The sequence below is a fragment of the Somniosus microcephalus genome, chromosome 20 (genome assembly GCF_052327205.1).
Source record: "Somniosus microcephalus isolate GS21.2 chromosome 20, FLI_Smic_1.0, whole genome shotgun sequence".
NCBI classification, from domain to species: Eukaryota; Metazoa; Chordata; class Chondrichthyes; order Squaliformes; family Somniosidae; genus Somniosus; species Somniosus microcephalus.
The window spans coordinates 45,968,472-46,232,048 of record NC_141006.1 but is presented as its reverse complement, the minus strand read 5'-3'; the positions used below and the strand labels follow the sequence as shown (position 1 = coordinate 46,232,048).

Here is a 263,577-nt window from a genome sequence, read left to right as displayed (position 1 = left end):
CCTCCCCTCCCTCCTATCCCCCCCCTCTCCCCTCTCTCTCTCCCCTCGCTCCCTCCCCCCCCTCTCCTCCCCCTCCCTCCCTCCCCACTCTCTCTCTCCCTCCCTCCCTCCCCTTCTCTCCCCTCCCTCCCTCCTCTCTCTCCCCCTCCCCTCCCCTCTCTCTCTCTCCCCCCCTCTCTCTCTCCCCTCCCTCCCCCCCCTCTCCTCTCCCCTCCCTCCCCCTCCCTCTCTCCCTCCCTCCCTCCCCCTCACACCTCACTCACTCCCTCCCTCCCCTCCCTCACTCCCTCTCTCCCCCTCCCTCCCCTCTCTCACCTCCCTCCCCGCTCCTTCTCCTCCCTCCCTCCCCCCTCTCTCTCTCTCTCTCCCTCCCTCATCCTCCCTCTCTCTCCCCTCCCCCCCCTCTGTCTCTCCCCTCCCTCCCCTCTCTCTCCCCTCCTCCCCTCTCTCTCCCCCCTCCCCCTCTCTCCTCCCCTCCCTCCCCCCCTCTCCCTCTCCCCTCTCTCTCTCCCTCCCCCCTCTCTCTCTCTCCCCTCCCTCCCTCCCCCCTCTCTCTCCCCTCCCTCCCCCCCTCTCTCTCTCCCCTCCTCCCCCCTCCCCCCTCTCTCTCTCACCCCTCCCTCCCCCCTCTCTCTCTCCCCTCCCTCCCTCCCCCTCTCTCTCCCCTCCCTCCCCCCCTCTCTCTCTCCCCTCCCTCCCCCCTCTCTCTCTCCCCTCCCTCCCCTCCCTCCCCCCTCTCTCTCTCCCCTCCCTTCCCCCTCTCTCTCTCTCCCCTCCCTCCCCCCCCTCTCTCTCTCCTCCCTCCCCCCTCTCTCTCTCTCTCCCCTCCCTCCCCCCCTCTCTCTCCCCTCCCTCCCCCCCTCTCTCTCTCCTCCCTCCCCCCCTCTCTCTCTCTCTCTCTCCTCCCTCCCCCCTCTCTCTCTCTCCCCTCCCTCCCCCCTCTCTCTCTCTCCCCCTCCCTCCCCCCTCTCTCCCCCCTCTCTCCCCCTCCTCTCTCTCCCCTCCCTCCTCTCTCTCCCCTCCCTCCCTCCCCCTCTCTCTCTCTCCCCTCCCTCCCCCCTCTCTCTCCCCTCCCTTCCCACTCTCTCTCCCCTCCCTCCCCCTCTCTCTCTCCCCTCCCTCCCCCCTCTCTCTCTCCCCACCCTCCTTCCACTCTCTCTCTCTCCCCTCCCTCCTTCCCCTCTCTCTCTCCCCCTCCCTCCCCCCTCTCTCTCTCCTTCCCTCCCCTCCCCCCTCTCTCTCTCTCCCCCTCCCTCCCCCCCTCTCTCTCTCCCCTCCCTCCCCCCCTCTCTCTCTCCCCTCCCTCCCCATCTCTCTCTTCCCTCCCTCTCTCTTCCCCTCTCTATCTCCCCCCCTCTCTCCCCTCGCTCCCTCTCTCTCTCTCTCCCCCTCCTCTCTGTCCCTCACTCCCCCTCTCTCTCTCCCCCCTCCCTCCCCTCTCTCTCCCCTCCTCCCCCACTCTCTCCCCTCCCTCCTCCCTCTCTTTCCCCCTCCCTCCCCCTCTCTCTCCCATCCCTCCCCCCCCCGCTCTCCCCTCCCTCCCACCCTCTCTCTCAATTCAATTCAATTCAATTCAAATCACTTTATTGGCATGACAAGGTACATCTTATGTTGCCAAAGCATCGAAAACATCCATGGTTGTACACAAAAATACAGATCTATCCATACAGTGTATAAACAGATATATCCCTGAGTGTATAAATATACATTCATATAATTTGTATATACTCTTTTCTTATATTTAGTGGTTGTCCCTCTGTTTATGCAAGCTGTAACATAGTGTGCCGCTAAGGTTACACATTTTCTCTCTTCCCCTAGTAGGTATGGGAGTTTTTAGTTGTCATTCAAATTTCTGAATTCCGGGCATATTTTTGTGAATTTTGGGTAGAAATTCTCCCTTATGCCCTGATATTTTCTACAAGCTGTGAGGAAGTGCATCTCTGTCTCCACCACTCCTGACTGCAGTGAGAGCATATCCCGTCCTCTCTTGGTAGCTGGGTCTGCCTGTGTCGACCTTTTTCGATCGCCAGGCTATGTTCACTAAGTCTGTACATTGTCAATGTTTTTCTCAGTTTGCTATCCTTTACCATGGTCAGGTAATCAGCCATGTTGTATTGTCTGTTTAGGGCCAAGTAGCAATTGAGTTTGCTTTGGGTTTTTGTTGTTTCTGTCCAATATGACAGTTTTTTTCCTTTTGCTTAGCGACGATTGTGTTGGGTCGAATTCTTTGTGTTACACTGTCACTGTCCTGGGGCTGGTTATTGATAGTAGTGTTAGTAGTTACTTCACTGAGTCCCAGGACTAGTTGACTGAGGTATTCTTCTTTATGGTCCTCTCTTGGCATTTCAGGGCTTCGTAATGATAGCATTGGGGTTGCTCATTTCTAGGTGTTTCCAAAATTTGGTGGCTCTTTTTTGGATAGTGATTATCAATGGATATTGGCCTAGTTCTGCCCTGCATGCATTGTTTACGGTTTTCCTTTGAGTCCGGAGGATACTTTTACAGAATTCTGCATGTAGGATCTCAATTGGGTGTTTGTCCCATTTTGCAAATTCTTGTTGTGTTAGCGGTCCCCACACCTCACTGCCATAGAGTGCAATTGGTTCAATTACTGATTTAAAAATTTTGAGCCAAATGCTAATTGGGATTTCTATTTGGATTGATTTTTTAATGGCATAGAAAGCCCTTCTTGCTTTCTCTTTCAGTTCATTCACAGTCAGATGAAAATTTCCCATAGAACTGATTTTTAAGCCCAAGTATGTGTAATTAGTGGTTTGTTCAATTTTGGTTGTTCCTAGTGTGAAATTTATTTTGGGTCCCTGATGTCTGGATCTTTGCTGGAACACAAGGACTTTGGTGTTTTTTGGGGATTTATTGTCAGGGCCCAGGTCTGGCAGAACGACTCCAGCAGATCCAGGTTCTGCTCTCTCTCCCCTCCCTCCCCACTCTCTTTCCGCCTTCCCTCCCCCTCTCCCTCCCTCCCCCCGCTCTCTCTCCCCCCTCTCTCTCCCCCCTCTCTCTCCCCCCTCCTCCCTCTCCCCTTCCCTCTCTCCCCTTCCTCTCCCCCCTCCCTCCCTCTCTCTCTCCCCTCCCTCCCTCCCCCCTCTCTTTCTCCCTCAATCCCCCCTCTCTCTCCCCTCCCCCCCCTCTCTCTCCTCCCTCCCCTCTCTCTCCTCCCTCCCCTCTCTCGCTCCCTCCCCTCTCTCTCTCCCCCTTTCTCTCTCTTCCCCTGCCCCCCTCCCTCTCCCCCTCCCCCCTCCCTCTCCCCCTCCCCCCTCTCTCTCATTCCCCCGTCTCTCTCTCTCTCCCCTCTCTCTCCCCCTCTCTCTCTCTCCCTCCCCCTCTCTCTCTCTCCCCTTCCCCCCTCCCTCTCCCCCTCCCCCCTCCCTCCCTCTCCCACTCCCTCTCCCCCCTCCCCCACTCTCTCTCTCCCCCGTCTCTCTCCCCTCTCTCTCCCCTCTCTCTCTCCCCTCTCTCACTCCCTCTCCCCTCTCTCTCTCCCCCCTCTCTCTCCCCCCTCTCTCACTTCAATTCAATTCAATTCAAATCACTTTATTGGCATGACAAGGTACATCTTATGTTGCCAAAGCATCGAAAAACATCCATGGTTGTACACAAAAATACAGATCTATCCATACAGTGTATAAACAGATATATCCCTGAGTGCATAAATATACATTCATATAATTTGTATATACTCTTTTCTTATATTTAGTGGTTGTCCCTCTGTTTATGGCAAGCTGTAACATAGTGTGCCGCTAAGGTTACACAATTTCTCTCTTCCCCTAGTAGGTATGGGAGTTTTTAGTCGTCATTCAAATTTCTGAATTCCGGGCATATTTTTGTGAATTTTGGGTAGAAATTCTCCCTTATGCCCTGATATTTTCTACAAGCTGTGAGGAAGTGCATCTCTGTCTCCACCACTCCCTGACAGCAGTGAGAGCATATCCTATCCTCTCTTGGTAGCCGGGTCTGCCTGTGTCTACCTTTTTCGATTGCCAGGCTATGTTCACTAAGTCTGTACATTGTCAATGTTTTTCTCAGTTTGCTATCCTTTACCATGGTCAGGTAATCAGCCATGTTGTATTGTCTGTTTAGGGCCAAGTAGCAATTGAGTTTGCTTTGGGTTTTTGTTGTTTCTGTCCAATATGACAGATATTTTTCCTTTTGCTTAGCGACGATTGTGTTGGGTCAAATTCTTGTTATTACGCTGTCACTGTCCTGGGGCTGGTTATTGTTAGTAGTGTTAGTAGTTACTTCACTGAGTCCCAGGACTAGTTGACTGAGGGTATTCTTCTTTATGGTCCACTCTTGGCATTTCAGGGCTTCGTAATGATAGCATTGGGGGTTGCTCATTTCTAGGTGTTTCCAAAATTTGGTGGCTCTTTTTTGGATAGTGATTATCAATGGATATTGGCCTAATTCTGCCCTGCATGCATTGTTTACGGTTTTCCTTTGAGTCCGGAGGATACTTTTACAGAATTCTGCATGTAGGACCTCAATTGGGTGTTTGTTCCATTTTGCAAATTCTTGTTGTGTTAGCGGTCTCCACACCTCACTGCCATAGAGCGCAGTTGGTTCAATTACTGATTTAAAAATTTTGAGCCAAATGCTAATTGGGATTTCTATTTGGATTGAATTTTTAATGGCATAGAAAGCCCTTCTTGCTTTCTCTTTCAGTTCATTCACAGCCAGATGAAAATTTCCTGTAAAACTGATTTTTAAGCCCAAGTATGTGTAATTAGTGGTTTGTTCAATTTTGGTTGTTCCTCGTGTGAAATTTATTTTGGGTCCCTGATGTCTGGATCTTTGCTGGAACACAAGGACTTTGGTGTTTTTTGGGGATTTATTGTCAGGGCCCAGGTCTGGCAGAACGACTCCAGCAGATCCAGGTTCTGCTCTCCCTCCCCTCCCTCCCCACTCTCTCCCCCCTCTCCCTCCCTCCCCCGCTCTCTCTCCCCCCTCTCTCTCCCCCCCCTCCCTCTCCCCCTCCCTCCCTCTCTCTCTCTCTCTCTCCTCCCTCCCTCCCTCCCTCTCTCTCTCCCCTCCCTCCCTCCCCCCTCTCTCTCCCCTCCCTTCCCCCTCTCTCTCCCCTCCCTCCCCCCTCTCTCTCCCTCCCCCTCTCTCTCTCCCCCTCTCTCTGTCTTCCCCTACCCCCCTCCCTCTCCCCTCCCTCTCTCTTCCCCTCCCCCCCTCCCTCTCCCCCTCCCCCACCCCCCTCCCTCTCCCCCACCCCCCCCTCTCCCCCTCCCCCCTCTCTCTCTCCCCTCTCTCTCTCCCCGTCTCTCTCTCCCCCTCCCTCCACCCCTCCCTCTCCCCCTCCCCCCCTCCCTCTCCCCCCTCCCTCTCCCCCACCCCCCCTCTCCCCCACCCCCCCCCCTCTCTCCCCTCCCTCTCTCTCTCCCCTCTCTCTCTCCCCCCTCTCTCAATTCAATTCAATTCGCTTTATTGGCATGACAAGGTACATCTTATGTTGCCAAAGCATCGAAAAACATTCATGGTTGAACACATAAACACAGATCTATCCATACAGTGTATAAACAGATATATCCCTGAGTGTATAAATATACATTCATATAATTTGTATATACTCTTTTCTTATATTTAGTGGTTGTCCCTCTGTTTATGGCAAGCTGTAACATAGTGTGCCGCTAAGGTTACACAATTTCTCTCTTCCCCTCGTAGGTATGGGAGTTTTTGGTCGTCATTCAAATTTCTGAATTCCGGGCATATTTTTGTGAATTTTGGGTAGAAATTCTCCCTTATGCCCTGATATTTTCTACAAGCTGTGAGGAAGTGCATCTCTGTCTTTTGGGGGTTTATTGTCAGTGCCCAGGTCTGGCAGAATGACTCCAGCAGATCCAGGTTCTGCTGTAGACCCTCCTTAGTTGGTGACAGCAGAACCAGGTCATCTGCATAGAGGAGGAATTTAACCTTGGATTCATATAGGGTGAGGCCGGGTGCTGTAGATTGTTCAAGTAGTTTTGCCAATTCATTTATGTAAATATTAAAGAGTGTCGGTGAGATGGGCGAGCCCTGCATCACCCCACGCCCCTGTGGGAAGTATTTTGTTTGTTTGTCTCCAATTTTAACTGCACATTTATTGTTTGTATACATTGATTTAATTACATCATATGTTTCTCCCCCTACCCCACTTTCGATAATTTCAGGAATAGACCATCGTGCCAGCTGGAATCGAAGGCCTTCTGGAAATCTATAAAGCAGGCGAAAATTTTGCTTTTGTTTTGATGAACATGTTTGTCAATTAGGGTCTGTAGGGTGAAGATATGATCTGATGTTCTATAGTTTGGTAGGAATCCAATTTGGCTTTTACTCAAGACATTGTGCTCCTCAAGGAAGTTTATCAGTCTTTTGTTTATGATACTACAGAATACCTTCCCCAGGTTACTGTTTACACAGATGCCTCGATAGTTATTTGGGTCGACTTTGTCCCCACTTTTGTATATGGGCGTTATGAGTCCTTTGTTCCAGATATCAGGGAAGTAACCGACACTCAGAACCAAGTTGAAGAGTTTTAGGATAGCCAGTTTCATTTTATCGTCTGTGTTTAATCATCTCGCCTAGTATGCCGTGTGCACCGCAAGCTTTTCCTGGTTGCAGGTCCTTGAGTTTTTCAAATAGCTCTTTTTCAAATTCTCTCCCCCTCCCTCTCTCTCCCCCTCCCTCTCTCTCCCCCTCCCTCTCTCTCTCTCTGCCCCCTCCCTCCCCCGCGCTCTCCCCCCTCCCTCCCCCGCTCTCTCCCCCCTCCCTCCACCGCTCTCTTCCCCCTCTCTCTGCCCCCTCCCTCCCCCTCTCTCTCTGCCCCCTCCCTCCCCCTCTCTCTCTGCCCCCTCCCTCCCTCCCTCCCCCTCTCTCTGCCCCCTCCCTCCCCCTCTCTCTCCCCCTCTCTCTCTGCCCCCTCCCTCCCTCTCTCTCTGCCCCCTCCCTCCCCCCTCTCTCTCTCTCTGCCCCCTCCCTCCCCCTCTCTGCCCCCTCTCTCTCCCTCTCTCTGCCCCCTCTCTCTCCCCCTCTCTCTCTGCCCCCTCCCTCCCCCTCGCTCCGCCCCTCCCTCCCCCTCTCTCTCTGCCCCCTCCCTCCCTCTCTCTCTGCCCCCTCCCTCCCCCTCTCTCTGCCCCCTCCCTCCCCCTCTCTCTCTGCCCCCTCCCTCCCCCTCTCTCTCTCTCTGCCCCCTCCCTCTCTCCCCCTCTCTCTCTCTGCCCCCTCCCTCCCCCTCTCTCTCTACCCCCTCCCTCCCCCTCTCTCTCTACCCCCTCCCTCCCCCTCTCTACCCCCTCCCTCCCCCTCTCTCTGCCCCCTCCCTCCCCCTCTCTCTCTCTCTGCCCCCTCTCTCTCTGCCCCCTCCCTCTCTCCCCCTCTCTCTCTGCCCCCTCCATCTCTCCCCCTCTCTGCCCCCTCCCTCCCTCCCCCTCTCTCTCTGCCCCCTCCCTCCCTCCCCCTCTCTCTCTGCCCCCTCCCTCCCTCCCCCTCTCTCTCTGCCCCCTCCCTCCTCCCTCTCTCTCTGCCCCCTCCCCCTCTCCCCCCCCCCTCTCCCCCCCTCTCCCCCCTCTCTCTCTCTCCCCCCGCTCTCTCCTCCCTCTCTCTCTCTCAATTCAATTCAATTCAATTCAAATCGCTTTATTGGCATGATAAGGTACATCTTATGTTGCCAAAGCATCAAAATACATTTATGGTTGAACACATAAACGCAGTTCTATTCATACAGTGTATAAACGGGTATATCCCTGAGTGTATAAATATACATTCGCATTATTTATATATACTCTTTTCTTAGTTTACTGGTTGTCCCTCTGTTCATGGCAAGCTGTAACATAGTGTGCCGCCAGTGTTACACAGCTTCTCTCCTCCCCCAGTAGGTATGGGAGTTTTTGGTTGTCATTCAGATTTCTGAATTCAGGGCATATTTGTGAGAATTTTTGGTAGAAATTCTCCCTGATGCCCTGATATTTTCCACAGGCTGTGAGGAAGTGCATCTCTGTCTCCACTACTCCCTGACTGCAGTGAGAGCATATCCTGTCCTCTCTTGGCAGCCTGGTCTGCCTGTGTCTGCCTTTTTCGATCGCTAGGCTATGTTCACTAAGTCTGTACCTTGTCAAGGTTCTTCTCAGTTTGTTATCCTTTACCATGGCCAGGTAATCAGCTATGTTGTATTGTCTGTTTAGGGCCAAGTAGCAATTGAGTTTGCTTTGGGTTTTTGTTGTTTCTGCCCAATATGTCAGATATTTTTCCTTTTGCTTAGCAACGATTGTGTTGGGTTGAATTCTTTGTGTTACGCTGTCACTGTCCTGGGGCTGGTTATTGTTAGTAGTGTTAGTAGTTACTTCACTGAGTCCCAGGACTAGTTGACTGAGGGTATTCTTCTTTATGGTCAGCTCTTGGCATTTCAGGGCGTCGTAGTGATAGCATTGGGGGTTGCTCATTTGTAGGTGATTCCAAAATTTGGTGGCTCTTTTTTGGATAGTGATTATTAATGGATATTGGCCTAGTTCCGCCCTGCATGCATTGTTTACTGTTTTCCTTTGAGTCCGGAGGATACTTTTACAGAATTCTGCATGTAGGATCTCAATTGGGTGTTTGTCCCATTTTGCAAATTCTTGTTGTGTTAGCAGTCCCCATACCTCACTGCCATAGAGTGCAATTGGTTCAATTACTGATTTGAAATTTTTTAGCCAAATGCTAATTGGGATTTCTATTTGGATTGATTTTTTAATGGCATAGACAGCCCTTCTTGCTTTCTCTTTCAGTTCATTCACAGCCAGTTTGGAGTTTCCCGTAGAACTGATTTTTAAGTCCAAGTATGTGTAGTTAGTGGTTTGTTCAATTTTGGTTGTTCCTAGTGTGAAATTTATTTTGGGTCCCTGATGTTTGGATCTTTGCTGGAACACAAGGACTTTGGTTTTTTGGGGATTTATTGTCAGGGCCCAAGTCTGGCAGTACGATTCCAGCAGGTCCAGGTTCTGCTGTAGACCCTCCTTAGTTGGTGACAGCAGAACCAGGTCGTCTGCATAGAGGAGGAATTTAACCTTGGATTCATATAGGGTGAGGCCGGGTGCTGTAGATTGTTCAAGTAGTTTTGCCAATTCATTTATGTAAATATTAAAGAGTGTCGGTGAGATTGGCGAGCCCTGCGTCACCCCCCGCCCCTGTGGGAAGTATTTTGTTTGTTTGTCTCCAATTTTAACTGCACATTTGTTGTTTGTATACATTGATTTAATTACATCATATGTTTTTCCCCCTACCCCGCTTTCGATAAGTTTCAGGAATAAACCGTCATGCCAGATGGAGTCGAAAGCCTTCTGGAAATCTATAAAGCATGCGTAGATTTTGCTTTTGTTATGGTGAACGTGTTTGTCAATTAGGGTCTGTAGGGTGAAGATATGATCTGATGTTCTATAGTTTGGCAGGAATCCAATTTGGCTTTTACTCAAGACATTGTGCTCCTCAAGGAAGTTTATAAGTCTTTTGTTTATGATGCTACAGAATACCTTCCCCAGGTTACTGTTTACACAGATGCCTCGATAGTTGTTTGGGTCGACTTTGTCCCCACTTTTGTATATGGGCGTTATGAGTCCTTTGTTCCAGATATCAGGGAAGTAACCGACACTCAGAACCAAGTTGAAGAGTTTTAGGATAGCCAGTTTCATTTTGTCGTCTGTGTGTTTAATCATCTCGTTTAGTATGCCGTCTGTCCCGCAAGCTTTTCCTGGTTGCAGGTCCTTGAGTTTTTCAAAAAGTTCTTTTTCTGTTATTATGGAGTCTAGCGGGTTTTGGTTATCTTTTATGGCCATTTCTAGCTTTTCCAGTTTTTTGCATATTTGGTGTTGCTCTGGCCTTAGTGTGTTTTTCTGGTATAATTTTTCAAAGTGGTTTACCCATGTGTCCCCATTTTGAATGGCCAATTCGTCGTGTTGTTTTTTGTGTAGTGTATTCAAGTTGTCCCAGAAACAATTGGAATCAATGGATTCCTCCATGGAGCTGAGTGTATTCTTAATATATTGCTCTTTTTTGGTTCTGAGTGTGTTTCTGTATTGTGTTAGTGTCTGACAATAAGTAAAGCGTAATTCCTCGTTTTCTGGATGTCTGTGTTTTTGGTTTGATATTTTTCTAAGTTTTTTCCTCATGTTATGGCAATCTGGGTCAAACCATTTTTCATAGTTTTTTGTTTTTGGTTTGTTCTTGCGAGCTTTCAAGTTTGCACTTGTTGCCAAATTATCAAAAATATTGTTTAGGTTATTTACTGCCCGGTTTACGCCTTCTTTATTGTGAGTGTATATGTTATCCAGAAAGGTGTCCAAGAGGGCTTGAGTTGATGCATTGCTAATTGTTTTCTGGTATTTTTCCGTGTCGTTTTTGGCCCATCTGTACGATTTTTTGGTGTTGTACAGTTTACTGGGTTGTGTTTCTATGTTGTTTGTTTCTGTCTTTTTGAGATACATAGTAATTTGACTGTGATCTGACAGTGTTGTTTGTGGTTTGACTGTGAATGCTCTGAAAGAGGATGGGTCCAAATCTGTAATCATATAGTCTACTGTGCTGCAGCCAAGAGGTGAGCAATAGGTCGATCTTCCTAGGAGGTCTCCTATGAACCTACCATTGACAATGTACAGACCCAGGTTTCGACAGAGCTGTAGTAGCTGTTTTCCGTTGGTATTTGTCTGCTTGTCGCAGTTATGCCTGTATGGAAGGGAAGGGATGTCAAAGTGGTTATTCCCGAATACATAATTGTTTCCCTGATTATTGGTGAAGTCTGGTTCTTCGCCCGTTCTTGAATTGAGGTCCCCACAGATCAACACGTTCTCCTGGGCCTGGTATTGGATAATTTCCCCCTCTATGTTGGTGAAGGTGTCCTCTTTAAAGTACGGGGAATCCATTGGAGGGATATAAAGTGCCCCCCCTCTCTCTCCTCCCCCCCTCTCTCTCCTCCCTCTCTCTCCTCCCTCCCTCTCTCTCTCTCCCCCCTCTCCCCCAGTCTCTCTCTGTCTCTCTCTCCCCCCAGTCGCTCTCTCTTCCCCCCAGTCACTCTCTCTCCCCCATCGCTATCTCTTCCCCCATCGCTCTCTCTTCCCCCCGTCGCTCTCTCTTCCCCCCCAGTCGCTCTCTCTCTCTCTTCCAACAACAACATGCCCTCAAAAAAGCCTCAGCACCGCCGGGCACTCCAGCTAGTTATATATAAATCAAGGTTATGGAGGCTTGTGTCTCCAATAAGCTACCACTGGTATTTTTTCTTCAAACTATAAGGTTACATGAAAAAAACCTCAACAACACTTGTTCCTTATCTGAACAATCTCTTAATTTATTTTGCTACTGAATTCATGGCAAGTTTATATGATTTCCCCATAATTTTCAAAAGGGCCTTGAAGATGAAAGAATACAATGTGAATTTTTATTCCTTAGTCATACAACTATGCTAATTTGTATCCAGACATTTATAAAATGTTTAGTTTCCTCACACTGGGCCCTGCTTATGGAAATCAGTAGGATTATTAGTATTAGTAAGTTTGGGCTGTGGATCCTTGTAGCTGTCCAGGTTTGTACGAAGCTAATTGGTAGATTTAAGAAAAGGTAGTGGGTCTTGAAATCTTCTGAAGGTATGTTATTCAGCCACAAAATTTTTCTTTGCTTGCCAGTGTAATATTTTATTTTTGTTTGGTCTTTTAGGATTGAGACCTAAAATAACCTTCATAGGTTGCCTTTCCTGCATTTCCTCAACTGGTCTAGTTAAAAACTCCTTCGTGCCAAATGAAAATGCATAATCAGAGTGCAGAACCACTCCGGAGGACCAAAACTGAGTGTGTCAGTATAGCTGCTTGTATAGAACTAATGACGTTTACAGTATCACAAGCAATCTTAATGGCAACCTGCTTAATAAACAGGAGGTGTATTCTGCATTGGAACTTGAACTGCCCTCATTACTTTCCTTAGCTAACTTATCCATTAATGCACACCTTGCTCAGGATAATTAGTATATAATGGGGAGTATCTGAAGAAAGCGTTTAAGGTAGATATGGGACAAGTTGTTGTCCGGACTTCCCATCTGGACAAACCAAAGATTTACCAATCCGTTTCATTTCCTGCTTTTTTCTCAGTTCTGACGAAGGGTCTTCGACCTGAAACATTGACTCTGTTTCTCTCTCCACGATGTTGCCTGGCCTGCTGAGTTTTTCCAGCATTTTCTGTTGTTACCAATCCTAGTTTGGGATAATTGAACCACTGGTGAAGCTGGGAAAACGGGGATCCTGAAACTATACATTTTGTCCAATCAATAAGAATTACTGGACGGATAATGTTGCAACTTAAGAGCTGATGACACTGAAAACTGAGAACGCCCCAGCTTCAGAGGCTTTACAAAAATCTGTGTTCTCTCATTCATGGGAGCAATATGAATGTAACTGAGGATAATAATGGGAGAAACAGAACCCATCTGGTACCCAATATACAATTCTTTTTGGTAATATCCGTTAGTGGCATGGGGCATCATTCCTGATTTCTCCATTGATTCTTTGCCAATTTACTCATGGTATGTGTTAGAAATCAATCCAGGATGTTCCACAGAACCTCACCTTAGAGAGAACAAAAATAAGTTGCAATGGTGGGATACAAAATACTGCAGATGAATATGTACATCATACTAACTTAAACCACACGTGTGCTACAAGGTTAGATACATAGAAACATAGAAGATAGGAGCAGGAGTAGGCCATTCGGCCCTTCGTGCCTGCTCCGCCATTCGATGAGATCATGGCTGATCCTTTAATTCAGTATCCCGTCCCCGCCTTCTCTCCGTAACCCTTAACCCCTTTTGCCCGTAGAAATATATCTAATTCCCTCTTAAATATATTTAATGAGCTGGCGTACACTGCCCTCTGTGGCAATGAGTTCCACAGGTTCACCACTCTCTGAGTGAAGAAATTCCCCCTCATCTCTGTCCTAAATGGTTTAGCCCTTATCCTTAAATTATGTCCTCTAGTTCTGTTCTCACCCGCCAAGGGAAACATTCCTTCTGCATCCAGTCTGTCTAGACCTGTCAGAATTTTATACACTTCTATGAGGTCCCCTCTCAATCTTCTAAACTCCAGTGTGTACATCCCTAAACTACATAGTCTCTCCTCATAGGTCATTCCCGCCATTCCTGGTATCAGCCTGGTGAATCGCCGCTGCACCCCCTCCATGGCAAGAACATCCTTCCTCAGATGAGGCGACCAAAACTGTACACAGTACTCGAGGTGTGGTCTCACCAGTGCCCTGTACAGCTGCAGCAAGGTATCCCTGTTCCTGTATTCTAACCCTTTTGCTATGAAGGCCAGCATACCGTTTGCCTTCTTGACCGCCTGTTGCACCTGCATGCTCGCCTTCAGTGACTGGTGTACAAGAACACCCAGGTCTCTCTGTACTTCCCCCTCTCCCAATCTATTGCCATTTAAATAATAATTTGCCCTCCCGTTCCTGCACCCAAGGTGGATAACTTCGCACTTGTCCACATTATAGTGCATCTGCCATTTATCCGCCCAATCGCCCAGTCTGTCCAAATCGCTCTGGAGCTTCCTGGTCTCTTCCTCTGAGCCCACCCCCCCTCCTAGTTTAGTGTCGTCTGCAAATTTGGAAATGCTGCATCCGACTCCCTGATCCAGGTCATTAATGTAAATTGTGAACAGCTGGGGGCCCAGGACAGATCCCTGTGGTACCCCACTTGTTACTGCCTGCCATTCAGAAAATGAGCCGTTTATTCCAACTCTCTGTTTTCTATCTGACAGCCAGTTCCCTATCCACGCCAATACTTTTCCCTTTATCCCATGAGCCTCAATTTTCCATGCTAATCTTTTATGTGGGACCTTATCGAAGGCCTTTTGGAAGTCCAGGTACACCACATCTACTGGCTCTCCCCCATCTATTCTACCAGTTACTCCCTCAAAAAATTCCAATAGATTAGTCAAGCACGATTTACCCTTTGTAAATCCATGTTGACTCTGTCCTATCCTGTCCCCATTTGCTAAGTGCTCCGCTATTTCATCCTTAATGATGGACTCCAGCATTTTGCCCACAACTGATGTAAGGCTTACAGGTCTGTAATTACCTGCTTTTTCCCTACCCCCCTTTTTGAATAGTGGGGTAACGTTAGCTACCCTCCAATCCATCGGCACTGTTCCCGAGTCTAATGAATTCTGAAAAATCATCCTTAGTGCATCCGCTATCTCTAGGGCCACCTCCTTCAGTACCCTAGGATGCATGTTATCAGGCCCTGGGGATTTGTCCACCTTCAATCCCTTTAGCTTCCTTAACACCATATCCTTAGAGATATTGATTTGCGTCAGTTCCTCCTTTGCCAATGTCCCTATTTTTCCCGATATCCCAGGGAGGTTTTTTGTGTCTTCCTTCGTAAAGACTGACCCAAAGTATGCATTTAGTTGATCTGCCATTTCCTTATTTCCCATTATATATTCCCCCGTATCTGACTGCAATGGACCAACTTTGGTTTTCACCAGTCTTTTCCTTTTGATATATTTATAAAAGCTTTTGGAGTTAGTTTTTATATTTTCCGCCAGCTTGTTTTCGTAAGCTATTTTGCCCCTCTTGATTATGCCCTTTGCCCTCCTTTGCTCTATCTTAAACTGTTCCCAATCTTCCGCTCTGGCGCTTTTTTTGGCTATTTTATACGCCCTATCTTTGGATTTTATGCTGTCTCTAATTTCCCCTGTTATCCACGGTTGAGTCACCTTTTTAGATTTCCTTTTATGCCAGATTGGTATAAACAATTTTTGCAATTTTGTCATTCTATCTTTAAATGTTTGCCATTGTTTATCTACCTCCAGTCCTCCCAGGAACGTTGTCCAATCAGACCTACTCAGTTCCCGTCTCATGGCATCATAATTCCCCTTGTTTAAATTCAGGACCTTAGTCTCTGAGTCAATTTCTTCGCTCTCCATTTCGAGTGAGAAATCGATCATGTTATGATCGCTCTGACCCAAGGGTCCCCGTACAACAAGATTACTGATTAGTCCCTTCTCATTGCACAGTACCCAGTCCAATATAGCCTGTTCCCGAGTTGGTTCCTCGACATATTGATCCAGATAACCATCCCTTAAACACTCAAGGAATTCCTCCTCCTCATTATTTTTACTGATTAGGCTAGTCCAATCTATATGTAAGTTAAAGTCACCTATGATGACAGCTGTGCTCTTATTGCACGCTTCTCTAATTTCCCTCGTGATGCCCTCCCTAACCTCTATTTTACTATTTGGAGGCCTATATACCACTCCTATTAATGTTTTTCGCCCCTCGCTATTTCTTAGCTCCACCCATATAGATTCTGTATTAACTGAGTTAATATCCTTCTTTTCAATTGCATTTATCCCCTCTTTTACTAGCAATGCTACCCCTCCTCCCTTTCTTTTTTGTCGATCCTTCCTAAATACTGAATACCCCTGTATGTTAAGCTCCCAGCCCTGCTCACCCTGCAACCATGTTTCCGTAATCCCAATTAGATCATAATTATTAACCTCTATTTCCACAGCTAATTCATCTACCTTGTTCCTGATGCTTCTCGCATTAAGGTATAAAACCCTCAGGCTTTTTTTATGCTCACATTTTTTATGAATTAGTTTGGCCCTTTGTTTTTTGTTCCTCACCCTTTTACCATTTATTTCTGTCTGCCTTTCACTTTCCTCTATTTCACTGCATAGGTTTCTAGCCCCCTGCCATACTAGTTTAAATGCTCCCGAACTGCTTTATCAAAAATTACCCCGAGAACATCAGTTCCATCTCTGCACAGTTATGGACAGTTGGAAGATAAAACAATTTTAGTACAAAAAACATACTGAAAATTGAATGGCTCATTTATTGGCAGATAAGGGACTTTCAAAGCAGTGCATACTAGATTTTATCCAGATCACAGTACACAGACCAATACTCTTTTTAAAAATAAATGCAGTTACAGACATAAATTAATACATTTAAAACAAGTTTTACATTTCGAGTTGCAAATTGGGCTTGGTCAGAAACACCTGGTGGCCACAATTTGATGTGAAAGAGGCCATATTTAAAAAAAATGGAGGCATATTGAATAGAACTGTCATGTTAGCTGGGAAATTCACATTATACATGAAAGCCAAATATATCCAAAGATGTGCGGGTTAGGTTGATTGGCTATGATAAATTGACCCTTAGTGTTAGGGGGATTAAATACGTAGGGTTACGGGGATAGGGTGGGATAGAAACATAGAAACATAGAGATAGGAACAGGAGTAGGCCATTCGGCCCTTCGAGCCTGCTCCGCCATTCAATGAGATCATGGCTGATCTTCGTCTGAGATCATAGCTGATCTTACCAGTTCAGTACCCCGTCCCCGCCTTTTCTCCGTAACCCTTAATCCCCTTAGCCTTCAGAAATATATCCAATTCTCTCTTGAAAATATTTATTGAATTAGCCTTCACAGCCCTCTGTGGCAGGGAATTCCACAGGCTCACCACTCTTTGAGTGAAGAAATTCTTCCTCATCTCTGTTTTAAATGATTTGCCCGCTATTTTTAGACTGTGGCCCCTGGTTCTGTGCTCCCCGGCCATTGGAAACATTCTCTCTGAATTCAGCCTGTCCAGGCCTGCCATAATTTTATATGTTTCGATGAGATCCCCTCTCAATCTTCTAAACTCCAGTGAGTACAAGCCCAAACTATTTAATCTCTCTTCGTAGGTCATTCCCGCCATTCCAGGTATCAGCCTGGTGAATCGCCGTTGCACTCTTTCCATGGCAAGAACATCCTTCCGCAGATGGGGCGACCAAAACTGTACACAATACTCCAGATGCGGTCTCACCAGCACCTTGTACAGCTGTAGTAAGGTATCCCTATTCCTATACTCGAACCCCCTTGATATGAAGGCCAACATACCATTTGCCTTCTTACTCGCCTGTTGCACCTGCATGCTCTCCTTCAGTGACTGGTGCACAAGAACACCCAGGTCCCTCTGCACTTCCCCATCTCCCAATCTATTGCCATTTAGATAATAATCTACCCTCCTGTTTTTACCCCCAAAGTGGATAACCTCGCATTTATCCACATTATAGTGCATCTGCCACGTATCCGCCCATTCCCCCAACCTGTCCAAATTGCACTGTAGCCTCCTGACATCCTCATCAGAGCCCACCCCTCCTCCTAGTTTAGTGTCGTCGGCGAATTTGGAAATATTGCATCCAATTCCCTGATCCAGATCATTTATATATATTGTGAACAGCTGGGGTCCCAGGACAGATCCTTGCGGCACCCCGCTGGTCACTGCCTGCCACTCCGAAAACGAGCCGTTTATTCCAACTCTCTGTTTTCTATCCGCCAGCCAGTTCTCTATCCACGTTAATACTTTGCCCCCAATCCCATGAGCCTTAATTTTGCATGATAATCTTTTGTGTGGAACCTTATCGAAGGCTTTCTGGAAGTCAAGGTACACCACATCCACTGGCTCTCCCCCATCTATTTTACCAGTTACTTCCTCAAAAAATTCCAGCAGATTAGTCAAACACGATTTACCCTTTGTAAATCCATGTTGACTCTGTCCGATCCTTTCCCCATTTGTCAAGTGCTCCGCTATTTTATCCTTAATAACGGACTCTAGCATTTTGCCCACAACCGATGTAAGGCTTACTGGTCTATAATTCCCTGCTTTCTCTCTACCCCCCTTTTTAAATATTGGGGTAACATTAGCTACCCTCCAATCCACGGGTACTGTTCCCGAGTCAAGGGAGTTCCGGAAGATGATCCTTAGAGCATCTGCTATCTCCAGGGCCACCTCCTTAAGTACCCTAGGATGTAGTTTATCAGGCCCCGGGGATTTGTCGGCCTTCAGTCCCCTCAACTTACCCAACACCATATCCCTAGAGATACTAATTTCTGTCAGCTCCTCCCTCTCATTAGTCCCTATGTTTGCCGATATTCCTGGGAGGTTATTTGTGTCCTCCTTTGTGAATACAGAACCAAAGTATGAGTTTAATTGGTCTGCCATTTCCTTATTCTCCATTATATATTCTCCCGAATCGGACTGCAAGGGACCGACTTGGGATTTTACCAGTCTTTTCCTCCTGATATACCGATAAAAGCTTTTGCAGTCTGTCTTTATGTTTGCTGCAAGTTTACTTTCGTATTCTATTTTCCCCTTCCTGATTAATCCCTTTGTCCTCTTTTGCTGTATCCTGTACTGCCCCCAATCTTCCGGTCTGGTGCTTTTTTTTGCCAGTTGATATGCCCTTTTTTTTGATTTTATGCTGTCCCTAATTTCCCTCGTTATCCACGGTTGAGTCACCTTTTTAGGTTTATTTTTATGCCAAACCGGTATAAACATGTTCTGGAATTCTTCCATTCTATCTTTGAATGCTTGCCATTGTCTAGCCACTGTCAATCCCCCCAGAAACACCACCCAATCAATCTTACCCAATTCCCGTCTCATACCCTCGTAATTCCCTTTATTTAAGTTCTGGACCTTAGTCTCTGATTCAATTTCCTCACTCTCCATCTCGACTGAGAGCTCGATCATATTATGATCGCTCTGACCCAAGGGGCCTCGTACAAGAAGATTGCTGATAAGTCCCTTCTCATTGCACAATACCCAGTCTAAAATGGCCTGATCTCGAGTCGGCTCCTCGACATATTGGTCCAGATAACCGTCCCGAAAACATTCCAGGAATTCCTCCTCCTCAGAATTTTTACTAATTTGGGTAGTCCAATCAATATGTAAATTAAAGTCACCCATGATGACAGCTGTGCTCTTATCGCACGCTTCTCTAATTTCCCTTTTTATGCCTTCCCTCACCTCCATATTACTATTTGGAGGCCTATATATCACACCCACTAACGTTTTCCTCCCCTTGCTATTTCTCATTTCTACCCATACAGATTCCGTTTCATCCGAGTTAATATCCTTCCTTTCCATTGCATTAATCCCCTCCTTTACCAGCAATGCTACCCCACCTCCCCTACCTTTTTGCCGATCCTTCCTAAATATTGTATATCCCTGGATGTTAAGTTCCCAGCCTTGCCCACCCTGCAGCCACGTTTCTGTAATCCCAATCAAATCATACTTGTTTACCTCTATTTCCACAACTAATTCATCCACCTTGTTCCTAATGCTTCTAGCATTAAGATACAAAGCCTTCAGGCTTGCTTTTTTCACACTCTCATTATGAATTAGTTTGGCCCTTTGTGTTTCTCTCCTTTGCTTATTGCTTCTCACCTTTCTACCATCTATTTCTGACTTCATATGACTTCCCTCTTTTCCACTACCTAGGTTCCCATCCCCCTGCCAAATTAGTTTAAATCCTCCCGAACCGCCCTAGAAAATATTACCCCGAGGACATCGGCTCCCTCACAGTTCAGGTGTAGACCGTCCCCTTGGTACAGGTCACTCCTCCCCAAGAACTGGTTCCAATGCCTCAAGAATTTAAATCCCTCTCCCTTGCACCACTGCTCAAGCCACGTATTTAGCTTATCTATCTTACTCTCTCTAAACTTATTAGCTCGTGGCACTGGTAGCAATCCAGAGATTACTACCTTTGAGGTCCTACTTTTCAATTTAGCTCCTAACTCCCTAAATTCAGCTTGTAGGACCTCCTCCCTCTTTTTACCTACATCGTTGGTACCTACATGTACCACGACAACTGGCTGATCCCCCTCCCCCTTCAGAATGCTCTGCACCCGCTCCGATATGTGTAGGGGTTACGGGGATCGGGTGGGATATGTGTCGGTGCAGGCTCGATGGGCCGAAATGGCCTCTATCTGCACTGTGGGGTTTCTGTGATATCAATTCCCAGCCCTTAATTTGCATTTCCTATAATGTTGTACCAGTTGTCCATCTTTTCTCAAGACTGCAACCGATTAAAAATGTATTGACTGCTAATTCTCAATTTAACTTCTATTCAGTGTGTTATTTTCAAATCGGAACGGGCCAACAATCTTTGCCGGGAAAGGGTTAAAAATGCCGTTGACCACCTGTCTATTGGTACTTCTGCTATTTTTAAACTGTACTTTTAGGTTGCCAACACAGTTTAAACTTTTCTTGTATGCACGCAGCACTAACAAGAGATTTTGTTGTCCAAAAATACATTTTAGATATCCAATTGACTTCTATTCAAAAGAATATTCAACAGAAACATTTTGTATTACTTTGCACCCTTTGAATAGAGTGAAACATCCCATCAAATCCAAGCCAGAACCTAAAAATGATTAGCTGTGGCACTGTCTGCAGACATGTCCAAGTTCAGTTAAACTCAGATATTCTACCTAGATTTTTCACTGAACTCCTTCCAGACAAGAGTTTCTTTAGTTGACAGTACAGTAATCAAAAGCTTTTTAAATGATCATTAACCCCTTTACTAGCATGAGAGTTTTGACAAAATGCTTCTAGAATAGCATTTGTTAAAGTTTGTTTCCTGGTTCCTATGAATAAATAATGCAGTGTATAATTTGTAAATTTTGCATAACTATCCAAATTCATTGGGGAATGGAGTACTGTTACCTAGATATAATTTAGTATTGATGCACCTCTATATTTTAAAAATAGGCAGTGCAATTGGCAAAGATAAAATTCCATGGAGGATATATCACAGCTATCCATGATAGGCTGAATATCTCCACAAGTGAGGTTGATTGGATAACTCGTGAGGATGAAAATACAAGAGGAGATATTTATTGTGCATCATGTCTGGTCACGACATATACAGCTAAAGAAAATAATTTTAATGAATAATTCCTAATAAAAACACGAGGAAAAAAAATCAAATGAAGATGCAGTGTGATGCTATTTTAGTGGAAAATACACTACATTGTGGGAAAATAACAGTGGAATGTCCAGATGTACATCAATCAGACCTTCTGGATACTTGACTAGTAAACATAATGTGCCAATGAAGGAGCTAATCTACTATTTAAAACATAAAACAAATGTTTTGAGTTTTTTTGGAAAATCAACTTTAGACATTGACAAAATTTAAACATTTGGCAGTTTGCTACTTTAAAAGAAAATCCTTACTTCAACTGATCAGTTGCTTATTCCCAGAAACCATCCAATTACTTTTGAAAGCACTACTCGTGCTTCACAAAGTAAACCAAAAACAGAGCTCAGTCAAAAGTCTTCACAGTGACAAACGCTGGTGCATAGTGCAACTCTCCAATATATAGTGTATGCTATACAAGCAAAGGTGAACGATACAATTGTTGTCATTCGCTGCAACTGTGTAAATTTACTCGGTTTGTACACCTTTTAAGGTCATTCAGTAGTTAGCTAGCTTTACGACATGAATGGTTAACTCTAAGTATAACCATTTTAGAGTGAGTTTACTTTACTTGCAGGTACCTGGGTTCAGAAGCGGTGCGTTTAAGAACACCTCATGATCACCTTACCCCCTCACCAAGTGCAACACAGCTATTAAAGGCTTTACTTCAAATCACATTTACATGTGACTTTTCACAAAATATCAAAATGTTCATACGACCAATTACTGCAAGTTTACTGTAAAAGGACACTGAGCTATTAAAAAGTCAATTTGTCCAAATATCCTGCATCTGCTGGAAGGTGGGCAAATGGACTGAAGTCTCTTCTGCAATTCACGCTTGTTTAACTTTGTGGCTTAGTCAAGCGAAGGAGGATTTCTTATAAGCAAGAGATGATGCAATGTCAATTTGTCAGTCAATTCAAACTTTTTCCTTCTCCATCAACCCCCACATGGGAAAAAAACTGTTTCTAGTAACTTGGTAGAGCATGAATAAAAATAATCATGGATTGCTGTACAGCACTAAATTTAATCAATTAAGCAGGTAAATCATATATTTCATAGACCAAATTAGTTTAGAAATGTCTTGGATATACTTTCCTCAGGCATAAGGCTAAAGTTATCATTTAAAAAAAAAAATCATCTGTTCCTTCCCTCCCACATAACTTCCCTGACCAAAAATGGAACTGAATATTTGTGCTGGTCGCACAATGGTGGCACTCCTGTCTCCGAGTCCGAAGGTCATGGGTACAAGTCCCACTCTAGAGACTTGAGCATAGAATCGACGCTGACACTTCAGTACAGTACTGAGGGAGTGCTGCACTGTCAGAGGTGCCATTTTTTGGATGAGTTGTGAAACGGAAACCCCATCTGCCCTCTCAGGTGGTGTAAAAGATCCCATGGCATTATTCGAAGAAAAGCAGCGAATTCTCCCAGTGTCCAACAAATTTCCCTCAGCCAACACCACTTAAAAAGAAACATTATCTGGTCATTTATCTCATTGCTGTTTGTGGGATCTTACTGTGCACAATTGTCAGGCATGTTTCTCTACATTACAACAGTGACTGCACTTGAAGAGCATTTCAATAGCTGTAAAGTGCTTTGGGACAGCCTGAGGTCATGAAAGTTCCTTCCTTCCTAGATATTAGTTTCCAGGCCTTCTCCAATCACACTCTAAAGCCACTGAGAGGTGGACAACAGCTGTCTTGGGTGACTAGTCCATTGAATTTTCCTCTTCCCAGTGCTTCTGAGCATGCATAGTCTCCTGAAGTCAATGAATCATGTTGCAATACAATTCAATTGGTGCCAGCAGCCTTCTGATATATTTCTCAAGTAGCCATTTGTTATGTGTGAGCAGGCTACATGACAGCTAGAGGCATCACCAATAAGCTCAATCCTATCAATACACATGTGCTTTTCCAGCAGGAATACCTGGATAATTTTCTCCTTCCCAACCAGAGGACAACTGAGGCAAGTTGTAGTGCTTCCACCAGCACACACCGAGAACTTGGGATCTTGTTGGATATATGGTTCAGTAGCACACAACCTAATGCATTTACTCACCAAGCCAGCAGGGACCCATACCATGTCTTTTTAAACAAACAGAGCAGATCAGAGCGTAGAAGCTCCAAACTGGGAACGTTTTGAAAATCTGCAAACATGCCCAATATAGCCCAGTCCGATCTCATCACACTCTTGAATTTGGTTTGGATTACACTTCTAGAAAGCATGTCACTCATATTACTATAATTAAAAAGCAATCCAGTGTACACCATTATTGTTACAGGAATCTTTTGAGTGTGCAAATGTTTAGGACACATTTTACCTGAAAAAAAATCATTAGAATGTTTACTTACAGCAGTACCCAGCAACAGGATACATTTTTCAACAAGTTTATAAGTCATGATATTTTTTAACTGTTAAAACAGCATGATGAGAGAACTCAGCTGCTTGTAGTCCGAATCGAATAGTGCAGTCGTGCAATGTTGAGAGATTAGTTTGACAAAATCATTTAATGACAGAAACAGTTTTTTTGTTTTTGAACACATTATCCAGAACTGATCCAGATATCAAATTGCCCAAATTTTTGCCATTTTAAATTAAGGTACATATCTCCTTCAAAACATTATTTTTTATTTAATTATCAGTAGCACAGCATTTTGTTTTGCTCATGTAGAACAGATACATTTCAAAAATGGTATCTCTATTACTGGAAGGCACAAGGTGAGGTGGTGTGGGGGAAGGGGTGACCATCGCCTTGCTCATTACATTATTAATCTATCAGATTAAGTTGCCACCAATTGGATCGTTCACCAGTGTCGAGATGTGAAGTCAGGTGCCAGTGTATTAAAAGGAAGACATAGGTTTGAATAAAAGAAAAACAAACCAGCAGCAAATATAGACCTACATTCATCGGATGGGAATAACATTGCAAAGCAGTTCCTTCCCATCAAAGAATAAATTAAAAACACCCTGTTAATACTTCACACTAATAAAAGGTTTTTAAACCAACACATTCCCAATATTAACACACAAAAAAATCAGTAGTGAGAATTGTTTTTTATAAAGCTAAAATGACCCAGGGTCATTGCCAGATGTGCAACATTTCTGCACAGGGGTTAACTCAAACTCTAAACAACAACAGGTGAAGACAACAAATCCCTTTGTGGTCGCCTGTATGACAATTCTTCGACAGGAGAAAGGTAAAAGTTCATTGCAAAATTTCCAGAATTACAAGAGTCCTTAGTATCACAGTATTCAGTTTTCCATGGATTTCAGCACATTTATAAAGTTGCTGACCTGAAGGAAATGGTCATATCCAAACCTCAGGTGATGATTAAAGTTCACAGTGTGTTCTCCATCACATTTTTTGGCTTCTCGAGATATTTTTCAAGCTGCAATACAATAGATTTCCAGTGGGCGTCGCACTGGAAACACAGGACATCAAAGCCACAACAGTGCAGACAGGCTGCACCCGATGCTTCAGCTTTAGAAATTAATGAACACACTATGGGCGGCAACTTTATTAAAAAAAAGGTTTTTGGCCAGTTTGCATCTCTCCTGAGTCTTTTTCTGGCCTTCAAGTGGGAAACCAGTTCTGTTAAACTCACACAAGTAGATCAGTTTAAGCATTAGGATACTGAACTGACTCATTTTGCATACTCTCTCTGCATGCAGCACAGCAGTCACTATTGCTTCAGATCAATCTTCATTTTACTGAGCAGAGATAGTGTAATACTGGGAGACAGTTTCTACCCTAGATCTATAGTTTTTACAAGTCTGGCACCTAGATTCCAGTTATAGGATTTCTTCTCTTTGTTTCTTAGTTTTTTGAACTACTTGGCCATTGTGGATTGATCCATTCTGGTTTCGCAGTAATTTCCCTTTCTCCCTGTCTGGCCAGGTGAAGGTAGCTTCATCACTGTCAAGTTCAGATTCTGAAACCATTAAGCTGGTGTTCTGTGCCGGAGCTTTCAGCCTGCCAACTACAATAAAACATTTATCAGCAATACTGCAGTACAGAGGGGGGAAATCACCTTGAAGGAAGCAGAACATCTTAATTGGTATTCTTTCTGGTGGAATGGCTAATAGTTTGATAATAGCATCGACTTGGTAATTGAAAATGTAATTATAAAAACTCAAGCAGAGTAGCTACTGCATCAAGGCCACGGTTTTAACTGGGAACATAGTCGACCGCAGCTGCAGAGTCCTTTCCACCGACAGCTGAACCCCATTTCACAGATAACGTGTGGTCCAGTGAACAGATTCACCATCATTTGTATTTCTTTGACTGATCAGCTGAAGTAGGAATGCACTCTAGCAAATCTGAACATAATCAACAAAGGCTCCAAAGTTTAACATTCATTAAAAAAAAGTCACCAAAATAAATATAGAAGGACCATCTCCAAGTTGTAGAGCGGAATTTTAGGGTCCCTGCCCCAAACAGCATCCACAAAAATAATGTAATCACTTATTAAACAATTTCAAAATGATTATTAGTTTTAAACTAGTTTGTACAGGAACAGTTTTTAACTTTGTAAAATCAATTGCAGTATGAGCTACTGAAATAAATGGTGATAAAAAACATTTTACATGGTGCTATACCCAAAGCTCTTACATTTACGACTATGACAAAAATGAATCATTTTTGTCAATGATGAATCACATTTATTGGCACTTTTTTGGCCACTGGTACATACTAGGTTCACTTATAGAAAGTGCTCAGCTTGTTTTCATACACAGCGTCTTAACAGACTTTTGTATGCACCAAGTTTCTGAGGAAGGAGCCATGCTATTCAAGTCAAATACATGTGTCCACATTTTCTTTATCCGGGTCAAATTTTGAACATTCCGGAGGTTGGGGAAGGCAGAAATGCTGTTTCTGCATGGATGGGGGTGGGGAAAGAGAACCTGTTATATGGGCTGGAACTCCTCTGGGATTCCACCCTGGTGAGTCCAGACCTTTACAGCCCAGTCAGGGTATACGGGAATATGTTCTGCCCATTCCCAATGTCAAGGGGACAAATTGGAGAGGCGGAGTTCCCAGGCATCCCTGGGATGTACCTCCCTTTATGACCATAAAAGGCCTCAGCGGTTGAGACCAGGTACGAGTCCCTAATGAAGGCCCCAAGCCATCGCTTTCTGCCCCGCCACAAACTCCACACCCTCACCACTGATCACCCCAATGTCCGAGGTTCACAAACTCAGCATCCTACTTGACCCCCAAGCGGAGATTCTAATCCCATTTCCTCTTCATCACAAAGACTTTCACGTCCATAACATTGCCTGTCTCTGCGCTGCCTCAGCCCAGCTGCTGCTAAAACACTCATCTATGCCGCAGTCATCTCCAGACTCAACAATTTCAATGCTCTCGTGGCCGGTCTCCCATCCTCTACCCTCCATAAACTTCAGCTCATCCAAAACGCTGCTGTCCATATCCTAGCCCACACCAAGTACCATTCACCCATGACCCCTGTGCTCATTGACCTACATTAGCTCCCAGTTCCCCAAAGCCTCAAATTTAAAACTCTCATCTTAGTACTGCATCTAAATTTCTTCATGGCTTCACCCTTCCATATCTCTGTAATCCTCTCTAGCCCCACAACTCTCCGAGAACTCTGCGTTCCTCCAGTTCTGGCTTATTGTGCATCCCTTTCACCCCACCACTGCTGGCTGTGCCTTCAGCTGTCTTGGCCCGAAGCTCTGGAACTCCCTCCTTAAGCTCCACCTTCCTCTCCTCCATTAAGATCCTTAAAATCCAGCTCTTTGACAAAGCTATTAATCACCCTCCTAATATCTGCTCCTTTGGCTCGGCATCAGTTTTAGTCTAATTAAGTTTCTGTGAAGCGCCTTGGGGTGTTTATCAACATTAAAGGCAATGTATAAATGCAAGCTGACGTTAGTAAAATAATTCTTTAGTCCTCATGGCTCCAGTGAGAGCTAAAGCCGAGAATTTTTTTTCAAACTGGGCTGATTTGGGCCTCATGGGACTTCAGGCAGAGTGGCAAGGCACTGCTCCCCCTCAGAAGGGTGACCTGGCTCAGACTGAGGAAATGCTGCTGAAGCATCCTTGCAGACACCAGACACCCATCCTGTAAATGCAAATGACCCTGTCCCTGAGATTTGGGTAAGGGCAGGAAGGATTTTCCAGACCTGTATCTTGGTCTGCCTTGTTCCAATGGAGTTCATCTAAAGCCATTAGAGAGATAGTTAGGCCAGAACTCCATGGACAGTCAGCAAAAATACACCAAAGATAATATTCTGCGACCTATGTCCAGTTTAGTTTGACATTGTAGTTTAGTACCGAAGATGCGAGGAAGGATAGTCAAGCTTTTAAGAACTGAAAATCTACAATGTGCTATTGTTTCTGTACACTTATCCATTTAAAAATAAAGGACAGAATGTATAACTTTTAAATGGGGACTGAATGATATCTGCATGCTCTGGTCCAAACATCACCCGGTCTCTAATCCTGGGAAGACGACACTTGGTCTTGGTTCCCATGTAACACCATAGTAGATTGATTAGTATAATATTTAATAGTTAAGGTAAATCCTGAATACTACTTTAAAGTAAGACAGAATTGTCGTATCAGAGGTCATAAGTATAAACTTTTGCAAAATATATTTAGAATAGATACCAGAAGGAGCTTCTTGCAAAAAAGGTGATAATATATTGTCCGAACTATATTGACAGGCAGGCTGCAGAGTTGTGGACTTTTAGGCCATTCAAATGCAGGGCTCGACAGTTAGAGTATTAGAGGGACATGCATTGGTGAGACAAATGACTTTTTCCTTACGTCTATATTCTTATCATAGTAAATTTGTTCGCATTTTACACTCCTAATCTGGTATAAGAAACAAACTTTCAGTCTTCCAGTGTCCTCAGCCTCTTTGTATTCTACCTACTACTGTTCTAAATCACACTGCCTGCAACAGAAAAAAATAAACCTCTGCTCCTTTGTAATAGTGTGAACAAATGCAGAGAGTATTGCAGTAATCTTTACTACAAATAGTACAGTAACTAATGCTGTACATTACTGGTCCAGGGACAGTAAACTTTATTTCATATTATATCCTCATTTATAGTGTCCAAAGAAACTGAATGGAACAAACACAATGGCCCCGATTTTCGGCTTGTGTGGGGAATGGTCGGATTTCCCCGAATGTGGGGTTTCTGACACACAAAAAAGTGTCAGCCAGCCCCACGCAATTTTCCCTCAATTGGCCAATTAATTCCCAGCATGTGGGAAGCCTTGCTAATTGTCTAAATCGAGTCAGAAATCCCCACAGTATGATGTCATCATTCGTGGTGCTTTCAAGGTCCATAGCAAGCACTGCATCCTCTGAAGGCTTCCAAATGAACCATACAGGATGGCAGAGGAGCCTGCAGCAGCTGTGGCCAGTGCCAGACCCCGAGCTGCCTTCAAATTCGACGAGGCTTCACTGCAGGCATTATTGGATGGGGTTAGAGCCCACAGGGAGGTCCTCTTCCCTAGGTCAGGGAGGAAGAGGCCTCCCACTGAGACCAAGGCTGCATAGATGCAGGTGTCAGCAGATGCCAACTCGCTGGGAGTCACCAGAGGAACCTTGGCATTACATCTGTAACTCCTTCCTTTACTCCCCCACAGTACCATCCAGAGCCCCGTCCTCACTGTGGAGGAGGAAGAGGCTGTGCAGCCAGACTCCTCAGAGGAAGCTCCAACCTCTGAGGGCGCAGCGTCAGCAGAAGTAAGCGCACCCAGCACCAGCGCAGACACTCACACCTCGGGGGGACCTTCGGGACATAGAGTAGTGTTGTCACCTGGTGTTTCACAGCTCACAAGTGAGCCTCAGCAGATACTGGAGACAGGGACAGCAGTGGAGAGTCCTCGTCGGAGGGCGCAGTGCTCTGCCAGCTCAGCTCAGCTGCATCTCGACCCTCTGCCTCTGGGTCCATCCGCAAGAGAAGAGGTGATGGATCTCCATGCACAGATGCAGGAGTCTCTGGCAGGTTTTGTCTGCAGGGTCGCTGCGAGTGTGGAGCGAATGGAGGAGTCCATAGCGACCATGAGCAGAGCCTTTGTGGAATACGGAAAACATGGTGAGTGCTCATAAGAGAATGACATCTCTTGAGGAGCGTTGGCCATCTGTTGAACAGAGAAACCAGATCTTCATGAAAGTCCTTCTGAGTAGGACTGCCAGTGCAGAAACGGGTCCCACTGGCCCCCTAAAGCGCAGCAAGGTGCTCTCAAGCCACTTCCAAGCGCTGGCCCCTTCTGGCTTGTGCAGCTTCAGGTGAGTGAGCAGCAGCCTGGTGCTCCTGGTAATCATCCTGCTGTTCCTGGTTCTGCTGCTGCCACCTCTGCTGTTGGAGATCCTCTAATGCCAGGAAGGGAAGGTGCCAAAGGCCTCCCATGCTTCTAGCAGATGTCTCGATTGAGGAGGTCCTGAGTTAGGGTGGTGAGAGGGGCTTCCCAGGAGCTCACACTGAAGAAGTGCGTGAGGCTCCAACTTTCTGCAGCTGCTCCTAAGGCTTCAAATTGTTCCCCCAAGCCTTGATCAACAAGGTCCTGCAGCCTGCAAATGCTGCCTCTTTAAATCTCTTCAGCCCTCAGCGACCTGCTGCTGCAAGCAAGCCAGCTGTTTTCACGCCAGCTCTCATCAGCGGGGTTCCCCGCAGGGGGGTTTCAGGTGGGGAAAGCCCCAAAGTCGCAACGGCACGGGAAAATCGTCCTTAACAAGGTGATCATTGGTGATTAGTGTGCCGACGAGCAGTCCCGCCAGCGGCGGGCGGGACTGAAGCGGGGCGCGCGGAAACGGCAGTCCGAAAGTCGGACGGGGCGGGGAATCAGGCGGGGGGGGGGGGTCCCGACCCGCTTTTCCCGCGATTTTCGGACCATGGCCGCATGAAAAGCCGCCCGACAGCTGCCCGAAAATCGGGGCCACTGTCTACACCAATCCAATATTTTTTGATCTGCACTACAAGCTTTATGAACTGGATGAAAGATGCTGCTCCTGCTAGCCAGCTAAAACAGCCAGCTGAGAGTTGCAAGCTGATATCTATATTCCAGATCTTCTCTTCCCTTCCCCAAACATTCATACTGTAGAGTTACACTAAAAACAGACAGCACTCTCTGCAGGTGTAAAGGTTGTAGTGCACAATTAAAAATCATTTTATAATTGAAAGCTTTTAATGTCGCTGTCATCAAGACGAGGGATAATTGTGCAGATAGTCAGCCACAAGCACATCTATGCTGGTAAGGACAGATGCAGAGTAAATCTCCCTTTATTCTATCCCAACAATGTGCCTTGCCCTAATTTCAGAAAAGCGCCTCTACATGGTGACATTTCCATTTCTCGTTCCAGCTATCATTCTAGCCTCTTTGAGAATGGCAATTTATGCCGTAGACCTATATCCATTTGGAATTTGTTTCAGAATCTCAAGCCTGATTATCACTTAGCACTTTTACAATTAGAGCAGACGAGACTTTTAATGTCACAGTCTGGGCTAAAACTGAACTGAAGATAGGAGCGACGAAAGGACAGTGAGCAAATAAGTCCCTCCCTCAGTGATAACAGTGAGGCTCTGCTCCCATAAATGAGTCTCGCTCGACAAAGTGCAGATTGGAGAACTGGGCATGGGGAGGAGGGGGGGTGGGCGCAGCATACCAGATTCGTGGTGCTCAGAATTTTCCACTGATTCATTTTAATGACTGGAAAATCAGGAATGCTATGAACGAGGCACATTGACCTCTGTGGCAGATTCTCCGATCTGAGCTCCTATTGAGTGAGGCTCCGCATTAGAAGCAGAGCCTCACAAAATTTACTCTGCAATGGAAACTAGGGTCAGTTCCACTGAGATCTGACTCAAGTACATCGTTTCTGAGAACGCACTGGGGCTCAGTAAAACAAGACATATCACAACACTCAGGTTATGTCATTATGTTAATGAGAGCCAGAATCAATTTATCAGCATAATAATTTCTATAGCTTTGCAAGAGTAAAATGCTTCTTGTCTGTATGCATTGAAATTCCAACATGCTGTGCCATTCAGAGAGAGGAGAAAAGATCTTGGTGACAATTTCCCACGTGGTGGGTTCCTGCTAATAGAATGGCTTTGGTGGAAGACAGAGCAGGAAGGCATCCTGTTCCTGTCACAGAGGATGCTAAGTGATGCAGGGAAACTGGAGAGGAAAAGGAGAGAGACAATGAATCCCTAAAAGTCACAGCTTCAATGTTTCTTTCTCATCCCAATACCTGGCTTGGAGCTAGACTTCAATTCCAGACTTTCGTGATCATCTGTAGCATCTAGTATTTTGTATCTGCTTTTTCTTCTAGGTTTTCCTTTGCGTCTGAAATAACAATTCAGAATATTTAGACAATTATTTCAACCGAGGTGTGTACCAGTATTACAGATACTACAAAAGAAATAAGATTAACAGATTGATAATGTATACATATGGGTGATATTTCTCCCCCACTTCACAACAAAGCTTAATAGTTTACGTGGCAGGTAACATTCGCACCACAGAAGTGCCAGGCAATGACTATCTCCAACAACCGAGAGTCTAACCACCTCCCCATGACATTCAACGGTATTACCATCGCCAAATCCCCCACCATCAACCTCCTGGGGGTCACCACTGACCAGAAACTTAACTGGACCAGCCACATAAATACCGTGGCAATAAGAGCAGGTCAGAGGCTAGGTATTCTGTGGCGAGTGTCTCACCTCCTGACTCCCCAAAGCCTTTCCACCATCTACAAGGCACAAGGAGTGTGATGGAATACTCTCCACTTGCCTGGATGAGTGCAGCTCCAACAACACTCAAGAAGCTCGACACCATCCAGGACAAAGCAGCCCGCTTGATTGGCACCCCATCCACCACCTTAAACATTCACTCCCTCCACCACCGGCGTACCGTAGCTGCAGTGTGTACCATCTACAAGATGCACTGCAGCAACTCGCCAAGGCTTCTTCGGCAGCGCCTCCCAAACCCGCGACCTCTTCCACCTAGAAGGACAAGGGCAGCAGGCGCATGGGAACACCATCACCTCCAAGTTCCCCTCCAAGTCACACACCATCCTGACTTAGAAGTATATCGCCGCCGATCCTTCATCGTCGCCTAGTCACAATCCTGGAACTCCCTCCCTAACAGCACTGTGGGAGTACCTTCACCACACAGACTGCAGCGGTTCAAGAAGGTGGCTCGCCACCACCTTCGAGGGAAATTAGGGATGGGCAATAAATGCTGGCTTTGTCAGCGATGCCCACATCCCATAATAAAATGTGAGTTTTTTAAAATTTGTCTAAGTGAAGCTTTATTCCCCCCGTATTTTAATTACAAAAAACAAATATGGTAGGATCTCTTTGGGGCTGAGATGGTTCCAAGATGTCGTGCCCGAGATGGAAGATTGTTAGTCAATCTTTTGTGGTACAATCAGAATCTGATACCAGAGTCAGGAAGGTCCACTTTAGTCTACAGTTCTGTTAATGATTGACCAGCCAGTTTGGCTCATTACAAAAGCCTTGAGGGATACACCTATCAGTGGACAACAAGTGCTTGTAAGCGGTGCGGTTTTAACAGGTTAAACTATTATAGTACCCTTGTGCACACATGATGTCCTTAAGGCACAGGTTAGTAACAGAAAAGGCTAATCTCTCTGGAATGAGGTAAGTGGGTTGTGTCATTACGGGAAGAAAAATGTGCAATTCATATCAGGCAAACAGAAACTTCACTGGGGACTTTTAAGTCTGGTAATGAATTTCCGTGCGTCACACATCCAGCTAACTCCTCCCAAAGTGATCCAGTGGATTACTGGCCTCAGCCCTGGTCGTCACTTTTTTTTTGGCATCAGTCCCAGGCCCCTGCTCTTCCCAGCTTCTGCCCCGTTGCACGTTCTACACTGATGATTCTCCAGTTGGTCTATAGTGCTTCAAAGTGAAAGAGGGAGAATGAATGTTCAAACCTTTATTCTGTACAATGACACTTAAATGACTGGGTTAGTATTAGGATGCAGTATGTGGGAAAATCTAAGTAGCACCAAAGCATTGAAAGGGGTAGGGATATATTGTGGCGGAGCCACTAAGGGACTCCGATCAATTGTATATAATTCCCTTTAATAATATGTTAGCTACAGCCTGAGTCTGTATCTTTGTTTTCACTGTTTACATGTACAGAGCGCGATCACTTTAATAGCGCAGGTAAACGCGATGACGTCACGCCGTTCATCACATGATCCCCCACTGGCGGGAAAGACGTGATGACGTCAGCCACGGGACCGCCCAAGCAGTCCTCGTGGAGCCTCCGAACTGACTAGACCTATATTCGATGTTCTCCTGTAGTTATCCGTTAAACTCTGTGGGGGAGAAATTCGGTTGTTAGCGCCACCGATTAATGCCTAAAGAGGCCGAGAAGTGGGGTGCTAGCCAATTTCCGGGCGGGCGCAAGGCGCCTAGCCCCATATTGAACATGCATTTAGCGCCGGCGCTAAATCTTAGCGCCCGCTCATGGGCGCAGGCTGATTATAACGTCATTTGAGTGTGCGACGCCTTTTGGGCGCCCCAGACCGGAAATTCAGTGGCGCCCCCCTCCGTAGTGCCTGGCGCTAATAGTGACAGCTTACCTGGGCCTTACCAAGTCGCTCTCGGGCTGGAGGAGCGTTATTTAAAGGGGACTGGTGTGGTTTAAAAGTGGCAGCCATTTTTGGATCACAACTTCCTCGAGAGCTACAAAGAGTTGCTGAGCTGCACACTGAGAGCCATTTGACCACTGAGCCAGCGCAGGCAGACGATCTTCAGCCTTCTGACCATCACCTTGCTGTTGGTGAGCCTTGACAACGGGGAACCTTCCTGTGGGCACTTATTATGGGGGCTGCATTGGAGGGGAACGTCCTGCTGCTGAATCATCTGGAAAGGGCACTGAGACGCTGGGAGAGGGGGGCGGGCATGGCCAGACGGAGGAGGACCAACAGACGTCGCCACAGCAGACCGTACGCTGGCAGGGTTATCCGACAGCAGTTTTCCTACATGAACATGCCGGAGAAGAAGTGTGTCAGAAGGCTGCGATTTAGAAAGGAGGTGGTGACTGAGCTGTGCCAGCTGCTTCAGCCAGATCTGCAGCCTCAGATAAGGTGCAGGACATCTCTGTCGGCGGCTGAGAAGATGGCTGCTGGCCTGAACTTCTACGCGAGCGGCTCTTCTCAGGCTGCGCGTCAGAGGCTGATCAGAAGTAGCTTCTAGGCCCCTCTCACGGAATGCTTGCTGCCATTCCAAGAACAGGAATGGAACCGGTCTGATACCCCCAAGCCTATGAAGGGCAAGATGCATGTAAATAGCAGGCATGGCCATTGTAAATGAAGAAAGTGTTTCATTACACAAAATGTGGTTCCTTCAAACATGAGAAAGCTATGGCAACAGAAAGCAAAACTAATACACTGACACATAACTGCCTCTCACACCCGGGAGACTGTCCAAAACATAAATCACATTCCGACCATCTTCCTTGGCCTTGATTCCACTGCGCCAACCAAAGCATCCAATGCCCCATCAGTGAGGCGTTCCGCCCTCTGCCTTACCCTTTCCATGTCTTGCTAGGTTGGTGCGCCACAGGTAGGCTCCCACCGCTTTGAAGGCCTACAAGGCAGTGAGTGTGTCTGGTGATGCCAATTGACCTGCCCCTTTAAGAGCTGGCCGGCGCCACTGTGTCTCAGGGAAAGTGATTATTGACAGCACCCTCGCTGCGCCCCGCCGCGGCGAAATTGGGTTGCGCCGCCGGGTTAGCGCCTTAAGAGTAGCGTGCAGCACCTGATTTAGCCGCAATCACCTTTAGGGGCGCTGCAACCCAATATCGCGCTAGGTGGCGCTAAATTGTGCCTGGCGCTAAACTTTGCGCATCGCCAGGACTAGCGCCCCAAACGCGGCTATACCGAATTTCTAGGCCTGTTAGTTTTCATTAAACCTCGTTTATTTGATCGCCTGAGTGGACCTCAGTCTTTTGGATAGGAACTAGACATTCCTACAATATTCTGATTCTGGGCCAATCCACTTGTTAATGCACTCAACCATTTCTCAGGATCTGATCTCTTTATCCTAGTCTAAAAGACTAAAACATTAAATTAAGATGAACTCTATGCACCACCCACACTGGCAGCCTGAGTTAAATTCAGCTGTTTACAATACATTATGAATGAATTGGAGATATCTAAGAATTCATTTCTTGCAGTGAACAGCAGGAGCTTAGCAGCACCACCAGAAGACACTTCGTGGTACTGCAAATTCTGATTAGGTGGCAAAAGCAGAAGGATGTTGAGCTTCCCAGCACTCCTCTCAAATTGATGAGCACCAAAATTCTCCCCTGGCCCCTGCAGAAAATAAAACTCTACCTCTGGGTCTAAAGCTTCAGGAAAATACTGAACTATTAGTTTTGGCCCCCGATACAAACTTCATCCCCTGCCACTGATTCCACCCCCTGCTCCCTCCCCAGCTACTCGCTCAGGCTAACCCAGACTGTGGAAAATTTGGCATTTAACTGAATGGCGGAACAGACTCAAGGGGCGAATGGCCTACTTCTGTTTCTAACAGCAACATCATGTCTTGCCATGAATAGCTCACAGAAATAAAAAGGTGATGGGAGTTTAACTAGGCTCAGTTAACAAAGCAAAACCTCTCCCCTTTTTGTGGAGCATCAGGGAGTAGTTCATCTTGCCTTACAGAAAGCATGCATTTTCATAGATGAGCTTGGAAGGACACTGGCATCAATGTTGTGGGGAAAGAGGACAGGTTACTTGCTTTGAAACAGTAGGGGGCTGTGAGGAAGTCGAGGAGAAGATGTGAAAAAGAGCCAATTTAGATTCGTGGAGGTTTCCTGATCCTTACCTTTTACAGAAGCAGAGGACCATCCAAACTAGAATTCCAATGGAGGCCAGTATGACAAATGCAGCTATAACAACATAGAGCACGCTCCATTCTAGAGGCAAAGAGAGAGCCAGGAAGGCAAATTCTTAGTAGCTTTACACATGGAAAAGAATTTGGTTCAGTTAGTGCTATGTATACCACATGATATGATCCATGAACACCAGTTGAGTAACCCCACTGTGGTGACTAGAAAGTAGACGTCAACTGAAAAATATTGTTTTGTTTTTCTAAAAGCTTATTATACGTTTGAGTTCTATTTATCAAAACTAATAATTTAACAAGGAGCTATTAATAATCCAAGACAGTACACATAACTTACCAGGCAAGTCACTATATTGGAGTATTGTTGAAGCCAAGTTAACTCTCGGGGTACTTAATTGTTCAGTAAAATAGTGAAGCAAATAAGTTGCAATGACGTCAGCCAATGAATTGTATGTGCTTTATATCACTGGTGTCAATTTGTACAGTACCTAGTCAGATTGATCTAAATCCCTTAACCCTTTGGCAAAATATTGGAGGTAGTTTTGCTATATATAAAAACAACAAAATCTCAGTGGAAACAGAAGGGCCACAAAACAACTGCTTACTATTAGGCTGCAAACAGACTGAATACATTTATACCAATGATAGAAAGCGAATGTGCTTATAAAATTTAAATAACTATTTCACGAGAGTACAATTCTATGCATTTAATTCATAAAGTTTTAAAAGGCAGTGATTGCTGACTGGCTGATTTTATGCTTCAAACATGTCTGCTACTATCCCAAATATTTTTAAGAGTCTATTTAACTATTTATTACTGTAGTGATTGTTGAGCCATCACATATTTATACTTTAGGTTATAGATATTTTTCAAAGTTTTTTTGGCTACAAAGCAGGGAGATCATCTTCTACATGGGTCGGCTTATACACGTGGGTCGGCTTATACACGTGTATATAAAGTACACAAATTCTTCTGTACAGTCTTTTGATATGTGCCCCATCCCCAATACACAACTATACATATTTTGTTCTGTTCAGATTTAGTTCAAACTGGCAATTTGATCCTGTTTAATGAATGTTTTTCTCCAACTTACCACAGTTGCTTTCTCCATCTCCCAGCTGAACGCGAATGAAGTTCTCCATCCAGAATGGGTCACAGATGCAACGCTTATTGAAAGAATCACACCGGCCATGGTCTGAGCAATTCAACTGACAGACTTTAGTCAGGAGACAGCAGAATAGAAGTGAAGGGAGGGGAACAGAGCAGGTTAGTAATGGTTAGCTGTAAAAACATGCTTTTAAACTCTAATGCCTAGCGAGTTATTTTTTTTCCAGTTGCAAACAAATATCAGAGAACCTATAAAATGTTTATCTTCTGTAAGCATGTAAATTCCTGTTGATGTTTCTTGATGGTTTCTTATTCCTCAGGTCACAGGACCCTGTGCTCACTTCATTAAGCTACTTGTGCTACCATAACACCCTTTTCTTGATAAAAAAACCCAATTTCACTGAGGATTGGTAGTTCCTATGTAATTCAGTTCAATACTTAAGTGAAAATTATGCAACAGTGAGTACGAGTTCCTGGATTCACATTCACCTGTAATTCTTAGCAGCAAACACAGATGACAGCAGAGCAGGGAGCCTAATCAAGTATACACACAGCATTCTGACAAGAGGAATAAGAAATAGGCAAATTACTAGGTGAATCGATGCAAAGAATTTTATATGAGGAAGAAAAAAGGGAGAATCAGGTTCTGCCCCATAAAAGGCAACTCTTAGTGACTTACTGAGAAGAGCTAAAGAATTCTCATTCTCACACCAAGCTGAGAAAAGCAGTATGGTGGCCATAATGGACAGCAAACAACTTCCACCTACAACAAGTTCATGGACAGTTTAAAAAAAATACTCCAGTCTTCTCAAAGACATTTTGTACAGTCTTTAAATGCTACAAGATATTTTTATTGTTTTGACACAATTTATGTTGATATACTGTAGACTGAAATAGTTCTCTGCAAGAACTAAACGATATAAGCTGTGAGGATAAGAAATATGTGACAGCATCACCGTTAACGTGATCAGTAGATGTGGACATCTGGAATAACCTGACCTGAAAAATTAATGCTTGAATTGTTCAAAGCACAGAATCTTATTAAAAGGCAGGATTCTTTCACAAACTTTAATGGAAGTCGATTGAATGGTTTTAATTTTTGAAAGTATTTAAATGTGAGCAGCTTTTTTATAAAAGGAAAAATCAGGATTCTTTCTGGTTGGCTTTGAACAGGATTGGCTTGCCCAACTCAAAAAAAATATATAGCAAACACTCTTTGGTCATGACAAGGCTAGACTGGTCAAGCCTGTTTTTCTTTTCGATAACTAGCAGAGCAAATATATGGATTATAAAATACATTCTGCTCTATTCATTTGCAACGCAAGCACAATACTGTATACATGCTAAAGCCATACCATCAAGCATCTGTAAAAGTTATTGGCTATAGCCACCATACCACCATTAGAGATAATGTGCATGCAGGTTTGTGAAATCTTTTAAAAAGAAAGTTAGACCAGTAACAAAATGTACCAATCCAGTCCATTCTGACTTTCTTTTTAAAGAAAGAACCTGGTACAAGTCAAATACTGGCCCCGTTAAAGGCTACTGTAAAAAAATGTAGAGGAGCCTTACACCAGCTTCATAGCTGGGATAATTCCATGACCAGTAAAGGTCTGGTACTGTTCCAGAGTGCATACTAGTGTAACAGCATTCACAGAATTAGACATCTGCTATCATAGCCTTAGTATACCTACAATACTTCTATCCAATATATTCATGAATCTTTAGGTGGCAGTTGGAGTTAAAATAGGCAGTTGATAAATAGCAAATCATTAGGCATGCAATATCATCTGTTGCATTAAAACAGGCAGTGCCTCCTCCCAGTCTGTAATTCCCTGGAGCATGTCTGCAATGTGCTGAGGAGTACCAATACACCAAACGAACTCTAGAAAATCTACAGAGCAAGAACCAAGTAAAACAAGTATGAATTCCATTTCAAATGAGTGCTGTGCTTCATATTTACATTAATAGACAGTGCAATGAAGCCATAATGATGGCACTGGAGGAATATTCAGCAAAGAGTCACCATCATTATCAGAACATTGCTATTACAGTGACCTATTATGTAAAGGTAACACGATAGTGAATGATCAGAGCTGTCATTCCCAAATATCTGAAGGTTTTACTCCAGAAGAATAACAAGTATATTAGCAGCATTCATTTATATAAAGCTCCTTCTGTTTCAAAGCATTTCACAAGGGGAAGAGACAATACTGAACAGGAAAAGGAGAAATTTCAGGGCATGGGGATTTTTAGGAGGCTTTTGAATGCAGGGAGACAGTTTTAAATATTTTTTTTCTCCCAATAACAATTTGTTATATAAGGAAAATATTTTGACTCGAGGAGCATATAGCAATGAGGATGGATTTGTGTCTCTGCCAATATTAATTTAACTGGCATATGGATGCCAGTGGGCAGAACTCAGCCTGTATGTGAAGTATACATGGACAAGACTCGTGGTATTCAGTGAAAGCAATCACTCTCCACATGCAAGTCTACTCCATTAAGGTGGTAAAAACCCGCATGGGAATGGATTTAAGTGAATGTGGTTTGCGTGGAGTCATTTTCACCCTCTTGTCCCAGCTAGGGTCTGCTGGTTTATTGTCCCTGCACCTCTAAATTAAAGCCCTCTATGTGGGACGGTCAGACTGCGATTGGGCAGAAACCATGACTTCTACCAATCTGACCTCTACCCTTTGACCTTCTTGATAAAGTAGAGGTTTAACAAGCACCCAAGAACCAGGAGTTCCAAAAGAACCTCTCAATGCATGCTTGAAATAAAAGGGGGGCAGTCCAAGAACAATTTGCTTGAAAAGCAAATTCAGCACCCACAGAAATGGTACGGTCAACACCTTATTCATCTTTTGCTTTTAAGATCCTGGGATCAGAGTTTATTTTTCAATCAAAAGTGGCCAGAAAATAATAAAAAGATGCAACAGTTTTTAGTTCATCAACAATAATATTACCTTGACTGCTCTTGTTTATATTATATTCTGCACGATAATGCCTCTCCTCATTTTAAAATATACTAAACTCAATATAATCTTACTTTGACAAATCTGTACAAAAAATGGAATCATTAATTCTCACTCACTGACTGTGGCGACTTGCAGAGCCCGGAAAACTAGAAAGTCTGATTTCTGCTTCCGAAATTTATTCTTCAGAATCCGAGCGACATCCTGTCCCTTCAATACCTGATGTACTTGTGTATTCCTTACACAAAAGATAATCTGTGTGCTGTGAAAATAAATGAGCAGAATTACAATAGAAGACATTGTGTGACTGATAATCGATAGCTGTGCGCTGGCCATATTTTACACAATTCTCCCATACCACCTTTTTGGTAAAGAAATAATTTTACTTGAACAACATTTTTTTTTACTTGAGAGCCAACAAATGTTTGAATAGAGCCACCAGGATCGGAATGTTTGTTCAAAATACCAATAAGCAGTTTTGTTACCAAAAAAATGCTTTAATTGTGGACTACAAATGGCTAGTGTAAAATTGTTAAAGAAAAATTGTGAACTTTATACATTCTAGTTGATACCAATAAATGGAAATTAAATATCACTTGCAAATAGGACAGAGGTGTAGGATTAACAGCTTTTCTTTGGGCACAAGAAGACGCAATGTTGTTATTCAATGCAAAATGGACAATTATTTTCCCAGCACAGTCAGCCCCATTCATACACACACAAAACTCCTCACCTCTGTTCAGTGTAAGGTTGAATTTTCTGTACAGTAATATCTGAATCAAGGACCCCTAGCAGGACAGCTATTTGCCGGATTAGCATGCCCTTTTGCCTCTCAGTTAACTGACTGACACTGACATCCAGGATAATTTCTACAAGATCATTCTTTCTGGGATCTGAAAACAAAAAAGGAAATTTTTATTTCACCTGTCAAATCTTTAAGTCCTTGATTATTATTTAGACTATCTTTGCCCTACCTCAACCCATTAAACAATTTTTCATGTCGCACAACAATAGAGTTAAACTAATTTAACTCGATTTAGAGCTCTGTGCTGTTTCAGAAATTGTGCAGCCAAGAGTTGTAAAATATGTGACCCGAGCAGGACTCTGATTAATATATATAATGAAATTAACATGAAATAGATGTAAAAACATACTGATTTAAGAGTGAATCGAGAGACATTGGCGGTTCTTTTTAAAAACAACTCATCTGGTATGAACTCTGACTTCTTGTTCTTCAAGCCAAAGATAATTGTGAATCTCAGTTCGGAGCAGAGTGCAAATAATTTAGCATAATTCAGATTGTTGTATTCTCTCACATTCAATTCGATTTTCAAGTTAAAAGCCAAGATTTCAGTAATTGGAAACCAAGTTATTAATCATCTCTCTAGATTGACACGCATTTTTATAGACCCAATGTCATAGAAAATATGCCAAAAAAGCACAAACATGCACGACACAATATGGCATAAAGACTGGTACAGAATGAAGCAGAGATTTGTGCACAAAAAGGAAAGCAAGAACAAATGAATGAAAGACATAGCTAGTCAACACATGGGCACACATATGGTCGGTACAATTTATCTGGAACAGAATTGACTTTGGTAAGCTGAAATTGCCCCTGGTTATGGCAGCAATACAAAAAAGAATTATAATCGACTGCCAAACTCAGTGCTTCAGTGAGATTTCTTCGTTTCCAGGCTACCAGCATTTATTCACAATTCTTCAGAATTATGGTCATAACCATAATTCAATTTAAATGGAAGGAGACATCTCCAGGAATTAAAACTCAGAACCCTCCAGCACAATAAAACTGAAGCATGTCCAATTTTCTAGCTTGTCTATTTCATCATATATGGGTGTAAAATGGGCCCACTGTGATTCCTGTGTGATGCTGGAAGAGGGTGAACAATTTTCTTTCTACTCAATACAAGTTTGGCTCAGTTGGTTTAGCTGTCACCTCTGGGCCAGGTAGTTGTGGGTTTGAGCAGTACACCATGACTAGAAAGCACAATCTTGCTGTCACTCAAGTGTAGGACCGAGGTGTTCCATATTGTTGGAGGTGCCATCTTTTGAATGAGATGCTAAGCCAGGATGCTGACTGTCTGCTCTGGCGGCAGAAGTGGATGTTAAAGGTCCCAGGACGCTGTTTGAAGAGCAGCAGGGAATCCTCCCCGTTACAGTGGCCAACACTCCTCCCTCACCCAAGCCCAGAAAACAACAGATTAACTGGCCATTCATCTCATTGTGTGTTTGGAGGATGTTGCTGATGTACAACGTTTTCTGCGTTTGTCTACATAACAATAATCACTGCATTCCAGTCAATAATTCATGTGTGAAACACTTCAAGATGTTCTATAAATGTAAGTATTAGTTATTATATCTCGAAGGACATTTCAGAAAAGATTTGGGAAACATTTGAAGAGCATTTCCAGTTTGGGTCAACATACTTGTACAAAGACATGGTGGTAATGGAAAGGGTTAAAAAAAAAGGCCAACAAAAATTACATTCGATCTTAAACTAATAAATTATGAAGGGAGACCAATCTTTTCTAACATAATTTGGGCAGTTTTTCCATTTTTAAATGAATAAAACCTACTTTCATGTCAGACTTTTGACTAAACACTGTAGCCCAGTGGAGGATTGAACACTGTAGCCCAGCGGAGGATTGAACACTGTAGCCCAGCGGAGGATTGAACACTGTAGCCCAGCGGAGGATTGAACACTGTAGCCCAGCGGAGGATTAAACACTGTAGCCCAGCGGAGGATTGAACACTGTAGCCCAGCGGAGGATTAAACACTGTAGCCCAGTGGAGGATTGAACACTGTAGCCCAGCGGAGGATTGAACACTGTAGCCCAGCGGAGGATTGAACACTGTAGCCCAGCAGAGGATTAAACACTGTAGCCCAGTGGAGGATTGAACACTGTAGCCCAGAGGAGGATTAAACACTGTAGCCCAGTGGAGGATTGAAGGCTGATTTCTACTCACCAGGTCTGACTTCCAATGTTGCTGTGTCAATATGATTTTCTCCTTTTGCATCAGTTACTTTTAGGCGAAATCTGTACAGTCCTTCAACCAAATTGGATAGGAAAAGCACAGGCCGGTGATCAGAGTTATTCAGCACATCCTGTTAGAGTGGTGGAAAGTGTACAAGAAAATATTTCTAAAAAATTAAGCTTTTAAGGGAAAATTTTGGAATAATGTTATGTGTATGATCAACTTTCAAATATACTGATATATATCGAAGATCATACTGTAGTTGGAGCACAATATAGGAAAAAATAAACATTTTACAGGCTTTTTCTGGATGTGGTACAGAAACATTGCCATGTTACTCGTTATTAGGAGAAAGTAAACAATTGAGAAACTGCTTGAACACTTTCTTGCTTTGTATTATTGGGCCTCAGAGCAATTATCAGAACATTACTTTACATTCCTGCATCACTAGAGCTTAACATACTTGTAGTCTCAGACTTGTTGGATTGACTCGATATTGTTTGATGTACTGCTTTCCTCCCTCAGCCTCTGCACCGAACGACATCTCATCCTCAGTGATTTCAACCTCCATCTCAATTCATCATGCTCTCTCTCCTCGGAGTTCAGTAGCCTCCTATCCTCCCTTAATCGCTCCCTCCATGTAAACTCCCCAGCCCACATTCACGGCCACCCCCTTGACCTTGCCGTCTCTCGTGGCCTCGCTACTCCCATTGTGTCAATCGCAGATAAGGCTATCTCTGACCACTTCCTTGCATCGCTCTCCACCCACATCCCCCTTCCACCCCCGCCCACCACCCACGCCAACCCTACTTCCTTCTGCGTCCGCCCCTGGAAAAAACTCTCTCCCAACTCTCTTACAACTGCACTTATGCAATCCCAACTGTCCAGCCTTTGGCCCTCCATTCACCACGACATTTCTGCAGCTACCAATCTGCTCAACCACACCCTCACCACCACCTGTGATGCCCTAGTCCCTATTAAAACAATTACTGTCTCTCACCCTGGCTGTTCCCTCTGGTACGGCCCTCATCTTCGCACCCTTAAGTCCAAGGGACGCAGACTTGAATGGATATGGCAGACAACTGGTTTAGCCATTCACTGCCAGATCTGGCTGGACCACAAAGCATTATCGGGTCCTGCTCTCATCTGCCAAAGTTGCTCACTATTCCAGAATCATTCTGGAATGCAAAGATAAATCCCGGCTTCTATTCCCCACTGCTAACCGTCTTCTTAAACCCCTCTCCCCTGTCTCCTCCACCCTCACCTCCAACAACAAGTGTGAGGAGCTCATGGACTTCTTTGTCTGCAAGATTGAGATCATCTGTTCAGCTGCCTCTGCCACTTCCTTTCCTTCCCCTAGCCCACCGGGCCAAACTTCCTCTAATGTTCCCCTCTGCCCTAGCCCTGAACTCACATCTTTCTCCAGTTTCTCCCCGATCTCCCCTTATGACCTCGCCGTGCTCATCTTGTCCACGAGCCCCACTTCCTGCTCCCTCGATCCTATTCCCACCAAGCTGCTGACCCCCCAACTTCCTTTTCTGGCTCCCATGTTAGCGGACATGGTTAACGGTTCTCTCTCCTCAGGTCTCCTCTCCCTCAAATCTGCCGTCATCACCTCTCTCCTCAAAAAACCAACCCTTGACCCCTCCGTCCTTGCAAACTACCGCCCCATCTCCAACCTCCCTTTCCTCTCCAAAGTCCTTGAATGTGTTGTCACCTCCCAAATCCGTGCCCATCTTTCCCACAATTCCATGTTTGAATCCCTCCAATCAGGTTTCTGTCCCTGCCACAGTACCGAAACGACTCTCATCAAAGTCAGAAATGACATCATAAGAACATAAGAAGTAGGAGCAGGAGTAGGTCATATGGCCCCTCGGGCCTGCTCCGCCATTCAATAGGATCATGGCTGATCCGAATCTAGACTCACGTCCACTTCCCTGCCCTCTCCCCGTAACCCCTAATTCCCTTATCTGCTAGGAAAATGTCTATCTCTGTTTTAAATTTATTTAATGTTGCAGCTTCCACAGCTCTCTGGGGTAGCAAATTCCATAGATTTACTACCCTCTGAGTGAAGAAGTATCTCATCTCAGTTTTGAAAGGGCAGCCCCTTATTCTAAGATTATGCCCCCTAGTTCTAGTCTCACCCATCAGTGGAAACATCCTCACTGCATCCACCCGATCAAGACCCCTCACAATCTTATATGTTTCGATAAGATCGCCTCTCATTCTTCTGAACTCCAATGAGTAGAGGCCCAACCTACTCAACCTTTCCTCATACGTCAACCCCCTCATCTCTGGAATCAACCGAGTGAACCTTCTCTGAATCGCCTCGAGAGCAAGTATATCTTTTCTTAAATATGGAAACCAAAACTGCACGCAGTATTCCAGGTGTGGCCTCACCAATACCCTGTATAACTGCAGCAAGACGTCCCTGTTTTTATACTCCATCCCCCTTGCAATAAAAGCCAAGATTCCATTGGCCTTCCTGATCACCTGCTGCACCTGCATACTAACTTTTTGTGTTTCATGCACCAGGACCCCAGATCCCTTTGTAATGTAGCACTTTGAAGTTTCTCTCCATTTAGATAATAACTTGCTCTTTGATTTTTTCTGCCAAAGTGCATAACCTCACACTTTCCAATATTATATTCCATCTGCCAAATCTCTGCCCACTCACTTAGCCTGTCTATGTCCTTTTGCAGGTTTTTTATGTCCTCCTCACTCACTGCTTTCCCTCCCATCTTTGTATCGTCGGCAAACTTGGATACGTTGCACTCGGTCCCTTCCTCCAAATCGTTAATATAGATTGTAAAGAGTTGGGGTCCCAGCACTGACCCCTGCGGAACACCACTAGTTACTGATTGCCATCCTGAGAATGAACCATTTATCCCAACTCTCTGTTTTCTGTTAGATAGCCAATCTTCCACCCATGCCAGTATATGACCCCCAATCCCGTGATTTTTTATCTTGATCAGTAATCTTTTGTGTGGCACCTTGTCAAATGCCTTTTGGAAGTCCAGATACACTACATCCACTGGTTCCCCTTTATCCACCCTGTATGTTACGTCCTCAAAGAATTCGAGCAAATTTGTCAAACATGACTTCCCCTTCATAAAACCATGCTGACTCTGTCCTATTAAATTATGTTTATCCAAATGCTCTGTTACTGTTTCCTTAATAATGGACTCCAACATTTTGCCAACCACAGATGTTAGGCTAACTGGTCTATAGTTTCCAGCTTTTTGTCTACTTCCCTTCTTAAATAAGGGTGTTACATTAGCAGTTTTCCAATCTGCCGGGACCTTTCCTGAGTCCAGGGAGTTTTGGAAAATAATCACCAATGCATCCACAATCCCTACCGCCACTCCTCTCAAGACCCTAGGATGTAGGCCATCAGGTCCGGGGGATTTATCCGCCTTAAGTCCCATTATTTTACCGAGTACCATCTCCTTAGTGATTTTAATCGTGTTTAGCTCCTCCCCCCCCATTGTCCCCTGTTTGTCCAGTGTTGGGATATTTTTAGTGTCCTCTACTGTAAAGACTGATACAAAATATTTGTTCAGCGTCTTTGCCATCTCCATGTTCCCCACCACTAGTTTCCCTGGTCTCATCCTCTAAGGGACCAACGTTCACTTTAGTGACTGTGGCAAAGGTAAACTATCCCTCCTCGTCCATCTTGACTTGTCTGCAGCCTTTGACACGGTTGACCACTCCATCCTTCTCCAACGCCTCTCCACCGTCATCCAGCTGGGTGGGACTGCACTGGCCTGGTTCCATTCTTAGCTATCTAATCGTAGCCAGAGAATCAACCTGCAACGGCTTCTCTTCCCGCTCCCGCATAGTTATCTCTGGTGTCCCCCTCCTAGTTCACATCTACATGCTTCCCCTAGGCGACATCACCCGAAAACACAGCGTCAGTTTCCACGTGCACGCTGACGACACCCAGATCTACCTCACCACCACTTCTCTCGACTCCTCCATGGTCTCTAAATTGTCAGACTGCTTCTCAGACATCCAGTTCTGGATGAGCAGAAATTTTCTTCAATTAAATATTGGGAAGACCGAAGCCATTGTTTTCGGTCCCCGCCACAAACTCCGTCCCCTAGTCACTGACTCTATCCCTCTCCCTAACATCTGTCTGAGGCTGAACCACACTGTTCGCAACCTTGGTGTCATATTTGACCCTGAAGTGAGTTTCCGACCACATAACAAGACTGCCTATTTCCACCCACCCCCACCCTGCGCTCCTCTAATTCTGCCCTCTTGAGCATCCCTGATAATAATCGCTCAACCATTGGTGGCCGTGCCTTCTGTTGCCTCGGCACCAAGCTACAGAATTCCCTGCCTAAACCTCTCTGCCTCTCTTTCCTCCCTTAGACGCTCCTTAAAACCTACCTTTTTGACCAAGCTTTTGATCACCTGCCCTAATTTCTCCTTATGTGGCTCGGTGTCAATTGTTTGTCTTATAATAATCCTGCGAAGCACCTTGGGATGTTTTACTACGTTAAAGGCGCTATATAAATACAAGTTGTTGTTGTTTGATATTGTTTTGTATCGCTGAGAGAACATTTGCAAATGGTAATAATCATAATTGTTTCTGTTTGGTCAAAGTGTTGGTGAAGAGATCATTTTTCAAATAAGTAGAATATCACATTAAGACAACATTAAAAAAACAAGCACCATTCCATAACTAAATACAATGCTCTCATGGAGAACATTGCATTACAATTGTATTTCTACACGAACCTTCATAATTTACCTATACCTATGATACCTTGGCCTCGATACTAACGCCCCCACACCACGACAGGCAGGACACTTCATTATCATATTTAAATTGGACTCTCACCGTGCAGTTGGGAGCCCGATTTAAATTTAACAGCTACCGGCCAGGTTTCCCAGAGCTTGGGAAACATGGCACTGAAATGGAGATGAGAGCAGCAGGTTAGTGCTTTTTAGAGCACTCCTTGTGGGCCAGGAGGAGCAGGAGTGCTCTCCCACCACCCCCCTCCCTGGCCACTCAAGGAAACCTGGGGCCTCCCTTCTCCCGATTGTTTCCTCTCCTCGATACCATGATCGCCACTGCCCCCTCTCCCCCCAACCCCACCTCACCACGAAGCCCCGATTTCAAGCCTCCTGCCAGGCTTTGACCGACATCCCTTCCCCCACCCCCACCAAGCTCCGATCCCGTGCCCTCCCTCCAGATTGCTGGGCATTGACCCCTCCCCTCGGGGGACCGTTCCTAAAGGACCCCAGTTGCGGCCTCCTGCCACTGGTTTTCCCGCCCGACAGCCAACCCCAGCCTGTCAATTTAGCCGGGTGGGAAACGGAAGAAGAAAATGATAATGAAGTCCTGCCGTTAATATCAGCAGGCCCTCTGTATCCTCGGACTTCCCACCCCACCCTCTCCCAACCGAGCTCCCACGCACCCTCCCTGTAAATATCAGGGCACTTATATATCTTTTCAACTCATTAAACAATGACTACAACAAAATTGGTGCAATGTTTTTATAGCGCATTTCATTTGTGAACTGAACTACTTACTCCAGCTGCTGGACTGCTCTCGTCTCTCATCCACAGGTAGCTGACAATCCCCTTATCGTCTGATGATTTTGATCCATCAAGCATAGCTGTGTTACTGGGTAGGGTGATCACTACATTCCTTGCTATCTTAGCAACTGGAGCCTTGTTGCTTTCTGTAAAACAGAAATACATTTGTTATCCATACCACAGATCTTAGAAAATATTAAAATACAAATGTAATTCACATATCAGGTTCAAATGCAATGCTGCAATTAATAGCCCAGTCAGATACCCATTCATACTTGTAACCTAATTCGTAACAATACTGGTTTCTTCAATTTTAGGGCTTTAGTTATACATTTCAAGACTTAATTGTCAACACAAACTGTCTTTATATAACTTTCATCTACCAGGGTTATGTAATGCAAGAGCCCCTGTGCTTATTCAATATCAACAAAATGTGGCAAGGAGTTTTACTCAAAGTGCAGTGGCCCATTTAACAAAGTTATCACTGCTGTACTACATTTTAGTAAGAATTAGTAAAACACACTTTATAAAGTATTGTTTGCTTGATTGCCAGAGCTTTTTCTGAATTGGTTAGTTTTTTTCTGGCGGTTAAGGGGGTGGGTGAATCTTGTACAGGTATCTGATGGACTACGTTTTAATAGCCTGATGATCTTTTCTCGCACTTCTTTTCATATGTTTCTATATGATTAAACAGAAATGAAAAAAAGAAAAATACAGTACCCTATAGTACTCTGAATGCTTGCTGGGACTCGACAGTCCTTGTTGGTATTGAAACTAAATTTTAATTCTGAAACTCTGGATGTAGTATGCAGGACCAGGAAGGATGCCAGCCTACACACGTACAATGAGAACTGCTCTCTGGCAGACCTGCAACATACACCAGTTGAGCAGCTCTCTTCTGACTGTGAAACTTGTTGATCATTGCAGCAGTCTGCTTGAAACCTGATACAATGTTTAATTTTTGCAATGGACAGAAGAATAGACAGCTTAAAAAAAACTACCGGGAGAAAACTTCACGCTTTGACTTTCATTTATAATCATAGCAATAACCAAGATAACATTGTGATTTTATTTTCCCTTGATGTCACTTTCAATATTTTCCTAGAGGCATTTTCCGTTTGGTAGACCAGACATTCTTTAAATTTGTGTGTACTAGAATCAATGAATCCAAAACCAGTCAATCCAACTAGTTTGAAATCTCCATCATTGGAATGAGTTATCAACAGGCCCAAATATGATTTTGACGTCTGCTCTTTTCTTTTTATTCGTTACTGGCAAGGCCAGCATTTATTGCCCATCCGTAATTGCCCTCAAGAAGGTGGTGACCTTCTTGAACCGCTGCAGTCTGTGTGTTGAAGGTACTCCCACAGTGTTGTTAGGTAGGGAGTTCCAGGATTTTGACCCACTGACAATGAAGGATCAGCGATATACTTCCAAGTCAGGATGGTGTGCGATTTGGAGGGGAACTTGGAGGTGGTGGTGCTCCCATGCGCCTGCTGCCCTTGTCCTTCTAGGTGGTAGAGGTCGCGGGTTTGGGAGGTGCTGCTGAAGAAGCCTTGGCAAGTCGCTGCTGTGCATTTTGTAGATGGTACACACTGCAGCCACAATGCGGAGGGAGTGATAGTTTAAGGTGGTGGATGGGATGCCAATCAAGCCTATAACTTCCTAAATATTTTGCCATGGTCCTCTTCAATCAGAGACATTAACTGAAGTGTCAAGCCCTGTGCCATTTTAAAATGTGATCTATGACCTTAATTTCCTCAGTGCTGAAAACTACAGTAAAAAGAAAAGTAATCATCAACAACATAGAGAAAACATGGACAAAAACCATTAACAAGAGCATACTTTAAGGTTACAATTAGCATAATTACTTTGAACTGTTACTTTTTTCTTTATTACTTGGTTTAAACCTATTGCCATCTTTTACAGATCTGAAAACATACATACCCTCTCTCACAATGATTCGAACAGAATCATGACTCTCCAGTTTTCTTTCATCTTTCACGGTCAGTGTAATCTCATATGACCCAACCTGAAGACCGGTTACTGTGGCGATGGCAGTGTCTGCATTCTCAATTTTCACACCATCAGGGCCGCTGAAATACAAAACCATCAAATTTCATCTTAGGTTTGCATTAATAGGAGGTAACGACAGTTACACTATTAAAATCGGAGTCAGAGGTACGCTGTCTGAAAGCACAGGTCTCCCGATTTTCACTTCTTAATCCTGGCTTTGTATGTTTCTGTCCCAAGGCTGCTAGATATTCAAATACATTGGATATCCTTCTGCTATGTCTCATCAGGTCTTGGGTGGGATGCCCTACAGAAACACTGTCTAAGCTCAGGGATGGCAGGGAAAAATAACTAAGCACATTTTCTCATTTTAGTGGGAATTCTCTGTAGTCAGGATTTTGCCTGACTTTTTCAGCTGCTGACAGGTTACTGGTCTACCTTTCCAGATGGACTTCAGACAATTAAAAAAATCCTTTGAAAGCAGATTGTTCAGTAAAATGTTACAATCTGGGTCATACTAAACTAAAAGTCTCAAATAATTTTTTGATTTTTTTCTCATTTTAATTAGTGCACAATGTATGAAATTGTCTCTTTCAATAATCAACAACAAAAAAAATCACTGACTGTTACAAAGCTCAAATGACCAATTTTAAAGAGTTTCACTATAATTTAATCCTCATTGACACAGTGTAATTCTTCAATTAATTTTAAAAATTGAACCAGATTGTTAGTTTTTAATAAGGGGTAGCGGTAATGAAACATACCCATAAACATTTGGGGCCAGAAATTGCAACCTGGGCTTGGGCACATCGTGTGCGTCTGTGTGTGTGGAGGGGGGCGGTGAGAAAATGGGGTGCAACTTGGTTCCACTGGGATTCTGCCCCATGGAGAAGAGGTCAGATCTTCCACCCATCACTCCTCTCACCTCGCCTATGTCGAGGGGATATATCCGGGGGGTCTTCCATTGCTTCCCCAGGAAATTTCAGTATGCTACCCGATAGGCCCAAGAGAATCCCTCGCCTACTGTGAGCAAGCATATGTTCTGTTATGGGCAAACCAAAGGCTGCAAAATGCTTGAGGGAAAAGGCATCAATTACATTTAGAGGCCTATCTTGGTGCCCCTTTGAGGTGAAGGGGGAAGATTTCCTACTTAGCTGTTCCGTTAGATAAGGGCCTCTGACTTCCACATTGCAGCAACAGGATGCCACTCGGGTTTTCCAGGACTCTGTTGGCACAGGCACTGCTGATGTGCCCTTACAGGCACAGGCCGCCTGCCCCAAGTATGCGGATCACCCTATCCCCAGGATTTGGGATAGGGTCTGCATCTTTGCATGTGGGTGCATTTAAAGCTCACTCCAATGCACAACCAGCAGGTGAGTGGGCCGGTCGGATTTCAAGGCCCTAGATGTGAATAAAGCAGAGTTTTTTTAATCACATCACGGGCTTTGTTCACAGCTGGTGTTTTGAAAACATCAGAATAGTTATGTCTTGCAGTAGCTATGCTATCAGAGAGAGGCAACAAATGGAAGCCAAGCACTTCGATAGGAAAACTAGATAATACTTTGCAGAGTGCAATCCCAGTTCGTGCAGCAGCACACACACTAAAGGGAATCCTTCAGGATGACAATACCGCAGCACATCTATTTCATACTAGATACTTAAAATAGTTATTTAGAAGATGAAAATGCCAAAAAGTTACTGGAGCAATCAGAGTGAATAGCCGTTAGTGACATTATTTACTCACAGAGTAAGATACCGTTAAGCGCCTGATCATGATTTTTATGCAACAGGAGTGATTAGAATTTCTTTGTTTGAATTATGCTCGTTTTTAGTGGACCCACCCTAAGAACCATTACATTTAATATGAGATCGATGTTTTACCTTGTTTTTACCCAAAGGTAGGAAGCAATCTTCTGGTCATCTGTGCTTTTGCTGCCATCCAATGTTGTGCTATCCACAGGAAGAGTCAGCTCTTTATCCGGTCCTGAATCAGCCACTGGGGCTTTATTATTTTCTGGAAAAGCAATCAGCAAAACAAGGGAAAATAAACTTCAGTACAGAACTTGGGGAGTGTTGCATGATTGAAAATGCTGTCTTTCGGGTGAGATGTTAAACCAAGGGAAAGTTCCCATGGCACTTTTTTTTTTTTAATAAAGAGCAGGGAGTTCTCCTGGTGTTCTGGCCAGTATTCATGTCAGCCAAGATCACCAAAACAGATAATCTGGTCATTTGACTCATTGCTGTTTGTGGAACCTTGCTGAGCACAAATTGGCTGCTGCTTTTGCCTAAAAAACATAGTGATTATACTTCAGAAGTAATTAATTGGCCCTGAAGAGCTTTGGAACAACCCGAGGATGTGAAAGGCGCTTTCTAAATGCAAGTTTGTTCTTCTGCAACTTACTGCCGAGTACAAATGTCCTTCACCTATTAGCCTAATGAGAATGAGTAATAGTTCCTCCGACTCCTTTCAAATAGTCTGCTTACCACCACTTTACTTTTGTGGGTAGTTATATCACTAATTGACTGCATTGCTGCAGCATGATAAATGGAAATTGGGTTGGAGGAATAAAAAGGGGAAGATTTAAAGTATGTTGTAATCTTTCTTGCACTTGTTTGTGCAAGCATATCTTTATAAAAACGTACCTGGTTGTACTATAACCATCACCTCAGCGGTAGCCTGGTGGCCTGCTGAGTCCATGACTGTTAGTTGAAAGATGTAGTCCCCTTCCTGCATCGCTGACAGCTGGAGAGATGATGTCCGTACACCCTAAACAAATGGAAAGTGTGTAAAATGCACTGTGTGTTAAATAGCCCCTCCTGCCTAGAACTGTGGCTCAGTATATAAATGAGCAGTCACATATTCACATCATGTTAGCAACAATGCAAAGTTAGATTTCTTTTCCATTAACTAATAGTGGTCAATGGCAGGGTGATCAGATTTTACCCCTCCCCATTTCAGTGGAAGGAAGCAAAGTGATTAAATTTGCTGAACACACAGCTGCAACACTGAATTATATTAAATGACACATTATGAACATTGTTCCCTCTTATTTTTATTTTTGGTCTGCGGTCCCTTTAAATGGCTGTGCGGCTTAGCGGGAACGTCGATTATGAATCTCAATTCATCCTTTTATCAACCAGAATCACTGTGAACTTAAGAGTTTTGGTGGTTATGGCTTTTTCCTCCTTAAGTGTGGGTTCACGAGCATTCTTCTGAAGGCTGCATTATTTACTTTATTCCATAAATATCATGCACGTTTTATTCCTCCAAATAGAATATTCTTAAATTTGGATGTTGGGAGGACAGTGTACATGTTTTCCTACCTGCATTTCAACTACTTTGCCCTTACTTTTGGGGCTTAGGGACCACTCATAGCTGACAATTCCATGGTCATCTGTGCTTTGGTTGCCATAGAGCATGATGGAGTTCTTGGGCAGTGTAAGGACCTGATTCGCACCAGCATTAGCTACAGGTGGATAGTCCACTGCTTTATGCACAGTGAGGGCTGCTGTGGTCGAGTTGCTGGCACCATCAGAATCCACTACCGTCAGACTGAAAGAACAAGAAAAAATAAAATCAGACAAACCTTTCAAATGTACTTTGTGGACTACATTAGCAACACCCAACTGAACAGAAACACTGCACAATTAGCACAACAAATGCAACAGATAATACTGCAACAGACAGGAAGATGCAGATAAAAAGCCGTATAAATGTTGTATTGAAAATTGTTCACCCAGCTGAGAGCACACATACCAAGATGTTATGCTACAGAATAGTATTCAAAAACAAAACTACAGGAAGTAGAGGGATTCTGTGCAGTAAACAAGAGCTTTTCTGAAAAACAGCAAGGGCCAGCTGAGGTTCATGGAGCTTTAAATAAAATTAGATCACGGTGAAATGAACATCTGTGCTATGATTGGGTTATAATCCTGAATCAACTAATTATTATACTTATTTTAAGCAGTGTGTTGAAATCGCCGCCCACGCTTCTAAACAACAAGGTTGCAGTGATTTAAAGCTGTTGGCATTTAAAGTTGTACAAGGATGTCCAAACTACAGCCCATTGGCCATATGCAGCCTCCATGCTCAGGCAATGTGGCCCATGGAGCCAGGCAACTCCAATCGAATTCCACTTCTATTTTAAAGTCACTGGTTTGTCCTTTTTGAATTTCATGAGCCTGGAAGTTTGGAAAGGGCTGTTCTTAAGGCTGTTGCTTAATTGTGGGATAAATCATAACAGGGAAAACTTGGGTCGCGCCCCCTTTGAGGCGCTAAGTTTGCCAGGGCGCTACTTTTAGCGCCCCAAAATAGCGCACTCGCGCCCGAAAGTCACTGGTGGCGTCCCAAGAGGGAGGTGGGGCATTATTGGAAGTGCCCCGCCTCCCCCTTGGGGCACTGCGAGTGAATATCATGGCGCTATGTGCCGCGGTACTGCAAGCCTTCCTCCTCTTATTAAAGGGGAGGGGCCTAGTGCAGCGCGACCCGGGTGCCCAGCTGGGCCACCAGGGATCGGAGTGCCGGCAAAAGAGCCCGGCACTCAAGAGGAGTGCTGAGCTCATGGAAAGCCACGGACAGCAACGGGGCAGGTGCTGGCAGGTGGCCAGCAACAAAAATGGCCACCTGGCACCTCCCCTTTAATTTGCACCGCCCCTGCCGCAGGTAGGCCCCCCCTGACCCCGTGGGACATAGCGTCCGGTGGCAAGTCAGGGAGCGCTACCGAAGATTGCGGCCGGGGCGCGAGCGGCGCACTGCGCACGGTGATGACGCCATCGCCAGAGGCGTAGCGTCGCGGGGCGCTAACGGTTACCGCCGCCGCTAACCTCCCGCTGAATTTCCCGGGGGGGGGGGCATTGGCAGCGCCGTGCCCAGGCGCTAGTTGTTTTGCGCCCCGTTATCACCCTCTTAGGTACAAATCAACCAAATTCCACCCCCCCCCCCGCCAAGATCGGACAGTATTGGTAACTTGATATATATATACACAAATTAACAGGAGCACTGAATTAAACTTTATACATGACCTGCACGGTTTCATGGTAGCCACCTAAGCACCATGAAGACAAACAATGTCAACACTACTGCTTCGTAGTGTGGGTAAAATATACGTTTAGAACAACCTATTGACTCATGGAATTTGCAAGTATATCTGTTCTAACTGCCTCCATAATAATATAATTGCAAAAATGAACTCAAAAGAAAAATATCTATATATTAAAAATCTTGTCTCTGCAAAACCTCAATTCCAGTTGGCATATTTTTGTATCAATATAAATTCTTATTTTCACATTTATAATGGAAACTGTCTATGAAGACTGGCCATTGTAATTGGTAATGACCCGCACAAGGTTATTAGCAAAAATAAAAGTACACGGAATTGGAGGTAACCTTGTGACATGGGTTGATTTCTTTTGTCCCTTTATTGGCAGCCCGCCTTCAGCTGTCTAAGCCCTTAATTTGGAATTCCCTCCCCAAACCTCTCTTTCCAACTTTAAGATGCTCCTTAAATCCTACCTCTTTGGCCTCCTGTCCTAGTATCTCCTTATATGGCTCAGTGTAAAATTTTGCTCGATAAGGCTCCTGTGAAGCAGCTTAGGACATTTTGTTATGTTAAAGGTGCTATATAAATGCAAATTGTTTTGTTGATATTTGGCTGGTAGGTAGATGACAGAGAGTAGTGGCAAAGGAACATTCTCTGATTGACGTGCCCCAGGGATCTGTACTGGGGCCTCAGCTTTTCACCATATACATTAGTGACTTGGATGAAGGAATAGAGTATTGTATATCCAAGTTTTCAGCTGACACTAAGTTAGGAGGCACAGTAAGTTGTGTAGATTGGAGCAGGGAATTATAAAGAGATGTAGACAGACTCAGTGAGTGGGTAACACTGTGACAGATGAAGTTCAACACAGACAAGTGCGTTTCTTAGGATCAGAGAAAGATAAATCTAAATATTGTCTTAATGGTGAGTGACGAGGAGCACAGGGGTTTAGGTGTCCGTGTACACAAATCACTAAAAACTGGTGCACAAGTACAAAAAATAATCAAAAAGGCTAATGGAATGCTGGCCTTTATCTCAAGGGGAATGGAATACAAAAGTGAGGAAGTGATGCTTCAGCTGTACAGAGCCTGGGTCAGATCCCATCTGGAGCACTGCGTTTTGGGCACTGAACCTCAGGCAGGATATATTGGGCTTGGAGGGGGTAAAGTACAGATTCAAGAGAATTATACCAGGATTTAGAGGGTTAAATTACGAGGGCCGGTTGCATAAATTTGACTTGTGCTCCTTTGAGTTTAGAAGGTTGAGGGGTGATCTAATCGAGGTCTTCAAAATGATAAAGGGATTCCATAGGATAGATACAGAGAAACTACTTCTTCTGGTGGGATAATCCAAAACAAGAGGGCATAATCTTAAAATTAGAGCACGGCCATTTACAAGTGAAATCAAGTACTTTTTCCACTCAAAGGTAGTGGAAATCTGGAACTCTCTCCCCCAAAAGACTGTGGATGGTGGGTCAAATTGAAACTTTCAAGCCTGAGATTGATAGATTTTTGTTAGCTAAGGATACAAAGGGATATGGATCAAAAGTGGGTAAATGGAGTCGAGGTGCCGATCAGGCATGATCTAACTGAATGGTGGAATATGCTCAAGGGGCTGAATGGCCTAGTCCCGTTACGATCTTCCTGTGTAATGACACTCTCCCAACAGTGGTGAGGCTGTAGCACCTCAGTTTTGCAGTTTCCAGTTCCTTAACCTGAGCTGCTCCAACCCTCTCCATTTATCTGCTTTTCAAATATTGCTATTTAACTATAAATAAGAGAAATACAAATATTATATAAAAAGGGTAGAATACATCACTTTAAAATGGGCACTGAATGAGGTCTGCATGCCCTGGTCCAATTATTCCACCCACCTCAAAGCCGCTTTATCTAAATCCTACACTTGGTTTTAACGAGTAATCAGAATTTTGTGTCATTGTTTTATGTGAAAACAACCACTGATGTTCTAAAGTCAAAAAGTACAGACGTTTTCCTCGTGCATTACTACCTAATCTTTTACTGGTGAAATCACAATATCACTAGCTCGTAAAGTTGATACTTTTAACATCAATTTATAATACCTTGGGGCACATTAATTTTCCACACATTTACACCATTTGCTGCGATCTACCTAGGAACTTTGCTGAAATGTGTCAAATAAAGGCAGCTGTTTTAGTCTGGGTGGAGGCTTTGCATGATTGTTGCCACATCAACATTGATCAGTTTTCTATTTTCAGGCTGATATTTACAAACTGGGAAATAAAAATGACAGTAGCTCATCACAAAAAACAGCAAATAGTGGCCAGTGAATGGGTTAAATCACACTGCACGATTGGAACCATTTTCTGAAACATACAGTAAATTGTTATTGAAACAAAATAGATAAGTTCAGGGAACTCCCATTATATGCAACAGTGCAGAACAGATCAAACTTGCTAGTGGTAATTTAGAGTACGACTGGCTGAACAAAAAAACAAATGGAGACTTTCTCGGTTTCCATGTGTGTCATGTGCTAGAAATTGAAGCCACTAGGGGACAGACTAGGGTTCAGCTTGAGGCTTTGACAATCGTGGACAGAAACATTTTTTTTAATGACCTAATTCTGTACTAAATTCACTTTAATTAACACAATTTATTTCCACCAGTAGTTTATGACTTCTGTTCATTTTACTTTTTTAATTACATTAACAGAATTCATATTTTGATCCATTAATGAACTTCACACGCCTCTCCATGTGTGTGTGAAAATAATGAACTGACACTGTAAACAACTGCTAGCTTTGTTCCCATGACTGATTTGATTATCAATATCCAGTGGATTCTGCAATCTTCGTGTACCCACGTATGCATTTAGAGTTCTGCATCCTTAAACTTGTTATTTCCTTCCCCAAGCCGTGACAGGGTACAGTGTAGTGGCTACGATACTGGAATAGCAACAAAGAGTTCAAATCCCATCATGGAAAGTTGTGAAATTTCAAACTCTACCCGGTCTGGCCTGTGTGACTCAAGTTCCACGCTATGTGGTTGACTCTTAAGCAAGCCATGCAGTTGTAAAGCAATGTTACAGAAACAAAACAATGACACCAGGGAAACATGGTCAAGTATTGTCCACATTGAGGAAATAAAATGTTTTTAAGAACCTATAGCAGCTGAAATGAGTTAAGAGTGTGCGAGATTAAATGGAGTGGACTTGAACAGTGTGTTTTATTTGGGAATTTGGAAAGAGTGCGAATTTGGACAAGAGGGGGAAGGAGTTGCTGCTTTTTGCCTACACTACTTGTAGTGCTTTGTGTTATAGGTAGATATTTAATTTCAGTATGCTTAACTTAATCTAGATCAAGTAAGTAGCCAAGAAACTACACTGTAAACCAAGTTAGTTAATTACAAATTTAATTAAATAAAACAAGGTCATATAGGGATGGCAGTGCAGGTGGTGTGCCGCAACTGCAGCATGTGGGAGTTTGTGGAGAGCATTGTGATCCCGGACAATCACGTTTGCAGTAAGTGCCTGCATCTTGAGGAACTTCAGCTCAGAGCTTTTGAGCTGGAGTCTGAGGTGCAGACATTGTGGGGCATCAGGGATGGGGAGACAAGATGCAGTCACACTCCTTAGGTTAGGTAGTGATACAGGTCTGGTTAGTGGTCAGGGACAGGAGGGTGTGACTGCAACTCAGGCAGGTAAGGGGACCCCAGGTGCAGTGCAGCAGGAGCTTCCGCTTTTGCTCTTGTCCAACAAGCATGAGGTTCTTGCTGCCTGTGTGGATTAGGGAAAAGCCTGCAGGATGGATGAGCAAGCTGACCATGGCACCATGGTGCAGGAGGCCATTTAAGTGGAGGGGGTGGAGTGAAAGGGAATGTAGCTGTGGTAATATAGTCAGGGGGATAGATAATGTTCTCTGCAGCCGCGACCAAGAGTTCCGAAGGTTGCGTTGCCTGCCCGGTGCCAGGGTTAAAGACATCTCGTGGCTGGAGAAGAACTTCGAGTGGGAGGGGGAGAATCCAGTTGTCATGGTCCACGTAGGAACCAACAACATAGGTACAACTAGGAATGAGGTTCTGCTGAGGGAGTTTGAGGAGCAAGGATCCAAATTAAAAAACAGAACCTCAAAGGTAATAATCTCTGGATTGTTACCTGAGCCACACGCAAATTGGTATAGGGACAAACAGATTTGAGGTTTAAATGCGTGGCTCAAAGAGCGGTGTGGGAGGAAGGGGTTTCAGTTCATGGGGCACTGGCACCAGTACTGGGGAAAGAGGGAGCTGTTCCATTGCAACGGGCTCCACCTAAACCGGGCTGGGACCATTGTCCAGGCGAACCGAATAACTAGGACAGTAGACAGGGCTTTAAACTAATGAAGGTGGGGGGGGGGGGGGGGGAGGATTCAGGAAAGAGTAAATTTAAAAGCAGTGAGAAATGTCAAGGCTTTAGAGCAGAGTAGAGTTTGGGGTAAAAATAAGCAGAGTGGGTCAGGAAGGGACTGAGAGAGTAACAAATGTAATAAGGCATCAGTGACTAAGGTGACATCAGGGAAAAATAGAAAAAAGTCAAAGTTAAAGGCACTATATCTCAATGTGTGAAGTATTTGCAACAAAATAGATGAATTAATAGCAGATAGAAATGAACAGATTTGATCTAATAGCCATAACGGAGGCGTGGTTGCAAAGTGGCCATGGTTGGGAACTAAATATTCCAGGATATTTAACTTTTAGAAGAGATAGGCAAAATGGAAAAGAGGGGTAGCCCTGATAATAAAGGATGGGATAAAGCCAGTAGAGAGAAAGAATCTTAGCTCCGAAAATCAAGAAGTAGAATCAGTTTGGGTGGAGCTAAGAAACAGTAAGAGGCAGAAAACATTGGTGGGAGTTGTTTATAGGCCCCCAAATAGTAGTTGTAATGGGCAGAATATAAATCAGGAAATTAGAGGCGCATGTAACAAAGGGTAATACAGTACGCATGGGGGATGTTAATCTACATATAGACTGGACAAACTAAATTTGCAGTAATAGTGTGGAGGATGAATTCATGGAATGTATGCAAGATAGTTTTCTAGATCAGTAGGTTGAGGAACCAACTAGGGAACAGGTTATTTTAGATCAAGTATTGTGCAATGAGAAAGGGTTAGTTAATAACCTTGTAGTAAAGGGGCCTTCAGGGAAGAGTGACCATAATATGATAGAATTTTATATTGAGTTTGAAAGTGATTTAGTTAAATCCGAAACTAGGGTCTTAAATCTAAACAAAGCAAACTGCGTAGATATGAGAGGCGAGTTGGCTAAGGTAGATTGGGAAACTACATTAAAAGGTATGATGGTAGGCAAGCAATGGCTAGCATTTAAAGAATTAATACATAATTTACAACAAATATACATTCATTTAAGGCAAAAAAATCCCACAGAAAAAGTGGTCTAACCATGGCTAACAAGAGAAGTTAAAGATAGTATTAGATCAAAGGAAGGGGCATGTAATGTTGCCAAAAAGAGTAGTAAGCCTGAGGATTGGGTGGATTTTAGAATTCAGCAAAGGAGGACCAAGAAATTGATACGGGAAGGGAAAATAGAATATGAGAGTTAACTAACGAGAGACATAAAAACAGACTGTAAAAGCTTCTATAGGTATGTAAAAAGGAAAAAATTAGCAAAAGTAAATGTGGGTCCCTTACAGGCTGAGACAGGAGAAATTATAATGGGGGAATAAGACAATGGCAGAGAAATTAAACAAATACTTTGGGGGTGATTTTGCAGGCGGGACTGCCGGGAAAATGGCAGAATCTGGGGGCGGGTACCCATCCCGTCCCCAACCCGCCTCCGTGCCATCTTCCCAGGAGGTGGGTACCCTACCTGCACCGGGTCCCGTCTCCTGGAGGTGGGAAGGGGATTACAGTCACTTAACTGCCTGTTAACAGGTAGTTAACAGGCAGTTAAGAGAATTATCCCCATTTTTCCAGCAGAGGTGCGGGCTTCCCGACGTCGGGAAACCCCACCAGGGTCACCGAGGCGAGCAGTGGGTCTGCGGGGGTCGGAGGGGTCCAAAAGTGCGCTGTGGAGGTGACTGATGGGTGCAAGTGTGGAGAGGTAAGTATGTGAGGTGAATGAAAAGTGATAGAAAAAGTTTCCTTACCTTTGTTTCTTCCTGCAGGCTTCAATCGTTGGGGATTGGCAGAGATGACAGAATGGCTGCTGCATTCTGCGATGCATCAGCCATCTGCTTTCTGCTCACAAGAGAGGTTTGGTGAGCCTTGACTACAAGAACTCACCAAACAACAGAGAATGTCACTATTTGACAGCTTCGCAGAGCTGTCAAACGATGGCAATTCATCTTTTTTGACAGATGAAACGTCATACGCTGACGTTCTCTGTAACCGGCTTCCTGTTAATTGGTCTGCTAAGCCCGCTGGGTGGGCTTTGTGGTGTATGTGCCTTTAAGAGCAATTGTGGTGTATGTGCCTTTAAGAGCCCCAGGTGTGCGTAATGCCGGTAATTGCCACTTGGGCTATATAAGCCTGTGTATTGTGTATATCCTTTAGAACCCCCCCCCAGACTTGCTTAGTAAATACCTATGAACCAACTCTTGTCTTCAGTGTCTTTATCTACACACGGACACTACAGTGGCGATGAAGTGGAAATGGACTTACCTGCAATTCGGCAGCACCTCAAGGACATCGATTCCTCCAGCGTCCAGAAGACTCAAGGAAGTAAGAGAAACTGTGGTTTCACCAGCTGGCCAAGCTGGTGGCAGGTACTGCGCTAATCCTTCCTGAACGTCAGGCTGGGGCTCCAGCGGCAGGCTCTACAGCTGAGACAGGCAGCGAAATCGGAGGCAAGCAATAACGGACTGGGAGGGTGCACTCGGGAGACAGCCGGCGCGGCAAGCAGGTCAGAGTTTAGACCTCCATCGGGAACGAGTCTCCAGCAGTGAATAAACGGAAACCACAGTAAAACAGCGTTGTTATCGGTAGCAGCGGCGGGAAAGCGCGGGAAGCGCCATATCTTGCTACAGAAAGAAAAACGCGGGAAGCACCATATCTTTTTTTTTAAATGCCTAAGTCTGGCATTATTGATGCTTTTGATAGCGAAACAGAGCCTAACTTTGGCAATATTGATGTTTTTTATAACAAGATAGAGGATTGGACCACATATGTAGAAAGAGTGGAGGTGTTTTGCACCGCAAATGGAATAGAAGATGAAAAAAAAGCTTCAGTGCTTCTGGATCTAATGGGCGCGGAAACATACAAGCTGTTACGCAACTTAATCACGCCAGCCGAACCGATGGACAAGAATTTTGAGGAAATTGTTGATACCCTACACTGCCAATTCGAGGCAGGACTGGCAGATTCTCTGCAAGGCAAATTCATCTGCGATCCCCTAAGTGTAGAAACACAAAAAAAGGTATCTTCTGGAAAAGATTTATCACTGGACAAGGCTTTCAGTGCAATAGGTGCGGCAAAGATACAGCAAAGGCCACAGGACTTCGGCACCCATGAAATGACACGGGGTTTCGAGAGATGTTATCGCTGCGGCAGATCCAACCATGACCAGAGGGATTGCTGGTTCAAAGGAAAAGCATGCAGGCGATGCGGAAAGATGGGACACATTCCACGTGTATGCCGATCTGAAAATAAAAAATCCACTAACGGGAAAAGAATCAATGAAGAAAAGCACAGAAAGGTACAAATGATGACGGACAGTAGCTCCAAAGACCAGAAGAGCGATAGCGACTCCGGGAACAAGAGACTAAGCTCTCTCAAATTACATAATGTAATTGCCAATGAAGATTACCAGACCATTTGGGTTACCCTCATAATAGCAGGGTCCCCAGTTAAAATGGAGCTAGATACAGGATCAGCTCTAACCGTAATAAATCGACGCGATTACGAGAGGCTATTTTCGCATATACCTCTAAAAGACACATCCATTATCTTAAAAACATATACGGGGCAGAAAGTATACCCCAAAGGAAAAATAAAGGTGCCTGTGGTATACAACGGCAAAGAAATACAAAAGTTGTATTTATACATTCTACAAGATGGTGGTCCACCGTTGTTGGGACGTGAATGGATAAGGAAGATACGTTTAGACTGGCACTCCATTCAGGCACTGACGGTGACCAATAAAGAAAAAAACAATGATGACATCATACCTGAACGATTAAAAGACATCTTGGCCATGTTAAGTATGTGTATTGTATTGAACAATTAACACAAAGACTTAAACATATAACTCAAACAGGTCTTTACTGGTTGGAGGTAGGGACTACACATAGGTCTTTACTTCATGCCCACAGGCGGGAACTGAGGGGGATCAGTACCCACAGTACTATTTATACCCCTATGGCCAGGAGTGGTACTGCGTATCACTACGCCCAACAAGTAGTGCAGTCCTGTCCATAGGTTCAAAGTAGCACACATATTACATACACAACAGGCCAACGCCAAAGAAGTGTTTCAAGAGAAACTAGGAACCTTGAAAGGCATCACCGCCTCAATAAAAGTGGACGATACAGCAATTCCCAAATTTTTTAAGGCAAGACCGGTGCCATACGCAATACGTCCGGCAGTCGAGGCAGAGCTGGAGAATTTGGAAAAGTCAGGCGCATTATCCAAAATAGATTGGAGCGAATGGGCAACACCCATCGTTCCAGTCATGAAAAAAGCATTGAAAAATAACTCTGAGGAACAGAGAAAAATTTGCATCTGTGGGGACTTTAAGGTGACTGTAAACCCGGTCCTTCACACGGTACAGTATCCTCTTCTGAGGATAGAAGATATTTTCACCTCACTATCCGGAGGGAAACGTTTCACAAAAATTGACTTGGCACAGGCATATCTACAGATGGAGGTTGAGGAGACCTCTAAAAAGTATCTCACAATAAACACACACAAAGGCCTGTACCAGTACAATCGACTGGTTTTTGGAGTAGCATCAGCTCCAGCTATCTGCCAAAGAGCTATGGAGCAAGTCCTGCAAGGGATTCCGGGGACTCAATGCTACCTAGACGACATCCTTATAACAGGAGAAAACGACAACGAGCACCTTGCCAATTTGGAGCAGGTGCTCACTAGGCTGAAAGAACGGGGCCTACGAGCAAATCGCCCCAAGTGCGAATTTTTCCAAAATCAGATATCATATTGTGGTCACATAATTAATAAGGAAGGGTTACATAAGTCACCTGAAAAAATTGAAGCAGTTATAAAAGCCCCAGCACCTGAAAATGTTTCACAATTAAGGTAATTCCTGGGATTAATAAATTACTATCATAAATTTTTACCGAACTTATCAACTATTCTACACCCTCTTAATGATCTTCTACAGACAGGAGTGATTTGGAAATGGAACGAAGACTGTAAACGTGCCTTCCATAAATGTAAAGACTTAATCACATCCGAGAAAGTTTTGGCTCATTACAACCCATCACTACCAATCAGACTGGCGTGCGATGCATCGCCTTACGGCATAGGAGCAGTATTATCCCATAAATTCCCTGATGGCTCAGAACGGCCGATAGCTTTTGCGTCACGCTCATTAAACTCAGCTGAGCGTAACTATGCCCAAATAGACAGGGAAGCACTCAGCCTGGTATGGGGAGTGAAGAAATTCAACCATTACCTACACGGACAAAAATTTACCTTGCTGACTGACCATCAACCCCTCATCTCCATATTCAACCCTAAAAAAGGTGTTCCCATTATGACAGCACAAAGATTACAGAGGTGGTCCCTTTTTCTAGGGGCACACCAATACAACATTGAATACAAAGGGTCAAAACAACATGGGAATGCTGACGGTTTATCGCGCCTACCGTTGCCAACGATAGAAGAGGCACCTACAGTAGACCCAGTAGAAATATTCCACTCTACCATAGTGGAATGTCTACCGGTGACAAATTCTGCCATTGAAAGGGAGACAAGAAATGACCCTACTCTCTCACGGGTCTACGATTTAACAGTGAAGGGATGGCCAGCACATGGCGAACCACTGTTGCCAGCATTCTCGCAAAGAAGAGAACAACTGTCAGTGTGCCGAGGAACCTTGATGTGTGGATCCAGAGTGGTGATTCCACCCAAACTCCAGGATAAAGTACTAAAGGAGCTTCACGAGGGGCATCTGGGTGGAGTGAAAATGAAGAACCTAGCTAGAGCGTTTGTATGGTGGCCAGGTATCGATGGAGACATCGAAGATATGACCAAGAGCTGCCTAGGATGCCAGAAGGTCCAAAATGCTCCGCCACAGGCTCCTCTACATCCACGGGAGTGGCCCTCATCTCCCTGGCAAAGGGTGCACATCGACTTTGCTGGTCCATTTATGGATTCAATGTTCTTAATCGCAGTTGATGCACACTCCAAGTGGCCGGAGGTAATAAAGATGTCCTCCACCACCACGGAAAAAACCATCACAGTATTAAGGACCATATTTGCCAGGAATGGGCTGCCGGAACAGATATGTTCTGATAATGGACCGCAATTTGTGTCCGAAGAATTCAGAAAGTTCTTAAAGAACAATGGGGTAAAGCACTACACGTCCGCCCCATACCATCCCGCCACCAATGGATTGGCTGAAAGGTTTGTCCAGACCTTCAAGAAGGCCATAAAGGCCATGGGTAATGAAGACATAAAACTTCAGCACAAGGTGGATAACTTCTTATTTGCATATAGGAATGCAACACACATGGTTACCAACCAAACTCCCGCCATGATGTTCTACAATAGAAACCTAAGATGCCGGCTGGATTTGGTCAAGCCCAACATCCGAAGGGACGTGGAGAACCGGCAGTTTCAGGGCATGAATGAAAGGCCAACTAGGGCCTTCCAGATAGGCCAACCGGTTTTGGCCCGGGACTACCGTACCGAGAAATGGCAGCCTGGAACTATCTGCACACGACTAGGACCACTGATGTATACCGTGGACATCGGAGAAAGCATAATAAGGCACCATGCTGACCAAATCATCAAATCATCCGAAAAGGGACAACCTATACCACCACTCTATACATCTAACGATGAAGTAGAGATACCCATATCTACCTCTGATCCGGTGATACTGGAACCCGATGAACCCGACACTGGCATTCAAGCCGAATCAGCCTTGCCAGAAGAACCTACTACACCACCAGAAACTACTACACCCCCGAGGCGTTATCCGGACCGAGTCAGGAAGCCTCCTGAGAGACTAACTTATAATTAATTAATACAGCAATGTATATTATTTTGCATATAACATGTAATTAATAATTACTTAAAAATATGATGGACTGGTTAACTAGAAGGGGAGGAATTGTGGTGTATGTGCCTTTAAGAGCCCCAGGTGTGCGTAATGCCGGTAATTGCCACTTGGGCTATATAAGCCTGTGTATTGTGTATATCCTTTAGAACCCCCCCCACCAGACTTGCTTAGTAAATACCTATGAACCAACTCTTGTCTTCAGTGTCTTTATCTACACACGGACACTACAGGCTTAACAAGGTCAATCAAGGGAAAATAGCGTGGGTTGGCCACAAGTCGATGGAGGCGGGACTAAAACCTGACAAGCAGCAGTCCCGCCTCCAACGCGCCCCCATTGGCAAAATCACCCCCATCATGTCTGTCTTCACGGAAGAAGATGCATAAAACTTCCCGGGAATAGTGGAGAACCAAGGGTCTAGCGAGAATGAGGAACTGAAAGAAATTAGTATTAGTAAAAAAAATAGTACTGGAGAAATTAATGAGACTGAAAACTGATAAATCCCCATGACTTGATGGCCTACATCCTAGGGTTTTGAAAGAGGTGGCTAAAGAGATGGTGGATACATTGGTTGCCATTTTCCAAAATTCCATAGATTCTAGAACGTTTCCCGCGGATTGAAAGGTAGCAAATGTAACCCCACTATTTAAGAAAGGAGGGAAGAGAGAAAATGGGGAACTACAGACCAGTTAGCCTGACATCAGTAGTAAGGAAAATGCTAGAATCTATTATTAAGGACGTGGTAACAGGGCACTTAGAAAATAATAATAGGATTGGGCAGAGTCAACACAGATTTATGAAAGGGAATCTGTTGGAGTTTTTTTGAGGTTGTAACTAACAGAATAGATAAGGGGGAACCAGTGGATGTGATGTATTTGGATTTTCAGAAGGCATTCAATAAGGTGCCATACAAGAGGTTATAAACAAAATTAGGGCTCATGGGATTGGGGGTAATATACTAGCATGGATTGAGGATTGGTTAATGGACAGAAAACAGAGAGTAGGAATAAACAGGTCATTTTCGGTTTGGCAGGCTGTAACTAGTGGGGTACCACAAGGATCAGTGCTTGGGCCTCAGCTAGTCACAACCTACATCAATGATTTGAATGAGGGGACCAAATGTAATATATCCAAGTTTGCTGATGATACAAAGCTGGCTGGGAATGTAAGTTGTGAGGAGGATGCAAGGAGGCTTCAAGGGGATTTGGACAGGCTAAGTGAGTGAGCAAGAACATGGCAAATGGAATATAATGTGGAGAAAAGTGAAGTTATCCACTTTGGTGGGAAAAATAGAAAAGCAGAGTATTTTTTAAATGGTGAGAGATTGGGAAATGTTGGTGTTCAGAGGGACCTGGGAGTCCTTGTGCACGAATCACTGAAAGTTAACATGCAGGTACAGCAAGCAATTAGGACAGCAAATGGTATGTTGGCCTTTATTACAAGAGGATTTGAGTATAAGAGTAAAGATGTCTTACTGCAATTATATAGGGCCCTGGTGAGACCACATCTAGAGTATTGTGTACAGTTTTGGTCTCCTTACCTAAGGAAGGATATACTTGCCATAGAGGGAGTACAACGAAGGTTCACCAGACTGGTTCTTGGGATGGGGGGGACTGTCCTATGAGGAGAGATTGAATAGACTAGGCCTATATTCTCTAGAGTTTAGAAGAATGAGAGGTGATCTCATTGAAACATACAAAATTCTTACAGGGCTCGACAGGGTAGATGCAGGGAGGATGTTTCCCTTGGCTGGGGAGTCTAGAACCAGGGGTCACAGTCTCAGAATAAGGGGTCGACCATTTAGGACTGAGGTGAGGAGAAATTTCTTCACTCAGAGGGTGGTGAATCTTTGGAATTCTCTACCCCAGAGGGCTGTGGAGGCTCAGTCGTTGAGTATATTCAAGACAGAGATTGATAGATGTTTGAATCTTAAGGGAATCAAGGGATATGGGGATAGTGCAGGAAAGTGGAGATGAGGTAGAAGATCAGCCATGATCTTATTGAATGGCGGAGCAGGCTCGAAGGGCCGAATGGCCTACTCCTGCTCCTATCTTCTATGTTTCTATGTTCTTACGACTGATCTATTTAATCGGTCTTGCATTTCCATGGGGTGACAAGAATAAAGAGTGACACAGGATTCTGGGTGACTCTGGTTTACATTATTCTGTATGCTTAGATGAAGAAACACATGTGATCTAACTATTCTTTAGAAGAAAATTCAGTTGGCAATGCAGTGACAGAGTCCAATAACTCACCAGGGATGCAGGTTTACACCTGTAATCCCCACATGGAGATTTCTCAATCTGAGCCACGCTATCCAGGAGATACTAAGCAATTCTCCAAAGGGAGGGAGGGAAAACAACAGCAGTACAAACCACCCCGAGCTGTACTTTAAGACCTCCAAGCACTCATTATAAAACCAGCACTGAGAGGCGACTGAAAGCGATAAACACTTGGTAGTGGGGAAGCTTTTAGAAACAATAATCAGGGACCAAATTAACAGTCACTTGGACAAGTGTCGATTAATTAAGGAAAGCCAGCACGGATTTGCTAAAGGCAAATTGTGTTTAACCAACTTGATCGAGTTTTTTGATGAGGTAACAGAGAGGGTTGATGAGGGCAATGTGGTTGATATGGTGTACATGGATTTCCAAAAGGTGTTCGACAAAGTGCCACATAACAGGCTTGCCAGCAAAGTTGAAGCCCATGGAATAAAAGGGACAGTGGCAGCATGGATACGGAATTGGCTAAGTGACAGGAAACAGAGTAGTGATGAACGGTTGTTTTTCTGACTGGAGGAAGGTATACAATGGTGCTCCCCAGGGGTCGGTACTAGGACCACTGCTTCTCTTGATATATATTAATGACTTGGATGTGGGTGTACAGCGCACTATTTCAAAATTTGCAGATGACACAAAACTTGGAAGTATAGTGAACAGTGAGGAGGATAGTGATAGACTTCAAGAGGACATAGACAGGCTGGTGGAATGGACGGACACGTGGCAGATGAAATTTAACGCAGAAAAGTGCAAAGTGATACATTTTGGGTGGAAGAATGAAGAGAGGAAATATAAACTAAAGGGTACAATCCTAAAGGGGGTGCACGAACAGAGAGACCGGGGGGTATATGTGCACAAATCATTGAAGGTGGCAGGGCAGGTTGAGAAAGTAGTTAAAAAAGCTTACAGGATCTTGGGCTTCATAAATACAATACAAAAGCGTGGAAATTATGATGAATGTGTATAAAACACAGGTTCGGGCTCAACTGGAGTAGTGTGTCCAATTCTGGGCACCACACTTTAGGAAGGATGTGAAGGCCTTAGAGGGTGCACAAAAGATTTACGAGAATGATTCCAGGGATGAGGGACTTCAGTTACGTGGATAGACTGGAGAAGCTGGGGTTGTTCTCCTTAGAGCAGAGAAGATTGAGAGGAGATTTGATAGAGCTGTTCAAATCATGAGGGGTCTGGGCACAGTAGATAGAGAGAAACTGTTGCCATTGGCAGAAGGGCCGAGAAACAGAGGACACAGATTTAAGGTGATTGGCAGAAGAACCAAAAGCGACATGAGGAAAAACTTTTTTACTCAGCGAGTGGTTAGGATCTGGAATGCAATGCCTGAAAGGGTGGTGGAAGCAGACTCAATCACAGCTTTCAAAAGGGAGTTGGAGAAGTACCTGAACGAAAAAAATTTGCAGGGCTACGGGGAAAGGGCGGGGAAGTCGGACTAGCTGAAGTGATCTTGTAGAGAGCCGGCACGGGCTTGATGGGCAGAATGGCCTTCTTCCGTGCTGTAACCATTCTATGATTCTAACCTACCAACCTTTGACTGCGGAATGGAAATGGGGAGAGTTCCAGAAAGGGGGTAAAAATAAAATGCATTAAAAGAGGAAGAAAATTAAAGTTATACCAATATAGACAAATGTACTGTACAGTTTTCAGTTGATTTGAAGCACCCAAAAGTTCTGTAAATAGCGCAGTACTTCCTGCTAAACGGGATGCTGGCAGGTTAAAGTGCCAGGGATGTCATTAAAATTCACTGGCCAGAGTTGGGAAAAGAATGATCCCTGTTTGACCTGGCTCCTGGGAGAAGCACACAGCAGAAACGGCGCACTCTACATCAGTGTGAGTGAGTAAATTACATTAGCCATCTTTTTAATTCATTCCAAGCACATAATCCGACTTAAACTTATTTTCCTGTATTTATGTACCTGAATGTGTAATTGCCTGGGACCAAGTTAGCCAGTTTTAGTATCGGTGTATTTTCAGACACCTTCTCCTCTCGCAACGGACCCTTCACCTCCTCCCATTGGTAACTTATGATTTTATCATCATCTGTACTTTCTGCAAATAGAACAGCATTTATTTCCATTCAGTTTGACAGCTGTATTATGGCAAAACTGCTCAATAGCACTGCCACAGACTATAAAATGTAGAAGCACAATAATGACCTTTAAGAGGAAATCCAGAAAAACAATTAATTGTATAGCTGACTCTAGGCAGATGGGTACTTGTTCTAGTGCAAACCCTCCAGACTAACCAGGAGTAAAGCAGAATATAATCGGTAATTATTCATGTTTATAATGCTTCGTGCAGTCATGTCAATCCACTGCGTAGCTTCACCTAAAGGCATGTTTAAAGATCTCATTTTTCTCACTTAACTCTTTGACAAACAGTCTGTTTACTCTTTTCTACTTTCCTTCAATATTAATACAATGCAAGATTCAGATGAGGAGATAAGGTTAAAAGCCTTGGCCCTTACATAGAATTTCTTACAAACAGAATTCTAACTACAGCCAGATAGTGGACCTGTTACACGTTAAAATAAAGCTATGAACTTACGGCTCCCATCAATAAAAGTAGATGTTGTTGGCAGTGAGATCTCTTGGGTTTTTGGAGAGACGACAGCCACTGGGAACTGATTTACACGAGGGGCTGCAAAATAAACCAATCATAATTAAATAAAAACAATTTTTAAAGTAGTTAATTTGCTTAAACAATCACTTCTACAACAGCAAACAACAGCTATACTGGCAATCAGCGACATTGCTTGAACAATGCAGCAACAAACAAAGCTTCATCGAATCGCCTTCACTGGATTAGAACGTAACGAGCAAATATTTTACTTTAACATCTGGGTAATGAAGAACCTTCTTAGTATTCCAAATGTGAACTATTTTTAGAACCATTCAAGTAATTACAACAGAAATTATGTAAGCATGTACAATTCTCAATACCATGAAAGAGAATGAGAAACATTTATATTAAAAATCTTGCATGTGCACGACTTCACGTTTGTGCCCCGTAACTTCTTGATTTCATGCTTCTGTCACAATGTTCATCGCTGACTGCAAAATCAGGGCCAAACTGCGGTAGCCGTTCATTGCACTTTTCAATAAACTTTCTGTGGGTTTTTGCACTAGAACTTGCGGTTATGAGAGAGCCAAAACAGTGCGGCGCCCTCTACTGGGGATACAGGATCTGTGTGAACAGGGTAAGCAACGGTGTGTCTCCTTAACCAATCAAATTGAAGAATCCTTACAGAAACACGCGGGGGGAATTCTAACCTAAAAAAACGGGTGGGTTGGGGCGGGTGGGTAGTTAGAGTGTTAAAAATCTGAATCCCGACCTGAACCCACCCATTTCCAGTTTTAATGGAGGCAGGTCGTCCATTTAAATATTACAATGAGGTCGGACTTACATCTGCGTGCCCTGGTTCAATTACCCCCTCCCTTTAATTCCGCTTTCACCGGAAGATTACATTTGGTCTTGAATTCTGTGTGTAATGCTATGCAAGATCAACTGGTAATAAATTTTAAATCTTACATCTGCATGCATTTCCTCTGTACAAAACCTGCTTAAAAACAAAACATTTCGCAAAATCTCCAGTAACAAATCTGACCTTCTCAATGACTTCAAGTTGAAATTGCTACTAGCTGATTGGTTAAAACACATAAAATGAAGCCATGTGATTGATGCAGATCCTTGTTGTGGATACTTTAAACAGGAACAGATTGTCAGTTTACAGCATGTGTGCTAACATTTGCACATTGGGTTGTTTAGTTTATTTTGTAATCTGCAAGCAATGTTAATGTCACATGATTCTTATACAACAAGTAGTAAGCATCTTCTGAAAAATATTCAAGAATTTCTCAGTAATGTTACACAGAAGTTAGCACCCATACGATATTGATTCACCACTGGTTAAACGATTTTGGGTCATCTTAATTTACTTCCTTCTCCATTCCATAATTTAACTTCTAACCCCTTCATGTTCAGCTTGTAACATGGTCCTTTAGTAAAGCATCCTGGCAAGACTGTTCATCACCACAGAACACAACTTGCCAGTCAACCTGCTGTTAACATGCACACACACCTGCACTTTAATGGTTTGTTTGCTCTTGCTCTGTACCTCCTGCTATACATGTGAGGTCCTGTTTAAAGCCACGAATACCAACCTGGTTTAACAGTCACATTCACTGATCCTTCTCCATGTGTATAGTCTCCTTGAACAATTAGTTTAAACATGTAGAAACCAGCCGAAAGCTGAAAAATGGAAGTACCGTTCAGGTCAATATGTGGTGCACGGCATCAACATTGTATTTGTGCTAAAATTACATATAATGGAAAATACTTTTTATGTAAAGCTACACAATTTGTTTTAGAATATATACTATATACAATATGTTCGAAGCATATCTGTATTAAAAATATCAAAACTTATCATGCTGCAATTACACCATCCTTGTTTCTTCTAATGTTGTAAAGGTGTCAGCTTTGGCTCAGTGGACAGCACCCTCGCCTCTGAGTCAGAAAATTCTAGGCTGACACTCCAGTGCAGTGCTGAAGGAGTGCTGCACTGTCGGAGGTGCCGTCTTTTGGGTAAGACGGTAAACCAAGGACCCGTCTGCTCTCTCAGGTGGACGTAAATTATTTCGAAGAAGAGTTATCCCTGGTGCCCTGGGCAATATTTATCCCTCAATCAACATCACCAAAACAGATTATCCGGTCATTATCACATTGCTGTTTGTGGGAGCTTGCAGTGTGCAAATTGGCTGCAGTGTTTCCTACATTACAATGATTTCACTTCAAAAAGCACCTTTTGGCTGTAAAGGGCATTGGAATGTCCGGTGGTCATGAAAAGCGCTATATAAATGCAAGTCTTTCTTTCTTACAAGTCTCTAACATTGTGGATTTGTCCGCACTAACCAGATGACACCACAAACCAATTAAATCCCAACATTAGTTCATGCTAAAATATTTAACACCATAGACCAGCTTGCTGGGGAGAAAAATGTCATGCCTTTTTAGTCACCATTATACTTTTCCATTCTCATCCCCTCGTTAATCCTCTACTCCCAGCATTTTGCGCCCTCTGCTTCCCAAGGTAAGGCCATTTCTGCAGCTACAGCTGCTGCTACATTAGCACTGTTTAAACTCAGATTCTGGGAGACGGACATCCATGAGACGACTCCCAGCATTTAAACAGTTAAAAAATTAGTCTCCAAGGGGGCAAAATTGGGTTGCTTTAGCTCCTTTTAGCGCCCCCCGCACCTGAAATTCACTGGTAGCGCCCCAAGAGGGAGGCGGGGCGCTACTGGAAGCACCGCGGTACTGTCGTCTTCCTCCCCTTATTAAAGGGGAGGGGCCGAGCGCAGCGCGACCCGGGGCCCAGCTGGGCCACCAGGGATCGGAATGCCGGCAAAAGAGCCCGGCACTCAAGAGAAGTGCCGGGCTCACGGAGCATAGCCGGCACCCCGCGGTGGTGGGGGGGGGGGGGGGGCTGTACAGGAGGCCGGGGACAACAATGGGGGCAGGTGCTGGCAGGCGGCCAGCAACAAAAATGGCCGCCCGTCACCTCCCCTTTACTTTGCACCGCCCTGGCCGCAGGTAGGCCCCCTTGACCCTGTCAGACATAGCGTCCAGCGGTAAGTCAGGGGACGCTACTTAAAATCGCAGCTGGGGCGCTGCGCACGTCATCGCCAGAGGCGCAGCGCCGCGGGGCACTAACTGTTACTGCCGTCGCTAACCTCCTGCTGAATTTCGAGGGAGGCGTTAGTGGCGCCGTGCCCAGGCGCTGGTTGCTTTGTGCCCCGTTAGTGCCCTCTTAGGGCGCTAATGGGAGATGCAAATCAACCAAATTTCCCCCCACCCCGCCCCCCCAAAAGTCTCCTGCTGGAATGAAAAGCCAGATTTAGCAACATAAACGCAAAGAGCTGGCTCACAGACACCAGGTTCCTGGAATCTGAATTAAAATTGCACCAATAATATAAAAGTACCAGACATACAGAAGGGAATTTCAAAAAGAAAAAGACACATAGTAAGAGACAGAGATAAGAACAAATATAAAGAAACAGCCAGTGCGAATGAAAGATTTGTAGGTTAACACAGCTGTAGAGGTGACAAGAGGAAATGCAAGGGAGAGAAAAAGAAAGCATGACAGCAAGAATTAGACAATGAAAGACAAGTAGAAAGACAACATTTAAAAAAAAAAACTTTGTCAGCAATGCCGCAAGAGAACAACTGGTATATTTTATAAAGGTAAAAGTTGTATCAGAGGTGAGGAGCCACAAATTGTTGCAGGTAGATCAAACATACAGTGCCAATTCACTGAAAAAGGTACAGTAATCTTTGGCCAAGTCAGCCACTTTTCTCATTTTACTATTCTGATCATGTCATTTAGGTCAACTTCAAGAGCAAAATTAACAATGAAGTACATATTTAGGTTATTGTTCATTTACTGGGTAGTTAACATGTTTATTGGCCCACATAACCTAAACCACATCCTGGTTGCATCCTGGTTGACTGTTAAATATCTTGCATAATTCTCACTGATGGTACACTGCATTAAGGCCATGGTTCAAAAAGTTAACTGATCACTTTAGGAATAACTATATAGTAATAAACAAATTCTTAATTCTGTAACAGACAACTGCATAGTTGATCCTTGATCTCTGCGTACATTATTTAAAAATAAAGGTTTTAAAGCATCACTCAAAGTCCACATCTGCATTTGTGGTGATAGCACAAATTGAATTTACTGTCTGTTCAAGACTGGGTCAGAAAAAGGGTCTATAGACGGAAAGCAGAATTTTCCAAATTGATCGCTATGTGGTGATACACGAGTGCTAATCCCTTTCTATAACTGACTAACATGGTCAAATCATGGGGCTTCATTGGAGAATTAATTGTGTAAGCTTGCATCAGATAGAAAATTGCCATAAAATACTGCCCTATGCAACATACCATATTCATTCACACCGTTATGTCCATTGTTAGAGCTCCCAATTCACTATTATTCCTGTTGTAACAGATTAAGGAACAATCTACCTAACATTTTAATAGCTACAATAACAGCTAGATCACTTGGGTGGGTCATTAATTATTTTCATTCACTTACTTTGGAGAGTTTAAGAGTCTGTGTGTGTTTTCCCTCCATTTCTCCCACATAGTCCAGTGGGTGTGTGATAAGTTGCCAATCATATTTATAGGTTGATCCTTGAAAAACATGGATAACATAGAATCAGAGCTGTGTCGCATTTTAAAACCAGTTCCTGCCATGACAACAATTCCTTCAGGCAAATCAATTATATACACTTGAGCATGCAAAGGGAATGTTTTCAATATTAAGTACTTCCCCATCTATGTTGTTTAAAAGTCTCTTAACGCGTGGAGTGATTTATAAGTTTAGTGACATTTTTCCTCTCTGTAGAGATCTCATCAAGGAACTCCTCAATGACGTCAGCTACAGACCAAGTGTTTTTGGTTACACTAGAAATCTCAGATTGGCATCATTACCAATGCTTGATGTTGACTGGGAAGAATCTGAGCTGGGAAGCTTCATAAATCAGGCAGGTACGTGGCTGGCCTCAAATCTTTTTGGGTTAAGCCAAAATGACATCTAGAACAGAGAGAAAGCATGCCAAGCTATGAGATTTTACACAGAGTCAAATAGGGTTGGGGTACTTTATATTGAAAATACTTCCACTTCACATAACTTCCTGAAGAAAACAACAGACTTTCTTCATTTCTTACAAGAAAATTGCACTGCAAAATCTAAATGATAGCAGTCACATTAATAATGATTTTATTGTGAATTATTCATATATACACATTGAAGTTGATCTCTATTTCCAAATTTTAAAAAAATTACATAATACAACTTGTGAAAGAATATTAAAAGCTGAACTACAACTAATATATAAAGTAAAATTTTGTACAATTCACAACAACCAAAAACAATTTGACTTGTAAGCTACGGTGTTGCATATGGCACACAACCTACACGATGTCCAAGAGCTACTGGCATTCAAAAAAATATATTTTTGTAAATCAGCTCTGTATTATAAATCATGCTAGATGGGGGCAATGAATTACAGACAGAGTGTCTCCGGGTTTACTCCACAAAGCACAAGAACTTTGCTCTCACGGTTAGTGTGATCATTTGACTCCTTATTTGAACTCCTAATACATAATGTACTGTACATCATTAACAGCCATCTTCTATGTGCAGAGTGAAGGCACATTTTTTTGAATCACTTGCAAATACGGATCTTATAGTTTCTGTAACTGAATTTCTTTAAAAACTCAACTGCAGAACTGAATAAAAGCAGCTGTTAGTACACTTTTTCGAAAGACAAGACATGATTTGTTAGAGTTAAAGAGCTTTTTAATTATCTGAATTATTTCAAATATAATGCATATCCACAGTATTAATATGATTGTAATACTACAGCCAGCCTCCAAAGTTGCTGACTGGTCCGTGAAGTAACTTGGTTACTATTGTCCAATCAGATCCCATCATTGGTTCATCCGCACCACATGACACCACAGATTCATTCAATCATTGGAGAAGAAATTTAACGACATTTTCAGACTTAGTGAAAACAGGTACAGAAACAATTTCAGCGAGAGAATTATAAAAAAAATTATCTGCAAGATAATTGGAAAATAACTTGTATTTCAAATAAAGATAGATTGATCAAATTTCTAAGTGACAAAGTACTTATTCTGTAAAGTCATCTGAATGAGGTGTATAACTTTTTAAAAATCACATACAGTAATTAGAATATTGCTTTTTATCATTTTGCTATCTATACAATATACTGCCAACTGAATCATTACACTCACTTTGCAGACATATTCTGTCTTTCTGATTTTAATGAGTTAGTTCAACTTAGTTTTGTTGTAATTGCATTTCTCATCAGATCACCGTTAACCACTCAAATGTGCGTTCATCATTGTTCAACACATTAATTACATCGTATTTACAGCACAAAAACAGGCCATTCTGCCCAACAGGTCCATGCCCATGATAGTGTGTTTATTCATTTTACTACCATTTAGAAACATTAATGTTCTAAATATATATTAAATTGTATAATGTATTTAATGTACGAAGTACAAGTTAAATGCTAGTGTAGGACACATAATTTGTAGTGTATACCGTATATCTCTAAAAGAAAATTAAACATTTAAAATACACACTTTTTAGTGCATGTTTTGTACTTTGTTAGTGGTGAGAAGTGATATTGGCTTAGAAGATCAAGATGTAGAATCGGTTTGGGTGGAGATAAAAAATAATAAGGGGAAAAAATCTCTGGTGAGCGTAGTCTACAGGCCCCCGAACAGTAGCAATACTGTTGGACAGAGTATAAATCAACAAATAATGGAGGCCTGTAAAAAGGTATGGTAATAATCATGGGTGATTTTAATCTCCATATTGATTGGACAAATCAAGTTGGCCATGGTAGCCTTGGGGAGGAGTTCATAGAGTATATCCGGGATGGTTTCCAAGAACAGTATGGAATGGAACCAACCAGGAAGCAGGCGTAATGAGACAAAATTAATAAATGATCTCATAGTAAAGGATCCTCCAGGAAACAGTGATCATAACATGGTTGAATTTCAAATTTAATTGGAGGGTGAGAAAGTTGTATCTCAAACTAGTGTTCTGATCTTAAACAAAGGCAATTACAATGGCACGAGGGCAAAACTGGCTAAAGTAGACCGGAAAAATAAATTAAAAGGTAAGACAGTTGAAATGCAGTAGCAGACATTTAAGGAGATATTTTATAACTCAACAAAAATATATTCCAGTGAGAAAGAAATATTTTAAGAGTAGGGAGCACTATCCGTGGCCAACTAAGGAAAGTAAGGGACGGTATCAAATTGAAATTAGTTTTGTTTTCATGGGATGTGGGTGTCGCTGGCAAAGCCAGCATTTATTGCCCATCCCTAATTGCCCTCGAGAAGGTGGTGGTGAGCCACCTTCTTGAACCGCTGCAGTCCGTGTGGTGAAGATACTCCCACAGTGCTGTTAGGTAGGGAGTTCCAGGATTTTGACCCAGCCACGATGAAGGATCGGCAGTATACTTCTAAGACAGGATGATGCGTGACTTGGAGGGCAACTTGGAGGTGGTGGTGTCCCCATGAGTCTGCTGCCCTTGTCCTTCTAGGTAGAAGAGGTCACGGGATTGGGAGGTGCTGCTGAAGAAGCCTTGGTGAGTTGCTGCAATGCATCTTGTAGATGGTACACACTGCAGCCACGGTACGCCGGTGGTGGAGGGAGTGGATGTTCAAGGTGGTAGAGGGGTTGCCAATCAAGCGGGTTGCTTTGTCCTGGATGGTGTCGAGCTTTTTAAGTGTTGTTGGAGCTGCACTCATCCAGGCAAGTGGAGAGTATTCCATCACACTCCTTACTTGTGCCTTGTAGATGGTAGAAAGGTTTTCGGGAGTCAGGAGGTGAGACACTCGCTGCAGAATATCTAGCCTCTGACCTGCTCTTGTTGCCACAGTGTTTATGTGGCTAGTCCAATTCAGTTTCTGGTCAATGGTGACCCCCAGGATGTTGATGGTGTGGGATTCGGTGATGGTAATGCCATTGAATGTCAAGGGGCGGTGTTTAGACTCTCGGGCATGGACTGCTTCATTATCTGAGGAGTTGTGAATGGCACTGAACACTGTGCAGTAATCAGCGAACATCCCCATTTCTGACCTTATGTTGGAGGGAAGGTCATTGATGAAGCAGCTGAAGATGGTTGGGCCTTGGACACTGCCCTGAGGAACTCCTGCAGCGATGTCCTGGGGCTGTGATGATTGACCTTCAACCACCACAACCATCTTCCTTTGTGCTAGGTATGACTCCAGCCAGTGGAGCATTTTCCCCCCGATTCCCATTAACTTCAGTTTTACTAGGGCTCCTTGATGCCACACTCGGTCAAATGCTGCCTTGATGTCAAGGGCAGTCACTCTCACCTCACCTCTGGAATTCAGCTCCTTTGTCCATGTTTGGACCAAGACTGTGATGAGGTCAGCAGCTGAGTGGTCTTAGCGGAACCCAAACTGAGCATCAGTGAGCAGGTTATTGGTGAGTAAATGCTGCTTGATAGCACTGTCGATGACACCTTCCATCACTTTGCTGATGATTGAGAGCAGACTGATGGGGCGGTAATTGGCCAAATTGGATTTGTCCTGCTTTTTGTGGACAGAGATAGTGGATGCATTGGTTGCAATATACCAAAATTCCCTGGACTCTGGAGAGGTCCCAGCAGATTGGAAAACCACAAATGTAACACCCCTATTTAAGAAAGGAGGGAGACAGAAAGCAGGAAACTACAGACCAGTTAACCGAACATCTGTTGTTGGGAAAATGCTGGAGTCCTTGTGGTAAACCACTGTTTGTATTCCTGTTTGTCCTGTTTGTATTCCACTGTGTACATGCCTGGACATGATCTGTTGTTAATAAAAGCCTTTAGTTACTCTTCTAACTCTCAGTCTTTTATGAGTAATTGATAGCGCCTCAATTTTATTAACAACATTTTTATAATGGAGAAGATCCTCACACCAGCATGCCTGGACTTAGATCATCGGGAGGCGGACTCATCCACCAAGTTTACTCACTGGCTTAAGTGTTTCGAAAAATTCCTGACCGCCTCCGAAGCAATCAAATCGGACGAGGACAAACTGGATGTCCTGACCTCCAAAGTGAACCACCGAGTGTACTCGGTCATCCAAGACGCGACCTCGTACGCGGACGCTATCAAGCTCCTCAAGGACCAGTACACGCGCCCAGTGAACGAAGTGTACGCCAGGCACCTCCTGGGGAGTCGTAAACAACAACCTGGGGAATCGACCGTGGAATACCTTCAGGCACTGTCTGTGCTTGGCCGGGCCTGTGGTTGTAAGGATGTAAAGGCCGCCGTGTACACAGAGGAACTTATCCGGGACGCTTTTGTAGCGGGCCACAGATCCAATTACACCCGACAGCGACTGTTGGAGCAGAGTAACCTCGACCTCAACAAGGCCTCTGAACTCGCACTATCGTTGGATGCAGCCTACCAGGGCATGGATGCCTACTCCTCTGCACCGTGGACGCCGCGGGGAATGACAGCCTGGGACACGGTAGGACCGCCTCATAGCGCCGTGCCACCCCAGCCACACCCCAACAATGGCCCAACTACCGCAGCAGTGTCCCAAGGCCAGACAGCAGTGCCCCAAGGCCAGAAATGCTACTTCTGTGGCCAGGCAAAACACCCCAGAGCGCGCTGCCCGGCGAAAAACGCGATCTGCTCGGGCTGCGGGAAGAAGGGACACTACGCTAGCGTCTGCAGGGCCAAAGCCACCCCGAACCCCAGCAGCGCCGCGTGTGGGCCATGCGGGCCGCCATTTTGGACCTCCCCGGCCGTGTGCGAATCACCGGTACAGCAGCCATTTTGGACGCCTCCAGCCACATGGGGATCATGGACGCCGCCATCTTGGACGACAGCCGGGACGCAGCAGGCCCCCGACACCGCCTCATCTGATACCCGCAGCGACACACCGACCCCTACGCTGGCATCCGTTACACTGGACCAAGCGAGACCGCACCAACTGGCCAGTTCCACAATGGACATTAAGGTAAATGGCCACGATACAATCTGCCTTTTTGACTCTGGGAGCACGGAGAGCTTCATCCACCCCGACACGGTGCGGCGTTGCTCTCTCCCAGTCCTGCCTGCGCAACAGCGGATTTCTATGGCCTCCGAGTCCCAGTCGGCGGACATCGGCGGCTACTGCGTGGTGACACTCGTAGTAGACGGGACCATGTACGATCATTTTAAACTTCTGGTCCTGCCTGACCTCTGCGCTGCCGTCCTGCTGGGGTTAGATTTTCAGTGCCACCTTAAAAGTGTTAGGATGGCGTACGGTGGACCCCTACCCCCACTCACAGTCCGCAGCCAGCAGCTTCCAAACTGCCCGCCGCGCACCAGGTGCAACCTCTCCACACTCAGAGTCACCCCCCCCCAACTGTTTGCTAACCTCACCCCCGACTGTAAGCCCATCGCCACAAAGAGCAGGCGATACAGTGCCGGGGACAGGGTTTTCATTAAAACCGAAGTGGAGCGGCTCCTGAAAGAAGGGATTATTGAGGGCAGCACCAGCCCCTGGCGAGCCCAGGTTGTGGTCGTTAAGACCGGCGAGAAGCAGCGCCTGGTCATCGACTACAGCCAGACAATAAATCGCTACACCCTGCTGGACGCCTACCCACTCCCCCGTATAGCTGATATGGTCAACCAGATCGCGCAGTACCGCGTCTTCTCGACCATTGACCTGAAATCAGCGTACCACCAGCTCCCCATCCGCCCTGAGGACCGCCAGTACACTGCCTTTGAGGCAAACGGCCGCCTCTATCACTTCCTTAGGGTTCCCTTTGGCGTCACCAACGGGGTCTCCGTCTTCCAAAGGGAGATGGACCGGATGGTAGATCAAAATGCGTTGCAGGCCACTTTCCCATATCTGGACAATGTGACCATCTGCGGCCGTGACTTGCAGGACCATGACGCAAACCTCGAAAAATTCCTCCGCACCGCCCAACTCCTAAACCTGACATATAACAAGGAGAAGTGCATATTCCGCACAAACCGCCTCGCCATCCTTGGCTGTGTTGTGGAACACGGAGTCATCGGCCCCGACCCCGACCGGATGCGTCCCCTTATGGAACTTCCACTGCCCCACTGCCTCAAGGCCCTGAAGAGGTGCCTAGGGTTTTTCTCCTATTACGCCCAGTGGGTCCCCTACTATGCGGACAAGGCCCGTCCGCTGATCAAGTCCACCTCTTTTCCCTTGACGGCAGAGGCCCGCTTAGCCTTCCATCGTATCAAGGAGGACATTGCCAAAGCCACCATGCACGCAGTGGACGAATCCATCCCCTTCCAGGTGGAAAGCGACGCGTCTGACTTTGCCCTGGCCGCTACCCTCAATCAGGCGGGGAGACCCGTGGCCTTCTTTTCACGAACCCTCCAAGGCCCGGAGACCAGACACTCCGCTGTTGAGAAGGAGGCCCAGGCGATTGTGGAGGCTGTGCGTCATTGGAGGCACTACCTGGCCGGAAAACGATTTACCCTGCTCACTGAACAGCGTTCAGTTGCTTTTATGTTTAACAACAAGCAGAGGGGCAAAATCAAAAATGACAAGATCTTGAGGTGGAGAATCGAACTTTCCACCTACAACTACGAGATCTTGTACCGGCCCGGGAAGCTAAATGAACCCCCGGATGCGCTATCGCGTGGCACCTGCGCCAGCGCGCAGATCGATAGACTGCGGGCCCTCCACAATGACCTCTGCCACCCGGGGGTCACCAGGTTCTTCCACTTCATCAAGGCCCGCAACCTGCCTTACTCTATTGAGGAGGTCAGGACCATGACCAGGAACTGCCAAGTCTGCGCTGAGTGCAAACCGCACTTTTATAGACCAGACAGGGCCCACCTGATAAAAGCCACTCGCCCCTTCGAGCGCCTGAGCGTCGATTTTAAAGGGCCTCTCCCCTCCTCCGACCGCAATGTGTACTTCCTCAATATTATTGATGAGTACTCCCGTTTCCCGTTCGCCTTCCCCTGCCCGGACATGACCAGTGCCACGGTCATTAAATGTCTGAACAACCTCTTCACCCTGTTCGGCTTCCCCAGCTATATCCATAGCGACCGGGGCTCATCGTTTATGAGCGACGAACTCCGTCAGTACCTGCTAACTAGAGGTATTGCCACAAGCAGGACCACCAGTTACAACCCCCGGGGGAACGGACAGGTGGAAAGAGAAAATGCGACAGTTTGGAAGGCCGTCCTGCTAGCCTTAAAGTCTAGGGGCCTTCCGACCTCCCGCTGGCAGGATGTGCTCCCCGATGCGCTCCACTCTATTCGGTCACTGCTCTGCACTGCCACTAACGCCACCCCTCATGAGAAAATGTTTGTCTTCCCAAGGAAGTCCACATCGGGGACATCGCTACCGCCATGGCTGACGTCCCCAGGGCCGGTCCTACTGAGAAGACACGTGAGGACCCATAAAACGGACCCCCTGGTCGAGAGGGTCGACCTCCTCCACGCCAACCCCCAGTATGCTTACATCGCATACCCGGACGGGCGGGAGGACACAGTCTCCATAAGAGACCTTGCACCCTCGGGGGCCGCAGTAACCCACTACCCACTACCACCCCCCCCCACGATCCGATATCCAGCCCCAGCAGACGGCAGGCCTGGGCCCCGCGACCCGCTCGACATCTACGAGGACGACACGCCTGTGCCACAGCCTACGCTGGACTCGACGCCGGAAACTTCACTACCCCTGCCGTCGCCACGCAGATCACAGCGGCAGACAAGACCTCCGGAGAGACTCCAATACACTAACTTTTAATACACTTCACCCCGCCGGACTCAATTTTAAACAAGGGGTGAATGTGGTAAACCACTGTTTGTATTCCTGTTTGTCCTGTTTGTATTCCACTGTGTACATGCCTGGACATGATCTGTTGTTAATAAAAGCCTTTAGTTACTCTTCTAACTCTCAGTCTTTTATGAGTAATTGATAGCGCATCAGTCCTTCATTCAGGAAGCAGTAGCAGGGCATTTGGAAAATCATAATGCAGTGAAGCAGAGTCAGCATGGTTTTATGAAAGGGAAATCATGTTTAACAAATTTGCTGGAGTTCTTTGAGGATGTAACGAGCAGGGTGGATAAGGGTGAGCCAGTGGATGTGGTGTATTTGGATTTCCAGAAGGCATTTGATAAGGTGCCACATAAAAGGTTCCTGCATAAGATAAGAGCTCACGGAGTTGGGGGTAATATATTAGCATGGATAGAGAATTGGCTAACTAACAGAAAGCAGAGAGTCGGGATAAATGGGTAATTTTCCAGTTGGCAAGTGGTAACTAGTGGGGTGCCACAGGGATCGGTGCTGGGGCCTCAACTATTTACAATCTATATTAATGGCTTGGATGAAGGGACCGAGTGTAATGTAGCCAAGTTTGCGGATGATACAAAGATGGGTGGGAAAGCAAGTTGTGCAGAGGACTCAAAGAATCTGCAAAGGGATAGAGACAGGCTAAGTGAGTGGACAAACATTTGGCAGATGGAGTATAATGTGGGAAAGTGTGAGGTTATCCACTTTGGCAGGAAAAATAAAAAAGCAAATTATTATTTAAATGGAGAGAGATTACAAAATGCTACAGTTTAGAGGGACCTGGGGGTCCTTGTGCATGAAACACAAAAAGTTAGCATGTAGGTACAGCAAGTAATCAAAAAGGCAAATGGAATGTTGGCCTTTATTGCAAGGGAGTTGGAGTATAAAAGCAGGGAAGTCCTGCTACAACTGTACAGGGTATTGGTGAGACCACACCTTGAGTACTGCATAAGGAAGGATATACTTGTATTGGAGGCAGTTCAGAGACGATTCACACGTTGATTCCTGAGATGAGGGGGTTCTTATGAAGAAAGGTTGAGCAGGTTGGGCCTATACTCATTGGAATTTAGAAGAATGAGAGGTGATCTTATTGAAACATATAAGACACTGAGGGGGCTCGACAAGGTAGATGCAGAGAGAATGTTTCCCCTCGTGGGCATAGTTTCAGAATAAAGGGTCGCCCTTTTAGAACGGACATGAGGAGGAATTTCTTCTCTCAGAGGGTCGTAAATCTGTGGAATTCTCTGCCCAGAGAACTGTGGAAGCTGGGTCATTAAATACATTTAAGGTGTAGATAGACATATTTTTACAAGATAAGGGAGTGAAGGGTTATGGGGAGCGGGCAGGGACGTGGCTTTGAGCCCAAGATCAGCCATGATCTATTGAATGGCGGAGCAGGCTCGAGGGGCCAAGTGGCCTATTCCTGCTTCTATTTCTTATGTTATGTTACAGTATAAACTATGTAGCATTCTGGATAGTTATAGCTACAGTTAAACCCTGGTGAAAGCAGATGAGATTTGGCAGAAATGATTATATATAAATTCTGATAGAAGCATAAAGGGAAGAATGGAACAGGAATTCCGTTTTTGAATCAGGTAGACACTGCGCAGAGTTTGACAGCTGTCGTATTTTCACAAACATGGCCAAGTTGAAATCTGAACTACTTTCTTGGCTTCTAACCACAGTCAGTTACTAGCTACATTCCTTCCTGTAGTGTGCTTCTGTTTTCTTTGGCCAGAGGCCATTTCTGTCATTTTAAAGAGCTAGCTTTCCAACTAATCTGTGTACACGTTGAATAAAATTTGAATGCCTTCAGTTTTATATAAATCACAACAGTTTAAAAAAAAAACTGAACTTTTTCTTCTGTGCTGGCGATTTACGGTCAATTGCTAAGTCAGTCTGTTCGTGGTACAAGGTGTATATTTTTCAAAATATTCCAATTATGACTGATCACCCACTACAATAGTTATTTCCACTATTTCCCTGTAACTCGTGACTAAGCTCATTCCATTTCGTAGAAACGTCCACCTCACCCACCACTCAAGTACGATAAGGTTTGGTTTTTGCTAATGGCTTTATTCTGCAACATAAGCTGCAAAGCAACACTAAGAATAACCACGCCTCAAGTTATTTTCTTTACACTGGAAAGGTCATTTCCAACAGGCTATCTCACTCATCAAAAGACTCCAAGTGGAATATGGAAATGCGTTAAAGCAAACAGAAGAAAAAAATCATTTATATTGTTTTTTGAACAATTTGGAAGCCTTTACAGTCATTATATTCATGTATATGAGAAAATGTCAGACATATCACCTTCCAATCCCACGCGGGCACACCCATGGAGATTTTATGGTTCTGTTACAGAAATCAGACTTGAAAAGGTTAATACAAAGGGTGTTCAGTATTTTAAAAGGTATTCAGTATTTTAAAAAGGTAACAGTGGATAAAACCTGAATCATTTGAATATTGACTGACATCCAAGATGAGACATCCATTAAGTGCACTCTTTCCCTTCACAGGAAACAGAGATCCAGTCCTCTTACCTTTAGGCGGTTTCTGTAGCACATATGCATTCAGCTCAACCTCGTCCTTTGGCAGAATGACCTCCACACTGTCTCCAGCAGAAACAACCAGTTCCTTCGTCACTAACACAGAAAACAAACAATGCTTTAACATACAGAGAATCCAAACAAACTTCCTATATCAACCATCCAGCTCCAATTCAGCACACTGACCCTCCCCCACCCACATATAAGCTAACAGCTCAGAAAAATGTTATTTATGAGCAGCAAATTTGGACACCAACACAGGTTTGGATTGAAATCTCCAATGAAAAGTAGATTTCTATAAAGCCACATTGCAATTATCAAAATCATTAACGAGCAAAAGGGAGGGGAACAGAAAGATAAAAACAAAAAAATGCTGCATTGTACATATATGAGTAATTATTCAAGATGTTAATTCAGAAACCAATAGTGCAAAAATATACAAAAGCAAAATACTGCGGATGCTGGAAATCTGAAAAAACCCCAGAAAATGCTGGAAATACTCAGGTCAGGCAGCATCTGTGGAGAGAGAAACATTAACATTTCAGGCAGGTATATGGAGTTACGTTGCAGATCAGCCATCTCATTGAATGGTGGAACAGGCTCGAGGGGCTCCATGGCCTACTCCTGTTCCTATGTCGATTACTTTTCGTCAGTCGTTAATTCTGTTGCTCTCTCCACAGATGCTGGCTGACCTGCTGAGTATTTCTAGCTTTTTTCTGTTTTTATTTTAGTGCAAAAATATAGTCCTGGAATAAATTATACAAGGGGTTTAATAATGCTGCATACTTTTACAATATTGTATCCCAAAAGCAAATCTGGGAAATTGAGAACATTATATTTAAGGTACAACACCTAATCCTAGGTAAGAGACAAGTCCTAAGTTGAGTAGATAGGAGACACTTCCAGTTATACTTAACATTTAGTAGTTGCAAGTAAAGCTGAGATTTCAAAACATAACTTAATACTGATTTTTTTATGTAATCCTACTTTTTAAATCAACAAACCATATTAAAGTGGAACAGTAAGCTGGAAAAGTCATTTCAGTGTCAGCCTTGCCTCAGTGATAGCACTCTTGCCCCAGAGTCAGAAAGTCATGAGTTCAAGCCTCACTCCAGAGACTTGAGCACAAAATCTAGGCGGACACTCGGCAGTACGAGGGAGTGTTGCACTATCACAGGTGCCATCTTTCAGATGTGACGTTAAACCGAGGCCATACCTGTCCTCACAGTGGATCTAAAAGTTCCATGGCAGGGGAATACTCCTGGTGTCCAGCCAGTCTTTACCCCTCAATCAATACCATTGAAAATAGATTGCCTGGTTATTTATCTCATTGCTGTCTGTGAGACTGTGCTCAATTAGTTACTGTATATCCCTACATTACAACAGTAGCTAAACTTCAAAAGTACTTCATTGGCTGCGAAGTGCTTTGGGTTGTCCTGAGGGTCGTGAAAGGCACTATGTAAATGCAAGTTCTTCCTTTCCTTCAAACTACTCTTTCCTTTCCTCCTTCAAAAGACCATGAAGGAAAAAAACTCCTATACGAGGAGACATTTTCTATTTTGTTATTGGGAAAAAAATAGTTTTTGTTGGAGACAAACCGAAGGGTTGATTTTCACCTTCAACTCAAGGGCTATAATCTGGTAGGGCAGACAGCCCACCCATTGCAGAATCTGCCCGATTGGCATCCCATTGAAATCGAGAGGATGAAAATTGGGTGGGTTCTACCTCGGGTGGGTGATCTGCTCAGTCAGATTAGAGCCCAGCCGGTGATAGTGAAAATTCAGCCCAGCTGGTTAGAAAGACTTGCTCGGATTATGAATTTTGCATTCAGCCTTCTGCTGACTGTCATTAAATTGAGCAGGAATCAGCATTGTGTGTATTTTATAATTGCTAGCCTCCCATCCCACTACTGAAGTGTCAATAAAATAATCAATACTCGTAGTGCCTGTGCTGCCAGGACAGGTCAGTCAATAGATTCAGCTCACCTGGATTCTCCGGAACAACTGTGGTTGCACTTGTCGTGCTGGATATAGAAGCAGAAGTTATACTTTGCGCTATCGCAGTAGTTTTCACTTGTGCTGGCAGAGTGCTCAGGAGTGGGGTTGGAATGGTGATAACTGGCAATGTCCCAACTATACTGTCATTTGTTGTGTTCATTTCCATCCATTTCTGATTGGCTGATAGGCTGGACAATTTGGAATTAGAAGAAGGAACAACCAAAGAGGCAGCGTTTGGCAAAGAGGTGCCTTTAGGGACCTAAATAAATGAGCAAAGGTTAATTCTTTGATTACATGCACATTTTGCCAAAATTAAAATGTGATTTTTATAACTTTATTTGAGAAATCTTCACCTAAAAAGACCACTTAAAATGCATTTACAAAATAAAGCTTAAACTATTCACGCAGAAATTTAATCCCAGAAACATTAGCTGAAAGAGGTAAATAGAAATATAAACACTTAAATGTATCCTGCATATAAAAACAGAAACATTACATTACTCCTTACCAATTAGAAATGTCATTTTTAATATGCAATCTCAAATGGCTGATATGATGGTGGTATACAGTCTGAAGGTTATAACATATTTCATTTATATATCACTTTTAACATAGCAAAATGTCCTAAATGGTGGATGTCTGGAGAGGGGGGGGGGGGGGGGGGCGGGGTGAGGGAGGGGAAGGGGAATTGAGCAGAGCAGGAATTGGAAGATTTGAGAGAGCCAGTGAAGGCAGATTGCAGCTCTACATACAACAAACCATGTGGCTGAAACACATGGGACATTACAATTAGAACAAGTGATGTTCGGCCACTGCCTGGGACTGGGGAAATACAAGCAGTCTGGGGCCTATTCTTGAAGATCCACTCAACACAAACTACCCAGCCAATGGCCAGTAGGGTACCGACCCCAGCCAACAAGACCTCCAATATGCAGAGCCCCCCCTCCATCCAAGACCAACTAACTCTCAGAACCCAAAACCAAAACAAGCTGTCCCAGTGCAAACACATTCAATGCAATCCTCCCACAGGCATCGTGCAGTCAGGATGTACAATAACTTCATAAATTATGTATGGGAAACTGGCCTCAAAATATCTTCGGAAAATGTGTGCGCGAATGTAGAATATAAATATATAAATAAAAAATAGGTTCATAAAATGTGAATGTTCTTTCCTGAGAAGCCAATAAAGGGAGCCTGTGGAGGTGCACACGTGCACTCGGGCACAGGATCACTGGACAGACAGCAAGAACAGGAACCCTGGGTGATTTTCCTCTTCCTAAACCAGGACTGATGGGACCAACTGAAACACCCTCATTGTCAAGCGAGGCGAGATCTGCTAAATCAGCACAAACTGTGGATCAGACCCGTCACCTTCCTGGTCTTTATGTCTCCGCTATTCGTTAGATAAACTCACTGAGCCAACAAGGGAACAAAGCAAGAATGTACATCAATGAAAAACTTCTTAAAACTTTAAACAACAAGTATTTATATAGCACCTTTAACATAGTAAAATGTCCCAAGGCGCGTCACAGGAGCGTTATAAAACAAAATTTGACACCGAGCCACATGAGGAGGTATTAGGACAGATGACCAAAAACTGGGTCAAAGAGGTAGTTTTTAAGGGGCGTCTTAAACGAGGAATGCGAGGTAAAGGCGTGGAGGGGTTTAAGGAGGGAATTCCAGAGCTTAGGGCCTTGGCAGCTGAAGGCATGGCCGCCAATGGTGGAGCGATTAAAATCAGGAAGGGTCAAAAGGCCAGAACTGGAGGAGTGCAGAGAACTCAGAGGGTTGTAGGGCTGGAGGAGATGACAAAGATAGGGAGGGATATCATTGCAGAGATTAAATAATGAAATTCAAAAATTCAGAATGCTTTCATACAAAACTTGAAGATCTCCCTTTTAACAGAATTATTTTCTATTCCCTCCCCTCGCCCACTTTGTTTCTTAAACTGAATTTCCTCACTGAAGGAAATACTTATTCCTTCCAGACTAACTTATGTTTTTTTTCAAGTAGCATTATTCCATTACTATACTCTGAAGAGAGCAGAGCACAATCCAATTTAAAAGAAAGTGTCAATAACTTGCTCACAAACTGAATCCTCGGCCCAGTTTTGAATCATTCACAGCTTGCTAATTGTAACACTACATTTTGTCACCACACCAATAGTAAGGACATTTACTGCCTGCTGGCTTAGAGAGCACACATTAGAATGTATTGTTCAAGGTACTGTACCCGATTATAGTATTATACATATATCAAATATATATTCCTGGAACGTGCTCTTATCGTCACTGCTATTCACACAAACACACTTATAGCAACAGTTAAAGATAGCAACCAGAAATAGAAACCCTGTCCAATTTGTCCCTCCCTAACTTGGGTGCTGAGACCAACTGTGGTATCCGAACTGCTGCCTTGGCAGAGATCAACCTCGGACGCTCAGCTCCTCCCTCAACCTCAGACACTCAGCCCCTCCCTCCCGTGGCCAATGGATCCATTAGCGGAACCGCAGATCACAAGAAAAACATACTTTTGTTGAATTAATTCACATTTAAAGCTGTAGTTATAAGACCACTTCTGCGTCGATGCTAAGCATTTCCAGGTGTACATCAATGTTAAACGAGCTGTATGGCTTGGGAGTCAGATCAGCAACCTGCTAAATGCCTTGGCGTTGGGAATGAGCTAATACTGAACAACTTACTGGAGCTGCCACTATTGCAGCATGCTGTGGAGAACTAAATGAAGATTCAACATTTTCACCATCACTTTGCATTCTCTGATAGACCGTTCCATCTTTTGCTCAACAGGCACTAAGACAAGAGTTTTCCTGAATGTGGCATCATCACAGCTTTATTCAAACAACAGGACAGATTCCTGTTTTTGTGCCAACACATATACAACAAGATTTAATCCCAGTAGATTTCTACAGTCTTCCTTATGTTTCAAAAATCAACATTTCTGGACAATGGGAAACAACAGATCTAACATTTTTCTGTGATTTATGTAAATGAATGAAAAAAATGCAGAACCTCAATGAGCACCTTTCCTACATCCTTTACAACATACACATTTAGCTCCATCGCCACCAGTGGAATGGCCTCCAAAACTAAGTACTTATCATCAATTCAATCATTGTTAAATGATGGGAAGTTTTATCGTGCACAATCATTTACTGTTTATAATTACAGGTCAGCCTTGGTTTTCTCTTTCCACTTTTGCTTTCAATCTTGTACAAAAGAGTCCGACTGCAGCCCTCAAAGAGTCACGTTCATCTTCAGGCCATTCAGCCAGTCCGTGTCAGCGTTAAACCTTCGCCCGAGCAAATAGTCTTATTTATACTTCCCCACCTTATTCCCATGTCCCTTCATCCAACTATCCAATCTAATCTTGAATGTCAGCATAGTTTCTGTCTCAATAACTAACCCTGGAAGTGAATTCCATGGCCTCACAACTCATTTGATGACTTTTCACTCTAAGGTGATACTAGGTTTATCTGTACATAAGCCTGCACCGCCATTCAATAAGACCATGGCTGATCTTCTACCTCATCTCCACTTTCCTGCACTATCCCCATATCCCTTGATTCCCTTAAGATTCAAAAATCTAGCAATCTCTGTCTTGAATATACTCAACGACTGAGCCTCCACAGCCCTCTGGGGTAGAGAATTCCAAAGATTCACCACCCTCTGAGTGAAGAAATTTCTCCTCATCTCAGTCCTAAATGGCCGACCCCTTATTCTGAGACTGTGACCCCTGGTTCTAGACTTCCCAGCCAGGGGAAACATCCTCCCTGCATCTACCCTGTCAAGCCCTCTAAGAATTTTGTATGTTTCAATGAGATCACCTCTCATTCTTCTAAATACTAGAGAATATAGGCCTAGTCTACTCAATCTCTCCTCATAGGACAATCCCCCCATCCCAGGAACCAGTCTGGTGAACTTTTGTTGCACTCCCTCTATGGCAAGTATATCCTTCCTTAGGTAAGGAGACCAAAACTGTGCACAATACTCCAGGTGTGGTCTCACCAGGGCCCTATATAACTGCAGCAAGACGTCTTTACTCAAATCCTCTTGTAATAAAGGCAAACATACCATTTGCTTTCCTAATTGCTAGCTGTACCTGCATGTTTAACTCTGTAATTCGTGTACAAGGACACCCAGGTCCCTTTGAACATCAACATTTCCCAATCTCTCACCATTTAAAAAATACTCTGCTTTTCTATTTTTCCCACCAAAGTGGATAACTTCACATTTCTCCACATTATATTCCATTTGCCATGTTCTTGCCCACTCACTTAGCCTGTCTATATCCCCTTGAAGCCTCTTTGCATCCTCCTCACAACTTACATTCCCACCCAGCTTTGTATCATCAGCAAACTTGGATATATTACATTTGGTCCCCTCATCCAAATCATTGATGTAGATTGTGACTAGCTCTAATTTCCCGATTTATACGCTGCCCTATATTACAACTACTGTTTGGGGGCCTATACACAACTCCCACCAAGGTTTTCTGCCCCTTGCTGTTTCTTAGCTCCATCCAAACTGGTTCTACTTCTTGATTGTCAGAGCTAAGATCCTTTCTCTCTGCTGTCTTTATCCCATCCTTTATTATTAGGGCTACCCCTCCTCCTTTTCCATTTTGCCTATCCCTTCTAAAAGTTATGTATCCTGGAATATTTAGTTCCCAACCTTGGCCACTTTGCAACCACGTCTCCGTTATGGCTATTAGATCAAACCTGTTCATTTCTATCTGCGCTATTAATTCATCTATTTTGTTGCAAATGCTTCGCGCATTCAGATATAGTGCCTTTAGCTTTGACATATTTCTCTTTTTCCCTGATGTCACCTTAGTCACTGAAGATTTGTACTCCAGAACTAGCCGTGCCTCGAGCTAAGCTGTTCCAGTACAGCTACAACACTAGCATCTATCCGACAATGTGGAAAACTGCCCAGGTATGTCCTGTCCACAAAAAGCAGGACAAATCCAACCTGGCCAATTACCGCCCCATCAGTCTACTCTCAATCATCAGCAAAGTGATGGAAGGCGTCATCAACAGTGCTATCAAGCGGCACTTACTCACCAATAAACTGCTCACTGATGCCCAGTTTGGGTTCCGCCAAGACCACACAGCTCCTGACCTCATTACAGCCTTGGTCCAAACATGAACAAAGGAGCTGAATTCCAGAGGTGAGGTGAGAGTTACTGCCCTTGACATCAAGGCAGCATTTGACCGAGTGTGGCGTCAAGGAGCCCTAGTAAAACTGAAGTTAATGGGAATCGGGGGAAAAATGCTCCACTGGCTGGAGTCATACCTAGCACAAAGGAAGATGGTTGTGGTGGTTGAAGGTCAATCATCACAGCCCCAGGACATCGCTGCAGGAGTTCCTCAGGGCAGTGTCCAAGGCCCAACCATCTTCAGCTGCTTCATCAATGACCTTCCCTCCAACATAAGGTCAGAAATGGGGATGTTCACTGATGACAGCAGTGTTCAGTGCCATTCGCAACTCCTCAGATAATGAAGCAGTCTATGCCTGCATGCAACAAGACCTGGATGACGTTCAGGCTTGGGCTGATAAGTCGCAGGTAACATTCGCGCCACAGAAGTGCCAGGCAATGACTATCTCCAACAAGCGAGAGTCTAACCACCTCCCCTTGACATTCAACGGCATTACCATCGCCGAATCCCCCACTATCAACATCCTGGGGATCACCATTAACCAGAAACTTAACTGGACCAGCCACATAAATACTGTGGCAACAAGAGCAGGTCAGAGGCTAGGTATTCTGCGGCGAGTGTCTCACCTCCTGACTTCCCAAGGCCTTTCCACCATCTACATGGCACAATTAAGGAGTGTGATGGAATACTCTCCACTTGCTTGGATGAGTGCAGCTCCAACAACACTCAAGAAGCTTGACACCATCTGGAACAAAGCAGCCCACTTGATTGGCACCCCATCCACCACCTTAAACATTCACTCCCTCCACCACCGGCATACAGTGGCTGCAGTGTGTACCCTCTACAAGATGCACTGCAGCAACTTGCCAAGGCTTCTGCGGCAGCACATAAGAACATAAGAAATAGGAGCAGGAGTAGGCCAGACGGCCCCTCAGGCCTGCTCCGCCATTCAATAGGATCATGGCTGATCTGAATCTAGACTCACGTCCACTTCCCTGCCCTCTCCCCGTAACCCCTAATTCCCTTATCTGCTAGGAAAATGTCTATCTCCATTTTAAATTTATTTAATGTTGCAGCTTCCACAGCTCTCTGGGGTAGCAAATTCCATAGATTTACTACCCTCTGAGTGAAGAAGTTTCTCCTCATCTCAGTTTTGAAAGGGCAGCCCTTTATTCTAAGATTATGCCCCCTAGTTCTAGTCTCACCCATCAGTGGAAACATCCTCACCGCATCCACCCGATCAAGCCCCCTCACAATCTTATATGTTTCGATAAGATCGCCTCTCATTCTTCTGAACTCCAATGAGTAGAGTCCCAACCTACTCAACCTTTCCTCATACGTCAACCCCCTCATCTCTGGAATCAACCGAGTGAACCTTCTCTGAACCGCCTCGAGAGCAAGTATATCTTTTCTTAAATATGGAAACCAAAACTGCACGCAGTATTCCAGGTGTGGCCTCACCAATACCCTGTATAACTGCAGCAAGACTTCCCTGTTTTTATACTCCATCCCCCTTGCAATAAAAGCCAAGATTCCATTGGCCTTCCTGATCACCTGCTGCACCTGCATACTAACTTTTTGTGTTTCATGCACCAGGACCCCCAGATCCTTTTGTACTGTAGCACTTCGCAGTTTCTCTCCATTTAGATAATAACTTGCTCTTTGATTTTTTCTGCCAAAGTGCATAACCTCACACTTTCCAATATTATATTGCATCTGCCAAATCTCTGCCCACTCACTTAGCCTGTCTATGTCCTTTTGCAGGTTTTTTATGTCCTCCTCACTCACTGCTTTCCCTCCCATCTTTGTATTGTCGGCAAACTTGGATATGTTGCACTCGGTCCCTTCCTCCAAATCGTTAATATAGATTGTAAAGAGTTGGGGTCCCAGCACTGACCCCTGCGGAACACCACTAGTTACTGATTGCCAGCCCGAGAACGAACCATTTATCCCAACTCTTTGTTTTCTGTTAGATAGCCAATCTTCCACCCATGCCAGTATATTACCCCCAATCCTGTGATTTTTTATCTTGATCAGTAATCTTTTGTGTGGAACCTTGTCAAATGCCTTTTGGAAGTCCAAATACACTACATCCACTGGTTCCCCTTTATCCACCCTGTATGTTACATCCTCAAAGAATTCGAGCAAATTTGTCAAACATGACTTCCCCTTCGTAAAACCATGCTGACTCTGTCCTATTAAATTATGTTTATCCAAATGCTCTGTTACTGTTTCCTTAATAATGGACTCCAACATTTTGCCAACCACAGATGTTAGGCTAACTGGTCTATAGTTTCCAGCTTTTTGTCTACTTCCCTTCTTAAATAAGGGTGTTACATTAGCAGTTTTCCAATCTGCCGGGACCTTTACTGAGTCCAGGGAGTTCTGGAAAATGATCACCAATGCATCCACAATCCCTACCGCCACTTCTCTCAAGACCCTAGGATGTAGGCCATCAGGTCCGGGGGATTTATCCGCCTTAAGTCCTATTATTTTACCGAGTACCATCTCCTTAGTGATTTTAATCGTGTTTAGCTCCTCCTCCCCCCATTGCCCCCTGTTTGTCCAGTGTTGGGATATTTTTAGTGTCCTCTACTGTAAAGACTGATACAAAATATTTGTTCAGCGTCTTTGCCATCTCCATGTTCCCCACCACTAGTTTCCCAGTCCCATCCTCTAAGGGACCAACGTTCACTTTAGCCACCCTTTTTCTTTTTATATAGCTGTAGAAACTCTTGCTATCTGTTTTTATAACCCACGGCCTCTTCCACCTAGAAGGACAAGGGCAGCAGGTGCACGGGAACACCACCACCTCCAAGTCACACACCATCCTGACTTAGAAGTATATTGCCGCTCCTTCATCGTCGCAGGGTCAAAATCCTGGAACTCCCTCCCTAACAGCACTGTGGGAGTACCTTCACCACACAGAATGCAGCGGTTCAAGGCGGCGGCTCACCACCACCTTCTCAAGGACAATTAGGGATGTGCAATAAAGGCTGGCATTGCCAGCGACACCCACATCCCGAGAACGAATTTTTAAAAAATTACATTTGTTACTCTCCCAGTCCCTTCCTGACCCACTCTGCTTATTTTTACCCAAAACTCTACTCTGCTCTACAGCCTTGACATTTCTCACTGCTTTTAAATTTACTCTTTCGTGAATCCTCATTCATTAGCTTAAAGCCCTGTCTACTGCCCTAGTTATTTGGTTCGCCAGGACACTGGTCCCAGCCTGGTTGAAGTGGAGCCCATCCCAACGGAACAGCTCTCTTTCCCCAGTGCTGGTGCCAGTGCCCCATGAAGCAAAACCCCTTCCTCCCACGTAGTAGAGTTGAGTTTGATCATTTAAAATCGACAGAAGATAAAAAATAATACTCGTTACTTCATAGTTTGATATGGGCCAGAAACAGTTTAAAAGAGCAAATGTTGGTTAATTAATGTAAAATCTGTGGAGGAAAATTACAGTGGGGCTGCATTAACCAACACAGATTTTAATATACTGATTTTGTTGGGAAATAATTGTGAAAAGGTGCAATCCATTCAGTTAATCCACGACTAAAAACAACTCTTAATTACACGCTACCCAGTGCTACACACAGCATTTTACAATGAGGTTTAATATCTTTTGACATAAACTATCCCTCCAACACTCAACGATGCTCAGTGCACCTGCCACTTAGCCCTAAAAAAAAATTTAAAATATCATTTTAAGTCAATAATTCAGTATAGAGCATAGCTTGTCATTAAGTTTAAAGGATAACTACTATAGCGAATGTGCTAAGTAAAGATTCATGTTCAGCTGACAAGGAAAAAATGTAGCAGAGTGGTGGAATAAAAAGTAGAGAGATCAGTATCTTTCCTTTTTTTGGATGATCCAGAGGATAGATTGTTTGCCTAACTCAATTCACCCGCTTAGTTATTCAGTCATTGCTGTGGTAAGTCAAGTGAAAATCGATAGCTCATCACATGCAAGATGTCAGACCTCCTCAGGGATTTTGCACCAGCCAGCAACTAATACTTCTCCAAATTGGTAGGAGATTTGTTTAAAAATCTTAGTTTTGGTCAACAGGAGGAAGTACTTTGCTTTGAGTACTATACCCTACATTACCATTCTCCTTCAATCTTGGTGCTCTGCTGACATTCATAAAGCATTTAGGATCAAACACTCAACTGATGTACAGCCTCGTAACTCGGTGCCAGATACTGCAGGAAACTCTTTTTTAACCGGCACCTAACATCCAGAAATCTCTCTTAACCGGCAAAATTCAGGAGTAGGTTCAGGTAAGTTTTACTATATATTAGTGGCCGTGTAACCGGGGTTCCTGCACCTGCGGCCGTGCAACAGGGACTCCTGGATCTATGGCCGTGTAACCGGGGTTCCTGCACCTGCGGCCGTGCAACAGGGACTCCTGGATCTATGGCCGTGTAACAGGGACTCCTGGATCTATGGCCGTGTAACCGGGGTTCCTGCACCTGTGGCCGTGCAACAGAGACTCCTGGATCTATGGCCGTGTAACAGGGACTCCTGGATCTATGGCCGTGTAACCGGGGTTCCTGCACCTGTGGCCGTGCAACAGAGACTCCTGGATCTATGGCCGTGTAACAGGGACTCCTGGATCTATGGCCGTGTAACCGGGGTTCCTGCACCTATGGCCGTGCAACAGAGACTCCTGGATCTATGGCCGTGTAACCGGGGTTCCTGCACCTGTGGCCGTGCAACAGGGACTCCTGGATCTATGGCCGTGTAACCGGGGTTCCTGCACCTGTGGCCGTGCAACAGGGACTCCTGGATCTATGGCTGTGTAACCGGGGTTCCTGCACCTGTGGCCGTGCAACAGGGACTCCTGGATCTGTGGCCGTGTAACCGGGGTTCCTGCACCTGTGGCCGTGCAACAGGGACTCCTGGATCTATGGCCGTGTAACCGGGATTCCTGCACCTGTGGCCGTGCAACAGAGACTCCTGGATCTATGGCCGTGTAACAGAGACTCCTGGATCTATGGCCGTGTAACAGGGACTCCTGGATCTATGGCCGTGTAACCGGGACTCCTGGATCTATGGCCGTGTAATCGGGGTTCCTGCACCTGTGGCTGTGCAACAGGGACTCCTGGATCTATGGCCGTGTAACCGGGGTTCCTGCACCTGTGGCCGTGCAACAGAGACTCCTGGATCTATGTCCGTGTAACAGGGACTCCTGGATCTATGGCCGTGTAACCGGGACTCCTGCACCTGTGGCTGTGTAACCAGGGCTCTCGTACCTTGGTAAGTATACCTCTCTGTAATCCAGACTTTTTGGATCAACCGGCACCACGCCGGTCCTGTCGGTGCCGGATTTAAAAAAATGAGTTTCCTGTACTTAGTATGTCTTGCAGAGCATTCCTCTCCACACCTCATATTAGAAGTAGTTACTTCAGACAATTTCTTCATGAATTTGAAATGAGATAAAAACTCTTTTTGTGAAGTAAAGCTTTAGAAACAAATCAGCAACATATTTTGCAACAGGAGGAACCTTCATTTAGCACGTCATGAGAACCTGGCCTTTAATAAACAATCCCAACCGTTGAGTGTTAAGTAACCAAATATATCCGAATGTCAGATTAATGGAGCTTTATACTATGAGGCTCAATATCTTTTGACATAAACTATCTCACCAACGCTCGACTATGCTCAGTGATCTGCCACTGAGCACTAAAAAAAATAGAAAATAACATTTTAAAGTCAATAATTCGGTATATAGCATAGCCTGTCATTAGGTTTAAAGGATAATTATATGTAGAGAATGCGCGAAGTAAAGATTATGCTTTATTTTAATCTGCTGCATCATTTTACATACTTTATACATCTAATTTTCTTGAATTTATTTTAAAGTGATAAAGCAGAACAGACCAATTCCAGCTCACCCTACTCCCTCCATCCTTTACCCAGGTAAGGTTAAGTGGCAGATGTAACAGTGAGGCTAGCATGTACGTACCACATGCTCAGATAAGTTTGCCAACCCTCCAGGATTATCTTGGGGTCTCCAGGAATCAAAGATTAATCTCCTGGACCAGGGAGAAAAATCATAGGGACATTTTTTTTTTTTTTTTTAAACCGTGCGATTTTGTTTAGTTTTCTTTGAAAACTTAGTTTATTAGTCATAAAAATATTGGAAATGGGGAAAAAAATGAATGTTCGACTGGGCAGGTTGGTTGGAGGTCATATGATGAAACCTCCCGGAATATGTCCAGAGTTCACAACCCAATGCTTGGGCTACAGGAAACTTTGGTTTATCCGGAGGTTAACTGTCCGGAATGCTCGAGCCACCGGCAAAAATCAGGAGCCGTTTCGTTAGGTTTTTTTTCTTTTCGTTGCTTTTTTCCTCAACAGTCAAGCTCTGCAAGGTCTCGCTGAATCTGTTGCTAAGCTACAGAGATGCTTGCAAGGTACGGCCAACTGTTTAGAAGCTGTTGCCAGATACGGAGCTCAAAATCTCCGTATGTTTCAACATTAGCGCTGGTTTGTCCAGCAGTTTTGATGGGACGGCAACAGCTCGGTCCCGTCGGTGCCGGATAGCACAAAGTTTCCTGTACATTATAACTGCAATTGCCTCAGTCTCTCACATTGAAAATGGCAACTTCAATATGGCAGGTAGAGCACAACTCAGCATTTTTATGTGTTAGATCATTAACAGTACATTTACAGCAATTTAAGGTAGACAGTTTCTTTAAGCTGCAATTGAGGTTTCCATTTTTCCAAAATGTAAGGAAAATATACACACCAAAACTTTGGCAATTTTTGGTCAAAAATCCTTCTTAGTCAAAATGTTAATGGGAAATGGTATTCTATATTTTGATAAGAATTATACCAAAATATTACTCCTCATAGTCATGAGGGCAACCTTCTTCTAGGCCACTTCCAACGCTGCAGTGGTTGTATGTAAACAGAGTGGGCCAAGGTGACTTGTACAGTGATATTCCATTGTGATGAATCACCCAACCTGCACTTATTCCAATGCCCTCACTGAGAATTCACCAAGTGAAGAATCAGTGGCCATCTGACACATTCATTGATGCACTAACATGGTATGCCACCAATCGCTTCTTAATGTAAACACATTCAAATGAAGAATATAACCACATAACAAACTCTGAAGAAAAATATATCTGCGCCTATCATTTTTAGTTAAGCATTCGTTCAGATGGGAAGGTTCCTTTAAAAATTTCAAGATTTACCTCTGGAGGTAGAATCTGTATCTCCCCCAAGTTTCTCTCCTGATACTGTTTCGTATCTTGGTCATTCACAGTATCATTATTTTCCTTAAGGCTTTGCCGAGAGGTCTGTGGGTTATTTTCTGTATACTGTTGCGGTTTTAAATGTTTAGTGCTTTGCTGTTCTTCATTTCCAGATGGACTTAACTCCTTGTTGCCACCGATAGGCTGTGTGGTTTGCGTCTGTTTAGAAGTAGATTCTTCACCAATTTGTTGCACCTTCACAGGAATACCAGATGGTGCAGATGCCTCACGTCTTGTCCTGGAAAATATTTTATTTTGCTTTGCTGCCAATGAATTGCCAGGTAATTGGCCTTTAACTGGAGTTCTGTCAATTCTGGTCAGATCAGGAGTCCTAGGCACGTCTTTGTAATGAAAATTTTCTTTTAAAATTCTGTGCACAGGACTCTGTGAATCCCCACAAGTAGGAAGTTTATGAATAAACATTAGGATAGAGTCCGATCTGCCTGTTCGGTTTAGCTGACAGTTTCCTTGCCGTCTGCAATCCAAAAGGTAACACTTGCCCTCCAGTAGCCATGCAACATTACAGTGGCATTTCCGGCAGCAGGCGTCTCTACAAGACTGAATGGATCCAGCTTCCTCCACTTGCTCCACAAATCGACTTCCCAGTCTGACACGCATAAGCGCCCCGCTCTGGCTCGCTACTGTCCTGCAGTTTTCTGTACTTGCACCTACATTAGAGAACACAGGTAGAAAATGCATTAATAGTGAGGGGTGAAAGATCCTACTTTTCCATATATGAGATTAGTTAGCTGTGTAACTTCGGTTTTATTTTTAAAACCAATTTGTAACTTTTCCAGAGTTTCCAAGTATTCATTTTAAAACACAAATTACGGTCTAACAATTCAGATTGCCAAAAAATAAATGTTTTCTATGTGCGCCATTATGAATGCTATGTTCAAAGAACATGTGTGTGGGCCAAGGATTAAAAATAAATGCGAAACAATGGCCCAGTAATTGCGGTGTCTGTGACGGCATACTCTCAGAGTATGCCGTCGTATTCCCTTTCAAATGCCCCATAAGTTTGGAATTTCTGCTTGCGCGAAATCCGGAACTTGCGGCCTGTCAACGTACGCGTTGACGGGCCATCCGCGGGGGTCCACGAAATTTAATGATGTATGAAATTATCAAAAAAAATTATTTTTATTGAGTTTGGTGGAATGAAGGTAATTATGATTAAAATTCCAATTCTGTTAATTGTATAATTTTTACATTTCGGGATTCCATTGCATATTAGGGGCTTCCCTTCATAAATGATTAAAATGGAATTCTCCTTTGTCATTGGAGGGCAAGGCCTACATGATCCCAGGAATGCTTCCGCACCATCTGTGTCCCTGGGATCCGTTGGCCATTATGCTGCTCTCCGCTTCGAGGCCCGAGTCCACAACTTTTCGCCTGGCCGCTAGCAGGTACTTTCATAATTGATTCGCGGGTCAGAGGCGTACTCCAGAGGTACGCCTTTGACTGCAATTTCTAGCCTATGATGTTTGGTAACACAGCCAGAACCTTGCTTTACTACAGCAATTGTGTCTGATGCAGTTCCCAGTAAAAAAAGTGAGTTTAGTAGTCGCACATTGCCAGAAAATTCCTCGCATTGCTCAGAATGTTGACATAAATATGTAATGAGCTATTAAAAAAAAGGATAGAAATTACGGTCGGAGGATTACCTCTGACCCGCGAAACATTAACGAACCTACCTCCAGGCACCCAGGCTGCATAGATTTGCGGTCTCGGGCCTCCAGGTGTAAGGCAGCGTAAAGGTCCACAGATCCCTGGGACGCAGGCGGTTCGGAAGCATTCCTGGGATCACGTGGGCCCGGTCCTCCAATGACAAAGTAGAATTCCATTGCAATCATTTATGAAGGGAATCCCCCAATGATATGCAACGGAATCCCCAAATAATTCTACAATTTACACAATTCTAATAAATATGAATAAAATTTCAAATCAGTAATTTATAAGTCCCTTCATTGCACCAACCTCAATAAAAATCTCATTTTTTGATAAATAATTTTAAAACATTTTAATCCGGGCTAATATTTGCATAAACTCATTTAAAGTGTATGTGCATTATTTGAATTTTTAAATGTTTAAATTAAGGCTTATATATATCCTTACGCTACTGAAAGCAGGCCCTAAGCCTGTTTTTACCAGCCGTAAGAGTTGCGTGGGCAATTGCTGGGCAGTTGTTGGGCAAATAGAATTGCTGGCGCAGAGTTGGGCTGAGTTTCCACGCAGGTCAGATGATCTGTCAGGCGTACCTCGACAAATCCCAAGTTTCGGATTTCGCGCATGCGCAAGTGGAAATACAGAACTTCCGGGCCCTTCAAATGGATTACGATGGCGCACTCAGAGTACGCTGTCACGGAGAACCACAATTTCAGCCCCAATACAGAATAGTATTTGACTCCTAGTCAGTAGAATGGTAATCTTTGAATTGGGTAGGCATTGGGATAGGAAAAAAACAAGGTTCATCTAGTTTGCCTGCTACCATTCTGGCAGTCGGATGATAAAATAATGGAGTTGACTAATCATAGCAATCAATCTCTATCAATTAGTCTACAACAGACCCAGACACGAGGCGAGGAAAGTTCCATGGGAACCATAGGTCCAAAGTCACCTGTTCCTCCCAAGCACGCTACACTTACCATATGTCATGTCTCAAATTACTCATAGGCTGCAACTCAAAATATTATCTGAAAAACAATCTAATTTGCATTTGAATGAATCAACACTCTGCTTCCACCATCTCCCCAGGGAGCCTGTTCCAGAGATTGACCATTCGCTCAATACAATAACGTTTCTGAAGATTAGTTTTAATTTACCCCTCTTCAAGCGCAGGCTGTCTCCTCTGGTTCTAATGTTTTGGATAAGGTGAAATAGCTTCTTTTTGTCAAAATTATCTAGTCCCTTTGGAATCCTAAAAACAGCAATTTTATCATCTCTCAGCCTTCACTTTTCCAGTGAGAATATGCTCCATTTACATAATTGCGCCTCATATTCTAATCACTCCATCCCCTCAATCATTCTGATTGTTCTCTTGTATCCTTTCAATAGCTGCAATATCCTTTTCTGTACTGTGGCGACCAGAACTGTACACAGTATTCCAAATGCAGCCGCACCAATGATTTTTGAAGTGGTAGGTTTACCTCACTATTTCGGCTCAATACTGACCTTTAAATACACCCCAACATCTGATTTGCCTCACTCCCTGCCACCAAGCATTGTTGAGATAGGTTCAATTTATTGTCAACCATGACTCCATGGGAGAAAAATTGGGTTGATTTGCACCTCTCGTTAGCGCCGTGCATAGCGCCCCGGCCGCAAACTTGCTTGCGCCCCCTGATCTATCGCCGGAAGATATGTTCAACAGGATCAGGGGGCGTTGTTGCAGCAGCGGCCGCACTAGTAAAAGGGGCAGGTGTTGGGCAGCCTTTATTTTTGGTCAACTGCCAGCAGCTGCCCCCTTCCCCTTTTTTTCCCCTCGGGTTGCTGGCCGTGGTCGCGCAGCCCCGGCGCTCCTCGAGTGCCAGGTTGTTTTCAGGCAGAAGGGAAATGGGTGACCATCAGGCAGAAGGGAAATGGGTGACCATCAGGCAGAGCAGCCAACTTCCTGGCACCAGGGGTGCTTCTGCTCAGGAAGGGAGGAAAAAGAGTGGGAGAGCAATAGTGGTAGGGGATTCCATCGTAAGGGGAACAGATAGGCGTTTCTGTGGCCATAGACGTGACTCCAGGATGGTTTGTTGCCTCCCTGGTGCCAGGGTCAAGGATGTCACTGAACGGCTGCAGGGCATTCTAAAGGGGGAGGGTGAACAGTCAGAGGTCGTGGTTCACATTGGGACCAATGACATGGGTAGAAAGAGGGATGAGGTCCTGCAACAAGAATTTAGGGAGCTAGGTAGCAGATTAAAGAGCAGGACCTCAAAGGTTGTAATCTCTGGATTACTCTTGGTGCCACGTGCTAGTGAGTATAGGAATAGGAGGATAGAGCAGATGAATGCGTGGCTAAAGAGTTGGTGCAGGAGGGAGGGCTTTAGTTTCCTGGATCACTGGGCCTGCTTCTGGGGAAGGTGGGACTTGTACAAGTCGGACGGGTTGCACCTGAACCAGAACAGGACAAATATCCTTGCGGGGAGGTTTGCTAGCACTGTTCGGGGGGGTTTAAACTAAAATGGCAGGGGGTTGGGAACCTGAGCAGGGAGACAGAGGAAAGGAAAACAGGGATAAAAGCAAAAGATAGGAAGGAGAAAAACAAAAGTGGCAGTCAGAGAAATCAACGGTTTAAATCAAACATGGCCACAGTAAATAATAATTCTAATAGGTCTAAGAGCGTTAAAAAAACAAGCCTGAAGGCTTTGGCCTAGAAATTGGGTATAGCCCCGCTTGGGGCGTTAGAATCGGCGCAGCGCAAAGTTTATAGCCAGACGCAACTTATCGCCACCTGGCGCGATATTGGGTTGCATCGCCCCTAAAGGTGATTGAGGCGCGAATTCAGGCGTTACACGGGACTCCTAAGGCGCTAAACTTCCGGTGCAACCCAATATCGGAGCGCACGGGCGCAGCGCAGGTGCTCTCAATTGCCGATGACCACGAGACTTCCAGGCGCCGGCCAGCTCTAAAAGGGGTGGGTCAGTCAGCTTCAGTATCCACACTCTGCGCCTTGCAGGCCTCAGAATCGGCGCAGGCCCTTCTCTGGCGCTAAAAACTTGGACCAGATGGAGAAGGTGAGACAGAGAGCAGAGCGCTTCACCAATGAGGCTCTGGAGCAATTGGTGGCCGCAGTGGAGCGCCGGCGAGATGTTCTCTACCCAGACAATGGCAGGAGGCCGAATCATAAGGACTACCGACGAGCTTGGAGGGATGTATGCCAGAGGGTCAACTCCAGCAGCATGGTGACCAGGAGCCCTGTCCAATGCAGAAAGAAATTCAACGACCTCACTCGGGTCGTGAGGGTGGGTGTTGTTTCTGCAAACTTCTGCATCCCTTCATTTGCACCTGACTTTGTGGCTACAGGGTGGCCTGTGCCCCATTGGTCATCTGCCAGCAAGCAGCCACGGCCCTTTCTGGGCACACACATGCACATTTGACTCAAGGCGTCATGTAAGGGCTCTTCCACCATGGGGGGCATGAGATGATCACTCAGGTCATCAGGGCCTCCTTTCCCCTGCAGTCCAAGCTGGCGAGGATTGGCAAAGACCAGCTTCGCACCGGTGGAGGACCTCCACAAGTGGTCACTCTCACGGATCTCGAGGAGTCCACCAGGTTCTTGGAGGACGTCGGAGTGGTCCTGTAACCACTGCAGCTTCCGACCCCATTGTCGACAGCGATGGTAAGGTTCTCACCTTTTACAACTGTCTCCTTCCACTTGTTCCCCCCGCCAGCATGCTTTCTCACTGTGGACCCATGTCATAGCCTTGCCGCAATCTGGCATCCCTTGCTGCCAAGCTATCCTTTTGCTAAAGCCACTCTTTCACCTCCCTGCTTTCAGATGCTGCATCACCAGCACGGGAGCCGGGCCCTCAAGCTGCCAGTGCCAGTGCCTCCGAAAGCTCAATGAGAAAATTACTGTCCAACAGAAGGTCAGCAACTCTCTCCAGCAACAATCAGAATGGCCAGCCCAAATGGCTGCAGCTTTTATACCAGTGCTGTCCCCTTTAAATAGCGCCCCCAGAGTCCGAGAAGGGCCTGGGAACGCTCCATCCAACTGTCACTAATAGTGCCAGGCGGAAAGGTTGCGGGTGCCACCGAATATCCGGTCCGGGGCGCCAAAAAGACGTTGCACACTGAAATGACGTCATGATCTGCCTGTGCCCGCGGGCGCGCACAAAGAGTTAGCGCCGGCGCTAAAAGGATACTCAATATGGGAGGTGGCGCTATCTTCACTGCGCCCGCCCGAAATTTGGGTAACGCCCCAATTCTCGGGCTCTTTAGGCGCTACCAACCGAATTTCTAGGCCTTTGGCCTAGAAATTCAGTTAGGGGCGCCCAGCTCGCCTGGGCGCCGGAATTACTGCTGCGCGCGGAGCCACTTGCGCCAGCGGGAAATTCAGTTTCAGCGCCCCAAGTTGAAGCCGGCCGCTAAACAAGGGTTTCGGCGTCCCGCTTGGGGCGCTGAAACTGAATATCGGCGTGTAAAGTGCCGCAGCGCCACCCGCTGCGGCATGGCAGCCTGCGGTACTGCAGGCCTTCCTCTAATTCTTAAGGGGGAGGTGCCTGCAACAGCGCGATCCCCGCTCGCGAGTGCCGGCAAATGAGCCCGGCACCAAGGAGAAGTGCCGGGCTCTCTGGAAACAGCCGGCAATGCCGCGGGGGGGCGGTGTAGGAGGCTGGGGAAGGAGGTGCGGGCAGGCGGCCGCCGAAAAAGCGGCCGGCCGCACCTCCACCTTAAATCGCCCCACTACCGGCACAGGTAGGCCCCGTGTACCGGTCGCTGTTTGCGGCCGGCGCGGGGGAGGTGGCAGCAACCAAATATGGCCAGCGGGGCAATAGCGGGGCGCTGCGCACACCGATGACGTCATCAGTGGCGGCGCAGCGCTAATGGCTAACGCCGCCATTAGCGCCCCGCTAAATATCGCGGTAGGTTTGCACAGTGGCGCAAAAGCCCTCTTTGGGCGCAAACTGGTGGCGCAGGCCACTGAATTTCTAGGCCTTTGTGTCTTAATGCAAGGAGCATTTGTAATAAGGTGGACGAATTGGCTGCGCAAATAGAGGTAAACGCATATGATTTGGTTGGGATTACGGAAACGTGGCCCAAGGATGGCCAAGGCTGGGAACTCAACATCCAGGGGTATTTGATATTCAGGAAAGATAGGCAAAAAGGAAAGGGAGGTGGGGGTAGCATTACTGGTTAAAGAAGGGATTAATACAATTGTAATGAAGGATATTAGCTCTGATGATGTGGAATCTGTATGGGTAGAATTGAGAAATATTAAGGGGAAAAAAACATTAGTGGGAGTGGTATATAGACCTCCAAACAGTAAGGCGGAGGTTGGGGATGGCATTAAAAGGGAAATTAAAGAAGCGTGCAATAAGGGCACAGCAGTCATCATGGGTGACTTTAATCTACATATAGATTGGGCCAACCAAATTAGTAACAATACTGTGGAGGAGGAATTCCTGGAGTGTTTACGGGACGGTTTCCTGGACCAATATGTCGAGGAACCAACCAGAGATCAGGCCATCTTTGACTGGGTATTATGTAACGAGAAAGGATTAATTAGCAATCTTGTTGTACGAGGCCCCTTGGGTCGGAGCGATCATAATATGATCGAATTCTTCATTAAGATGGAGAATGAAGTAGTTGACTCAGAGACAAGGGTCCTCAATTTAAATAAAGGAAACTACGATGGTCTGAGGAGCGAGTTGGGTAGGATTGATTGGGGGATGGCACTCAAAGGGTTGACAGTGGATAGGCAATGGCAAACATTCAAAGACCGAATGGATGAACTACAGAATTTGTTCATCCCAGTTTGGCATAAAAATAAAACAAAAAAGGTGACTCAACTGTGGCTAACAAGGGAAATTAGGGATAGCATAAGATCCAAGGAGACGACATATAAATTGGCCAGAAAAAGCAATAATCCTGAGGATTGGGAGCAGTTTAGGATTCAACAAAGGAGGACAAAGGGATTAATTAAGAAAGGGAAAATAGAATATGAGAGTAAGCTAGCAGGGAACATAAAAACTGACTGTAAAAGCTTTTATAGATATGTGAAGAGAAAAAGATTGGTGAAGTCAAGCGTAGGTCCCTTGCAGTCAGAATCAGGGGAATTTATAATGGGAAACAAAGAAATGGCAGACCAACTAAATTCATACTTTGGTTCTGTCTTCACAAAGGAGGACACAAATAACCTCCCAGAGATGCTGGGGAACATAGGGTCTGATGAAAGGGTGGAACTGAAAGAAATCAGTATTTGTAGGGAAATGGTGTTAGGAATATTGATGGGACTGAAGGCCGATAAATCCCCAGGGCCTGATAAATCTACATCCCAGGGTACTTAAGGAAGTGGCCCTAGAAATAGTAGATGCATTGCTGGTCATCTTCCACAACTCGATAGACTCTGGAACAGTACCCATGGATTGGAGGGTAGCTAATGTTACCCCACTGTTCAAAAAAGGTGGTAGAGAAAAAGCGGGGAGCCTGACATCGGTAGTGGGGAAAATGCTAGAGTCTATTATAAAAGATGTAATAGCAGAGCACTTGGAAAGCAGTGACAGGATCGGACAAAGTCAACATGGATTTACAAAAGGTAAATCATGCTTGACTAATCTACTGGAATTTTTTGAGGATGTAACTGGTAAAATAGATAAGGGAGAACCAGTGGATGTGGTGTATTTGGACTTTCAGAAGGCTTTTGATAAGGTCCCACATAAGAGATTAGCGTGCAAAATTAAGGCACATGGGACTGGGGGCAAGGTATTGACTTGGATAGAGAACTGGTTGGCGGACAGAAAGCAAAGAGTTGGAATAAATGGGTCGTTTTCCGAGTGGCAGGCAGTGACTAGTGGGGTACCGCAAGGATCGGTCCTAGGACCCCAGCTGTTCACAATATATATTAATGATCTGGACGAGGGAATTGGATGTAATATCTCCAAATTTGCAGACAACACAAAGCTGGGTGGGAGGGTAAGCTGTGAGGAGGATGTCGTGAAACTCCAGTACGATTTGGACAGGTTGGGTGATTGGGCAGAAAAATGGCAAATGCACTATAATGTGGATAAATGTGAGGTTATCCACTTTGGTGGCAAAAACAGGGAGGCAGATTATTATTTGAATGGCAATAGATTGGGAGAAGGGGAAGTGCAAAAAGACCTGGGTGTTCTTGTGCACCAGTCGCTGAAGGTAAGCATGCAGGTGCAGCAGGCGGTTAAGGCGGCAAATGGTATGTTGGCCTTCGTAGCAAGAGGATTCGAGTACAGGAACAAGGATGTCTTGCTACAGTTGTACAGGGCCTTGGTGAGACCGCACCTGGAGTACTGTGTGCAGTTTTGGTCGCCTTACCTGAGGTAGGACGTTCTTGCCATGGAAGGAGTGCAGCGAAGATTCACCAGGCTGATGCCTGGGATGGCAGGAATGACGTATGAGGAGAGATTGTGTCGATTGGGCTTATACTCACTGGAGTTTAGAAGATTGAGAGGGGATCTCATCAAAACCTATAAAATTCTGTCAGGCCTGGAGAGACTAGATGCAGGATGTTTCTGATGGCTGGGGAGTCCAGAACCAGGAGTCATAGTCTAAGGATAAGGGGTAAGCCATTTAGGACTGAAATGAGGAGGAATTTCTTCACCCAGAGAGTGGTGAACCTGTGGAATTCTCTGCCACAGAGGGCGGTAGAGGCCAGTTCATTAAATATATTCAAGAAAGAGTTGGATATATTTCTTAAGGCTAAAGGGATCAAGGGATATGGGGAGAAGGCAGGGACAGGGTACTGAACTTGGATGATCAGCCATGATCTCATTGAATGGCGGAGCAGGCTCGAAGGGCCGAATGGCCTACTCCTGCTCCTATCTTTTGTGTTTCTATGTTTCACGGCACCCCGCTCCCCGGTGGCCCAGCAGGGCCCTAGTGTGTGCAGCGCTAGGCCCCTCCTCTTTAGTCAGGGGAAAAGGCCTGCAATGACACGGCACTACATGCCGACGCGCGTGGCGCTGTTGCACGTAGCGCTACGATCTTCAGTTGTAGTGCCCCTAGAGGGAGGTGAGCGCTTCCAGTCGCGCCCCGCCTCCTGCTTGTGGCGCTACTACTGAATTTCTGGTGGAGGGGCGCTAACTTTTTCGCGACGTTAGTGCACCACCCAATTTTTCCCCCCCATGACTCAGTACGGCACGGCTCCCAGATTTCTTTCATTTTCCATGCACATTATTTTCTTTTCATTCAATAATAGTCCCTTCCTGGATTTTGTTTCCAAGTGAACTTTGTATTTCTCTACATTGAATTTCATCTGCTACCTATCTGTCTAATTCACAAGTATATTCAAATGTTCATGTAGTTTATCCTGTTCAGCATTGGAGTCTACCACCTTCATTAGGTTTGCATCACCTGCAATTTAGTCACTGTGCTTGTGACTCCTAGCTTCAAATCATTTCTGAAGATCTTAAATAAGAGGTCCTAAAGCAGACCTCTGTGAAAGCCCACTGGTGACATTCTCCCAGGCCGGTTACAATCCCTGTATCACAGCCCTTTGGGTTCTACTGGTCAACCAGTTACGTATCCATTGCAAAATATTTCCACTGAATCCCACCTTCTTTATTTTCAACACCAGCCTTTCCAGAAGAACTGTATCAAAGGCCTTACTGAAATCCAAATACACCACACCCACTTCCTTACCCCCATCAAGTTCCTTTGTCACACCCTCAAAGAAAATCAGCAAGCTAAAATGGCTACCTTTTATTATTTTGTTTCTATCAAGATATGCCATGATCTTTATCTTTAATAAGAGTATGCTTAACTTTACCCACCATGGACAACACATTCACTGGTCTGCAGTTTCCTAGGTCACTGTTGCTTAAAAATAAGAGAAACATCTGCCTTTCTCCAGTTCCCAGTGATTTCTAGAAGAATGTGGCAGTTTTTCTGGAAATTTTCTCCTTTATACCCTTAAACCCAAAATACTGCTCAACAAGTCTAAGTGCTGAATTACCTATATTTTTCACAAGCTTCCTCATTCTTTGTACAAGAAGAAGGTTGAATTACAGTCAAACAGATATTCTATTGCCAAATGGAGTAAACACATTCAAACATTGCCTCTTTAAAAAGTTATCTAAGCTGGGTGGTCCTCCATGCTTTACAAATAGCTACTGCATGGAACCAAACTCCACTGGGACTGTGTTCCAAGTAGCTTTAACGTTTGATGCAGATGATAAGATTAAAAACTGAAGCTAGCTATATGGGGCAGGAACATCGTTACAAAACACAGGAAGGAGATATGCAAAATCTTGAAGTTTCTTATTGAGCTAGAGCACATAAATAACTAACACAGGGCACACGGAGATTTGAAGAGAATGTATTTTATTGTTTTACATTTATGAAACACATTATTTTCTTACCCAGGCATTTAAGTGTTAATCAGCTCAAATTTTGATGTTTCTTGACAAATAGAAACATAGAAGATAGGAGCAGGAGTAGGCCGTTCGGCCCCTCAAGCCTGCTCCGCCGTTCAATGCGATCATGGCTGATCATCCAAATTCAGTACCCTGTCCCTGCTTTCTCCCCATACCCCTTGATCCCTTTAGCCTTAAGAAATATATCCAACTCCTTCTTGAATATATTTAATGAATTGGTCTCTACTGCCTTCTGTGGTAGAGAATGCCACAGGTTCACCACTCTCTGGGTGAAGAAATTCCTCCTCATTTCTGTCCTAAATGGCCTACCCCTTATCCTTAGACTGTGATCCCTGGTTCTGGACCCCCGACCATCGGGAACATCCTTCCTGCATCTAGTCTGTCCAGTCCTGTCAGAATTTTATAAGTTTTAGAAATTGTGGGAAAAGAGTATGTCGGCATTATCCTAACCAATTCACTTAACTATACACTTACACTATTCAAATGAAGGTCAGTCCCTTACTTCAAATAAGCAGCCATTCATAAGAGAGTACGCCGGGTCGATTTAATGCTGAATTGAACTCGAGGTATTCATTATTTTTCATAGCAATTTTTCAACTTACTCTTAGTGAATAAAAATATGCAATGGGGAGGAAGGAACGTTATCAGTCTTACTTGCCTCATCCACAGAGGGGCAGAGGAATTATTTTACAACTGCAGTTTTCAAATTAAATAACTTTTTTCCCCATATAGAATCACTAGAAGGCGTAAAATAATCCATAACTTCACAACGCAATAGTGTGCACACAAATTCAACACTTAACAAATCTTGGGATCAAAAAGGTGAATAATGATGCACAAGGAAAAAATAAATTTAAACAATGAGTTAGAAGCATTGAATTTCCAATAATTGCCTTTTACAGATAGTTCAGATGTTTGTAATATAAATACAAATTCTGGCAGTCAGTATGCCCAGGAGCTGGATATATCTATCATTATATTTGTTTTGTTTATTACTCTCCACTTGCCTGGATGAGTGCAGCTGCAACACCACAAGAAGCTCAACACCATCCAGGACAAAGCAGCCCATTTGATTGGCACCCCATCCACCACCTTAAACATTCACTCCCTCCACCACCGGTGTACCGTGGCTGCAGTGCGTACCATCTACAAGATGCACTGCAGCAACTCGCCAAGGATTCTTCGGCAGCACCTCCCAAACCCGCGACCTCTTCCGCCTAGAAGGACAAGGGCAGCAGGCGCATGGGAACACCACCACCTCCAAGTTCCCCTCCAAGTCACACACCATCCTGACTTAGAAGTATATCGCCGATCCTCCATCGTCGCTGGGTCAAAATCCTGGAACTCCCTCCCTAACAGCACTGTGGGAGTACTTTCACCACACGGACTGCAGCATTTCAAGGCGGCGGCTCACCACCACCTTCTCAAGGGCAACTAGGGATGGGCAATAAATGCTGGCCTTGCCAGTGACGCCCACATCCCATAAGCGAATAAAAATAAATGCTGTTTTCTATTATGAATTGCTCAGACAAACAACACTCTGATAAAGAACACAAGAGTTGAAATTTATAAGCAGACAGAAATCCTCTAATCACCACCTGTACACATGCTTGTGGGGGAAGGGTGGAGAAGAGAGCAAGAGATGGAGATATAGAATTAGAGGAAGCAATCGGCATATTTAATGTTTGCAGAGATATCTTAAAAAGTTAGAAACCTGTCCTGCCAGTTCTTCCCCAGCCTCATCAAGTGCGGTCAGATCCATTCCCTTCCACTCTCTTTCATCAGGAAGCAAGTCAAAACCCAAATTCCATCCCTATTTCTGAGATTCCACCTCCACAGTTCTCAAAATTCCACATTCTCCTTTTCCAGTGATGCCAGGTTACAGCAGTGCCCTCCAACCACTGTTCCCAAACACCACCGCAGTTATTCCAAAATCCAGGACCTCACCTCAGCTCCGATTTACCACGAGCAATGACAGGGGACAGCTGCAAATATCTATAATATACTAAAAGCACTGCATGCATCACATACTTCCTGAAAGTGTAATACTAGCTTACTGTAACACTTTCTGATCATGTCTGGCATGCTAAAACTTTCCTGTTACACATACCTCACTGTTCTCCTGCCTCCAAGATAGGTGGCACTATTCTCCGCAGTGCCTCCTACCCAAGGTCACTAAAATTCAGGGCTTTTTTCATGCCGCCTCCTACTGCCCCAAGCCTCTCTTGCTGCTCCCACCAAATTGTTAGTGCCTTTCCCCCACCTCTCAACGATATCACTCCCATCTCTTTCCAGATCGACTACCCATGCCTGTATGCTTGGGCCTGCTGCCAATCCACCCCACCCCTACTCTCAAAGAACCCTGCCCATGCCAAGTTCCTGACTATGTGACTTCGAACTGCTTCCTGCACTTATAGTCCACTTGCCAACTTGGATTTACCCACCATTGAGGTAACCAAATATGCTAAAAGTACAGCGCATGCTTTTCACTTTTTAAAGCTGGTTACTGGCTAACAGTCAGGAACTCAGCATAGGCCTGTTTCTTGGGCTCTGGGTGGAGGGTACGGTCAGCACTCCAAACATAGCAGGGACTCTGAAGATCCTGGGAGAGGTCAATTCACATTCTCTTAGCCGCCTCCCACATTGTGACTACAATCTGCCACCCCCCTTAACACAAACCCCGCCCCCCCCATCCCCATGCTTCAGGATTCCTCTCTCCCGTCCCTGGGATCTGCTCCCCAGTACTTCCACACTCCTTGATCAGCTGCCAATTTAGATCCTTACACTCTCCCAGTGCTCCTATGGGCCTCCTCCACTGTTCCCAGATATCACATCACTCACGTTACTCTCACATCCAGATCCTCCAATATTGCACAAAGTGCTTGAACCTCCCCCACAATCTCCCCACGCCCCCAAATGCTCCCATACCTGGAAACAGCCTCCACTGCTCCCACATCTAGCAGGCCTGTCTTCCCAATACACAGACTGCCCCAACATTTTCAATTCCAAAGCCTCTCTCCTCAGGACTCGGACACTGTGAATTCCCTCCGTTTTCTTGCATCCCACGAACCCTTCCAACACTTGTACACTCGGTAACCCACCCACTGCTACCAAACTACACCATCTCACCTGAAACCCAGGAACCTTTCTCCTCACTAGTGTTTCTAGAGTACACAATCCCGTTTTAGCACAATGCAACTCCAAGTTCTCCCAAACCTGTAATCTCCCTTCTGGCAATACGAAACTGCAGATCACAACATAGTTCTAAACTTGATGACACGCCCAGTCCTGTTTTCAAGCTCGACCAGTTCTGTCCCAATTATATTAAGCCCAGAGCAACCTCTCCGTGCTACCCAAGCCCAACATCCCCTTAGAGCTGCCAAATCCTATTGTTCCCACCATCTCCACTCCTGCTACTCACTGAATTGCAAACTGGCATATATTCCCTGCCATCTTCAATCTATCCTTCATTTTCAAAAGAAGGGCAATTTTTTTAAAACACATTAGCAAATCTCCCATGGTGTTGCTCATGGTTAAGTTGCAGGATACAATTGTGCAATATAATGTATAATTTGGAATCAGGGCCAATGATTATTGGTCACTGTAATAAAAATGCAATTTAACTTAATACTGTAGGAACTTTATTCATATTTTCACTCAAATTCTCTCTTTTTGCATGCAAACTGTGCATTAGTGGCTGTAAACATCCATTTAGCTGTTTAGTTTTATTTTTTACCTTTTTAAGCTAGAACTCAGAAGATAGTAGGAGAGATGTTACAGGTTGCAGGTAGGTCAGAAACAAGTTGTGGGAACTGCATGTAGTAATACCTTGGAGTGGGATGGGGCATATCAATTGGTAGTGATATAAGTGAAGGTGGTCAGGGAGTCCAGGAGCATTGGACGTAGGAATAAGGTAGGAGGGGCGAGGGTCTGAGAGAACTGAGAGGGGTAGCTGTAGGGTTTGAGAACAGTGGGAAAAGGGAGTACCCATGGATGATGGTTGGAGTGGGAGAAAAGTCCTGGGGTATAGGAACACTGAGGACAGGGGGGAGGGGGGGGGGGGGGAAGATTAGGTATGTGTCTTCTTCTTGGGCAGTCCCTCAGAACCGAGGATGACTTGCTTCCACATTAAAAACGAATTCTCAGGTGACTGAGGAGTCCAATGCGGGACTTACACTCTGTCACAGGTGGGGCAGACGGTGGTTGAAGGGGCGGGTAGGTGAGGTGCTTGGGTTGACGTGCGCTCCTTGTGCTGAGCTTCCGCTTGCTCCGGGTGGTGCCTTCCCGGATGCTTCTCCTCCACTTTGTGCGGTCTTGGGCCAGGGATTCCCAGGTGTCAGAGGGGATGTTGCACTTTTTCCAAGGAGGCTTTGAGGGTGTCCTTGAAGTGTTTCCTCCGCCCACCTGGGGCTCTCTTGCCGTGTCGGAGTTCCAAGTAGAGCGCTTGTTTTGGGAGTCTCGTATCAGGCATGTGGACGATGTGACCCGTCCATCAGAGCTGATCGAGCATGGTCAAAGCTTCGATGCTGGGGATGTTGGCCTGAGCGAGAACACCGACGTTGGTGCGCCTATCCTGCCAATGGATTTGCAGGATCTTGCAGAGGCAGCATTGGTGGTACCTCTCCAGTACTTTGAGGTGCCTAGTGTACATGGTCCATGTCTCTGAGGCATACAGGAGGGCGGGTATCACTACTGCTCTGTAGACCATGAGCTTGGTGCTGGGTTTGAGGTCCTGGTCTTCAAAAACACTTCATCAGGCGACCAAAGGCTGCACTGGCACACTGAAGGCGGTGTTGGACTTAGTCATCGACGTCTGCCCTTGTTGATAGTAGGCTCCCAAGGTATGGAAAGTGGTCCACGTTGTCCAAGGCCTCGTCGTGGATTTTGATAATCAGGGGGCAGTACTGTGTGGCGGGGGCAGGTTGGTAGATGACCGTTGTCTTACGGATGTTTAGTGCAAGGTCCATGCTCTCGTACGCTTTGGTGAAGGTGTTGACGATGATTTGGAGTTCGACCTCCAAGTGTGCATAGACGCAAGCGTCGTCTGCATACTGTAATTTGACGACAGAGGATGGGATGACCTTGGATCTGGACTGGAGGCGACGGAGGTTCAACAGTTTCCCGAGGAGGCATTAACGTGGCGCAAAGCACCCAGCGCCCGGGTGTGGCACCGCTGATGCCTCCCGCGAAATTCAGCGGGAGGTTAGCAGCGGCGGGAGCCGGTAGCGCCCCGCGGGCGATGAAGTCATCGCCTTGCGCAGCGCCCCGCCTGCAAACTTTGCTTGCGCCCCCTGACCTACCGCCAGACGCTATGTCTGACAGGGTCAGGGTGCTGTGTTTGCGGCTGCAGTGGCGCAAATTAAAGGGCAGGTGCTGGGCGGCCATTTTTTTGGGCCGCCTGCCAGCACCTGCCCCCTTTTGCCTCTTCCTGGGGGTGGCAGCCTTAATCGGTCACCCCGCTCCCTGGTGTCCAGAAGGTGCATGCTGCGCTAGGCCCCTCCCCTTTAATCAGGGGAGGGAGGCCTGTAATACCGCGGCGCTACGTGCCGACGCTCATGACGCTGTTGCACGTAGTGCCGCGATATTGAATGGTAGTGCCCCAAAAGAAAGGGGGAGCGCTTCCAGTAGCGCCCCACCTCCTGCTTGGGGCGCTACCATTCAATTTCCTGCACGGGGGGCGCTAATATTTTCAGGACGTTAAAAGTAGCGCCCCGGCGAAGTTAGCACCCCAAAGGGGATGCTGTAACATTTGCATATTGAATTATCATTGGCCTGCAGGCATCTGTAAGGAATACCTATTATATACACATGTGATCACATGCTGAGTTGTCATTGGCCTGCAGGCATCTGTAAGGACTACTATTGTTTTGAAGACCCAGGCTAGGGGTCCTAATGCCAGGCTTTCCCCCACTAGTGCTGTAGGAGTAAGATCACAGACCTAATGCTTAATAAAAGAGTTAAACTATAATACTCCGTTGTCCTGCAATTTATTAGTTTTATACAAAGTGTGTAAAACAAGACAGACGCGACCCAATTTTCCCCCCTAAAAGTGCTTAAAAAACTTTAAACAACTCCCTGGCAACTTTTAGAATTGTATAGCCGAGGCCTCAGATTTGAGGTTGGATTGAATCCTAGTCCAGTTGTAAAGGGGAAGTGGAAGGGGAAGCGGAAGCTCTGGGAGGCATGAGGGAGGACAATGCAGGCAGTATTGGGCAACATGACTGACATTGTCACCTATCTTCGAAACCAAGCATGGAGGATTCAGATAGTGTCTTGTGTCTCAAACATCTCACTTAAACACCAAATTACTCAAATATAGTGACCATTATGTGGGCAAACACAGCAACCATTTTTCCCCACAACACTGTCCCACAGGCAGGTGAATAACCAGTTCATCTGTTTTCGGTGGTGTTGGTAAAGGGACACTGGGGAATGCCCTCCTCTTCCTCGAATAGAGCCTTGGGGAGGATCTCTACCCTCCACCCAAACTAGAGGAAGAGGCAGGTGAGGTCACAGTTTAGTTTCATCTGAAGGATGGTATCTCGGACAATGCAGCTTTTGATCAGTGTCGAAGTGGTGTACCAGTCTAGATGAACTCATGGCGTGAGCTTAAACACACAACTTTCTAACTCAGATGAAAAAGTATCAGAAACCAACAGTGAAGGAATGAGGGGAGGGGGGGAAATATTTATGGCCGGACAAATTGATTAAAGTATATACATTGTGATATGAATTAAAATTTAAGTGCTTCAGGTCTACAAGTTATTACTTTAAATATTCCAAACACTGCAGTAGCTTTATTACTGTAATGTTACTGTTTACTTCAGCATCATGTATGTGAACTAAAAATGTGTAACAATCCAGGCCCAGGGAGACATGAATTTCCTTGAACCGAACTGTTGTCTAATTGCTAAAAACAAAATTCCCACTTTTGCATATATATACTGCATAAACTGAATACGCATTAGACTGGTACTCACGTAAAATAAACCACTCCTTTGTGGCCAATTAACTCGATGGTGCTGAGCATTTCTAAATTATGCAGCGACTCTGCATAAACCAATGGTCCCAAAGTTAATCTGTAATCGTTTATGTAAATCATGGTGATCATTACAAGCTGCTTTTGTATTGGGCGAAGTGCCATGTTAGTAGCACTAACCCGATCTGTGGCTCTTGTACAATTGGCAGCAACACAAATTGCACTTTCCAGATTTGCCAAGGCCCATGGTCTGGAGGACTCATTCTTTTTTTTTTTTTTTAAAACTGGATTTCCCAAATCCCACAGGTTTGCTTTGATATTGTCAACAGATGCATAAGACCAGCATGTTAAAAACCAGCAGCACCGACACAGCAGACATCAATGCAAAGTTGCAAAATTAGAGGGTTTCACTGGTCACAGTCACAAGTTTATCCACATTTTGAGTGGGCAGACTGCTAACTTTTTGCTCTTCAATATATATATATAAAATATATTTTTTTAAGCTTATTCTTCCCCCCCCAACTTCTTTCATTCATTTAACCTCCGTCCTCAATCTTTACTTGCCCTCTTTCAGCCAGAAGACAGCAAAGCTGGAATCCTTAATCAAGATGCCATTCTGTACTTAACTAAACAGACATGTGATTGCTCTGGGCAGAACTCAATACACCAACTGCCACAGGCTATGCCATTTAGAATATTCACATGGTATTGGTGAAAGTTGCAACATTTTAATAAATAAATAAACAAGAACCTGAGTGTCGTTTGCAATAGTCTGTTTTAACCTGCTCACTGGGTTTTCACTGAATTTAATCACATTAGACATTTCCAGACAGTAACTTGACTGTTGCTGAACTTTTTGGGGGAGGGGGGGTTGGGAAGGTGTCACAGTCATCCTGCAGTCTCGGCTGCTGATTTTTTAGCCCTTAAAACAAGATACTAAGAACAGAAAGATCAGGCACTTGGATTGAGGCTAACCATGATAATAGGATTGATTTTTTTCTTTTCCAGTTCCAAGCATTACTGGAAACTGAAGCCAGGTTTCAGAGAAAGGGACAGCTGGTTCTGCCTTTCACCGGGGACCCGATTTTAGACTCCCATCCACAGCAAAAATCAGCAAGAGAGCATTGCCACATGTGTCTGCATCTTCTGCTCCCACTGGTGGCTTTTATACAAGTTTCATGTAGGAGCAGGAGTAGGCCTAGGCCATACGGCACAGAGTCTGCTCCGCCATTCAGTAAGATCATGGCTGATCTTCGACCTCAATTCGGTTTTCCCACCCAATCTCCATATCCCTACATTCCCCTAGAGTCCAAAAATCTATCTATCTCAGCCTTGAATATACTCAACAACTCAGCATCCATAGCCCCTTGGGGTAGAAAATTCCAAAGATTCACAACCCTCCGAGTGAAGACATTCCTCCTCTTCTCAGTCTTAAATGGCCGACCCCTTATCCTGAGACTATGCCCCCTAGTTCTAGACACTCCAGCCAGGGGAAATAACCGCTCAGCATCTATCCTGTCAATTCTCCTCAGAATCTTATATGTTTAAATGAGATCATCTCTCATTCTTCTAAACTCCAGAGAGTATAGGCCCAATCTACTTACTCACTCACTCCTCATAGGATAACCCTCCCATCCCAGGAATCAATCTAGTGAACATTCATTGCACTGCCTCCAAGGCAAGTATATCCTTCCTCAGATAAAGAGACCAAAACTGTGCACAGTACTCCAGGTGTGGTCTCACCAAAGCCCTGTACAATTGTAGTAAGACTTCCTTACTCTTACCCCCTTGCAATAAAGGCCAACATACCATTAGCTTTCCTAATTGCTTGCTGCACCTGCATGTTAACTCGGTGTTTCCAGTACAAGGGCACCTAAATCTCTCTGAACACCAACATTTAATAGTTTCTCACCATTAATGAAATATTCTGTTTGTCTATTCTCTCTACCAAAGTGTATAACCTCACATTTCCCCACATTGTACTCCCAACTGCCGCCTTATTGCCCACTCACTTAACCTGTCTATATCCCTTTGCAGGCTCCGTGTCCTCCTCACAGCTTACTTTCCCACCTAGCTTTGTATCGTCAGCAAACTTGGATACATTACACTCGGTCCCTTCATCCAAGTCATTAATGTAGTCATTATGCAATAGTTTACTTTTGTTGTTGCCACTGAATTTTGCCAGCAGAAAGAGAGCGAGACAAGCAGTGGGACAGGTTTTTGATCTGTTTGTTTGACCTCTCACAGGAGATTACATGGGTGTTGGTGGGCGAGGTTGTCGTGAATCATGATGCTGAAGACATCACGACTGTGTGGGGCAGGCTCGATGGAACAGCTAATCTTTTCCTGCCAATTCTTTTGTATGTTTTTGTATGATCCGAAACTTGCACCCTTGTACGTGTATGGGTTAACTTGTAACAAGTAGCCCAACCGGCAGGATACATTTCATTGGAGATTGTATAGGATGCCTACCACATTTTCCAGTTTAACTCGGATGTCACTGAGCGACTGCAGAACATTCTGAAGGGGGAGGGTGAACAGCCAGAGGCCGTGGTCCATATTGGCATCAATGGCATAGGTAGAAAGAGGGATGAGAACCTGCAGGCAGATTTTAGGGAGCTAAGAAAATGATTAAAAAGCAGGACCTCAAAGATAGTCATCTCTGGATTACTCCCAGTGCCACGCGCTAGTGAGTTTAGAAATAGCAGGATAGAGCAGATGTGTGTGTGGCTGGAGGGAGGGCTTTAGATTCCTGGGACATTGGGACCAGTTCTGGGGGAGGTGGGACGTGTACAGGCCGGATGGGTTGCACCTCAACAGAGCCGGGACCAATACCCTCACTGGGGAGTTGGCTAGTGCTGTTGGAGAGGGTTTAAACTAAGTTGGCAGGGGGATGGGCACCAGGATGTAGCATTAGAAAGGAGAAACATGGTGCACAAAAAAGAGTGGGAGATACAGATAGCACTAGAGTAAGAGATAGTACAGTATTAGGTAGGGTCAGACTAAGAGAATACAAGAAGGTCTAAGATAGGTTTACAGTGCATGTATGTAAACACACGAAGCGTGGTAAATAAGGTTGGTGAGCTGTAGGCGCAAATAGTGACATGCGAATATGATGTTGTGGCGATAACGGAGACCTGACTCAAAAAAGGGCAGGACTGGGTACTAAATATTCCTGGATATAAGGTGTTCAGGAAAGATAGGGAAGTAAAGAAAGGAGGTGAGGTGGCAGTTTTGATTAAGGAGAATATTACAGTGCTGGAGAGAGGGGATGTCCTGGAGGGGTCAAGGACAGAATCGATTTGGTTAGAGTTAAGAAACAATAGAGGTACCATTACACTACTGGGTGTATTATACAGACCACCAACTAGTGGGAAGGATATAGAGGAGCAAATTTTCAGGGAAATTACAGAGAGGTGCAAGAACTATAGAGTTGCATTAATGGGGGACTTCAATTATCCTAATAGTGTAAAGGGCAGAGAGGGGGAAGAATTTCTGAAGTGTGGAGTATGAGAATAGGCTGGCAGCTAACATGAAAGGGAATCCAAAAGTCTTCTATAGGCATATAAATTGTAAACGGGTAGTAAGAGGAAAGGTTGGGCCGATTAGGGACCAAAAAGGAGACTTCACATGGAGGCAGAGGGCATGGCTGAGGTACTAAATGAGTATGTTACATCTGTCTTTACCAAGGAAGAAGATGCTGCCAAAGTCATAGGCCGCGATTTGCCAGCGCTCAGAGGGCGGGTTTGGATGTGGGTCCACTGTCAAAATTCGCAATGATTGATGGTGGGTTGGGAACCTGCCTCCATGTAAGTTTCCAAAGCGTTGGGTCTGTGATTTCAGAACAGACCAGACACCAAGCGGCGGGGGAGGCATTTAGGATACTTAACTGCTTATTAAAGACTATTTTGCCAGCCTTTTTCTATTTTCCCCACATTTTCAACGGGGTTCACATCCTTCGGAGATCACGTCAGGTAAGTATGTCGGGAGGTCAATCGAGTTGAGTAGTTCCCAGCTGCAACTGCAGTATAAAATGTAACCTTTCACATCTGTTCAGTTTGCAATGTCACAAGTTGCTGATTTCAGGATTAGGAAGGCACATTTGATCTGTATTGAGGCTGTAAGTGTGCGTTGTAAACTCCATACGCACTGTCACCTCCTTGGAATAACCTCTCTCCCCACTGACTGATTGTTTCTACCATCTCATCCTCAACTGCCATATATATAACAGCAGAATGGGAACCATTTATACTCTCTCACCCTGGTTCTCAGAATCGGAAGATGATCATCCGCAGAAACAGCAGAACCAGGAACACCAGCAGCGTCAACAACAGGAGCGCCAACCTTCTCCTCAACCACCTGATACTGCACAGGGCAGAGGCCGTCAGCGCAGGGTTGCTCCGCGCCGCAGGAGATACCCCCAACACTGGGTTTACAGGCAGAGGATGAGCTTCCTCAACATGACTGAGCAGCAGTGCCAAAGGAGGCAGAGGCTTCGCGACAGGTAGTTGCAGACATTTGCACAATGCTCGATCAAGACCAGCAGCCCAGAGGAGCAGGTGGACACGCCTTACTAGTGGCTGTCAAAGTCACCACTGCCCTCAACTTCTTTGCGCCAGGCTCCTTCCAGGGATCAGCAGCATCTTGCAGTTTAGCTGCCCACAGATGCATCACGCAGGTCACCGATGCCCTCTTTGACAAGTCCACAAATTACATCCACTGATGAAGCCAGTGTTGCTGAGCAGGTGTCGATCTGGCTGGCTTCCCACGGGTGCAGGGCATCATCGACTGCACACATGTGGCCATCAGGGCACCCCATCAGAACCCAGCAGCATTTGTAAACCGCAAGAGCTTCCACTCCCTTAACGAGCAGCTGGTCTGCAACTATAGGAAGAGCATCATAGAAAGTTACAGCACGGAAGGAGGCCATTTTGGCCCATTGTGTCCGTGCCGGCCAACAAAGAGCTATCCAGCCTAATCCCATTTCCCAGCTCTTGGTCCGTAGCCCTGCAGGTTAGAGCATCCCAAGTGCACAGCCAAGTACTTTTTAAATGTGGATTTTTTTTTTTAATTCATTGATGGGATGTGGGCGTCGCTGGCTGGCTAGGCCTGCATTTAGTGCCCATCCCTAATTGTCCTTGAGAAGATGGTGGTGAGCCGCCTTCTTGAACCGTTAGGGTTCCTGCCTCTACCACCCTTTCAGGCAGTGAGTTCCAGACCCCCACAACCCTCGGTGAAGAAATTGCCCCTCAAATCCCCTCTGTGCCCCCTGGTTTTTGACCCCTCTGCTAAGGGAAATAGGTCCTTTCTATCCACTTTATCTAGGCCCCTCATAATTTTATACACCTCAATAAGGTCTCCCCTCAGCCTCCTCTGTTCCAAGGAAAACAAACCCAGCCTATCCAGTCTTTCCTCATAGCTAAGATTCTCTACTCCCAGCAACATCCTTGTAAATCTCCTCTGTACCCTCTCTAGTGCAATCACATCATGTATGTGTGCACGAGATTCCCAGGCAGCTGCCATGACTCTTGCATCCTGCGCCAGGAGCATTTCAACCAGAACTCTCAGAGCAAACAGTAGGGTTGCTCAAAATGCGCTTCAGATGCCTGGACAGATCTGGTGAAACCCTTCAGTACGCCAGGGTCTCCAGAATCGTTGTCTGCTGCGCCCTGCACAACATCACACTGCAGCTGTGAAGGAAGAAGCCATATGACCTATTCAGAAAAATACACCATCTTATGAAAGAATTCTGGCCTTATTAGAACATGACAAACTGGGTTTGGAAATCTAGAAACCTAACTATGAAATAGCTATGAAAGAATTCTGGCTATTGAGATAAGATAGTTGTTGACCCTGAATAAATAACCTTATTGAAACAGAAGGTGAAGGGCTCCGACAAGCTGAACTTTTGTGAAAAAAACAATGGTTCACTCTGGATAAGGTGTTCCAATTTACACTTCGTAAAGAAGCACATAAGATAAGGAACATCCGCTCTTGTAAAGATGACAAAGTAAGGAACATCTGCCATCGCACCATTTTTATATGGTAAACTTAGAACACCTAGAGATGAGACATGATTCTGGCTGAGGTGGCTGTAAGATTTGCAGAGGTCGGCAGAAAAATGACTAGAGATAACTAGCTTGCATCAGCAGAAAACCTTAAAGGAAATACCACTGGAAAAAGGTATAAATATGGAACTCTCAAATGGGATAACAGACTCGCTTTAATCGGGCAAAGCGATTTTCGGCTTCAGAGGCAGCTCTGTAGTCTCCAACTCTTTGTACCTCGGGGATCAAAGGTATTTGATTTTGGTGGATATCCTGTAGAACACTTTAAGAACTGTAATACTGTAGTGAAGTTAAGATTTAAAAATAAGATTCTCTGATAATAAGATCTTAAGTTTTCTCTTTTTGGAACTGTTAATGTTGTGATTGACTCACCAACTGTAAATTGCATGTCAGTTCTTTAATAAATCTATATATTTTTAGAATTGTCTCACATAAGACTTCTGTATCAAAAACTCGCAAACTCAATTTCTGTACACTCTTTGGTGAGGAGTTGCAGAATTCTGGGGGAGTTTTCCGGACCCTCATAGTATCCGGAACGTTATTTAAAAGTGCTATCTGGAGGATGGTAACATTCTCGGGTTGCTCCTTTCCTTTAGGGAAGATAGCCCAGACCTTTAGACCCAGTTAAGCATCTTTAGGATTCAGCTACCTCAAATGTGAGTTGAAAGTGAACGTCTGAGAAATACGCCTGATCTGGGGTAGCCCTAAAGGGGCTAGGATTAGTAATTATCCCTTCACAGCGAGGATTAGCGCTGCATGAGGAAGAAGGTGCAGAGCGCACAGCCTCTTCAGGAGGAGAAGGAGCCGAATGAGGTTCAGCAAGAGGAAGACCTGGAGGAGGCGGCTGACCCAGTGCGACCAGATTGCTGCCTGTGATGCCAGGAATGGCCTAGTCAATGCCAGATTCACCTAACTTTATGCAGCAGACATGTGGCTGCCACATACACATGGAGGTTGGCATTACCACACTGCCACACCATAGAGCATCTCTACAATGAACTGTTCAATCCTTGCACTGTCACCACCATTGCTGGACAGTAAAGGTGCCCTTACCCTTGTCTGTGCCACCTCAATTTGTGACTACACATATGGCAACATCATCAATCATTCACAAAACATTACATTATTGCGACAAAATAAAAGAACTGAAATTTAACATTCACTTATAGCAAATCACGCAAGTGACTATTTATGTGTGAGCTTTCTTTTACGCGTGCCTCTACGAGGTGTTACCCCTGTGGCTTCACCAGATGTAGAGGCAGGCTGCTCACTTCCCTGCTGTGCCTGCTTAGACGCCTTTGGCGATCGTCCTCTGGATTTTGGAGCCTTTGAGTGCCCCGCCAAAGTTTGCTCCTCCTGCAGCTGTGCAGGGGCAGATTTGGCCATTACTGTTCGGGGATGCATCTGGAGCTCTGACCGAGGGGTTGGCAAGGGAGGTGGGGGGGGGGGGGTAGTTAGAGCGCTTGGAGAGGAGCCCCCACTTCCATGTCCCCTCCCACCATCATCCGTCTCATGTGCCACCCGCACTTCTCTGCTAGCAAGTAGCTGGAGAGCACCTTGGTGCGCATCAGTGGGGCCATGAGGACCCATTTCTGTGCTGACATCCCTCATAACAAGGATGTCCATGAACCTCTGGTTTCTCTCCTCAATAGATGCCCATCTATCCTCCATAGAGGATGGCATAAAAATTGATAAAGAGGAGGTCCTAGAAAGGCTGGCTGTACTTAAAGTAGGTAAGTCACCAGGACCAGATGGGATGCATCCTTGGATGCTGAAGGAAGTAATGGTGGAAATTGCGGAGGTACTGGCCATAATCTTCCAATCCTCCTTGGATACGGGGGTTGTGCCAGAGGAAAATTGCAAATATTACACCCTTGTTCAAAAAAAGGGTGCAAGGATAAACCCAGCAACTACAGGCCAGTCAGCTTAACCTCCATGGGGAAGCTTTTAGAAACAATAATCCAGGACAAAATTAACAGTCACTTGGATAAGTGTGGATTAATTAAAGGAAGCCAGCACGGATTTGTTGAAGACAAATCGTGTTTAACTAATTTGATTGAATTTTTTGATGAGGTAACAGAGAGGGTTGATGTGGTGTACATGGACTTCCAAAAGGCATTTCATAAAGTGCCACATAATAGTCTTGCCAGCAAAGTTGAAGCCCATGGAATAAAAGGGACAGTGGCAGCATGGATACGAAATTGGCTAAGTGACAGGAAACAGAGACTAGTGGTGAACGGTTGTTTTCCAGACTGGAGGAAGGTATACACAGGTGTTCCCCAGGGGTCGGTACTAGGACCACTGCTTTTCTTGATATATATTAATGATTTGGACTTAGGTGTACAGCGCACTATTTCAAAATTTGCAGATGACATAAAACTTGCAAGTATAGTGAACAGTGAGGAGGATCGGGATAGACTTCAACAGGTCATAGACAGGCTGGTGGAATGGGCGGACGTGGCAGATGAAGTTTAATGCAGAAAATTGCAGTGATACATTTTGGTAGGAAAAACGAGTTGAGGCAATATAAACTAAAGGCTACAATTCTAAAGTGGGTGCAGGAACAGTGAGACCTGGGGGTATATATGCACAAATTGTTGAAGGTGGCAGGGCAGGTTGAGAAAGTGGTTAAAAAAAAGCATGTAGGCTCCTGGGCTTTATAAGTAGAGGCATAGAGTCCAAAAGCAAGGAAGTTATGATGAACCTTTATAAAACACTGGTTCGGCCACAACTGGAGTATTGTGTCCAATTCTGGGCACCGCACTTTAGGAAGGATGTGAAGGCTTTAGAGAGGGTGCAGAAAAGATTTACAAGAATGGTTCCAGGGATGAGGGACTTCAGTTATGTGGACAGACTGGAGAAGCTGGGGTTGTTCTCCTTAGAGCCGAGAAGGTGGAGAGGAGATTTGATAGAGGTGTTCAAAATCATGAGGGGTCCAGACAGATTAGAGAGAGAAACTGTTCCCATTGGCGGAAGGGTCGAGAACCAGAGGGCACAGATTGGCAGAAGAGCCAAAGGCGACATGAGGAAAAACTTTTTACGCAGCAAGTGATTATGATCTGGATCTGGCATGCATGGCCTGAAAGGGTGGTGGAGGCAGATCCAATCGTGGCTTTCAAAAGGGAATTAGAGAAGTAGCTGAGGGGAAAAAAATTTGCAGGGCTACGGGGAAACGGCAGGCAATTGGGACTAGCTGAAGTGCTCTTGCAGAGAGCCGGCATGGGCTCCACGGGCCGAATGGCCTCCTACTGTGCTGGAACAATTCTATGACAGCACTCTCACCTCAGTGATAGAAGAACATGGCCTTAAGCCCCACTCCACAGACTTCAGCAGATAATCTCAGCCAACACTTCAGTGTAGAACTGAAGAGTGCTGCATTGTCAGAGGTGCTGTCTATGGAGGACATGTTAAACTGAGGCCCTGTCTGCTTGCTCAGGTGGACGTAAAAGACCCCATAGTACTATTCGTAGAGGAGCAGCAATATTCTCCCAGTATCCTGGCCAACATTTAACCCCCAAATCAACACTCCAAAACAGATTAGCTCGCCATTTATCTCACTGCTTTTTGTGGAGCTTTGCTGCGTACAAATTGGCTGCAATCTTAAACCTACATGACAGCAAAAGTAATTCAATGGCTGTGAAGCACTATATCAATACAAATTCTTTCTTTCTTGCTTCTCCTGAAAGGTGGAAAATAACACACAATGGGACCAATTCTTGCAGGCTAAAAAAAAAAATCTAATTTATATTTATGTTAATTAATAGACATAAGCAAAACACTGATTGAGCACAATAAGCATGATCACACAACGCTTAAAACAATGAAAGTAGAATCGGTCTCCTGCAATGTTCCCATTAAGCTGCACGGCCGTGCAATAGTCTAGATCCCGCGCAGCTGGCTCACTGACTTTTAAATGGAAACACCGCGCAGCAGAGGGAACATTAGTCTTCTCCAATCTGGCAAATGAGCAGACTTTTAGATGAAAGAGTTAGGTTTATCTCCTATAGACCGTCTTGATATGATTTTGTACATAGAGAAATGTAAATCTTATTTCATCCACAAAGTTCATATTTCCTGCCAGAACTAAAGACAGTGGGCAAACTCCTCACTACTTATCCAAACCAAAACAGTCTAGGCGATGGAGGGCAATTGTAGGAATTATTGCCATGAATGTGAGTGAACAGCCTCACATAGCTTCCGAGTTTCAAGCGCCTGCAAATGCCTCGACCATGTACAATTTAACCTGCATCTAAAATAAAGCCCATGTACCCTGACCAATTTCCAGGTCAATCTAACTGTCCTGGTTCTGTAGACAAATTGTCTTCCCAACTTCATTTTGAAATGTTGTGTTTTAACTATTTCAAAACTGTATGAAATAAAAAGGTGGTAATTTACCTATTTTGTCATACACAAAAAAACACCAGCTAAAGTTCTGAAGAAGGAAGGGTCCCCTCCCAAAACATTGGCATGTCTGTTCTTTTCACAGATGCTGACTGACCTGCTGGGTTTGCAGTGTTTTCGGTTTTTGTTTCAGGTTTCCGGCATCAGCATTATTTTGCTTCATACTATGAAAGTCTAAATCCATTTTCAAATTCAATGTAAGAGTACGGCTATGAAGACCTGCTCCAAATTAGAATTAATAGGCATAAGCTGCTATGATTTTACATTAAAGCGCAGAATACGGTGTTCCTACACCTTGAGCTGTGTGGTAATGAACACTTCACCCCTCCCCCAGATGACCAGAACACTGGTGAAATTAATCCGTGCAAGCTCATCAGTGCTGTGAAGGCTAGACTTTCGTTTTCAAGGTCACAGCCTCTAGTGCTGTAGGTATTATGGCACTGTAATCAACTTAGCTGGAGGTTGAACAACTTTTAAAAATCCATTTTGTCATTTCTCCAATGCCTTCCTTGCTAGCCTCTAGACCTCCACATCCTTTATGAACTCCAAATCATCCAAAACTCCATTGCACAGGAAGCCCCACTCACTTGTCACCCACTCAGTAACCTACAACGGCTTCCTGTCATCTAACAGAATGTAATTTAAAATCCTCATCTAGATCTACAAATCACTCCACGGCCTCACTCACTTTACCTCTACAACATTATCCAGTCTAAAACACGGTCTTTCCTTCCAGCCATTGGACTCTGGCCTCCTTTGTTCTCCCTCCCCAAACCCCCGCCGCCCTCCCCGCCCCCATTTCACTCCACCACACCGCTAGCGGCAAAGCCTCCAGTTGTTTCTACTTCAATTCCTCCCGTCTCCTAAAACCACCTTTAAAAGCCTTCTCAAAACCCACATTTTCAACCAAATTTTCGTCTGTATCTGCTAACTTGCCCACGACGACTCAGCATTGTTCTTATTCTCCTCTGTGAATTGCCTTTTCTATATTGAAGACCCAATACAAATATATTATTGTGGCAGCTTTATATGGTGCTAGATGCAGAGGGAAAATGTGAATTCAGACCTTTCCAAGAGATGAAAAAAAAAACTTTCATTCAAATTTGTGTGCAATTTGGGAAGTGCGTGTAGTGCTGTCTAACAATTTTTAAAAACTGTTAAAACTCAGTTTGGAATACCAGATACAATTTCAACCTGGATGAAATAGCTTCTGCAGAACGTTTGAAAATTTCCTCAGCAATGTTTCTCACACTTTTCCAGTTATTTCAAGTGTCGTCTAGTTATGCATTTCTATATACATTGCTGAAAAAAATGCATTCTTTTAATGACCAATAAACATCAGCCCAGTTAAGCTCAGTGTAACTTGCCTTCGAGCGCACACAGTCAGCTCAGTAAATTGCCTCAGGGTATGAGATGACCTGAATAGACTCCAGTGCCCCACTACTTTGGACACAAATTAACATCACAGTGCGTAGCTGTACAGTCAAATTTTGCACTTAAACAACATACATTCACAGCAAAATGCCACAAGATAATCGTGAAGGGATATTACTGTATATTTTAAACTGACTGACTCCTTCAGCCCAGGTACAGAACTAATCATTTGTGTCAGTAAATAAGAAGCTACAAATTCCTGGCAAACATACCCTCCATTTTCCCTAATGTGAGATCATAGTGGGCCATAAAACGAGATCTAAAAATATAGGTAAAGATGAAATTAATTTTACTTTGATAAAGATAAATATTTTCAAGAAAACATAATTAGTTAAAAATAAAATTAATTAATAAAATTGGGATACACAACACTCAGGATTATCAAACACAAGCTGAAATAACAAAATAAAATACATTTTCCCTGTTTCTTGCTGTTATTTTCCAACCTTTTCCATCAAGTACACCCGGCAATTTTCCTGCATTATCACCAGCATACCAAGTGGTAAAATGTAGAAGCTGAAAATTTTCCAGGAATTTAAAAGGCGAGATCAATTCCTTACTACAGTTGTTTGTAGTGCTTGAAACTTAAGCTAACAAGCTAAGGAGAACTCTTCACTTGTACTCCGTGCAGTGCAGATACTATTGTAGCCATACAATACAAAGAGTCTTCTTTGAAGCCTCTGTATGAAACTTCTCCAAATTCTGATCATATCAGATTATTTTACATTAGAAACACACAAATTGCCAGAATTTGCAGGTTACACAAAAAAAGATGGGCATTATATGAACTATTAGGATATTTAGGACTCAAGAGTTAACCCAGTGTAATCTTCTGAGCTGTGTACTCTGTAAGCAAGATCCTGACAGCTGGCAACCAGCAAATGATAAACATGTCAACACTGATCCTCAAACACAACATGCATGGTTCAGTCAGTTGATTAGATGTCATTGGCATTGATACAGGAATAAGACAAGGGCCACTAGTTTTAAATACTTGTATTAAAATGTTTAGCAACAATTGCTGATGATCCCAGTCCAAAGTTAGAGTGCAAATGCGTGCGCCAGTGTTAGAATAGGATCGTGCTCAAGGCAAATAGCCTACAAATATTAATTGTCTAGGCACACACACGGGAAGAATGGTCAATTGGGGAGCGGTACTTCAAGTGCCATAATGTATGAATATATTAAAGCAGCAAAAGAAAGGGTCCCTTTTATTTTCCACAAAGTATTCTTGTTAAGAATAGGGCAGGGCGAATTGAAAGCTAAAAAGGTCAAGTCTAAGCTCTACTGAATAAATCAAAGATTTAGAATTTAATCCCTCCCAAAAAATCTTGAGTACCAGAATTTTGAGTACCAGACTATTATTATAAATGGTGTTTCCATGTCACTGCTACTCGTTCACATACTGCAACCTGTGCTTTCTGCACGCACTGTCCAACTACCTAAAGACATTAGAAATGTAATGTCCCTAAATTATTAAACTGAGAAACTGATGTTTAATTTAGTAACAGTAATCACATATTAAAAAGTTGAACTGATTGTGTGTGTGCGCAATTGATGAAGACGGACAAAGTAGATCATCAAGTTCCATAACAAGAACGATTACACAAGGGTTGAATGGGCTTTCTACTCAGTGCCACAATAGGATTAAAAACTCCTCCGTAAATGGATGGGCAGTCTAGCCTGATGCACACATATGGTACGCCCATAATAATCTGAACCTTTTAACACAACTGACAATTGAAGTCTAAACCACAAACATCATTGACTTAAATGTAAACTGCAACCCAGTGGTCCCTTTCCCAGCAGTTTTTTATGCTGCTGCACAATATTACTGACAATATAAACGTGCATTATACGCTCAGCAACAAAATTAAGTAGTAACATGATGTGTCCAAAGTGGTAGGGTGTGAATTTTCACATCAAGTTATCACTCTCAACTGAATTATCAGGAATAGGGAGGATGGGCAATTTCCCACACTTCCCCAGGGAGAAGGAAAAAAAATAATAATCAATGGGTGGGGCATTTAGAGCAGGGCTCATTTTGATCATCTCAGGTTGAATTGCATGATTAGGTTACACATTATTTTTCTTCTCTGGAATTTAAAAAAAACTCAAACTACAGAATACAACCTACTAGTGCAGAAACACAGTGACAAACTAAAAATATTACAGTGACAAACTAATAATAAAAGAATACCTTTGCATGCCATATTGAACCCCAGTGCAAACACCAGGCCCTCACAATACTAGAACTAATTTGCAAAGTAGACTACAGTTGTGAGCTCCCCTGAAGCCTCTGCAATGTCTACATAGTATGAAGATCCAACACCACCCATCAGGAAGATGAATCAATTCCCATACCCATTACAGTACTCCTCCATCATTCCACATAGAAATCAAAATACTTTTTATTACATCCAAGATTCCGGTTTTCAAATGTTAATAACTTGGCCAGTATATAAATAAATGACATGGGCTCCAGTGGAATAAATTTATAGAACTCCTGGACCCAAATGAACATTATATGCCTGTAGTTTTATCACTCATGTTATGCAGCTGTGTCCACTTGTTATTTAAATATAGTTTTAGATTGGGATTTCTGTGATATACTGTACATGAACATTCACTGAATGAGTCCCTTCAGCTGGCTCACACAGAAACTCTAACAGGGAGCAGTACAACAGCACTGGCAGAATCCTTGGAGCAGTTCAACTACCCACCCTCTTAACTCAACTGAGGAATGCTATATGGTGTGGGAGAAATAAATACAAGTACTGTAGCTGAAAAATAGAAATTAATATAGGATATGAACAGTTCTGAATATACACAACAGATTCATATTTATCCAATGAAGATGGGCACCCGTATGACTTATATACCTATATATGTTATTGCCAACTATTTTCCACAACCTCTCCTTAAAATGTCAATAACTATTCTTTCCGTCTAGCAGCTGGCAGCTGACAGTATAAACATAATTATGAAAGTGTTATCAAAGCAGTAATCACAGGTTGATACATTTGGAAGATACAAGGAAATAGCTGATCATCACACTGATGAATTAGCTCATGGAATCCAAACTGGACTGATTTAATATTTTGACAGACAATTACATGCCGATTAGATCGGATGGCGTAACTTACTTGTAAATGAACTCAACATGGTCAGACAGAAGCAGACGTACAACAGATGCATAAGCTTTGAAGCACTTGTCCACCTAAGGAAGGTTCCAATTATTACAGAAGACATCACAGGGACAAGAAAACCTTCCAGCCTCCTGTCCATGGCCACCATGTTACTGAAGTCGACAAGCACCTATAGAGTAAAACAACAGATTAGACTTGAATATAACACGAATCTGCCATGTATTTGCCATGTATGTCACACCTTCCTTATGTGTGCATCACCATTCTATGACACACTTACATCTGCACACTACCATTAGTTGCACCATCAGAAGCTGTGCTTACAGCTATATCCACTCGGAGGAAAATCTGCTTTATCCTGATTTTCTGTGGGATAACCCACAGGAAATCCACTACTGGTCAAGAAAATGCATGTTAGTTGCTTTTGGTACTATGTAAATGCAATGTATCCTCCACATAAGATAGGATCAACTCAGTCAGTGTGGAGAAACTCACAGGGAATGGTCTCTTGAAAACGGTTTCAAAACAGACCACTGCAAGCATCGTTAATTCTCTGCCACATTTATTTCCATCCCCCATTTATGACGGAAAACGCTACTGAAAACTCCTCGCTGATTGTGCAACCTGGTGACCAGATTGGGCAATCTTGCAACTGGGTTCCTACAATTTTCTTAAAATGCTTTCTGAATTTCTAATGTCAGATACAATGAAGTAAAACATTACATATTTCATGGTAACGTAATTAAATTAACCATTTGAGTTGTCTTTTCTGTCTTTTAATGCCCTCATTAAATAAATCTTGGTTTAGACTTGACATTTTTGCCAGAACAGTGACCTTGTGAGCTGAATTTGGATTGTACAGCCTAAGCATGAACAATGTATCTGATTTTCTATGATGCATCAATATCATTCAGTGAGCTACACTGAGGAATATTTTTCTTTAGCTTTTAACAGTTTCTGCTCAAAAGTTTATTATAATTATTTGAAGAAAAGATTGAGGACAAATTTCAAAGGCTTTACTGAGGTGAAATTCATAGTGTTTTCATTTTTTTTAAAACTAAATGTGGAAAAAAAAGCAAATTCACTTTCACATCTGTTGTAGATTTTGTTTTATGTTCTATATACTTTAGAAAGTGAAAGGTCGAGAGCAAGAAAGCTGCAGAAGTGTCTCTTGTGTAATGTTGCTCCAATTTTTTTTTAAATTTGAAGACAGACAATTATAAGGCCACCAACCTGATCTTCTTAAAGGATTTATTTGGGTACCTCTGGTCTAGAATGACCACCAGTAGACCACAGTTTTTACAGATGTCACAAGTACCCTGACTTCCAAAGTCCTCAAGACTGTCTCTGCACGACTAAGGAGGATAGGATTAAGGGTTGCCAAGGGACTGCTGCACAATATTGTACGTGAATAAACTTCATTTTGAACAGGAAAAAAAAGTAAATCCGACTTAGATATTGTGCATATACAAATATTAATCAGCACAGAAACAAAACTATTTATACACTGATTAATCCAAAGATAGTTGCTCCATTTTACTCTTCAGTAATCGTTTTCTAACATATTAAAAAGAAAGACTTGCATTTATATAGCACCTTTCACAACCACCGGACATCTTAAAGTGCTTTACAGCCAATGAAGTACTTTTGGAGTGTAGTCACTACTGTAATGTGGGGAGAGTATCTTAATGCTTTAACTGTACATTTTGGGATGCTAATTGCAGATTGGTAAAACAATTACAGTAAACTCTTGTTTAAACGGCACTTAATCATCCGGAATTCTCTAATAACCGGCAAAATTGATACTCAGAAAACAACACCTCAATAACCGGAAATGTTGCCGAGTCCGAGTCTTAGTTTCTGCTTGCTTCAGAATATTGAGAGTGGCAGCTACTTTAGAATTGAATGTGTTTCCCAGAGACGCAATGGATGAGTTCATTTTTCAGTATGTTACTGCGCCACAGACTAGGGAAGTCCCAGGTTCTATTGCCGATTTGATGTGAAATTGACATCAAGGACAGTCAGATTGGCCCAGAAATTCGGGTCTCCAGGGTGAGTACACATGCAGGAAACCGGCACTTCCGTTCCCCTGAAAGAAGGGGTTCAGAGGTCGAACGCATGCGCGGGGGAGGCTGCGCGTGCGCATCGAACTTACATTTTTTTTTTTGCAGGTTTTCCCGGGAGGGTAAGTCTCCAGAAGTTAGACATGTAAAAAGCAGTCGCAAGGCCTGCTTTTTACAAGGTAAGTGGTGAATTAATTTAAATTAAAACATTTTTTCCCCACAGGTTTATTATTTTTAAATACTTTAAAGAAAGGTAAGTTTATTTTTAGCCCCATTAGAAAATAAAATTATTTTTTTCAAAAATTTAAATTATTGTTTAAAATAGTTATTTCATGTAATTTATAATTTATTTAAAAAATGTGATTTAAAAAAAATTTATTTGAAGATTTAGTGATGTTTTGGGGCTTATAGTATTTATAAGTTTGACAGGTCTTCCTGTCAAACTTATGAATGAAGCATTCCCTGCTACCATTGGCTCTCCATGGCCCACGTGATCCCAGGGGATGCATCGAACTAACTGCGCCCCTGGGATACGCAAGCACTGCGCGCCGACAGTTGGAGGAGGCCCAGGATCGGAATCCCACACGGGCCCACAGCTCAACGGCTGGCGCGCAAGGTAAGTGCAGGTCGGGGGCTTGCACCCGCGGGAAGCCCCTGACCCGAATTTCTGGGCCATTATGTGTAGCACAGATTACGTGTTAACCACCCGATGGATTCATGGCTGTCAGGTGATAGGTCGGAAATCTTCAGTTGTTTAGGGAATTATAGTTGGTAGGGAATAATAAATACTTCATAGGGACTTACCCAGAAGGAAAAGGTGACTGTTGGTGAGCTAGGTAGAGATTGAAATGTAAGTGTGGATAAGCTATATACTGTAGAAGGCATTGGTGTGGATAAGTTACTTGGAGGGCAATGTACACTTGCCAGTGAAGCAGAAAATTGATGTCCAGATAAGGATTATACCAGATAAAAGTTGGTCATGTTATGTAAATAGCATTCAAATCTTATTTTATTTTTGTTTGTTAAAAATAACCTCGGTAAATATACCTCTCCATTATCCGGAATTTTTAATCAACCGGCACCATCCCGGTCCCGTCGGTGCCGGATACGAAAGAGTTTACTGTACTAAGTAGAAAGGACTACTAATGCACCTTTTAGTAATTGGTTCCCCAATTATTTCACATGACAGTCATTCTGACTGTCCCGAATTAAAACTAGGTAAATCCCGCTTTGAAACTGTAGTTGTCACACAAGATACTTTTTCCAGAAGGATATGCAACAAACAAGGAAGCTGATGTGTCCATACAGTTTTCTCTTTAAATGCCATTCACTGCAAAGGCATTGCTTCTACACTGGAATAGACTTTGTGTTCACACACTGGACTATCACTCATACTCCACACATTCCACCTCTGCAATGTCAGGCAACTGGCAACAAAGCCAAGAAATCAGTAGTTCAATTGTGCAAATCAACCATAGCTAAAATTGGCCTCTACCATAAAAACCTGAATATACTTACAGTGCCACTTAGAAGAAACTATTTCAAATGGGCTGGTTATTTCAACTCTTACCTATACATCAGCAACATATTGGGGGCACTGCAATTTTAATTTAGAGAGGGACAAATTTAAAAAAATTATTTCCTGGTATCAGTATTGAGAAACGGAGCAAACGATATCAGATTGCATTAGCAGCAATATTCTGTTAACCAGGACATTGGTAACCAGGCCAAGCGTACATTATACTGGATTCAATACACAAAGAAGGAAACAATGGGATTCTGCACATAGTTTAGCCCACAGCCGGGTTATAAAGAGCCTATTCATGAACAAGGCTAGCTTAGCATCCCTCTCCTCTCCTTTCTATTCAGATCACAAATAAATCTGTCGTATTAGTTATTAACTTAAACTCCAAACTGTAAAGCACAGTGATTCTCAATTTTGGAGAATGGCAAAAAAAGATAACATTTATAAAACAGAGGATTTCTCATCAAATAAATTGGCTGGGGAATGTAATCTTTAAATTACATTTGCAGCACTGTGGCTGGTTGTACATGGAAAACCACACGTACATTGTGGTGACTCATAAAGCACCAAATAACAGAATCTGCAACTTCTGAGGTGGACATAAAACTATCCAAAGAAGAGCAGGGAGTTCTCCCAGTGTCCTAACTAATATATATCCCTCAACCAACATTACTTTAAAAATTCTCATTATCTGGTCATTTATCTCAGTGCTGCACTCAAATTGACTGCCGTGTTTCCTACATTACAACAGTGATCACACTTCTAAAGTACTTCATTGGCTATAAAGCGATTTGGGCGTACAGACATCAGCAAAGGCGCTATATAAATGCAAATTTTTCTTCTTCCTCCAAACAAAGCTTTAAGAAAGTGACATAATTGTACTGGACCACTAAACTGATGGTAAACACTGAAAATCTTCTAATCCATATTTTTAAAATTTACTCCCTTTGTTGAGACAGCAAAACTTCCAGCTTGAGGGACTGCAAGTTTTCAGAAACATTTTAATTTCTAAGAAAATTTATTTGTAATTATATGTTGAAAAAAATGCCTTTTGACAGATCACTTTTTACATTTACAAATTGAACACAGAAGGCCTGCCTCAAACCTTCATAGCGCTCCAGCTCTGTCGGCCCTTTATTTACCTTAGACTGATCTTTTGGCTGTACTGTCCAAGTGTCTCTCCAAACAGGAGTCTATTAAATAAAGTAACATTTCTTATTTTACATGGTAATTGTTATCATCACACCAATAGCTACTGGGGAGTAAGAGGTAATGAAAACTCTTTGCCGGAATTCGGATAGAAGAAGTTCTGAAAACCACTAGGTTGGCACAATATCTGCTGTGACTCGGTACACTGCACATACTTAGACTGCACAATCCAAATTCAGCTCACTGAGACACAGCTCCAGGAAAACATATAAAGTCCTTTTTTTTTTAATATTAGAAATTTCAGTTACTGAGAAAGAAAATGGCATATGAACAAGATTTTCAGGAAGCATGTCAGGTAAAATTCGGTGCAAGATTATTTTACTTTCACGATAAAGTAGCAGCTATTGTGTCACTCGGGACCCGTGACACCTCGAACATTGAAAGCCGCACAGTGTGAAAGCCTCTTGGTTATTTAAAGCATATATGGTGCAATTATACTGTAATTACCAACAGCTCAAGCTCAAGCAGTTTAACAACACTATCCGAATTCCAAGAGTCCTTCTTTCTTGAAACAGAGCCCAAACCCATTTATTTAGAACATGGTGTGCAAATGAAACTCGTGGGTTGACTTTATTCATTTTTTGGTAAATGTAATTTTGCCAGCAGCTAGGATCATGGAGAGCAACACATGACCGGGTCTGTCAACTGAATTACGTAATCTGAACTGAAGTTCGATTTTGCTTTACTTTACTGCATGTGACAGGGGTTCAGCATAGTCTGTAACTATCACAGTACCCTCTCACAGTCTTCGACTATTATAATTTCAGCTCTAACTAATTAACCATCTATGATAAATTGTGTTAGATGATATATTCCGTGACTCACTATGAACAATGCATGGGAGGCCACAAAGTACTTTTCGAATCATTTTGCGTACTGAAAATCTTTGGTACTTTTAGGGTGAGTTAGTTTAAAAAGGGAGAGTAAATGGATGCAGTTTTAACCCACAAGCTTTGCTCTGGTAGCTTGATGACACCTAAACCACAGTACACCATATTCACTCCCAACAATTCTAAATGCACCATTTATATCCCTACATTGTGGTACAATTAGTAATTCACCACCTACACTTAGTGGAATTACCGTGATGAAAACTGGACATGAGTCTGTAAACTTGAAATGATATTCTAAGTAAGCATTTATACAACTTTACTGCAATTATTCTAACACATTCTTTCACAAAAAATTTAATAAGTCAATTCTGAGGGAGCTTTCCCACCCCCTCCTTCATGCCAGAAGTCTCTAGTCAAAAGTCTAGTTTCAGGCCTCCTGCATGTTTAATTCTAATTCTGCTTGAGCTGGCTTCTGGTAGATCCTTAATTTGCCCTATTTTTTGCCCCACAAAGTGGTAACGCAGAGGAAAAGATTTCACTTTGGCAAGATTTAAGCATAAATGTGCTGTGCCACACAAGTGTGCTACCTTTCGGGTATCTTACAGCTTCACAACACTAAGACGTCCTCTTATGACCCTCACAGTAATTCACACCGCAAATGCGCTTAAAGTATTGCACCAATCCCTCATTAACTGGCTACTGAACGAGATGAGCTAAACAGAGTTAAGCTTCAGCCATTTTTACACTTCTATTATAATTGGCTAGAAAAGAACTGAAATTTAGCCAGTTAGCAAACCAGAAAAAGCAGATTACCACTGCAGAAGATCAACATTATATTCGAAGTGTTAAACTTTAATACTTGAGAATGTATTCCCTCATGTTTCCGCTCACTATGGATGATTTGCAGCCTTTGTGTGAGAGGTGAAACTCTGAAGGAACACACAAAAATGATGCAAAAAGCTCCCATCTCCCACTTGCTGTAGATTGAAGCCTGAACATTTTGATAATACAACAACTTGCACTTACATAGTACCAATCACATAACAAACATCCCAATGCAGTTTACAGGGGATTAGAGGTCAAAGCAACAATAAGCAATACAATAAGTAGTCTATTATTTCTAAGTATAAGTTAATGTACAAGTCAAATATACTGCTTAGTCTATATTTACTTCATATATTCACATTGCACTTACATTTAAGTACCAAACATAGCTAAAGACTTTCTGTGCCTCATTGGACCTTGTGATTGATTACTGGCTTGCTTTTCAAAAAGGCAAAATGAAGTATAATATGCCATCAAACATTTATTTTAAACAGTTTGTATTATGTACCTTTAGAAACCTTTCTAAAATTGCATCACATGTCATACCTGGTCAAAGCAATTTTTTTTAAGTTAACTGTTATCACAGAAAGTGCTCCCTGCCTTGCCTTAAAGCCCTGCAGCGGGTAGTCAAAACTGCCCAACGCATTACCGGCACCCGGCTACCGACCATAGAGCACATATACCAGAAACGCTGTTTACGGAGGTCACGGTCCATCATCAAAGACCCTACCCACCCCAGCCACAGTCTGTTCGCCCTCCTGCCATCTGGGAGACGCTACAGATGCATTCGCACCCATACGACCAGATTTAGGAACAGCTTCTTTCCCAGGGCTGTCATCCTACTGAACTCCACAAATAAACTCTAAAGCCTGCACATCTGCCAATGCACTTTATTATGGTTATGTTTATGTTAATGTATTACAAGCCAAATGTATGTTGAATGTTTAAATGTCTTAATCTAAATGTACACTCTCGGGAGCCGCAAGCCTACATTTCGTTGTACTGCACTTGTGCACTAACAATGACAATAAAAGTTGATTTGATTTGATTTGATTTGATAATTTGTAGAATGCGCTGTCCTATAGAATTAGCTAAAGACAACCACAGGGAATTGTTAGTTACTCAAGAAACTGCATGTGGATAGTTCATTTTATATTGATTAATTAACTGGTGAAACGCAAGAGTGTATACTGTATGTCTACATCAAAAAAGCTCCTTTAGATTTTCCATCCATCGATCAAAACTATAAACCCTAAATGTTTTCACATTGTAAACAATCTGAAATGATACATTAAGCCTCAGTTACAAATCAAATTTAGCCATTAACTGCTAAATACAATTTGAAATATTTTTATGCAGTAATTACAATGTAGCCAGACAAGTCATATTTAATGAAAGAACTTAAAATTGTCACTTGTGTATGTTGAACCCCAAAACGAATCAATTAATTCCCTCATGTCAGCTTGGCTCAGTTAGTAGCACGCTCACCTCAGTTACGAGGCTGTGGATTCAAATCCCACTCCAGAATATTAGTACCTCATTTAATCTGATATACTTTTAGTGCAGTACTGAGGGAGCACTGCACCGTCAGAGGTGCCACCTTTTTGGTGAGACCTTAAACCACGGTTTGTCTGTTCAACCTCCTCTGACACTACTCAAAGGAGATGGGGAGTTCTCCCAGTGCCCTGACCAACATTTATCACTCAACCAACACGATCCTCAGTGTGCAAATTAGCTGCTGCGTTTGCCTATATAACTGTGAAAAGCAATTCTTTGACTGTAAAGCACTTTGGGATATCACGAGGACGCGAAAGGCGCTATACAAATGCAAGTTATATTAAAGAAAAAAAACTATATGCTATTGCAAATATTCTTCAATATATTTCGTCAGTCCAATAATCGCACAGATCGCAAATTAAGAGATCCAATCACACTTAGCAGACAAAAACTACCCTAACGCTATTGCTCAACATCAATGGTTAAGACACAAAACTAAATCTAACTGAATCTGTTATAACAACACTCATCGCATATTTTATTCAGTCAGCTAAGGTCAGGTAAACGATCAGAACTGGAGACTTCCCAACTCCACGCGTTATTCGGCCGCTGCTAACTTCCAGCTCGGGTGGATGGGAAATCCAGCGAACACCTTATGGCAGACGCGCCGGGGGGTGGGTTAATAAACTCGCCAGTAAAGTGTGAATCATCACTCTGCTGCGGCTGCAGCAGAAATCCGTATTAAAAACACATGGGGCAATAAATTTAAAATAAATAAAACGCATCCGTGTGACAAGCACCTGCCGCTTAGGCTCCACAAGCCCTGGTCAGGATCAGACTCGTCGCAACAATATTCGTCTGTCCAGCCGCACTCTGACACACACACCACTTGTTTTTGCTGCCCTGGCAGATGCGCCGGTCCGAGCCCGGGGCCCGATCCCTGATCTCACGGTGCCCGGTCTCACACTCACGGTCTGGGTGCCCGGTCCCTGATCTCTTGGTCTCCAGTCCCTCACATCCCTGGTCTCGGCTCTCACGGTGCCCGGTGTCTCGGATCTCTCGGTGCCCGGTGTCTCGGCTCTCACGGTGTCCGCTCCCGGTGTCTCGGCTCTCACGGTGCCCGGTGTCGCGGATCTCTCGGTGCCCGGTGTCTCGGATCTCTCGGTGCCCGGTGTCTCGGATCTCTTGGTGCCCGGTGTCTCGGATCTCTCGGTGCCCGGTGTTTCGGATCTCTTGGTGCCCGGTGTCTCGGATCTCACGGTGCCCGCTCTCGGTGCCCGGTGTCTCGGATCTCTCGGTGCCCACTCTCACGGTGCCGGCTCTCTCAGTGCCTGGTGTCTCGGATCTCTCGGTGCCGGCTCTCGCTGTCTCGGCTCTCACGGTGTCGGCTCGCTCTCACGGTGCCCGGTCTCTCACGGTGTCCGGTGTCTCGGTCTCTCGGCTCTCACGGTGTCGGCTCTCTCGGCTCTCACGATGCCCGCTCTCACAGTGCCGTCTCTCGGTGTCTCGGCTCTCTCGGTGCCCGGTCTCTCACGGTGTCCGGTGTCTCGGCTCTCTCGGATCTCACGGTGCCCGGTGTCTCGGTCTCACGGTGCCCGCTCTCGGTGTCTCGGGTGACGGAAGCTCCTCCACTCGAGCATCTCAAACACACCACGGCGTCACTTCCGCTGACTGACACCCGCTCCAATCACTTCCCCCCAATCATCACTTTCGCAAATGTTTCGCCCTTCAATAAACAACCACTCAATCTCACCATTACAGCGGGTCAGGAAAACAACCACCAGCAATTTAACTCGGAATCGAATCCTTTGCGAGTAAAACTTCACTGAAGGCAAAATGTGTCTGAAATGCGGCGAGTGCAGACCAAGAGAGAGCGGGTAAGATGTCCCGCGGAAACAAGCACAGAGTGCGTTTGTTCCTCGCCGTCATATAGTGCGAATAAATCGGAGGTCTAATTCAAAACAAACCGTTTAAATGTTATAAGGCAAGAACAATTATAGCGCCGCTGTGTGTTAGAGTTTGGCACTTCAATGGCAATGTCAGGAGGAACATGCCCAACTCAGACAGGACACCGGCTGGTGCTCGGTCAGCGCCTAGCGACTGTTGCTGGGGGATAAGTCGAGTTCCAATTGGTCTGTTGTGCTGAATGTAGGAGACGGTGATTGGTTGGCGTTGCTGGGGTGAGAGTTCACTGTTACCCGGATGTTGGTGTGGTGCCGGTTGCTCTGGTGTGTGCGCGCGCGGTTGTGGTAATTGCTTAGTTTTATATATTTTTCCTCCAAAAAAAACCGCCAGTGTCCAAGCGGTTGATGAATCGGGACACTTTCCAAACAAAGTTGTTCCGAAATCAGAAACCTTAGATTGAGCGATTGACTCCTTTGTTGGCATCCGCCTTTGCTTCAGATGTGCCACTTGAGCATGATTTAGCTAACACGCCAGTGCGGTACTGAGGGAGGGAGGGAGTGAGTGCTGCACTGTTGGAGGGCCTTGTGAAGCCATACTAAACTAAGGCCTCATTTCATTTGCCCACTTTAATGGTTCAGGTGGACACTAAAGATTCTCTGCCACTATTGGAAGAGCATTGAATTCTCCCTGCCCGCCATCATCAAAAGCAAATTAGCTGGTCCTTTCGTTGCTATTTGTGGGCTCTTGCTTTGTGCAAGGAGGCTGCTGCATATGCCTGTACTTTGACGGGCAATGAGAGGTCTCAGTGGTATTTGAAGCACTTTGAGGTAGTCTCTAAAGTCAAGTTCTTGTATTTAAACTTTTGCGATACCCCCATTGTTGAATAGCTTGCTACTTGCTGCCCAGGCTCACAAGCAACTTATTGGAAGGCTGCCCGCACCCGTGGACTCTATCCTGAGCAAGATTTCTTATGACACTGGAAGCATGTCATTTGCGAAAGCGAGTTATCTACAAATTTTACCACCATGTCATTTGTGTTCACACTGTGAAAAATGGAATTACAAACAATTCCAAAACATATTAGTCTTTCTCTTTTGATGAGAAGTGTCATCAGTTTATACTGATCTCTCAATGTAATGCTCATATGCTCACAAATACTCCAGAGCTAATATATTGAAGTTAGCTGTTTTCAAGCCTCCCATCCATAGTGTTTTGCAACTTGGATGACCAAAGAGAATCTTTTAGTAATATGGTAACTCTGAGATAGAAATCAGATACTGTTGTTCTTGTAAACAGCTTGGGAGACTTGGAACATATGTAATGTATTTTGGGGATAAATAAGCTGCTTCAGAATTTGTAACTCCACTTTGCCTCCTGCTTGAGAGGTCTCTTTTTCAACGTCTGCTGGAGTTAAAAAAAAAAAAAAAAGGTGCTTTGTTACACATTTTTTCACCAAGTGGAAATCTTAATATATTGTATGAAGCTAGATTATTGATAGTTATGTTATCAGCTAATAGATTCTGAAAACAGAAGTAATTTATTTTGGAAACAACAACTTGCATTTGTATAGCACCTTTAACATAGGAAAACGCAGTAGGTTAAATACTTGGTTCAAATGTAGCCCAAACTGATGTGATGTAACTGTCAGCTGGCATAAAGGCCCTACGTGCAATGAATTTGGGTCGTCTGATTCTGGTTCGAGTGAGCAGTGGCACGTAGGTCAATGTTGCCTCTGGTGGAGCACTTGCATTAGCTGTCTTACGTAGGCCAGAGATGACTGATGTGGGAAATGTTACAAGTGATGGGTGTTGTTCTGAAATTGGGGCAGAGGGAGTTTTACTCTGCATCCAACCTGACCTAGCAGTGCTTATCAATGACACTGGGTACCTGAAATGGAAAGGGTTTCATTCTCAAGCAACAATAACAACTTGCATTTATATAGCACCTTTAACATAGTAAAACGTCCCAAGGTGCTTCACAGGAGCGGTTATCAAACAAAATTTGACACTGAGCCACATAAGATATTTGGACAGATGACCAAAAGCTTGGTCAAAGATGTAAGTTTTAAGGAGCGTCTTAAAGGAGAAGAGACGCGGAGAGGTTTAGGGAGGGAATTCCAGAGCTTGGGGCCTAGGCGGCTGAAGGCACGGCCACCAATGGTGGAACGATTAAAAATGAGGATTCGCAAGAGACCAGAATTGGAGGAGCGCTGAGATCTCGGAGGGTTCTGGGCTGGAGGAGGTTACAAAATTAGGGAGGAGCGAGGCCATGAACAAATTTGAAAAAAGGATGTTAATTTTAAAATTGAGGCGTTGCCAGATCAGGAGCCAATGTAGGTCGGAGAGTACAGGAGTCATGGGTGAGCAGGACTTGGCGCGATTTAGGCTATGGGCAACAGAGTTTTGGATGAGCTCAAGGTTATGTAGGGTGGAAGATGGGAGGCCGGCCAGGAGAACATTGGAATAGTCAAGTCTAGAGGTAACGAAGGCATGAATGAGGGTTTCAGCAGCGGATGAGCTGAGGCAAGGGCAGAGTCAGGTGATGTTACGGAGGTGGATGTAGGCGGTCTTGGTGATGGAGCGATATGTAGTCGGAAACTCATCTCGGTGTCAAATACGACACCAAGGTTTAGAACAGTCTGGTTCAGCCTCAGAGGACAGTTGCCAGGGAGAGGGATGAAGTCGGTGGTGAGGGACCGGAATTTGCTACTGGAGATAGATAGCACTTGCATCCCTCTCCTTAATGAGCACAAAGTGTTTAACCTCTAGAAATAGTTGTAGAACTGTTGGAATTGCACAAAATTCCTGTTGGGGAGACCTGTTCTTTATCTATGACGTTCTTGTGAGGAACTTATTTATTGATCAGGTTGGTTTGTATGCCTGGTTTGGTTTGGTTTGGCTTTAGTTTTTTTTCCACAGAGTGAAGATTTTTTTATGTGTATATAGTGGAAAAATTCTTTGGAGTTTATTTAAATGTTTCTTTTTCTTTAATCTATTTTTTTTAATTGTTTCTCTGTTCAAACTAATCTTATATCTGCTAACAGAAGAACAGAGTAAAATGTTTATTCAAGTATATGAATTTAAAAGTTTATAAATCACTGCCCCATCTCGTGAAGGTTACTGCATAGTTCCTGGGGAGAAGACAGGACAATCCGTACTTTGAATGAAAATGTATCCGTTATTGTTGTTGCCCTCTTTGTCAGGCTGTGAAAATCTATCTCCAGTAGCAAAGTCTGGATGTTGTTCTGCAGAAAACTCACAATTTTTTTACTGAAATAACTTTGCTCAAAATTTGTTAAATATTTTATTGCAGTTAAGATTGTTCTAATGGCATCAAATTCAGAAAATCCACCCGTGACTGAAGATGGAGCAAGGAACAAGACACTGGAACGATGCCTTGAGGTGCTACAAGATGCAAAAAATGATAGCGAGCAGTTTGCAGCTCTTTTACTGGTAAGAAGAATGTTTTAGTACTCCAGCCTTATATACAGATATATACTAGTTTTCTGCTGAGACTAACTCTAACAGTCAGATGAGAATTTTACGCCCAAGTTTCCCAGTGTATGAAATAAGTTTATACTTCAACTTATTAAACTTACAGCATTTATTTTGCCTGCTGTGAATTGCCATTTCATTTAAGCAGTTAATTTTCGTTATTTGCAATTTATTTGAATGACGTGTAGTGCAAATGGTCAAGGCTGAGGGAAGAATACCTAAAATTGGAATGGCATTTTAAACATAAAACATTCGAAGTGAACATTACTGACTGGCTTAGTACACTGTTCTTTTGCCTCTGAGCCATTATGATCAAAGAACAGGCTGAAAACCTTCATCTTTAGTGGTTGTATATGTAATGAGTGTTTTATAGATTGGTGTTGATCACCTGCACAAAATAGGAACACAAGTAGGCCATTCAGCCCTCGAGACTGTTCTGCCATTCAATTCGATCATGGCTGATCTGTATCTTAACTCCATTTACCCACTTTGGCTCCATGTCCCTAACTACCCATGCATAACAAAAATCTATCAGTCTCAGTTTTGAAATTTTCAATTGACCTAGCCTCAACAAATTTTTGGGGGTGGGTGTTCCAGATTTCCACGACCCTTTGTGTGACTAAGTGCTTCAATTAAAAACAAAGACTTGCATTTATATGACAGATTTATTCAGTGAAACCATATAAGCAGCGGTGTGAGGGGAAAAAGTCATAATGCAAGGTGCTTTTCTGAGGTTGGAGTTAAAAATGAACTGCTTGAGCAGAACAGACAGAACTTTTCTCCACATCTGGTGATGCAGATAGGTGTCAAATGAGAAAGTGTCAATTGAGAAGGTATTGAGTTCTCTAGCCTTGATGAGCAAACAAAAGTGAATAGAAGTATTTTAATTTGAGTTTGAAGTGGATGAATTTGTATAACCAATAAAAGACTTGCATTTATATAGCACCTTGCATACAAGAGATTATAAGCAAAAATAAGCGCACAGAATTAGAGAGAACCTTGTGACATGGGTTGGCAGTTGGCTGGGAGGTCAGATAGAGTGTGGATAATGGGAATGAACTCTGATTGGGGCCTCAGCTTTTACCATAAAAATCAGTGGCGTGGATGAAGGAACAGAGACTCCAAGTTTGCAGACGACACTAAGTTAGAAGGCATAGTAAATTGTGTAGATGGGAGCAAGAAGTTGCAAGGGGACATAGAGAGATTAAGTGAGTGGGCAAAGCTGTGGCAGATAGAGTTTTATGTGAGGATCCAACAAAGACAAATCCAAATATGTTCTTAATGGCGAGAAACTAGGAACTGTGGAGGACCAAAGGGATTTGGTGGCCCGGGTACACACATCACTAAAAGCTAGTGCACAGGTACAGAAATAATTTTTTAAAAGGTTAATGGAATGTTGTCCTTTTATCTTAAGAGGGCTGAAATACAAAGTGGAGGAAGTTCTGCTTCAGTTGTGCAGAGGCCTGGTCAGATCTGGTCAGGTCTAGAGTACTGCATACAATTTTGGGCTTCGCACCTCAGTTAGGATATGTTGGCCTTGGAGGGGGGTCAGTGCAGATTCACCAGAATAATACAGGGGCTTAAAAGGTTAAATTACGAGCACAAGTTGCATCGGGATGTGGTAGTGTAATGGTTATGTTGCTGGACGCATAATCCAGAGGCCTGGACTAATAATTCATAGAAGGCGAGTTCAAATCTGAGAATTTTAATTGTTTAAAAATAATCTGGTGATCAAAATCACTACCAGTGAACCAGGCAGACAGTTGCAAGACACTTTGACACTTTTGTGTAGCAACATTCAAAACGTTTGACAATAATTTGAATAAAATGTGTTTATTTTAGGTGACCAAGGTGGTGAAGGCTGGTGAAGTTGATGCTGGAACTCGTCGACGGATATTTGATGCTATTGGATTCTCTTTCCCGAACCGACTTCTTATTACCAAAGAGTCACCACATGGGTGTCCCAGTCAGATTTTCCGAGCTCTCGGCATGACTCTGCTTGCATGTTTTTCCACAAATCCAGAATTGGTTACTCACCCTCAAATCCTCAACAAAATACCCATTTTCAATGAAATTATCAGTTCAGTAATGGACTCTGGAGCAGACATTGCCACCTTCACATCAATGATCGATGACTCTTACCAGTGTCTCCATGCAATTTCTGCCTATCCTCAGGGTCAGAGCCATCTGGTAACTCAAGGAACAGTGTCTGCATTATGTCAGGCTTATCTAAACCAACGTCATGGCCATGAGCAGGCATTGTGTCTTCTCGTCAGTCTCCTGAACGCAATGGAAAGCAAATGTTGGAAAACTTGTAAGCCAGACCTCTTGAAGGTACTCGGCATGCTCAGTGAACAGTTTGCTACAGAAGAGGATAACCGGAAATTTGAGCTGTGCAATGTGCTGCAGCACTTTCTACCCGCTGTACCTATCCTAACCGAGGACCCATCTGTCACTGGGTGCTTGAAGAATTTTCATACCGGTCTCTTCAACATACTCAACAGTAAACTGAGTACCTCGCAGCGGGACCCAGCACTGAAACTTGCTGGCCTGTTGTTGACTGTTTACGGCTCAGACTGGATCCTGGCAGAAAACGCTGAAACAAGAAGTAAATTCCTGGCGTTGATCGTGAATCTGGCCTGTGTGGAAGTTCGGATTTGCTTGGAGGACCCGGGCCTGGGTGCAACTTACTCTAAACCAGATGTCATCACGGCATGTTACAGTATCATCGAGTTTGGGATGATGGTTTGTGTGCTTGGCGATAAAGTCTGTCTAACAGAAGCTGAAAGTAGCCAATTAGTACAGATCATGGTGGAGGCCTTTGGAGCAGTCATTGGCTATTTTAAGCAGGTGAAGTGTGGAAATATGTTCATCGTTGGAATAATTTACTGCATTTTTGTATTTGTATTTTCTTATAACCACACTTTTGTGTCCAAATGTACAGATTATTTTTCTCTGGTTTTGAATCATAGAATAGTACAGCACAGAAGGAGGCCATTTGGACCATCGAGTCTGCACCGGCTCTTTCGGAGAGCAATCCAGTTAGTCCCACTCCCCTGCTCTTTCCCCAAATCCCTGCAATTCTTTCTCCAAGTATTCATCCAATTTCCTTTTGAAGGCTACTATTGAATCTGTATCCAGCACCCTATCAGGCAGTGCATTCCAAATCCTAACCACTCGTTCACAAGAAAGTTTTTCCTCATGTCGCCTCTGGTTCTTTTGCCAATCACCTTAAATCTGTGCCCTCTCTTATCGACCCTTCAGCCATTGGAAACAGTTTCTCTTTATTTCCTCTGTCTAAACCCTTCATGATTTTAAACACCTCTATCAAATCTCCTCTTCGCCTTCTCTGCTCTAAGGAGAACAACACCAGTTTGTCCAGTCTATCCACGTAACTGGAATCCCTTATCCCTGGAACCAATCTAGTAAATCCGCCAGGTCAGACATTCATTGCACTGCTGCAGATTTGATATTGAACCCCTATTGTTCATTATTTATTTGCCTTCACTCTAGCTCATTCAATAATGCTCATAATGGAAACTTTGGGGAAGGTGGAATGAAAGTAATCATATATTTATATAAAAATAACACATGATTCAGGGGTCTCTTAGATTTGAATTCTGTCATGCGGGAAACTCAGCCATCCATGCACCTAGGATCTGCATTTGCTGCATGTTTGCTTTCTGTATTGAAACCAGTGGTACACTGGATGTGGGCTTCAATGAGTGCACTTCTCACTTCTGAAAGTATACAGGAAACTCTCGATTTACCGGCACCCAAACAACCGGAAATCTCGGTTAACCGGCAAAATTCAGGAGTAGGTTCAGTTAAGTTTGTCTTCATATATTAGTGACTGTTTCTTGATTCTTGGCTGTGTAATCGGGGGTTCCTGCACTTGTTGCTAAGCAACAGGGACGCTTGGTTTGTGGTCGGGCTTCTTGCACCTGTTGCTAAGCAACAGGGAAGCCTGGATTTGTTACTGTGTACGGGGCTCTCATACCTTTTAACTATACCTCTCTGTAATCTGGACTTTTTGATAAACCGGCATCACGCCGGTCCCATCGGTGCCGGATAAGAAAGAGTTTCCTGTATTTTGTTTAGTGGAAATTCTTAAAGCTGTTATTTGGAGTTCCGAGAAATAATATGCCACCAGGCTGCTGCACAATGCAGTTGTATGAATGCAAGAATTCCCCAGATTGTAAATGCTTGATCTCAGTCAGGTTGGGGGTGGGGGGAGGAAGTTGCTCAGCAGCCACACTGTTGCATCTGTTGATGGTGACTGCTTGTGAGGGTCCAGAAATGACCAAACCCCAGATTGAGTTGGAACAGTGCGCTGTACACTCTTGGGACAGTCCAGTTGGCCATAATTGCAGAGAAACATTGAACTTGGTCCAAGGACTATAACAGAGATCAATAAGCAGCAAGTGCCAGTGGGGAAACTGAATTTCCATCAGGTGAGTATGGAGGTTGCAGATGGCCATTGGCTCAAGGTTTACTTTTGTATCCAGATGCACAGATGTTGATCTGTATTTAAGATCCTTTTTGAGACCTCATTGTCTTATTTCCTTGTTCTGAAAGAAGTTTTTTAAGATCCCAAAATCCGTGGTGTTGCATCCTGTGTAAATCTGTTTATTCTTACTCTGAGCAACACCAGGATTCAGACACCATTTCAACAATTCAGCTGTAGTGGTGCAAACTAGGCTTTCCTATTGCAAGCTTGTTGTGTCGAAGCTTTCCTTCTCTTGCAGTACACTTTTGAGTATTCCCACTGGTCCTTTCAATGGGACATTTTTACACACATTTACATCTTATTTTAAAGGCAAATTTAGCTGCCTCGGTTTAAATTTGTTTATTGCATCCTATACTGTAGGTGACAGAGGATCAGCTGTGGGACCCATTTCTCTTTGCCTCAGTCCGGATCCTAGGTGCATGGATGGCTGAGGAGACTTCTACACTCAAACAGGAAATCTGTGACGTACTGCCTTTTCTGATACGTTACGCTCAGATGCTGTTTGAATGTCCAATAAAATCAGATGACCTAGACAATCAAGTGAAAGGGCTCTCACTGGCTGACAGCTCCGAGGCAACAACCTGGTCTAAAGACGCCTTGAGGTAAGAGTGAAAATGTGATGCAGCATTCAGTGCAGTCCATTTAATGATCACTATAGTCTAATCCATTATTATATTAACTTCTCAACCAGATGGGTCAGAGCTTGGCTTGGTCCATGTTGTACTCCTATTTCCCAGTGGCCAAACAAAATCTCAAGTTACTTGGAAAAATGTGCAATTCTTTGCACAAAGGTAAAGTACAATTACACCTCGTTAAACTGATCCCACTTGTCACAGACAAAACTGTGAAATTATCAGTTGCTGAATCACTGAACACACCTAGATGCTTTCCATTCCACACTTCAATTCTTCGTGCTCGGGAGCTGATATTTAAAAAAAAAAAATCTGACTTGTTGCTGAAAAATTACAGTCAGCATGTATGTGCTAAATTTGGAGTCCAGGCTGAGGAATTATCTCCTTTTTGGAGTGTAGACATTGTGGATGTTTGTTTCTCATGTTCATGTCGGATGTTACAGCTGGCGGATTAACCAGGATTGAAGCAAAGTGATGAAACTGACCGAGAAGCTCAGTAGTACCCTTTAACCACGAGAGATCACAAACTCGTTCTTTAAATTTAAAATGGTTGTTGTGGCTCAAATTGTGTTGAAGATTACAGGTAGAAATCTGTCTCTTGTAACGTTCTGCTAATTGTGTGTCTCTATTTGTAGGTTTTTGTTACCTGGATTTTGTCACCTTTCAGCTGAGGACATCCCTCGGAGAATCTTGATTTCACATGGGTTTCATGTTTTGCTTCTCCGTTATTTCACGCAACAGTGGGAAGTCTTCAGTTCTTCCCAAAATGCACTGCTTTTGCCAGATGATGCAGAGATGAGTCTTCGAACGGCCTGCGGCATCTTTCTAAACCTTGTGGTAACTGAGCCTGCACTGATCAGGTATAAAGTACCCCAGCCCAATCAGGAGGTTCACAATATAATGTATGGATTCAGTGGAAATGGGTAGAGTTCAGTGTTAGAAAGCCCATGAAAGGAAACTTGCGTCTGTCTGGTTGAAAGGTCTGTACTGGGCCACCAGAATGGGCTTCTTTATAATTTGATACAAACCACAATACTTATGACAAGTTTAAAATAACACATTTGCTGCTAGAGTGGGAGGGTAGAGGAGAGAAGAAGTTTGATAATTTGACACAAAAAGTTCCAGTTTAACATGTATAAAACATAGGCTGCAACAAATTGGTTGTTTTCCAGTTTAGAGCTGGAGCACTGGCTGCACTGAAGCTGGTCAAATGATGCTTGTTGATCTCCATCAGCAGCTGGAAACCCCACCCCAGAGGTCCAAGCCTGCAGCTACATTGATATTTTCTGCCATTTTTCCGGCAACAGGCTCGCCATCTGGGCTAGGTTCCAGGACGGACAACAACAGGGCTCCTAGGGCTGGGCAGGCACAGCGTACTTTGGGTATGCTGTTCCTGCCAATGTGTCGGGGCAGAAACAATCCAGGAAAATCGGCCTCTTTTAAGTTTAATGCTGAGATAATGTAAGAGACAGACTTGCTAATATAGTGACATCGATTTGTTTTAAGTATTCTGACCATTAATGCTCTGCCTGTGATGTTGATTATCGATGAACAATGCTTGTACAAGTAAGGAGTATCCCAGGGCTGTTAATGGCCTGTTTCACCATTCTTAAATAATTCCCACCAATATTATATCCTTCCCTCTTCTCCAGAAGGCATGACTCCTTGCTGGGGTGTGGTACCTCCCCCAAATTATCGTTACTCATGCATAAATCTTGACAGCGAGTGTTGGCAGGTAATTCCATTGTGGTGGCATTACAAATGAGCTCATCTTTTTCCCCTTCTATTGCCCATCCTACTTGCCTTACGGGCATTAAGACTCAACCACATTGTAAGGGACTGGAGTCATGTGTAGGCCAGACCAGGTAAGACTGGCAGATCCCTATCTGAAACTGACAGCTTTTATGGTCACCATTTTTTCTGGTGCTAACTCACAAATGTAAGATTTATTTTATTTAATTTCACAACTTGCTATGGTGGGGTGACCTATAGGCTGCTGGTCTAGTACTGTAACTACGAAGCTACGGTATATGCCTTGTCCTCACCCCACGTCCACAAGTGCATTTCCAGCAGAGGTCACTGCACAGTGACCACAAGTGGGAACCGTGGTCATTTTTCCTGCAAGTCTAACTTGGGACATTGAGGCTAGTTGTAATGCCCCTACTGCTGTCCTAGCTTGAGATCAAGGATCAACCTTGACTTCTTCCTAGTCTGTATAATTCAGCTACTCACTGTCGTAATCTGCTGAGCAATCAGAGAGCCTAATATTGGTTGTTTTGAAGTTCACTATTCAACCTGTTTACTTAATGATTTAACTCATTAAATGTTCAGACACTTTTTTTTGTATCTACAGTAATAGGCAGCATCCATTTTCACAAATGCACTGCTGATTACAGGCTGGCAATAATTTATTGGCTTCTCTCTCAATTACATAACCAGAAATGGTAATACAAAATAATTAGCTTGTTAAATGGGTTTCAGTAACATTTTTGGTCTGGCCAGATATCTCTTACCAGGAGGGGGGAAAAAATGGCTATTCTAAGTTTTAACCTCATCTTTTTTAAATTGTTGCTTACCTTTGATCTTCTTTATCTGTTGTTGCAGGCAGGAAGAGTGTTTCTCATCTTTACTTAGTTTGTTAATGGAATCCCTGCAGTCATTGCTTTGCAGCCGGCGTCACCTGATTCTTGCTGCTAACTTCACCACTTTGGGGCTGATGATGAGTCGCGCACTGGCTGGCACTCCAGGTACAAAATGGGGGCGGTGAATCAATGCCCGTCCCAATCATCGCTGATCAATCTTCAAACCCTGCATCTAATGTAAAACTAATATAAAAATTTCCTGTACTTTGGGGAGGGAAATTTATAGAACATTTATAGCACTGTGTATCTGTGCTAGTGCAATGCTAAAGCAAAGAATAAACAGGTTAATATCAATTTACATACAGGAATAAATCTGATGGCAATTAAGTAAAAATTCAGCTAGGTTTGTCACTCCTGATCGCTGTCTAGTGGAAAGTGCACATGTAAACCCTGAAGGTTCTCAACATACTGAGATACCTGTTTCAATTTTCTTTTATTTCCCATGTCCAGAACAGATACAATTATTAGTCCATAACTACAATAACTTGTACTTGTACAATGCAACATTCCACAGTACTTCTTGAGGGGTGGTGTGGAAGCGGGGGAGTGGAAACACTGAACAAGAGTTAAGAAAGGTTACTGAAGACATGGTCAAAGAAACTGGTTTTGAGGATGCCTTTGAAGGTGGGGAGAGATACAACAGTGCTTAGGAAGACAACTGAAAGCAGTTATTTGGGGAGAAGGGGGTGGCGGGGGGAGGGTAAATCAGTGGAGGTTGGTGAGGGCAAATGTGATAGGTGAGTGGGATAGGATATGGGTAGAAGAATTTTGAATAGGGTAGAGCTCGGAAAGCCAATCGGGAGAATGTTGGCAATGTTGAACCTGGAGGTGACAGCCATGGATGAATTTCGGTGATGAAGGTGAGGTAGCAATGAAGGTGGAAATAGGCAGACTTGGTAAAGGATAGGATGTGCAGTGTGAAGCTCAGCTTGGGGCAAATAGGACACTGAGGTGGCGCACTGTTGGGTGTAACCTAAGTGACCAACCAGGAAAAGAAATGGAATCGAGAGCTAAAGTCCGGAGTGCTGGTGGGAGATGTCTACAGATGTTCAGCTGGAGAAAGTTCAAGCTGAAACACAAGTTTATGTCTGGCAAGTAAAGTCAGTTGTGGAGCCAAGTGTGGCACAAAAGTAGAGATGGAAGCAAATTCCCTGTTTGTGCATAAAGCTGCCAAGAGGCAATATGTGTTTGAAGAATGGGAGGAGCCCAAGGATGGAGCATTGGGGCTGGCAGAGGTCATTGTGCAAGGGCAGGAAGAAAAGTCTTTGCAAGAGAGATGCTGGGACAGATGGGAGCAGAATGATGACAATGTGGTATCACAAAGGTCAACATTGAAGGAGGTGGGTTTCATGGATCAAATGAGGTTCGAGGGATTGGGGACGCAGCTGCAAAGCATTTTGGAGTCTGGGCTGGATTAGGAAGAGGCTGAAAGAGGTGAGGAAAGATCGTGGATGGAGGGGAGGTGGGGCGAGGAGGCTGAGGCAGCTCGATGTATATCCTCTATTTTGGAGGCCAAGAAGTTGATGACTTCCTCAGATTTGGCATTAAACACAAGTTTGTGATGAAGAGGAGGTGGTTGGATTTGTCTTTTAATTTATATATTGAAAGTAACCGTGTGTGGGTTTTTTTCCCAGTGCTACAGGGAACCGCAGTATCCAGGGGCTTTTTCCGAGGGGCAATCCACTTTCTGTCAAAAGCACATACAACTCAGATGGAGGAGGTTGACGACCGAACACAGATTGTGGTGACCGAGAGATACCAGGAAGCTTGGGATCAAATCTCTGAGCTTTGGTTCCTGGGAATGCAGGCTTTTGGTAGTTGTGTACCTTTGTTGCCGTGGCTACCACAAAGTGTAATTGAATCAGAATGGTTGAGTGACATTTTTGATTTGCTAAATCAGGCTTCACCTGTGACTGTGGAGTTTGACCTTATTGCTGCCTTCCAATGTGTTTTAGCTGAACTGGCAAAGAACAGTAAACCATGTAAAGACATTATGTTGCTGAATAATGGTGAGGAGAAAGCAAACCTGTATGGAATGGCAGCTTTGGAGCAATGTCTCTGTCAAAATTAGGGACCAGCCAACCTCACCCACCCGAAATGGCCAAGTAAAGCCACCAGCACGATGATCTGAAGGGACTTGGAGCTTGGCAGTGCTTCCAGAAGCTGAAAAGGTTTAATAGTGAAGATTTTTTAAACCAGTTATTAATTTTACTTAATCTTAGGCTTTGAAGGATTTCTCATTAGCTGTTTAAGGATGGAGATCTCACTTATTTTGTTAACTTGATCTAACTTGGGAGATGGAGCAGCTGTATCCCTGTATGTTCTTGCAACCAGGAAATCTCGCTCGCTCGCTCTCTCTTGCACTCACTCATATTTGCAAAAATCTTGTTTGTGATAGATCACAGAAACCCCACAGTGCAGATAGAGGCCATTTCGGCCCATCGAGCCTGCACCGACACATATCCCACCCGATCCCCGTAACCCCTACACCAACACATATCCCACCCTATCCCTGTAACCCCATGTATTTAATCCCCCTAACACTAAGGGTCAATTTATCATAGCCAATCAACCTAACTCGCACATCTTTGGACTGTGGGAGGAAACCGGAGCACCCGGAGGAAACCCACGCAAACACGGGGAGAATGTGCAAACTCCACACAGACAGTCGCCCGAGGCCGGATTCGAACCCGGGTCCCTGGCGCTGTGAGGCAACAGTGCTAACCACTATGCCACCGTGCCAGCCCACCTCTAGAAGATGTCTTGTAATCAGTCTTGTATCATACTATAAAAAACGAACTGTTACAAAGAATTGTGAATCAGAAATAAACACAGGAAAAATCATCTCTGATTTTTGCAGCATGGAATTCTCTTGAGGTAGCTGTGCTGCTACATCTTGAACTAATAATCCAAGCCTACTTGATAAGAAAATGTCCTCTTTCTCTGATGGCTCTAGTGGTCCCAAATAAAATCAGTTTGGACAATCTCAATCCAGTTCCTAATGAAATGAATCCACAGCACAAAAGTCCCAGAATGTGGAAGAGCTTGTCTAAGTCCGAGATTGTCAGTTTGTACCCAAAATTAAAAGAAAGATGTACTGATGCAGTGGGGAAGTGATAATCTTACGAGTTTGAGATTTAAGTCACATTGCTGGGACAGAGAGAGCAGAACTCTATATCAGGCCATGTTATACCTTACACTGAGTGAAAAGCAGGAACAGTAAGACTCCTAAGGTCACTCAGATTCAGATCCTATCAAAGTACTGTTGAGATGTCTCATTTTCTGTGCAATTGTTTTGCCACTGTTAAAATCCCATTGTTATTAAGAACAGCTCTATTTTCCTTTTAATAAAAATTCTCTGACTTCTTTGTACAGATAATAACAAACATTGTATTATTAGTCCCCCAAAAAACTGATCCATTTTAACTAATGGTTATAGCCGTCATTGTCTTTTGGCTACTTCAGGTTGGAGCACTGCCTTTCATGCTTAGCATTATGCTGCTAGCCAAAAAGTTAGAAGAGGTGATGGAAAATGTAGATTTGTATAGGGCAGTAATGTTGCAATCTTTCTACACATATATAGCTAATGTGTTTATTTCCCCTCCCCCTGAGACAAATGACAAAATAAAGATTGAGCATGAGCGTTTGCAACATAGCTTTCCAAATTGAACCAGCAAATGTTTGCAAGTCAGCTGCTGTGAAAATCAGTCTGGATATTCATGGATTTCATTGTTTTGCCACCTTGTGAAACTCACTGTTCCAGAAAGGCGTGGGTTCCTGATGTGAGTATGATACTGGACTCAGTTGCACTGACATACAAAATGTGCCTCACTGTGGCTTATTTCTTTGAGTCCATTTCTGTTGCTCCATTAATTCATTATCTATGAACCACTTTGGAATGTTTCTGAGATGTGATGAGATAGCCTATAAATATAGCTCTGGTTGTCTTTTTTCCCTCCCATTCTTTATTTAAGACCCAAGTGAAATATCTTTATTCTAATTGTCTAAATGTGATTACTAATTCATCTAAATAGAAAATGTGTGGCTTCAGCTGAATTTTTTTAAGTGCTATGTGTAAAGTCCAGTAAAAACACTTGTACACTGCTTCTGTTAAAGAGCTGACAGTTATTTCTTCATTCATATTACAGATTATTTTCTTGTATTTTGCTGTGCTTCCTCAAATTAAACTATTTAATGGCATAAAATCTATTTATTGGCATAAAATCTACATTCTGCCAAATTAAAATGTTATTTTTGGGAGGGGAATAAATCCTCTTGTAACAGTACCTTTCAAATGACTAACTCAAATCCCAGTAACTGCTCCAAGTAGGGGCAGGCCTGATGATACCAAATTTCATCCAACAAAATGGTGCTATCGATGGAACCAGACCTAAGAAAGATTAACTTGGGTTAAAATTTTGGAATGAACTAGTACATAAACTGAAAGGTAATCCAGATGTTCATGTCAAATGAAGCCTGTGTGCAGGGACTGTTTAGAAAACTACAAACAACACATTTCTGTTGAAACCCATAATTTTATTGGCATCTGTCTCAGGCAATCAGAATTTTTTTTTATTATTCATACCTGGGTTGTGGGCGCCACTGGCAAGGCTAGCATTTATTGCCCATCCCTAATAGCCCTCGAAGGTGGTGGTAAGGCGCCTTCTTGAACCGCTGCAGTCCGTGTGCTGAAGGTACTCCCATGGTGCTGTTCGTGAGGGAGTTCCAGGATTTTGACCCAGCGACTGAAGGGATGGTGATATATTTCCAAGTCAGCGTGATGTGTGACTTGGAGGGGAACTTGGAGGTGATGGTGTTCCCATGCGCCTGCTACCCTTATCCTTCTAAGCAGGTTGCTGCAGTGCCTCTTGTAGATGGTACACACTGCAGCCATGGTGCACCGGTGGTGGAGGGAGTGAATGTTCAAGGTGGTGGATGGGGTGCCAATCAAGCGGCCTGCTTTGTCCTGGATGGTGTCGAGCTTCTTGAGTTGTTGGAGCTGCACTCATCCAGGCAAGTGGAGAGTATTCCATCACACTCCTTGTGCCTTGTAGGTGGTGGAAAGGCTTTGGGGAGTCAGGAGTGAGTCACTCGCCGCAGAATACCCAGCCTCTGACTTGCTCTTGTAGCCATAGAATTTATATGGCTGGTCCAGTCAAGTTTCTAGTTAATGGTGATTCCCAGGATGTTAATGGTAGGGGATTTGACAATGGTAATGCCATTGAATGGCAAGGGGTGGTGATTAGACTTTCTCTTGTTGGCAATGGTAATTTCCTGGCACCTGTGTGCCGTGAATGTTACTTGCCACTTAGCAGCCCAAGCCGGAATGTTTTCCATGTCTTGCTGCATTTGGGCACAGAATGCTTCATTATCTGAGGAGTTGCGAATGGAACTGAACACTGCAATCATCAGCGAACATCCACACTTCTGATGTTATGATGGAGGAAGGTCATTGATGAAGCAGCTGAAGATGGTTGGGCTTAGGACACTGCCCTGAGGAACTCCTGCAATGATGTTCTGGGGCTGAGATGATGAGCCTCCACAAAAATCACAACCATCATCCTTTGTGCTAGGTATGACACCAGCCAGTGGAGAGTTTTCTCTTTGATTCCCATTGACTTCAATATTACTAGGGCTCTTTGATGCCACACTTGGTCAAATGCTGCCTTGATGTCAAGGGCAGCCACTTTCCCCTCGCCTCTGGAATTCAGCTCTTCTGTCGATGTTTGGACCAAGGCTGTAATGAGGTCTGGAACTAAGTAGTCCTGGCGGAACCCAAACTGAGCATTGCTGAGCGGGTTATTGGTGAGTAAGTGCCGCTTAATAGCACTGTCGACGACACCTTCTTCCATCACTTTGCTGATGATTTAGAGTAGACTGATGGGCCGTTAATTGGCCAGATTGGATTTGTCTTTTTTTACGGACAGGTCATAGAGGCAATTTTCCACTTTGTCGGGTAAATGTCAGTGTTGTAGCTGTACTGGAGCAGCTTGGCTGGAGGCGCGGCTAGTTCTGGAGCACAAGTCTTCAGCACTAGAGCCGGGATGTTGTCGGGGCCCATAGCCTTTACTGTATCCAGTGCGCTCAGCTGTTTCTTGATATTACGTGGAGTGAATCAAATTGGTTGAAGACTGGCTTCTGCAATGGTGGGGACCTCGAGAGGAGGCCGCGATGGATCATCCACTTGGCACTTCTGGCTGAAGATGATTGCAAATGCTTCAGCCTTGTCTTTTGCACTCACGTGCTGGGCTCCACCTCTGAGGATGGGGATATTCGTGAAGCCTCCTCCTGTTCATTTAATTGTCCACCGCCATTCACAACTGGATGTGGCAGGACTGCAGAGATTTGATCTGATCTGTTGATTGTGGAATCGCTTAGCCCTGTATATAGCATGCTGCTTCTGCTGTTTAGCATGCCTGTAGTCCTGTGTTGTAGCATCACCAGTTTGGCACCTCATTTTTAGGTATGCTGGCTGCTGTTCCTGGCATGCTCTTCTGCACTCCTCATTGAACCAGAGTTGGTCCCCTGGCTTGATGGTAATAGTAGAGTGAGGAATATGCCGGGCAGTGATGTTACAAAATGTGGTGAAATACAATTCTGCTGCAACTGATGGCCCACAGCACTTTATGGATACCCAATTTTGAGCTACTACATCTGTTCTGAATCTATCCCATTTAGCACAGTGGTAGTGCCGCACAACATGGAGGGTGTCCTCAATGTGAAGACGGCACTTTGTCTGCACAAGGACTGCTGTTGTCACTCGTACCCATACTGTCATGGACAAATGCATCTGTGAAAGGTAGATTGGTGAGGACGAGATCAAGTAGATTTTTACCTCGTGTTGGTTCTCTCACCACCTGCCATAGGTCAAGTCTGGCAGCTATGTCCTTCAGGACTTGGCCAACTCGGTCAGTAGTGGTGCTACCGAGCCACTCTTGATGATGGACATTGAACTCCCCCACCCAGAGTACATTCTGAGCCCTTGCTACCCTCAGTGCTTCTTCCAAGTGGTGTTCAACTTGGAGGAGTACTGATTCATCAGCTGAGGGAGGGGGTAGGTGGTAATCAGCTGGAGGTTTCCTTGCCCATGTTTGACCTGATGCCATGAGACTTCATGGGGTCAGGAGTCAATGTTGAGGACTCCCAGGACCACTCCTTCCTGACTGTATACCACTGAGCTGCCTCCTCTGGTGGATTTGTCCTGCCGGGAGGACAGGACATACCCAGGGATGGTGATCGAGGAGTCTGGGACGTTGGCTGAAAGGTATGATTCTGTGAGTATGACTATGTCAGGCTGTTGCTTGACTAGTCTGCGGGACAGCTCTCCCAATTTTGGCACAAGTCCCCAGATGTTAGTGAGGAGGACTTTGCAGGGTCGACTGGGCTAGTTGTGCCTTTGTTGTGTCTGAATCATATGTTGCTTTGTTTCCATAATTGCTAAGCAAATGGCGATCCGTTGTAAATTGTGGTTTAAGATTGGTGTAATTGTCATGGGACAAGATACCATTGTTGCTTTAATGCTTAATACAATCTAGCTGATGGGTGATACCATTGTACAGTCTACTGATAATTCAAAGTTTCTTTTGCGTTATAAAAGTAACTTTAAAAAGACAGCAAAGTATAAACCTGTGTTTAAAGAAGTCAAATTATCAGTTCAAAGTAAGCAACTTTGTATTAAGAGGAATAGAGTATATAAAATGAGGCTGAGGAACTTACAGGGTTACGAACAAAAAGCCGAAATGTGGAACCAAGCACGACTGCTCTTTCAAAGACCCAGCGCAGGCATGATGGGCCGAATGGCCTCCTTCTGTGCTGTAAGTTTTAATGATTCTTCGAAAGACCTGCATTTATGTACGATAGCAAAATACTGCAGATGCTGGAAATCCGAAATAACAACAGAAAATGCTGGAAAAACTCAGCAGGCCAGGCAACATCCGTGGAGAGAAATTAAAAGTCGACATTTCGGGTTGAAACCCTTTTTCAAAACTGGAAAGGAAAATAGATCGAAGGCAGGGCTGCGATAGAACAAAAGAGAAGTAAAGAGACATTAAGAGGTATTCAAAACCAGACGAGATGGTAATAGGACAGTGGAGACAAAGACGGCTCAGATTAGGTGTGAAGTGTACTGGCAGGATGAGAGACAGCTGCCATGTGGGAGAGAGAAAAAAAGAAAAGTGGGGGGGAAGGGAAGACCCAAAACAAAGGGGTGGAAAAGAAATATATAAGTAAAAATGTAATAGGGGCCGAGGTTATGATCTGAAATTGTTGAACTCGATATTGAGTCCGGAAGGCTACAAAGTGCCTAATCGGAAGATGAGGTGCTGTTCCATTTATGTGGTGCCTTTCACAACCTCAGGATGCCCCAAAGTGCTGTACAGCCAACAAAGTACTTTTTGGAGTATTGTAATGTAGCAAACATGGCAGCTAATTTACACACAGCAAGGTCCCACAAAAAGCAAAATACTGCGGTTGCTGGAAATCTGAAATAAAAACAGTCATTGACCGTAAATGTTTCTTTCTCCACATATGCTGCCTGACCTGTTGAGTGTTTCTAGCATTTTCTGTTTTTATATCAGTTTTACAGATGTTGGTTGAGGGATAAATATTGGCCAGGGCACTGGGGCGAACTCTTCTGCTCTTCTTCAAAATAGTGCCATGGTGTCTTTTATGTACTGCACTGAAGTGTCAGCCTAGACTATGTGCTCAAGTCTCTGACGTTGGACTTGAATCACAACCTTCTGACTCCAGAGGGGTGAGTGCTACCCGTGAGTCACAGTTGATACATTTACACAGGGAAATTATACTTGTGCAAAAATTCTCAGCAGTCACCACCCCTCTCTTCCTTCGCATGCGTTTCTACTATGTCAAATGGACTTTGTTGTGTCTGTGTATAATAAGACAGACTGCAGGAGAAACGGTACAACAGGTGTTTACTCAATGTGGCTCACAGTGGAACTGCCTGTACAGATTACTACTCAGTGCTATATACAAGTGTGGTCACTGCCGGTACTACAGTATACATAAGCTGTAAAAAGTAGTTCCCCCCCCCTTAAAGGTATATACATTACAATTCCTCCCCTTTTAGATTAACAGTACCATAACACTCATTTGACAATTAAATATCAAACTAATTACAATTAACACTTTTAACATGCAACATTAGCTGAAAATAGTCTATTTATATACAGGTAGACTATCCTTTATCCGAAAACCTCGGGACCAGCCGTGTTTCGGTTTTCGGAAAATTTCGGATTTCGGAAGGTATTTTATAAGACTGGGAAATTTGTCGGGGGTGGATCGGCGGGGGTCATCGGGGGTGGGGGTCCGCGGGGGGTTCGTCGGGTGGGGGGCGGGGGAGTCGGGGGTGTCGGGGTCGGCCGGGGGGTCGTCGGCGGGGGTCGGGGTCGTGCGCCACTCTGGTCATGTCGTGCGCACGACTTACGCTGAACGAAAAAACCTTCGGTTTTTAGAGGTTTTCGGAAGTTCGGATAAAAGGTAGTCTACCTGTATTCAGTCTTTGGGGAGGCTTCCTGATCCTTTCTGGATAGCGCCTTTCCCAAGTGTCTTGCTCTTGGTGCAGAGGCGATTCTGGCCCCCTGTCGTCGGTTGGTTCATCAGCTTCCGATGCTACTGTTTCTGGGGTAGATGCGACCTGTACGTCGGGTTCATCACCAGGTACATATGGGCGAGGCATGGGGTTGACTTGTTCCTGTGACTCTAGGATCTGGTCAGCATGGCGTCTCACGATGCTCTCCCCAACGTCCACTGTGTACATTAGTGGGCCCTGCCGTGTGCATATCGTTCCTGGCTGCCATTTTTCTGTTCGGTAGTCGCGGGCCAAGACTGGTTGCCCTACATTGAAGCTCCTTGTTGGCTTCTCATGGATGTGCTGGAATTGCTTACTCTCAACATCTCTTCATACGTTTGGTCTGAGCAAATCCAGGCGAGATCTTAACCTTCGGTTAAAGAACATCATGGCTGGGGCCTGGTTGGTGACTGCATGTGTCGCATTCCGGTAGGCGAACAGGAAATTGTCCACCTTGTGCTGCAGCGGAATGTTGTCATTGTACATAGCCTTTATTGCCTTCTTAAAGGTTTGTACGAACCCCTCAGCCAATCCGTTTGTGGCTGGATGATACGGGGCGGATGTGTAATGCCTTACCCCATTCTTTTTCAAGAACCTCCGAAACTCTTCGGACACAAACTGTGGTCCGTTGTCAGAGCAAATCTGTTCTGGCAAGCCATTCCTGGCAAAAATGGTCCGTAGGACTGCAATAGCTTTCTCCGTGGTGGTGGAGGACATTTTGATGACCTCAGGCCATTTCGAGTGCGCATCCACGGCTATTAAAAACATTGAGTCCATGAATGGACCAGCAAAATCAATATGCACCCGTTGCCATGGAGATGAGGGCCACTCCCATGGGTGTAGAGGGGCCTGTGGTGGTGCATTTTGGACTCTCTGGCATCCTGAGCAGCTCTTGGTCAGGTCCTCGATTTGTTTATCGATTCCCGGCCACCACACAAGCCCTGGCTAGGCTTTTCATTTTCACCCCTCCCAGATGACCCTCATGAAGCTCATTGAGCACTCTCTCCCTTAACTTGGGTGGAATTACCACTCGGGATCCACACATCAAGGTCCCCCAGCACACTGACAGCTGTTCTCTCCTTGTCGAGAATGCTGGCAACAGTGAGTCGCCATGTGCTGGCCATCCCTTCACCGTCAAATCATATACCCGAGACAGTGTCGGGTCATTTTGGGTTTCCTTTTCGATACAAGCGTTAGTTACCGGTAGGTATTCAACTATAGTCGAATGGAATATTTCGACAGGATCCACTGCTGGTGCTTCCTCCGCAGTAGGCAGTGGCAGGCGTGATAGCCCATCAGCATTTCCATGCTGTTTCGTGCCCTTATATTCAATCTCATAGTGGTGCGCCCCTAGAAAAAGTGACCATCTTTGTAGTCGTTGCACAGTCATCACCGGAACGCCCTTCTTCGGATTAAAAATGGAGATAAGAGGCTGGTGATCAGTCAGCAAGGTGAATTTCTGCCCGTGCAGATAGTGATTGAACTTTTTCACTCCCCACACTAGGCTGAGGGCCTCCCTGTCAATCTGGGCGTAGTTACGCTCGGCTGAGGTTAGTGATCGTGACGCAAAGGCTATTGGGCTCTCTGAGCTGTCCGAGAATTTGTGCGACAGCACCGCTCCAATGCCGTAGGGTGACGCATCACTTGCCAACCGAATTGGTAGTGCTGGGTTGTAATGGGCCAATACCTCTTTTTCAATGTGATTTAATAATAATAATAATCAACTTTATTGTCATTGTTAGTGCACAAGTGCAGTACAACGAAATGTAGGCTTGCGGCTCCCGAGAGTGTACATTTTGATTAAGACATTTAACATTCAACATTCATTTGGCTTGTAATACATAAACATAAACATAATAAAGTGCATTGGCAGATGTGCAGGCTTTAGAGTTTATTTGTAGAGTTCAGTAGGATGACAGCCCTGGGAAAGAAGCTGTTCCTAAATCTGGTCGTTCGGGTGCGAATGCATCTGTAGCATCTCCCAGATGGCAGGGGGGGCGAACAAACTGTGGCTGGGGTGGGTAGGGTCTTTGATGATGGTCAGTGACCTCCGTAAACAGCGTTTCTGGTAGATGTTCTCTATGGTCGGTAGCCGGGTGCCGGTAATGCGTTGGGCAGTTTTGACTACCCGCTGCAGGGCTTTCCAGTCATAGGAGCTACAGCTGCCATACCACACTGTGATACAGTTCATCAGGATGCTCTCTATTGTGCAGCGGTAAAAGTTAGAGAGGATCAGGGGTGACAGGTTACATCCCTTCAGCCTCCTTAGGAAATATAGGCGCTGCTGGGCCTTCTTCACCAAAGAGGAGGTATTGAGGGACCAGGAGAGGTCTTCCGTGATGTGGACTCTGAGGAACTTAAAGTTGTCCACCCTTTCCACCACAGCCCCATGAATGTGGATGGGGGTGTGACTTCCGCCTTTAGACTTCCTGAAGTCCACAATGATTTCCTTGGTTTTCATGATGTTAAGGGCCAGGTTGTTATCGGCGCACCACTTCACGAGATGCTGGACCTCCTCCCTGTAGGCTGACTCATCATTGTTGGTGATCTGGCCTACCACCGTGGTATCATCCGCAAACTTGATGATGGTGTTGGAACCATGAACAGCCACACAGTCGTGGGTGAAGAGGGAGTAGAGGAGGGGGCTCAGCACACAACCTTGTGGGGCCCCCGTGTTCAGGGTCGGGGGGGTGGGGGGGAGGTGTGGTTACCTAATTTGACAGACTGGGGTCTGTTAGGAAGTCCAGGGTCCAGTTGCAAAGGGAAGTGTTCAGGCCAAGAGTGTGGAGTTTGGTGGCCAGCTTGTTGGGGACGATAGTGTTGAATGCTGAGCTGTAGTCTATGAAAAGCATTCTGATGTAGGTCTCTTTACCATCTAAGTGATTCAATGCAGAATGTAGAGCAGTTGTGATTGCATCCTCCGTTGATCTGTTTGCACGATAGGCAAACTGGTGTTGGTCAAGAGAGGTGGGAACACTGGCTTTGATGTGAGCCAGGACCAGTCTCTCTCAACACTTCATTATGATGGGTGTGAGTGCGACAGGTCGATAGTCGTTCAGACACGTCACAGCCGTTTGCTTTGGCACAGGAATAATGGTAGCGGTCTTGAAGCATGTAGGGACTACTGCCTGGGCCAATGACAGATTGAAGATGGCGGTGAAGACATCAGCCAGCTGATCAGCACATTCCTTGAGTACCCATCCAGGGATGCTATCAGGTCCAGCAGCCTTACGTGTGTTCACTCCGCGTAGAACACCCCTTACGTCGGAGGTCGACAGAGTGAGCACCTGGTCTTCCGGGGGTGGCAAGGCTTTGGTAGCCGGCTCCCTGTTGTCCCTGTCAAAGCGAGCGTAGAAGTTGTTAAGCTCCTCCGGAAGGGAGGCATCGCTAACCGGAGGGCTGGTGTTTTTACTCTTGTAGTCAGTGATGGACTGGATGCCTTGCCACATGCGCTGGGGGTCCGAGTTGTTGTGGAAATGATCCTCAATCCGCAGTGTCTGTTTCCTTTTGGCAGTCCTGATACCCTTTTTTAGGTTGGTCCTAGCTGCACTGTAAGTGTTTTGCTCTTCTGGAAAGCTTGTCTACATTCATCACTCCACTTCCATGGCACCCCAGTTTGCAGTAGGGTGTTCAGCGGGTGTAGTATTGTAGACAAATTTGGCAAGAACTTATGGTAGTAGTTTACCAGCCCGAGGAACGACCTCAGTTGTGACACATTTTCCGGTGCTGGAGCCTTGACTACTGCCTCAATCTTCTCTGGGGACTTATGTAACCCCTCTTTATCGATAACGTGGCCACAATACGAGATCTGTTTTCTAAAAAACTCGCATTTGGGGCGATTAGCTCGGAGCCCATATTCCTGCAATCTAGTGAGCACCTGCTCCAGGTTGGCAAGGTGATCACTGTCATTTTCGCCCGTGACCAGGATGTCGTCCAAATAACACTGGGTCCCTGGGATCCCTTGCAGGACTTGTTCCATTGCCCTCTGCCAAATAGCCGGAGCTGATGCTACCCCGAATACCAGCTGGTTGTATTGGTAGAGACCTTTATGGATGTTGATTGTGAGGTATTTTTTTGATGCTTCTTCTACCTCCCATTTGCAGATACGCCTGGGCCAGATCAATCTTAGTGAAGCGTTTCCCTCCAGATAGCGAGGTGACAATATCTTCAATCCGCGGAAGTGGATATTGTACGGTGTGAAGGACCGGGTTCACTGTTACCTTAAAGTCCCCACAGATGCAAACCTTCCTTGGTTCCCCAGGCGTGCTGCTCAACGACTTTTTCATCACAGGGACGATGGGTGTAGCCCACTCGCTCCAGTCTACCTTGGACAGTACACCTGAACGTTCCAGACTCTCCAGCTCTGCTTCGACGGCTGGGCGGATCGCATAAGGTACCGGTCTGGCCTTTAAAATATTTTGGGCTTGCGTTTTCTTCCATTTTAATCATCGCTGTCATGCCTTTTAGTGTTCCGAATCCTTGCTGGAACACTTCTTTCGCGTCAGTTAGGATCTTTGACAGTCGCCCAGGTGTGACGTCGTCATCCTTTTTGTCAGCCACAGTCAGTGCCTGTATGGAATGCCAATCCAGTTGTATTTTCCGGATCCATTCACATCCCAGTAATGGTGGTCCTCCATCTTGCAATACATACAGGTCTAGTTTTGGTGTTTCCTTACCGTTATATATAATGGTCACCCTTATTTTTCCTTTGGGGTAGACATTTTGCCCCGTGTACATCTTCAAAATAATTTTTGTGTCTCTCAAGGGTATGTGTGAGAATAGCCGCTCATAGTCCCTTCGGTTTATGACTGTTAGGGCTGATCCTGTGTCCAATTCCATCTTTACCTGGACTCCTGCTATCTTGAGAGTGACCCAAATGGTTCGGTGATCCTCCATTGTGATCACATTATGTAGTTTCAGACAACTCAGTTCCCTGCTTTCGGAGTCGTTATCACTCTTTTGTTCGTCTGAACTATTCTCCGTCATCTTATGTACCTTCTTGTACTTTTCTTTGGTAGGTTTCTTATTGCTGGTTTTCTTTCCTGACCTGCAGACTCGTGCTATGTGTCCTACTTTTCCACACTGTCTGCACACTTTGTCTTTGAACCAGCAATCATTCTGGTCGTGTGTTGTTCTGCCGCAGCGATAGCACTTCTCTGTTCTATATGACATTTCGTTTGTGCCATATTCTTGCGGTCTCTGTTGTATCTCTGCAACGCCCCGTGCTGCTGCTTCATATGATACCGCAATGCTGAAAGCCTTTTCCAGCGTAAGGTCCTTTTCAGATAAAAGCCATTTCTGGGTTCCTTCACTTTGAAGCCCACACACAAACTTGTCCCTTAAGGTATCTTGCGCAGTTCTGTTAAATAATCAGCATTGCTTTCATCCTTATGCTGGTTCCGTTTGTGAAACTTGAATCTTTCTGCTATCAGCAGTGGTGTGGGGTTTAAATGTTCCTGTAGTATCGTTACTATGTCTTCAAAACCCTTTTCCATTGGCTTCATTGGGGTTACTAGATTTCGTAATAAACCATACGTCTTTGCACCCATTAAATTTAACAATTCTTGTCATCTGACACCTCATTTGCCTTGCAGTACACCTCTATTCGTTCGACATATGTAGTCCAATCTTCGACTTCATTGTCAAATGCGGTGATACTGCCACTCTTCGGCATTTTGGGTGTGGTTTAAAATGGCGTCTCCCAATGGCTTAAAATGGCGTCTCCCGCGCTTTCCTTCCTCCCCCGCTGCTGCCAACGCCACTCCCGGTGGCTCTCGTGGCAATGGCGGCGCCCTGTAGGTTTCGCGCGCTTCTCCTGCGCTGCTGCCAACGCCGCTCTCGGCGGTCCTCGTGGCAATGGCGGTGCCTCGCCGGTTTCTGCGCGTCTCCCTCTCCTCGACGCTGCTCGGCCCCTGAACACCGGCTGCGCCCTGTGCGCTCTGCCCTCTCTCTCTCTCTCTCTCTCTCTCCGTCGACGCTGCTCGGCCCTTTGCTGTGCCGCTCGGTCGGGCTCTAGCTCGCCGCTGTCCAGGAAGGGTCTGCGCACTACCTGTTGCCAGCCCGTTTCGCTTGACCACCTCGACTGGAAAGCCAAGCCTGGCTCTCGACAGCCTCCCCCGCAATTCTCGAGTCTCTGCTGGATGACTGGGCGGTTGCCCTTGGTCGATGCCCGAGTCTCTGGCCTTGACCTCCAATCCACTGATCTCCAGGAACGAATCCCCGGGAGGTGATGCAGAGTTGCAGGTAGGTTCGAACCTGCCTCGTCGCCAATGTTGTGTCTGTGTATAATAAGACACAGACTGTGGAGAATGGTACAAAAGGTGTTTACTCAACGTGGCTCACAGTGGAACTGCCTGTACAGATTACTACTCAGTGCTATATACAGGTGTGGTCATTGCCGGTACTACAGTATACATGAGCTGTAAAAAGTAGTTCCCCTCCCTTAAAGATATATACATCACAGACTTGACTCCTACCAGAATTTGTGAGCCCAATTGAGACAGAGACCCTGTAGGCGTCAGGGGAGAGCAGGAGCGTTATGTTAAGCGAAGGGAGGCGATCCCTGCCTGTGGTACAATCGATGAAAAACCTTTCCTGTACATACATCCCTATTTCAAATGTATTTCTGTTGCTCTATTGGGCGTGTTTATTTATTTGAACCAATTATTTATTATATTAATGGTGCCCTACAAGAGCACTTGCCATATTGATTTTATGTTTCCGTTTGGTGACGAGTATCACCCCTACAGGTCAATCATAAAAGGTCTATTTGAAATTTGCTGCTGCAACGAATAAGGAGGAAACCACCAAGCACGCACACCAGCTGTTGGCCCGCGCCCTCTGCACGCCAATCATCCCTGGAAAGGGGCGGAGGCTCATTTGACGTGAACATTCCTGGGCGGGACTCGGGTCCAGCCGTTGGGGCGGGGCGAGGGGCGGGGTCTTACACTCGGCTGCCATTTATGGCAGAGAAGGGCGGAGCTTAACTCGCCGCCGCGGGAGTCTGACCGTGGCGCATGCGCGGTGCGGCTGCGCGGGAAGGCCGAATTGACGAAGCTGCGGGTTGTGGCATCTTTTCCCGCTGCCTCAGTGTGAGCTCGCGAGATGGCGCATGAAGCCGTTTAATTTTAAATGCTGTAATTAAGTGAGTTTAATCTGTGCGGTGTCTCAGGCCCAACGGCACTGCGGATCTGGCGCTTTAAAAAAAAAAAAAAATTAAAAAAGTGTTCTGATTAAATTGTCCCTTATGTCGGTGTCGGAGCCGCAGCCGCGCAGGGAGGTAAGGACGGAGCAAAATGGAGACGGGCAGCTTGGCGCGCCGGGCAGCCCGCTCTCGGCCTCCTGTAATGGGGCTCAGTGTGGATTGTTAACTGCGGCTGACGCTTCCCAGGCGCTTGTTTGAATCTTGTCAGGCCGACCTGTTTCCTCCCGAGAGTTTGAAAAGAATCATGCAAGTGAGGAGTGCTGTGCCTGGTGGTGGTTTCAGGACTGTCAGCTGTTGGGTTTTTCTTTCTGCTGGGTTTAAATGTGTCAGTTGCTCCAGTTAGACTTTTGTTTCGTTTATTGAATGGCTGCCCCTGTTTTATACTCAGTAACTACAATCTTTTTCGCTGTATGTTTGATCTCTATATAATATATATATTGTTGCGTGCAGTTTTTTGGCGGGGGTGATTTAACTTAACAAAATTATCTGCTTGTCAGGATGGCGGTTTACTCCCGAAGCAGGTATTTAAGGTGCAGTATGTCACCTTTTTATATCTTAAAATTTCCCTCTCAAGTCTAGCCACCGCCCAATAATTGTTGTTATTTATTCCTGCTGTTTATTATAATTTTTTTGTTGGATACTTTTGTTGCATAATTTTGGAACATTTAATTTTCAATTAAGATTTCCTGAAATGTAAAGTTTTCTTTTTAAGTTCGTAACTTCGAGAAAATAGAACTGCAACATAACAGTGTGTACTTGCTTTGCAAGCATAATACAACTTGAGGGAAAAGTTTTTTAACAGGATTGAATGCAATGGCTAGAATACTGTTTTACATTTCTATTTATGTAGGTGGATTTTTTGAACTGAATCCACGGATTGTTTGCTCCTCTCATGGATGGTAGCTGATGTGGAGTTGGAATTTCATACGCACCCCTCACCCAGTGGCCGTCCTATATAAACCTGAATCATGAGTCTCAGCAGGCTGTTCAACGTGTGTGTGTGTGTGTTATGGAGGCGAGTCACACTAGACCATAATTATGTCCTCACCTGATAGCCATATATATGATATTGGTTGAGTTTTTAACCCGTCTTGATAACTCTAATCAGTGTCAAACCTGGAGACTATTGCTCAGTACCACACCAGACAATGATTTTTCATTTGGGCCATCAGGAAAGCCCAAGGTGCATTCTTCGATTGGGTTCCTTTGTTGGCTCATTGTATAAATGCACTGTATGATATACTGTAGGGTCCAAGGTTCAGAGTCTGATATTCAGTGATCTGTCCTGGAAAGTTGGTATTGGATAGGATGAGATGCGGCTTAATTGGCTTCTGGAATTACTTTATTTTGAGTCGACTTTTTTGGTGGGCGGTAGAGAGTATGGATCAAGCATTTTGGACAACCAATCTCTGGATAATATCTCTTTACAATACCAAAACTTAATTGCAGACTGAATCAAATAAATTTTAACTTAACTTTTTGATGCCCTATATGCAATGGCAGGTGTCTGTCACCATTGTAAACTCCCATACAAGTACAAAATGCAGTATTAAAATCAGCTTTTCTTTCTCATGTTTGTAGCAAGTAATCATTGTTTTTCCTAGCATTATAGAAATGCAGTAGTAAAACATATTGCTGTTATTTGTCTGAAAAATACTGGGCCAAGCAGTGTCTCAAAGTCTAATACTATAGTCACATTTCAACAGCTGTTCAGAGTTTGAGAACGTGTTTTGAAAACATACATCCTGTATTGTAACTACTTCCTCATTTATCCATTTGCAAGGCTGTGATAGGTGCTCCAAGTAAAGGAAAATCATCTTTCTTTTTGACAAACACGATATAAGAAGTGATGAGTTCTATAAATATTCTGGATCGTTGTGATTTACTGAATTGTATGGGTTGCAGGTTTATATCTGCACATATTGGTACAAAATCAATTATGACCATTGTTCATAATCTCCAAGCAGTTTGAAATGATAAGTTTGTAAATCTCATAAGCAAATTGATTCCCTATCATAGCTGCTAAAAATAAAGATACAATACTACACATCCTTAACTCCGCAATGGAAATCCTTTTCCTGTAAAACGTTATGGGAATGGAATTGGCCGTAAATAGGATATTAATCCGTTTCCTTCAAACTTTGCACATGACAACCATATGTGGGATCAGTATGAACTACTTAACCCAAAACTACGATTCACATAAATGGCTAATAAATAGTTATAATAGTTACCCATGAACCACACCCAAAATACCTGGCCATCACCCTGGACAGGTCTTTCACCTATTGGCCTCATCTCACCGACACCCGCCAAAAAGTAAAAACCAGGGTGAACCTGGTCCGGAAACTTGCTGGACCGTCATGCGGGAGCACAGCCAGAACACTTCACACCGCAACAGTGGTCCTAGCCTACTCTGCTGCAAAATACTGCTCCGCCTCACGGTCTTGCAGCCGCCACACAAAGATCGTGGATGTGCAGCTAAACGGTGCCATGAGGATGGTGTCGGGGACGCTCAAGTCCACTCCAACTGAGTAGCTCCCGGTGCTGTCCCACATTGCCCCACCTTCCATTTGCCACCGACGCCACTGTGCTCCGTGAGATGGGAACAAGTCATGAGCAACAGTGACCTTCCCATTCACGAAGACTTGAAAAACCCACCACGAAGACACTTAAAATCGCGCCGGTCTTTCTGGGAAACAGTGGCCAATGTTCATGTAGCTGGTATCGACCCACTGTCCAGATGGACGGAATCCTGGGACACATGTAACATAAAGAACCAACAGTGGAGGTCCCTAGCTTCGACCTCCCTCGAAGACAGTGGACAGCTCTCGACCGAATCCGCACAGAGCATGGACGATGCGGCCACCTGCTCCACAAGCAGTAGCTGAGGGATGACCTAAAGTGCGACTGTGGCCATGAGTCCCAGACCATGGAGCACATCACATCAACCCACCCACTAAGATCTGTTGCGGGAGGCACCTCATTTCTCCACTTGGCATGTCGGGAGGCCATCGAATGGATAGCCAAACTAGACATCCCATGATAAGCTTTTACTGTCATACGAAACAACAGTTATAAAAACAATCCTTGGCTGAAGTACTCTTCCATAGATTCCAGGAGACTCATTCTATCAAACTAAGGTGAAGTGGAATGTACCCAATTAATATTGAGTATGTAGGAATTCCTGCTGAAAACGGTCGCAACATTTGTGCTGAGATTTAAAAGATCCTTCTTGAAAATTGAAGTCCTGTGCCTAAATAGAAATACTTGTTTTTAGTTTAAATTTTTTGGCGAATTTTCACATGAAGTGTCAACATGGGGAATGTAATATTTACCCAGTATCCCTGTTGAGCATTCCACTTCGAGTACAGCATAAGATTGATAAATAGGCACTTTATTCCAGCAAGGTATCTGAATGAGTAATTGAGTTTGTTAAAAGGATATCAAGGCACTGGAGAAAATGCAAAACAGATTTACAAGGCTGATACCAGAATTGAGAGATTATAACTAATCAGAAAAGACTGAACAGGCTGGGATTCTTCTCTAGAAAAGAGAAGGCTGAGGGATGACATAATAAAGATCTTTAAAGTTACGAAGAGGTTTGATAAGGTAGATAAGATGTTGCTAGTTGTTGGAGAGTCTAAAAGTAGGGGTCATAAATATAAGATAGTCACTAATAAATCAGCAGAAACTTCTTTGCCCAGTGAGTGTTTAGAATGTGAAACTTGCTACCACATGGAGCTGTTAAGGTAAATAGCATTGATGCATTTAAGGGGAAGCTAGATAAGCACATAAGGGAGAAAGGAATAGAAAGATATGTTGATGGGGTTAGAGGAAATAAGTTGAGAGGAGGCTCATAATTATTGGTAAGTAAAATCAAGGAAAACCCAAAGCTGTTTTATAAATACATAGAGCAAGAGATTAACTAAGGAAAGAGTAGGGCCTATTAGAGATCAAAAAGGTAACTTCAGTGTGGACGCGGAAGATGTGGTTCTTAATGAATATTTTGTGTCTGTCTTCACAGAAGAGAGGGACAATGCAGACGTTGTAGTTAAGGAGGAGGAGTGTGAAATATTAGATGGGATAAACATGGAGAGAGTGGAAGTATTAAGAGGTTTAGCATCTTTGAAAGTAGATAAATCACCAGGCCCGGATAAAATATATCCCAGGCTGTTGAGAGGCAAGGGAAGAAATAGTGGAGGCTCTGACCATCAATTTCTAATCCTCTCTGGCTACAGGTGTGGTGCCAGAGCACTAGAGGACTGCTAACATTGCCATTGTTTAAAAAGGGAGAAAGGGGTAGACTGAGTAATTACAGGCCAGTCAGCCTAACCTTGGTGGTGGGGATATTATTGGAAAAAAATCTGAGGGACATTATAAATCATCATGGAGAAAGTCACAGATTAATGAAGGACAGTTGGCATGGATTTGTTAAGGAAGGTCATGTCTGACTAACTTGATTAAATTTTTTGAGGTGGTAACGAGGAGAGTTGATGAGGGTAGTGCATTTAATGTAGTCTACATGGATTTTAGCAAGGCCTTTAACAAGGTCCCACATGGCAGGTTGGTCAAAAAAGTAAAAGCCCATGGGATCTGAGGGAATGTGGCAAGTTGGATCCAAAATTGGTATAGTGGCAGGAAGCAAAGGGTAATTGTCAACGGGTGTTTTTGTGACTGGAAGGCTGCTTCCAGTGGGGTTCCACAGGGTTCAGTACTATGTCCCTTGCTTTTTGTGGTATATATCAGTGATTTAGACTTCAATGTAGGGGGTATGGTTAAGAAGTTTGCAGATGATACAAAAATTGGCCATGTGGTTGATTGTGAGGAAGATAGTTGTAGACTGCAGGAAGACTGGGCAGAAAAGTGGAATTCAATCTGGAGAAATGTGAGGTAATGCATTGGGGAGGGCTAACAAGGCAAGGGAATACACAAATGGTAGGATACTGAAGTGTAGAGGAACAGTGGGACCTTGGAGTCCCATGTCCACAGATCCCTGAAGGTAGCAGGCCAGGTAGATAAGGTGGTTAAGAAGGCATACAGGATACTTTCCTTTAGTAGCTGAGGCACATAATCTAAGAGCAGAGAGGTTATGCTAGAACTGTATAAAACATTAGTTAGGCCACAGCTAGAGCACTGTGTACAGTTCTGGTCACATTACAGGAAAGGTGTGATTGCACTAGAGAGAGTACAGAGATGATTTACGACGATGTTGCCAGGAATAGAGAATTTTAGGTATGAGGAAAATTTGGATAGGCTGGGTTGTTTTCTTTGGAATAGAGGAGACTGAGGGGAGACTTAATTGAGGTGTATAAAATTATGAAGTCTAGATAGGTGCTTCTATCCACTCTATTTCCCTTGGCAGAGAGACCAATAACCAGGGGGCATAGATTTAATTGGTAGAAGGATTGGAGGGAAGTTGAGAAGAATTTTTTTTCACCCAGAGGGCAGTGGGGGGTCTGGAATTCACAATTCAAATCGCTTTATTGGCATGATAAGTTACATCTTATGTTGCCAAAGCATCAAAATACATTTATGGTTTAGCACATAAACGCAGTTCTATTCATAGTGTATAAACAGGTATATCCCTGAGTGTATAAATATACATTCGCATTGTTTATATATATTCTTTTCTTAGTTTACTGGTTGTCCCTCTGTTCATGGCAAGCTGTAACATAGTGTGCCGCCAGTGTTACACAGCTTCTCTCCTCTCCCAGTAGGAATGGGAGTTTTTGGTTGTCATCAATTCACTGCCTGAAAGAGTGGTAGAGGCAGGAAACCCTCATCACATTTAAAAAGTACATGTACTTGGCTATGCACTTGAAGTGCCGTAACCTGCAAGGCTACAGACCAAGAGCCGGAAAGTGGGATGAGGCATGGATAGCTCTTTTTCGACCAGCGCAGCCACGATGTGCCAAATGGCCTCCTTCTGTGCTGTAAATTTTTATAATTCTATATGTGCTGTAAATTTAATGTAATTTGTTTTGTGAACCTACTTGATTAAGATTGTTCAAACTTATTTCTCAAAATAATAATAATCAACTTTATTGTCATTGTTAGTGCACAAGTGCAGTACAACGAAATGTAGGCTTGCGGCTCCCGAGAGTGTACATTTAGATTAAGACAGTTAAACATTCAACATTCATTTGGCTTGTAATAATACATTAACATAACCATAATAAAGTGCATTGGCAGATGTGCAGGCTTTAGAGTTTATTTGTGGAGTTCAGTAGGATGACAGCCCTGGGAAAGAAGCTGTTCCTAAATCTGGTCGTTCGGGTGCGAATGCATCTGTAGCGTCTCCCAGATGGCAGGAGGGCGAACAGACTGTGGCTGGGGTGGGTAGGGTCTTTGATGATGGTCCGTGACCTTCGTAAACAGCGTTTCTGGTATGTGCTCTATGGCCGGTAGCCGGGTGCCGGTAATGCGTTGGGCAGTTTTGACTACCCGCTGCAGGGCTTTCCGGTCATAGTAGCTACAGCTGCCATACCATACTGTGATACAGTTCGTCAGGATGCTCTCTATTGTGCAGCGGTAAAAGTTAGAGAGGATCAGGGGTGACAGGTCTATGGCAGGGGTGAAAGGACCCCCTATGACCTCCATCAGATGGAGGAGACTTTTATCCTGTCACTCTGGTCTGAATCTGTTGCCAAAGTGCAGGACAGTGGTTGTAACACGTGCATCTAATTACTCTCTACCCCTCCCCAACCTTGATTTTAATCTATTTCTCTATCATATTCTAATTTAATACCTAATGAGCTGTGACTAAAATAGGATCCATGTTTATTATGTGGCAAACGGTGGAACAAGCATCCTATATTTGTATTTTCTTTCCAGTTGAAAGTTGGAGGTGAGGAGAAAACAAATGACAGCGATACCGACAGCGGCAAGGGAAGTTGTGGAATGGTCTCCCCGCATTCCAACAAAGAAACATGTCACTCTGACAGAGGTTTGTGTTCTCTCCTTCTGTATTACAGTACTTGATTGCCCCCAGTCGTTCCCTCCCAACGTCATCGAATCTAATGTTTGTTTTAGCTTGTTGAATGCTTCATCAAAAAATTCTCTCAAAATATGTCCATTGTGAATGTTTCAGATATGTCTGTTTTGCAGATATGTTACTTGCTTTTGAAATAATTGTAAATGATTATTCCCTACCTTATCAAGGTGGTGGAAGGCAGTTCACTTTGCTTCCATTTAATTCCCTTGGATTGTCTGGGAATTATGTAACAAAGGGTTAAGATCTGGAACACGCTACCTCAGATTCCATAGGAACTTGCAAAAGGCAATTGAACATGTACTTGATGAGGACTCATTTGCAGGGGTGTGGGATTACATTGGACAGCTCTTTCAAAGAGCCGGCACAGGCATGATGGGCCAAATGGCCACCTTCTGTGCTGTAAGGTTCTATTGGGCTTTTACATCAAGTTTTGATGTAGGTTGGATCAGTAGTCGTAGGTACCGTAGGTGAGTTCTTCCTGACCGCAAACCACTGAAGTTGGAACATGGCAATGTGGGTGTTAAGTCCGTGAATGATTGAGACACGGACCAGCAGGAGTGAAAACAAACAAGTCTTTACTGGTGGAAGTCAATAGTGAAACTAACAAACAGAGGCTCTCTAGCGCCTTTTATACAGGGGTGGTCACTGCCGGTACTGCAGTCTGAGACCAGTTATTCTCTTAAAGGTACATACACAACAATTCCTCCCCTTTTAGATAAACAGTACATAACATTCATTTAACAACTAAATGATAACTAATTACAATCACAATTACGGTTGCTAGATACATTGGTTAAGTTTAAGCAATTATAAGTTCAGTCTTTGAGGAGGCTTCCTGATTCTGTCTGGATAACGCCTCTTTGGGGTATCAGGTTCTTCTGGCAATGTTGAGTCGAGATCAATGTCGTTGTTTGGTTCATCTTCCAATATCACCGATTCTGTGGTAGCTGCAATTGGTACGTCGATTTCATTGCCAGGTGTATCAGATCGTGGTGTGGAGTTGACGTTTTCCAGTGACTCTAGAATCTGGTCAGCATGGCGTCTTACAATGCTCTCTCCAACGTCCACGGTATATATGAGCGGTCCTTGCCGTGTACAAATCGTTCCTGGCTGCCATTTCTCAGTGCAGTAGTCCCGGGCCAAAACTGGTTGACCTATCTTAAAACTCCTGGTCGGCCTTTCATTCATATTCTGAAACTGCCTGTTCTCCACATCTCTTCGGACGTTTGGCTTAACCAAATCCAAGCGGCATCGTAGTCTTCGATTGAAGAACATCATGGCTGGGGTTTGGTTGGTAACCGCATGTGTCGCATTCCGGTAGGCAAACAAGAAGTTGTCCACCTTGTGTTGTAGGGGTATATCTTCATTACACATTGCCTTGATAGCCTTCTTGAATGTTTGGACAAACCTCTCGGCCAATCCATTAGTGGCTGGATGATATGGGGCAGATGTGTAGTGCTTAACGCCATTGTTCTTTTAAGAACCTCCGGAACTCTTCAGACACAAACTGTGGTCCATTGTCAGAGCAAATCTGTTCAGGCAGCCCATTCCTGGCGAATATGGTTCGCAAAACTGTGATAGTTTTTTCCGTGGTGGTTGAGGACATTTTTATTACCTCTGGCCACTTTGTGCGTCCACCGCAATTAAAAACATCGAGTCCATGAAGGGACCAGCAAAATCAATGTGCACCCTTTGCCATGGAGATGAGGGCCACTCTCATGGATGCAGAGGAGCTTGTGGTGGGGCGTTTTGGACCTTCTGGCATCCTGCACAGCTCTTGGTCATCTCTTCAATTTCTCTATCGATTCCCGGCCACCACACAAACGCTCTGGCTAAGTTCTTCATTTTTACCCCACCCAGATGACCCTCATGAAGCTCATTGAGCACTCTATCCGTCAACTTAGGTGGAATTACTACTCTGGATCCACACATCAAGGTTCCTTTGCACACTGACAGCTGTTCTCTTCTCGGCGAGAATGCTGGCAGCAGTGGTTCGCCATGTGCTGGCCATCCCTTCACCATTAAATCATAGACCCGTGATAGTGTCGGGTCATTCCGTGTTTCCTTTTCTATGTTTGCATTCGTCACAGGGAGACATTCGACTATGGTCGAGTGGAATAACTCCATTGGATCCACTGCAAGGTCGTCGTCTTCCACCGTCGGCAACGGTAGGCGTGACAATCCATCAGCATTTCCATGCTGTTTAATTCCTTTGTACTCGATGTCATATTGGTGTGCCCCTAGGAAAAGGGACCATCTCTGCAGCCGTTGTGCCGTCATTATCGGTACGCCCTTCTGAGGGTTGAAAATGGAGACGAGGTTGATGATCGGTTAGTAGAGTAAATTTTTGACCGTGCAGATAGTGATTGAACTTCTTCACCCCCCACACTAGGCTGAGGGCCTCTCTGTCAATCTGGGCGTAGTTACGCTCGGCAGAAGTTAACGAGCGTGACGCAAAAGCTATCGGCCTCTCTAAACCATCAAGGAATTTATGTGACAGTACCGCCCAATGTCGTAGGGAGACGCATCACACGCCAGCCTGATTGGCAGTGCTGGGTTGTAGTGAGCCAATACTTCCCTTGAAGTGATTAAGTCCTTACTCTTCTGAAAAGCACGCTTACAATCATCGTTCCATTTCCATGCTACCCCCGTTCGTAGCAGGGCGTTCAGTGGGTGCAGAATTGTCGACAAATTCGGCAAAAACTTATGATAGTAATTCACCAATCCGAGGAATGACCTCAGTTGCGACACATTTTCAGGCGCTGGGGCCTTAACAACCGCTTCAATTTTGTCAGGGGACTTATGTAACCCCTCTTCATCAATCACGTGGCCACAATACGATATCTGTTTCTTAAAAAATTCGCACTTGGGGCGGTTGGCTCGCAGCCCATGTTCCCGTAGTCTAGTGAACACCTGTTCTAGGTTGTTAAGGTGTTCACTGTCATCTTCACCTGTCACAAGGATGTCGTCCAAGTAACGCTGAGTCCCCGGAATCCCTTGCAGGACTTGTTCCATCACTCTTTGCCATATCGCCGGAGCCGATGCTACTCCGAATACCAATCGATGATACTGGTAAAGACCTTTGTGAGTGTTTATCGTGAGATACTTCCTAGAGGACTCTTCAACCTCCATCTGCAAATATGCTTGTGCTAGGTCAATTTTTGTAAAACGCTTCCCTCCAGACAGTGAGGCGAAGATGTCTTCTATCCTTGGAAGAGGATACTGTACTGTGTGAAGGACAGGGTTCACCGTCACCTTGAAATCCCCACAGATGCGAATCTTCCTTGGCTCTCCGGACTTATTGCTTAACGTTTTCTTCATGACCGGAACGATGGGTGTCGCCCACTCGCTCCAGTCGACCTTAGACAACACGCCCGCCTTCTCCAGATTCTCCAGCTCTGCCTCGACGGCTGGGCGAATTGCATATGGTACCGGTCTTGCTTTGAAAAACTTGGGAACTGCATTCTCTTCTATTTTTATCGAGGCGGTTAGGCATTTAAGGGTGCCCAGTTGTTGTTGAAATACCTCTTTGGCGTTAGCTAAGATTGTTGACGATCGTCCAGGAGTGACATCTTCATCTTTTTTACCGTCCACCGTCATTGCATGAATGGAATGCCAATCTAAGTTTATCTTCCTGATCCATTCCCGTCCCAATAACGGTGGTCCACCATTTGGCAGTATGTAGAGATACAATTTCCGTATTTTCTTGCCATTGTATTCGACAGGCACCCTTATTTTTCCTCTGGGGTATACCTTTTGCCCCGTATACGTCATCAAGACGATGGATGTCTCTCTCAAGGGTATGTGTGAAAATAGCCGCTCGTAGTCTCGTCGATTCATGACGGTTAGCGCTGATCCTGTATCCAATTCCATTTTAACTTGGGACCCTGTTATCGTGAGGGTGACCCAAATGGTTCGGTGATCCTCTTTTGCGATTACATTGTGAAGTTTGAGACAGCTTAGTCTCCTGTTTCCGGATTCACTATCGCTCATCTGGTCTTCGGAACTACTGTCCGTCATCTTTTGTACTTTCTTGTACGGTTCCTTAGTAGCCTTTTTGTTGTCGCTGGTCTTCTTCCCAGACCTGCAAACTCGTGCAATGTGTCCAATCTTCCCGCATTGTCTGCATATTTTGTCTTTGGACCAGCAGTCCTTCTGGTCATGGTTAGTTCTGCCGCAGCGATAACATTTTGCAAATCCCCGTGTCATTTTGTGGGTGCTGTATTCCTGTGGTTTTTGTTGAATTTCTGCAGCTCCCCTGGCTGCTGCTTCATACGATACTGCCACGCTGAAAGCCTTATCTAGCGTCAGCTCTTTCTCTGAGAGTAACTTCTTCTGTGTTCCTTCACTCAGGAGTCCACAGACAAATTTGTCCCGTAGGGTATCTGCCAGTCCTGCTCCGAACTGGCAGTGCTTTGATAGCTTGCGTAGTTCCGTAAGATACTCCGCATTGCTCTCCTCTTTGTGCTGAGTTCTCCTGTGGAATTTAAATCTTTCTGCTATCAGCAGGGTTTAAGTGTTCCTGTAGGACAGCAACAATTTCGTTAAAACTCTTCGCCTTCGGTTTGGCTGGAGTAATCAGGTCCCGCAATAGGCCGTACGTTCTAGCGCCCATTAAGTTTAGCAATATCGATGCCTTTTTCCCCTCCGCTATTTTGTTTGCCTCGAAATATACCTCTACTCTTTCCACATACGTGGTCCAGTCCTCTAATGTATTATCAAAAGCAGTGATACAGCCAGTCTTCGGCATCTTGCAAATCTAAAATGGCGCCTCCCGCGCTTTGCCTTCTTCCCCGCTGTTGTTAGCGTTGCTTTCCACGGTTTCTTGCGCGTTAAATATTGATTCTTTTTCTTTTATTATTTTCCTGTCGTGGAGCGGACCCTCTGGGACACGTCCCTCCCTCTTAGGTCCGAACGCTGCCCGGCTTCGAAGCACCGGCCGCGCCCTGTGTGCTCCTCTCTCTCTCTCTCTCTCTCTCTCTCTCTTTGCTTCCCGACTCGCTGCCTGGCCCCGTTGAAAAGCCACACGATCGAGCTTCAGCCCGCCGCAGCCCAGGAAGGATCAGAGCACTACCTGCCACCAGCCCGATTAGCTGGGAAACCACAGACCGAGGAACCCAGCCTGGCTCTGGACAGTCTCTCCTGCAGGTTTTCAAACCGATGATTGACGGTCGACGCCCGTTTCCCGAGTTTCTTTGGACTTTTTTTTTCTTCTGGCTCCGACCTTCAACAACGTCGTCTGAGGTGCTGCCGAGTTGCAGGTAAGTTCGTTTCTTACTCGTCGCCAGTGTTCAGTCCGTGAATGATTGAGACACGGACCAGCAGGAGTGAAAACAAACAAGTCTTTACTGGTGGAAGTCAATAGTGAAACTTACAAACAGAGGCTCTCTAGCGCCTTTTATACAGGGGTGGTCACTGCCGGTACTGCAGTCTGAGACCAGTTATTCTCTTAAAGGTACATACACAACAGTGGGTGACCAAAACAGATGGTTCTGGAGCCCAACAGGCTTTTTAAAAAAAAAAAAAAAAAAGATTGCTGCTTCAATTCAGCAGTTTCTTGTGTGTGTCCTGGCATATGATCATGTGTCTCCATAATGTGAGGCTTTATGTACATCAAACTGCAATTTGAATCAAAACACCAACATTCTGAAAGTAAGTTGTGAGGCGGAAGCAAAGAGGCTGCAAAGGGATATAGGCAGGTTACGTGAGTGGGCAAGGACATGGCAGATGGAATATAATGTGAAGTTACCCACTTTGGTAGGAAAAATAGAAAAGCAGAATATTTTTTAACTGGGGAGAGATTGGGAAATGTTGGTATTCAGAGGGACCTGGGTGTCCTTGTCACAAAGTTAACATGCAGGTACAGCAATCAATTAGAAAAGCAAATGGTATGTTAGCTTTTATTACAAAGAGATTGGAGTATAAGAGTAAAGAAGTCTTACTACAATTATATAGGACCTTGGTGAGACCACACCTTGGGTATTGTGTACAGTTTTGGTCTCCTTAACCTAAGGAAGAATATACTTGCCTTGGAGGGAGTGCAACGAAGGTTCACCAGACTAATTCCTGGGATGGGGCGATTGTCCCATGAGGAGAGATTGAGTAGACTAGGCCTATATGCCATAGAATTTAGAAAAATGAGGTAACCTCATTGAAACATAAAATTCTTAGAGCTTGTCAGGGTAGATGCTGGGAGACTGTTTCCCCCTGGCTGGGGAGTCTAGAACTAGGGGTTACAGTCTCAGAATTTAGGACATGATGTACGTTAAATTTCTATGGGGGAAAAAAAAATTCTATTCTTTGACTGAGATGAGAAATGTTTTCACTCAGAGGGTTGTGAATCTTTGGAATTCTCTACCCCAGAGGACTCTGGATGCTCAGTCGTTGAGTATATTCAAGACAGAGATCGATAGATTTTTGGATATCGAGGGATATGGGGATAGTGCAGGAAGGTGGAGTTGAGGTAGAAGATCAGCCGTGATCTTATTGAATGGCGGAGTAGGCTCGATGGGCTAAATGGACCACTCCTCCTATTTCTTTTGTTCTTATTCAAAATGGTACTCTTTTTTTCTCACCTTTGTCCCAGTGTTGTGTTCATGCTATGCCACTGTGCTTCTGTTGTGAGCTATCTTTTTAAACTGTTTCCTTGTTGATTAGCAAATAAAGCAGCGTCAAAAAATTCTATATATTTCTGTTCTAGTATAATTTCGATGAAGCTGACTACTAAATCAATAGTGAAGGCAATGTAATACTGAAATGGAAGTCTTTCATACAAAATTGACAATGGAATTTGCCACGATTTAAGTAATTCAATCACGTTTTTTGTTTCTATCCAGATTCAGATGAGGAAATTTTTACCAATAAGAAAATGAAGCGAAAACCTCTGCAGGAGAGCGATAGTGAAGGGGAGGTCAGCAACGTGAACAAAATCAGCAATTCCAAATCAGATGGCGAGAGTGAGACTGAGGAGCAAAACTTGAACATTAATGCTGTAGGTAAGAGTAAGAAGTTACATCGCATTCGGAGAGTGATGTTGGATAGTGATGAAAGTGACTCGGATGTTCTCAACACTGAAGACCAAGCTAGGATGATAAAATCCAGTTGTGTTGGCAGTGAAGATCAGGAACTGCCCACAACAGAAGCACAACACCAAAGCTCTGATTCAGATAGTTCTTCAGTTAGCCAACAAAAATCAAGAAGTTCAAAGCATCGTGAGGAACGAGCAAAACAAAAGGGCAAGTCCCAGAGACATCGCGAAAAAGAGAAGAAGAAACTGGAAATGGTTGAAAAACTGAAGAGAAAAAAGAAACAGAAAAAACAGGTGTGAAAAATAGATATTTAACAGGGTGCCTTTAAAACAGCTTAAACTTGAGCCCTTGAACCATTTGACATTATAGATTTATTTTTTTAAAGTCTTAATTACTCCCGCACTGTGAAGGTAGTATGTAGTTGTAATTAGATTAATCACTTTTGTTAATTTCTCTGAATTTATTTAACCGTTCTGTTCAGGAAAAGTCTACAGAATTCAAGGTAGCAGACGACAGTGGCTGTCTGCTAAACAACAGTGACCTGTTTGAGACTGAAATAGATGATGAGAATGAACTCGTTGGGGAGGAAGAGGAGTTGTCGTTGGATGCCATACGAGCAGCAGTGAAAAAGAAAGCAAAGCAATCCAAAGTGAGTGTGACTTGAATTTTTTTTTTAAATTGTGTTGTGTTTTTCTCTCAACAGCAAGTATAGCTTTTTTGCCAATTTTAGATCATGAAGGTGTTAACTGTTGTTGAGGTATGCTACCCTGGGCATGGGCAGCCCTACCACTGCCTGGGTTTCACCATCTTTAACCTTCTGCCCTTTGTGCTGGGTTTTCTTACCTGGGTAAACTGTCTAGAACTAAAGGGGGGTGGGTGTGGTGATAGTAGGCCCAGACTAGAGACTGAAAGACTCTGGAAATACGGACCGCTAATGTAAACCCCAGGTTACAGTGGTGTATCCCAGTGAGCAGGAAAAAGATTTTGCAAATGTACATCTGTTTGTCAACCTTAAATTGAAGGTGATGGGGAGAATCCAGCCTATTTTAAATTTAGTAACCACCAAATCATGTGCGTGTAATATATGCATGTGAAGGTTAACTGAATTTACACAATCCGTTTACCAGAACAGTAATATTTGGCTGCTATGAATCACTCAAAATACAAAATTCCAGCTATTCATGATGGATAAAACTGTTCCAAGATACAGGAATGTTCTGTTAATTACATTAGTGCAACCATTAGTATTTAAATCCTGTTTGCCAAATGGCTGTCCTGTATTCAGACATCTAAATTTGTCCTTTGACCAGCAATCATCATCTGAACTCGAATTAAAATTAAATGCTAAAAAGTCACACATTTGTAATGCCCATCTTGTCCTTAAGTCAGTGTCCATATATGTGCACTTTCCAGCAGGACACACTGGATAAAGGTTAAGAGTAGGAACCCAAGCTGATTATATATTTTGATGATCCCCTCCACCACCTCCCATGCAATGGGTTACGTGGAATAAAATTGACTTGGTAGAAAATATTTTGCCCTGTATTAAATAACTTTCTTGTGAATACTGTTGTACTCTCTTAATCCTGTTTCTTTAATTAATTCTAAAATATTTCAAAGCCGCATTTAGACACTTGTGCAGCTTCATTACATTGAACTATTATATATTTAATCATGTTGGAGTTTAATTTGCTTACTTGTACAGTTCCTGCAGTATTTTCTCAATTGCATTTTTTTCTAATTTTAGAGCATGAAACTGGTTCCATCTGCTGAAAATCTCCATGATTATGACTGTGAGGAGTCCTTGCTGCAAATAGATGAAAAAAAGGTGATATTTGGCTAATAATAGCGTAATATTGAGCCTAGGTCACATCACTGTTCAAAATAGTAAAATTAAATATTGTATCCAATATGTCATTGTCTAGGAAAAGCCTCTTCAAAATTATACAAGTGGTTGAATAATGTCTTTGGTTCCTTCTCGCGCTCTTTTCCTTGGAGTCATTTTTAAAAAAAAATTAAAAATCTAGAAATTTGTTGGGTTTTAAACCCATGTTTTCTCTAGCTTTACAGCAGTTCCCTGAAGGAGATCTTGTCCATTACTATCCACAAGCTATATTTTTACCAATCTGCCCTTTAGAGAGTTGCTTTGATCGAAGGGCTCTACTTGCAGTAATCTGTTTACTGGCTTAAGCATAGTGCCATGTTGTGTTACGTGCTCACCTTGAATTGGTTGATATATCACAATTAAGATAGATATATGAAGCATAGACATTTGGTAAACTAGCAAGTACAATATGAAGTATAACTCCAATGAGACAAGTCTGTAAGCCTTAATTATCCTTTCTTTAAAAAATACAGAAGGAATTAGTCTCCTGGGCTTTAGAAAACCAAGCCCTGGTTGTTGGCATAGCAAATTCAGTAATTTCATCGTGTACCACTTCTGGCATAACCACTAACTACAGATGCATAATAATCAAGTGAAGCTCAACTGGATATTCTCAATCCAGTCTGTAACAAAACTACATTTGTGTCTGCTAGGATTTGCCCAATACACTCTTCAGGCATTTGGAATGGCTTGTTCAGCTCGCAGGAAGTTCCTGAGCTTTACATTGATGTAGCATTTGTAATTTAAATCGGTGAATCCTTTTGAGGCTGATCAGCACCCATAGTTTGAACTCTTCTTTTACAGTAAATAAAAACAGTGCAGCAGAATCCAAACACAGGCATTTTTCCCTGGTAATGACAATTTGAGGCATGTTAGGAAAATATGGTTAGAATATACAACAAGCCATGTAATATGCAGAAAGGTGAGTAGTTCAGTGCATATATTTTATATAAGCAAAGGATATGCCAGCTAGAATTGTCTGAGGGACAATATGTAAGGTTGTGCTTTACCAGTGAATTTGTAATTTTGATCAGCATGTTCCATCCTCACACTTGGAGTTAATTTGTGTCTGGAATTTAACCAGATAATGCTCACGTGCTTAACATCAAAGTACACTCGAATTAGCGAACACTCACTCTTTATAACCCAAAGTGTGCTCTTATGCACACATATATTGTTCTAATATTGTCTGTCTAAGAATCAAACAAACGTGTATTTAGCTTGCCAGATGTGATAAGAGCCATCTCCTGATCTCATAGGCCTCAGACAGCGGAGGAATAAACACCATCACTTTTCCAATGCTGTCCTGGCTGGCTGCCTATCTTCCACCCTCACCCATCACCCCTGTGCTCAGACATACATTGACTCCAGATCCACCAACACCGTGATTTTAAAATTCCCATCCATGTGTTCAAATCCCTCCGTGGCTTTGCCCTTCCCTATATATAACCTACAATCCTCCGAGAACTCTGCGTTTCTCCAACACTGACCTCTTGTGCACCCTCGCTCCCTTTGCCCCACCATTGGCGGTCATGACTTCAACTGTGTTCCCTCCATAAGCCTCTCTGCCTCTCTTCTCCTTAAAACCAAGCTTTTAGTCACCCATCCTACTATCTCCTCCATTAGCTTGGTGTCAATTTTTGCTTGAAGCTCTTTGATGTGCCTGGAAATGTTTTCCTATGTTAAAGGTGCTATATAAATGCAAATTGTTGTTGTAGTATCTGGCTGCAGTTTAAGCTATAAACTACAGTATAGGTTTCTGGAAATTAAATTATTAGCAATAGATAATACAGCAATTTCTACTCTTTATAAAACTTCACGCTCCTCCTTCAGAAAAATAACAAAGGATGCAACCCTTCACTAACTACAGATATTAAACCTGGATCTGTAACATAAAACTTGTGTGTGGGGATGTTTCATCTACCCATCAAGAAGTCTTGGTATGCCACCTCCACACGGGCTGCAGTATAATAATACAGAAAGAACTAGCAATCTGAGTCATGTCCCAGGATGTTCTGGGGTAGAGAATTCCAAAGATTCATAACCCTTTGAGTGAAGAAATTTCTCCTCCATCTCAGTCCTGAATGACCAACCCCTTATTCTGAGACTGTGACCCCCTAGTTCTAGACTCTCCAGCCAGGGGAAACATCCTCCCAGCAACTACCCTGTCGAACCCTTTTAAGAATTCTATGTTTGAATGAGATCACCTCTCATCTAAACTCTAGGGAATATAGGCCGAGTCTACTCAATCTCTCCTCATAGGACAATCCCCTCATCCCAGGAATCCGTCTAATGAACCTTCGTTGCACTCCCCTCGAAAGCAAGTATATCCTTCCTTGGGTAAGGAGATCAAAACTGTACACCGTACTCCAGGTGTAGTCTCACCAGGGCCCTATATAATTGCAGTAAGACGTCTTTTCTCTTATACTCAAATCCCTTCTGTAATAAAGACCAAGCTACCATTTACTTTCCTAATTGCTTGCTGTACTGTGATTTAAGGTGATTGGCAAAAGAACCAGAGACTATGTGAGGGAAAACTTTTTTAATGCAACGAGCGGTTCGGATTTGGAATGCACTGCCTGATAGGGTGGTGGATACAGATTCAATAGCAGCCTTCAAAATTGGATAAATACTTGGAAGAAAAAATTGCAAGGATATGGGGAAAGAGCGGGGGAGTGGGGCTAACTGCATTGCTCTTTGAAAGAGCTAGTGTAGACTCTTTGAGCCAAATGGCCTCCTGTGCTGTACTATTTTGATTCTACCTGCGTGTTAACTTTCTGTGATTTGTGCAGAAGGACACCCAAGTTCCTCTGAGTGGCAACATTTCCCAGTCTCTCTCTCTTTAAAAATATTCTGCTTTTCTATTTTTCCTACCAAAGTGGATAACTTCACATTTTTCCACATTATATTCCATCTGTCATGTTCTTGTTTACTAACTTAACCTGCCTATATCCCTTTGCGTCCTCCTCACAGCTTACTTTCCCACCTAACTGTGTATCATCAGCAAACCTGGATACATTGCGCATGGTCCCCTCACCTAAGCTATTGATGTAGATTGTGAATAGCTGAGGCCACAGCACTGATCCTTGTGGTACCCCACTAGTTACAGCCTGCCAACCCGAAAATGACTCGTTTACTCCTACTGTTTTCTGTCCGTTAACCAATCCTCCATTCATGCCAACGCATTACCCCAGTCCCATGAGCCCTAATTTTGTGTAATAACCTTTTTTGTGGCATCTCATCAAATGCTTTTTGAAATCCAAATGCACTAGGTCCACTGGTTCCTCCTTATCTACCCTGCTAGTTACATCCTCAAAACCTCTTGGATTTGTCGAGCACAATTTCCATTTCATAAATCCATGTTAACCCTGCCTAATCATATGATTTTCTAAGTGCCCTGTTACCGTGTCCCTAATAATAGATTCTAGCATTTTCCCTACTACTGATGACAGGCTAACTGGTTTATAGTTTCCTGTTTTCTCTCCTCCTGAATAGCAGGGTTAGGTTTGCTACCTTCTAATCTGCAGGGACCATCCTAGAATCTAGGGAATTTTGGAAGATCAAAACCAATGCATTCACTATCTCTGTAGCTACCTCTTAAAACCCTAGGATGTAGGCCATCAGGTCTTATAATGTAAAGTTGAGGTCACCAGCCACATCTCATAGGTTAAAAATAGTTATGATTTGAAATGTAATATATATCACAATCACTAACACATTCTGTAGATGTGGCTACTGAAGTTACAGTACTAATGCAATGTTGTGCTGTCTAGCAGCTTCTGAGGTTGCAGTGGTGCTGCACTCTCATTGTGTCCACCTATATATAGGAAGTGACTGATTTATGAAATGTACAAGGCTAGTACTTGCCACTTAACAATGGTTTGTGCCATTGTTTGATTTGTCAGAGTTCTGGTGGTGCTTGACTACAATTAGATACTCCTACCACTAACCAATCGACGACTTCAGTGTTTAGTTTCTCTGCATTGACAAAAATGTAATGCTGGACATTGAGGGTGGTGCTAAAAGTTCAGGATTGCACATGGCTGTCAAGGACCTTGTCGAGGACAAAGCGTGTCTTTATTTTATCTTTTTTGACAGTTTTTCACGTGCATCCTTGATTCAAATGAAATGGCCAACCTCTATTATCTTAAAATATGAGCTGAGCATAGATATAACCAGTTATTGAGGATGAGATTAAGGGATCACTAGATGTATGCTGCATCCAGTGCAAGGTCCTTCTGGTGGCCAGTACCTGAAAAATAAATATTTATTTGGTTAATTTTGAATCTTGTATTTCATTTGATTACTTAAGGTCTAAGTAGGTCATATACCTGTTTACTTGAGTTATACAACTTTTATTGCTTTCTGTCCTTCAAAAGGTACGAACAGAGAGGAAGGCAGCCAAACGGAGTAAGGAGGCAATGCGTCAGATTCACAGTGAAACTCAGCGATTGATGCGAGGTGAGGTTGAGAGAGACTGAAGTAACTTCTACTTGTACATATGTTTCCTCTTGCTACTTTCTGCTGTTCTGTTTTAGCAACTGGATAATTCTGTAGTATATATCCAAAACATCTCCGAGCCATTAAGTAGCATTGTTCAAATTTGTCTCATTGATTCGAGGAAATAATGTATTGATAAAGGAAATGCAGTTGATGCTGTGTATACGTATTACAAAAGGCATTGGATGAGGATTGCTGATCAAATTTAAGGCAAAGGATATTAAAGGGAGTGCGGCAGGGGACAGGAAAATGGTTAATGGATGTTTTTCAGGCTGGAGAGATGTAAACAGTGGTGTCATCCAGAGGTCAGCCTTTCGTGCTTTTTTTTTTTCCCCCCCCTCTTGATCTGTATTCTGGTATTGGGATGCCGTATCAAAATTGGCAAACAACAAACACGTGGAGTGTGATTAATTGTAAGCAATTTCAGGCAGACAAGTTTGCAGGTTGGGCAGATAAATATCAGCTTAAATTTGAGAGGAGAAATGAGCTGATGCATTTTAGAAGGAAGAATATATAGAGGACCTATACCCTACAAGGCGAAGCAGTAAAAAGAACAGAAGCGGAAACCTGGGGGTTCAGTTGTACAAGTCTTTAAATTGAAAGGGCAAGTTGATCTTTTTTTAAATTTAAAAAGAAGTATAAAGGATCTTGGGTTTTTATAAATAGGGGTATAGAGTGTAAAAGCAGAGGTAATACTAAAACTATTTATTTAAAAAAAATCTTTGTGTAGGCCACAGTTACAATATTGTGTTCAGTTTTGTGCATCTTGCTTTAGGAAGGATGTCAAGACCAGGGAGAGGGTGCTGAAGAAATTTGCGAAGATGACACCAGGGATGAGAAGTTTTAGTTTTGAGGAAAGAGAAATGGGCTTTTTCCATTTCAAAAAGGAAGGTTAAGAGGAGCTCTGAGAGAAGTGTTCAAAACTGAAAACTTTTCCCTCATTAACATTATCAAAACCTATTTCCACTGGTTGGTGAGTTGGTAATTGGAGGGCATAAATGCAAGATGATCAAAGTAATAAAAGGAGAGAAGTTGAGGTTTGTTTGTGCACGGGGTTGTTAGAACATGGAATACGCTACCAGAAACTGGTGGAAGCAGAATCCATAATGTCTTTATATTGGAAAAAGTGGATAAATATTTGAAAAATTAAAAGGATCTGGGAATGGGACTATATGCATAGCTTCTTCAGAAAATCAACGCAGGCATAATGGGCCATTTGGCTTTCTCTTGTGCTGTAAAATTCAATGCTCATAGTATTAATTATACAATAGGTACCTTGCAGCATTTTGCTCTGGTGATGTGGGATTAGAGCTGTCCAGGAGAGTTGGCAGTACTTCCACTTTTCCAAGTTACAATGCCTTCACTGTAATTTGGATTGAGATGAGCAGTGCAACACCTTTTTTCTTTTTGGTTTATCAGACTTTGACTTTGAGTACTGGAAAACCTGTTGTAATATTCAGTGCCTAACAATTGATAGTTTTAGGAATTGCTAGAATGAAAAAAAGACCAAAGTCCATTTAGTTTGCTGTCTACCAATCCTGGTAATTGAGTTAGCAAAATACTGCGGATGCTGGAAATCTGAAACGACAACAGAAAATGCTGGAAATACTCAGCAGGTCAGACAGCATTGTGGAGAGAGAAACAGTTAATGTTCCAGGTTGACCTGAAACGTTAACTCTTTTTCTTTCTCTCTCCACAATGTTTCCTGGCCTGCTGAGTGTTTCCAGCATTTTCTGTTGTTGTCTGGTAATTGAGTTGTTGACTAATCGTGGCAATCGATCTTTATCAAGTAGTCTAAAACACCAAGACATGAGGCGAGGAAAACCCCAGTGATGGAAGGCTTTGAGAAATATACATCCAAAGTCACCTGTTCCTCCCAAGCGTGCTCCATTTACCATGTCATGTCTCCAATTACTCCAATACTGTATCCCAAAAGATTATTTTCTAAAAGAAATCGATATCATTTGCTGCATTTGAATGAATCAATGCTACCTGCCTCCACCATCTCCCTAGGGAGCCTGTTCCATAGATTTACCACTCGCTCACTGAAATGTTTCCACAGATTAGATGAATTTACCTCCTTTTCAAGCGCAGACCGTGTCTACTGGTTCCATTATTCTGGACAAGGTGAAACCGCTCACCATGGTCTACATTATCTAGTTCCTTTTTTAGAATCCTAAAATCAGCAATCATTTTCACATCTCAACTTTCTCTCTTCCAATGAGAACATGGCCAATTTAAATAATCGCTCCTCATAAACCAGTCCCTGCATCCCCTCAATCATTCTGGTTGTTCTCCTCTATCCTTTCTGTACAGAGGCAACCAGAACTGTACACAGTATTCTAAGTGTGACCGCACCAATGATTTATGAAGTGGCCGGATTACCCCCCTCTATTTCAGCTCACTATTGACTCTTTAATACCTCCCACTGCTACCGAGAATTGTTGCAACCATTTAACAGAGATGGCAGCTATACTCTTGCTGATTTTTTCATTGAGTTTATTTCTGGCCTCCAATAGATTTGCTCTGTAATCATTTAAAAGATGCAGCCTGAAAGTACCTATTTTAGGCAGCTAGAATGAATGTGTTCTTTGTCTAGCAATAATTTTTCATTTTCAACTTGAGTTAAATCTCGGAAAGAAAAAAAGATACATTTGAGAAAATAATAAATCTCAGTTGGGGATGGAGACAGTTTATTTTTTTTAACGGATCATGTGACATTTAATTTAAAGGCAATGTGGTGGGTCATAGAGTTATACAGCACGGAAAGAGGCCCATCGCGTCCGCGCCGGCCATCAGGCCCTGTCTAATCTAATCCCATTTTCCAGCATTTGGTCCGTAGCCTTGTATGCTATGGCATTTCAAGTGCTCATCCAAATGCTTCTTGAATGTTGGGTGGGAGACACTAGACCATTGTCTCGCCCTGCAACAAAAGCTAGTGATTTTGACCTGGAATGCCAGTTGTTGAAAAGTTTGTAGCCCTGACAGTACTGAGAACTGCTGATTATTCATAACATTGTCTACTTCTTTTCTCCAGAGGCAAATTTATCTCTGCCATATCATGTGCCACAACCAAAAACCATTCATGATTTCTTCAAGAAACGATCGCGACCAGCTTGCCAAGGAAGTGCCATGTCCTTGCTCAAGTAAGAGACAAGTTGTGCATATCGAGTAAAACCCCTCCATCAGCAGCATCTCCTACTGCACTTGTGCCACGCTCTTATTTTCCCACATTTGCCATCTTGCGATTTTTCAGTAGGGTAGTTGTCAAAATTATTGGTAGTTTTGTACTCTGAACTTGCACTGTCCAGGAAACTGTCTTGAGCAAAATTACTTAAGATGCTTACAATTGCCAAAATGCTGATCTCCTTAAGATTAGTCCTTCAGAGGGGAAAGCGCAATAGGCTCATACACTGTAGTGCCCAGCTGTCTATTTAAAGATTACTGCACTGGATATTAATTTAAACTGATGGCATTATAGTAAAATAATTACCATTTGATACAGTAACATTCTACTGGGCAACGTTCAGTATTCTGAAACCAGCAGTCTAGCTTATTCAAGGAGTGGAGAAAAAATAAATGCAGTAACTGTTTTCTGCCCCTAGATGTCGTCTTATACTACATTACATTTGCAAAACATATTATTTAGCATGTAGCAAAACATCTGTATTACAGCAGGCCTTGCTTTTATTCTGTTGACAAACTATTTAATTTGAATTTCAAGTATTCATTTACACTAGATCACTGATTAAAAGGAAGAAAGAACTTGTATTTATACAGTGCCTTATTTCCTGAGGACATCGCAAAGTGCTTCACAATTGATTACTTTTGAAGTGTAATCACCACTCTAAAATGTGCTGATTTCAATGCTGTAGTCTCAGGAGTCTGTCCTAATGAGTCTGCCTTAGCGCAGTGATAGCATGCTCACCTCAATCAGAAAAGATCATGGTGTTCAAGACCCACACCAGACACTTGGGCATGTTATCTGATCTGACACTTCAGTACAGTACTGAGAGTGTGCTACATGGTTGGAGATGTATCTTTTGAATGAGATGGAAAACAAGGTCCTGTCTGCCTGCTCAGGTGGACATAAAAGACCTCATGGCACTATTCAAAGTTCTGTCACATTACAACAGTGACTGCACTTCAAATGTACTTCATTGGTTGTGAAAGGTGCTGCATAAATGTAAGTTCTTAAGTGGTGATTGGGGAGGGGGGGGTGGTATAAAATTTAATCATTAGATTCATAATTCTCCAGGTGACTAGGGTATGAGAGAGTTTATAGCTATACTGACAAAAGCCAAACCTTGTCAGAGGTTAGATTTTTGCTTTTCAGTGAGCTAGACTTAAGGGGCCTGAATTTGCGGTTGGAGGCTTCTCACGGGCGACTGCCTCCGAACCGCAAGAAAATTAGGCACCTATCCGATGGTCCCAGAGATTCGAACACTTGCGCTCCTGGGCCTCTACACGTACGCCTGCGTAAAGGCCCACGTATCCCAGGGACGCACGCGGTTTGCAAGCACCCCAGGGATCACGTGGGCTGGCTCAACCAATCAAAAAGGGATCCCCATTATGCTTATGGGGATTCCATTTACGTACGGAATCCCCATAAGCATGAATAGGAATCCCCTAAAAACACAATTATACGCCAGTTAAATAAAAATAAATCATTACATGTTCAAAATTAATTAAAATACAATTTAATTAAACATTTAAAACAAAAATGTAATTTTTTTTGAAAAATAAATTTAAATGTTTTAAAGGGGCTAAAAATAACCAACTAATTTTAAAGGTTTTTTATGTTTAAATATTTATAAACCCTTAGGTTGGTAAAAGAAGGCCTTATGCCTGCTTTTACTAGGCATAAGAGTTTCACTGGCATTCGCTGGGCAGCAGTTGGAGCAATAGTCCAACTCTCTGCCAGTGAATGTCCAACTCTCCGCCAGTGAATGTCCATTTCCTGGGGATGCAGTGGATCTGTCAAGCTGATGATACGCATCGTACGTGGAAACCCGGAACTTGCGGGGTGCGTACGTAGTCATAGGTCCCAGACAATCCGGGCCATTGTGTTCTCTCTAGTGAAAAACAGGATGAATTCAGCATTCAACTTTTTCTATTATTTTAGATTCTGCCCATTTCCTCCTCCCATTTCTCCCCACCCCCTCAATCCAAAATAATCATCCTGAGTTTTTCACTTCTGTATTAATGCCTCCATATAATATAATTTGAACTGTTAGTAATACCAAAAAAGACTTGTTGATGCCAGAGAACTATGTACAGGAAACTCTCGATTTACCGGCACCTAACTAACCGGAAATCTCTGTTAACTGACAAAATTCAGGAGTAGGTTCAGGTAAGTTTTAATTCATATTAGTGGCTGTTCCTGGATCTTGTCGCGGTGTTCCTGCACCTGTTGCTAAGCAACAGGGAAGCCTGGATTTGTTGCTGTGTACGGAGCTCTCGTACCTTTTACTTTTCCTCTCTGTAATTGGACTTTCTGATAAACCGGCATCACGCCGGTCCTGTTGGTGCCGGATTTAAAAAAAAAGTTTCCTGTACATGGTTGATGCACAGAAACATACTCACAACAATCTTGTACAATCACATCTTTGGACCAATCCTCTCCATCTAGGTCAAGTCCCAAAAGTAAATCCACTGTCTATTTCATAATCACAGTTGCTTCAAAATTCTGGGATGCTGCTCCATTTTATTTAGCACTGCAACAAAATATGCGTGTCCCTTTTCTCCCATATACTGGATCAAAAATCTCCTTGTTATGCACAGTATTTAAATTTTTAAAAAATGCCCTATACTAAACAAGTACCAGAGATAAATGCCATGGATAAAGATGTATGCTGTACCCTCGATTCGACTCTGGAAGAACAGCTGTAGAAGTTACCTGTTACTTCACTGCAGAAGTTGTGCAATATGTTTTACTCCTGGAATAATTGTTTCATTTCTCTTCCAAAGTTATGCAGAGCGTTATTAAAATTCCAGACGCCACATGCACACCCTCGACCTCGCTCTTCAGCAGCACCAGCTCACTCTATCTCAAAGCTGTCCTGGTCCGCAGTTCTATTTCATCCTTCGCCTCATCTGGCGCTTTAACAAAAAACTTTTTTTTCTTCCTTTTCAGGTGTCAAGGATCGCAAGCTTCAACATCTCTTGGACATCAACGCTCCTCCGGAACCTCCTTCCCCATCACTTTCCTCTGACCCCATCCCTTCTCCCAATCTCTTCCCCCTGCCGCGTTTTCACTATCACCTCTGACCTTCCCCTCTCTGACCCCCGAACGATCAGTCCTTAGCAAAGGCCTGAGCTTCATCCCCTTACACCCCCACCTCAATGAATTTCTCCGGGGATAGGTTATTGACTAACATTGACTACAAGCCCACTGACTCCCACAGCTACCTGGACTACACTTCCTCCCACCCCGCCTCCTGTAAGGACTCTATTCCATTCTCCCAGTTTCTCCGTCTCCGCCGCATCTGCTCTGACGATGCCGCCTTCCATACCAGTGCTTCCGACATATCTTCCTTTTTCCTCAACCGAGGATTCCCCTCTACGGTGGTTGACACAGCCTTTGACCGTGTCTGTCCTATTTCCCGCACTTCTGCCCTCACCCCTGCCCCTCCCTCCCGGAACCACGACAGAGTTCCCCTTGTCCTCACCTTTCACCCCACCAGCCTCCACATTCAACGGATCATCCTCCACCATTTTCCGCCACCTCCAGCGTGATCTCACCACCAAACACATCTTCCCCTCACCTCCCCTTTCAGCATTCCGTAGGGACCGCTCCCTCCGCGACACCCTTGTCTACTCCGCTATCACTCCCAACACCCCTTCCCCTTCGCCCGGCACCTTCCCGTGCAAGCGCAGGAGATGCAACATGTGCCCTTGTACCTCCCCCTCCTCTCTCCCTCCCCCCCCCCCCCCCCTTCCCACTGTCCAGGCCCCCAAACACCCCTTCCAGGTGAAACAGTGATTTACTTGTACTACTTGCAATTTAGTATACTGTATTCGCTGCTCACGATGTGGTCTCCTCTATATTGGGGAGACCAAATGCAGATTGGGTGACCGCTTTGCGGAACACCTCCGTTCAGTCCGTAAGGGGGACCCTGAGTTTCCGGTCGCCTGTCATTTTAATTCACTGCTCCACTCCCACTCAGACCTCACCGTCCTTGGCCTCTTGCATTGTTCCACGGAAGCTCAGCGTAAGCTCGAGGAACAGCACCTCATCTTTCGATTAGGCACTCTGCAGCCCTCTGGACTCAACATAGAGTTCAGCAATTTCAGATCATAACCTCAGCCCTATAAAATATATATATGCACAATTTACACTTCATCTAGAGCCATCCTTTGTTTCTTAACCTGTTCCATTACCATCTCCTTTTGCCTTGACTATCTCTTTAATGTCTCTTAATCTCTCCTGCCTTCCATCCTATCACAGACCTTCCCTTTTGTTCTTTCATCCCCTCCCCTTTCCTAGCCTCTTCACTTGCTTAAAAATCTGTTCCATTTCCTGCTTTTTTTTTTCCAGTTCTGACGAAAGGTCATCGACCTGAAACGTTAACTCTGTTTCTCTCTTCACAGATGCTGCCTGACCTGAGTTCCTCCAGCATTTTCTGTTTTTATTTTTAATTAAAATTCCAGGACTTGACTAACTTGTAAATATTCTTTGTAGATTAGTGCTTGGTTTCAAAACTGTTCATGGTTAAAGTTGTATCTATGAGAAATGTTCATTTAAATACAGTGGCTAAACGATGCACAATTTTCTTTCAGATCAGCTAAGTATCAACCCTGCTCATTGCAGGAAACCTCAGATTCCACAACAGAGATTGAAACATTAAATCCCATCCCGCAAGGTGATGGACAACTTGATCAGTTGGTTCATAACAATGAAAACTCCACAACTGTCGAGATTCCACAAATAGAAGAACCCCATTTAAACAATTCAAATAATAAAGAAAATACTTGTCCAAACCTACCTGGAAGTGAAATTTGGGTAGAAAAGAATGAAGGACCCGTTGAAACAATAGAACAGCCGGATTTTTCCACTTGCCCGGAAAGCAAAGAAAAAGACTCTGTGAATCCTGAGCATAGCACGGAATCTGACCAGTACTCTTTCTGTTTGGAACTAGCTGAGGAAACTGGATCAAGTGAAAAGCTAACAATTATGCCTGAGGATCCTCATGTAGAGCTAGATGAAACAGTACCTGATGCTGTGGTGAAACTTTCCAGTGATGTACCAAGTGTTACAGAAGACGAGCAACAACAGTCGGCGGCAGCTTCAATGGCCAAGCACCGGAAATCTAAATTGGATAAATTACGGGTGCTGGGTGTGGACCTCACGTTGAAACCTCGCCTTTGTGCTGATGAGGGTGCATTTGTAAACCTGGAGGAGCCCAAAGTAAACAAAGGTTATATTTCTCAGATGTTGTATTTACTAACTACTGTTGAGATTTTAAGCCAACACACATTGTAACAAAAAGATTAACTTTTTTAAACTTTGGCTATCTGGTGATCATAGTGCCACATCTAGGTAGAGGTGCTGTAATACAAATTTATGCCGATGAATTCCTGATCGCTGCATGCCACTGAATGGAGGCCTGCTGCTTACCTCACAGGAAGGAAGGTAGATCGGAGAATAAGTAGCTCGGGATCATTTTCGAGTACCTTTTTAGCTTGAGAGGTAGTCTTGGTGGGTTGAGAGCAGCCCCATCCTATCTTGGAAAATATGTGGTGCCAAAAGTCTACAGAGAGAAGTTTACATTATTAAGATGAGCTTATTGAATATTTAGCTGATGGAATTGTTTGACCCTGGATTAGTTCAGTTCAACCAGTCAAATGAATTAAGCCTGTCAACGATGTGACGAGGGTGACTTGTAGGGAAGGATACCTGAAATGGCAGATATGGTCTAGAATCACAGAATGATACAGCACAGAAAGAGGCCATCCAACCCATCATGCCTGTGCCGGCCCTTTTGAAAGAGCTATCCAATTAGTCCCATTTCCCCTGCCCTTTCCCCATAGGGCAATAAAATTCCCCCCTTCCAAGTATCTATCGAACTCCCCTTGGAAAGTTACTGTTGAATCTGTTTCCACCACCTTTTCAAGCAGTGCATTCCAGATTGCAACTCGCTGCATTTAAAAAAAAAAAAAAAAAATTAAAAAAAAAAAAAAAAAATTTTAATTCTCATCTCTCTTCTGGTTCTTAAGTTTTATAACTTTTACATGCATGTTGAGGGAGTATTTCAAAGTGTTTTGTTAAAAGCTTGCTTTATGCTGTAAGTACAACTTCATGTCCAATGTCTGTGTAAAGAAGGTGGATTTTGTTTTTCTGTTCAGAGCTTCAAGCATTAAAGGAGCGTTTTCTGAAACATGGCACCAAGCCTGTTAAACAAAACCAAGAACGCCGTGTAGAACTTAACATTATTCGGAAAACAACTGCTGCTGATGGGAAGGAGGAGCTGAAAGCAGATTCTGTAGCAGTGACCCTGGGCACGAAAGAAGTGGAGGAATTCGGACCAACAAAGCTAGGTAAGTGTTTTAACAAATACAGATAGCTGTTGATCGATCTGTAGAAGTGATTTTCAGCCTGGAGCTTTAGTCTAGTTCTTGAACCATTACCAATCCCTCCTCTGGCTGTAATAACTCTGCTCAGTCTGCAAAATGGTAGCTGTAAGTAAGTTCAGTAAAGCATTTAAAATTAATGGCTTTCAGTGGCTAAATTGGCAATAATCGCTGCAGTGGAGTCCATTTTTGATTAATTCTAAGGCATTCACGTGCAATCTATTCGCATTCACTGCACATCATAGTAGTTTGATTGTTATTGTAGTCAGCAAAACTTGCCTCAATTATTTTATTGTAAATTTGAATGACTTAAGTTGATCCCACTGCTAAAGTTTAGTTCACGTATATTTATTTCCCATCTGGTTGCAGATCAAAGTGTTTAGCTTGGTAGGATGAGTAACAGTTTAGGGAATGGGAAGAGAATCTTAGAATGGTTACAGCACAAAAGGAGGCCATTCAGCCTGTCGAGCCCATGCTGGCTCTCTGCCAGAGCACTTCAGCTAGTCCCACTCCCCCGCCCTTACCCCATAACCCTGCAAATTTTTTTCCTTAAGGTATTTATCAAATTCCCTTTTGAAAGCCACAATTGAGCCTGCCTCCACCACTCTCGGGCAGTGCATTCCAGAATCTAACCACTCGCTGCGTAAAAAAGTTTTTCCTCGTGTCGCCTTTGGTTCTTTTGCCAATCACCTTAAATCTGTGTCCTATGGTTCTCGACCCTTCTGCTAATGGGAACAGTTTCTCTCTATGCTGTCTAGATCCCTAATGATTTTGAATACCTCTATCAAATCTCCCCTCATCCTTCTCTGCTCTAAGGAGAACAACCCCAACTTCTCCAGTCTACCCACGTAACTAAAGTCCCTCATCCTTGGAATCATTCTCATAAATCTTTTCTGCACCCTCTCTAAGGCTTTCACACCCTTCCTAAAGTGTGATGCCTAGAATTGGACACAATACTCCAGTTGAGGCCAAACCAGTGTTTTATAAAGGTTCATCATAACTTCCTTGCTTTTGTACTCTATGCCTCTATTTATGAAGCCCAGTATCCCGTCTGCTTTCTTTAACTGCTTTTTTGACCTGCTCTGCCACCTTCAACGATTTGTGCACGTGGGTCTCTCTGTTCATGTACCCCTTTTAGGATTGTCCCCGTTTAGTTTATATTGTCGCTCCTCGTCTTCCTACCAAAATGTATCACTTCGCACTTTTCTGCACTAAATTTCATCTGCCATATGTCTGCCCATTTCACCAGCCTGTATGTTGTCTTGAAGTCTATCACTATCCTCCTCACTGTTCACTATACTTCCAAGTTTTGTGTCATCTGCAAATTTTGAAATAGTGCCCTGTACACCCACATCCAAGTCATTAATATATATCAAGAGAAGCAGTGGTCCTAGTACCGACCCCTGGGGAACACCACTGTATACCTTCCTCCAGTCCAAAAAACAACCGTTCACCACTACTCTGTTTCCTGTCACTTGGCCAATTCCGTATCCATGCTGCCACTGTCCCTTTTATTCCATGGGCTTCAACTTTGCTGGCAAGGCTATTATGTGGTACTTTAATCAAATGCCTTTTGGAAATCCACATACACCACGTCAACCGCATTGCCTTCATCAACCCTCTCTCTTACCTCATCAGAATGAAGCAAAGTATAAAAAAGCCAATAGCAAGATTTGTTGGCAATCTAAAATAGCTGAAAATATTTGTGGCAAAATTAGAGCTGCATGTGTGAAACTGTATCTTGTACCTCTGAACCAGCAATCTCGTGGACTCGTTGGTTTTCTCTAAGTAGAGCTGTATACCAGAATGCAGGCAAAATACTTTTAAGTGCCTACAACTCTTCTGGATCTAGTTTCTAGGATCTAAGGGCCATATAATTGTGAAGAGCATTAAAAGGTACTCCATTTGTAAACTTTATGGGATATGACAGTAATATATATTTTAGTTATACATTACTGTGCATTTCAAAAAATTATCTTGTCTTTTACTGTTGTAACTTTGTTGCATTTTACAGGTGAGAAACTGCAAGTTTTGAAAGCTAAACTCCAGGAAGCTATGAAATTGCGTCGGATAGAAGAGCGTCAGAAGCGACAAGCACTGTACAAACTCGATAATGAACAGGGCTTTGAGGATGAAGAGGACGAGGAAGAAGAACTGACGGAGTCTGAAGAAGAGGATCCTGAGGTATATTCTTTAAAACTTTTTAATTTGACATCGGTTAAAGGAAAAGGAAAGCTGGGCAAGGAGGCTTGGTACTTCCTGTACAAAGTATTTCTTCCACCTGTATTAAAATTGAACATAATGGCCCGTATTTTCCGATTGGAGGCTTCCTGTATGTGGAAGCCTCCGATCTGGAAAAAATCGACGCCCTTACCCGAGGGCTCCGGAGGTCCGGACATTTCTGCTCCTTGGCCTCTGCTCTATGAAATGCACAGGGCCCAGGTATCCCAGGGGCGCATGCGGTTCATGAGCGTCCCTGGGATCACGTGGGCCATGATGGGGAAGCAATGGAAGAAGGGAATCCCCCTTCATACTTTTGACAGCTTAAACCTGTCAAAAGTATGAATGGGGGATCACTCAAAAAACACATCAAAACATTTTTTTCAAAAAGTTATCACGTTTTTAAAATTAGTTATAATTACATTAAATTAAATATTTTAAACAATTTTTAAAAAAAATAGTTTTTTACGGGGCTAAAAATAAAAAAAATTTAAATTTTTTTTTTTTAAATTATAAACGAGTGGGGGGAAAAATATTTTTTTACTTTTTTAAACTCTTTTATGCTGGTAAAAGCAGGCCTTACACTTGCTTTTACCAGGCATAAGATTTTTAAGGGATTTCAGCGGGCAGAGGTTCTGCAGAAAGCGGAACTCTCCACCCGCAGAGGCCCTTCTCCAGGGCGGGTGGGTGGAGGATCTGTTGACAGATCGGAAATGCCAGTTTTATGTGCGTGCGCTTCGCATACCTGAAACCGGCACTTGCGAGGTCGCTACGGGTGTGTACACAGCTCGTACACACCCGTAGGGATCGGAAAATACGGGCCAATATCTCCTGCATGTTGAGCTTCATTGTTTTCCCTGCTGCAGAGCCAGCATTGGGGTCTCCACTCGCAACCTGACCACTCTGCTGATGTATTTTGGGGGAGAGGTTTGCATTCATCCTAGTGCAACTCTTGATATTAATCCTACCTCATTGTCCTTCAGGTTTATCTGAACTGCTGGTTCACCTAAAAAGGAATGGTAATGTTCCGAATTGGTTGAACCAGATGAATATACTAAGCATGGAAATAGAGCTAAATGGAGGAAGTACATTTTCTTGCAGTTGAAATGGGAATTGTACACAAATGGGAGTATTTAACATCTTTGAATGTTATGGTAGGCTTGTGGTGTGTTTATTTGTTTTTGTCAAGCCATGCTCTATTTCATTTCGGTTGACACTGGTGCTTTTGCATTTTTAGACTGTAGAATTCCTGCTTGGTGATGGGGAGGAGGCTGGGGTGGAAGCAGATGATGACTCTCAATCTACTGATACAGCACAGAGTAAGTGAAACCCTTTAAAAGGACACTTTACAAGTTGAATCTATTTTCTGAACTCTTATCAAAGTGCTATGTATAGAAACGCAAGCTTGTGTATTGAAATGGAATTTTCTGACGTGTAAAGTTTGATTTTATTCAGAGAGCACTATGAATTGGTTGATTTGGCACAGACCCGGGATTGTATGTGGGACCTTTTTGATCTGTATGGCCAAGTGTTACACTACACAGCCTGGCCACTGAGCTATGAGAGGGGGAGAAAGAGAAGGACTTATTCATATCAAGCATTATAAATTCAGAAAAAAACAACTCTCTTGAGCAGACAGATTTATTACAACAAATGTGTCCATTTAATGCGATGGATGATTCAACACAATGGTGTTTCTGGTGTGGCTAGTTGTTTTCAAATGCCCTCTGGTCCTGTTCTGTTCAGTTTTACAGCCAAAAGATAATGTGTAGAAGTGATCTTAACAGGGTTTTTATTTTGCTTTTGTTTTACTTCTGTGAAATATTGAATAACTATTTTGCAATAACCTCTCGCGTGGTCCATTTTTCCACCTTGTGTAGCAGTTTAAGCAGACTTTGGCACTGCTAACACTTGCATCTGGTAGAGTGAGACAAACATTTAACTAGTGGATGTGTAACTTGTTCAGTATTTTGACTTCAACTTCTATGAAATAAGGACTTTTAAAAAAAAAAAAGTGACTAATTGAAGCAAGATTTATTGAGGAAATCTTAAAATACACAGTGGAATCTCCATTATCCACCTTTCCATTTACCTGGCAAGCTTAGAGACCTCTCATTGCACAGCTTGCTAAAGCCAATCTCTCTAAGCCACATAAAAGTCACAGCTCAAGAAAGATTCAGTTTATCTTGTGAATTTATAGGTAGAAATGCACTTTATTCCAAACCTCGATTACTAAAGAGGTTGCAATTTTATATTCCAATAAACGGATCACCTTCAATTAACGATGTGCACATTTATAGAAAGTGGTTATACCTACTAAGCTCAGCTGGAAAAAGTGTCTCTAGGCACCAGATCAGTTCTAGGCTACTTCTAATGGTAACAGGTTTTTTATTACATGTAACAAAAATTACATATCACACTAACTTTCTGTTGATGCTTTATTTCAGATCAGGACCTAGTAACCCAGAAGGAATCTACACCAAAACCGGTTGCCTTAGAATTTCTACAGTCCCTAAAATCTGGCACAGCTTCCCATTTTAAAATGAGGTAATTTATATGATATTTTCAGCAGGAATTATTCTGTGTAGCTACTTTTTGTGGAGCTTTAAAACAGTATCTGCTGTTTTCATCTGATGAGGAACCCTGGATTTAACTACAAATGTATTAAAGGATGATGTTGGTGTGGACCTCAGTGTTTTCATTGGGTAGCCCATTGTATCTTAAATGTTTTCCTTGCTACAATGTTTTTTTTTCCCCTATCTGTTTTATCTGCCAAATTTTTCTTGTACTTTGAAGTTTGTAATTGGGATTTCTTGATTCAACTTTGTATCCTTTTGAGCTAGTCAGAAATAGATTATTTCTCTGCATTTATTTTACTTGTGAAAATGGGTTGATTTATGTTAAGATTGATGTGTAACTACACCACTAATTTAAATTGGTAGCTTAGATAGAGGGTAACTATTTATTTGGATTGTGACTACATTTATAGCCAGTCTGATCCCCCAAGAATTGGGACAAGAATATCTTTGTGTGGACCAGTGTAGCATGTTGGCGTATTCATGTGCTGTGCAGAGAGTAGTGGGTATCGTTGATTTGAGTGATGGAGGAGGAGCCCTGAGATGCCAATCTCTGCCAGACCTCTTCAAATTTCATCACACTCGTGATGGTAATCAAAATTGTGAGAATTTGACTCTTTCTGTGTTTGCGCTCCATGGTGACATGGTGGTCCTGAAGCTATGGAATGGAATTCTCAATTGATTCATAGTCTAATAAAAGCTCTTTGATGTTTTTGGCATGCATTTGTGAAGTACTGTACATGCCTAACCATCTACTTGGTTTTACTGATCTATAATTGTAATGGTTTTTCAGTGAACAGACTTCTGGCAACAAATTGAGGCTACAACTTCAACAAACCCCACCCAAAGGAGATAGCAAACTTGGTAATGAATTTTAGTTTCTGTCCCATGACTTGTTATTGCTAAAAGCTTCACAGGGAAATTAGCAAGATACTGTTAATTTAAAGGGGGTACTTTCAACAGATGAAACCTGAAGCCCTTTTTCTATTCTCGTGTCTCTTATCCCTCATCTCCCTATCCTCCGTTTGGTCAATCTAAAAGCAATTTTTAAAGTTTACAGCACAGAAGGAAAGCTTTTGGCCATTTGTGCCTGATCTGGTAGAATCCAACTTGATAGGGTTCTTGATTTATGTTGACTCTTGTGCTGGCTGCGACTTATACTGGGTTGCAGTTCTACAGATTGCAATGATCACTGGCACTTTGCCCTACTGGTGATTTATGTGTGAGCATGAATGGTCCGTATTGATAGCTTGTCAACTGTGAGAGGAGCTAATCCAGCAGCACCTAATCCCCTCTACAGCACACATTTTCAGCCAGAGTTACTGAATTCTAATCTGGATTTTTTTTTTTTGTGTATGGGTTTTCCTTCGGACCACAGACATTGAGGCAATTCTACCATCTTAACTGCCTAAGCGGTTCATTTCACCTTTGTGCTATAATGCAGACTATCTGCACCTGGTGATTTTTGCGAGCCTTTACTTCATTACTGCTATTTTCTTTATAAATTTGAATATCTCAAACTAAAAACGACCTATGGTAGCTAAATGTGCTTTAGTGGAAATGTTTCCTTTTTTATGAATTTTTTTTTTAAACCTGGGAAGAGTAACCTGGGTCTACCTTGAACAGTGACTGATTAGTGAATATGGCAGATCATTCATTGGGTGTTTTCAGAAGTGACAGAGGGCAGTCTTGATCTAGTATTTATAACCATTGATGTATATTTTTTTAATTTAATTTCTGTTTCAGATGAAGATGACTCCATTTCCCAGGCCTCCACAACAAAGGAGAATAGCCACAACAGTAGCTTTGAGCTAATTGGGTCAATGATTCCCTCCTACCAACCAATTAACAAACAGCCAGGCAGATTTGGAGTTGCTATGCTGGGAGGATTCAGATCACCATCACCTAACCTCTTTAATCCAAACAGTCAGTTCAAAACGAGCTTCATCAGTTCAGCATCTAAGGTAAGTGCAAAGTTCAGATTTATCAGGTTTCAGTTTTGGAGCAAATTATTGATGGAGGACTGGCTTTCGTATAAATATTGGTAGCTCCAATACTGGCTATTCTGAAGATGAAAAATATTATAGAATACATTTTTGCTTTTACGACTTGGGCCTTTGATCTGATCTTGTCTAAAGCAAAGTAATGTAGTTTGCTGTTTGTGATTGGAGAGACCAACTCGAAACCCAAGATAAAATGTTTTGGCTTTTTAAAAGTATGTGGGAGTGATATTGTATGTCTGGCTGTACATCAAACTGAACTTGGCTAGCTAGTGACAAAATATTGTCATGAATACCTCGCCACCACAGCCTTTTCCACGCTGACCTTCCAGATGGAGCAGTAAAAAATGCTCAAAAATAATGTGTGACGATGCATTGTTGATACCAACAGAGTTCTGGGAAGCTATCTGAGCCCTCGATGCCAGTAGAAGATTCACAAGATTTATACAATGCATCTCCAGAACCGAAGAACTCTGCTGGTGAATCCCAGTTCAGGTTCTCTCTCGACGATGAAACACAAAGTCAGTTACTAGATGCAGATGGGTGAGTTGCTGTATTCATTAAAAAGGCTGGGGTCAGGGAAATAACCACTTTGAGTTAAAGTTACAAAGTATTAATTTCTGCTCCGATCCTAGAATTATTATTAACCTTGTGTATCTTTCACATTTGCAAGAATTGTAGCTTTCCAGGTGAAAGCTGCTGAAACAACAATGTTGACGTTCTTGAGCATCTTTCTGTTGGATACCACTTCAAGTTGCTTTCCTCAAATAAATGTTGGAACACAAAGTATTTCTTGCTGTGTATTAAACCATCATAAATATATTCTTTTTCCATTTCACCTTGCTGTATATGCATGGAGGGTTGATGTACAGTATTTTAAACCTTCAAAATAGTTATTAAATTGAGATCTATCACGATTTCTAAATAAACTTAATTTTTCAAATTATAGGTTTTTGAATGTGGGCCTTCGCAGTAACAAGTGGCAGCCATCAAAACGTCAACTGATCTTGGATAGTATGGATGAAAATGCAATGGATGCGAATATGGGGGAGTTGTTGGGTTTTTGTTCAGGAGAGTTCAAATCTCAAAATCTTGATACATTAAAGGACAAGAACAAAGAAAAAGAGCAAAATATTGACGAGTTGCTTGGACTTTGCTCTGGAAAGTTTATATCTCCAGGTACTCACTTTTTTTTGATGAGTTTTAATTGTCCTCTTAATGTTTATACAGGAAACTTTGTGATATCCGGCACCGACGGGACCGAGCTGTTGCCATCCCATCAAAACTGCCGGACAAACCAGCGCTAATGTTAAAACATACGGAAGTTTTTGAGCTCCGTATCTAGCAACAATCAGCTTCTAAACAGTTGGCCGTAGCTTGCAAGCGTCTCTGTAGCTAAGCAACAGCTTTAGCTAGACCTTGCAGAGCCTGACTGGTGGGATAAAAAAAAGCAACGAAAAGGAAAAAAAACTTACTGAACCGACTCCTGAATTTTGCTGGTGGCTCGAGCATTCCAGACAGTTAACCTCCAGATAAACCAAAGTTTCCTGTATTCTGCAGATGTGTTTTGGGAGGGACAAGAGACTGATGCTTGGACTTGATGCATAATATTCCTGTGTTTATCCTTGTTTCACAACATAGACTGGGCAAATATGAATGTGAAAGCATTAATGTCACCAGGATTTATCTGTAATGAGAAGTTTCTGTCTTTCTCTACAGCAGAATCCTCATCTTCCATCTCTTCTGCTGTAAAGCAACAAAAAACAATGACCACAGCATCAGATGACCTTATGACTGAGGTGCTTGCACTTTGCTCAGGCTCTTTTCCAACAGACAGGTAATGGATAATTTTCAATTCTGCAAAGCAAAATCTTAACCCAAGCTTAGTGTTGTCTAGATCAGGAGTTCTTTATAATATGGACTGCAATATTACATGCAATATATTATACATTTTGAAATTCTACCCTTGAGTGAAATGTGCATTTCATTATTTTTGCAATACTTATAATCTCTACTTAGGGAAGATGATGAGGAAAATGAAGATGATCAATTTCAGCTGCTAACGGATGATGACGTTTTTGAGAGTGAGGTGAGAAAATATAGATTTGAAATTTGTGGAAGTGATTTGGTTCCAATTTCAAATATTAAGGCCACTTGCTCGTTCTACTGGCTAAGCACTGGACTCTGACAGTAGCATTACAAGTTCAAATACAGCCTTCAACTAAGGTAATAAACTCAATTGGTCTGATATGGTTCTGCTGAAAACAGCATATCCTTATCATTTATGGGGCGGTGGGATAAATGCAGTTCCAAACACATACTTTCTGTTGAAGGAACTAACCTGTGGTGCTGCTTTTCTAGGGAGGTGTGCAGTATGGAGAGACGAAAATAATGTGAATGGTTTAGACTGCCTTGTTTACATGGGAAAAACTCTCCCAAAAAAAAAAGTAACCCCAAAAAAATCAGTCTCCTAATACAGGGAGCAGCAAGATCATTTTGAGGTAAACTAAACTAAAGTGACAAATCAGATCCGTTTCAATAAGGGGTCTTATAAGCTGGAAATTGGACCCTTGATCCATACTGTATTACATGACTGATCAACCTGTACTCTACATGATAAACCCATATTAAAAGAGGCAGGAAAGGATCTCATTGAAGAAGAAATGCTGAAAGATTTGGGATAAATGTCAATTTGTCGTTCCCATATTGGAAGCTATGGGATGAGATAATTGACTAGTTCAGTATCATCCTCTAACCTAAAAGGAGGTCCAAAAGTAACATACTGCAATTATACAGAACTACAGTTCCAGAAGATCCCGTATCTCTCTGTCATAGTTTGATTTACGCAATGTTTCCAAAGAAGCAATACTACTATTCCAACTTTGCTTATTTATGTAAATCAAGAGAATTTGGTGTAAAAACATGCAGCTTATCGACAGTGTAGCTTCTTTGAGCCAGGATATAGCACTGATTCTAATTTTCAAACTTGCATGGCTAGATTTTGGAGCTCATCCTTTTATATTTAAATATCTGAATGAGACAACAAATTGCATTTATACAGCACCTTTTCAATGTAGAAGAATGTCCCAAAGCACTTCAAAGGCATGAGTTGAACAAAAAGGATATTGTGCCAAAGAAGCTTTTCGAGAGTAACAAAAAGGGAGGTGGCGATAATTCCAGTGTGAGGCTTAAGAAGTTGAAGGCACAGTTGCCGTTGATGGGGTGAAGAGGGTGGTGGACCAGAGTTGGAGGAATGGAGCGTTCGAGGGAGGGGGTTGTAGCGCAGAGGAGGCTAAGCAATATGGAAGGTTGAGATTATGGAGTGATTTAAACATGAGGATAAGTATTTTAAATTGGAGGACCGGGAACCAATGTAGAACAGCAAGGAAAAGGGTGCTGGGCGAGCAGATAAGCAGTTTGGTGCACGATAAGATATGGGCAGCCAAGTTTTGGATGAGCTTAAGTTTAGAGGGTGCAGGATAGGGGAGGCTGGCCAGGAGAGCATTGGGGATAATAGCACTTACAGGTGACCAAGGAATTGATGGGTATGGGAACATGAATATGATTTAAAGTTTTGTGTGGTGTTTTGTTTTCTAAATTTGATAAACAAGGAAAAGTTGACGTCAAATTTCTATAATTAGGATGAGAAAAGTAATGGAGAGGAAGATGGTGAAAAGGAGGAAGATGAGGAGGCGCTGATGGCCCGGGAAGTTCTAATGAAACGCAAACTGTGAGTATGACAAAGATTTTATTTCCCCTCTTCCCTCTAAACCACAGCTACACCTTTGATATTTTTTAATATGTATTTCCAAAATATGCCTCCTTTGATCATTATTTGACAATTGAAAAATCTAAAGTTTTGAATACAGTTGAATCTTGTAAACTGTGATCAATAGAATAATGAAGCAAATTAATTTGTTGACGTCGGAAGAAAACAATACCCAACATGGTCGTAGTATTTTGCTTTTGTGTTCTGGTATGGTTCTCGTGCCCCATGGTCAAATGGTCTGCAGATACTCACTCCAGGCTCCCACCTGAAAAGTGACCCTTTGGCTGGCGTACAAGGGCTGCTGCCACCCAAGGAGTCATACCCCAGTCTTCAGAGGAAATGTAGTGAATTTATCTGAAGATTCTGCAGTAGATTATTGGCTCAAGTTATCACAGCTCAAGTTTCTAATTTGAAATTATTTTGTAGGAAACTCAGGGATTTTGTAGAGGATGAGGCTGAACTCTCAGGCAGCGAAGCGGCAAGTGATGAAGAATATGATGCAGAATCTGATGACTATGAAGAGGATGTAATTGATGAAGATCTGCCGTCTGATGAGGAACTACAGGAACAAGTGAACAAAATTCACATGTGAGTACTTGCCCTACAAGTGCGACCATTTTCTATCTGGAATATCAGAGAAAGGTTAAGGATGAAGTAAGACATTTGATTGTTTCATTGGATCACGTTTTAGAACCTTGCTACCCTTTTGCCAGATGTCATTGCCTTCTAGTTGTAGATGGGGCAAGTTTAATCAGGATTAACAAAAAAGTCTTTTAGGAGTATAAAATCTATTTGCCTGATCCAATAATTGAATGTCAATTTTAGGTTGGAAATAAGAAAAAAAAGACTTGCATTTACATAGTGCCTTTCACAACCACCGGACATCTCAAAGCGATTTACAGCCAATTAAGTAATTTTGAAGTGTAGTCACTGTTGTAATGTAGGAAACGTGGCAGCAAGCTCCCACAAACAGCAATGTGATAATGACCAGATTATCTGTTTTAGTGATGTTGATCGAAGGATAAATATTGGCTTGGACACTGGGGACAAGTCCCCTGCTCTTCTTCAAAATAGTGCCATAGGATGTTTTATGTCCACCTGAGAGGGCAGACGGGGCCTCTGTTTAACGTCTCATCTAAAAGACGGCACTTCTGAGCGTGCAGCACCCCCTCAGTCCTGTGTTGGGACTGTCTGCCTAGATTTTTGTGCTTGTGTCTCTGGAGTGGGACTTGAACCCACAACCAAGGCGAGAGTGCTACCAACTGAGCCACAGCTGACAAGAACAAGACAAGCAAAATTAAAATGTAACCTTTAGCTTATTAGTAGAATGACCTGGATTTTGCATTAATAATAAGTGAGGCCAATGGCACTCACCGTTATTATGGAGTAAATCTGATGGCAGCTTCCGGAGTACGCACTTGCGCAGTTAAATGTGGAAATCCGGAATTTTTTCTGTCGCGTTTTCTCTCATCTTTCATTCCCGATCATCATTTTTGCTTTATGTACATGATTTTAAATCTAATTTATCTTTCCTGGTTTAGACTTTGCTTGTCTGTGACGATTCTTCAATCTGATTGGTTGAAGAGCCCACATAAACTTTGTGGGCAGCTGTCGGCGAGGTGAACAGCAAGCACCGTTCCTTCACCGCTGACTGCAAAATCCGGGCCATTATTTTGCCTGAATAGGTCTTTTTCTATGCACTGAAGATTCTCCCAGGATTTTTTTTGTTTGTTTTCGGTTTTGAAATGTGATCACTTCAAGGGGATTCCTGGTCAGCAATTATGGATTTCCCTTTTGAATTCTAAAGAAGCCTCTTTAGACTATGGCTAACTTACAATTCAAAATGACATATTTTGTTTACAGCTAGAGTATTTTAATTGCATATCTGGGAGTTCTGAATGATTGATTATATTACACAACAGAGCTTGTTGTTTTGTTCTTAATGAACTGGATTGATACATTGCAAGACCGTCTGAAATTGAACACCATAATCTGAGAAAAATTTACCTTCCTTTAGACTTGTCCTCTAAGATCCTCCGGCCAAGGCTTATACTGTCATGTGATTAAATTCCATGTTCAAGTATAGTGAGTGTAGAATATAAGGGCTTGACTCCCTAAAGAAGAAAGATACCAGGGTTTTTGGTTCCCAACACTTTGGATGCTAGAACAAGGTTGACCAGGATTTATGTTCTACTGCATGATTCCTTACTTGTTATCCTAAAAGTACTGTTTCCTTTCGTCCACTTTCTCTTTTCCCTCCCACCTTTTTTTTTGCAGGAAGGTATTGATGGATGATGATAAACGGCAGTTGCGTCTTTATCAGGAACAATACCTGGCTGATGGGGACCTGCATAGTGATGGACCGGGCCGTGCACGAAAATTCCGTTGGAAAAACATTGGTGTGTTTTTTAAAGTGTTTGTTAAATGCCAAAACATTGAGATGGGATCATCACGGGGTTGTCCTAGAGTTTTTTTAGTTAGGGCTTCCATTAGCTGTCAGCATTTCTAAAATGTACTGTTAGATTAGGGGTTTATTTTAAGTTCAAAGCATGAGCTTCCCTGAAGGAAACTTAGCAGTGAGTCATTGCATCCAACAAAAAAAGTGTCGCTTAAATTTATATGTGGATAACTTGGTTGAATTCTAGCAAGTACATTTATAAACTGCCCTATAATGTTAAGTAATGCATGTTTAATAGTGTATTACTCTAATGCAGTTTCTTTTTGCATATGACAAACCTGATTGGTTGATTTTGGCATCAGGTGACTGAGCTGTGGGTTGAAGCACCTGTAGTTTTAATCTGCTGGTCATAACTGGTGAGGTTTTTTTTCCACTGACTGACTTGGGCAAATAAAAAGTCACCATATGGACAGTGTGCTTGTTATAGACTCCTTTACTATTGACTATTTACAAGGTGAGGTATCTGCATCTTCTAGTGGACTATGGTCTGACCCACTGTGTCCCAGGTGATGAAGGCTTTGGTGAAAGGCAGACTGCTGAGGAGGGAAGCAAAGGGAGGTGAATTGAGAATTCCTTCACTACTTCTGCTAGCCAGTAATAAATCAATCTAGGATATTGGTATTTTAGGTTTTTCTGACTAGTTTAAAATGCAGCAATTTCCTAGTGCTGTTTTAGAAGATTCCACAGTGTTTCTCTCTTACTTTTCCTTGAAGCTGGCGCTGTGGATTTTTTGATTTTCAATTTTCCGAGAATAGTACAGTCCTTTTTTCCAGTCCAACGACACACAAAACCGTTTAATATAAAACCAGCCTGCTGATCTGGGGAAGAGAAGACCCCATAGAGTTGATTATGAACACCAATTATGATTAGCCCCTGATCCACATCCACTGTTGTAAATATCCCAATCATTTCTTTTGATTTTTCTTTCAACTTTATCGAGCTTCTATTCATATTCAGGGAACAAGACCGTTGGACTGAAGATTGATCTGTTTGAAATTATAAACCCCATATGATTATCATTTCTATCCATTAAAAACTGAATGCAGGCTGGGGGGAAAAAGACAAACCATGTCAAGAATGGTGCATCAAGCAGAACTGTTTTTAAAATTCGTTCATCGGATGTGGGCGTTGCTGGCAAGGCCAGCATTTACTGCCCGTCCCTAGTTGCCCTTGAGAAGGTGGTGGTGAACCGCTGCAGTCCGTGTGGTGAAGGTACTCACTCCCACAGTGCTGTTGGGGAGAGAGTTCCAGGATTTTGACCCAGCGACGATGAAGGAACGGCAGTATACTTCCAAGTCAGGATGGTGTGTGACTTGGAGGGGAATTTGGAGGTGGTGGTGTTCCTATGCGCCTGCTGCCCTTGTCCTTCTAGTTGGTAGAAGTCGTGGGTTTGGGAGGTGCTGCCGAAAAAACCTTGGTGAGTTGCTGCAGTGCATCTTGTAGATGGTACACACTGCAGCCACGGTGGTGGAGGGAGTCGGTGTTTAAGGTGTTGGATGGGCTGCTTTGTCTTGGATGGTGTCAAGCTTCTTGATTGTTGTTGGAGCTGCACTCATCCAGGTAAGTGGAGTGTATTCCATCACACTCCTGACTTGTGCCTCGTAGATGGTGGAAAGACTTTGGGGAGTCAGGAGGTGAGACACTTGCTGCAGAATACCCAGCCTCTGACCTGCTCTTGTTGCCACGGTATTTATGTGGCTGGTCCAGTTAAGTTTCTGGTCAATGATGACCCCCCCAGGATATTGATAGTGGGGGATTCGGCGATGGTAATGCAGCTGAATGTCAAGGGACAGTGGTTGGACGCTCGCTTGTTGGAGATGGTCATTGCCTGGCACTTGTGTGGCACGAATGTTACCTGCCACTTATCAGCCCAAGCCTGAATGTTGTCCTGGTCTTGCTGCATGCGGGCATGGACTGCTTCATTATCTGAGGAGTTGCAAATGGCACTGAATACTGCAATCATCAGCAAACATCCCCACTTCTGACTTTATGATGGAGAGAAGGTCATTGATGAAGCAGCTGAAGATGGTTGGGCCTAGGACACTGCCCTGAGAAACTCCTACAGCGATGTCCTGGGGCTGTGATGATTGACCTCCAACCATCTTCCTTTGTACTAGGCATGACTCCAGCCAGTGGAGAGTTTTCCCCCCGATTCCCATTGACTTCAGTTTTACCAGGGCTCCTTGATGCCACACTTGGTCAAATGCTGCCTTGGTGTCCAGGGCAGTCACTCTCTCCTCACTTCAGGAATTCAGCTCTTTTGTCCATGTTTGGACCGAGACTGTAATGAGGTCTGGAGCCGAGTGATCCTGGCAAAACCCAAACTGGGATTCAGTGAGCAGGTTATTGGTGAGTAAGTGCTGCTTGATAGCACTGTCGACGACACCTTCCATCACTTTGCTGATGATTGAGAGTAGACTGATGGGGCAGTAATTGGCCGGATTGGATTTGTCCTGCTTTTTGTGGACAGGACATACCTGGGCAGTTTTCCACATTGTAGAATATTGGCTTGGGATATAGTACTGTTGAAAGGTGATGGTCAGTGAATCTTGGAGTATGCTAGTGGAAGACCTAACTTGATTTGGCGCAACATATTCTTGTTTTCAAAGTAGCTGACTCCTGTGCTGCAGCATAGCCACCTGATTTAGAGAACTGTTTAATGGAGTAGTAAAGATCACAGATCAGGTGGCTTAATGGAAAACTGCAGGTACATTGCCCACAATTTTCCATTCATTGACTATAAACGGATAATCTATCTGAGGTGCACCCATGATTTTCTGATAAACCATGCAGTGCGTCTCGGACAATTCCACCTCGTGTCTTTTCTTTACCTTCGCCGCATCTACACACCTATCTTGGCCTACAAGTCTGGTGTAGCTCCACGAGTGTGGCTGGCTGCAATTTGCTTGTGCAGAAAAACACTGATCAAAATAAAGTAGATTTTAGGTTTAAGTATTATAAATGTGTGCTTTGTTTCAGATGATTCCTCACAGACTGACTTATTCCATGACGATTCTGAGGATGAACCAAATGAAGAGGAAGTAGATGAGGCAGATGTAAAATGGCGAAAGGATCGGTTTGAACGAGAGCAGTGGCTTCGTGAGCAGGTGCTTTTTGTATGCCAGCTGGTTTTGGTTCATCAATTAGATGCACTTAATGTTGCTGTAAGAGGCCAAACTATTAAACCTTTTGCATCCCTGAAATGAATTTAAAATTTGGGGTCAGACTTTGTTGATTGGCCAGCCTGCTATACAGGCAGCTTTTGTATCCTTGTTTTAGAGGGGGGGGTTGGGGGGGTAAAGAAAGAGCACAAGAATATGGATCATTTGCTCACATGCATGCGTATCATATACACTCCAGAGTCCCAAGAGTGGGTGTGGAGCGGTTCATGGCTTAAATGATTCTGCCCTCCTGGCTAAAGGATGCTGTATGGAGGCAAGTATATTTTCAAAGGATAATGTTGTGAAAGGGCTTTGATCCAGTATTAACTCTGTTTCAAACTGGTTGAAGTTCCAAACTCTACTTGACTAACCAAATCTCATTAAGTTACCATCTGCGTTTTAAACAGAATCCAATTTTGCAATATCATAAACCGGAATATACAAGTTAAGTTATGGAAGTTCTGGAGTGCTAATGAAGAATATTTTTCAGATGTGATGTACTCTTAAAATAGGCTCTCCCTTTACTCAGTCAACAGGTCAAAACCAAAGCATTCCTTCCTTATTTGATCATGCTGTTACCATTTGCAATATCAGACACCTCTGGGCTTCTTGCTGTGTTCCACAGTGGTCATTTCTATCCAGTGCAGCTGCCTTGTAGATCAGAACTTTCTCCAGCTACCTGCCCCAAGCATACGTGCTGCTCACCATGCATCCCTAGTCAATTAAATACAACTGTCACTGGGAACAAAAAGCCCCTGTAAAGGTGCAAAAAGACTGCCCTCTAGCTGATTTCCTTATCAGGATACCAACCTCTGTTTTTGAGAGGAGGTGGGAGATTAGATGTGAAAATCTACACCGTCCCATGGGGTGTCATTTTAGTTCAAATGTAATTGGAGGCTTCTTTTGCCCTCTACTTTGAGGTTAGGAGTAGGAGAGAATTTCTTATTCACATGGGGCAGGGAAGAGAGGAAAGTCAATCTCTGTAGTAAAAAGTACTGGTCAGTACACAACTAATTTTTGTATACTGAGTTTTTTAAATTTACTGTTGCATTTTTAAGGTCAAATCTTTTGTTGAATTTCTTCAGATTGAAGTATAATCTTTCTTTCTCTCCAGTCACAGGATGCAGGTAGTGAGGAAGAAGTTGGTGAAGACAGCCAATTCATGAAACTGGCAAAGAAAATTACTGTCAAAGCTTTACAGAAAGGTGTGTACAACCATTGAAATCCATGTTCTTCACAGCATCTTAACTCAGCCAGAAGCATTTTTTAATTTTAAAGAGAATGGGTGAAAACTAAGTACCATATCGCAAGTGGAACTAACTTCAATCCTGTTCCTCAATGTATTTTAGTTGTAATAACAACCATTATATCAGATTTTATTTAAAAATATATCTTGTGGTGTGTGGAAACCTACTGGAGACTTGTCTATTTGAACAAGACTGAGATTGTAGCATAAAATGTAGAACTAACGTTCAGCTACAGGAAACTTTGTGCTATCCGGCACCGACGGGACGGAGCTGTTGCCGTCCCATCAAAACGGCCAGACAAACCAGCGCTAATGTTGAAACATACGGAGATTTTGAGCTCCGTATCTGGCAACAAACCCTGTTGCGCAACAGCTTCTAAACAGTCGGCCGTACCTTGCAAGCGTCTCTGTAGCTTAGCAACAGCTTCAGCGAGACCTTGCGGAGCCTGACTGGTGGGGGAAAAAAAGCAACGAAAAGGAAAAAAAAACCCTAACGAAATGGCTCCTGATTTTTGCCGGTGGCTCGAGCATTCCGGACAGTTAACCTCCGGATAAACCAAAGTTTCCTGTACTTAGGATTACCATGTGTACAGCACAAATCATTAAAGGAGGCTCAACCTAATGCTTGCCATATCTGGGTTTGCAGGTAGTTCCATGGAAGTAGTTCCAGAAAAGAAACAGCAGGAACCGATGGGATTCAAGCCCCAGAAATCCTCCTCTGTCCTTTGGGTATGTGATCATTATTGAATTGGTTGCTTGCACATGGGTTTCAATAAATGCTCCCAATCTCAAGTGTTCCAGAAATGAGAGGAGAGGAAAGGGATACTTGTGTGAGTTTTTTTTTAAGCGTTCTTGGATCCACTTCAAAATGACATTGCTTCTTTATAACCAGCACTTAAGAGAAGGCATTTCAAAAAAAAATTTCTGGGGCAAAATAAAACCCTTAATTTTTTAGGATCTTAAGTTTTTTGAGCACCTATTTTGAGTCTACCCCCTTGAACTGCTAATATGCTGTAAGTTATGGGAGCAGATTGTGTGCTTTATTTGATATCGGTGAGTTGGTGTTTTTGACCAGTCTTGGCAACTAATCTGGAGCAGCCCAACTCCAAGTCCCACCCACCAATAACATTGCCCTGCTGCTTGGGTGTCTGAATGTCTGCACGTATGACTCCTTTATTAATTGTCACAAATATTCAGGATTCATTTTGGTTAAACGGAGCAGAGCGTGCCTGTTTTTGGCATTTTGGTTGAGAGGGTGGGATGCACAGTGGGGACGAGACATGCTTTCCCTGGGTTCTGGGCAGGGGTGAGGGAAGAGGAGAGAATTTGGAGGTGGTGTTGCATGGGTCGTTGTGTAACTCCTATTGACCAGTTGCAGAGCTACAAGGCAGAATCTGGTAACGGTGTTTTGCCTTCCTGCCCTTTGTGTCAGCTGGCCAAAGGTTTATGTACTGAACAGGGTAGTTTTTCTAAGTAAAGTTTTTTTTTTTTAAGTCAAGTCTTTTCTTCAGAAGAATTTTTTCCACCATATTAAACTAAAATTAGTGGGTATAATGAAATCTTAACTCTCTGTATACCAAAGCCACCCACTAGTCCCATCAATATAACAAATTTAAACCTGCACAGTGCCTGTCAGATTTCCACACCAACTGAATTTTAAACAATTTCCCACAGAAATTAAAATTGGGTCAACAGTTAGAAAATGTGCTTAAAAACATTTGTCTGTTTTGTAATGTCATAAGGAGCTCTTTGAGATGGCTGATATCTGCCATTTAAAGACATCTCAAACAATGACTGCCAGATCTTAAGGCTATACTGCTTTTTGGAGCTGTTATAATTTTATGTAGAAATACTCATACTTACAGTGGCTCCATACCTTCAAAGAGAAATGCATCAGATTCAAAAGTCTGCTTGGGGGAGAGGGATGTTACTGACTGTTCATGGTTTTTTCTTTTTTATATAAATGCATAATAGATGAAAAATGGCTCCCTGCTAAACCGGCCTCGGGAAGTACTGCAGAAACTAGCAGCAATGTCCGATGTGAATCTAAATGCTCCTCGTGCCAACTCCCGTAACTTTGTCTTCCATACGCTATCTCCAGAAAAGAATGGAAATACTAGGAAAGAATCAAAGCCACAGGTAAGAACAGAATACAACGGGTGTGCAGGACATGAACGCCACTTCATTCTTTCTATTTAATGTCACATGACCCACTTCGGATTGACTATCAATACAGTGCCAATTATGTGCCAAACATTACGGTGAGATGTGCTGATTGATTTTTACAGGGAAGAGTAAAAACCGTAAGCTTTTATTATTTGTTGCAGTCAATTGCTTCACCATCCAACATTCCTTCTGCCCTCCTTACATACTTTTCTAAACTGTCTTTCTGAAGACTTTATAGCCAGGGTAGAAGCAGGGATCAGAAATGACACTTGTCCGAAGATGAACTTGCAGTTATTCTGTCTAGTACTGGAAGGTATTGCTAAATAGTCCATCTGACAAGTAGGTGTACAGAATAGGGTTCAGAGTTCATTTACTTAGTATTTGTCAATAAATAAATAAATAGAGTGTAGGTCAGTGAGCACATGAACATTGATGAACAAGATTTGGTGCAAGTTACAATATGGGAATCATAGTTTTAGATGAGTTTGTTTATGGAGGATGGAATATGGTAGGCCAGTCAGAAGAGTATTGGAATAGTCAAATCTGGAGGTAACAAAAGCATGGATGAAGGTTTCAGCAGCAGATGGGCTGAGGCAGGGGTGGGGAGACTGGTGATTTTTTTTTATATATATATAAGTTTATGGGATGTGGGCGTCACTGGTAAGGCCAGCATTTTTTGCCCATCCCTTTATTATGAGGTGGAAGTAGGCGGTCTTGGTGATAGAGAGGATATGGAGTCGGAACCTCAGCTCAAGGTCAAATAGGGCACCGAAGTTGTAAACAGTCTGGTTCGTCCAGGGAGGGGGATGGAATCGGTGCCTAGGATACAGAATTTGTCTTCCCAATGTTTAATTGGAGGAAATTTTGGCTCATCCAATACTGGATGTCTTGACGAGCAGCGTGACAAATCCGAGGTGGTGGTGGTGAGATAGAGCTGGGTGCAGTCAGTGTACATGTGGAGCCTGATGTTTTTGGATGATGTTGCTGTGGGGCAGCATAGGATACACAACACAGAACAGGCTATTCGGCCCAACCAGTCCGTGCCGGCGTTTATGCTCCACTCGAGCCTCCTCCCGTCTTTTCTCATCTAACTCTATCAGCATAACCCTCTATTCCCTTCTCCCTCATCTGCTAGTCCAGCCTTCCCTTAAATGCATCTATACTATTTGCTTTGATAGTGAGTTCGACATTCTCGCCACACTTTGGGTAAAGAAGTTTCTTCTGAATTCCCTATTTGATTTCTTGGTGACTATCTTATGTTGATGGCCTCTAGTTATGCTCTTCCCCACAAATGGAAACACACTCTCTCTCTATCTACTCTAGCAAAACCTTTCATAATTTTAAAGACCTCTGTTAGGTCACCCCTCAGCCTTTTTTCAAGAGAAGAGAGATCCAGCCTGTTCATCCTTTCCTGATGGGTATACCTTCGCATTTCTGATATCATCCATGTAAATCTTCTCTGCACCCTCTCCAGTGCCTCTATATCCTTTTTATAATATGGCGACCAGAATTATACGCAGTACTCCCAAGTGTGGTCTAACTGAGGTTCGATACAAGTTTAGCATAACTTCACTAATTTTAAATTCTATCCCTCCAGAAATAAGCCAGAGTGCTTTTTATGGCCTTGTTAACCTGTGTTGCTACTTTTAGTAATTAGTGTATTTGTACTCGGATCCCTTTTTGTTCCTCTACCCCACCCAGACTCGCACCCTCCAAGTAATAAGTGACCTCTCTTCTTCCTACCAAAATGTAATACCTCACATTTATCTGTGTAGAAATTTATTTGCCAATTTATATGCCCATTCTGCAAGTTGATTGATATCCTCCTGTAATTTGTTGCAGTCCTCCTCAGTGCTGACTAGCTTCCCTTCCCCCAACCCCCCCACACAATTTGATGTCCTCTGCAAATTTAGAAATTGTGCTTGTGATTCCAGGTCTAAATCGTTATAAGTTGTGAACAAGTGTTCCCAGCACTGATCCTTATGGAACACCACTACCCACCTTCTGCCACTGTGAATAGCTACCATTAACCCCTACTCTCTGCTTTCTGTCTTGAAGCCAGCTAGCTATCCATTCTGCTACTTGTCCTGACTCCGCATTCTCTGACCTTGTTCATCAGTCTATTATGGGGTACCTTATCGAAGGCCTTTTGAAAATCTAGATAAATTACATTCACTGCATTACCCTTGTCTATTCTCTCTGTTACCTCTTCAAAGAATTCAATGAGGTTGGTCAAGCAAGACTCCCTTTTGAAATCCATGCTGACTATTTATTATTTTTGGTTTCCAGATGTTCTTCCATTTTCTCCTTCAGTAGGGATTCTATTTTTCCTACCAACGATGTTAAGCTGACTGGTCTATAGTTCCCTGGACATGTTCTATCTCCCTTCTTAAATATAGGTATACATTAGTTATCTGCACCTTTTTCTAACTAAGTAGTAATGCCTCTGCTATTTCTTCCCTAGATTCTTTTAAAATGCAGGAATGTAATCTATCCAGACCAGGGGTTTTATCCTCTGAGTTTGATTAATTTATTTAATATATCTCTCTATTTTAAATGCAGTTATCTCATTACTAATCTCATCATCCAATGTCATGTCCACCTGTTCTATCTCCCTGCTAAATACTGAAGCAAAGTAATGATTTAATATTTCTCCCATCTCTCTATCGTTGCCTGTGGTATTATCTTGGCCCTATTCCCATCCCGCCCTTTTTTTATTTGTGACTAAAATATTTTACTATTTTGTTTTATGTTCCTTGATAATTTCACAGTTCCTCTTTGCTTTCCTAATTTTTTTGTTGACCTCTCTTAATCCCTTCATATTCTTCCTTATCATGCTCTCCCTTCCTGTCGATGTACTTAATGTATGCCTCTTTCCTTACCCTCAATTTTTCCCTTATGGCTTTATTTATCCATGGTCTCATATTAGTGTTTAGTTTTTTTTTTAGTGGAATATATTTTTTCTGGACTCTGTTGAACACTTTTTTAAATGTTTCCCATTGCCATTCTACATCATTATTTGCCAATATTGTTGTCTATTTTATGTTTCCAAGTTCTATTCGCAGCCCCATCAAAATCAACTTTTCTCCAATCTTTTACCCTGGTCTTTGTCATACTTACCTCCTTTTCAATTATTATCTTAAAGCATATTATATTATGGTCACTATTGCCTAGATGTTCCCATATTTTTACTTCTCTTATCTGCTCTGGTTCATTCCCCATTACTAGATCCAATAGAAAATCCTCCCTTGTTGGGTTTTTTTACATACTGGGTTGGAAAGGAGTCCTGTACACATTGTAGGAACTCTATTCCCTTACCCCTTTTACCTACCACTTCTGGCCAATTAATATCGGGGTAATTTAAATTCCCCCTTGATTTTTTTTTAAACTAATTTCCCTAATTTGTTTGCATATTTCTTCCTCCACCTCCCTTCCATTATTAGGTAGTCTGTAGACTACCCCTATTAGTGTGATTGATCCTTTATTATCTTTTTATCTTTATCCAAATGGATTCTATTTCTGTCTTGCTGACAGCTGCACCACTTTTTTCTACTGCCATTGTTATCCCTAATAAGTGTAGCTGCTCCACCTCCTTCTTTCCCCCTCTATCTTTTCTAAATATGTTATACCCTGCAATGTTTAATTCCCAGTCCTGATTTTTCTGTAGCCATGTCTCAGTAATCCCTACTATGTCTGGTTCCTCGCAGCTCCAGCTCCCCTGCTTTATTATGGACACTGCATTGCTGTACAGGCAGTTTATCTCATTTTTAATAGCAGTTCCTCTCTATTTTTAATCATCTTTTTACACTCCTGTTCTATAACTCTTTATTCATGTAGATGAGAAATATGAGGGGGCCGAGGATAGATCTGTTGGGAACCAATTCTACTGGATAATTTACTTTGTAATGAAATAGTTCTGGGATCTGAGAAATCTGAATATTTTTAGGATATATGGAGGAGCAAGTATTTAGGTGTCCAAGTACATAAATCACTAAAAGCTAATGCACGGGTACAAAACTTAATCAAAAAGGTTAATGGAATGTTGGCCTTTATCTTAAGGGTGTTCGAATTCAAAAGTGAAATGCTAGTTCAGTTGTGAGAGCCTTGGTTAGACCCCATCTGGGGTACTGCTTCAGTTTTGGGTACTGAACCTTGGGAGAGATATATTGGCCTTGGAGGGGGTACAGTGCAGATTCACCAGAATTACACTAGGACTTAAAGGGTTAAATTGAGGACACTTGCATAAACTTTGCCTGTATTCCCTTAAGTTTTGAAGTGTGATCTAATCAAGGTGTTATGTTCCTATAAATTGATTTGATAGGGTGGATGCATATAAACTATTTCCTATAGTGGGGAAATCTCAAACACGAGGGGCATAATCTTAAAATTAGAGCTCGGCCATTTAGGAGTGAAATCAGGAAGCACTTCATGTGAAGGGTAGTACAAATCTAGAACACTCTCCCAAAGCCGGAGGATGCTGGGTCAATTGAAATTTTCAAGATTTGAAATAGATTTTTGGCTATAGGTATCAAAGGTGAATAAGTGGAGTTGAGGTAAAGATCAGCCATGATCTAACTAGCGGAACAGGCTTGAGCGACTGAATGGCCTACTCATGTTCCAATGTTCTACTAATTGGGCCACTCTGGTTTTTGCTGTAGCCGCTGGTAATGTTGTGAACGTATATTGTCAGAACTAAGGAATCCACTTTGTTTTGCAGACAAAAAGAAAGGCAGCTGCTGTTCCAATCACTTCATTGGCAAAGCGCCCACGTACTGAGAAGACACCAACAAATAGCACCCATACCAGAAGTATATTCCGATATCTAGAGAAATGATTATTGTAATTATAATGTAGCTTCAATTTGTATTCAGCTTGTGTGATTGTAAATTAGCTGTGTTGTACATGTATATGATATAAATGCTCTTTTGTTAGATTGTTTTATCCAAGAAATAAATTACCCATTTTTATAATTCTCGAGATTTTTTAATTTTCACCCAATTAATACACTCGCACTTGCTGCTATTAGGGTTTTAAAAAATATTCAACCGCTGCTTGTTTTCCAAAAAGCTATTTGTAGTGCTATGTATTAGAATTATCACATTATCATCCAAATTTAAAGTTGAAATTCAAATTTAAGAAAAAAAAAGGAACCTGGAAAAGATAGTTTAACATCTACAGAGGGTAAACGCTTGAGATCATTTACAGGTTGCTATTAATGCTGATCTAAAGACCATATGAAGAGTCAGAATCTATTTTTGAAGCATTGGATATGCTATTGCAACATACAACATTTCCAACATTACTACAGTGACTACACTTCAAAAAAGGTACTTAATTGGCTCCGTCCGGTGGTTGTGAAGGTGCTATATAAATTGCATGTGTCTGCCCATTTCACCAGACTCTGTCCTCCTGAAGTCTGTTACTATCCTCATTGTTTACTACATTTGAGTTTCGTATCATCTGCAAACTTTGAAATTATGCCCAATATACCCAAGTCTGGGTCATTAATATATGAAGATGGTCTCCAGTGGGGATGTACACAAGTCTGTTCCCCTCCCTTGTTTATGCTATTTATAAATGCTATAGAGTACTTTCAATTAAATGTTAGCTATGTGTTGGGTGATTTCTGTAGAGGATATTATCAAAGTGACCTGGAAAAATTAAGAAATGGCAGATTGAATTTACTGTGGAAAATGTAATACACTGGTACATAATGAGATTGACTTTTGTGGAAAGTTGAGAGATGCATCAAGAATGATTCTGGGACTCAACTAAATTGGGAGAATGGTGAATTGTGCATACTGGAAGCAAAATGACATTGGTACAACAGACTTTATTGAAACAAGTTTTGACTTAATCTTGGTGGAGGTCAACCACTAGTGCAGTTCCATGGGGATTGGTGTTTTCTTCACCATCTTTATAAACTATCTTGCAGATAGTTTCCCCAGTGCCTTCAAGTTTGCAGATGACTGGAAGTTATGTGCAGTTGTAATGACTTTTGGGGGAAAAAAATAGGTTACATGTGGATCTAGATGGGAGAAGGGAAATGGGCCTAAGTTTGTCTGGTCTTTTAATATGACCAGTGCCACAGGGCTATTGTGAAAGAGAATAGGGTGTTGGAATGTATTGCCAAGACAATTAAATGTTAAACAAGAAACACCACCCTTTTTATACGGCCTTGGTCAGGCCACATCTGTGTCCAGTGGCAGATATAGATGCCCTGGGAAAGGTTCAGAGGGCCACTAGATTGACATCTAGTTTAAGGGCCCTTAGTTACCAGGACAAGTTTGGAGAGCTAGAGTCAGAGTTATACAGCACAGAAAGAGGCCCATCGTGTCTGCGCCGGCCATCAAGCCCTATCTATTCTAAACCCATTTTCCAGCACTTGGTCCGTAGCCTTGTATGCTATGGCGTTTCAAGTGCTCATCTAAATGCTTCTTGAATGTTGAGGGTTCCTGCCTCTACCACCCTTTCAGGCAGTGAGTTCCAGATTCCAACCACCCTCTGGGTGAAAAAGTTTTTCCTCAAATCCCCCCTAAACCTCCTGCCCCTTATCTTGAAACTATACCCCCTGGTTATTGACCCCTCTACTAAGGGGAAAAGTTCCTTTCTATCTACCCTATCTATGCCCCTCATAATTTTGTACACCTCAATCAGGTCCCCCCTCAGCCTTCTGTGCTCTAAGGAAAACAACCCCAGCCTGTCCAGTCTCTCTTCATAGCTGAAACGCTCCAGTCTAGGTAACATCCCGGTGAATCTCCTCTGCACCCTCTCCAATGCAATCACATCCTATAGTGTGGTGACCAGAACTGCACACAGTATTCCAGCTGTGGCCTAACTAGCGTTTTGTACAGCCCCATCATAACCTCCCTGCTCTTGCCTTCATTAGCCGAGGCATAGAATATAAGTATCCCATATGTCGCCTTAACCACCTTATCTACCTGTCCTGCTGCCTTCTGGGATCTATGTACATGCACACCAAGGTCCCTCTGATCCTCTGTCCTTCCTAGGGTCCTACCATTCATTGTGTATTCCCTTGCCTTGTTAGTCCTCCCAAAATGCATCACCTCACACTTTCCAGGGTTAAATTCTATTTGCCACTGTTCTGCCCATCTGACGAACCCGTCTATATCGTCCTGCAGCCTGAGGCTTCCCTCCTCGCTATTTACCACTCCACCAATTTTCGTGTCATCTGCGAACTTACTTATCATACCTCCTACATTCATATCTAAATTATTAATGTATAGTACAAACAGCAAAGGACCCAGCACTGATCCCTGTGGTACGCCACTGGACACAGGCTTCCAGTCACAAAAACAACCTTCGACCATCACCCTCTGCCTCCTGCCACTAAGCCAATTTTGGATCCAATGTGCCAAATTGCCCTGGCTCCCATGGGCTCTTACCTTCTTGACCAGTCTCCCATGCGGGACTTTGTCAAAAGCCTTACTGAAGTCCATGTAGACTACATCAACTGCACTACCCTCATCCACACGCCTAGTCACACCCTCAAAATTCAATCAAATTGGTTAGATATCCCCCTGACTAAGCCATGCTGAGTATCCTTGATTAGTCCTTGCCTTTCCAAGTGGAGACTAATTCTGTCCCTCAGAATTTTTTCCAATAATTGCCCAACCACTGATGTTGGGCTCATTAGCCTGTAATTCCCTGGTTTATCCCTACTACCGTTCTTGAATGATGGTACTACGTTAGTAGTCCTCTGGCACCTCCCCTGTGGCCGGAGAGGTTCTGAAAATTTGTGTCAGAGCCCCTGCAATCTCCTCCCTTGCCTCACACAGCAGCCTGGGATACATCTCATCTGGACCTGAGGATTTATCCACTTTTAAGCCTGCTAAAACTGCTGGTACCTCCTCCCCCTCAATGCTAATTTGATCAAGTATATCACAATCCCCCTGCCTGATTTCTATGCCTACATCGTCCTTCTCCATAATGAACACGGATGCAAAATATTCATATAAAACCTCACCTACAGCTTCCGGCTCTACACACAGATTGCCACTTTGGTCCCTAATGGGCCTAACTCTTTCCCTGGTTATCCTCTTGCCCTTAATATACTTAAAAACACCTTGGGGTTTTCCTTTTATTTTGCCCGCTAGTGTTTTTTCATGCCCCCTCTTCGCTCTCCTAATTTAAGTACCCCCCCTGCACTTTCTATACTCCTCTAGGGCTTCCACTGTTTTTAGTCCTTTGTATCTGCCAGAAGCCTCCCTTTTTTTCCTAATCCATCCTCGTATATCCCTTGACATTCAGGGTTCCCTGGACTTGTTGGTCTCACCCTTGACCTTTACAGGAATATGTTGGTGGTGTACTCTATTTCCTTTCTGAATGAATCCCACTGCTCTGATGTGGATTTTCGTACAAATAGCCGCTCCCAGTCCACTTTGGTCAGATCCTGCCTTATCATATTAAAATCGGCCTTCCCCCAATTTAGAACCTTTATTACCGGTCCACCTTTGTCCTTTTCCATGACTATCTTAAATCTCACCGAATTATGGTCACTGTCACCAAAATGCTCTCCTACTGACACTTCTACCACTTGCCTGGCTACATTCCCTAGAATTAGGTCCAGTACCGCCCCCTCTCTTGTAGGACTTTCTACATGCTGGCTCAAAAAGCTCTCCTGGATGCACTTCAAGAATTCCGCACCCTCTAAGCCTTTCACGCTCTGACTATCCCAGTTAATATTGGGGAAGTTGAAATCCCCTACTATTCTTATTCTATTATTTCTACACTTCTCTGAGATTTGCCTACATATCTGTTCCTCTATCTCCCCCTGACTCTTTGGGGGCCTATAGTACACTCCCAGCAAAGTGCTTGCCCCCTTTTTGTTTTTAAGTTCTACCCATATGGCCTCATTAGAGGAACCTGCTAAGATATCATCCCTCCTTACTGCAGTAATTGACTCCTTGATTAATATTGCGACACCCCCTCCTTTTACACCCCCCTCTGTCTCATCTGAAGATTCTATACCCTGGAATATTGAGCTGCCAGTCCTGCCCCTCCCTCAACCATGTCTCTGATAGCAACAATATCATATTCCTGTGTGTTGATCAACACCTTCAATTCATCTGCCTTACTCTTAAGACTCCTTGCATTAAAATAAATGCCATCCAGCCTTGCCATACTCCCTTGTGCCGTTACATATTTGCTCTGCCTTCCAGACTGACTGTTTTTTTCCTCTATATTTAGCTGTGCATCACCCCCTCCACTCCGTGTCCCATCCCACTGCCAGTTAGTTTAAACCCCCCCCCCCCCCCCCCCAAACAGCACGAGCAATCTCCCCGCAAGGATGTTGTTCCCGTTCCAGTTCAGGTGCAACCCGTCCGACTTGTACAGGTCCCACCTTCCCCAGAAACAGACCCAGTGATCCAGGAAACTAAAGCCCTCCCTCCTGCACCAACTCTTTAGCCACGCATTTATCTGCTCTATCCTCCTATTCCTATACTCACTAGCACGTGGCACCGGGTGTAATCCAGAGATTACAACCTTTGAGGTCCTGCTTTTTAATTTGCTACCTAGCTCCCTAAAATCTTGTTGCAGGATCTCATCCCTCTTTCTATCTATGTCGTTGGTACCAATATGAACCATGACCTCTGACTGTTCGCCCTCCCCCTTCAGAATGCCCTGCAGCCGTTCAGTGACATCCTTGACTCTGGCACCAGGGAGGCAACATACCATCCTGGAGTCACGCCTGTAGCCACAAACGCCTGTGCACCCCTCGCTATTGAGTCTCCTACCACTATTGCCCTTCCACTCTTATTCCTCCCCCCTTGTGCAGCTGAGCCACCCACAGTGCCGTGAACTTGGCTCTGGCTGCACTCCCCAGAGGAACCGTTGCTTTTACCGTTTCCCAACACAGAAAAACGGTGGTTGAGTGAGATGCATTCTGGGGCTTTCCTGACTACCTGCCTGCCCCCCTTCTGACTGGTGGTCACCCATTCCCTCTCTGACTGCACTTCCTTAAGCTGTGGGGTGACCACGTCTAAAAACGTGCTATCCACGTAACTTTCAGCCTTGCAAATACACCGCAGTGCCTCCAGCTGATGCTTGAGATCCAAAAACCGGATCTTAAGTTGGCCAAACTGTTGGCACTTACTGCACATGTGGTCATCCTGACTGCAAGAAGTGTCTAGGAATTCCCACATGCTGCAGGCCGTGCAACGCACGGGACTGAGGTCCCCCCACCATACTTTTAATTAAAAAACTCTTACCTCAAATTTAAACTCTCGGATTCTCGCTCTCCCGAACCACCTTAACTATGAACTACCTTAAAAGAAACTTAAAATTGAAGAAAAAAAAAGCACTCACCCACTACTCACCAATCAGCTTCTTCCACTGTGCCGGCGTCACTTTCTGTACTGTGACGTCTCTCTCAAATTCTGCTGCTGCTGCCGCTGCTCGACTGGGCCTGAAAATCACCGACCTTTATTTTCTCCCACAGCCGCTGCTCCCTCTCAGGTCTGCCGCTCCAAAATTTGAACACAAACCGCCAATCGTGGGGCTTGAACTCATTACCCTAAAGTTAGAGTCGCATGCCCTACTGACTGAGCCAGCTGGAGCTTTTTATTTTGAAAATTGTAGACTTTGAGGAGGCATGATTGGCATCTTTTTTTTAAAATTAGACTCGGTCTAAATGAATAGGTTATTGCAGCTAGACATGCTAAGGGGGAAGCAGGGGCCATAAGTATAAATTACAAAAACCTAGAACTAAGTTAGATGCAGTGACTACATACTTGTGCAGAGAGTCATTGACCTTCAGAATAAGTTATTGAGAGGTAGATAGAGATAATTAGATTGTGAGACAAAAGAATTACAGGGAGCGGTTTTATTTTTAATTTTCCTCCATGACCAACGCTAAGGGAAATATATTGAAGAACAATGTTCACTGAAAACGGTTCACTAATAAAAATATTTTTTAATACATTGCACTAAAAAATGGTTGCCCTATGTCACTCGTCTGTTTGTGGTACCAGCTGCTGTCTCGACAGGGAGCTAAACTGAAAATGTTAAATGTTCCCTTAAGTAAAGTTGTAACATGAACTGATCAGTGCACTCCAACACTAGAGGGAGTCCTTGTAGTGCAATGTTACAGCGGCTGAGCAGTTTGCACTTATCTAGATTATGTGAAAGATAAATTTTCCTGCCCAATTACAACCAAAAAATTAAATGGCATCCATCTTAAATATCACAATGTAAATTTTAGCTTTGCATTGTATTAGACTAAAATACTGCAATTTGTATCAATTACATTTTTCCTCATTAAACAAAATGTCAGGTTATTTTCTATGTGCAGCAGGCTGGAGAAAATTATTCCTGCTGTGATGGAATTGAGTGGAAGTATGCTAATAGCAATAGTAAAAAGGTGGTTATTAATGCGATTAATGGGCTGAACGATGTCATCAGATATACCTGCTGCTTGTTAGCAAGAAGATGCATTAAACTGAATTTAACTCCGTTTCAAATGCTGAGCACATCATTAAATCAGGGCAGATTAACACACATCGTTAATCTTGCTCTGTGTACACAGCACTTGATGGTAATAGGTAATGCCCACTTGCTGTGTCTGTTAAAGGGCTAGTATCACTTGTGTTGCCTTTTCTGGCCCAGATTTTCAGTTTTATTTTTAATGTGACAATATGTGAAACAAAATATGCAGGCAGTTTGAGCTGCATTCATGTCCATACCAAACTATGTTGAGACTTCATCCTTCACCTATAATGGAAAGGAAGGAGATTTTTATCCCAATCCCCTGAGCTGTCATTAAATCTTGGTCTCCGAGGTGAAAGGACAATAATCTTACTGCAAGTTGGAGTCAATTAATTCAGCCGTAAGTGTTGCATAGATACTGTACATCTAGCTCATCATTCTACGGATACCTAAGATCCCACATCACTGCCTCTTAAATGATTCCGGAGTTTTTACCTCCACTTTACCTGGCCATACCATTCCAGGTATTGATCACTCTTTGCATAAAAAAATACTTCCCAACATTAGTCCAGTGCCTGCCTTTCACCATATTTATACCTGTGTCTTCCTTGTCCCACAGTTGTGCCTTAACTTAAAATAGTGCTCCAGATTTATCTTCCACTATTTAGTATCTTCGTATCTCTCAGATCCCTTCTTGCTCGCCGTTTTAAAGACTGATTTTTGAGGATAGGCTAGAAAAACTTAAAACTCTTCAGTCATCTGACACAAGGGATCAGCCTTGCAGTCCTTTCCTGCACTGCTTCCAGAGTCTGGATATTTCCCTTGTGTTTTCATGACCAGAACTGAATGGCGGACTCCAAGTGTGGCTTGATGGGAGCATTGTGCAGTTTCAGCACGATGGCCTCAGACACTGATCTGGCAAAATAGCTCAGCATTCTGTTAGCTTTATTGATTGCTGCTTCTCGCAATTATTAAACATTCTAAATATTGAATATACTATCACTCTGAAATCTCTTGCAGCCTCTCCCTTAGGTGGTTCAACACCATTCATTGAGTAAGCATGTATCCTATTCTTTCCATTATTGTAATACTTTTAACTTATCTGTATTGAATTTCATCTGCCATACTTCTGCTAACATGGTCTTTCTGCGACTCAACCCTCCCCCTCCCGCCCCCCCCCCCCCCACCTCAGCTTTGTATCATCCGTGAATTTCACCAAATTGCATTTTGCTTCGAAATCCAAGCTGCTTATGTTAATTAGGAACAATGCAGGCTCTACCAATCTTTGGGATATTCGACTGTGTTCATGTCCTTACCCTGACAGTATTAACCATGGATACCTACTACAGTAAGTTTGTGTAACAACCTTTAATGTAAAGCATCAAGGAAGCCTAGGCATATGATATCATTGCGATGACAATCAGTAGGACGAGTCAATGGGCACTGGGGAGGTAGCAATAAATTGGAAATAGGCTCATGTACCTATAGTCAGAAAAGAGGATAAAACAGACACAGTCAACTGCAACAACAAGCTGCATTTAAAAACCATCTTTAACCTGCGTCACAAGGTAAGACTGGAGAGACTTAGACTGTTCAGCCTTGAAACGAGACATTGATGAGGTGATCTTATCGCAGTATAGAAGATAGTAAATGGTATAAAAAAGGTTCATCTGGAATACTACTTTAAATAAAGCAGTGGGAAGTAGTGAAAGGTAACTTTAGGACTTGTACCAAGAGGTCTTCATGCAGAGAGTAATCAACACTTGGAATGGACTCCAGGCAGAGTGTCTGGAGGTGAAAGGGGAAAACCCTGGCTGAATGGCCTTCATCCTTAAGGAGGCTACAGCGCAGAAAATGGGGTTGGTAGGGGGATATGGGTTGTGAGGGATACAAGGAAGTGGTCGAGATGGCCTCGTCTGTGATAGAGGCCGTGACAGTAGAGAGGCCGCAAGAGATGGCAGGGTTGAGTGGATGGTCACATAGCCTTGTGTAAGTTTGTAAGGAGGAGGAGAGTGAATTCTGAGGAAAGAGGGCAGGGGAACTGAGATGAAGATTGAAATCACCATGAATAAAGATCACTCGGTGTGGAGGTTCAGGGGGGAAAAGTGAGGATATCAAGGAAAAGTGAGGATATCAAGGAGAAACTTGGGATGGGGCTTGGAGGGTGGGGCTAGAAAGCAAAGATTTTAAAGGAGAGGCCAGGTGGGTGGAACAAATTGATGCACTTGAAAGAGGAGACGGTGCCAGAGGAATAAGGGGAAGAGACCAAGGTGTGACTTGATGATAAGGGCCATGTTGTCACTTCAGCAGTTTGGCTGAGCAGGTGATGGAAAGTATAACCAGGTAGGGAGGCTTTGATAAGGTGCAAAGTGTCACCCCCTGCGAGCCAAGACTCGGGTCAAAACCTGGATGTCAAGACAGTCATTTACAATAAGGTCATGGACGGCATGAGAGAGGATAGGCTGAAGGTCTGCTCACATAGGAGCAGAGCAGGTGACTCATTAAAAGAACATATTTTCAGATACTTTGGACATGTCATCCTTCCACTTGTTAAATTATTTGTCAAGTATCTTTTGAAATTCTATTTTGTACCTTCTTTATAACCAGTCCTGATTGATTGGTTTCCAGCATCTTTCCCCAGCCAAAAAAGCAGGTAAGTTGCCACTATGCCTTAACCAATTCATATTTTAACAAGTCAAATAGATAAAATGCATGTTCGAGGAAGACTAACCGTTGCTAGTTCACTTCTCTTTTCTTCACGTTTATAAGGAATGCGTGGGTCAGACACAATATTCCACTTTAACTGATCGTATTTCCTTTTCATATGTCCATTTATTGATATTTTTATATAGTTACGATTGCATTTTAATAATGTTATCCATTTGTTCAGTTAGTATATTTAGGCTCTGCCTATAGCATGATAGCCAGTGTAATTTCAGAACAGAATTCCCTTGATAGAAACAGTATGGCCATTATGTGCTTTTTTTTTGCATTTAAGATCTTATTTTGTGAATTTTGAACATTTACAATATGGGGAAAAAAGCAGGCTAACTTTTGCTAAATGATAAAACCAAATCAGAACATTAAGAGGTAAATGTACTGCAGATCCAGAATAATAATTTTCCCCACCCCCCAGAATGTGGTGGTTTTCCTTATCTGTGAATGTCATGTGTTATATGTCATGGTATATCTTGTCATTTCAAGGTTAAGTTTACTAATTATCACCTCCCCCAAGATAAATGTCAAAATTAGGGTTAAGTCCTGACAATTCCCAGAAATGCAGCTCTGGTGTGATGCATACAATCACTCCTCTGTTTAGTGGAGTGAGTACCTCATCCTCTCTCTGTATAGACACCTTACAGCACCATTGTCATGTTTTCTGTTCACAGCTCTGCTCAGTTTGTGTTCCATTCTGAGGGACATCACTTCACCCCCATTCAGTTCATTTAGTTTTGATGAAGATTTTATGGATATGATTCTTTCCTTTATGAGAGTATGTCATTCGCCTACTGAATTCACTGCAGCTTTACTAGAGACAGGTCAGTCAATTAATGTTAAACATTCTGTCCATTTCTTCTCAGCCATTACAAATACAGGTAAAGCACCACTCCAGTTTCTTAAATATTCTGTAACTTAAACTAAATATGGTGCTGTGTATCTTTTCAAATGCCTATAGTCTCATCCGTGGCTCAGTGAGAAGCACCCTCACCTCTGACTCAGAAGGTTGTGGGTTCATAGCCCCACTCCAGGGACTTGAGCACAAAAGTCTAGGCTGACACACCAGTGCATTGCTGAGGGTATGCTGCACTGTTGAAGGTGCCGTCTTTCAGTAGAGACGTTAAACTGAGGCCCTGTCTGCTCTCTCAGGTGGACGTAAAAGATCCCAATGTAGGAACGGAGGTTCCTATCTGAATAAAGGTATTCGACTCGATGAATCGAATCAAATCAACAGGTTTTAATGAACAACGAAGTTAACAGGGAAACTACAGGAGAAACGGTACATAGGTCTAATCAGCTTGCTGGGCACTCGACGACTGCTGGAAGATTCTGGAAGCTGACGTCATGACGTCATCGCGTTCTTTGTGCCACTGGCAGTCACGTGATCGGCGTCATGACGTCATCACGTGGAGTGCAGGGAAGTACAATACAGTACAGTTAACAGGCAGTTTAAAGGTGCAGTCCGCGGCTGCACTACACTGTAGTTAAAGGGATTATTACCAATTGTTCTGAGACCCTTGGTGGCTCCGCCACAGGCGCCCCCCCCAGAATCCACTTTAACGGACATTGTCAACCGAGCAGGAGGTTTAATGATCCTTGCCGAACGGCGACGAAACTCAGGCAGCGGAAACGGAGCGTTAGTAGACGAACCAGTGCCGGGTTGCGGCAGAAGCGGCGTCTCGGGCGAGGCAGAAACGGTAGTCAGAGGTGCAGGCGCGTCTGAGGCCGAATCGGACTGTTCGGTGGGCTGGTGCACGGCTGGTCTGGCGGTCAACAGCGGTCAGCCGCGGCGAGGCGGTTGGGCAGCCACGACAGGCTCACTCCGATCTAGGTGGGCTGGTTTAAGCCGGTCGATAGAGATGGTATCGGACTTTCCACCGACTTCGACTGTGGAAAAACTTTTCCCCTGATGAGATGACACAAAACGGTCCGGTATACGGCGGCTTGAGCGGGTCTCTGTGACCGTCCTGTTTAATAAAGACATAGTCCGAACTCATGAGTTCTGTCGGGACATGAGGCCTCTGCAGGTCATGATGCGAGGTTGGGATGGGCAGGAAATTCCTGGCCGCCTCCTGATGTAGCAGGAGCTGTTGAGCTGCAGACCATGGTTCGTTGTGTGGAGGGAGAAAGTCACCTGGCACTCTGAGTGTCTGACCATAAACCAGCTCAGCCAATCAAGACTGACGATCCTCCTTTGGGGCTGTCCGGAGGCCCAGCATCACCCATGGGAGCCTGTCCACCAAGTTGGGTCCCCTCAAGCTGGCACGGAGGGACGCTTTGAGAGACCGATGGAACCTTTCGCACAGACCATTCACCTGCAGATGGTACGTGGTGGTACGGTGCAGCTTGGTACCCAGGCCTTGTGCCACTGCGTTCCACAGCTCTGATGTGAATTGCGGACCGCGGTCCGAGGAGATGTCCGATGGCACCCCGAACCGAGCCACCCACGACGAAAGAAACGCCCTGGCGACGTCTGCTGCGGTGGTAGCGGCCAAGGGAATCGCCTCTGGCCACCTGGTGGTCCAGTCTACCACCGTCAGGAGGTGTGTGAATCCACGTGACCCGGGAAGGGGACCTACTAAGTCCACGTGAACGTGGTCGAAGTGGCGCTCAGGCACCGGGAAGTTGGCCACCGGAGCCTTGACGTGACGGTGGACTTTGGATTTTTGACATTCGACGCAATTGTTTGTCCAGTCCCGAACGTCCAAATGCATGCCTTTCCAAACAAATTTGCGGGACATGAGCCGTTGAGAAGCCCACATCACCGGGTGAGATAACTCGTGGATTGCCTGGAATACTTTCTTGCGCCATTCGACCGGCACAATGGGCTGGGGCCCTCCCATGGATGTGTCGCACAAGAACGTGGTTCCTGCCGCTTGAAACGGCACGTCTGCAACCTGCCAACTGGAAGGCATGGTCCTAAACGCTTGTACCTCTGGGTCTGCCAGTTGATCCTCTGCCAGTCCGACGAAATCGATGCCCAGGTGGACTGCCTGGACTGGAACCCGGGAAAGGCAATCCGCCACGAGATTATCCTTGCCCTGACACGTGCCGCAAATCCGTTGTGAATTCGGATATAAACGTGAGGTGGCGCTGCTGCCGAGTTGACCAAGGTTCTGCCGTTTTGGCCATGGTGAAGTTGAGCGGCTTGTGGTCCACGAATGCAGTGAACGGACGGCCTTCTAGAAGGAAACGGAAATGCCGGATGGCCAAAAACAGGGCTAGCAACTCTGTCAAAAGTGCTGTACTTTCGCTCGTTCTTGCGCAGTTGGCGGCTGAAAAAGGCTAACGGCTGCCAACTCCCGTCGACCCACTGCTCTTGAACTGCTCCGATGGCATAGTCAGAGGCATCCGTAGTGAGGGCAACAGTCGCGCCCGGGAGTGGGTGTGCTAGCATAGTTGCATCTGCCAACGCCACCTTGGTATCGCGGAACGCCTGGTCCATTTGCGGTGTCCAAGTGAGAACATCCTTGCCCAACTTTCCTTTTAGTGCTTCGTACAGAGATTGCATTAACCGGGCCGCCTTGGGGACGAAACAATGATAAAAATTTACCATCCCCAAGAACTCTTGCAGGGGTTTGACTGTGTGAGGCCGCGGGAATGCGGTAACTGCCTCTACCTTGGTGGCTAGCGGGACGGCGCCTTCTGGGGTAATCCTGTGTCCCAGGAAATCAATACTGGATACTCCAAACGTGCATTTGGCCGGATTGACAATAAGGCCATGTTGGCTGAGCCGGGCGAAAAGTGTACGTAAATGGGCCATGTGAGCTGTCGTATCCTTGCTGGCTATTAGGATGTCGTCCAAATATACAAAAATGAAGGGCAGATCCCGTAAGACAGAGTCCATCAACCGCTGGAATGCTTGAACTGCGTTTTTCAGACCGAACGGCATGCGGAGGAACTCAAAAAGGCCGAACGGAGTGACGACTGCCGTTTTGGGGACGTCTGGAGGGTGCACCGGAACTTGGTGATATCCACGAACGAGATCCACTTTAGAAAATATAGAGTTGCCAGCCAGATGTGCCGAAAAATCTTGGATGTGGGGAATAGGATACCTGTCCGGTGTCATGGCGTCGTTTAAGCGTCTGTAATCCCCGCAAGGTCGCCATCCGCCGCCTGGTTTGGGTACTATATGCAGTGGGGAGGACCAAGGGCTGTCCGAGCGCCGGATGATCCCGAGGCGCTCCATGGTCTGGAACTCAGCCTTTACGGCTGCCAGCTTGCCGGCTTCTAATCGCCGCGCCCGAGCGTAAACGGGTGCTCCGGTCGTGGAGATGTGGTGCTCCACCCCGTGCCGTGTAACTGCAGCCGAAAAAGTAGGCCTGGTGAGCTCCGGGAATTCGCCGAGCAGGCGCGTAAACCCGTCTTGCGACGGAACCGCACAGGCCACCGACCAGGACACGGCGGTGCTGCGGTGGCAGGGCACTGCGTGGAAAGTGGACGCATTAATGAGTCGGCAGTGTTGGACGTCGACCAGCAGACCGTTGGCACAGAAAAAATCAGCTCCCAGGATGGCCTATGAGACCTTAGCTGTAATAAAGTCGCAGACAAAACGCTGACCGGCGAAGGTTAATTTTACCGTCCGTTTACCGAACGTACGCATGGCAGCGCCATTTATTGCCACGAGGGAAGGCCCATGGCTGCCGGATAGTAGGTCCAGCTTTGAAGCTGGCAGGATGCTGCACTGTGAACCAGTGTCGCACAGGAATCGTCGGCCCGTAACGGAATCCGTAACGTAAATGAGTTTGCCCGCTGAGCCCACCACCATAGCTAACTTGCCGTGCTTTTCAGACCTTGTCGTCCGTCCGGGAGGGCGCGGGCTTGTTGGAGTTTTTTTTTCTTGAGGGAAACTGCAAGGAGGCCGGCAGCATCGAGCTTTGGCGCCGAAACGGGCGTGGTACGCGCACCATCCTGCTGGGGGAGGACTGGGCTTCGCTCGCGTGGGGGAAAGGCGCCTCATGGCTGCACAACATTGCTGAGTAACAGTAAATATCTTGTCTGCCTCTGCAGCGAGTTCAACACCGTCTGTGATGGCAGTGTTGGCCAAGGCCGCCTGAACCGGTTCGGGTAGCTGGCAGAGGAAAAGCTCACGGAATAAAAAACATTGGGGTTCCGCACCCAACAGCGTGAGCATTTGACTCATCAGTTCTGACGGTTTTGAGTCCCCGAGGCCGGGCATGGAAATAAGCTTGCGTGCACGCTCCGACTTATTAAGATCAAATACCTGTAGCAAACGGGCTTTAAGCGCTTCGTACTTGCCAAGGATGCTGACGACCCGCAAGGCCGTGGCACTGTTGAGAGCAGAAACCACATAATAATAACGGGTCGAATCCGCTGTGACCTCCCGGAGAGCGAACTGTGCTTCTGCCTGGAAAAACCATGCTGCTGGCTGCTGTTCCCAGAACTGCGGCAGTTTAAGGGCGACGGCGTTCGTGTTCATCCTCGACGAAAGTTGTCCGACGAGATCGGGGTCACCAATGTAGGAACGGAGGTTCCTATCTGAATAAAGGTATTCGACTCGATGAATCAAATCAACAGGTTTTAATGAACAACGAAGTTAACAGGGAAACTACAGGAGAAACGATACACAGGTCTAATCAGCTTACTGGGCACTCGACGACTGCTGGAAGATTCTGGAAGCTGACGTCATGACGTCATCGCGTTCTTCGCGCCACTGGCGGTCATGTGATCGGCGTCATGACGTGGAGTGCAGGAAAGTACAGTACAGTACAGTTAACAGGCAGTTTAAAGGTGCAGTCCGTGGCTGCACTACACTGTAGTTAAAGGGATTATTACTAATTGTTCTGAGACCCTTCGTGGCTCCGCCACACCATGGCACTATTTCGAAGAGCAGGGGAGTTATCCCCGGTGTCCTGGCCAATATTTATCTCTCAATCAACATCACTAAAGCAGATTATTTGGTCAATATCGCATTTCTGTTTGTGGGAGCTTGCTGTGCACAAATTGGCTGCTGTGTTTCCTACATTACAACAGTGACCACACTTCAAAAGTACTTCATTGGCTGTAAAGTGCGTTGGGATGTCCGGTGGTTGTGAAAGACGCTATAGAAATTTAAGTCTTTCTTTTACCTGTGGGGAAGTGTTTGATATCTTGTCAGTGCCTTCTACTGACAGCAAGGAAGAGACTGAGAGCCCACTCAGTGAAGGATTGTGGGAGTGAACCTGCATCCGATCACTGTATAATGCAGTACTTTGGAACACGACACAGGTAACAGTGGATGCTCATATTACATGGCTTCACAGTAATTTATTCCATCCTGTGACCATATCCAGTCAGGTTAGTGTTGCACTCTTTTAGATTCAACAATTTCAGGAAGCCACAAAGCAACTTGAATTTGGTACAACAATCCACACATAGCGTGGTTATCTAATGCACAAACAGATTTGTCTCTGAATAACCCTGAGCTTTGAGTTCATCCTTATTGTCCCTTCTTTTGCAATTTTTCTAAGACGCTCTTTTTTTACTTTAATATTTTTCCTCCTGAGCACATCTCGCTCTGCAGTCGTTCTCTTTGGTTCAGTATCTGCTCCTCGTCATTTTTTAGTTCTGATTCAACCTTCTTCATTGTTTTTTCTGAGCAATGTCACAGCCTGCTAAATAAATCCAGATGAGAAATTGGGGATTATAATAAGATTGCTCCACTCCAAGCACAAATAAATTTAGAACCGACTTCAAAGCACTGAATAGACTGATGCGGCAAATTATAAAATGTGTGTCGGAACCAAAGAAAACAGGTTTCGCCATTGATTTTTAGTATTGTCGGGATAATTATATTTTTAAAGATCAGAGATTAGGTTTCTGAGAAATCGCCATGTTAGCCGCAGGGCCTGGGACCCGGTGAAATAAGAGTTATTAAATGTGACTGAAGGTTGTATTGCAGTTCAATCTGTGTACTCTATCTCTCAGCTCAAGTCCAGGAAAAGCTGCAAGTAGCATCTGCACATTTTTACAGCAGTAGCATCTCAGAGCCCAGGGCAAGGTCCCTGCAATCTGCAGCACTCCATCTTAACTCCAATTACCACGTTTAATCTGGGGCCAACAATCAGTTAGGGTCTGAGGGGTGCCCGAGGGGAGGAGCTGTGATTGCACAGACTGATTTGAAGGTTTACAGTACTTAATAGCATAGGCAGGACAACACAAAATTAGAGATCTGTTCAGCCAAGAGTTTCCACACGTCTAAGGCATTATGTTCTTAAAAAGCAGCACCTGCAAAATCATATTCGGGGTTGTAAAATGTAATGAAAATGAAGAACAAAAGTATGAACTGTCTCGATTATATATAGTAATCTCTCGTAACTTACTGTTCCCATTAGTGGAAGGGTCGAGAACCAGAGGGCACAGATTTAAGGTGATTGGCAAAAGAACCAAAGGCGACGCGAGGAAAAACTTTTTTACGCAGCGCGTGGTTAGGATCTGGAATGCGCTGCCTGAAAGGGTGGTGGAGGCAGACTCAATCATGGCTTTCAAAAGGGAGTTGGATAAGTACCTGAAGGAAAAAAAATTGCAGGGCTACGGGGAAAGGGCGGGGGAGTGGGACTAGCTGAGGTGCTCTTGCAGAGAGCCGGTGTGGGCACGACGGGCCGAATGGCCTCCTCCTGTGCTGTAACCATTCTATGATTCTATGAACATGCCAGTCCACTAACCTCCAGACCCATGGTGTGGTGTCATGACTGATTACATGGACAAGAGATGCTCCTGTGACATCATGACTCCATCACCTATGGTAGTATTTTGAACATCTAATTTGGCTAGGTGGAAAGAATCATGAGTTTTGTGATATGTGCCTTTCTCTGACAGCTTTTTACATTCCATACGTCTATTTCTGATTCCTGCCACTGCCCTAATTATTTTAATCACCACATTAGACGTTATTCAGGATTTTTGCATGGAAGGAAAGTCAGAAGGTCATGGGTTCAAGTCCCACTCAAGACAACCAAGGCCATTATCTAGGCTGACACTTCAGTGCAGTACTGAGGGACACTGGGGCATATTTAAGTGCCCTATTGCTGCCCCCAATTATTCAGCACAGACCAGGGATTGAAACAGAACCTTCTTGCTCTGTATGCCTCAGTACCACAGGGTCGCAAGATAAATATGAATGAGGAAGGCCATTCATCCATCTAGAAAGACCCTACACTGCCCCTCCCCCTCACATTGCAGCACAACTCCTCCAACAAACACCCAGGGCTGGATTTTCATTCAGAAGTCAGGAAGGAGGCGGGACTACAACTTTTGGGTTGTAGTCCCGCCTCCATCGAGATGCGGCCAATCCACGCGATTTTCACTTGAATGACCTTGTTGAGCCCGCACAGCGGGCACAGCGGGCCAATTAAGGGCCACCCGGCAACAGGTGACGTCACAGACTGAAATTTCATCTGTCAAGATGTGTTGACAGATGAAATATCAGTGTTTCACAACTGTTTGAAGCTGTCAAACACTGACAGTCTTACTTCTAACCTGAGTCCTTCTACGCAGACTCAGTTAGAAATCTCGCCGGCACTGAAAGCTGCAGGCTGTCACTTTTGACAGCTCGCAGCCATTCTGCTTTCTGTGCCGGCTGAACGATGGACTCCCGAAACCTAGAGGAAGGAAGGCTGTAAAGGTAAGTACAGGTAATTTAAACTTCTTTACACACTTTAGACACACCAAACACACTTACCTTTGCACTCATGCACCCATCACTCACCTGAACACCGACATCTCGACCCCTCCAAGTCCTTCAACCCGACGGCCCGACTCCTCTAAATTGGCGTGGTTTGGCGCCGTTGGGAATCCCACACGACAACCTTCAAAATAGGGATTAGGCTAAAAACTGCCTGTTAACTATCCGCCTCCTTTGAGACTTACATGGAGGCGGGATGGTGTCGGGACCCCCGAGTTCAGGATTTTAGCCCCCCACACGCCTAAAAGCCCGCCTCACGGCACACTGAAAATCAACCCCCCAGTGTTTTCTACCCTTTAGCCACTCCCAACATTTCCGTTGAATACCACAGCTTTGAGCTTAACTAATAGCATAATTTTATCGAACACTTTTTGAAAGTCTAAATACACCGTGTTGTAGGCCTTTTCACAGTGCCACTTCACCAAAGAAGTCAAGGAAGTTGGTCAGGCAGGACTTCCCCCTACCCCCCCCCAGCCCCCTGAATCCACATTGATTGCTGTTTATTATTGCCCCTCTGACTACCCCTTTAACATGTTTCTGCACGTGTTTCTGCTTATCACAGCGAGCCCCTTTAACTTCCTCCATGTAGAATTTGTAGAGGTTGTTTTTATTTTGCTTCTGATTAATTGGTTTTAGAGTCATGCTTATTTAGTCTCCTCTTGCCAATCTCCCTCTCCGCCACCCACCCCCACCCCAGAGAAGAGCAGTATGCATGATTTCAGGTATTAAAACTAAGTTATAAGGGGATGCTCAAAAAATTATTAGCTTACATTTACTGTTGCTGAGATTAGTGTATAAATGTTTATCTCATTTAATGATAAACTCTGCATTAGAATGGAAGCATCACCCTGTTTATTTTAAATGGATTAATGCCTCAGTTAAAATGTCATATGGACATATTAAGCTTTTGTCCACTAATATTGGTAACAATCATTTCTAGGCTATATTTATCGCAGAAAGATTGAGAGTGGACATTATCATGGTTTTTAAAATGCTTAAAGGCATAAGTAATGTAGATGTAAATAGATCATTTAACTTAAATTGTGATCTCAGAACTAGAGGACATGAGTACAAATTGGCAAGTCTCAAGCGAGCCTGCAGCCTAGAGATTTGAAAATAGGTAAATGTGCATGTCATCCCCTTCTAACACTGTTAATTTTTGTTGATTAACTCCCTTATGTGGTCTAGGTCTACGTAGAATGGGACTGAAGGTTATAAAGTTAAGTGTGGAAACCTTCTGTATCAGACCACGGAGTTTCAGCTGTGGAATTCACAGAAAACACAGAATCACAGAAACCCCACAGTGCAGATAGAGGCCATTTCGGCCCATCGAGCCTGCACTGACACATATCCCACCCGATCCCTGTAACCCCTACACCAACACATATCCCACCCTATCCCCGTAACCCCACGTATTTAATCCCCCTAACACTAAGGGTCAATTTATCATAGCCAATCAACCTAACCCGCACATCAACCAGTTAAGACTGAATAATGCAGATGGTAATGTTGCATTGATGCACTGAACTTTTGTAGGTCAGGGAGAAAGCTCACAAAATGTATTTTCTAAGATATTTTGGTAATTTCCTTCCCAAATAAGTTGGGAAGAATCCAGTAGAGTTCATAATATATATTGGGTGCGATCTTGCCAGCCCTGGGGAGCGGGTATGGAGGCGGGACTGCCAGGAAAATGGCAGAATCTGAGGGCGGGTGCCCATCCCGCCCCCAATCCGCCTCCGTGCCATCTTGCCAGGAGGCAGGTAGCCGACCTGTGCCGGGTCCCGTCTCCTTGGAGACGGGAAGGGGATTACAGCCACATAACTGCCTGTTAACAGGTAGTTAACAGGTAGATAAGAGCATTATCCCCATTTTACCCACACAAGTGCGGGCTTCCCGAAGGCTGCGAACCTCGCCAGGGTCACCAAGGCGAGCAGTGGGTTTGCGGGGGTCGGAGGGGTGAAAAAGTGTGCTGTGAAGGTAAGTGATGGGTGCAAGTGTGGAGAGGTGAGTATGTGAGGTAAGTGGAAAGTGTTAGAAAAAGTTTACTTACCTTTGTTTCTTCCTGCAGGCTTCAAGAGTTGGGGATGCGGAGACTCTCGCATCTCACCGGCAGAGATGACAGATGGCCGCTGCATTCTCCAGTGCAACAACCATCTAATTTCTGCTAAAGAAAGAGGTTTCATGAGTCTTGAATTCAAGAACTCATCAAACTACAGAGAATGTCAGTGTTTGACAGCTTCAGAGCTGTCAAACGATGACAATTCATCTGTCAAAAATTTTTGACAGATGAAACGTCATACGCTGACGTTCTCTGCAACCGGCTTCCCCTTAATTGGCCTGCTAAGCCCGCTGGGCGGGCTTAACAAGGTCAATCAAGGGAAAATAGCGTGGGTTGGCCAGAAGTCGATGGAGGCGGGACTAAAACTCGACAAGTGGGAGTCCCGCCTCCAAAAGCTCCCCATTGGCAAAATCCAGCCCTTTGTATTTTGGAAATAGGGGGCTTGATGGCAAAATGGGCCACTTTCATTTCATTTTATATGTTGTCCTTTTCAGACATAACAGCCCGGAATTTGCAGTCAGCAGCGTGCCGCACAAGGATCTCGCAATCCCTGTGTTGAGAACTTTGGGTTTTCCCACCTACAATTCATTTCAACGGAACTTAATGGGGATCCCCTTGTGTGAACTGCTGTGGTGTCAACAGGCTCTCTAAGCAGCCAGTCAAACGGCAGAATTCTCACAGACAGCGAACAAGGAAGTCAGTAAGCCCTTAAAATCCTACAACTTTTTTAAATAGTTGGAGAGAGAAAAACAAAGATTGGGGCTCTCACATGGGCAAATGACAAGCCTGAAATAAAGATGAACAAACTTAAAAAAATAAAAATAAAAAACTTTTTTTTGAAAAGTTTCTTAAAAATTTTCATTTTTATTAAAATGGACAAATTTTACACTGGACAAAATTAAAATTAGTTTTCCAGGCCCTTAACATTTGTTTAGCAGTCAACACGCTGTTAAAACCCAAGTTACACCTAATCCCTTTGGGTCTAACTTTTAGTGGGGAATTTAACAGCGTGATTTCTGCGGAAGAGCCGAAGTTTTCGCCAGTTTCAATGATTTACGAGATTTCACTGATTGCTGGCTGTGTGGGGAGGGGGCACGGCATGGCCTGTTTCGGAGCTGTCATTGACAGACCCCAACTTCAGGATTTCCTCTTACGCCAAATCCCAAAGTTGCAGTCAGTTTCAAAGGCAGAATCCTGGCCGCAAATTCTGGGCCAACATTTTTTTTAAAATTTGAGACATTATAATATATTCCACTTACCTTCAGACTGATTTAGATCAATCTATTTGTTGATTTAAAGTTTGTTACCAGGCAGCAGATGTATTAAATTGATAGTCACTGCCTGTAAACTTTCCTCATCCATTTTCTTTTCCTGTCAAATGTTTTTTTTCCCAACATTAAGATGGACTGTTCATTGAATAAAAATGTTCCAAATCAACTTAGTTTTTCAGAAATCGCCAGTTTCTATCAGCAACTCTTGGGAACCTTTTCCAAATCATTGAGCTCAACCTACTCTCCATATCTAACTGCTTCATTGTAGTCTCAAATCAGCTGTTGTCTTGTTATAGAAATACAAGATGTATTCTCTTTGTTTTTGTATGATTTCTCATGCAATAAAGACAATTTAATGCGGCCAAAGGCAATTGTAACGAAGCAAGGTATCTCCCAGATTTGACCCTGGTGAATGCTGAAGGACCCAGAGAGGTGATAGAGGGCAGGTTACAAATTTTCCATAGATGAATACATGCTCCAACATCTTGGCTCAGCAACTAAGCACGGCACTAATTAACCTTATGATTTATCTTCTTTTATATTTATTTCTCGTTCTGCATCTGTAATGTTTGATAAGCCTGTACAACACCATAACCTGTTTAATATAATAATCTTGACTGGCTAAGTGGGATTGATAAGCAAAGGGTTCCACCGTGAATACAGAAATATTTTTTAAAAAAAGTCTTGCTGGCAATTTTAATGAGTTCAACAGAACACATCATTTACAAAATCTGAAGCCCCCATGATGTGTTACTTCTTCTTTGGACGCCAATGTCTCCAGACATCATCCCGCTGGGATTAAGCACACAAACTCCCAGCGGTGACTGCCATCAACAAGACAGCGAGGGGTTAAACACTCAACCACTTAAATCTGTACAATACCTAATGATGGCTTTCCAGTCAGCCCCAACCTACCCCCACCAACAGACCCCAGCCAGGAGAAATCATTAGACTAAATGAATGCAAACTAGACTTAACAACATCTACAATTACTGAGGTTAGGGGAGCCGTTAGGCAAAGGTTAATGGAGAAATGCATGGGGAAGTGATCACAAGATGAGCTGAATGCAATGCCAGTGTCAAACTCATTGGAAAAGTGTTATTTCTGATGTGGAAATATTTGTAGACGTGAGTGTTTATTTATTGACCATTTTCCATTAGTGCGCTGGCAGTTTTATTGTCCATTATGGATCCATGCATAGTTACAGAACTATAATTACATCAGTGCCTACTGTGTGCAACTTGATTCACATTTTTTCTTTCTTTAAATAACTTATGAGTTGTTCTCAAACTTTTCTTCCATCGATTATAGGCTGTGTTGTGCTGACCAAAATTGTTCATTTGCTGGGGTATCTCCAACAGGCCAAATACTAGAGCATTTGCCTCCCAATAAAATGGATATTTAGGCCAAGATTGCCCATCACTCAAGTCCTCCTGCCACAGCTGATTCTTTTGCTTCTGCTAATATTCCTGCCACTGAATATCCTCCAGATTCTGCTGCTCTTCCTGTTTCATCTGGTTCTTCTGACTCTGCTAATGTTCCTTCTGCCTCTGCTGGTCTAGATCCCTTTTGTACTTTGCCTCTGCGGACCCTTCTGCCAAGGTTAACGGTAAGTTTATCCAGTTATCACCTCGGCTGCGTGGAGATCCTCACTATAGTAGGATGCATCATGTGGACCGGTGGTTCACTTCCCCTCTCCTCCAAACTCCAAAAAGCTGTTCACTAAGTTCCACCAACGTTTGTTACAGAGATGATCACCTTCTTGCCTTCTGGCCGAAGAAAGCTGCACGGCTAAAAGCATCTTCTGCAGGAACTAAAGGGAAAGTAATCCAGTTACGATAGCAATCTTGGGTCAAAAACACCATTAAACATTGTCTACAATGATTTTCAAATTGAATCATATAGGTATCGTGCTATTGAACCTGCAGTGATCAAATTCCAGCAGCTGCTCACAGTGATTCTTGTTTGTAACAACAGGGCCTGTCATTGGTATAAAAGAACAATGTGATGTCAACCTGACTCAGAAAGGAAAAAAAATCCTTCAAGTTCTTTGAGCCTTTCAGATTGATGTATTGTTAATTATATCCCTGTCCTCATAAGTCTGAATCTCAGGCAAAGGCTTTGATAGCCACAGCGTCACTGCCAGAATGTAACAGCTTTGGCCATATCCTTTTACCTTTAGGTTCTGTCCAACTTCCATCAATCTGCACTAGGCTGAAACATTTACTTTAGTGTACCTAGTTCAGATTTTAAACAATTATTGGTGTCTGAACCACATGCAAAGGAGTCAAACTGCTCAGTTATAAAGGCACACTAATGGAATTAGCCCTGTTCTCACTGGAGACAATAACATTCACGGGCAATCTGACCCAGGTCTTAAAAATGCTGAAGGGCATTGATGGATAATTTGAATGTAAACAATTCTCTAATTTAAGGCAATTGCAGGCTAGAAGATGTTAATACAATTTTAACAAGTAAGCCAGAGAGTAGTGAAGATAAGGGGTAGATTCTCCACCCCCACCTCCCCCAAGCGGACTTCAGGCAGTCACTTCCACTTCGCCTGGGAGTGTCTGACTCTGTGCACCTCTAGTCTTCGAACATGTTGCAGCACAGAACATTGATTTTTTTTCTTTGTGTAATTGCCTGCCTTGCTAACAGGTAAAGCCTCTTTAAGTGTTAATCTTTGTACTTGGATTAACAAGATCTGCCCAGGTGTTCTCACTAGGAACTAATCAGAGAAGTATAAAAAGGGAAGGTTCACGGCCTCTCTCCATCAGCTAGACTTTGTGGTATAAAAAACAAATAGCTCTGGGTGCTTTATAAAAGGAGTTTTTTTTTAAATGTCTGCGGTTCTTTAGTTCTTGGAACACCTTAAAATGCTTCAAATAGAATAGGCATGTTCTGCAGTTACTATTGTTATGTGGGTAAAAGTGGCAAGTGAAGCAACTGACTGTTGCATTGAAGTCCCTCCCATATTTAGAATACGTAGAAAATTAGGGATTTGGATTTATTATTATTTACGAAAGCTTTTTTATATTTAGCCATTTGCAAGATAAGACAGATATCGCCATTATTATGAATGCTGACATCAAACTTTTCCTCAGAAGACTCGTTCTTATTATTGTATAAATTAATTGCAGAATCTTTACCCAAATTAAATTGTTTACATAAATTATGATGATCAGATTAATACCTGACTGCTTACTTAACCACCCACAACCAATATTTACCCCATCCCATCTTGGAGGAGGGCGTAAGTGGAACCATATTTAAATTTACACATGACAGAAAAAATGTGCATCCAAGTTAGTAATTCACCCCAAATCAATACGCTGCAGGCTGATATAGATAAATATGGTGAATGGGCCAGTGTGTGGCCTGTCATTTTAAGGTGGACAAACACAGTGTCATTCATTTGGGCTTAGGAAACTCCAGGTGTGTTTGTACCGCGCAGATGTAGCTGTTAAAGGCAATGGACCAAAAAGGAGTGGAATAGTTGATCACTCATTGAAGCAGTGTGAGGTGTCTGTAGGGAAAGCAGATAGGGTTTTAGGTTGTATTGCTAGAATCTTTGCCCTCTGGAACAGGTTGCTGAAAGCTATGATGAGTAAGGAGTCACTACAGTCCTTTAAAAGAGAACTTGACAAGCTCCTGAGAGGAGGAAATTTCCAGTCTTTGAGGGTAAATTGCCAGTTAGTTTGACTCTGACAAGCCATGGTCTCCTGGATCTTGCTGGATTGTCTCAGGGACTAATGGAGGAATTACCTAGAACTTTTCCGACATTGGCTGCAGGTTTTTTTCTCTTTTGTTTTCCTTTCTCCCAGGCGACAGTATGGTCCGGGGGAGGTTGGCCGGTGTCCGAGGTTGCTCTGTTGACTGGATGAGGTGGGCTTGATGATGTGTTTGTAGCCCTTCTTTTCACATGACCCTATCAATACACCACTTTGTGAGACAAGACATGCATAAGTAATTACTGAATTAAATGACTCCCTTGTTTCAGAGCTCGTCCTGTTTGAAGGGGGAAAGAGTTAAAATAGGAGACTGTGTAACACATCTTTACTCCAACACACTGGAGAGGTGGGGTGGAGAAAGAACCATACAGAATTGAGTATTTGAAGCCGAGTAGGATTGAAATACGCTAGTTTGGAGGAGCATGGACCACAGTACTATCAACAAAATAGAGAAAGGCAAAAAAAAGTTATGATCGAGATAAAAATTTTGAAGCCTGGAGATGAGAGAGGGTCACCTATCAGATGAGAAGCTTTTCCTTGTGTAGTGTATGTAACCGTCTACCTTTAAGAGACTATTGTATGTAACCGTTCACCTTTAAGAGAACTATTTTAGGTGTGGCACTACTTGTTTGGCTTCTGTATACGGTAATACCGACGGTGACCACACCGGTATATAAGTGCTGTGGCATGATTTATAGGGCAGATTCGCCCTGACCTTCGAATAGTAAAGTCCTGTTGTATGTTACTCCTGAAGTCTGTGTCGTAATTAACTGCACAACCCACAGACTTTACAGTGGCGACGAGTCCGATCGTACCCTGCGGCAACAATATTTTCAAGCAACGAAAGAGCGTCGAAAAGAGGCAACCGCCCTCGTCATTCGGCTGGGAGAAAACTCAAGGCTGCAGCAATAGAAAGGAGGAAGACTTTAGTGACAAAAACTTCCATCAGCAACAGGCACTGACTGTCCCTTCTGCCACGGTGACTGTGAGTAAGGGAAAGTGAAAAGAATAGCCGGAGGATAAGGGCTGGGCACTCGACCACGGTCGAGGGGGAAAAGGAGCCGGAAAAAAAAAAGTCGGGTCCAACGGCGTCATGAGAGACCGCGACCGGCGGGAAAAGCCGGGCGGTGACCGAAGCCACGAAGCGCTGCGACCGGGAGCGTAGGCGCGGGAAGAGAGAAACTCAGCCGCAGCCGGGGAGAGAAGCACCGGACTGCGAGAGGGCTGGGAGGCGCGATTGGGGTCCGAGCGAGCGGGAGAGGCAGAGCCGACCAAGAGAGACTGCGCGAGAGCCAGTCCAGCGGCTGAACTGTCCTCCGTCAACGGGGTGTAACCAGCGCCGGTAGAGCCGAGCGAGCGGGAGAGAGGCAGAGCCGAGCAAGGGGAACTGTGCGAGAGCCAGTCCAGCGGCTGAACTGTCCTCCGTCAACGGTGTGTACCCAGCGCCGGTAGAGCCGAGCGAGCGGGAGAGAGACAGAGCCGAGCAAGGGGAACTGTGCGAGAGCCAGTCCAGCGGCTGAACTGTTCGCCGTCAACGGTGTGTACCCAGCGCCGGTAGAGCCGAGCGAGCGGGAGAGAGACAGAGCCGAGCAAGGGGAACTGTGCGAGAGCCAGCCCAGCGGCTGAACCTGTTCGCCGTCAACGGGGTACCCAGAGCCGGTCACCCTGCCATAAAATTAAAAAAAAGGGAAAGCCTTGAAGCCGACGCGCAGGCTGTGAACCTGAAAGCCAGTGGCCGTCGCCCGTGGGGGAAAGTGTACCCCTCCCGCCAGGGAAGAAACGCGGGAAGCCGCCATTAGGCGGGGAAGAAGACAGAAGCGGGAAACCGCCATTGAAGTGGGCGGGGAGAGAAGATAAGAGTGGGAAACCGCCATTTTCGCGGGAAAACCGCCATCTTAGGGAAAAAAAAAAATAATAATTTAAAGAAATACTTGTGTTGTTCCCAAAGAGAGGAAGATGCCTAAGCGTGGTAACATCAACGATTTTAATTCGGAGATAGAAGACTGGGCCATGTACGTGGAACACATTGAGATCTATTGTGAGGCCAACAAAATAGAAGAAGACGACAAAGCTATAACCTTGCTAAACTCGATGGGCGCAAAGACATACGGGCTCTTGAAGCATCTACTATCACCAGCTAAACCGGCGGATCAGACTTTCGATGAGATAGTGGCTGTTCTGAAGGATCACTTGAACCCCACACCGTTGATGTTGGCTGAACGATTCAAATTCTATGCGAGAACGCAACGGAAAGACGAAAGCAACGCGGAATACTTGGTCGAACTGCGTAGACTAGCGAAATACTGCCAGTTTGAAGGGAATCTGACAGAGGCATTGCGAGACAAGTTCGTATGCGGACTGTCCAAGGAAGGGACGCAAAAGCGACTACTCGAAGAGAACGACCTTACACTTGACAGGGCTGTCCTTATAGCAGCATCGCACGAAGCCGCAGCGAAAGGAACTGCGGAAATGCAGCTAAAGGCAGCGGCACTCGGTGTGGACCAAATTACCTCGAGTATAACAAAATGCTATCGCTGTGGGAAGACAACACACGATCAGAACCAATGCTGCTTTAAGAACCAGGAATGTAGGAAATGTGGCAAACTGGGTCACATCGCTAAGGTATGCCGGTCAGGGAAGAAGACCAACAACCAAAGGAAACCATCACAGGAAAAGTACAACAAGGTACACAAGGTGGCTGAGAAGAGTTCAGACGAACAGAATTCAGACTCAGACCCAAACGGCCAGGAGCTGGGTAGTCTGAGAATTCATAATGTGAGTAAGGAAGCTGACCTACAAACTATCTGGGTCATGCTAAAAATAGCTGGAGTCCAAGTGAAAATGGAGTTGGACACTGGATCAGCTGTATCAGTCATAAATCGAAGGGATTACCACAGGCTATTCTCACATATACCCTTAAGAGATACCAAGTTCGTATTGCAGACATACACGGGGCATAAAGTATACCCCATGGGAAAGATAAGAGTCAAGGTGAGAGATAGGGGTAAAGAACACCCAAGAATGAACTTATATGTACTACCTGAGGGAGGACCGCCACTTCTAGGACGGGAGTGGATCAAGAAAATAGACATGGAATGGCACTACCTACAAGCAATGACGAGTGAGGACTCGGTGCAGACAAGCAGCTCAGACTCTGAGCCGGAAGCCGATAAGTCCAGCCCAAGTATGAAAAACAAGGTTAACATGAACTCACTGACTAAGGTTGGAAAAACGATGGCGTGTATAAAGACAGAGAATTCTGAGTCTGTTCAAGTTACAGACATATGCATTACGGAGGAACACCGGGCTCGAACTCAACGTTATCTCAAAGTACGACAACAATTAGAACAATTGAGTTACCGTCTCGTACAAGAGATGAAAACAATGAAAAAGTTCTATGACACCGAATGGGAGAGTCTGGAAAGACAACAGAACCTGCTGGCTCAAGCAGAGAGCGACCATAGAGCCATCGTGACCAATTACCGATCACATCTCCCTTATGATGTTCAGGAGTTAGAATATTTGCATGATCTAGAGATACAGCATAAAGGCAAACCACGCTACACTGAGGATTTTGTCCTGCAATTGGAGACGGAGCTAGTGCAGGCAAGGTTAAGAGAAGCTGAATCGCAATGTGCACTTAAAGAGATGCAGAAAAAAATCTTGGACATAGAAAAGAGAAACGCTCCTTTACCTGATGAGAATAATGTGGCCATGTTGCAAGAGGAGCTTATAGGGGCGAAACTGAAAGAAGCTAAGCAAAGGATGTTAGAACTTGAAACACAGAACCAAATCAGCAGTAACCAGCTATGTCGAGCAGAGAAGGAGTGCAATGGTCTACAGGAGAAGGTGCAATATCTCTCAGCCCAGAATAAGGGACTACTCACTCAGTTAAATGAAAGTAAAGGGAAAATGGCTGAGATAGACTGCAAGAATAAAGAAGATTTGATGGCAGTGAGACTTCGAGAGGCAGATAGCATAGCAGCCTTGGCTGAACTCCAACAGAAAATTGCGAAAGAAGCAAATGAAGAGGAATCTTCAGGAAGCCAGGATTTTATTCCAGTTCTTCTCTACGACTCCTTACAAGCAGAGTGTGAGAAGTTGAAAGAATAGTATGAACAGGCCCAGGCTATAATTCTGGAGGGGGTTAACTCGGCAACCTCCGAAAAGCTAGTTTCAGTAGAAGCATATGAGCAACTAAAGGTTGAACATGAGCAAGAAGTCCAAAGGCTGCAGGAAATTCTTGATGAGCTCAAGGCCAAGACAGACTCATCGGTAGAAGTTCCATCCATAGATGAGAAATTAGAGGTGAAAGACATGGCAGAACATGAAAGACAAGATGTCCAAGAACTCATAAAAATATTGAAGGAAACCCAAGACAAATATGAGGCGGCAATGACCGAGGTTCAACAACTTGAAGAACAGATTCAACTGGGAATCCTTTCAGTGGAAGAAAAGGAAACTGTAAGAAACACAGAGAATGTAAGAATGGCCCCTGAACATGAGCTAGAGAGCATCAAGGCGCAACTTCTCCGAGCGCTGAAAGCCAAAGCACAAGAGGAAAAGAAGGTGAAAGCATTGGAGGAAAAGGTGGATGAAATGGAGAAGACTCTGATCCATAGTGTTCCCGTGGAAGAGTTAACGGTCAGCCAACTCCTTCATATGCTGAGGGACAAGACTCTGCAATGGGAACAATCTGAACATGAGCTTCAATCTTCAAAGGGAAGGAGTTCGGAGCTCTCAAAAGTTATGGAAATAGCTGAGGTTGCAACACAGATTTTACTGGGATGCCAAAAGTACGCTGAATCACGTCTATGTGAACAACAGAATGTTGAAACAGCTGCTCCAGTAGAAGGATTGAATAGCCCGATCAATCAATCCCCGATGGAAGGGGAAGTATTGAAATCACAAATGAGGTCCTTAGTGAAGGATTTGCAGGAAACCCAGGAAGAGCGGGATGACTATGAACGCATGAAGAAGTCCCTTCAGGAAAGATGTCTAGGGAGGGAACAACAGTCGGCTAACGTCCAGTTGGGTAAGGAAGAAGTAGCAGGCCCTCTCGCTAGACTAGCTCAGGATGACACCGAATATTACCATGACCTGTTGAGTGACACGGAATATTACGAGGACTTGGTCTGCCCAGCTTGTGATGAAAACTCCCAAAGTGCAGAAATCAGGATGAAGCACTTAAAGTCTAAGGAACATAGAGAGATGGTGGCGCTACAGCTGGCAGCTGAGAAGGGAGCCCCGAGAGTCTCCAAGAAGCAAAAAAGGAAAAGACGAAGCCGAAGATGATAACCATCTAAATCATTATCACTTCTAATGGGAAAGTAGGGAAAAATTACTAAGGCAGTCCAGCTGTTTGTAAAAGTCAGCACTGCTGGTTCAGCAGGACGGAAGTTCAAGCTGTTACGTCAAGGAAAAGACTATTGGATGAGTCACGCTAGCAATGTGAACCGGCTACACCACAGAGATGTTGTTCGGACCGAGTCAAGACCAGAGACTGAATCTGTGAACTGTTCCCACAGAGACTGAACCTGTGAACTGTTTTCCGCAGAGACTATATCTGTAAATTGTTTTACATGAAGTTGAATATATGTTATGTTTAATGGGGAATACGTATGTTGTAAGCTAAAAAGGGAGGATTGTAGTGTATGTAACCGTCTACCTTTAAGAGACTATTGTATGTAACCGTTCACCTTTAAGAGAACTATTTTAGGTGTGGCACTACTTGTTTGGCTTCTGTATACGGTAATACCGACGGTGACCACACCGGTATATAAGTGCTGTGGCATGATTTATAGGGCAGATTCGCCCTGACCTTCGAATAGTAAAGTCCTGTTGTATGTTACTCCTGAAGTCTGTGTCGTAATTAACTGCACAACCCACAGACTTTACACCTTGTATCCTGTCCATGATTGCTGGCAGAGTCTTCCCAGATAGGAGAACAATATTCAACCTTGGATGGTCTTCAGCTTTATAGAAAGTTGAGAGGAAACAAAATGTTTGGCATGAAAAAGTAAAGTGTGCTCTTTGGAAGCAGAGTTAACATTAGAAATAGAAGCAACGTGGAAGTTCCACTTGGAGCCAGAGGATAATTAAGCCAAGAACATTATAGAAAGTAAGTTGGTGCCATCAAAGATAGGAGGCCACAGCTGTTGGTTAGATTTGCAAGAGACATAAAGGACCAAAAGAATCGAGCTTTTCATTGCTTCATTGAAGGCCATGGAAGAGATCAAGATGTAATGATTCATCCATTACAGTGTGAGAGGACTTGCAGTGCAGTTGTGGACACTGAGAACATATGGTCGGAAGGAAGTTGAAAGTGGAATCATCAGCAAAAGTGTGTTAGGTCTGGATGGATGAAGGAGGATCTTCATACGAGGAACTGAATGGGAGAGAGGGCAGAGCTATGAGGAATGTCTGAGTTAATGGAAAAGAGTCAGAATTGAGCCATCAACTAATGCACAGCTGGAATGATAGGAAAGGGCACTGGATAACCAAGAACATAGCTTTGCTGCACTTCCCCACTGAATAAATATCTTGCGTGTTTTGATTGTGCTGCCATGGTTTTGTGAGTCATTACACTCGGGTAGGTTATAGTGTATTAGGCAGCCACTGGCAGTAGGCCAGGAACTCACACTGTTTTGAAGATGGGAAATGTTTTCAATCTTTCTTATGAATGCAATGTCCGCTATAATGTTAACTTGCAATAGTTTGTGTTCCATTATTGGCTCACATCACTCACTAAAGACTGCTGTCTGTTCCTATCAATGAGTAGTGAATAAATACTTATTCAAATGTTAATTCTTCAGCCAATAATGTTTAGTGTTTCAGTCTCTGTGTAATATATAAACTATAACATATTTAAAATTTCTGGATTTTTGTTTTTTTCCCCCAATTTTCTTCCTTTTTATCCCTACCTCCCCACTCCTACAGACAGGCCCATAGACACTGGCACCTGCTTTAAAGATGCTCATTCCTACTGAGTTACAGGTCCACAGATGCTCGCAGCTCTCAGTACCTCACTCAAGTGGATGTGCTTTGTGTGCGAGCTTAAACCCCTAAGTATCAGCAGGCCTCCTACTGTAGAAGGAATCAGAGCTGAGCCAGAACCTGTCACCACCCAGGAGTGAACCCTGGCAAACTCTTCCTCTCCATAACTCCAACTGAGAGCATCACTACGCTGTCGGATAGCTGGATTTTTCAAACGTTATTCTTTGACAAAAAGGATGAAGCTGCTACGTGACCAAAGGTTCTACCTCTGATCTTGCGAGATGATTCAGTGCTCATTTGCATATCAGTACTTTCCATGTGTAGTTGATTGGGCCAATATTTATGCAATGATTCATAAGACTGCTTTTACATGTTAGATCAGGATCAAGCCCTCTGTATCTGCTTTTTCTCTTTTTCTAATACCTCGCCCTCCTTCCCTCTCTTCCCCCCCCCCCCCTCTCTTTTCCCATTGTCATCTATCATGTTATGCCTGTCCCCAGTGGTTGCCACATTGGTGGTGCTGCCTTTCACATTAAGGCCAGCTCAGTTTCTAATTTTCAGGTATTGATCTGCACGGCTCCCATTTCCCTCCCAGCACCGGGAGGCCCAGGTTCTGCTGACAGAGAGAAACTTGCAGTGAACACAGGCAGGAAACCAAATAAAAGGGCCAGGAACAGCTCCTTATTGTTCTGTGCCTGACAGAAAGTTCTGAGCTAAGCAACACGCTGAAACAGAAACCCCGTGTAAAGAGAAGACATCGATCGCAGGGACACCATGCTCTTTGCCAATGTGGAAAGCGAATCATAGAAGCAATGGTGAGCAGCAGTCGGCTGGGCTTTGTTCCTCTTTAAATGTTGTTGTCATCCACCCTTCAGTTCCTCTGAAGAGCCAGTTTCCCCAATCCAGTCCATTTAAATAAACTATTATAGTACAGAATTAACCATTTAAATAAGCTATTATCTATAGGCCTGCACCTCGCTGAAACGATTGCTGGTCACTGCAGGAAGGCTGCACTCACATGACTATGAGTGTTTGCTAGCGCCGGTGCTCCAGAAAAAATGAGCGTAATTTGAAGATCCTCCTCAAACAGGTGCAATCAGCGGAAACTCTCCCTCCTCATTACTTCGATCTGGGGACATTGCTAGTTTTGTGGGCTGGGGCCGACTTCACGCGCAATGATTTTTAAACCAGTGTTAAAGATCGCAGGAACCCGATTTACTCGACGTAACTTAAGTTTGATTTTCCGCAATCTTTTGCGCTGGTTCAGGCGATTTTACCTGGATTGCGCTGATAAAACTAATGCAAACTAATGGAAACTCTAGGCCCTGGTCTTTTGCCAGCTTTCTGAACTGGATAAATAATGGTGCCATTTGGGGGGTCCCCTCATGGCTCACTTGGTAAATGCACCCTCCATTTGACAATCAGTTCTACAGACCGGGATGCTCCCAGATCCCTTTACTGTCCTGTGCTGAGATGGCTGATCTCACCCTGGGTGGTAGTAACAGTGCCATAACTATGCTCAGCATCGGAGTGTGGGAGAGAAAATCTGATATTTTCACTCCACATTAATATGCAGCGATCCCTTAGGAAAGTGTGTGCATGTGGACATTGGGCAAGGACAGAATCATGATCAGCCCTCCCCAGTTGAATAGTTGTCCCAAAATTCACCATCCAAGCTCAAGTTAAAGTGATAATTACAAGTCCTAGCCCTGTTCGGGCTACCCCAGATCAGGCGTATTCCCCAGACGTTCACCTTCAACTTAAGTTAGAGATAGCCGAATTCCATAAGACGCTTAAATGGGTCTAAAGGTTCAGGCTATCTCTCCCTAAAGGAAAGGAATGACTGAAGATGTTACCATCCTCCAGATAGCACTTTTAATAAGTTTAACTAGACTGTAACCTTCCTGATATTATAAGGGTCCGGAATACCCCCCAGAATTCCGCAACTCCTTACAAAAGAATGTACAGAAATTGTGTTCGTGAGTTTATACAGAAATACTCTTTGAGACAATTCTAAAAATATATAGTTTTATTTATAAGCCAACATTCAGTTAACAGCTGTTGAATCAGTCGCAACATTAACAATTCAAAATACTAATATCTTACATTTCTTATTTCTCAGAGATCCTTATTCTCAAATCTTTACTTCGTTACATTTCTACATTTCTTACTTATTTCTAAATCCAGATTATCCACCAAAATCAATTACTTTGATTACCCGAGACTCAAAGTTAAAAACTTACAGATGGTGCCTGTATAGTTGAGAAATGCTAGGCCCGTTCAGTGAGTTCTGACTTTCTGTTTGAAAAGCTCTTATTTTTATACCCTTTTTGCAGTGGTTTATTCTTTGAAGTTCCCTGCTGATGTAAGCTAATTGTCTTTATTGATACCTCTATTGAATGCTTTCTATCTTACTGTCAATTCAACTATTGTATGCACAATTATGTCTCTACCGTTAGGTGTTTCAAAAACTATCACAAAAACAATATGACAGCAATGGTTTCTGTTTGATGCCATCTTATCAAAGATTTTCCATTCAATTCTTAATATTCAAAGACACATGTTTTTTTTTAATGTTTGTGTATCTGTTCACCGTGTTGGTTTCCAACACTTCACTTGGGTCTTTCATTCTGTTCTTCCCAAACTCCAGACCCTCTGGAAGCGCCAAACTGCTATTTCAATAGGGTCATTGTTTTAGTATATTTAACTAATTCCCATTTCAAAGCTTGTTTGGTTTTTACAACTTTGTTAAACAACTGATCTTTATCTCAGAAGCCTGTATTTCTGTTTGCAGCTTGTGTCTCTGAGGCTTTAGATTTTAAACCCAGTATATCGTGTATTAATAAGTATCAGAATTCTGTTCATATTATGGTGTATCTTTCTGAAATATGGCTTATTCCCTCACACAGTAACAGCCATTTGGGTGAAGGACTGGAGGGTTACCAGTCCCCATGGGAATGTATCTCAGCAGGAGTCACTCCCTTCAGAAGAGGTGCAGAGAAGGAAAAAAAATGGTGCAGTATGTGGCGTGGAAGTCTTTTAACTCATGTCCTGGAAGAGGCTGTTGTTGCCGCAATGAGGGTCCTGAGGTGGTCTCTGTTGCTGAAGCAGCTCCAAAAACTCAGCTGTGGTGTGGTCACATTGGCCATTGAAGAATGTTTGGTCAGAGGATGTTTCTTGGGCTGCTGTTTATCTACAGTTTCAATTATTAGTTTCAAAAAAATCTGTGCACCGTCTAAGTGATCCTATGATGGTGTAGTTTTTATTGTTGGCTCTCTCCTCTCTACAATCGCAATAAAGTCTTGTTTTACTTTGAAGCCCTCACCCCTTTATGAAGAAGAAAAAAGCAATAAAGCACTACAGTAAATTTTTTGCAAAGCAAACTTTATTTAATAACTGACAGTTTGCCCACTTAGTGGGAAAATCCAAAGAACAACAAAATGTTCAGTCACTGGGGTAAAAGGCCCCTCAGCTTATCCTCATCTTAAAATATGCTGAGTCGTTGACCTGTAACTAGGAGCCATTAATTCCTTGCAAACTGCACTAACAATTCGGCAATGAAAATCAAGATTGCAATTTTTATTAGTTTATTTTGAGAATTATGTGAGTTGAGGGAAAATGAAGCAGTGCGGGTGATTCAGTGCTCTAGTGCACTGTGCCATGGAGCAGGAGCGTGTGCATCTGTGCTTGTCGTTCCTCCACACTGTGTTCCTAACCTCGGTTGCAGCATGCAAGAGGAACACCGGGTACTACCCACCGGGAGCACGGAGAACGTTGGACAGTTGGATTGGCACTGAGGCCCCGGAAACAAGTCTCCACCAGGGATTTGGTATATGGCAAACAAATGCTGAGGAAAAAGCACAAAAGTGGTCACCTATTTCCCATAGAAAATGAGGAGAAATCCTCCAGAAACTGAAAGCAAACGGCACAGAAAACATTTAGAAAGTTGAAAAGTGTCTCAGCGTTCAAAGGGTTCAGATACACCTAATGGACTAAGAAGCATTGGGTCACCTTAGATCACAGTTTGGCAGCTAAACGAATCTGTTTATTAGTCAAACAGCTTGACATCTAGTGCCACAACAATGAATGGCAAAAATCTGTAGATGGATCAGATTTCTTTTATCTGAGCTGTTCTGAAGTCTATGGGGGAGAAATTTGGTTGGTTACGCCTCCTGTTAGCACCGCTAACGGGACACTAAGGGGTTAGCAACTGGGCGCAGCGAATGCAGCGATGCCCGCGAACTTCAGTGTCGGTTAACTCTTATCGTCTGGGCCTCTAGCGCCACGCAGATCGTGACGTTGTAAAGTGCGCAGAGCCCTGTTATCGCCCTGGATGTGCAATTGCCTCCCGCCCCTTGCTGTATCGCTGGGCGTGAACAATGGCACTCCAAATTGTTCAGCGCTCTGCCACTGCCGCCCTGCTCTCGGACTTTAGCGCCCTAAGAGAAGTGGTTAGCGCTTGATTTAGTGCTCCACTTCCCTCTTGGAGCATTAAAGCTGAATTTCCCGGTAGGAAAGAATCATTAGCGCCTGGCGCTACTTTTTCTACTTTTCAAAAGTTAACGCTCCAAACGAGGTTATACCTAATTTCGAGCCCTATATGCCTGTAGTACATTTCTACAAATGAAGCATTAACCCCATCAGGACCAGCTGAGATTCAGCAGAACCAAAATTTAAAAAACCTCTAGGAACAATTTACCACCTGCAGGAGTGAGAGGCCACAGTTTCAATTGCTCCCTTTCTGGGCCGGAGAGGTTGAGTGGCATTGCAGGAACAGAAAGCTCGACATTAAAAAGGTCCCTACATTGTTAAGTAGCAGCTCCAACTTTCTGCCGTGA

At 43.8% G+C, this 263,577-nt stretch overlaps 3 protein-coding genes across 13 annotated transcripts; 2 read left to right on the top strand and 1 right to left on the bottom strand.

The window, feature by feature from the left end:
* Positions 1–20,662: 20,662 nt before the first annotated feature.
* LOC147103192 (dyslexia-associated protein KIAA0319-like protein) lies at positions 20,663–143,965 on the bottom strand. Of its 2 annotated transcripts, XM_085962584.1 has the most exons (21): positions 143,253–143,965; positions 134,327–134,498; positions 101,182–101,909; positions 88,782–89,052; positions 86,791–86,892; positions 75,936–76,033; positions 72,994–73,081; positions 71,378–71,470; positions 70,747–70,879; positions 53,608–53,836; positions 52,927–53,050; positions 52,165–52,297; positions 50,218–50,366; positions 48,265–48,416; positions 42,712–42,850; positions 40,457–40,616; positions 39,843–39,985; positions 36,735–36,857; positions 35,620–35,710; positions 30,999–31,093; positions 20,663–24,746 (listed from the first exon to the last, which is right to left on the bottom strand). In XM_085962584.1, the coding sequence occupies exons 2-21, from the start codon at positions 134,475–134,477 to the stop codon at positions 24,559–24,561; spliced, it is 3,390 nt and encodes a 1,129-aa protein (XP_085818710.1). In that variant the 5' UTR covers positions 134,478–134,498; positions 143,253–143,965; the 3' UTR covers positions 20,663–24,558. The 2 variants fall into 2 exon arrangements, with proteins under 2 accessions (XP_085818710.1, XP_085818711.1); XM_085962585.1 differs by lacking the exons at positions 20,663–24,746; positions 30,999–31,093; positions 35,620–35,710; positions 36,735–36,857 and adding an exon at positions 36,867–38,642.
* Positions 143,966–144,029: 64 nt separating this feature from the next.
* ncdn (neurochondrin) lies at positions 144,030–159,673 on the top strand. Of its 4 annotated transcripts, none has more exons than XM_085962586.1 (7): positions 144,030–144,158; positions 147,499–147,638; positions 149,523–150,530; positions 152,551–152,792; positions 153,458–153,682; positions 155,427–155,569; positions 157,099–159,673. In XM_085962586.1, exons 2-7 carry the CDS (start codon positions 147,513–147,515, stop codon positions 157,533–157,535), a joined length of 2,181 nt encoding a protein of 726 aa, XP_085818712.1. In that variant the 5' UTR covers positions 144,030–144,158; positions 147,499–147,512; the 3' UTR covers positions 157,536–159,673. The 4 variants fall into 4 exon arrangements, with proteins under 4 accessions (XP_085818712.1, XP_085818715.1, XP_085818713.1 ...); XM_085962589.1 differs by lacking the exon at positions 144,030–144,158 and adding an exon at positions 144,328–144,461; XM_085962587.1 differs by lacking the exon at positions 144,030–144,158 and adding an exon at positions 144,474–144,509.
* Positions 159,674–172,050: 12,377 nt separating this feature from the next.
* clspn (claspin) lies at positions 172,051–226,805 on the top strand. Of its 7 annotated transcripts, XM_085962580.1 has the most exons (27): positions 172,051–172,329; positions 173,105–173,269; positions 179,092–179,203; positions 186,088–186,572; positions 186,761–186,928; positions 188,027–188,107; positions 192,544–192,625; positions 195,702–195,810; positions 200,447–201,084; positions 202,013–202,204; positions 204,252–204,421; positions 205,695–205,776; positions 206,905–207,004; positions 207,827–207,897; positions 208,780–208,997; positions 209,425–209,576; positions 209,983–210,212; positions 210,753–210,870; positions 211,053–211,122; positions 212,675–212,763; positions 213,229–213,390; positions 215,080–215,201; positions 218,240–218,376; positions 219,536–219,626; positions 220,314–220,396; positions 221,642–221,806; positions 226,551–226,805. In XM_085962580.1, exons 2-27 carry the CDS (start codon positions 173,264–173,266, stop codon positions 226,665–226,667), a joined length of 4,050 nt encoding a protein of 1,349 aa, XP_085818706.1. In that variant the 5' UTR covers positions 172,051–172,329; positions 173,105–173,263; the 3' UTR covers positions 226,668–226,805. The 7 variants fall into 7 exon arrangements, with proteins under 7 accessions (XP_085818706.1, XP_085818708.1, XP_085818705.1 ...); XM_085962582.1 differs by lacking the exon at positions 173,105–173,269 and having other exon boundaries at positions 172,051–172,194; XM_085962579.1 differs by lacking the exon at positions 173,105–173,269 and having other exon boundaries at positions 210,756–210,870; positions 218,240–218,367.
* Positions 226,806–263,577: the final 36,772 nt, after the last annotated feature.

Bases quoted from the DNA above. Each gene is read 5' to 3' on its own strand.
- ncdn (XM_085962586.1), top strand. From the start codon at position 147,513: ATGGCATCAAATTCAGAAAATCCACCCGTGACTGAAGATGGAGCAAGG. The intron at 152,793-153,457 runs GTAAGAGTGAAA...CTCTATTTGTAG, and splicing joins TGGTCTAAAGACGCCTTGAG to GTTTTTGTTACCTGGATTTT. The intron at 155,570-157,098 runs GTACAAAATGGG...TTTTTTTCCCAG, and splicing joins CGCACTGGCTGGCACTCCAG to TGCTACAGGGAACCGCAGTA.
- clspn (XM_085962576.1), top strand. From the start codon at position 172,297: ATGTCGGTGTCGGAGCCGCAGCCGCGCAGGGAG. The intron at 186,573-186,760 runs GTGTGAAAAATA...CGTTCTGTTCAG, and splicing joins AAAAGAAACAGAAAAAACAG to GAAAAGTCTACAGAATTCAA. The intron at 186,929-188,026 runs GTGAGTGTGACT...TTCTAATTTTAG, and splicing joins AGAAAGCAAAGCAATCCAAA to AGCATGAAACTGGTTCCATC.
- LOC147103192 (XM_085962584.1), bottom strand. From the start codon at position 134,477: ATGGTGGCCATGGACAGGAGGCTGGAAGGTTTTCTTGTCCCTGTGATG. The intron at 50,367-52,164 runs GTAAAACATCGA...TTTGTATTTCAG, and splicing joins TACCTTTGGGTAAAAACAAG to CGGCCCTGATGGTGTGAAAA. The intron at 42,851-48,264 runs GTAAGTAGTTCA...CCACTCTAACAG, and splicing joins AGAGCAGTCCAGCAGCTGGA to GATGTGCTGAATAACTCTGA.